This window comes from Schistocerca nitens, chromosome 2 (genome assembly GCF_023898315.1).
Source record: "Schistocerca nitens isolate TAMUIC-IGC-003100 chromosome 2, iqSchNite1.1, whole genome shotgun sequence".
In the NCBI taxonomy this organism is placed as follows: domain Eukaryota; kingdom Metazoa; phylum Arthropoda; class Insecta; order Orthoptera; family Acrididae; genus Schistocerca; species Schistocerca nitens.
This window is the reverse complement of record NC_064615.1, coordinates 641,812,485-642,100,842: the sequence shown is the minus strand read 5'-3', so window position 1 is coordinate 642,100,842 and position 288,358 is coordinate 641,812,485. Positions and strand designations below refer to the sequence as shown.

Genomic DNA, 288,358 nt, shown 5'->3' with positions numbered 1-288,358 from the left:
AAAGTGAGGAGAGGGGCTAACTCAGTCGCAAATTAAGTATAGAATCTGACAGGAATTCCATAGGGGCCTGGAGTTTTGTTCAATTTTAATGATTTGAGCTGCTTCTCTACACCGCTGACACTAATACTTACACTTCAGGCCATTAAAATTGCTATACCAAGAAGAAATGCAGATGATAAACGGGTATTCATTGGACAAATATATTATACTAGAACAGACATGTGATTACATTTTCTCGCAATTTCGGTGCATAGATCTTGAGAAATCAGTACCCAGGACAACCACCTCTAGCCGTAATAACGGCCTTGATACGCCTGGGCATTGAGTCAAACAGAGCTTGGATGGCGTGTACAGGTACAGCTGTCCATGCAGCTTCAACACGATATCACAGTTCATCAAGAGTAGTGACTGGCGTATTGTGACGAGCCAGTTGCACTGCCACTATTGACCAGACGTTTTCAGTTGGTGAGAGATCTGGAGAATGTGCTGGCCATGACAGCAGTCTAACATTTTCTGTAACCAGAAAGACCCGTACAGAACCTGCAACATGCGGTCGTGCATTATCCTGCTGAAATGTAGGGTTTCGCAGGGATCGAATGAAGGGTAGAGCCACGGGTCGTAACAAATCTGAAATGTAACGTACATTGTTCAAAGTGCCGTCAATGCGAACAAGAGGTGACCGAGAAGTGTAACCAGTGGCACCCCATACTATCACGACGGGTGATACGCCAGTATGGCGATGACGAATACACGCTTCCAATGTGCGTTCACCGCGATGTCGCCAAGCACGGATGCGACCATCATGATGCTGTAAACAGAACCTGGATTCATCCGAAAAAATGACGTGCACCCAGGTTCGTCGTTGAGTACACCATCGCAGTCGCTCCTGTCTGTGATGCAGCGTCAAGAGTAACCGCAGCCATGGTCTCCGAGCTGATAGTCCAGGCTGCTGCAAACGTCGTCGAACTGTTCGTGCAGATGGTTGTTGTCTTGCAAACGTCCCCATCTGTTGACTCAGGGATCGAGACGTGGCTGCACGATCCGTTACAGCCATGTGGATAAGATGCCTGTCATCTCGACTGATAGTGATACGAGGCCGTTGGGATGCAGCTCGGCGTTCCGTATTACCCTCCTGAACCCACCGATTCCATATTCTGCTAACAGTCATTGTATCTTGACCAACGCGAGCAGCAATGTCGCGATACGATTAACCGCAATCGCGATAGGCTGAAATCCGACCTTTATCAAAGTCGGACCTGCCAACTGCTGTTTGTGTATGAGAAATCGTTTGGAAACTTTTCTCATGTCAGCACGTTGTAGGTGTCGCCACCGGCGCCAACCTTGTGTGAATGCTCTGAAAAGCTAATCATTTGCATATCACAGCTTCTTCTTACTGTCGGTTAAATTTCGAGTCTGTAGCACGTCATCTTCGTGGTGTAGCAATTTTAATGGCCAGTAGTGTATTTAATTCATCTTTTCAGTGATACGAGGATTAAATTCGGGCAATTCTCCTGCGGTTTTCCTTTGTCAAGGAACATTTGAAAACGGAGTTAAGCACTTCAGCTTTTGCTGTTCTACCCTCAGTTTTAGTTTCTGTCTCATTCGCTAGGGACTGGACACTGAATTTGGTGCCACGAACAGCTTTTACAAGCAACAAGAATTTCTTTGGGTTCTGTGAAAGATCACTTGACAATATTCTGCTACGGTAGTCTTTGAAGGCATCACGCATTGCATCCCTTGTCTAAGGACTCAAGATTTCATCAGCGCAGTTCGCTGAGAACGCATTTATCGTCGTATATCGGTAACACTGTATACAGTATATTAGATAAAGCATTATTGTTGCTTCATTGAACTGACATATTGTGATGTACGGAATCTAGTGCCTCTAAGTGCCAAGAAGGATTCGGTAGATCAGGTATGCTGCAGTGCACGAATCTTGAGTATAGCTTACCAGACCAGTGGGTGTGCGTAATTCAGAATTCTGTGAAAGAAAAGAGCACCAACTTATATCTTGAAATGTGAAACCATTTCACATTCACCGCTGAAGACGAATACATTTCACCCACTATCCCGAACGGTAGAGCTGACTATCCCAGATGTGACAAATTGTGGAAACCAGTTTTTTTTCCAGCCAAATACTAGACGAACTGGTAAAGGAGCGGGAAGAGCCTTAATTGGGAATATGTGGGAAGATATTTGCAGTTTCAGTATTTGCCATCCAGCCAAGGGGAAGCTCTCAAAAACTTTCATTGAACTATTCTTTCTATTTATTTCTGTGACATTACATCCCAGACAAAAATGTAAACGCCGTAGTGTGTGTTTGAGAACTTGTTTATGTGTTGAATGGAGTAAACTCGATGACTGGATGGACATGTGCTCAGTGAATATGAAAGTTTAGTACTTTATGTATCAAAGAATGAGTGCAGAAGTATCTGTTGCGTTCCGCGCCACTGTTGCTTTTAAAAGCGTTCCCACAGCGGCAGGGCGATCTGTTATCTGTCGCGAAAGCGCACGCGACTCCCGTCAGCACGCCAATCAATAAGCATGCACCGCATTCAATACTGAGCACTAAAGTATCCGAGAGCGCTAAATAATAACATTTTTCGAGAAATATCCACGTGCAGAATCAAATGATGAAAACAATCTTTCGGATAAGTGTTACTATAGTGATTGGCACCACACATAGACACAAGTACTACAGTATAGTACAGAACGTAACTGAAAGAAATACACAATGAGATGAACAGAAATACACTTTTATTCAATGACAGTAATTACACTGAAGTCACCGGGATTCAACATGGTCCCCTTGAAAACGGACACCCTCCTCTATCACTACTTTCCCCTCAACAAAACTAGTCGATACCAGAACTAATTTTCGAATTTTGGACAGGTCAATATTGTCTCAGCTGTTTTCTAAAACAATTCATGTGATTTTGTACACATGGTATTATATTTCAAGTTAAAATCTATAAAAAGAAATTTGTTTATTTTCTTTGTTATAATCGGTATGTACTAGCTCTGAATGTACAGTTGAAATTGGTTTTTTTAGCAACATTTGAAATTACGAAATATTTGGTACACTTAAAATTTCGATTATTAATTACGCAATCTGATACTATTTACTACGTTTATTTCTGGGTTCATTTATAAAATTATAATATAAATTGATAGACATTCATTTGTGAAGATGCTGCAGTCGCCACAGACGCCTACTACAGCGGCAACTTCACAGACAAACCAATGACGCGGGTTGCCGACTCCGCTGCGGAGTCTGGCCGACGCATGAGTGTTTACAAGAAAGTACCACAGTTGACAACAAACACGTAGGTAAGGCCAACGTCCATCAGAGGCGTCAACCAGCAGTAGAGGAAGGGCGCGCAACGATCAACGAACTATTTCTTGGCGATCATGTGTGTGCAAATAGTCCCGGAAATATCGTCCGCCTGGGGCTAGACAAGCCGGCACCCGGCCGTTCAGTAGGCGGTTACCGATTCGCCGAGTGCGGAGAAGATCACCCGGTACAGTGGTGTGCCACCTCGACCATCCTCTCTTCCTCAACGATTTTGAGACGTCGCTTCCGTCGTGATAGGCTATATACCAGCTGCTAATAGGCAACTTTGGCGTGGAACAGTTGTACGGGTATAGTCGAATTAGCTGCTTGATTTGCAGAAGGGATCATTATTGTTTTGTTGGTTCTGAATAGTATGCTACTGTTGGTGGTTTATTGTAGTTTCCTTAATAAAAAATTTGGCAAAATGAGTTGGTTCTTGCGCCGTTGATTTTAGCACAAGAACATTTGTAAACCCTTCGGAATATTGTTACCGCAGAGTGAAATAGTAGTGGGCATGCCTCTGATGTAATCGGACCTGTTTTGTGTTTAGGAAGAACAACGTAATTTCGGCTTTGTTAATATGAAAATGCAAAGAACAGAGTGATGTACAAAAATGTGAGAGAATAAAGTACAGTGAAAACAAAAATCTGCACAGCTTTACTTCGAAATTAATTATGTCAATTGGAACCACGAGACCACATAATGTCAAAAATTTCAGCTTCAAGAATCAGCCCCTAGACATGAAGAACTGGAACGAACTACGAAAAAGAAGATAAGTAAAAAGTTTATTGTAAATCTTACTCCTCTTGTATTTTTGAAAAAGCAGATCATATCATCGAAAAAAGCAGTGACATCAACAAATTGTGGGAAGGGGAGATTACACGCAGGACTCTACAAAAGGCGCGACATGCTTCTTAATAGGGTGTGTGATTACCACAGACGAGAATGCCTACTCTGCAACCTGCTTCCATGCTGGCCGCAAGACTGGTAAGTAGTTCTTGCGGTAGGGCTTTCCATTCCTCCACCTGTGCAGCTGACAACTGCTAAATGGGCATTCCTTAGGTGCTCGATGCGATTTAAGTCGGGGCAGCGGACAGGTCAGTCCATTCGCCGAATATCCCCTCGCTCCAACAGTTCCTCCACCTGCGTAGATCCACGAGGTCGCGCGATGTCACCCATAAAAATGACGTCAGGGCCAATGGTACCACTGGAGAGGCTCTCATGGAGAATCGGAACAATGTCAATTACGTTGACCTGTGAGTGTAATACGTTCAAAGGTTTGGAGATCAGTACGCCCATGCAACATTATGCCTTCCCTCACCACATCTGGAGCGCCAAATTATCACGTTCGACAATATTCTTGTATGCATCATGTTTTACCACGTCTCACCATGTTCTCATGGAGAATCGGAACACTGTCAATTACGTTGACCTGTGAGTGTAATACGTTCAAAGGTTTGGAGATCAGTACGCCCAAGCAACATTATGCCTTCCCTCACCACATCTGGAGCGCCAAATTATCACGTTCGACAATATTCTTGTGTGCATCATGTTTTACCACGTCTCACCATGTGAGGATACATCCAACACTGTCGAACATGATCGTTTTGCTGGTCCAGGTGTTATGGTGTGAGAAGGTATAACGTTGCATGGGCATACTGACTTTCAAATCTTTGAACGTATTACGCTCACAGGTTAACGTAATAGTGACACTGTACTCCTTCCCCACGAGTGTCTTTTCAGGGGCGCATTCGGTCCCATCTCTATTTTTATGGATGACCGTACACAACTGTGGTGAAGCTCTTGGAACGAGAAGATATTCGGCGAATAGAATGGCTTGCCGGTTCCCCCGACTTAAATCCATTTTAATACGTATGGGATACGTTGGAGGGGGGGGGGGGGGGGGAACACATTGCAGCACGTCCACATGCACCGACGACTATTCAGCAGTTGTCAACTGCACTGATTGAGGAATGGAACGCCCATCACAAGAACTCCTCACTAACATTGTGATCAATGGCGAAGCACGTTGCAGAGGATGCAGTGCCCTATGTGGTGATCACGTATCATGTCCTGCTTTATGTAATGTCCATGGGACCATCATCAATAGCGTTGAGTTCAGTGTAATTTTGTCTTTAAATAAAAGTGTCATTTCTGTTCATCTCAGTTACCTTCCGTACTATACTGTCGTACTTGTTTCTAAGCATGGCGCGAGTTTCATCGAGCTATATTACTTGCCAGTGATACATCATGAGAAAGTTAACGTCCGTCCTTAATTTTTACACGCCAGTATATTAGAGTTCGCAGTGACATATTTCACGAAAGTATACGGTGTCTGAGATAAATATGAGACTGAACTCCTTTGGCACGATGAAGCTTCACCTCCTTTCTTAATAAAAGTAACAATGTGGCTGACCTGCACTGTTCCAGAAAACCTCAGCCTCTCACTTAAAACATTTCCGAGCTCTGTGCAAAGAATTTCGTTCTATTAAACTTCAAAGACCAAGAATGATGGCAAATAATTAACTTTAACTTGTTGTTATTGTGTGAATACATTGTAGTAGGACGAATGCATGATATTTGTAGGTGATTTGGAGTTGTAGGGGATGTGAAATTTAGAACGCCGTGTTTCTCTAACTGGGCTGGGCGTGGAGTAGACACTATGCTTGCTTGACAGATAGGTGTAAGTTATTACATTCTTCTTTAGTTCTCTGCCAAATTTCATCAAACGTAGCTTTGGCGAGTTGTGACGTGACAGTCTCTCCTTTCTTCCAGGAGTGTTAGCCCCGCAACGTATGCAGGACGACTTCTGTGATGTCTGAAGGATAGGCGACGAGGTACTGGCGGAAGTGAAGCTGTGATGGCAAGTTGTGAGTCGTGCCTGGATACCTGAGTCGACAGAGCACTTGACGGTGAAAGGCAAACATCGCAGATTCGAATCCCAGTCGGGCACACAATTTTAATCTGCCAGGAAGTTTCAGAGATATTACTAGGTGATGCTAGATTGTAATAACCAGAAAGACAATTCGTCTCACTATTTATTTTTGTGTTCTTAAGTATGAAAAGTCGTTTGATGCATCTTACCACGTATGCAAACCTTTTCATCTCTGTAAAACTACCGCTACCTACACCCATTTAAACCTGCTTACAATAGTCAAACCTTGGTCTTCCTCTATAATTTTTAACTCCCACGCTTCCTTCCACTGACAAATTAACGATTCATTGATGCATTAGGATATGTCCCATCACCAATCCCCCCTTTTTAGTCAAGTTGTACCATAAATTCCTTTTCTCTGTAGTATGATTCAGTAATTCGTTATTAGTTACAGAATCTCTCCATGTAATGTTTACTATTTTTCTATACACGGAGGCGACAAAAGTCATGCGATACCTCTTAATATCGTGTGGGACCTCATTTTCCCGGTGTACTGCAGCAGCCCCACGTGGAATCGGCTCAACAAGCCGTTTCCCCTGCAGAAATACTGAGCCATGCTGCCTCTGTAGCTGTCCATAATTGCGAAAGCTTGCCTGTGCCGGACCTCGTGCACTAATCGATCTCTCGATTACGTTCCGTAAATATTCGATGGGATTCAACTTGGCCGATCTGAGTCGCCAAATCATTCGCTCGAATTATCTAGAATGTTTTCCAAACCATTCATAAACAACTGTGGCCCGGTGAGACGGCGCAGTCATTCATAAAAAGTCCATCGTTGTTTCGGGAAACATGAACATGAACAGCTGCAAATGGTTCCCAAGTAGCCGAACACAAGCATTTGCGGTCAATGATCGGTTCAGTTGGTCTAGAGGGCCCAGTTCATTCCATGTTAAAATTGCCCACACAATCACGGAGTCACCACCAGCTTGCACAGTGCGTTGTTGACAACTTGGGTCCATGGCTTCGTGGAGTCCGCGCCACACACTGACCCTACCACCAGCTCTTACCAAATGAAATCGGGCTTCGTCTGACCAGGCCGCGGTTTTCCAGTCGCCTAGGATCCAACCAGTGTGGTCACGAGCCCACGAGAGGTACTGCATGTGATGTGCTGATAACGAAGGCACTCACATCGGTCGTCTGCTGTCATGACCCATTAATGCTAAATTTCGCCACTCCATCCTGACGGACACGTTTGTCTATACCCCACACTGATTTCTGCGGTTATTGCACGCAGTGTTGCTTGTCTGTTAGCACTAACAACTATACGCAAACTCCACTTCTCTCGATCGTTAATGGAAGGTCGTCGGGCACTGCTTTGTCCGTGATGAGAGGCAATGCCTGAAATCTGGTATTGTAGGTACACCCTTGACACTGTGGACCTCGGAATATTGAATTCCCTAACGATTTCTGAAACAGAATGTCCCACGCGTCTAGATCCAACTACCAATCCTCCTTCAAAGCCTGCTAATTCCCGTCATGTGGGCATAATCACGTCGGAAACCTTTTCACATGAATCACCTGAGTACAAGTGACAGCTCCGCCAATGCACTGCCCTTTCATATCTTGTGCCCGCGATGAATTGAACCTGAACGTCACATAAAGGTTGCCCTTGTCAATTTGTATTTACTTATCCTCAGTATATGATTGTGTTGAATTGCTGTTTTGCTCACCTTTCAATCTACAGCAGTAACCGTAGGACTGTCCAAACTCCGTCAGACTTCCTCTATCCTCAATTGATTCGTGATCCAACACTCAATAACTAATTACATACTGCCTATGATTGGAATGCACTGGCAGTTCTAAAACTGTGTAGCAGTCATCAGCGGCAAAATATTGTAATGTAGTGCTCTGCAAATGCTGTCATACGTATTTTGTGCAGAGGAGTTCTTTCTGTTAACTCAAAATATCATACAGCCACACGCAAACCGATCAAAAGGCACAATGATTTCATAATAAACAATTTTTAATTGTTATCTGTCTGGTCATGAAGATTAGTCAAAAGTACATTCGATATTTTGGCAATCGAGTGCCAACTCTATAATCGTATAATCAAAGTTGAAGTGGGAACAGCAGGCTAACTATATCCTTACATACCTACTAATAAGTCCTTGATAAGTAGGAACTCACATCTAGCAGGCCGCATTGTTCTCTAGGACTTCTGAATTCTGAAGATAACAGGCAGTTTTATCTGGTACTTGAGATCACAGGATGAAGCCATCAGGGATGTCTGATCTTTCGATAAAAGAAACTGATGTAAATTTTCAGATGCCTATCAATAAACACCATCTCAGTAGCGATGCTAGATGACTATCAGTCAAACTCATGTTATTACATGTAGCCATAAAATGTTCTAAAGATTGTAAATAAATCAAAGGTCTGTGTAAACTACAATAATTAAAACTTGTACGAGAGTGTGCTGAAAAATAATACCTCCGAATTTTTTATGTGAAAACTCCTAAGGCTTTTTCGATGAAATAACTTTATTACCATTCTAAATCTTTGTTCTTCATGTCTAGATATTTATTTCTCAAAATAGTCACTCTGGAGACGAGCACATCTCTCCTAGCAAGAGATCAGTTTGTTGATACCATCACTGTAGACTGTCTGACATTGTTGACGAAGCCACAACCTCACCTCTGCTTCTATCACTTCATCGCTATCAAAGCGAAGTCCTCGAACGTATTCTTTAAGTTTTAGAAACAGATGAAAATCGGATTGAGCCAATTTGGGACTGTACGATTTGGAGCCCTCTATCGGCAGAGGGTTGCAACTTCTCAGCGAAGCAGGAAAGTCGATCGAGTAATATCCATGACATTTAATACCTCAACTGATATTGAAAACAGAATAAAAATTTCAGAGGCATAACTCTTCAGCACACCCTCCCAGTTACTTAACGATTACATCCTGTGATATAACAACAAGAAGGCTTACATTGAAGCTCACTAGCCCACATAGAATATCGTGAATATTAACCTGTCCCATGCTACTGTATTCATCTTTGACGAGATATTAAAAAAGTACATCGACCCTCAAGGAAAGAACTACAAGATTATAGTTCGAAATATGTGCCTCTTTACGCACTAACAATTTCGGAAAACCTCGTTTCAGTATCTTGAACTGTATATACAATGTAACGAGTGTTGACAAGTAGGTGATTCCCATTGCACTTGGAGATAACTGTGCACAGTGTGAAAGACCGTTCAACGATACATACAAACCAGTATCTCTAGAATGTAGATAGATATTGCTCTACTCAGAACCTTAATACACACATCAAAAAACGTTTTGCATCACCCTGGTTCCCAGAACTCCTGAAGATAGACGTTGACTGTGGATGTTGTATCACAGACACAGTCCCTTTGACTGTTGAGAGATATCACCAAACCCGACCAAAAATGTAAACAACCATGCATGGTTCAAATGGCTCTGAGCACTATGGGACTTAACTTCTGAGGTCATCAGTCCCCTAGAACTTAGAACTACTTAAACCTAACTAACCTAAGGACATCAAACACATCCATTCCCGAGGCAGGATTCGAACCTGCGACCGTAGCGGTCGTGCGGTCCAGACTGTAGCGCCTAGAACCGCTCGGCCACTCCGGCCGGCAACCATGCATGAGCAGCGTCTATTTGACGGAATGGGTTTGACAGTCTATCAGTTACAGTCATACCACCAGGAAGGAGGTACACGGCTCGCGTTGTCTGTAGTTCAACCGTGCCTTGACGGTCAATTCGATTGCGTCCGCACTGTTACTTTGTACCAGGAAGGGCTCTCAACAAGGGAAGTGTCCAGTCGTCTCGGAGTGAACCAAAGCGATGTTGTTCGGACACGGAGGAGATACACAGAGACAGGAACTGTCGATGACATGCCTCGCTCAGGCCTTCCAAGCGCTACTACTGCAGTCTACTACTGCAGTGGATGACCGCTACCTACGGATTATGGCTCGGAGGAACGCTGACAGAAACCCCACCATGTTGAATAATGCTTTTCGTGCAACCACAGGACGTCGCATTACGAATCAAACTGAGCGCAATAGGCTGCATGATGCGCAACTTCATTCCCGACGTCCACGGCGAGGGCAATCTTTGCAACCACGACACCATGCAGCGCGGTAGAGATGGGTCCAACAACATTCCGAATGGACCGCTCAGGATTGGCATAACGTTCTCTTCACCGATGAGTGTCGCACATGCCTTCAATCAGACATTCGTCGGAGACGTGTTTGGAGGCAACCCGGTCAGACTGAACGCCTTAGACACACTGTCCAGCGAGTGCAGCAAGGTGGAGGTTCCCTGTTGTTTTCGGGTGGCATTATTTGGGACCGACGAACGCCGCTAGTGGTCATGGAAGGCGCCGTAACGGCTGTACGATGCATGAATACCATCCTCCGACCGATAGTGCAACCATATCGGCAGCATATTGGCAAGGCATTCTTCATGGACGACAATTCGCACCCCCATCGTGCACATCTTGTGGATGACTTCCTTCAGGATAACGACATCGCTCGACTAGAGAGGGCAGCATGTTCTCCAGACATGAACCCTATCGAACATGCCTAGGATAGATTAAAAAGGGCTGTTTATGGACGACGTGACCAACCAACCACTCTGAGGGATCTACGACGAATCGCCGTTGAGGAGTGGGACAATCTGGACCAACAGTGCCTTGATGATCTTGTGGACAGTATGCCACGACGAATACAGGCATGCGTCAATGCAAAAGGACGTGCTACTGGGCATTACAGGGTACCGGCGCGTACAGCAGTCTGGACCACCTCCTCTGAAGGTCTTGCTGTATGGTGATACAACATGCAATGCGTGGTTCTCATGAGCAGTAAAAAGAGCGGAAATGATGTTTATGTTGATCGCTATTCCAGTTTTCTGTACATGTTCTGGAACTCTCGGAGCCGAGATGATGCAAAACTTTTTTTGGTGTGTGTTCAATGGTACAATCTAAAGTGAACCATAGGCAAAGCTGTGTTTTCACCACTGCATGCTCTTAAAATTTTGTGCAAAGTGTTACTTAATTTCGATGTAGCACAATAACTATGACGAATAACTAATACAAATCAAATCCAACCGCAAGCGAATATCTGAGGTTATAAGATGCACAAAAATCAGTGTCTTTTAATGATAATTTTTTTTCAGAATCGTATGAGAAATATTTCATAGTGCCCAACATGTCCGCTCCAGCACTTCGTCGAGAATTCATATGATAGCTATGGGCAAGAACGTTCTATGACTGGCGTCTTGAAGTACCCTTGCATCAAGCGTCAAATGGAAAAGTTCGACTTGCACAAACCGAATCACTACCGTTCACATGCCTTGAGACTGCCAGTTTCTCCGTGACGTCCTTGCCGCTACCACTAATTTTTCCGCACGGAATGTCCTTTGGGAACCAGACCTTAGTTTGCTATTGCATCACGGCAAGCCGCATCATTGGTCGTTGCGCTGAAAATAAGTGGAGCTGCAGATGTCACTTTCTTTGTGTGGATACTTGTCTCACTGCAAACAAGCCCATTTACTGACTCAGGGTATGTGACGTGAATGTACGATCCTGCACAACTGAGCAAACAACATGTCTGCTTCTCGGGTGCTAGTTGCATGGGCTAGACCCTGTATAGATTTTGTATGGCCCTCTTGGCCGGCCGTTGTGGCCAAGCGGTTCTAGGCGTTTCAGTCTGGAAGCGCGCGACTGCTACGGTCGCAGGTTCGTCTCCTGCCTCGGGCATGGATGTGTGTGATGTCCTTAGGTTAGCTAGGTTTAAGTAGTTCTAAGTTCTAGGGGACTTATGTTCTCAGATGTTGAGTCCCATAGTGCTCAGAGCCATTTGAATCTTTTTTTTTTCCCTCTTTAATCCATCTATTTCATTTTCGCACGGCAGTAATGGAATCTCGACCAAAGCGACAGAATGATAAAGCTCACTCTCAATAGACCACGATCCTGCAGCTATCGAATTCCGTCGCATGCTGGTAGACATATGTCCTTCTTACTAATGGATAATACGATCTTGTCACAAGCAACCACATTCAAATGTAATTTCTGAACGAGAAACCTAATGCATTATCTTTTCTTCTACATTCTGAGACAAAAGAAAAAGACGCACGAGGAAGGAATTATCCGAATAGGACGGAAATCGGTAGATGGGATGTTCATGTACAGACAAAGAAATGATTTCAATTTCAGAAAAATTGGATGTTTTATTCAAGAGAACGAGCTTCATAAATTGAACAACTCAGTAACGCGTTGCTCCACTTCTGGCCGTTATGCAAGCAGTTATTCCGCTTGAGATTGAGATGTTGAATGTTCTTCTGAGGAATATCGTGCCAGGTTCTGTCCAATTGGCGCGGTAGATCGTCAAAATTCCGAGCTCGTTGGAGGGTCTTGCCCACATTGCTCCAAATGTTCTCAACTGGGGAGACATCTGGTAACCCTGCTGGCCAAGGTAGGGTTTGGCAAGCACGAGAACATGCAGTAGCTACACTAGGCGTATGTGAGCGCACATTATCTTGCTGAAATGTAAGCTCAGGATGGCTTGCCATGAAGTGCAACAAAACAGGGCGTAGAATATCGTCGACTACCGCTGTTTTGTAAGGGTGTTGCAGATCACAGCCAAAGGGGTCCTGCTTTGAAATGAAATGACACCCCAGAGCATCGCTCCTGGTTTTTGGACCTTGTAACAGGTGACAGTTAGGTTGGTATCTGCGCTGTCTGGCGCGTCCCCAGACACGTCTTCGGCCTAGAAGCTCTCTGATTGGCGTTGAGTTGTCTTCAGTGGGAGTCTTGCTTCGAACTGAGCCCCGATGACCAGCAAAGATGTCAGACACTCCGGACAGTGGTGGAAAACCAACATGACTGTCGTCTGCCAAACGGCCCGACAACACGCAATGATGCTCTGGGGTGCCATTACATTTCATAGGAGGGCCCCTTTGTTTGTCATCTATGGTACCCTGACAACACAGCGATACGCTGACGATATTCTATGCCCCGTTTTGTTGCCCCCCATGGCACGCAATGCTGGTCTTATATTTCAACAAGATAATACCGCCCGCATATGGTAACAGTTTCTACTGCTTGCCTTCGTGCTTACCAAACTCCACATTGGCCAGAAACGTTGCCGTTTCTGTCCCCAGGCGAGAACAATTGGAGCATTATGGGAAGGGCCCTCCAAACAGTTCGGGATTTTGACGATCTGGCGCGCCAATTGCACAGAATAGCCCTCAGGAGAACGTCCATTAGCCCTGTCAATCAATGCCAAGACGAATAACTGCTTGCCTAAGAACCGGAAGTGGACCAATGGGTTTTGTGAAGTTCGTTCTCCTTAATAAGTCATCCAGTTCTTCTGAAATTCTAATCATTTGTTTGTATATGTGCAGCACAGCTTCCGATTTCCATCCCACAGGGATAATGCCTTCGCAGTTCATAATTTTTTTGGTCTTGTAGTGTATATCGCTTAGCCTTTTACCCGCGACTTCGCCCGCGCAAGCACATCTCAGAAATATTTCACACATATTTGCACACATATTTCACCCGTACACCCGTATGTCTAAGGAATCTCCCAGCAGTTTCATCTGCGGAACATTTTTTTGGAAGCCTTGCTCATCCACACCCTACTCTCAGGAGTAGCAGGATTATCTTACTTCAACAATATCTTTTGCAAATAACGAAGTCACGTACACGACAAATTTGTATGAAATTACTCTAGGTGTTCCTGAGTGTTGCTTCAGTGTCACCCCCTTTTCAGTGTTAAAGACGACATATCTCATGAACTCTGTGTTATACAATGATATAATTTTGCATGTACATTCAGTGATGTATGTGGATACTGTCTGCAAAATGTGTTGTGAAGAGAGTTAGTAGTAAAGAAGTAATAAATTAAAACGTCATTCCCGATGCATGGATAGCGAGAATGTAGTAGTCAATAATCTTTTTTCCTTACATCATTTTCTGGAGGTGTCAGCATGAAAAAGTTTCGTGAAGATTTGAAATTAAGTATAAATTTTGTTGCAAGTCAAGAAGTGCTGCCATTCTCAAATACTCGACGAATACAGTCCGCCCATTTGCGCTTCTTTCACTGCCAACTGCCGGTCGGTGTGGCCCAGGCGCTTCAGTCTGGAACCGCGCGACCGCTACGGTCGCAGGTTCGAATCCTGCCTCGGGCATGGATGTGTGTGATGTCCTTAGGTTAGTTAGGTTTAAGTAGTTCTAACTTCTAGGGGACTGATGACCTCAGATGTTAAGTCCCATAGTGCTCAGAGCCATTTGAACCATTTTTTCACTGCCAACCCCATCCCTTTGAGAGGTTTTACTTTCGAAAGTAGCCTATGTGCTTGCCCAGGGTCCGAGGTACCTCCACACCAAATTTCATCAAAATCGGGTCAGCGGTTTAGTAGTGACAACATAATAGATAGAGTTACTTTCGAATTTATAATATTAGTAACGAAGGAAGAATTTTAGATGTCATTACTCCTACCCGTTTTGCAAAGTTGTGGTGAAACGCTAATACTTGGCATAACCAAGAATGTAGTACGATTCGTGCCAACGTGGCGTTTGTTGCATGCCATATTCATGGTGTAGCAGTTTTAATGCAAGTAGTGTACTAACAGGAATTATGTTGAACTCCTTATCTCCGAGATAAAGAATCCTGACATAAAAAATAGATCGTTCTTTTTAAAATAATTATAGTTACTTAAAAAATCTGAGTAGAGAAAATGGTTACAGGTGTACACTGCACAGTAAAAACATTCAAACCATTAGGTACTGCTTGAAACTTTTCTCGATATCTATAATCGTTTATGGAATACCTAGTGGGTCCATGAGTCTTGGACAGGTACACGATTTTCCGCTACCTTCGTTGCTTTCAGTACTTGTATGCATACGTTGGAGACAGGTTTGAAAATATTTTTATTTGTCCTTATTCGTTTCTCATTTGCTGAAAGCCTGAGAACGCGCAATTTCAAGTAAATCAACAAACACGGCAGATTTACAGTTTGAAAATCAGCAAAAGAGACAACTGTTGCTATAAAAAGCGCAGTAGATATAAAAATGTTGATTGGAGACAAATGACGCCTTCAAATATTGACGGATACCACTGGTGTGTCATTAATCGGTTATGATGTCACGTAGTACCTTATTTTTCGAGCCAGCTCTGCAACATTTTGGCAGGAGCTGGGCCTAGGAGAGCGCGCTGCACGCGCGCAACACCAACACCCCCTCCCCCCCTGCACTCCACTGCTGTCGTGTGACATGTGGTAGCGGCAGGGCAAACAGCTAACTGGCACGTAAATCATTCAGCCGCCACGCACACGCCCTGTTTGGTCGTCATGGCACCGCGGTGACACTATTGTCACGACCCCGTCCCCCCCACCCCACCCCCCTCAAACCCCTCGCCTATCTCCTTGTCCCAACATATCTGGTATCTGGCAGATCAGAGACACTAGTTCGCTCCACAAGCAGCTTACTAGAAGAAATTTCATACGTTATTTTCTCGGTAGCCAATGCCTCTTTGCAGCCACTTTCAATAAAAATTACCTCGCCCGTAATTATCTTTGCCCTAACAGTGTTGATAACGCCTGCTATTTCGTGTTAAGGGATTGGAGAATGTTTCGGATTTAGAAGATATCTACACATGAGTACTCCAGAAGCTATTGTAGATACAAGGCGCACGGTAGGTACTTCATACCAATGTTAGCCGCTACCTATTCCATTCCATTTGCGTATGGAGCGAGGAAAATATGACTCTTGCATGCTTCGTATGCACCTTGAGCTCTCTAATCTCATTTTCATGGTCACTCTGCCAAATATACGATGAAAGCAGTCGAATTGTTGCACGTTATACACTGTCAGAAAAAAAAAAATTGTACACCTGGAAAACCGATGTCGATTTCCCAACGATGACGTCATATGCCATCTGGGGTATAGTAGATGTACTGATAATGGTATCAACATCGTTCACCAATATTTAGCGTAGTGGCATAGCTACCAGAGCGCCAACTGCGTCTACCATTTAATAGCGAAAGCTCACAGCTAGAAGGCTCAGACTGCTGCAACCAAGTGAAGCAAGTAGGCAACCATACCATGGAGACATACTCATGCCTCCTACAGCCAAGTGGCCGAGTTTGAAAGGGATCACATAGTAGCCTCCCGAGTGGAGGGGTGGCCCTTTCTGGGGTTTGCTTCACAAGTTGGACATGCTGCATCATTTGTGCAACGATGTTTTTATCAGTGATCACGTGAACATTCTCACACTCGTAGACGAAATTCTGGACGTCCACACAGCGCAGACGCCCACCAGTATCGTCATATTGTACGGGCAGCATTGGCATATCGTACAGGTATCGCAGCACGAATAAGAGGGCTTGTGAGGGCAGATGTATAAAAACTGTTGCGATCTGGTTACTGACAGCGGGGCTCCGGGCACGCGCACCTCTAGCCCGTCTTCTACTCACCCACGTGCACGGCTCGACTGGTGTCGTCAGAGGATCACTTGAGAGATGGAACGGCTCGCCGTGGTCTCCAGCTATGAAAGCAGATTCTACCTGCACGCAAGTGATGGTCGTTTTCGTGTACGACGTAGACCTGGTGAGCACTGTCTCGTACAGTGCATTTGTCCTAGACACACCTACCCGAGGCATTATGGACTGGGGTGTGATAAGTACAACACTCTTTCACCTCTGGTGTTTCTAGAGGAGACACTAACCAGCGCTCGGTAGGTGCAGAACGTTGCTAGACCAGTTCTTTTGCCGTTCTTGCAACAGAATGGTGATTGTGTTTTTCCAATAGGATAATGCTCGGCCACATACGCTGCCCGTGAAACTCAACGTGCACTGCAAGACGTGCAGTAGCTTCTCTGGCCAGCACGATATCCAGACTTGTCTCCAATCGAGCACATGTGGGACATGATGGGACAAGAAGTGACTCTTGTGACACATCAACCGACAACTCTTACAGGACCACGTGAACAGGTCGAGAAGGCAAGGCATAACTCCCAGGACAGTATTCGCCATTTGTATGGATGCCAGAGCCAATGCCTGCATTGCCGCACGTGCAGGCTACACCATGTACTAATATGGGTTTTTCAGAATGGGTCGACAGCTAGTACCTCAGAATCACTTGTGCTATTGATCTGTAAATGTAATCATTTCATGTACTCCATATGCACTGTTGCAACAATAAATCTTGAGTGAATTGGAAACCTCTAAAGTAGTGAACTAATCTTTTTTCCAGCAGTTTATTTCGAGAACATGTTTGCTGACATACCCAAAAGGTTTTCGTGAAACAATGTTGTCTCTCTGTCCTCTTATCCTTTAGATTCTCCGAGTATCTTTCTTGTTCTTCGTAAGGGCATACTGATATTTACGACACTGACAATATGTCTCCAAATTCCTATCAAGTCTCCTGACTGAGACTTGTGAAAAACCCTTAACACTGGAAAGTAAGCTTGAATAGGTCGCGCTAGTATCTGGAATGAGATCACATTAATAAATGCATTGAATTTTCACAGAATCCTTCCAACAGAAAGCAACTTTAAGATGCGCCTTTCCTGCTGCTGTTTTCAATTGGTTGTTCCACTTCATCTTACTCTATATTGTTACCCTTAGATACGTAAGCAAATGTGACACGCTTCATAAGTTTCACGCTATTGACCTTCAGGGCTAGCCTAGTTTTGTGGTGGTACATGGGCGTTCCTCAATCCATGCATCAAAGGTTTTTACACTGCAGACATGATGGTCTCTTGAAAAGGCAACCTTGTAATGGTACAGTTCTCGTTAAGATGAGAGGAAATGAACAAACACGGATACATATCTGCTTCATACAACTGTTCGGATCCAAACTATTTTCCTTTTAGGTGTAATTAAAACACCCGTGTGAAGTCACAGAGCGTTCTCTACCTTGCAACATCCTTTGCGTTCAGTGAGCATGGAAGATACACTGGTGTCTGCGATTAACAAAACGCTGTTAATGTTTCTCATGTTCACCGGCCGGTGTGGCCGAGCGGTTCTAGGCGCCACAGTCTGGAACCGCGCGACCGCTACGGTCGCAGGTTCGAATCCTGCCTCGGGCATGGATGCGTGTGTTGTCCTTAGGTTAGTTAGTTTTAAGTAGTTCTAAGTTCTAGGGGACTCAGAACTTAAGTCCCATAGTGCTCAGAGCCATTTTTTGATTCTCATGTTCGAAAAACGTGATTCGTCCAACCAAACTTTAGGTTTTGGTTCTGCTCTGTTCACTGTGTGTGTGTTTCTTCAACCACAGGAAGCGGGCAACTTTTACAGCGAATGTGCCAAGGCATCTTGCATGCAGTTTCGCTACAAAAGTCTGCGTGATGCAGTTTCGCACTGAGTTCTGGTCCCGAGGAAGGGAGAAAGAATGGAGTTTACCGTCTTATCGACGAAGATGTGTCTGGAGACGCAGCCAAAGTTCCGATTGGACAAGGATGTGACAGGAGATCAGCAGTGGCTTTCTGAGAGGCATCATTCTGGCATTATCATTAAATAATTTAGGGTACTACGAAGCACTTAAACCTGACTAGCCATACAAGGATATGATCCTTATTTTCCTCGAATGTTGGTTTAGTGCCTTAACCACTACCCCACTGCGTTCGGAAACTGACAGGACAGGACCGAAGTAGACGTCCTGTAATAGTAAGTCGTTCGTACTTAAATTCATTTTTTCATTGTTTTCTGCCCCAATTTTAGCATGAATGCGTCTTAGATTGGAATATCTTCTTCTGTCGGTAAATATGTAGGATAGCTTATGGAAATACACATGGTGATAATTGTTGAACTATACGACATAAAATCGTTGTACTTCTGAACGATTTTCATCAGGGCATTGAAACTGCATGGTTGGCCGCGGGGTATCATAGGAATTAGTATGTGCTGTGTGGTTTGGTATAGTGACGAAATCCACTTTCATTTGGATGGATTTGTCAGTAAACAAAATTGGTGCATTTGGGGGGACTGAGAATCCGCATTTTGCGATCGAGAAGTCTCTTCACCCTCAACGGGTGATTGTGTGGTGTGCAATGTTCTGTCACGGAATAATCGGTACGACATTTCTTGATAGCACGGTGACTAACGAACGGCACGTGAAGGTTTTGGAAGATGATTTCATCCTCAGTATCCAAAGTGGCCCTGATTTCGACACGATGTGGTTCATGCAAGACGGAGCTCGACCCCATCGAAGCAGGAGAGTGTTTGACGCCCTGGAGGAGCACTTTGGCGACCGAATTCTGGCTCTGAGGTACCCCGAGGCCACTGGCAAAGACCTCGATTGGCCTCAACATTCTCCATATCTGAACACGTGTTTTATGGGGCTATATTACAGACAGAGACAAGGTGTACAGCAATAACCCCAAAATCATTGCTGAGCTGAAAACAGCCATTCAAGAGGTCATCGACAGCATCGATGTTCCGACACTTCAGCGGGTCATGCAGAATTTCGTTATTCGTTTGTGCCACATCAATGCAAATGGTGCAGGCTTGTCGAACATGTCACAACCTAAATCCGAATATCTGAAGTGACGTTTACATGTGCAATAATGTGTCTGCACGCCGTAGTTTGTAACTCATTTAAGTTTTTTTTGTTTTTTTTTTTCGTTAGTCCAATAATGGTCACCCTGTACTTGGAATATCTACCACTATCTTCACTGTACGACCTAACGTATGCCCAAAGACAATCAACATATTTTGCTAGTCCTTCACATAGGCCCTGTGTCCTATGTCATACACAACGATCGAGACTGCCGGCACGCTGTACCACGTCTGTGCACGCTCTGAACACTACCTGTGACGTACTCAGAGAGCTGCCTTTTTCCATGGCATCTATAGGTACCTGTAATAACTAGCTTGAGAACGCTTTATGCCAAGATATTTTGTGCGGTCGGCTTGTCATACTGAGGACCAAGAAAATAGTATTTGACAATATGCAGTTTAATTCATAAGTGCACTAAACAGATAAGAAATGAAATTGTTACAGTAAGTACCATCTAAGCTCTATAGCGACAAGGAGTTGACAAATAAAGCCACCTAATTTAGTTCAGCCTCCCGAAACTAATTGGTGATACATTTATCGACAGATTGATTATTCTAAATTCTCATCTAGTAATATCTGCACACTTTGTGTCAGCCTCTAGGAGCCATTGTCTATAATTTGCAGAAGTTATCCTTGTCAGTCACTGGCCAATCAATACTTCTGCCCCACTCTATAAAATCTATTTTTCTTAAATTCTTCTTAACAATTATCTCATGTCGAAACTGTGGTTCTATTTGACGCCAGAAACTAATTAACTGGAAAGAGCACCCGAAAAGAAACAGAACAAGAAAAACCCAGGAAAATCTCTAATCGTTACTTGTTTATAGGTCCTTTAATATGAACAAAATACACTAACGAAAAGAAACGCAACACCGAAAAATAATTAAACGAAATTGCGGAAATACATTTGTCTAGGTAAAATATTTAAGTGATTAACATTGTAAGATCACGGCCTCATGTAAACGCGAGATAAGCCATTGTAAACGTGAAGTGCTGGCACATTAATAACCGGTGTAGTCGGCAGAATGTTGAATGCAAGCATGCAAACGTGCATGCATTGTGTTGTACAGGTGTCGAATGTCACTTTGTGGGATGGAGTTCCATTCTTGTTACATTTGGTCGGCCAATACAGGGACAGCTAATGCTGCTCGTGGATGACGCTGGAGTTGTCGTCCGATGATGTCCCATTTGTGCGCGATTAGAGACAGATCTGATGATACAGCAGACCAAGGTAACATGTCGACGCTCTGTAGAGCGTGTTGGATTACAGCAGTGATATGTGGGCGAGCGTTTATCCCGTAGGAAAATACCCTCTGGAATGCTGTTCATGAATGGCATCAAACAGGTAGAATCACCAGATTGACGTACAAATTTGCAGTCGGGGCGAGTGGTATAACCACAATAGTGCTCCTGGTGTCACACGAAATCGCATCCTAGCTGTAGATCCAATGTGTCTAGCACGCAAACTGGGTGGGTGAGGGTCCTCAACTGGCCTCCTAACCAACACACGGTCATCACTGGCACACGAAGGCGCAACCGTCTTTTGAGGAAACACAATAGACCTGCACCATGCCGATCAATGAGCTCTCGCTTGACACCGCTGAAGTCGCAAACGGTGGTGGTTTGGGGTCAGTGGAATGCACGCTACAAGGCGTCTGGCTCGGAGCTGTCCTTGAAGTAACCGATTTGTAACAGTTCGTTGTGTCACTGTGGTGCCAACTGCTGCTCGAACTGCCGCTGCAGATGCAGTACGATGCCATACACCGAACACGATGGTCTTTCCTCTCGAGAGTGCCACTTGGCCATCCGGAGCTCGGCCATTTTGCGACCGTACATTCTCGTGACCAGTGACCACTGCTGTCAGCAGTCATGTACAGTGGCTACATTCCTGGTAGGTCTCTCTGCAATGTCGCAGAAACGAAGATCCAACTTCTTGTAGCCTTGTTATACGACCACGTTCAAACTCAGTGAGGTGTTGATAATGGCATTTTTGTCACTTTCATAGGCATTCTTGACTAACATCGAGTCACCACGTTCAATCTGAAAGATAGCTAGCACTCTTGACCGTTATAGAGTATATTTAAAGCAAACCGGATTTGCATCCTCAAGTAGCGCTACTTGCGCCATTTTTATGCGACTGGTGCGAAATTTGAAGAGACATCATATTTCAGATTTGGAAACATGCCAACCAACTGGCGCACAGCTCCTTCTTGGTGTTGCGATTGCTTTCCGTCGGCGTATTAGTCGCTTCCTTAAAAGGGCTCAACATTCGCTTTGGAACGCTGCAGACGGTTTAGACCTGGTACTAGGTGGTTATGAAACCAAAGTCATGGCAGTGAATTAGTGTGTATTATGCGCTATTTCGTTGAATGGAATCAGCGCAGGGTAAGATGGGCGGAAGCGGAGATATGACAGGAAAGGGCTGTCCTGTTTGGACCTGCCCATGACCGCACTCTGAATGAAGTTATCCGATGCGGCGTAGCCTCACGGGAGGTGATGTGCAGATAATGTTTGAGCTCCAGAATGAAATTTTCACTCTGCACCGGAGTGTGCGCTGCTATGAAACTTCCTGGCAGATTACAACTGTATGCCAGACAGAGACTCGAACTCGTGACCTTTGCCTTTCGCGGGCAAGTGCTATACCAACTGAGCTACCCAAACACGACTCACGACCCGCTCTCACAGCTTTAATTCCGCCAGTACCTCGTCTCCTACCTTCCAAACTTCACAGAAGCTCTCCTGCGGGAGACTAAATACTCTCAAAATAAGTGTACTGGATGCGCTGCTATGTTTCAAAGACAGTGCCGTGTCACGGTTCAAGGTTATGGAATCGATGGAAATGTCTAGGGGACTAAATATGGAAGAAAGTTTAATTTCCGGTGACCGCACGAGACTTTTCGAAGCAGAGATACCTCTGTTGGAAGCCACGAAAGCAGCAAGAATATGAATAAGAAGTCTGAAAAAGAAAAATCTGCGTTGGAAGCCACCAAAACAGCAAGAAGCAGTAGTAGTAGTCTAAAACAGAAAAACTGGAGGGAAAAAAACACAAGAAACAAGATGAATATGGACTTCGGATCCATCAGTGTTATGCAGGGTAGGTAGAGAAAACAAGGTTTACCTCGCATTTCCCTGGAGTTCACTTTTTTGATGAGATTGCTCACATTGGTCAAAACCTATTGCAGGTGGAGTGCCGAAATTTTGTGTATTGTCTTAAAACATACGTAACTAACAAGTAGAGTTTGACAGAGCATTGAAAGACCTAAGTCGAAACAAGGCCCCGGGAGTAGACAACATACTTGGGACAGCCAGTCCTGACAAAACTCTACCATCTGGTGAGCAGGATGTATGAGACAGGCGAAATACCCTCAGACTTCAAGAAGAATATAATAATTCCAATCCCAAAGAAAGCAGGTGTTGACAGATGTGAAAATTACCGAACTATCAGTTTAATAAGTCACGGCTGCAAAATACGAACACGAATTCTTTACAGACGAATGGAAAAACTGGTAGAAGCCAACCTCGTGGAAGATCAGTTTGGATTCCGTAGAAATATTGGAACACGTGAAGCAATACTGATTCTACGACTTATCTTAGAAGATAGATTGTAGACTTAGAGAAAGCTTTTGACAATGTTGATTGGAATACTCTCTTTCAAATTCTGAAGGTGGCAGGGGTAAAATACAGGGAACGAAAGGCTATTTACAATTTGTACAGAAATCAGATGGCATTATAAGAGTCGATGGGCATGAAAGGGAAGCAGTGGTTGGAAAGGGAGTGAGACAAGGTTGTAGCCTATCGCCAATGTTATTCAATCTGTATATTGAACAAGCAGTAAAGGAAACAAAAGAAAAATTCGGAGTAGGAATTAAAATCCATGGAGAAGAAATAAAAACTTTGAGGTTTGCCATAACATTGTAATTGTGTCAGAGACAGCAAAAGACCTAAAAGAGCAGTTGAACGGAATGGACAGTGTCTTGAAAGGAGGATATAAGATGAACATCAACAAAAGCAAAACGAGGATAACGGAATGTAGTCGAATTATGTCGGGTGATGCTAAGGGGAATTAGATTAGGAAATGAGACACTTAAAGCAGTAAAGGAGTTTTGCTATTTGGGAGCAAAATAACTGATTATGGTCGAATTAGAGAGGATATAAAATGTAGACTGGCAATGGCAAGAAAAGCGTTTCTGAAGAAGAGAAATTTGTTAACATCGAGTATTGATTTAAGTGTCAGGAAATCGTTTCTGAAAGTATTTGTATGGAGTGTAGCCATGTATGGAAGTGAAACGTGGACGATAAATAATTTGGACAAGAAGAGAATAGAGGTTTTCGAAATGTGGTACTATAGAAGAATGCTGAAGATTAGATGGGTAGATCACGTAACTTATGAGTAGGTATTGAACAGAATTGGGGAGAAGGGATCGGTTGGTAGGACATGTTCTGAGGCATCAAGGGATCACCAATTTGTATTGGAGGGCAGCGTGGAGGGTAAAAATCGTAGAGGGAGACCAAGAGATGAATACACGAAGCAGATTCAGAAGGATGTAGGTTGCAGTAGGTATTGGGCGATGAAGAAGCTTGCACAGGATAGAGTAGCATGGAGAACTGCATCAAGCCAGTCTATGGACTGAATGCCACAACAACAATAACAACAACATGTAGACTAGTCGTATGAATTAAATTTGAAAATTAAAGACATTTTTAAGAAAAACTATGCGTTAACTAAAGAAATATCTGATAATCATTATTTAATAAAACTGAACCATAATTTATGACAGAAACGTCTTTTTAGAAGTCTACTTCCAACGTAATAGTGTAAAGAACTTCCAGAAAAAAATCAAGCTTCTACTTTGTTTGTATTTCGAGATATGTGTGTCTATGGCGTTCGTAAATAATTCACATGCTTTATTTCACTTGCGAAAACATGGGCTTACAACCCTCAATCTTTCAGCCACAGTATTTTGTAACTGGCAATTTTTTTCATAATTTTTCCTTGTGTTCACGAACCAGTCTCTTTAAGGGAAGCCAAACTAGTGGTCGTCGTGCTGACAGTCCACGATGCTCCAGGTGTCGAACTACGGGGCGTCTGGATACTTGTGTTGTTGCGTATTTCATAGCTCAATGTGATTTGGCACTACGATCCTGCACGGCCGGCCGAGCAGTACTGTCCTTCGGGCGCCAGCCGCAAGGGACGCTGCACGGGGTTCTGTATGGCCCTCTCGTATCCGTCGATTCCGTATTCGCATGACGGTCCTGGGACTCCGACCAACGCGAGCAGCTACGTCGAGTAACGATAAACCGCGGCCTCGACAGGCCACGCTCCTAGCGCAGTCGAATTACGACATGTGCTGACAGACTTTCCTCCTTATGCGAAGCACAACATGACCTTCTCGCAAACAACAGTGTTCTTTGGTGAAACGCATGAGCGTTCCGCAAGCACTCTCCTTTGTAGACTTGGCATTTTCCAGTATCCTGCTAACAAGCTGAAGCCAGCCGTATGCTCGACCTACAATTGATCTTTTCACATCCCCACAAACTATTACACACAGGCAGGTTCACTGATTCCACTTGTGACTTATTTATATCGTACACATAGGATACTAAATTTTTACACGTCGTGAAGAGCAAAATTTTATATTTGCACACATCTAAAACAAACTGCAACTCTTCGCACCATTTCGTAATCTTATCAAGACCTCTCTGGATATTTGAGCAACTTTTCCGGAATGTATTTCATTAGACATAACTTTAGCATTACAGATAACTGGAAGATCTGAAAAAGTTTGGCTGCTTATTAATATACAGCATGAGCAGAAAGGGTTCCAGTGCACTTTCTTGGGATACGCTTAAAGTTATTCTGTTTCTGTCGATGACTGTCCATCTAACAACCAGCTGCGTCGTCCCTGCTAATAAATCCTCAGTACGCTCACGGCAATGCTTTCCAGATACGAGCGCGGAACTTGACTGATATCAGTCCAGCGGTTCAGGAGAAGAAATGAAACGTGCTACACACATACAGGCAGTGCTCAAAAATATGGGAATACAAAATCACAATTACCATGTCTAATACGGGATAGGACAACCGCTGGCATTCAGAGCAGCTTCCTGTTGTCTCGGACTGGATAAATCCAGGTCCTATACTGTTTTCAAGGGAATCTTACACCATTCTTCCTGCAAAATGATGGCAAGTTCAGGTAAAAATGGTGGAGGTGCATAGCGATCAGCCGCCCCCCCCCCTCTCTCTCCAAAGTATATCACAAATGGTCAATAATGTTGACATCTGGTGACTGTGGTGACCAGGGGAGATGCGAAAATTAATTCATCCTCATGCTCACAAAAGCACTCCTGGACGATGCGAGCTGTGTGAACAGGGTGGTGGGGGCCTGTAGTCTTGGAACACAGCATCACCGTTGGGCAACAAACATTGTGCCATGGGATGAATCTGATCAGCAAAAATGGACACACAAACGTTGACAATAATGCGAACTTGTAAAGTAGCCATGGGTCTCTACGAATACTACGATATGGCTGCCGAAATCATCATTGATCCCCGCCAGGTTTGACTCTCGGAACATAAACTGGCACGAAAGTTGGGAGTAGTGTAAAATGAGACATATCCCACCAAACGATTTTCTTCCACTGCTCCATAGGCAAGGTGGCTCCGGCACCAAGTGTCGTGTTGGTCCCGGCGGTGTCCGCGAGTCCGATATTCAGTTCTGCAGTGACTTTTGCAGCAGTTGTCCTATTTATCGTCACACTCTTCTTAAATGACCGTCTGTGACGATCACGTAACACATACTTTCGTCCGCGTTGTGACTTAGCGGAAGATGTTTTAGCCACTATTAATAATGCTATTTATTTAAGTAAACAGTGCCGTAACCGGTTTCGAACTGAAAAGTTCATCATCAGACGGCTGTTCACAAGATTTACAAGATGCTCTTTACATAATCGTCAGTTTTCGATTTTTATTCTTCCACTGTAGCGAAATATTCTTTGTGTGTTGGTGCCATCAAAAATTCGGCGCAATTTTGTTGCGAAGCTGCAGGATTGTATTTTTGAAATATTGCAAAATATATGCAGCACTTATATGATTTGCATATCACCATATTGTGCAAAGCAGCACACACACACACACACCAAAAAGTATTTGCCCGGTTACCGCGCTATTTACTTAAATAAATAGCAGTATTAATAGTGACTGGTTGCTGCCTTCTTCTTTGTAAGAATCAACGTACATTAATTGTACACAGCCACGGCCTCACCATATCAGTTTTAGACAAAATAGAACTTTGTTTGTAATCGAAAACGAACCAACGCTTTCTATCGACACTGGGCATCACATGAAGAAAGTGCCGAGCAGTAATTGTTTGGGTTGGCTCCAGCTACGCAATTCAGAAACGAAATCGCAAATATTTGTCGAAACACCAGTGAAAATGTGTCTTGCGACTCTTGGCAGGGGCTGCTGTGGTCGAGCGGTTCTAGGCGCTTCAGTCTGGAACCGCGCGACCGCTACGGTCGCAGGTTCGAATCCTGCCTCGGGCGTGGATCTATGTGATGTCCTTAGGTTAGTTAGGTTTAAGTAGTTCTACGTTCTAGGGGACTGATGACCTCAGATGTTAAGTCTCATAGTGCTCAGAGCCATTTGAACTCTTGGCAGGGACACACGGTATATACACATAGAGAAAACGTGAAACTGAATGTGTACATCCTAAAGACGAGAAAAAAACGCAGGATGTAACATATCTGTGGTAGATTGTTACATACCGGTTGTAAGTAGGCTGTTTAGGTTATTATGTTGGTAACGCCACATAGCGCTCTATATGAAAATCACTGACTGTGCTGTGTGAAGGCTGTGGTTGGTTTGTATTGTTGGAGTATATGCTATTGTAGTGTTGGGTAGTTGGCTGTTAACAGCGCGTACCGTTGCGCAGTTGGAGGTAGAGATGGGCAAACTGAAACACCTAACTGTTTCGAAACAAATGAAACAATACAATGTAATGTTTCGAAACGCTGTTTCGAAACAGTGAAACAGTTTGTGTCTTATAATAGTATAGGCCTTCACATTATATAATCTTGAGTGTCTACTGTATAAATATTGTCATAAAAACACAAATGAGGTGCGAGACCGCCAATCATATCGCAGAAAGTGTGAAACTTTCACTTAGGCGTCTTTGCAGTTCCATATTTCGTGTAGCAGCAAATGCACTGCTTTCTTGTCATGTGACTTTCATACTTTCCAATTGGCCGAGGTCAGACTTAATATGTTTGACATAACAGATTTTGCCAAACTCGTTTCCCTGTATTTTAGTGCATAATTTTGATAGGTTTTATGAGTGATAATCTGTATGTGCTCTTGAAAAGGCATATCATGAGATATAATTTATTGAGATAACATCCTGGAAGCGAGGCACTGAATTAACATTTATGAGTATGCCACTCACATTTTTACTACCCGCAGTTAAATTTTCCATTGTTTGTCACACAGAGCAGGATGCAAAGTGACTGATGCACACAGATCAAAAAATTACCGTAACAGACTGGAGGATATAGCGCAATGGTCAAGTATGGCAGTTTCTCATCAAACATTCACAAGTTAGCTGGATACATCTCATAGTAAGTGCACTTGATAGAATAGGAAAACATTTCAAGGTAACTGAAATGCAGAGATTCGTATGTTTCTTTGAAGTATAAAATCCAGACGAAAATTTAAAGCAGTTCCTACAGTGTAATGCCTTTGTGATACCTGTATCATGGCAAATCTGCCTCTACACCGCTTATAGTTCTTGCTAAAGAAGTTTGTTTGAGGTACAGGTACATGGAGTTCCCTCAAGTACTCACAGCAAGCAGATGTATTACCATTTTATTATATACTTGCCCAGACATCAGAGCTGAAATTAAGTTGTTGTAGAAATGCAATTTTTATCACAGTATCTGAACGCCAAAAACAAAAGTATCACAGAACAATTGTTGATTTGCCTGAGAATTTTTTATCATACACAAGTATCAAGATGCCTATAGTGTAATAACCAAACACAGCACATTTACAAAAATATACACACAAGGATATACATACACAAATCAGATAATTATTCTCAAACACATAAATGAATAAATAACATACTAAAAAAAAATTAAACTCACTGAATGGTGAGCAAAAACGTGTCTTCTCTGTGCAACAAATTTGAGAAAAATGTTCTTGTAAGGTAGCTACATGCACAGTTTAGTGGACTAAACAAAATACAATCAAATATAAATTCAGTGCACTCTGTCCAGAGAAGAACAAAATCAACTGAAATTTTCCTGTTTCATTTCTGAGTAGATATGCTGTACCTATTCTAAGTTGTAGTTTAGAAATATCATTTTTGATACTTTTTCGCTTGAAAGACGGGATCGTTTGTCTGTTATTGTTTGCCCCTGCTTTCAAAATATGCGCTCACATGGAACAGAGGTGGCCATAATACAAAGACGTCGTTTCATTATTTCAAACAGTGCAGGAAACAACACATGTTTTCTTTCCACCACAGCAATGGATCTTGTGATCTGTGTATCAGTGGCATCTTCATATATTTATCAAGCTCGACTATACTTGCAGCACGTGGATTGTCTACACTTTGGATCAAGCCACCTACAGCTTGGTCAAAATCTTGCCACTGCTGGAAGTGAATGTGCTCACTTCAACTGGTTTGGCTGGTGGCGGATTTTCTGTAGAACACCGAGTGGGTTTCTGTCGTATTGCACAGCACTTGTTAATTATGGCATCTTTTGTTTCTTTTAATCTATGCCCAGTTTTTGGAAAACCATGCTCCCTGAAGCGAGGATCCAGTAATGTAGCCTCACAAGCAATTGCTTTATCTGCAAACTTTTGAAAGAGGCGGGTACAGATTCCGTCCTCAAGTTTAGCAATTACTGTATTAGTGGCTTCATTGCTGTGATCTGAGTTTTTCAGTCTCAGACAATGACTTTGTAAACCTTTGCTTAATAAGACAACTTTTGACAAGGTTACATTTCTTTCACTGCTTATTTCTGTTGTGACTTGTTCAAAAGGAGATAGTATTTCACAAGATTTTTCAATAACTAACCAGTCTTCATTGGACAGTTTTGTTTGTGAATCCACACTGAGGATGGCAAGGGTGCTTTGCAAAGGCTCTTTGATTTTCAAAAGCCTGTCAAACATTTCATATGTGGAATTCCATCTCGTAGGGCAATCTTGTTTCGGTGTTAAAATAGGGAAGCCCATTTGCTTCTGAATATTGTGTAATTTCTCCAGTGCTTGAGGACTTCTTTTGGAAAATTCCACTATTGACTTCACCTTTGCCCTTGTGTCTGTAATTGGTTCAAGGCTTGCTTGCACGATTAAATTCAATGTATGTGCAAAACAAGGTACATGCCACCATTTGCACATCATCACTGCTTTCACCATATTAGGTGCGTTATCTGTAGTGCAAGCTACAATTTTATTGGTGATACCCCAAGTTAAAGTCACATTTTGTAATTCACTGGAAATGTTTTCTGCTGTATGATGTCATGGAATTTAAAACTAGATAACAAATATGACTTCAGATTGCAGTTTTCATCAATGAAGTGAGCAGTCACTGCAATATAATTCTCATTTTTTACAGAAGTCCATCCATCAGTTGTAATGCAGATGTAGGATGCAGCTTGCACTGCAGATCTTACTCGCACTAGTGTGCTGTCGAACACTTGAGAGAGTAAACTGTGGGATTGTGTTTTTCTACTTGGTGGTACATAGTTTTCATTTAATAAATAAGTCATTTTTCTAAACTCTACACTCTCAACTACATTAAATGGAAGGTATTCTTTAACAACAAATCTTAAAATCTGTTCGTCTATTTTGGCTCGTTTGGATGAAGGCACTGGTCTTGATGCAAATCCAGTAATCTTTGTTTGTTTACCGCTCCTACCCAGAACTGAACTGGTGGAAGTGCTGGGTATTTCTTGCACAGATTGTTCATCTTGATGCACAGGCACTGGAATGGCAGATTCCTGAACAGTTGCTGTGGAAACTGAACTGGTTTCGTCACTGCCCAGATTCATAAATACTGATTTCGAACGAGTTTCACTTAAATTAACTGTTGGATGCTTATGTCTCAAGTGTCTGTTTAAGCAAGAAGTTGAACTACTTCTAAACGACAACACTGCCGAGCACAAGTTACATTTAATTTTCTCAGGATTTATCTTCATAAAATAATCCCACACCGGACTTCGTAACGCCATAGCTGAAGACAGAAGAACCAACACGAACTGCACTGGAGGCAGGAAAAATCTGCAGAAACAATGGATACGCTACTGGGATTCCCACATTTCGTTAGTATGGATAATATATACCCGGCCTGCTAATATCCATGCACACAAAAGAAATCAATGTGGAGAATAGGCACATTGACTATAGACTCACAAATAAAGCCACATAATTCGAATAAATGACAAAATATAAGAGAAAAAAATTTTTGTCCCTTAAGGTGTTTCGAATCATTACTATAAATCCATCATGCTTCTCAGCCCTTCGCGTTCACAATTACATCATCAATGATCCGTCAATCATATTGCTTTTCAGGTGCATCCAATTTACGTATATGTCTAAAAACTGCCACTCTACGCCTTTTCTAATTCAAAATGTTGTAGGTTTACTTGCGTTTTTTAATATGATTCAGTGTGCGATTTGCAGGGGGGGATGGGGGGGGACTTCCCCCCCCCCCCCTCTGCACCAGACCATCCCCTCCTCTGGTGTTAGTTTATGCATCCCAACCTGGGATGTTTATTTCCCACGCACTGGAGTAAAACTTTACATATAATTTAAATTTGTGGAGCCGAACACTGAAAGTTTTTAATAAGTCTTACTATTAATATGTTTCAGTTTCCTATCATCAGAATAAGTGCAACTTTTCACAAATATGCCTCTACTTTTTGAATTCACCTCGTATATCTGTAACCGTATGTAGATGATTTTGTAAATAAACTTTACCTATAATATACTTTTAAAGATATAACAAGTGATGGCTTTTCTGATACTGCATACGCGTCAATAGTGAGTTTCCGCATTAACATCTATTTATAAATAGCTGTTTAACCATGCGTAACGCCACGGTCCAAGCTAGTAACATATATATTCTACTAACCCCCTAAGACATCCCCCCCCCCCACTGGTAAAAGTACAAATCGCACCCTGATATGATTACTGTACATCAACAGATAAGCATATGTTATAGGAGATGTGTAATTTAACTGAATGTTTTTCACACTTTTATTATTTTGAATGCGAATAGTGTGCTTTATTTTATTGTTTGTTAGTGTTTATAAAGTATATATTACGCCATTTCGGAATAGAGCAGTCAATTAGAAACGAAGCTTTATTTTCGGAAATCTTAAGCTTCATGCTGTTGTGTGTCAAAAGGATTTCGACACTCTTGAAAGAGTTCGATGAAGTAGTATATTAAACGTATTTCCGTATCTGTGCCGTGCCCGAATCTCGTCCGAGACAAAGCGAAATGAAACATCACTGTCTCGATACAGTTAGTCCGTTCCAAGCACAAGTGGACTGAAACAGCGTTATTTTGAAACAACGCTACAGTTTCTGTGGCTGGCTCGAGATCGAATCAGGTCCCGTTATCCGACACAGAGCGGAATGAAACACCACTGTTTCGAAACAGTGAAACATAGCCGTTTCGAAACACTGAAACAGTTCCACGTATCGATACACTGTTCCGAAACATAGAAACAGTAGCCAAGTCTAGTTGGAGGTGAGCCGCCAGCAGTGGTGGATGTGGGGAGAGAGATGGCGGAATTTTGAGAGCGGACGATCTGGACGTGTGCCCATCAGAAAGGGTAAATTTGTAATATTGGATATCATGAACTGCTATATATATTATGACTTTTGAACACTATTAAGGTAAATACATTGTTTGTTCTCTATCAAAATCTTTCATTTGGTAACTATGCCTATCAGTAGTTAGCGCCTTCAGTAGTTAGAATCTTTTATTTAGCTGGCAGTAGTGGCGCTCGCTGTATTGCAGTAGTTCGAGTAACGAAGATTTTTGTGAGGTAAGTGATTTGTGAAAGGTATAGGTCAATGATAGTCAGGGCCATTCTTTTTGTAGGGATTATTGAACGTCAGATTGTGTTGCGCTAAAAATATTGTGTGTCAGTTTAGTGTTGATCAGAATAGGTAAAGAGCGAAATGTCTGAGTACGTTCAGTTCTGCTCAGCTGTTTGAAAATCAAATAATGTAAGAGGCTTATCAGCACAGTAATTCATTAATTTTTCTAAGGGGACGTTTCACGGTTCGTGTTTCGCTAAAACGGAGCAGTGTCGCTGCACGTCTGCTAGGGTGAGCCTGCATGCAACGCTGAGCGCTCGACGCCCGCGGCGCCCGAAAGCCCGGCGCTGTCGCTAGCACGCCCCCTGAGCACACAGATCTCTGTGAGAACGGAAGCTGGAAGCGAGCCGCGGTGTCCGGCAGGTTCGCGGTGCGGCGCTTGTGTTTTGTTTCAGCTACTTGCCCGCCCTTCTCACATTACGGGCAGCGTCACGGTCTGGCGAACCTGACCGCTGCGGTTGCGGAAGTGTGGACGGAACAGCAGACACGCCTACCGAGTTAGCTCTTTGCAGCCACAACAATTTCGTCAGGAACTTTGGTGCATAAAGCGATCGTAAACCAAGAGAAACTGCTGAACGTAACCTGTCAACTGTCAACAAACGCTGTTGAATATAAATGTAACTAGCAATATATTGGGGGGTTGTAATTAAAGTGTACCTACTGACAGAGGTCCGTTGCGGGCTGTAATTATCGTACGGCTGCAAACCTTGGTAGATACTCTACCGCGTTAATTCGGAACCGAATTACGCTGGAAAAATTAGTTCCAATTTTTGCCACCAGGTGGCAAAATGTTAGAAAGACGCTGCCATGCGATAATTACAGTCCACACTGAACCTCCATGAATAGCTGCATTTTAATTGTAACCACCCGATAGAATGCAGAGATTACATTTATGGATATTCCGTCCATACTTTGAGGCACATAGATGTATTAAAAACCGAAATACACAGTACTAATGTTCCACAAGAATATATATTTTTTTATTTCCTTGTGATCTGCCTTTCGTCTTCCTAGATCATCAGACAACTTATGGCAGAACAGTAAGTCCACATTATCCATACAATACTGACGCAATGCAATTTCTGTTTTTCGTATGGATAGTCGTAAAATGGTAACATATATTTCGAAATCACAATCTTCGTACGGCTAGAAGCTGTCTAAGATGCTGTGTGAACTGACTGTTCAGTCTTAAGTTGGCTGATGAGGGCCTAAAAAGCCTGCAGCCGGTTCACACCGAAAGATAAAATAAATACGATGGCGTGCTGAAAAGTAATGCCTCCGATTTTTTCATTCTGTTGTCAACATCGGTGCAGGTAGTACATGCCATGCATATCACTCGGTCGACTATCTCGCTTCGCTGAGGCAAGTTGCAACTCTCTACCGCTAGAGGACCCGCAATTGTTGCATGCAACATGGCGGTGTGTAACGTAATTATATCGGCGCGCGAGAAACCCTCAGAAAAGTGAAAGCACGAATTCGAAGGGTTCGTCCACACATGGAGCACTCTTTCCTTCAGCATAGTGATATACACTAGTGGAAATTGAAATAAGAACACCGTGAATTCATTGTCCCAGGAAGGGGAAACTTTATTGACACATACCTGGGGTCAGATACATCACACGATCACACTGACAGAACCACAGGCACATAGACACAGGCAACAGAGCATGCACAATGTCGGCACTAGTACAGTGTATATCCACCTTTCGCAGCAATGCAGGCTGCTATTCTCCCATGGAGACGATCGTAGAGATGCTGGATGTAGTCCTGTGGAACGGCTTGCCATGCCATTTCCACCTGGCGCCTCAGTTGGACCAGCGTTCGTGCTGGACGTGTAGACCGCGTGAGACGACGCTTCATCCAGTCCCAAACATGCTCAATGGGGGACAGATCCGGAGATCTTGCTGGCCAGGGTAGTTGACTTACACCTTCTAGAGCACGTTGGGTGGCACGGGATACATGCGGACGTGCATTCTCCTGTTGGAACAGCAAGTTCCCTTGCCGGTCTAGGAATGGTAGAACGATGGGTTCGATGACGGTTTGGATGTACCGTGCACTATTCAGTGTCCCCTCGACGATCACCAGTGGTGTACGGCCAGTGTAGGAGATCGCTCCCCACACCATGATGCCGGGTGTTGGCCCTGTGTGCCTCGGTCGTATGCAGTCCTGATTGTGGCGCTCACCTGCACGGCGCCAAACACGCATATGACCATCATTGGCACCAAGGCAGAAGCGACTCTCATCGCTGAAGACGACACGTCTCCATTCGTCCCTCCATTCACGCCTGTCGCGACACCACTGGAGGCGGGCTGCACGATGTTGGGGCGTGAGCGGAAGACGGCCTAACGGTGTGCGGGACCGTAGCCCAGCTTCATGGAGACGGTTGCGAATGGTCCTCGCCGTTCCCCCAGGAGCAACAGTGTCCCTAATTTGCTGGGAAGTGGCGGTGCGGTCCCCTACGGCACTGCGTAGGATCCTACGGTCTTGGCGTGCATCCGTGCGTCGCTGCGGTCCGGTCCCAGGTCGACGGACACGTGCACCTTCCGCCGACCACTGGCGACAACATCGATGTACTGTGGAGACCTCACGCCCCACGTGTTGAGCAATGCGGCGGTACGTCCACCCGGCCTCCCGCATGCCCACTATACGCCCTCGCTCAAAGTCCGTCAACTGCACATACGGTTCACGTCCACGCTGTCGCGGCATGCTACCAGTGTTAAAGACTGCGATGGAGCTCCGTATGCCACGGCAAACTGGCTGACACTGACGGTGGCGGTGCACAAATGCTGCGCAGCTAGCGCCATTCGACGGCCAACACCGCGGTTCCTGGTGTGTCCGCTGTGCCGTGCGTGTGATCATTGCTTGTACAGCCCTCTCGCAGTGTCCGGAGCAAGTATGGTGGGTCTGACACACCGGTGTCAATGTGTTCTTTTTTCCATTTCCAGGAGTGTATCATGAGGCTGCCTGTGAGGGGGAAGTTGCGTCCCGTGGGGGAGAAAAAGACAGGTCGCTAACCGAAAGTGTTGTTTTGTGATAAAAATTGTGCAAGAAAACGGTTACATTTTACTACGAGTGCGAACGCTAATAAGCGGTGTCGCGCGTGGGTGTACCGTGCAGCTACGAGTCGCTGAATGAACAAAGAAAATAAATCACTTCTGTTTGAGATGTCAGAAAAGACGGATGTGTTATACATATGCAGAAAAATTAATCTTGTATTGTTAACGGCAAGCATGTCGTAATTTTCAATTTCTGAAATTTTGATGTTAAAATACATGTAAAAAGAAGAGTTTTAAATTGTAGATAACACAACTGAAGTTTATTTAAAGGAAAAAAAAGGTACGTTGGCATTGCATTTCAGTGATAACTAAGTTCGAAGTTCATATACTTATATGATTAGCGTTAACCAAGCGGACAGATACGTTTTGGAAACACGGGAGGAACCTACAGTTTCATCTTGAAAGTACTTTTTTAATAATAATAATAATAATAATTCCTTTATCTCTGAAATCCAATGGACATATGAACTCTGTTACTGCACACGAACAGACGCCGTGATGTTTGCGTAAAGATTGAAAGATTTGAATTCTAGCCAAATCTCAGACGCGTCACTCAGCAAACGGCAAATGAGCTCAACCTACACCGACCTGTACGATATAGTAAAGCATGACAATGCCAGACCGCACACGAGCGCTGCGTCATCAGCAACGATATGACGCCTTGGTTTCACTGCCCTCGATTATCCTCCATACAGTCCTGAATACGTTCTAGGACTTCACTTTGATAATGTTTGTTTGTTCGTTTAGTTTTAGGGCGCAAAAGTAACTAAGGTACACCCGACACCATCAGTCCGAGAACCATCAGTGTACACAGAGATATTATTGCTAAGGTCGTGAAACTGAAGGCGATAAAGCGAGGTTGGAGTAGTGTCTTTAGGAATCGAATGAAGGCCAAAGTGAACACGGGCCGCCGCACAAAGCCAAAGTGGTGAAGGGTTCACACCCACCGGGAAAGTTACAGGTAGTGTACTGGCAATCAGAGGAGTCGTCGAAGAAGGAGGCATAGGACGGGTGGCCATGCATGGCAGACAAACGGCATGCATACCTGCTGAGGAGAAAATCACGGCGGTAGGACAATGGAGTTCAGCAGCTTCGGCATACAGACTCTTAACCGGGCTAGTGTAAAAGGCGCCAGTAGCCAAACGGATGCCACGATGGTGGATAGTTTTGAGGCAGCGTAAGAGGGACGGACGGGCAAACGCATAAACAAAGCATCCATCGTCTAGTTTCTAACGGACAAGGGACCAGTACAAACGGAGGAGGGTGTTAGATCTGCACTCCAGGAAGTACCATTGAGGACACGTGGGATATTGAGGGACCTCGTACAGCGGGCTGACAGGTAAGACACATGGGAGGACCAAGAGTGTTTCCTATAAGGCATGAGTCCCAGGAATTTCGTAGTTTCAACGAACGGAAGAGCAACAGGCCCAAGATGTAAAGATGATGGGAGAAACCAATTGCGCTGCCAGAAATTCATACAAACGGTTTTGTAACATAGTCGTTGGTATCAATTATGCATTGCGCCGTAGGAAAAAATAGCTTAATAACATTTAACCTGTTTGTTTCCAATTAGATGAGTCACATTAGTACCCATGCCACTATCCTATCCGTTACAAGTTTGGCAAACCTATATTCTCAAAATATGCACCGAAATCAGACTTCTAAGTCTATTTCAGACTCTTCACGGTGAAAAGAAAGCTCTTCCCTTTCTCCTAAAACGAAATTTTCAAATTCGTTTTGACACAGTAGTTCTCCGTCAAAATCTGGTGATGGTTTCAATCATTTAATGCTTGTTTGGCTTCCTTAATGAAGCTTCTCTCTTTTTATCCTTTCACTCTTTTCGTTTATTGATTTCAAATTTTTCCTTCCCTGATGACCATGTGAGGACTTGTGAGTGCTGTGTACACCTTAATTCTTGAGAGGTTACTTTATATGGTCAGCTGCTTCAACTATTAACCGTGAAAACCGTGAAATTACTTTTACTGGTACTGCAATGTATCTGCTAACAACTGAGCAATTTTGTTCAAACTCAGATTGGGATCTAGAGGAGCAGATATTGGCAGAATTTCGATCAAAAGTATCCGGACACTTACTAGTGAACATTAATACCGGGTGTGTCGATCCTTTGCCTTTATGATGGCTTGAACTCTTCTGGGGACACTTTCAGTGAGGTGTCTGATCGTCTGTAGAGGAACGGCAGCCCATTCTTCCTCAAGAGAGGGAAATAGAGAAGGTAGTGACGGGCACTGCGGTCTGTAGCGAAGTCTACATTCTAAATCATTCCGAAAGTGTCCAGTTGGGTTCAGATCGGGACTCTCAGCAGGCCAGTCCATTTCAGGAATTTTATTGTCCACAAACCATTGTCTCACAGATGCTGCTTTACGACAAGGTGCATCATCCTCTCCGAATTATTCGCCTACTGTATGCAGGACGCAATGCTGTAAGATTTCGGAATTATCGTTTCCTTTAGCGCAATAAGTCGACTACACCCTGTCCACACAAAATTACCCCTTACGGTCACATCATCTCCTCTGTATTCTACGGTTGGCACTACAGATGATGGCAGGTAACCCAAACCCTGCTATCGGACTGCCACAGGCCACAGCGCGACTTCTCACTCAAAATCATTCGTTTCCAGTCATGCACTGTCCAATGGTGTCCCTCTTTACGTAAACTCAAGCGACACTTAGCATTGACTACAGAAATACGTGGAATACGAGGAGCTCCTCGAGCATTGTACCCCGTTCTTTTTAACTCCTTACGCACAGTCATTGTGCTAGCTGAACTAACGAGTGAATTTGTTGATTTCAGGCGGTATTTTACGATCATCCTCCGCAATGCTGTCAGTCAGCATTGGGTGTTTTCCTGGACTATCCCATTGCGCTTCCACTTCTCAGTGGCATCACCGTCAGTAGAGTTGGGCAGCTTTTAGAAGGGTTGAAATGTTACGGTTTTGTTGCTCAGGTGACATTCAATGACTAGTTCACGTTTGATGTCACCGAGCTCCCCTGACTGGGTCGTTCCGGCGCTGCTGCTTATCGACTTACAACACGATACTCCCCGCGTCCTCTTATACTGCCGGGTCAGCCTCTCCTGACATCTAGTGGTCAACTCCGCACTAAATCGGGGTGTTGGGATACATTTGATCACATAGTGTATAAAACAAAACCAGAAATAAATCACCGGAGTGCTTGTAAACGTCGAAACGCGTATGGGAAGGAAACTACTACTATAATGCGTTTAAATTTATACAAGATTGAATTTATACTAGCTTCGCGCCCGCTGCTTCCGTCGCGTAGGCTGTATAGTCCGCACAGTTTTTTTTTTTTTTCTTTTTCCTTTAATCGAATTTTTATGCTCTTCACAAACAGCAAAAATTTCTGAACTTATAGAATCATGGTCTTTTCCGAACGCACTTCTGACGAAAAACCGATTCTGGTAGCAGTAGTCTGAGGTTTTCTTAATCATGTCTTTTGCGTTCTTGTGCAGGTATTTCAATAGAAACTTTATTCCCTAACCCATATTTCTTTATTTCTAACTTAGAAGTTAAATACTAGCTTCCACAGATTTAGCTTTTCAAAGTACCGGTATCGAAATATTTTCTTACAAATTTGCATCCCCTATTTCACTCCCTTCGGGGCTGAATTTCCAAAAACAGTGAAACACTTTTTTTCCATTTCTAACCGAGAAGCCAAACTTCAGTTTTCAAAGATTTAGCTTTAAAAAGGCTTTTACAACGAAATATTTTCATAAACATTTCAATTCCTAGTTCATACCGGTAGGGGTTGAATTTCCAAGAACAGTAAAACGCTTTTTTTTAAATTCTAAAATAGAAGGCGAATACAAATTTTTATACATTTAGCTTCAAAAATGGTTGCATAATGAAACATTTCCATAAAAACATTCGCTCTCACAGGGGCCGAATTCCCAAAAATATTAAAACATGAATTTTTAATTTTTAACTGAGAAGCCAAATTCAAACTTTCATAGATTTCGCTTTAAAACTTCATTCATAATGATGCATTTTATAAAATATTTCATCCACTATCCGCCCCTATAGCTGAGTGGTCAGCGCGATGGCCTATCGTGCCAAGGGGCCCGAGTTCGAGTCCCGGCTGGGGCGGAATTTTCAGATTTTCTCCGCTCAGGGACTGGGTGTTGTTGTGTCTTCATTATCATCTGATCCCCATCGACCTGCAAGAAGCTAAAGTGGCGTCAACTCAAAAGATTTGCACCAGGCGGCCGGTCTACCCGACGGGTGGCCCTAGCGACACGACATTTCATTTCATCCCTTATAAGTAGAATTTTCAAAAACACATATTTTTCTGTTTGTAACTGAGAAGTCAAATACAAATTTTCACTGATTTAGCTTTAAAAATACTTTAGTAGTCCTTTAATAATGATTTACTTTTTTAAAATTTTTTTCTCCCTCTATTTCAACCTCTTAGGCGTTAAGTTTACAAAAATGCTAAAACGTGTATTTCTTTATTTCGGACTGAGACACCAAAAACCAGTTTTCACTACTGTTTCATACCCTTAGGGATGGAATTTTGAAAACTCCCTTCTTAAACGACACTTACAGTATAAGATCAAAGCCATATATAAGTTACAAGTATCTATGCTTAGCGATTTGGGCTGGGCGATGATGAGTGAGTGAGTGAGTGAGTCAGTCAGTCAGTCAGTCGGGACATTGCCTTTTACACTACTGGCCATTAAAATTGCTGCACCACGAAGATGATGTGACACAGCCGCGAAATTTAACCGACAGGAAGAAGATGCTGTGATATGCAAATGATTAGCTTTTCAGAGCATTCACACAAGGTTGGCGCCGGTGGCGACACTTAGAACATGCTGACATGACGAAAGTTTCCAACTGATTTCTCATACACAAACAGCAGTTGACCCGCGTTGCCTGGTGAAACGTTATTGTGACGCCTCGTGAAAGGAGGAGAAATGCGTACCATCACGTTTCCGACTTTGATAAAGGTCGGATTGTAGCCTATCGCGATTGCGGTTTATCGTATCGCGACATTGCTGCTCTCGTTGGTCGAGATCCAATGACTGTTAGCAGAATATGGAATAGGTGGGTTCAGGAGGGTAATACGGAACGCCGTGCTGGATCCCAGCAGCGTCGTATCACTAGCAGTCGAGATGACAGGCATCTTCCGCATGGCTGTAACGGATCGTGCAGCCACGTCTCGATCCCTGAGTCAACACATGGGGACGTTTGCAAGACAACAACCATCTGCTCGAACAGTTCGACGACGTTTGCAGCAGCCGGACTATCAGCTCGGAGACCACGGCTGCTGTTACCCTTGACGCTGCATCACAGACAGGAGCGCCTGCGATGGTGTACTCAACGACGAACCTGGGTGCACGAATCGCAAAATGTCATTTTTTCGGATGAATCCAGGTTCTGTTTACAGCATCATGATGGTCGCATCCGTGTTTGGTGACCTCGCGGTGAACGCACATTGGAAGCGTGTATTCGTCATCGCCATACTGGCGTATCACCCGGCGTGAAGGTATGGGGTGCCATTGGTTACACGACTCGGTCACCTCTTGTTCGCATTGACGGCACTTTGAACAGTGGACGTTACATTTCAGATGTGTTACGACCCGTGGCTCTAGCCTTCATTCGATCCCTGCGAAACCCTACATTTCAGCAGGATAATGCACGACCGCATGTTGCAGGTCCTGTACGGGCCTTTCTGGATACAGAAAATGTTAGACTGCTACGCTGGACAGCACATTCTCCAGATCTCTCACCAATTGAAAACGTCTGGTCAATGGTGACCGAGCAACTGGATCGTCACAATACGCCAGTCACTACTCTTGATGAACTGTGGTATCGTGTTGAAGCTGCTTGGGCAGCTGTACCTGTACACGCCATCCAAGCTCTGTTTGACTCAATGCCCAGGCGTATAAAGGCCGTTATTACGGCCAGAGGTGGTTGTTCTGGGTACTGATTTCTCAGGATCTATGCACCCAAATTGCGAGAAAATGTAATCACATGTCAGTTCTAGTATAATATATTTGTCCGTGAATACCCGCTTATCATCTGTATTTCTTCTTGGTGTAGCAATTTTAATGGCCAGTAGTGTATATATAGCGATCTTGCTCATGTTCTTGCTGCGTAAAGCAGCCACACCAACTTGTAAGAGGAAACTGTATCTGAAGCCACGTAAAAAAGTAGTCACGAGTTTTCATTTTGCCTGAGAGGTATTGGTTGGTGGAGCCCCTGCTGACAGGGTGCGGGCTGGGCGAGTTGCGGCGTGCCCCGGGGCAGGTGCCAGGCCGGTGGTGGAACCCGCCGCTTCCGGGACGTCCGTCACGCGGCGGGCTCTCCTCTTCCGGCCCGGCGTGTGGCGAACCGCGCCGCGCAGCGCCCCTGACGCTTCCCACAAACGCGGCTCTCACTGGCGCGGCGTCACCGACTCTACTCCCGTCCCCAGCAGCCACACAAGTGGCTTCTGCCCTTGTCCTGGGCCGATTCCCCACCCCAGAGAAACAGACACTCATGGGGATGGGGAATTGCTGCACCCATCGCCACCAGCTACCTCCATATTCTACAAATCACTACAAAGTGATCGATAAGTGGTTAATTTTGAGTGTGCCCTTCTTAACTAAACTCACCGGGAAAACAAATTGTCATCCTCTTACAGCAGCATATTTTTCCCTCTGGAACACTGAAGATGTCGCAGAAGTGGCTCTACGCGGTTACGTGACCATCCACCACTGGTGTAACCATCGCAGTGAAGTGGTGTGATTTTGTGCAAGTCGGGTGTATGTCGACATGGAGACGTCACAGAGTGGCAGAAACGAGCGGTGGTGTCTGGACGTGTCCATGACCATCTAAGCGAATGAAATTGCCCGATTTCTTAGTGTGCCAACGCATAATGTCTAACGCATCTACAAGGATTGGTGTGCCACTTGCAGCGAGATAACGCGGCGAAACAGGAGTAGTTGCAAAAGGGACGGCTTCGAACCCTACAGGAACTGCTGAGTTTTTCTGCTGTCAGCAACCGTATTTTCACCTCAATTAGCTCATCTTCATCTACAGATGAGAAGATGATAGCAGACTCAAAGTTTTCACATCAGCGGAGGAGAGGACAGCAGCTCACAATGGCCAAGCCCGGCAGGCCTGGATGGCTGCTGTCTCGAGGGTGGTAGTCATCTGCCAGACGGTAGACAGCACGTCACAGGTCCTGCCTCGGAACTGGCTCACTTCAACTGAATACAAGAAGGGCTCGTAAGCTCGAGTGTTTCTAGCTGTCTGCCGCAGGCAATGACGTTATCCCTTGGCGATAATCACAGTATATGGCCTGGTTTTCTGGGTCCATTAGTGTTCTTCACAGTGCCGTAGCGTCCTAATCTTTCGTTTCAGGCTGTCAGCTCATTATTTTCTGCAGTGTCACTGTGCTGAAAGACGTTCCTGCGTATGATATATGTGTCGTTACTCCACTGTGCTTGGCTGGCAGACTGACGTTATGCTACGTTTACAGTGAGGTCGTGGCGATTCAGACATCACGATCGAGCGATGTTTTACAATGGCCTCAGTTGTGTGCCATGCTACTTACGGGTATTGGCTCCCCTACCTATCTTACATTTCGATGCAGACGTTGTGCAATAACATAAAAAAATTTCCATTCACCCAGGATATCTTTCTGCAGCGCAATATTCCTATTTCTTTTAGAAAATTCGTCCCAAAATTTTCTCAGGCCTTGTTTTGTTTCTTACTCCTATGACACTATTTTCTAGGCACAAAGACTTCTTATTGCGGGGCACCCACAGAGGTACAAGTCCATTTTGTAAAATGAAGAAACAACTATCTTTTATTCTATACACGACTGGTTTCGGAACACAAAGTCCGATGATCTGGTGTAAATTCTAACAATGAAAATATTGTGTTACAAGACAATGGGTGGTGTTTCAGAAACATGTCAGATAAGACACTATAAATGCAAATTTTCTAAAACAAAAGAAAGGAGAGAACAGGAAGTTACTTAGAAATAGAATCACTAAGTCATCTGAGGTCATGCTCACCCCACTGTTACGGAAAAAACGTTCTGTGTCAAAAGAGTAAAAGGGGGACCTAGAAACATCTGAAAAAGCGACTCATGAGTGGATACTGAAAGTCACCAGAATCGTAAAACACGTAAGATACAGTAAAGACTGGAAAGGAAAAGACATACATGTGGAATTACTTACACAAATTCCATAAAAACTGTTCCCCCATGCCACCCGACCAGGTACACTAAAAGGAAAATTATGTAATAGCAAAACACGTGCTAGTGGTGAGTGTTGAGGACGCACACGACCCATAATGCAGGCGCGGTACGAAACAGTTCGTTGATTCAGTAACTGTTGTGCGATTTCTTCATTTTACAAAATAAAGTATTTTCTATGTTGGTCCATCGAACACCTCCACTTAATCCTAGTTTCTTCGTTTACTTCTTATTTGCTAATACAGATTCACAGTTTAATTACGTTTCAGTTTGTTCCTTATTTACACTAGTAAGCCACTCTACAGGTATTTTATGTACCGGTAACTCAGGGGATGTGCAGTTTTACATTTACAGCAAACACACAAACCGCTAATAGAACCATGGCAACACTGGTAGTTGTAATATTCATAGCCATGGTGTTATAATGTTGAATAGGTAAAATAAAACTCCAACCAGTTGACAGAGGTTTGTTTATTTAAACTTAACCTACACTTCGATCCTACTATGACTATCTGCTTCAGACGTACATGTTTTTAGTTGGTTACATTAAAATATAACACATGAGTCACGAGCTAACCAGCTCAAAAAATGTTCAAATGTGTGTGAAATCTTATGGGACTTAACTGCTAACGTTATCAGTCCCTAAGCTTACATACTACTTAACCTAAATCATCCTAAGGGCAAACACACACACCCATGCCTGAGGGAGGACTCGAACCTCCGCCGGGACCAGCCGCACAGTCCATGACTGCAGCGCCTCAAACCGCTCGGCTAATCCCGCGCGGCTAACCAGCTCATGTCATATGCAGTAAATATAACTAAATTGTCAATTGAAACTGTAAAAGTAAGATAGGTATGGCTACTGAACAGAGGCAAACATCGAACTCTACGTATAATGTTTGCATGTAACTAATGAAACAATATCACATTCATAGGAGTATCAAAACCTAGGCCAAGTTCAAATAAATAAACTTCCTGCAACTGGTTGGCTGTTTATTTTACCAACTGTTACTATCAATGTTCAAGATTGTGTCATAACGTTGTTTATCTCGGTATTGCTGGATACATGAACATTTGTCCCGCGGAAATTCTTCCTCTCTGCGTGCTGAGAGTCCAATCCAATGAATGTAATCGGTCGGGATTCAAGGTGTTGATCAGGAAAGTCAGGTTTTGCCCTGGTAGCATTTCCAATGGTTTTTCCGGCGAATACAACGCAGGCTGTGGTAACTTGAGTGTGGTCATACAGGAGACGGTAGCTAGATAGCGAAACTGTACCGTTTACCATTCTGCCACTGTTCTGCAATTCTTCTTTTGTCTTGCCTTTAGGCTCTCCATTCCCTGCAGTTCTGGTGCAAATTCCTTTTGCGCCTGTCGTAATCCAGCGAATAAATGTTATGGAGGCAACAGTGCAGAAGTGAGTTGCCCGCGTATGGTGTGCTAAGCCGCTACTTGCAGCGTTGCTGCTTCTGTTCTTGTGTCGTTGAGGCTGACCACCAATACTTGCAACAGTCCACAGTCGAGTTGGCGTAAGTTGATCCCTACAGCTGGCAAGGCTGCTACAAGCTTTCATCTACAGTGACAACGACTGCAAACGAAAGCAATAGCAGTCTATAGCGCTCCAGCAACACTGTGGCCTTTCTGTAGAGACGTTTACAAAATCGTATAACGTGATTGGTTGCAGTTGGCTAGCGAATTTGTTGCGCTCAGCCCACTGCGAAAGTCAGGGATCTTGTTACAGCGACTCGAGCATAGCCACAGTCATCCTTCCGTCTAGTGAGCTCAACTGACCCTGTACTCTCTCTAGGTTGTCGTTCATTGTCCGCATAGTGTGACTCCTACGTGGCGACAATGTTCCATTCCAGTGGTCGTATCTCTAAATCTTTCCATGAAAGCAGTTAGATTCACTATATGATCGAAAGTGTCCGGACACCCCCGAAAACATATGTTTTTCATATTAGGTGCATTGTGCTGCCAGATACTCCATACCAGCGACCTCAGTAGACATCGCGAGAGAGAGCAGAAGGGGGCGCTCCGCGGAACTCACGGACTTCGAACGTGGTCAAGTGATTGGGTGTCACTTGTGTCATACGCCTGTACGTGAGATTTCCACACTCCTAAACATCCCTAGGTCCACTGTTTCCGATTTCATAGTAAAGTGGAAACGTGAAGGGTCACGTACAGCTCAAAAGCGTACAGGCCGACTTCGTCTGTTGACTCACAGACTACTGACAGTTGAAGAGGGTCGTAATGTGTAATAGGCAGACATCTATCCAGGCCATCACACAGGAATTCCAAACTGCATCAGGATCAACTGCAAGTACTATGACAGTTAGGCGGGAGGTGAGAAAACTTTGATTTCATGGTCGAGCGGCTCCTCATAAGCCACACATCACGCCGGTAAATGCCAAACGACGCCTCGCTTGGTGTAAGGAGCGTAAATATTGGACGATTTAAGAGTGGAAGAACGTTGTGTGGAGTGACGAATCACGGTACACAATGTGGCGATCCAATGGCAGGGTGTGTAGTGTCAACAGTAAAATTCGGAGGCGGTGGTGTTATGGTGTGGTGGTGTTTTTAATGTCGGCAGCTTGCACCGCTTGTTGTTTTGCGTGGCACTATCACAGCACAGGCCTACATTGACGTTTTAAGCACCTTCTTGCTTCCCACTGTTGAAGAGCAATTCGGGGATGGCGATTGCATCTTTCAACACGATCGAGCACCTGTTCATAATGCACGGCCTATGGTGGAGTGGTTGCACAATAACATCCCTGTAATGGACTGGCCTGCACCGAGTCCTGACATGAATCATAAAGAACACCTTTGGGATGTTTTGGAACGCCAACTTCGTGCCAGGTCTCACAGACCGACATCGATACCTTTCCCCAGTGCAGCACTCCGTGAAGAACGGGCTGACATTCCCCAAAAAACCTTCCAGGACCTGGTTGAACGTATGCCTGCGAGAGTGGAAGCTGTCATCAAGTCTAAGGGTGGGCCAACCCCAAACTGAATTCCATCATTACCTATGGAGGGTGCCACGAACTTTTAAGTCATTTTCAGCCGGGTGTCCGAATACTTTTGATCACATAGTGTATAACAAACTTCTTACAGACGTAAACGACCACTTTGTTTCGTCCATGAAACAAATAAAGCCGGCAGAAAATAATAGAGGATACAGTAATGCCGGCTGTATCCAATGAGGTGCAAACAACAAAACAGAAAGGCTACGCTAGATCGCACATTATGCGTACGTTTGTACGTTTGATATCGAGTCTTATCTTTGCAGAATCGGTAGGTAAACGTACGAGCATCGTTCACGTTTGTTCGAAGCGACCACCCTGCATCCGGAAAATCTTCGCCATTCACTGGATCATACTTTTCTAGACTCTACGCAACACACCTGCATCCACCCCGGCGAAGCCTCCGCCTTGCACGAATGGAGTACTATAAACTTGTTCCTTTAAGTGCCCTCACAAACAAAAAACCTAGTGGATTAATGTCCGGGGAACGTGAAGGCCAGAAAATGAAACCTACATAACCAATCCACTTCCCTGGAAACGCTTCATTTAAATAGCTATGCACATTCACCGCAATGTGTGGCAGTGCACTGTCATGCTGAAACCATAGCTATCGCCGAACACAAAGTGGAATTTTTTCTAACGCGTAGGGGCACAGTACTGCAAAGAAACCTAGGATATTGGGGCGTATTCAACTCATCCGTCGATAGGTAAGGGTTCAGAAGCATTCCTCCCGCGATTCCAGCCTACAGGTTTATGCCAAAGCGTGCCTGAAAGCCACGTTCATGGGTGACATGTAGGCTGTGTTCCGACCAATAATGGCTATTAATGGAGGTTGAAAATACTTTCATGCGTGAAGCTAGATTCGTCAGTCCATATCATGTCATTTATAAAAGGTTCGTTATCTTTCACTTGGCACAAAACCCATTCTCAAAATTGTGCTGACAAGTGGTGTTGAGTTAACGTGTAATAATGTGGATGCAGTTCTTTGTGCAACACATCAACAACCAGTGGTTGATACATCTGGAACTGCCTTGCTGTATCGCGTGTCTTTCGCCGAGGTGATTGGTGAACGGTTGCAAGAATCACGTCCTCTGTTTATATAGTATATGTAATTCTTGGCAGGTATGGTGGTTATCGCCGAAAGAACCAGTTTTCGGTTGTATCGGTTTTTTCCATGCCAGTTTGACGTGACTGTTAAATGTGCTCAAAAACCAGTTTCAGAAATAACTGATTTTCGGTTTTTTATTCCTATGATTTCCTGTAATAAACGTAGAAAACGAACAAAGACTGAAAAATTTTTCAGTTTCAAGGTATATAGAATCAAAACATTAAATTAAATAGGAAAATAAAGAAAAACTTCGCTGCTTTTCTTGAAAAGTGAGTGGCTAAATATTACAAAGAGTCACCAGTATTCTACTGTTGATACTAATTTTTTGAAACTGCTCAATAATCAGGTTGTAATCGGGGATCATACCACTGTTTGGACATTGAGAATAGTCAGTGCTAAGTAGTGAGAACTAAGGTTGAAGAACTGTTTTTCGTGTTGATTTGTCGGCTTTCAAGGGCTATAAGCAATAGAGCCATATTATGTAGACACAGGCAGCAGATATGCTATTTTCTGTTTTTATTACGTATTATGAATGAATTGTTGTTAAGCTTTTAATTTAATGCTGTTACCTACCGTAATTTCCTTCCTCTTTTATTATTTCACAGAAATGGCAGACAAATCTTTAATATTTTAAAGCAAATGAAGTATTGTACTTCATTGCTACATCACCTGGTAAAAATATTTCTAGACTGGGGATGATGCCATTCTGCAATACAAAGGACGTCCGGCGACAACAGCGAGAAACTGCAGTATAGATCAAGTGGGGGAGGCTCTCGCACACTTCACGTACACGCCTACGGTACTTTTCAAACCACGACACACGGCCACAGGGACATCTCTGTCTCTGCAGTGCTGTACGTGTTTGTTGCTCGTTTCTTTCGGTATTGTTAGTGAAATTACACTGATCATTTCTCTGATTTTCTATAATATTTCAAACCTGTGCAAGTTATACGACTAAAAATTACTAGTGGACCAAGATTACCGGTTTCCCGAAGGCGTTGCTCCAGATAACGAGAAACATTCTTATCGAAATGGCGCCTTTGAGAGTGCCGCGCAGCGTATGCAGCACCACCACCAGCAGTAGCTTGGTTATCGGATGCACCCAGCACCAAAAGCATATCAAAGTACTCGTCGTTTGTGTACTCCATCGGGAAGCCTCCCTACATAAACTTGACAGGACCAGTTTTTTGTGCACTGCGCGGTTGGTCGACGCATAAATGCAGTTTGCTGGATCCCACTGTCATGTGATGGCGTATTGTAATGAGACATTATGATGCCCTCCTTATAACCGACGAGAACTGGGGAACGAACTTCTAAAATTAAAAAAGGAATCTGGCGAGAATTCGAACCATAGCTCCGTGGTGGATGTGGGTTTGATGTCTCAGCTGGTACAGTAGTGCGGGATGATACATGTTCCTCCGGACCTTCTGATGCACAGTACGATGCGACAGTGTTGCCAACTCCTCGTTTTCATACACGTGTTGTCAAAATGCACCCGATCTGCCTTTGCTAGATAAACTTTTGCCTTGAACGTGGATGATGAACCGCATGCCAAACTCCAAGTGTGGCATTTTTTCTACACTCTATATGTATGGGAGTCAGATGTACTTCCTAAAGTCATTCTCACCCCTCTGTCCATTCCCTCCTCCTCCTCCTCCTCCTCCTCCTCCACATCCTCCCCCTTATGTCTATCTCCTCCTCCTCCTCCTCCCTCTTTCTGTCCTCCACATTTCCCCTCTCTATGTCCATCCCACCAGTTGTCCAGCTGCAGGATCTGTCAGGATAGTAGCTTCGATGACTATTTCGCACAGTTTTAATCTGCAAATGGGTTGGATTGCAAAGTTTTGGACAATTCAGATTTCGTAGCAGTATTCTAATCGTAAGCCGATAAGCACAAATACAACGTTCTTGTTTTCTGTAAAATTGATGGGGGGAGGGGGGGAGAAAACAACACATTGCTATGTATACAATTTCTGTTTAAAATTGCATATAAGGAGAAGGAATGTATTTGGGAGAAACAATTTGTCCAATAGTTTACATGCCCTGCTATTGTAGTTAAGACTAGAACTGTTGATATTTTTAAAAAATGTCGGCAATCCGACATATCGATATTTAAGAATTATCATTACCGGCTCCCGATATAGTGAAAAATTCGATATATTGACGGAAAAAATTCTCACGTGCCGGCCTATAAAAATATCGCCTGCACTTTGTAAATATGGTGGTAGGTTCCTAAGGGACCAAACTGCTGAGATCAGGGGTCCCTAGCCTTACACACTACTTAATCTGAATAAACCTAACTTACGCTAAGGACTTACAAGGGAGAACTCTAACCTCTGACGTGGTGGGCCGCGCGAACCGTGGCAAGGCGCCTGTAAATATACTGCCGGTTTTAGAGCTGTATATTTAAGTCGACCTCGGGGAAGATCAGTTTGGATTCCGTAGAAATGTTGGAATACGTGACGCAATACTGACCCTACGACTTATCATAGAAGAAAGGCAAACCTACGTTTCTAGCATTTGTAGACTTAGAGAAATGGCTCTGAGCACTATGGGACTTAACATCTGAGGTCATCAGTCCCCGAGAAATTAGAACTACTTAAACCTAACTAACCCAAGGACATCATACACATCCATGCCCGAGGCAGGATTCGACCTGCGACCGTAGCGGTCACGCGGTTCCAGACTGAAGGGCCTAGAACCGCACGGCCACACCGTCCGGCAGAATTAGAGAAAGCTTTTGACAATGTTGACTGGAATACTCTCTTCCAAATTCTGAAGGTGGCAGGGGTAAAATATAGGGAGCGAAAGGCTATTTACATTTTGTACAGAAACCAGATGGCAGTTATAAGAGTCGAGGGACATGAAAGGGAAGCAGTGGTTGGGAAGGGAGTGAGACAGGGTTGTAGCCTCTCCCCGATGTTATTCAATCTGTGTATTGAGCAAGCAGTAAAGGAAACAAAAGAAAAATTCGGAGTAGGTATTAAAATCCATGTAGAAGAAATAAAAACTTTTAGGTTCGCCGATGACGTTGTAATTCTGTCAGAGACAGCAAAGGACTTGGAAGAGCAGTTGAACGGAATGGACAGTGTCTTGAAAGGAGGGTATAAGATAAACATCAACAAAAGCAAAACGAGGATAATGGAATGTAGTCGAATTAAGTCGGGTGATGCTAAGGGAATTAGAGTAGGAAATGAGGCACTTAAAGCAGTAAAGGAGTTTTGCTATTTGGGGAGCAAAATAACTGAGGATGGTCGAAGTAGAGAGGATATAAAATGTAGACTGGCAATGGCAAGGAAAGCGTTTCTGAAGAAGAGAAATTTGTTAACATCGAGTATAGATTTAAGTGTCAGGAAGTCATTTCTGGAAGTATTTGTATGGAGTGTAGCCATGTATGGAAGTGACAAGAAGTGAATAGAAGCTTTCGAAATGTGGTGCTACAGAAGAATGCTGAAGATTAGATGGGTAGATCACATAACTAATGACGAGGTATTGAATAGAACTGGGGAGAAGAGAAATTTGTGGCACAACTAGACTAGAAGAAGGGATCGGTTGGTAGGACATGTTCTGAGGCATCAAGGGATCACAAATTTAGTATTGGAGGGCAGCGTGGAGGGTAAAAATCGTAGAGGGAGACCAAGAGATGAATACACTAAGCAGATTCAGAAGGATGTAGGCTGCAATAGGTACTGGGAGATGAAGAAGTAGGATAGAGTAGCATGGAGAGCTGCATCAAACCAGTCTCAGGACTGAAGACCACAACAACAACAACATAGCCGGCCGCGGTGGTCTCGCGGTTCTAGGCGCGCAGTCCGGAACCGTGCGACTGCTACGGTCGCAGGTTCGAATCCTGCCTCGGGCATGGATGTGTGTGATGTCCTTAGGTTAGTTAGGTTTAAGTAGTTCTAAGTTCTAGGGGACTGATGACCACAGCTGTTAAGTCCCATAGTGCTCAGAGCCATTTGAACCATTTTTTTTAACAACAACATATTTAACTATTGATTTTTTATTAGATGTTCTGTCCATGAATGAGCTAGCAGCCCGCTTATCTCCCTTCGAGCAAGAAATGGAAGGAAAACGACATGTTCCGCTTGGTGATAACCACTTTGCTAACAAAGGTAAAGCCGGCCGAAGTGGCCGTGCGGTTAAAGGCGCTGCAGTCTGGAACCGCAAGACCGCTACGGTCGCAGGTTCGAATCCTGCCTCGGGCATGGATGTTTGTGATGTCCTTAGGTTAGTTAGGTTTAACTAGTTCTAAGTTCTAGGGGACTAATGACCTCAGCAGTTGAGTCCCATAGTGCTCAGGCCATTTTTTGAACAAAGGTAAATGAATGTAAGTGGCACAATAAAAGGTGTCCGATGGTTCCGTCGTTCGGTTTTATCACATATCAGATTTTTCCGGAACACTTCATATTAACTCAACTTCCCCGTTTTTTCATGTCTGCCAACGCCAGCGACCTAGCAGTTGTAGAGTCAAAATTGTGTGGTGAAGCTCAACACTGTAGTTTCTATCGGTACCGCCGAGCGCCGATTACATTATTATTTCCCCTCTCACGTAAAGACCAATCTTGTTATTCATGTTTTCGTTCACCATTTTCAGAAACTGTTTTTGAAGAAAGCCGATGTGAAGTATAACAAACTAGTTGCGTTAAAAGTTGTTTTTTAACGTAACTGGCGTGCAATTTTTTCACATCGGAAATCTTGTTTTCCATTCACACCGTCACCACTAAGTACATTCGGAGTACTACTTTTGTGTCCCCTATACTTGCTTCACACAATCAAAGAGAAAGATTGGACGTGATGAAAGCTCAACAAATAGTAAGACTCCTTCACACAGTGAAAGTAAAATTATGTTCTACTACAACTTTAAAACAACAACTTAAAAATTATAAAATATAAAATAAAAATATCGGCACTCCATATTACCATTTAGATATGGGTATATCGATATATCGGGGGAATGTCTCACCGGGGTAGCGATACCTTTTTGGAAAAGATTTCGATGTATCGATATTTCATCATCTGTCCTAGTTAAAACAGACTGCCAGAAAGAAAACGAAACCGCACATTTTCACACAACAGTATTTTCTTTCTCGCAGTCGGTTTTAACACTTCTAGTGTTAAGTCATTTCCTCCAATTAGAGCGCTCAACGTCACAACCGAACCGTTGCAGTTGCCAAATTGCCATAACAATTGGTCATTACCCTTCCAATTCTTCGTCTAGCATCCTTTCTTGATGTGTTTGCATCGCTAATCATGGTCTGACACTTATTTCGTATTTCATGATAACAAAGCATACACACCAACACACAACAATGCTGATGAAATAACTTCATACACAGCACTGACCAAACGCTACTGGATAATTCCACGCAAGACGCGATTCAGCGTCGCACATACAGGTATCAGTCACAGAGATCGGCTTATGTTGGATAAGCTTTGAACGACATTACTTGAAACCGAATTTTTGAATGCTGGAATTCATCGTTGCAAATGGGCAACTACAGTCATAAATTTTCCTATTTGTCACACTGCTGTGTTATAGTGTAATGATTAACGTCACGGGTTAAATTTCGACCTCGCATTTAGAAGGTCGTAGGTTCAAGTCACCTCCAAAAGCATCGAAAGCTTTTTTTAATTTCTAAATCTAATCGAATGAGTTCAATTATTATTTTGGTTCAATTAATTGGTTTAAGTATATATTTTTTATTTCTAATCTTCACTGCATCAGTTACGTTATCGTTTGTATTTGCTCTTATTTTTCTTCCTATTTTTTTTCGGAGTCTGTGTCGACTATAATTTGCAACCAAGTGCCAACGAGGGGTGCTCATCGGTTGACAATGCGGTAGCTGGTGTAGCCAGTGTGAGGATGATTTCAGGTAACCGATGATAGCGAGAAATTACAGTTTGCTTTTAACGTTGAAACTGATTTTTCTTCTGTCTTGAGTTTGTTCGTAGAGGTTAGCTTTAATTGCCATAAATAAAGGGATTGTTATTTTATTTCTTCCACAGATCGCTGACCGCAGTTTTCTCGGTTGCGTCACGAGGGTAAAGTTGGCTTAGGACATTAGTTTAAATTCAGGGGTACATAACATGTTGTCTGCCACTGTTCAGTCAATGGTCACATAAAATCAGCTGCCGATAGAGCATCTCGCATTTTCGACATACCTCGCGGCGGCACTTCCAACACTGCTTCGCATTACACATTAACTACATCTGTGAAATGACCCGCCATGTTTGTGAGCCATCTGTAACCGAACGGTAGCCACAGCCGATGTGGACACACTGCAGCGCCAAGTGACAGACGTCAACTATCAAGTAATTTTAATCCGACTAATAGCGCATGGTGTAAAAATTTGATGTAAGCACATTTCAAGATTTTGCAAACAACATTTGCCTATTATATGTTGTGCATGGAAACACCAGAAGATGTGAGATTGATTATACACTCCTGGAAATTGAAATAAGAACACCGTGAATTCACTGTCCCAGGAAGGGGAAACTTTATTGACACATTCCTGGGGTCAGATACATCACATGATCACACTGACAGAACCACAGGCACATAGACACAGGCAACAGAGCATGCACAATGTCGGCACTAGTACAGTGTATATCCACCTTTCGCAGCAATGCAGGCTGCTATTCTCCCATGGAGACGATCGTAGAGATGCTGGATGTAGTCCTGTGGAACGGCTTGCCATGCCATTTCCACCTGGCGCCTCAGTTGGACCAGCGTTCGTGCTGGACGTGCAGACCACGTGAGACGACGCTTCATCCAGTCCCAAACATGCTCAATGGGGGATAGATCCGGAGGTCTTGCTGGCCAGGGTAGTTGACTTACACCTTCTAGAGCACGTTGGGTGGCACGGGATACATGCGGACGTGCATTCTCCTGTTGGAACAGCAAGTTCCCTTGCCGATCTAGGAATGGTAGAACTATGGGTTCGATGACGGTTTGGATGTACCGTGCACTATTCAGTGTCCCCTCGACGATCACCAGTGGTGTACGGCCAGTGTAGGAGATCGCTCCCCACACCATGATGCCGGGTGTTGGCCCTGTGTGCCTCGGTCGTATGCAGTCCTGATTGTGGCGCTCACCTGCACGGCGCCAAACACGCATACGACCATCATTGGCACCAAGGCAGAAGCGACTCTCATCGCTGAAGACGACACGTCTCCATTCGTTCCTCCATTCACGCCTGTCGCGACACCACTGGAGGCGGGCTGCACGATATTGGGGCGTGAGCGGAAGACGGCCTAACGGTGTGCGGGACCGTAGCCCAGCTTCATGGAGACGGTTGCGAATGGTCCTCGCCGATACCCCAGGAGCAACAGTGTCCCTAATTTGCTGGGAAGTGGCGGTGCGGTCCCCTACGGCACTGCGTAGGATCCTACGGTCTTGGCGTGCATCCGTGCGTCGCTGCGGTCCGGTCCCAGGTCGACGGACACGTGCACCTTCCGCCGACCACTGGCGACAACATCGATGTACTGTGGTGACCTCACGCCCCACTTGTTGAGCAATGCGGCGGTACGTCCACCCGGCCTCCCGCATGCCCACTATACGCCCTCGCTCAAAGTCCGTCAACTGCACATACGGTTCACGTCCACGCTGTCGCGGCATGCTACCAGTGTTAAAGACTGCGATGGAGCTCCGTATGCCACGGCAAACTGGCTGACACTGACGGCGGCGGTGCACAAATGCTGCGCAGCTAACGCCATTCGACGGCCAACACCGCGGTTCCTGGTGTGTCCGCTGTGCCGTGCGTGTGATCATTGCTTGTACAGCCCTCTCGCAGTGTCCGGAGCAAGTATGGTGGGTCTGACACACCGGTGTCAATGTGTTCTTTTTTCCATTTCCAGGAGTGTATAATTGTAAGACAGAGATTTAGAAACCAGATTTAAAACTAAGACATTTCGAGGGGCAGGAAACCGAGAAGCAGAGAGACCACCCGGGAATCGTCAGCCAACATCAAAGGTAAGTGTGGGGGAGTCTGTACTTTGCACGCAGAGCCAAAAGAAGGGGGCATTCAACCAAAATGTGGGCTACTGACTGGAAGGCTCCACAACCACAAAGTGGGGGTGGCTCATCACGCAAAAGAAAACCATGGCTCAGCCTGGTATGGCCAATGCGGAGACGACACAGTGTGGTCGAGTCCTTTCGGGAGAGGCGAAAGGAAGAACGCCACGGGCCTGGTGTCAACTTAATCGCACGAAGTTTATTAGACAGGGGAGTAGCCTCCCAAGAGTTGGCCCATGACTGTGCGAAGTGGGATTTGATGTGAAGCCGTAAATCCGCTGCAGGAGTGGTTACAGAAAACGGGGGGTAAGTGACTGCTCCCCCAGCCAAACGATCAGCGAGCTCATTACCCGGGATACCCAAATGGCCAGGGACCCAAAGGAAGTCAATGGAACAAGCAGCATGGTGAATATCAGCGAGATGGTCATGGATGGCAGAGACCAAGGGATGGCGCGAAAAACAGCAGTCAATAGCAAGAAGGCAACTCATTGAGTCCGTACATAACAAAACGCGGTTGTGTTGGGACTGTTTAATAAAGGTAAGGGCCTGGGAAATTGCCATCAATTCCGCAGTAAACACCCCACATGTAGGTGGCAGCAGATGATTTTCCATTCCAACAGAGGACGTGAAGGCATACCCCACATGATCAGCAGATTTAGAGCCATCAGTGTATAAAACAACAGCATCCCGAAACTCCCATAAAATTTGGCGGAAAAAGGAACGGAACACCATCAGGGGGATGGAATCTTTCGGACCTCGGCGGAGATCCCTCCGAATTCGAGGCCGAGGAACTAACCAGGAGGGGGGGGGGTAGAGAGGAGGGAGTGAGGAAGACAGGACAAAGAAGGAAGCTGAAAATCACGGCAAAGAGACGCAAGGCGGAGCCCAACCGGTAAACCCGCCCGTGGGCGGGAGTCGAGTGGGCGACGTCCATGGTCTGGGAACAGGATACAATAGGAAGGTTGAGTGGGAGAGGAACGGATAGCGAGTGCATAAGACACCAGAAGCTGGGACCGCCGAACAGAAAGGGGGGGGGGGGGGGGGAATCCCAGCTTCAACCAGGAGACTATCAACAGGGCTAGTAGGGAAGGCACCAGTGGCCAAACAGATACCACGATGGTGGACTGGATCCAGCACGTGCAGTGTGGAAGGAGCAGCTGAACCATAAAATTGACAACCATAGTCCAAGCAAGACAGAATTAGAGCACGATAAAGACGGAGAAGGAGGGAACGGTCCGCACCCCAAGAGGAGTGGGCAAGGAAGCGAAGGACATTGAGTTTATGGAAACATCCTACCTTCAGATGTCTGATATGGGGCAGCCAAGACAGCTTGTTGTCGAAAAGAAGACCCATGAAACGAAACTGTGGGACCACAGGCAATCGTTGTGCATCGAGATAGAGCTCTGGATCAGGGTGGATCGTAGTATGGCGACAGACGTGGACAACCCGCGATTTTAGACGAGAGAATTGAAACCCATGGGAGAGGGTCCATGCAGAGGCACGCCGTATAGCTCCCTGGAGCTGCCGCTCTGCAGATGCCATCGAGGAGGAACTAACCCAAATGCAGAAATCATCCACATACAGGGCAGGGGCGACCAAGGGACCGACAGAGGCCACAAGTCCATCGATAGCAATGAGGAAAAGAAGGACACTCAAGACAGAACCCTGTGGGATGCCCGTCTCCTGGGTCCGTGGAGAAATAAAAACAGTACCAACTCGAACTCTGAATGACCGATGGAACAGGAACTGGCGGATAAAAATCGGGAGTGGGCCCCAAAGACCCCACTGATGAAGAGTAAGTAAGATGTGATGGCGCCAGGACGTGTCATAGGCCTTGCGAAGGTCAAAAAACACTGCAACCAAATGGCGGCGCTGGGAAAAAGCCTGCCGAAATGCAGATTCCAAGCGAAGTAAATGATCGATTGGAGACCGTCCCTCTCGGAAGCCACACTGGTAAGGGGACAATAGATCCCGAGATTCGAGGACCCAATTGAGCCGACGGGCTACCATCCGTTCAAGTAACTTACAAACAACATTGGTCAGACTAATTGGCCGATAGCTGTCAACAGATAGGGGGTTCTTACCAGGCTTAAGGACAGGAACCACGATGCTATCCCTCCACTGAGAAGGGAAGTCACCCTGGAGCCAGATACGGTTAAACACCCGAAGAAGATGTTGCCATTGTGGAGCACTGAGATGTTGAAGCGATTATGAATGGAATCTGGGCCAGGGGCCATATCATAAGAAGATAGAGCAGAAAGAAATTCCCATTCAGTAAAAAGTTCGTTGTAAGATTCTGACTCACAAGGGGTAAAACATAAGGTGGAAGCTTCAGCCCGCTGTTTCTGGTGAAGGAAAGCAGCTGGATAGGAGGCTGATGCTGATGCCACTGCAAAATGGGTCGCAAGATGTTCTGCACGAACTAATGGGTCCGTACAAAGGCCATCTGGGAGGTGAAGGCTTGGGAGGGTGGACTGCCGATGGCAACCTTGGAGAGAGCGAAGTGTAGCCCATACCCGTGACAGAGGGACAGTAGAACTGAAGGAAGAAACAAATCGTTCCCAACATATCCGCTTGCTCTGTTTGATTAAATAACGGGCTTTAGCGCGGAGGCGTTTAAAGGTAGTAAGGCTGGCTACGAATGGGTGCCTCTTAAAGTGTTGCAAAGCTCGACGGCGATCACGGATGGCAATGGCAATGGCCGTACTCCACCACGGGACTTGCTGGCGACGAAATGGTCCAGATGAGCGCGGGACAGCAAGGCTAGCAGCACGAACAATCGCGTCAGACACGTCACGTAAGACGTCATCAATACAACCCGACAAAGGGGGAGAAAACACGACCTGTGCAGTGTATAGAGGCCAATCGGCGCGTTGGAAAGATCAACGAGGTAACATGACCATCGGCGAGAGGGAAGGAGAGAGAGAGAGAGAGCGAGAGAATCAACGGGAAATGGTCACTATCACAAAGGTCGTCGTGTGGCGACCAGTGTAATGAAGGGAGGAGAGAGGGAGAAGAAAGAGAAAGATCAATGGCAGAAAAGGTACCATGACCGGCACTGAAATGAATAGGGGAGCCATCATTAAGAAGACAAGTCGTGGTCTGCAATAAACTGGTCTATGAGAAGACCTCGTCTAGATGGAAAGGCACTGCCCCACAAGGGACGATGAGCATTAAAATCCCCAAGGAGGAGGAAGGGAGGAGGAAGTTGCTGAAGAAGGGCAGTTAAGGCGGCAGGTGTAAGAGCCCTGTTAGGAGGGAGATAAAGATTGCAAACCATGACCTCAGAGTCTAAGTGGACCCTAACAGCAACCGCTTCCAATGTAGTTTGAAGAGGAATCCACGTGCTAGCAATGTCTGTACGGACCAACGTACAAACGCCACCAGAAGCCCGCAGGGGTCCGACCCGATTTCGACAGAAAACACGGAACCCACGGAGGGTCGGTGAGTGACCATCAGTAAAATGAGATTCCTGTAGAACCACACAAGCTGCAGAGTAAGACGAAAGAAGGGATTTCAATTCCGGAAGGTGACGATAGTATCCATTACAATTCCATTGGAGAACCACAGAACGATGATTTAAACGGGGGCTGAACATGCTAAAGCCAGTCATACCGCCGGGTCCCCACCCGTCACCGACAAGGAGGGGGCGACATCCATGAACGACAGGTCAGAATCCGGTTGTTAAGTCGGGGATGGGACCTCCGGTGACACCAGAGGCTCTTTGTCCCGGGACTTATGTTTCTTCCTCTTCTCAGGCTGAGATCGAGGAGGGCTGTGTTGCATAAAGGAGCCAGCTGCAGCAAGATCGGGAACAGAAAGAGACTGGGTGACCTGGGGGACGACAGACCGCGGCTCTCGCGGTCGTCACGTGGCAGCAGACCTTTGGCCTGGAAGGTTCCGAGAAGGGGCATCCAGGGAGAGGCGCCCTTGACCGGCAGACGCCGAAGGAGTGGAACACTTCTCCAGCTGGGGAGGGGGAGCAGCCCCCAGAGAAGGTGTGGGAGCTGCAGGGGAGGGGGGGAGGGGAGGGGTCTGGGATGGGGGAAGGAAGGGGGAGGAAGGGGTGAAGATGTAACCAAAGCGTAACTAGATGTCATGGACACAGGGTGAAGACGTGTATACTTCTCACGGGCCTGTGTGTAGGTTAAACGATCGAGGGACTTTTACTCCTGTATCTTCTTTTCTTTCTTATATACTGGGCAATCTGGTGAACGTGGAGAATGACTGCCTGGACAATTTACACACACAGGAGGGGGAACACAGGGACTCCCCTCATGGAGTGGACGTCCACAGTCACCACAGAGGGGGGCCTGTGAACAGCGGGAAGACGTGTGTCCAAAACTCAAGCACTTAAAACACCTCATTTGAGGTGGGATGTATGGCTTCACATCACTTCGATAAACCATAATCTTAACTTTCTCAGGGAGGGTATCCCCTTCAAAGGCCAGGATAAAGGTACCAGTATCAATGCAATTGTCCTTAGGACCCTTCTGAACACGCCGAACAAAGTGAACACCCCGCTGTCTGAGATTTTCAAGTTCCTCATCAGTTTGAAGGATGAGGTCCCTGTGAAAAATCACACCTTGAACCATATTTAGAGACTGGTGGGGGGTAATGGACATAGGAATTGTGCCAAGGTGGGTACAGGCACGAAGGGCCGCAGATTGGGCAGCTGAAGCAGTTTTGATCAGCAACGAACCCGACCGCATCTTGTCTTCAATGTGTTCCACAATGAATAAAGTTTTGGTATTGGTGAAAGTATCCCCATCAGTCCTGGTGCAAACTAGATAACGGGGGAAAGGTTTCGCCCCTGGCCGACGGGCCTGACCCTCTTCCCAGGGGGTAGCCATGGAAGGGAAGGCCGAAGGGGCAAGAGAAGCAGCACTCTAAGAATCAGTTCCACACAGAGACGGCCGCAGAAGAACGGCCAGAGTTCTTGACCCATATGCGTTTCATTTGTATAGTGTCCGCCCTGATACCACCCACTCCGATCAGGGGCTCTCCTCACGGGCGCCACCCAGCCACATCAAGGGCCGTATGGCACGGCGGCCATTGCCGGGAGTTCCAATGCTCCAGGATGACGAGCAACCACTCCAAGGCATGCATGAGGAGGTCACAGCTCAGGTATCAGAAGTGTGATCCCTGTGTGTTCAGGGGGCTCAACCAAAAGGGTACATAGCGACCCCACCACACGGGCTGGCTACCATGCTGGCTATGCACCCTAGCATCAGACAACGACGTGAAAAAAAAGGTGGAATGTACTGAGAGGGCACACGTCGGAGACACTAGGTAAGGTGCTCTTCCCCAAATGGCTCACACTACGGAGGAGAAATTTAGGAATGGAGGTCAAACCCCAGAGGGGTACCAGGGAATGCCAAAAGGAGGAGGTGATTACGCAACAAAGCCAAATTGTAAAACCAACAGAACCAGGAGGATAGCGGGGACCAACATAAGCAAGGACACCAAGAGAGGGAGAGGAGAGGGCGAGGGGAAGGAAATGCAGCCCTGGAGAGAAAGAAGGCTGCAATAGCTCGGGGCCCCGTGCTCGCCACGCACGTATCCACAAAAGAGTTGTGGACCCCCTGGGGGAAGAGGTTGTTGAGAGCTTCTGAAGGAGAGCTAAGCAAAGATTGGCTAGAACGGGAAAAAGGAATCAGTAGAAGGCGAATGGATAGCTTTGAGAGATGAAACAATGAAGCCAGCAGAACAAATAGGTAAAAAGACAAGGCCTAGTGGAAATCCTTGGATAACACAAGATATGTTGAATGTAACTGATGAAAGGAGACATTTTAAGAATGTAGCAAATGAAGCAGGCATAAGGTAATACAAACATTTAAACAATGAGATTGACAGGAAGTGCAAAATTGCTAAGCAAGAATGGCTAGAGGATAAATCTAAGGATTTAGAAGCATATTTCACCAGGGGAAAGAGACAGATATCGCCCAGAGGAAAATTAAAGAGGTCTTTGGAGAAAAGAGAAGCTGTTGCATGAATATCAAGAGTTCACATGGAAAACCAGTACCAAGCAAAGAAGGGAAAGCTGAAAGATGGAATAATTACATAGAGGGCCTATACAAAGGAGATGAACTTAAACTCAGCATTTGTAAATTTGGTATATAGTCTTCGAAATTATGAAGATATCTAGGGTAACATACAGAGAGCGAAAGGCTACTTTACAGAAACCAGCCAGGAGTTTTAAGAGTCCAGGGCCATGAAAGGAAAGCAGTGGTTGAGAAGGAAGTAGAGAAGGTTGTAGTCTCTCCTCAATGTCATTCAATCTGTACATTGAGCACACAGTAAAGGAAACCAAATACGAATAGCAATTACTGTTCAGGGAAAAGAAGAAAAAAATCTTGAGGTTTGCCGATCACATAGTAATTCTGGTAGAGATAGTAAAGGATTTAGAAGAGCGGTTGCACGGAGTGGACAGTGTCTTGAGAGGAGGATATATCATAAACAACAGCAAAACATTGATAAAGTAATGTAGTCGAATGAATTAAATCAAGCAATGCTGAGTGAATTAGACTAGAAAACGAGACACTAAAAGTAGTGGATGAGTTTTTTTATTTGAGCAGCAACATAACTGATGATGACCAAAGCAGGGAGGATATGAAACGTAGATTAGCAAAGGCATGAAAGGCGTTTCTGAAGAAGAGGAATTTGTTAACATCGAATGTAGATTTAAGTGTTAGGAAGTCTTTTCTGAAGGTATTTATCTGAAGTGTAAACATGTGTGGAAGTGAAAGATGGACGATAAACAGTTTAGACAAGAAGAGAAAGAGACTTTTGAATTGGTGCTACAGAAGTATGCTGAAGATTAGATGGGTAGATCATGTAAGTTAATGAAAACGTGTTGTATAAACTGGAGAAACAAGAAATTTGTGGCACAAACTGAGTAAAAGAAGAAATTGGTTGATAGAATACATTCTGAGATATCAAGAGATCACCAATTTAGTATGGGAGGGAAATGTGATGGGTAAAAATTGTACAGGGTGACCAAGAGATAAATACATTAAGGAGGTCGAAAAGGATGTTGGTTGCAGCTATTATTCGGAGATGAAGAGGCTTGCACAGGAAAAAGTAGCATGGGGATCTGCATCAAACCAAACTTCGGACTCAAGACCACAATAACATTTATTCATATATTACATACATTAAAAAATAATTAGCCTGTATCTGTCGAAATCTATATTATAGTATTGTGGAAAAACTATGAGTGAATTTGTTAAGAACTTTCCGAGTTTATTAGAAATAACAGTTTCCATAAATGTATTATACTAGCTGAAAAATCTGGCATTGCCCAATTTTCTATTACAAACAGAAACAAAGATGAACTGCGTTTGTGTTAAATAACGAGTTCATTCATATAGGAGTATAGATAAAGTAGGCAATGTTACTGTGAATGAACATAGTGGCGTTTATACCAGAGGATTTCAAAATACTACATCCACAGGTGACAAATGCTAGCTGAGCACAAGACCTGCTCTGAAAACGAGTGCCTCAAAGGCCATTGATAAATATTCAGACCATTTTCACTCTACCGATATCTCAAGCCTACCGATTTAGAAACAAAAAATTGATACTCAAATTTATTAGAGAAACTGAAAATTTCGTAATTAACTGTCTACAGCTGTTAAATAATTTGGAGAAAGCAATTTATGCCATCAGCTATACAATTTTATGTTTTTCTCTACCAGCTTCGATTATCACAGCCATCTTTAAGGAGAAAAACATTCTTACAATTATCGTCAAGGATTAAAAACATTGTAAATCAATTGATTGTACATTATTAGTGTACAATGTTTTTTTCTCCTTGAAGATGAGTGTAACAATCGAAACCGGCAGAGAATAAACATAAAATTGAACAGCTGATGGCACAAATATGGTTTTTCCAAATTATTGTGAATATATTAATATCAGTACAACCTATACGAGGTGAGTTGTCTGTTCTTTCAGATGCACGCTAAACCCGAACTCTTGCGGGAATCTGATGAAATTGAGAGCAATGAGGATAATGAACAGTGGACACTATCTACCTCGTGTGCGGCAAGATGAGAAATTGGGGCTGAATGGGAGGCGTGTTCGGATGCCGAAGCTGTAAGGGCAATCGCTCGCGTAAAGCGGGAAATTCGGCTTCGAGTTCCGGCACGGACAAATCTTCTCTCGTAGCCACTGGATTTATTTCAGTGCCCAGTTGCGGGTGATATCAGTGTTTCACTTACGTCATCAACACAGTCGCTTGTTTTCACTAAATAAACAGCATTTAAGACGAACGGTATATATGTTTACCAGTGTTACTTAGAGGTTTAAATCCGGAGAGTAGTATGTCGCGCAGATTGTCTCGCGCGCGGCAGAGCGCAGTGGTTACTGTGGATTCTGGCCGCGAAACCACGGAAGATCCGCGGCGCGGACTATAGTAATGTTTCAGTGTCCGTGTTGTCAGCGTGAAACAAATTACAAACTTAGTTGCCGTTGTTGTGGTCTCCAGCCGGAGAGTGGTTTAGTGCATCTCTCCACGCCAGCCGCGCGGAGTGGCCGCGCGGTTAGAGGCGCCATGCCACTGATTGCGCGGCCCCTCCCGCCGGAGGTTCGAGTCCTCGCACGGGCATGGGTGTGTGTGTTGTTCTTAGCATAAGTTAGTTCAAGCAGTGTGTAAGTCTAAGGGCCGATGGCCTCAGCAGTTTGGTTCCATAGAAATTCACACACATTCTCCACGCTAGTCTGTCCTGTACAAACATCTTTATCTCTGCATAACTACTGAAACGTACATCCCTTTGCAGTTTTTACACCCCGCACTGCTCTCCATTACCAATCTGATAATTCCTTGATGCTTCTGACGTACTCTATCAACCATTCCCTTTCTCAGTCAAGTCGTCCCAAAAAATTATTTCTCCACAATTTGATTCAGTACGTAGCTCTTGATTAGTTATCCGACATACCCACCTAATCTTCTGGAGCACTATATTTAAGAAGCTTCTATTCTCTTCTCACCAGAGCTGTTTATCGTCCGTGTTACACTTTCGAACAAGGATACACTCCACACAAATACCTTCAGGAAATACTTCCTAACATTTAAATTGATATTTTGTGTCAACAAACGTCTATTTTTCGAAATGATTTTCCTGCTATTACCACTCTACCTTTCTCTACTTCGGCCATCATGGATTATTGTGCTGCCCAAATAGAAGAGCTCATCTATTACTTTTGGTGTCTCATTTCCTAATCTAATTCCCTGAAATCCTTTGCCGTCTCAAAGAATTACAGTTTCATCGGCAAAACTCAGTTTTTATTTCTTCTACCTAAACTTTAATTCCTACTCCAAATTTCTCGTTGGTTTCTTTCGCTGCTTACTCAGTGTGCAGACTGAATAACATCGGGGGGCACGTTTCAAAGATCCCACTCCATCCTCAACTGCTGCTTTCCTTTCATGTTCTTCTATCCTTATATCTGCATCTGTCTTCTATACAAGTGCTATATAACATGTCGTTTCCTGTATTTTGTACCTGCTACCATCGGAATTTCAGAGAATGTATTCCAATCAATATTGTCAAAAACTTTCTCTGAATCTACAAATGATATGAGGATAAGTTGTCCTTTTTGCAACCTATCTTCTAAGATAAGTCATAGGGTTGGTATTGCGGCCACGAACATCTGACTGATATGTCGAGTGTATCCAAAATTTGTTCACACGGAGCCCTCTGAAGGCCACAAGACGAGCAGGCCAGGAATTTCAGCTTCCTCAAACAACGGTGGGGCGTGTTCTGAAACGACGCCTCCATATGAAGCCTTACAAGGTGCAATCATCGCAGTTTCGTCCCGGTGACCATAGCAGAAGGTACAAATTTTGCATTTCTGTTCTCCGGGATATGACAGAGGAAACGTTTTCCGAACGACTCATCTTTCCGGAGAAATAGACGTTTCATATATCGTATAAAGTAAACCGCCGTGATGTAATAACCAGGTCACAAAACCCTGGCGTCGTCGTCGAACATGAAAGAGGCTGAACGCAATTGAATGTGTTTTGTACCGTTTCTATTCACGAAGTTGATGGACCTTTCTTTTCTGAGGTGAAAACTGTGACAGGAATGTCATACCTGGACATATTGCAAAATTTGTTGGTCCCTCAACTTCATGAAGACTCCAATGATGTCTTTTTTTTTTTTTTTTTTTTTTTTTTTTTTTTTTTTGCATGATGACGCCCTGCCTCACTTTCACCTTGAGGTGCGGCGCTATGTAAACATCATCATCCCACACATTTAGGTTGGAAGAGGTGGACAATATGATTTAGTCATTACGTTTGACCTCCCTGATCACCAGACCTCACACCTTGCGATTTGTTTTTCTGTGGGGCACATAAAAGACTGAGTCTTTCTTCCACTTATGGCAACTACTCTTCAAGAGCAGAGACGTCGAATTATTGAAGCTGTCGATTCAATGAATAGGGACCAGTTGATTAGTGCGTGGAATGAAATGGACTACCGTTTAGATGTTTCTCTAGCAACGCATGGTGCTCATGTTGACCTATGGTATAGTCGCCTGTGCTAACGTAAATCTTTGAACCTTCCTCTATCCAGTGACATGCGCACTGTGTTACTTTTCTATCTTTAGCGTTGTTGTTGTTGTTGTTGTTGTTGTGGTGGTGGTGGTCTTCAGTCCAGAGGCTGGTTTGATGCAGCCTTCCATGCTACTTTATCCTCTGCAAACTTCTTAATCTCCGAGTAATTGCTGCAACCTACATGCTTCTGGATCTGCTTAATGTATTCATCTCTTGGTCTCCCTCTACGATTTTTACACTCCACGCTGCCCTCCAGTACTAAATTGGTGATCCCTTGATGCTTCAGAACGTGTCCTACCAACCGATCCGTTCTTCTAGTCAAGTTGTGCCACAAATTCCTCTTCACCCCTATTCTATCCAGTACCTCCTAATTAGTTACATGCTCTACCCACCTAATCTTCAGCATTCTTCTGTAGCACCACATTTCGAAAGCTTCTATTCTCTTCTTGTGTACGTTGTTTATCGTCCATGTTTTACTTCCACACATGGCTAAACTCAATACGAATATTTTCTGAAAAGACTTCCTGACACTTAAATTTATGCTCCATGTTAACAAATTTTTCTTCTTCAGAAATGCTTTTCTTGCCGTTGCCAGTATGCATTCTATATCCTCCCTACTTCGACCGTATCAGTTATTTTGCTTCCCAAATAGTAAAACTCTTTTACTACTTTAAGTGTCTTATTTCCTAATCTAATTCTCTCAGCATCACCTGAATTAATTCGACTACATTCCATTGCTTTTGTTAAAGTTCATCTTATATCCCCCTTTCAAGACACCATCCATTCCGTTCAACTGCTCTTCCAAGTCATTTGCCAATGACACTATAATTCTGTCAGAGATGGCAAACCTCAAAGTCTTTATTTTTTCTCCGTGGACTGTAATTCCTACTCAAAATCTTTCTTTTGTTTCCTTTACTGTTTGTTGTATATACAGATTGAATGGCATCGGGGATAGGCTACAATCCTTGTCAACCACTGCTTCCCTTTCATGCCCTCGACACTTGTAACTGTCATCTGGTTTCTGTCCAAATTGTAAATAGCCTTTCGCTCCCTGTATTTTACCCCTGCCATTTTCAGAATTTGAAAGAGAGTGTTCCAGGCAACACTGTCAAAAGCTTTCTCTAAGTCTACAAATGCTAGAAACGTAGGTTTGTCTTTCCTTAATCTGTCGTCTAAGATAAGCCATAGGGTCAGTGTAGCCTCAAGTGTTCCAGCATTTCTACGGAATCCAAACTGATCTTCCCCGAGGTCGGCTTCCACGAGTTATTCCATTCATCTGTAAGGAATTCGTGTTAGTATTTTGCAGCCGTGACTTATTAAACTGATAGTTCGGTAATTTTCACATCTGTCAACACTTGCTTTCTTTGGGATTGGAATTATTATATTCTTCTTGAAGTCTGAAGGTATTTCGCCTGTCTCATATATCTTGCTCACCAGATGGTAGAGTTTTGTCAGGACTGGCTCTCCCAAGGCCGTCAGTAGTTCTAATGGAATATTACCTACTCCCGGGGCCTTGTTTAGACTTAGGTCTTTTAGTGTTCTGTCAAATTCTTCCGCAGCGTCATACCTCCCATTTCATCTTCACCTACGCCCTCTTCCATTTCCATAATATTACCCTCAAGTACATCGCCCTTGTATAGACCCTCTATATACTCCTTCCACCTTTCTGCTTTCCCCTCTTTGCTTAGAACTGGGTTTCCATCTGAGCTCTTGATATTCATACAAGTGGCTATCTTTTCTCCAAAGGTCTCTTTAATTTTCCTGTAGGCTGTATCTATCTTACCCCTAGTGAGATAAGCCTCTACATCCTTACATTTGTCCTCTAGCCATCACTGCTTAGCCATTTTGCACTTCCTGTCGATCTCATTTTTGAGACGTTTGTATTCCTTTTCGCCTGCTTCATTTACTGTATTTTTTATATTTTCTCCTTTCATCAATTAAATTCAGCATCTCTTGTGTTACCCAAGGATTTCTACTAGTCCTCGTCTTTTTACCTGTTTGATCCTCTGCTGCCTTCACTATTTCAGCTCTCAAAGCTACCCATTCTTCTTCTACAGTATTTCTTTCCCCTGTTCTTGTCAATCGTTCCCTAATGCTCTATCTGAAACTCTCTACAACCTGGTTCTTTCAGTTTATCCAGGGCCCATCTCCTTAAATTCCTACCTTTTCTGAAGTTTCTTCAGTTTTAATACCTCTATCTTTCATAGTTTGTCTGTGATCAACAGCTGTTTCAGAATCACCCTGTAGAATATCCACAGCATTTAATATTTCCTTTCGGTGACTAAACAGGTTGTCAGGAGGGTGTAATGTCTGGCATTCGCTCCGTAACTGCGAATATTCTGCAGGCGTGCAGTTGGTGGGAGAGGCGCGTGGGGTAGCTACCGCCCTGCAGTCTGCGCGGAGGCGAGTCACGCAGGGGTGGAATGCGCGTTGCTCTTTGTCCGCGACCCTCCCCAACCCTCGCGAATGTAATCCCCATGGTGGATGGCGGAGGGCGCCGTTTGCTGGGGCCACAGGCGGCGATAAAACGGCAGTGCGAGGGAGATCGAGCGGATGCTTGGGGCGCCAATTTCCGTCAGACGGAGGGACGCTGCAGAAGCAACTAATACGGCCTTGTAGCTCAGACCAAAACAGAAATGCTACCCTTCAGAATAGCACTCCTACCACATTATGAGGATTCCGCCTGCAGCAAAACACAATAACTTGCTTCTCTCAGCTTAATCAGACTTGTTTCGGGGATGTTTTTGCGTGTCTTTCTCTTCTTGTTGTTCCTTCATACTTTTTTCTTCTGTTTTTTGATTAGTTTTTTTGCGTCATCAGTCTTCCGACTGGTTTGATGCGGGCCGCCACGAATTCCTCTCCCGTGCCAATACCATCCTCTCAGAGTAGTACTTGCAACCTAAGTCCTCAATTATTCGCTGGATGTATTCCAATCTCTTTCTTCTTCTATAGTTTATACCCTCTAAAACTCCCTCTAGTGCCATAGGTGTTATTCCGCGATGTCTTAACAGATGTACTACCATCCCGTCCCCTCTTGCCAGTGATTTCCACATATTCCTTTCCTAGGCGATTCTGCAGCACCACATCTCAAATGCTTGAATTCTCTTGTGTTCCGGTTCCCCTGCTGTCTATGTTTCACTACCATACAAGGCTGTGCTACAAACAATTAAGGACTATGTTTGCTACTAATAAACTTCTCTTGGCCAGGTTTAACTAGCTACGAATATTTTATTAGTTTCGAGAGACAGATGATAATTCGAGCGCTGATGAACTGTATACTGAATTTACTGTAACTTGTTGAAACAGTTTATTGTCAGCGATTCAGTTTATTTTCATGTAATTCGCCTATTATTACTTCTCCAACTGTCTACACTATGGCGTCTGCTTTCGTTTAAGTATGGGCACCAAGAGTTTTCATCTGTCTCTTTCTTCAGCTTAAACCACAAGTGAACCTCCAACAGCATGAATGATGTGGGTGCTCAAGTGCGCTGCTAATCGATGACAAAAAAACATGCGAAAGCAAACAACACGATCACTGCCGTATACAGACCTGGATTAATTTACGTCTCAGAAGGGGGGGGGGGGGTGTTTATGTAGTATCACATGTTACACCGCCAACAGATGGTTTCTCTTTATTGTACTTTACAGTACATTTAAGACATGCAGTCACAATGCTTTAATTCCTTCCCATCTCGAAAAAATTTACGCACTCAATTTTAATTTGTTTGTGGGTACACGCCCAACCATAACCGGGCAAGGTAATGCTGGGTATTTTCTGGGGCTGTCATGGTCCGGTGCTAAGGGAAACCTGTCACACGAGCACACTAGCGAAATTTCTTAATGAAGTTATGGGAGGCTGTCAAGACGAACCGTTGCGAAAAGCTGTCCAAGAAGGTGTTTTTGGTTCACGACAACATTTCAGATCATTCTGCACACGACACAGCACCTGCTGCGTCTTTGGGCTATCAAAATTTTCGGTTTTACTGCCCGGAGCTTGTTTCCTTGGAGGGATGACCAAGCATCCCACCACAACGACACAAGCCTCTTACAGACATCCCCACGAACGTCAGATGACGGGACACAATGGGAGGCTGGCCGAGGCAGGAGGACTGCAGCCTTGGCTGCAGCATCCGCAGCCTCATTCCCAGGCACTCCTACATGTCCGGGAACCCACAGAAAGCTGACAGGAGAACCATTATCAGCGAAAGAATGGAGGGACTGCTGTATCCGTTGAATCAAGGGATGGACCGGATAGGGAGCTCCAAGGCTCTGAAGAGCACTGAGTGAGTCAGAGCAGAGTACATACGATGAATGGCGGTGGCGGCGGGCATACTGAACGGCCTGATGGAGAGCAAAAAGCTCGGCCGTAAAGCTCGAACATTGGTCGAGGAGCCGGTATTTAAAGGTGGCGGCCCCGATGACAAAGGCACAGCCGACACCATCGTCAGTTTTGGAGCCATCGGTGTAAATAAAGGTGTGACCGGCAAGTCGAGCACGAAGTTCGACAAACAGTGAGCAATACACTGCAGCCGGAGTACCCTCCTTTGGGAGTGAGCTGAGGTCGAGATAAATATGAACCGGAGCCTGGAGCCAAGGTTGTGTCGGGCTCTCACCCTCTCTGAAGGTGGTAGGGAGGGCAAAATCCAATTGTCGAAGCAGGCGACGGAAGCGGACTCCGGGGGGCAGCAGGGTAGACACATACAACCCGTACTGACGGTCGAGAGAATCGGCGAAGAAGGACTGGTAAGAGGGGTGGTCGGGCATAGACAACAGCCGGCAGGCATAACGACACAGCAGTACGTCGCGCCGGTAGGTCAATGGTAATTCGGCAGCTTCAGCATAAAGACTCTCGACAGGACTAGTGTAGAAGGCTCCGGTCACAAGACGTAACCCCCGATGGTGGATGGAGTTGAGACGGCGTAAGAGGGATGGCCGAGCAGACGAGTAGACAAAGCTCCCATAATCCAGCTTCGATCGGACTATGGACCGATACAAGCGAAGCAGGACAGTGCGATCCGCTCCCCAAGATGAACCTCTAAGAACTCTGAGGACATTAAGGGAACGTGTACAACGGGCCGCCAAATAAGACATGCGGAGACCAACACAGTTTCCTGTTCAACGTGAGCCCTAGAAACTTAGTTGTTTCCACGAATGGGAGAACAACGGGACCGAGATGTAAGGATGGCGGAAGGAACGCTTTATATCGCCAAAAGTTGATACAAACCGTCTTCTCTTCAGAGAACCGGAAGCCATTTGCCACGCTCCATGAGTATAGGCTGTCTAGACAACGCTGAAGGCAGCGCTCCAGGAGGCATGTTCTCTGGGCACTGCAGTAGATCGCGAAGTCATCGACAAAGAGAGAGCCTGAGACATTAGGTGGAATGCAATCCATAATTGGATTGATTGCGATGGCAAAAAGGGCTACGCTCAAGACGGAGCCCTGAGGCACTCCGTTCTCCTGGAGGAAGACGTCGGACAATACGGAACCCACACGTACCCTAAACTTTCGATCCGTTAAAAAGGAATCAATAAAAAGGGGCAGGCGACCGCGTAGGCCCCACCTGTGCATAGTGCGGAGGATACCTCCTCTCCAACAGGTATCATAAGCCTTCTCCAAATCGAAGAACACGGCTACCGTTTGGCGCCTTCGCAAAAAGTTGTTCATGATGAATGTCGACAAGGTCACAAGGTGGTCAACAGCGGAGCGGCGGCGACGAAAGCCGCATTGGACATTGGTAAGTAGCCGTCGAGATTCAAGAATCCAAACTAACCGAGCATGAACCATGCGCTCCATCACCTTACAGACACAGCTTGTAAGAGAAATGGGGCGGTAACTAGAAGGAAGGCGTCTATCCTTCCCGGGTTTGGTTATAGGAACAACGACGGCGTCACGCCAACGCATGGGGACCTGACCTTCGGTCCAGACGCGATTGTAGGTACGAAGAAGGAAGCTTTTGCCCGCCGGAGAAAGGTGTGCCAGCATCTGAACGTGAATGGCATCTGGCCCCGGAGCAGAGGACCGGGACAGTGCAAGCGCACGTTCGAGTTCCCGCGTAGTAAAGGGGGCATTATAAGTTTCCAGATTCAGCGAGTGGAAGGAAGGTCGCCGAGCCTCTTCTGCCTCTTTCCTGGGAAGGAAGGCAGGGTGGTAATGGGCGGAGCTTGAAACCTCCGCGAAAAACCGGCCGAAGGCGTTGGAGACAGCCACAGGATCAACGAGGACCTCATTACCTGAGGTCAGGCCAGGTACCGAGGAGCGAGACTTAATGCCCGACAGCCGGCGCAGGCCACCCCATACGACGGAGTAAAACTGTTAAAGGAGCTGGTGAAAGGGGCCCAACAAGCTTTTTTGCTGTCTTTGATGACTCTACGGCATTGCGCTCGGAGTCGTTTGTATCCAATACAATTCGCCAACGTAGGATGGCGGCGAAAGGTGCGTAAAGCACGTCGTCGAGCACGGATAGCGTCTCTACAAGCCTCGTTCCACCAGGGGACGGAAACGCGACGTGAAAAAGAGGTAGTACGAGGAATGGAACGTTCGGCAGCATTGATGATAACAGCCGTGAGGTATTCGACCTGACTGTCACAACTGAGAAAATCGTGGTCCGGAAAGGTCGCCAGGGAGGAGTAAAGTCCCCAGTCAGCTTTCGGTATGTTCCAGCTCGAAGGACGTGGGGATGGGGTGTGGTGCAGGAGACGAACGACACAGGGGAAGTGGTCGCTCGAATAGGTGTCAGAAAGGACATACCACTCGAACCGACGGGCAAGAGTGGTAGAACAGATCGAGAGGTCCAAGTGGGAGTAGGTATGAGTAGAATCCGAGAGGAAAGTGGGGTCGCCAGTATTGAGGCAGACAAGATTGAGATGGTTGAAGACATCCGCCAAGAGTGAGCCTCTTTGACAGGATGCAGGAGAGCCCCAAAGGGGATGATGGGCATTGAAGTCGCCAAACAATAAAAACGGCGGTGGAAGCTGAACGATCAGGTGCATCATGTTAGCCCGACTAACAGCAGATGACGATGGAGTGTAGATGGTACAAACTGAAAAAGTAAAAGCAGAAAGAGTAATACGGACAGCTATTGCTTGGAGTGGGGTGGTCAATGGGATGGGATGGTAATAGACATCGTCCCGAACGAGCAACATGACCCCACCATGAGCTGGGATACCGTCCACAGGGGTGAGGTCATACCGCTCCGAGATATAGTGGGTAAAGGCAATACGGTCAGTCGGGCGCGACTTGGTTTCCTGGAGACCAAGGACGAGCGGACAGTGCAGGCGGAGGAGCAGTTGTAATTCCTCCTGATTAGATCGAATACCTCTTATGTTCCAATGTAACAAGGCCATCGCTAGTCAAAAAAGAGGGGGAACGAGACGGGGGAAGAGCTGGTCACCTCGACGGTCGCGGAGGGCCAGGTTTCGAGGGAACAACGCTACAACTGGCGGGAGGCGGATCCTGTTCCATCGAGTCGTCGCCAGCTGCGGCCGCTGTCCCTGGTTGTGTAGGAGGGGCAGCATCATTTGCCGACGAGAGGCCAGCTGAGCGCCTGGCAGCGGAGCGTCCCGGCGAAACTGAGGACGGCCGGGAGCAGCTACTCACGGATGGAGCGTCAGACGAAACGCGCCGGGTTGGAGAGGGGGATAGAGACTTCTTCTTGGAGGCCTTCTTGGAAGTCCGAGGAGGCACAGGGATGGTGGGCTGGACCCGAAGAAGGTCCTCACGCGCGGGGTCCGTTTTGGAACGCCGGACCTTGGAAGCTGGGGTCCGGAACGTTTCCCCGATGGACGCCTGAGAAGAGGATCGCTTCTCAGGCGGCGGGGGGGGGGGGAGGAGAAGGAGGAGGAGGAGGAGGAGGAGGAAGGGTGGCCCCTGGGGCAGAGGGGGTGGGGGCCACGGGGGAGGAGGATTTGGAAGGGAGGGATTTGGGAGGCGGAGGCAGGGACCCCGGATGGGGGGAGGAAGCGGAGGGGGGACAGGATAGGGGTGAGGATACCGCGGAAGGAGTGGACACAACTGAGGCAAACGAAGTGGTCAACAGCACAGGATGGAGGCGGTCATACTTCTTCCTGGCCTCAGAAGAAGGTCATACTTCTTCCTGGCCTCAGAATAAGAGAGCCGATCCAAAGTTTTGAGTTCTTGTTTCTTCTTCTCCTTCTGATATGCGGGGCAGTCTGAGGATCTAGGCGAGTGGATGCCAGGACAATTAATGCACCGAGGTGGTGGGGTGCATGTATGTTCCTCACGAAGAGGACGTCCACAGTCGCCACAAAGGGGCTCAGCCTCACACCGTGATGACATGCGCCCAAAGCGCAAACACCGAAAACAGCGCATAGGAGGCGGGACGTAAGGTCGCACGTCGCACCGGTAGCACATCACCTTTACCTTCTCCGGGAGAACGTCCCCCTCGAAGGCGAGGATAAAGGCCCCGGTGTTGATGCGACGGTCTTTGGGGCCGCGCTGGACACGCCGGACGAAATGCACGCCTCGGCGCTCCAGGTTGGCCCTGATCTCCTCATCAGATTGCAGCAGGAGGTCCCGATGAAAAATAACCCCCTGCGTCCTATTTAGTGCCAGATGCGGGACAATGGACACTGGGATGTCCCCTAGGCGGTCGCACGCCTGGAGCGCCGCCGACTGTGTGGTGTGGCGGAGGTGGTCTTTATAATAACGGACCCCAAACGCATCTTACTGAGAGCCTCGATTTCCACGAAGATGTCCTCAATGTGCTGAACAAAGAACATGGGCTTGGAGGTGGCGAACGTCCCCCCATCGGTTCGAGAACAGACCAAATAGCGGGGGAAGTACTTCGCCCCAAGCCGGCGGGCCTGTCCCTCCTCCCAGGGAGTGGCCAAGGGGGAAAGGGCAGTAGAACCAGAACTAGGAACAGTACCTTTCCTTTTGAAAGACTCGGCCGCAGAGCGACCTGATATGTGTTGACGTTTCATCTGACAAACGTCCGCCCCGATACCACCCACTCTGACCAGGGGCTCTCCCCACAGGCACCACCCAGCCTCAGCAAGGGCCACCTGGCAGGATGACCGTTGCCGGGAGTCCTGATGCCCCAAGGAGATGGACATCTACTCCTTGGCTGACGTGGGGAGGGTGCAGCTCAGGTATCGGCAGTACGATCCCTGTGTTGTCAGGGGGCTACAACCTAGAGGGTACATGACGACCCCACCACAACGGGCTGGCTACCGTGCTGGATTTCTGGTGCCGTGGAAAGTCCATCATGATCGTAGGTGCAGATGGGGACGCACTATGGGCGTAACTTGTACAACCCATCAGGCGTTTAGGCCCAATTTGAGGAATAGTGGGTATGGTTACAACGCCGGTACAATGCTGAGTGCCATGGTCTTAGCGCACTGAGGACCAGTGGTACACCACGTAAAGCGTGCTTCCCCAAAAGGCTCGTACTTCTGTAGAATTTTGAAAAATGGAGGTCAAACCCCAAGGGGGACCATCACATGGAAGGCCGAAACGGTTGAAACTCCTTTTAGTCGCCTCTTACGACAGGCAGGAATACCTCGGGCCTATTCTTACCCCAGACCCGCAGGGGGGGGGGGGGCTGTACTAGTTGAGAGCATGTCGTGTGCAGTTGTTCTGCTGGCGGAGAGAGTTGATGCTGTTCGGTTGGTGTAATGTATATATGGAAGATGTTGCAATGATCACAGTGTATTTTTCGTCAATATATATGGAGGTAACAAAATTTTTTTTATTTCAAATCTCCTTAATAATAATGCCTCTTGGTCATAGGTTCAGTCATTAGACTTGTAATTCTGGTTTATATGTGCAATTATAGTATTTCTGGTTTTTCAATTAGTTCATTGTAAATGGTGTTTAAAATTTCTTGTCGTATTGAGGAAGAACCGTGCCAGATACATGTACGTTGAGTCACACTACCACACACAGAACAGTTACACTTCTGCTTGATTGTTTCGTAGCTTTTATAGTTGCAGGGGACTTAATTAATCAATTGTGCTACCAGAAATTTCCCTCCATTCTTTATTGTTATTTTATGCAGTCAGATTGCGTACTAATACTAGTCAGGGCCAACCGGTTACGAGACTTCGTAACCAGACACACAGCTACTAAAATTTACTTTTATTATATTTATTTAATTCAGCCCCCATGCACCATTCAGCGAACATTGCTGCGTGTGGATCTCTGCAGCAGGTGCTTGGTCCATTCACCCATGCTGACTGCTGTTCGTTGGAGACAAAAGTTGGAAACTGACGCTATTACCGTAAATGGATGTACACTGAGTGGCGACAGGTGGCCTTTTCAGATGAATCACGTTTTATACTCCGTCAGACAGACGAGCGTTGGATCGTGGAAAGGGTTCAGGCTGTAGTAGGGAACGTTGTGGTCTGGGAAATGTTTTCGTGGCAATGCCTGGAAGGCTCAGTGGGCCAACACATGTACGCATATATCCTTGGGGACCATGTCCACCCTTGCATGCAGTTTGGTTTTCCTCAGGACGATGGCATCTACCAGCAAGACACTGCAACAGGTCACAGAGCTCCGGCCACAATCCGATGCTTATGGAGATTTGGCTAGCTTTCAAGAAACTAGGACAATGAAAATCACACAGCAACTAGATCCGATTTCATTATCTGGCTCAAATCAGCACTCCACTTTTACCTCTCTTCGCTCAAAAATGAGACAACTTCTGCAATAGAAAACTTCAACAAAATCACAACGGGCTGCGGCAACAAGGCCACAATAGTCGCCCATACCACAGACAAAAAATCACTAACTCATGACATGCAAGACCTGATAGCAGAACAGTGCTTTTACAGACACAGGTGACAAACCTGACGTGATCCCATTGATCGTAAGATGACGCATCGTTTAGCCAGGAGAATCAAACGGGAACTTCCGACCATTCGCATTGCGGCTTGGGAACACTCACTCCAGCAAGCAGAGAAAAACCAGGAAACATTTTGGAAAATAATTAAATCTAGAAAAATGAACCACTCCTCCATCCAGCTACTTCGTGCCGAGAATTAAATCGTATACAACCCACAAGATCGTGCAGAAGCATTAGCTGACTCACTACGAACACAGTTCAGTGCGCCTGAGTCTGTTGATCTGGAAAGCGAGTTATAACAAGAGCAGGTCATATTCTGCATACCTCTATCAGAGCACCCTTCCGACATGTAAGTATGGAGACTGTATGCCAGTATATCAGGAACCGCAATCCTGAACGTTACAGGTCCTGCCAAAATCCAGCCATGCCTATTAAACATCTGCCTTCAATAGCCACCATCCAATTGACGACAATTTATGATGCCTGCCTGGACCAGAACTACTATCCAGAGGACTGTAAAAGGCTCCAATAGTAACGTAACCAAATTACGACCTCTTATTTCAGCAAAATTACTGGCCAATTTATTTGCTTAACATCACAGGAAAAGTACGGGAGAGGAAAATCTTAGACGATTTGAAGAAATTCCTCAAAGAAAACTCCATTATCCCGAAACAGTTTTCGTTCAGAGAAGAACATAGTACTATACATCAACTGAACAAATTTGTAATGCCATTACAGAAGCAGCCAAAATCCTCAGTACATAGTAAATAAGCTGGAATAACCCCTAGAACTGGCGCAACAGTGGAAAAACAAATGGAAGATAACAGTTAACGTAGACAAGACCCAAGAAATTTCGTTTGGTTTCAAAAGAATCGCATGTGATCTTCACAATCGATTCAACGATACAGTTTCTTTCCTGAAAAAGCAGTATTAAATACTTCGTCATCAAACTGGAGAAGAGGCTGACACTTGAGGATCATGTCACTGGCATTTGCAATATTAAGACTTTATGCACTAATAAAGGGCAATTAACTAACCACCACAACAAAAAAAGAGAATCTTCAAAAAAGTGCTCCTACCAGCTATTACATATGGCCCCGAGATTTGGTCGATGGCCTCAAGACACCATCATCACCAAACTCCAACGAATACAAAACAGAATTTTCAGAACTGTCACGGATGCTAACTAGTACTCCCTTCTGTTTTCAGCTCCTGGTGACTTGTAAATACGTGTACTGTATCTCTTTAAAGTGCGCCATTCATCAATAAACCTCTTCGTACCAGAAGCACACAATGCTGTGGCACAAGGAATAAAGAATTCAATTAAGGTAAGTTTGAAATAAGAATACAATTTTTATTTACATTTTCTTCTGTTCACTAGCACTTGGAAACACACATGATAAAGTTCAAAACAAAACCGATTCCAACCTCAATGGCAACAGCTTGCCAACTGTACTTTTTCAGAATGTGATCTTTGTATACATTACTTGCGATATTCGATAGCTGTGGACATAGATAAATTGCATATATGTAGTTCGTAGTTCTCTCGTTTGTCCATTTCTCCATAACTCTACACAACACAACATCTAACAAAACATATGGGTATAGGTACACGCACTTACTTTCAAACAAAAGCGAAACTACATTGTTTTTGCTCAGACACATGATTGCAACACTGTTGGTGAAATAAGTAGGAAGCAAAAGTGAGAGCGAGAGGGAAGCATTTATAGACAAAGTCAGAAACAGAAACTGCCTTGCAATACGACATATTCTCCACCCTTGCTGCACAACGCCACAACCCCTCACCAATTAGATTAGAAATGGAGCGAGTATGAGTCTGATGTTGCGGGATGCATACTTCACAAATCAAGGCGCCTCTGCTACATCAGCGCTAACCGGCTTCCTTCGTTCCTGCTGTAGTTCCGTGAGTCTGACGAGTGGCGCTGTGGTCACTTCATACTCGTCGACTGGTTCTCTCTTACTGAAGCACGCAGGAGTGTAAGACCAGTCGTGACATTTTTAGTACGGAAGTCATTAGACAATCTTGCTCCTGTAAAGTAACACTGACAAGGCGAAATGAGCGATTGTCGGCATCTGATGGCATTTAACGAAGTTGTGTTTTGTGAGACTTGTGGATGATGTAAGACGAAAAACTGATGCAAAATATACAACTGCAAATGTGCTCCTTTAGAGGAAGAGTGATATCTGGAATAAGTTTCACGCTACAGTCCACGCTTCAGACGATAAACATAAAAATATCGTCCAATTCGGATAATATGTCTGTATTCTTGTTTATTCCACTTCCACCACGAGAAAACAAGTGCTATGTCAAATGAAAACTAGTTACAGAGCAACGTCGCTGTTATGTTGCTGTGACAAAAAAGCGCACTATTCTGTCTTCATTTGGTCATGGCAACTTGCGTTATGGACTAAGAGCAAGTTGTGTACCTTATCATTCATTTCTGTAATTTATTTCAATAATTAATCGCCATTTAGAGATTGCAGTTCATCCTCATGTTATGTTTTCTGGTACTGTCGCTACAGACTCGGTAATGCCTCGAAAATGTTTATATTTTAACGTAATTGTTAAAAATTCTCTGAATAGATATTAAATATTAAAATAAATTTACAGCAGTCTTGGAAAAAGTTTTACCTACATAAATGTATTTAAAAGCATAATAATATTCATTGGTACCCGATTAGACATTACGTTGTATATAATAACTGTCATGCCCAATGGTTGCTTCTGTCATTTAGGCTGGTCGGTTTATTTTGTGATATTTCAATTTGCACTTGATAATGGCTGTAAAACCGAAGTCATTATTTTGTGAAATAAATAATACTAATTTACAGTTTGTTATTGTTGTGGTCTTCAGTCCTGAGACTGGTTTGATGCAGCTCTCCATGCTACTCTATCCTGTGCAAGCTTCTTCATCTCCCAGCCTACATCCTTCTGACTCTGCTTAGTGTATTCATCTCTTTGTCTCCCTCTACGATTATTACCCTCCACGCTGCCCTCCAGTACTAAATTGGTGATCCCTTGATGCCTCAGAACATGTCCTACCAACCGATCCCTTCTTCTAGTTAAGTTGTGCCACAAACTTCTCTTCTCCCCAATTCTATTCAGTACCTCCTCATTAGTTATGTGATCTACCCATCTAATCTTCAGCATTCTTCTGTAGCACCACATTTCGAAAGCTTCTATTCTCTTCTTGTCTAAACTATTTATCGTCCATGTTTCACTTCCATTCATGGCTACACTCCATACAAATACTTTCAGAAACTACTTCCTGACACTTAAATCAATACTCGATGTCAGCATATTTCTCTTCTTCAGAAACGCCTTCCTTGCCATTGCCAGTCTACATTTTATATCCTCTCTACTTCGACCATCATCAGTTATTTTGCTCCCCAAATAGCAAAACTCCTTTACTACTTTAAGTGCCTCATTTCCTACTCTAATTCCCTCAGCATCACCCGACTTATTTCGACTACATTCCATTATCCTCGTTTTGCTTTTGTTGATGTTTATCTTATACCCTCCTTTCAAGACACTGTCCATTCCGTTCAACTGCTCTTCCAAGTCCTTTGCTGTCTCTGACAGAATTACAACGTCATCGGCGAACCTAAAAGTTTTTATTTCTTCTCCATGGATTTTAATACCTACTCCGAATTTTTCTTTTGTTTCCTTTACTGCTTGCTCAATATACAGATTGAATAACATCGGGGAGAGGCTACAACCCTGTCTCACTCCCTTCCCAACCACTGCTTCCCTTTCATGTCCCTCGACTCTTATAACTGCCATCTGCTTTCTGTACAAATTGTAAACAGCCTTTCGCTCCCTGTATTTTACCCCTGCCACCTTCAGAATTTGAGAGAGAGTATTCCAGTCAACATTGTCAAAAGCTTTCTCTAAGTGTACAAATGCTAGTTTGCCTTTTCTTAATCTTTCTTCTAAGATAAGTCGTAGGGTCAGTACAGTTTAATGGCAGAAATATCGTTTAAAACGGTTGCGTATGCAGCGGGAATGCTGCGCGTCCGCTGTCATACGTACCTGCGAACTCGCATGCTCGCTCTCTTTTCTGGGCGAGTCGAGTCCACGTCTACACAAGACTCGGATGACGAGTTGGCTGCGGAGGAGATTCGAGAGTAGATTCTACGGGCAAGGAGACATCGAGTTCGGAGATGACGTCACAGGACTTGCTCGCGAGTTTAAAGCGAGTAAACGGAGCTCTGTCTGCAATGCGTCGGCAACTACCTGAACATCCGCAATATTTCCGGTCACGCCACTACATTCCCGTGTATTTCAGCCACAATGCTGCAATGTTGATGGCGACACTATTGCAGCCAAATATCGTCATAAAATATGGCCTGTGTAAATGCACCTTCAGAACGGACGCTGACTCCTTCACGAATCGCAGATCCTGGTCGCGAATGCTGCGGTCCAGCTCCTATCCTGGCATTACAGCGCCGCCATATTCTATACTCACTAGAAGGGAGACGAGCATCCTGTACATACCCTGAAGAGCTAAAGAAACTGGTACACCTGCCTAATATCCTGTAGGGCCACCGCAAGCACGCAGAAATGCTGCAACACGACGTGGGATGGACTCGACTTATGTCTGAAGTAGTGCTGGAGGGAACTGACCATGAATCGTGCAGGGCTGTACATAAACCCGTAAGAGTACGAGGGGGTGGAGATCTCTTCTGAACAGCATGTTGCAAGCCATTCCAGATATGCTCAATAATGTTCAAGTCTGGGGAGTCTGGTGGCCAGCGGAAGTCATTAAACTTTAAAGATTGCTCCTGGAGTCACTCTGTAGTAATTCTGGATGCGTGGGGTGTCGCATTGTCCTGCTGGAATTGCCCAAGTCCGTCGGAATGCACAATGGACATGAATGGATGCAGGTGATCAGACAGTACGCTTACGTACGTGTCACCCGTCGTATCTAGACGTATCAGGGGTCCCATATCACTCCAACTGCACACGTCCTACATCATTACAGAGCCTCCATCAGCTTGAACAGTCCCCTGCTGACATGCAGACTGGTGGATTCATGAGGTTGTCTTCCATACCCGTACACGTCCATCCGCTCGATACAATTTGAAACGAGACTCGTTCGACCAGATAACGTGTTTCCAGCAATCGAAAGTCCAATGTCGGTGTTGAAGGGTCCAGGCGACGCGTAAAGCTTTGTGTCGCGCAGTCATCGAGGGTACAGGAGTGGACCTTCGGCTACGAAAGCCCAGATCGATGTTGTTTCGATGAATAGTTCGCACGCTGACACTTGTTGATGGTCCAGTATTGAAATCTGCAGCAATTTGCGGAAGGATTGCACTTCTGTCACGTTGAACGATTCTCTTCAGTCGTCGTTGGTCCCGTTCTTGCAGGATCTTTTTCCGACCACAGCGATGTCGGAGATTTGGCGTTTACCGGTTCCCGATAGTCACCGTACACTCGTGTAATGGTAGTACGGGAAAATCCCCACTTCATCGCTACCTCGGAGAAGCCATGTCCCATCGCTCGTGCGCCACCACGTTCAAAACTACGGAAATGTCGGCCGCGGTGGACGAGCGGTTGTAGGCGCTTCAGTCCGGAACCGCGCGACTGCTACGGTCGCAGGTTCGAATCCTGCTTCGGGCATGGGACTTTATCTACAACTGAGTATGTGATCGTTCCATTTAATATCTCTAATAATAGTTACAACTAATTATTTACAAGAGCCGACTAATCCCAAATGAGACTTATTTACATTTTGTCTCTGCGTTTTGTGGAGTTCATAATTTTACATTTATAAATATTTAAAGCAAGTTGTGAATATTTTGATCACATCAACTTATTATCAAGACTGAATGGATTTCTGTGCAGCTTTTCTCGGATCGTATTGCACATGATCTTGAAAATTCTGAGGCTATTATTGATACGGAGCATGTCTGAAGCTACTTCTACATCTGTCCATGACTCTCCCTCCATGCTGTGACGTCCATACCTAGACTTTCTAAATCCAGTCACAAATTTCGTTTGATGTCCCGTAAGACAGAACTTGCGTTAAGAAGCATTGGTGCAGTACTGACTTGTGGGTCAAGCTTTTTCGTTACCTATCTGATTGTCCTGATCCAGGGCATTAAGGGTTTCATGTGAGAAAAGCAGGAGTTGGATTTCACTTGACCAGTATTTTTAGGATCCACGTTGGTTGTCACGGAGGGGACCATTTTTTCAATGACATCATAACGTGAGACCTGAAGATGCGTATTTTGGTTACCTGTCTGCACCAACAAAAAGTGAAAGGAAAAGTCTGTGCTGTGGCAATACCGACAGATACTGACAGCGCAAAATGTGAATAATTTTACGCAAACATCGACTCAATGAAAAATATGTTTGACATTGTCTCTCATAACTAGCAAAATATCTTTTTCGTTAACATGTTGGAAAGCTACTTTAATGACGTACAGTTCGGTACATTGTACAGGGCTGAAGAAACTGATGTAAAACCGATATGTCTGTCGCCGTCGAGCTGGTGCAGAGAGGAGGTAGACGATTTTTTTTCCCTGCCGCTCATTTTCGTGTCTCTGGTAGTAGTAAAATTTTCTAACCACCCACGAGTTCCACAGTAATCGTGGTTTATAAAGCAGGGAAGCTACTTTCATAAAATTTATAAAATAGAGCCGCAAGAAGTTAAAGCATATAACAATAATTATCAAATACGTTGTCATAATTTTATGGAAACCTACTGTAAATATTTGTAAAACCCGTACCGACAGCCGCCCACCATGACAGCTGAAGATCCACTAGTGGGCTGTAAGGACCAGGCTGAGTACAGATAGAGAAGAAGGAGCGGTAAGTTGGCCTCTGGCCCCCTAGTTACTGATCGTTAAAAGTCGACATCATGTGCAAAATTTCTGTTTCAGACGGCTACCAGCCTCAGCGACCCCAAAGTCATGACACCGTAACAGCGTGATGAAGTGTTGTGTTGTCTGTGTGATCGGACGATTGATTAATAACAGCAGCTATACTTATATTTAAATGCATTATGAAATATTAGAGACGATCAAACATGATTCAAACGTCATTTTTCTTCTACTCATTGTCTTATATTACAAGAGCCTTAATTTAATTTCATATTCCTTACTACAAATACTCTGACGGAAAAAAATCGCAACACCGAAAGATAATTAATGTAGAGTAGTGAAATACATTTGTCTAGGTAATTTATTTAAGTGTTTAACATTGCAAGATAACAGGTTAATGTAAGTGCGAGGTAAGCCATTGCAAATGTGAAATTCTGGTACATTAATAAACGGGGAAACCGCAAGAGTGTTGAATGCAAGCATGCAATATGCATGAATAGTGTTGTACAGGTGCCGGATGTCAATTTGTGGGATCGAGTTCAATGCCTGTTGCACATGGTCAGTCAATACAGAGGCGGTTAATATTGTTTGTGAATGACGCTGGAGTTGTCGACCGATGATGTCCCGACTGGAGACAGATCTGGTGATCGAGCAGGCCAAGGTAACATGTCGACAGTCTGTAGAGATGTTGGGTTACAACAGTGGAATGTGGGCGAGCGTTATCCTGTCGGAAAACATCCCCAGGAGTGTTGTTCATGAATGGAAGCACAACATGTCGAATCACCTGACTGACGTACTGATTTACAGTCAGACCGCATGGGATAACCAAGAGAGTCTGTGACACCACAGCTAAGATACCAAATAATTTTTATTCTGATTAATTATGTTTTGCATAAAGTGTATTTTCTTTAATATGGGGCTCTTGATATGTTGTAATATGTTTCCTCTTTAATGACTAATACATTTTATTGTATTTAGAAATGGATGATTTTGGTTAAATAATTTTGTATTAATTTGTTAATATGGGTAGATTTAATGTTTGTTTAAAAATGTTTACTTGCTACTTTGTAACTGCTGATCCACACTTAGGAATCTTGGTTTATATCAAGTTAAAACCTAATGTACTTCCCCTCTGCAACGAAAGTGAGTTAGCGCGTGCAAAACGTGGTTGGTGCGAGTGAAAAGGTGGGCATGAGAGTCAGTCGGAGGCTAGCTACCGTACAGTTGGCAGCTAGTGATTGGAAGGTGCATTGTGCAGGTGCCGAGTGAGGCTTTTAGGGCCGGGGTTTGTTGCGCCAAAGTCTCGGGTGCATGAATGGATTTAATATGTTGCTCTGCGGCCTGAAATTATTATAAAATCTGATCGATGCCACGAAGAAAATAACAGAGCACATCAATTACAACTGCAAGTCCATCTGACATCATATACTCGCCACCAATATTGCGCAATCACTGCAACAGAGAGGAAGAATTATAGATTTGTAAAGTGATGGATCAGCACAATTAGTGTCTGCAGATATAAGGTAACTCATACCAGAATTTATGTACCTACCTTGATTTTTTCCCTATAATAACACCTATTATGATCCTCTGCTTTTTGAACTATGATTTCCGGGTGTCCAGATTTTGAAAAATGATATTCGAAATTAAAGACAACCATCTGATTAAATGTGTTCAAAATTGAGTAAAATAGGTTATCTAAAATTATTGTGGATTTTGGTAAAGTTGAGGAGGAAATAAGAGTAGCTTTTGTGAAAACCTCACAGTGATTGAACTAATCCGTTTTAAAGTTTTGTGGACTTTTTAAAATGACTTACTTCTGATTTCAAAAGTAAAGAACTATGATGATAACTAATAAATAACAATTCAATTTGAAGTTAGCTTTAAAGTAAATATTCTTAAAGATATTTACTGTAAAATCTGTTATAAAAATGCATACAAGGTGAGTCCATATTTCATAAGGAGAATTCCAAAATTTGTCATTCTTTAAATTATTCATGAAAGTGTGTTTAGTTTGCTTTACTATAGTAGTCAAGATTAGGGGACACCCCTCAACCGAAAGTTGCTCAAAATGCAAAGTTACTTGACTGTAGAAAGTTCCTACTGCTCTTGAAACTTATGTTGAGTTTTGTTCTCATTGTGTGTTAAAAGGTGTAATTTCAATATATGAGCAGCCACTTACTGTTTTATTCTCACTGAAGGTAAAGTTACTATGAATGCCATTATCCACGAAAACAGTTACTTCTTTGCCTTTAAAAAATAGTGTGAATCTTACTGCATGTGAATTTTATTTAAATTTGTACTGTGTAGAAGATATCCGAAGAAATAAGACTAGGCCCATGTCCAAATTTCAGTTTAGCAGTGACTTGGTTTTGTAGTGTTGATGAATTCAATCAGTTTTGATGATTGTAACAGTGTCTTTTGTGTTTGTGAGAACGTGAATAGGCTGCCGACCGGATTCTATTTCATTTGAGTAAGTTCGAGTAGTTAAAACAGTTTCTAAATTAGATCTGTTACCGTTTGTGTGCTTTTGTAAAAATTAATTTCATGACCGATAGGCAAAAACCCTTTAGGCATTTCACGATCAAATCTACAAAAATCCTGACAGAGTAACATGGCACTGCTGCTAAATACCATAATTGGTGACCAATATAGTTCGGTACATAAACGAGAGGCAGTTAGTGTTAAGTCCTCCTGCTGTCATATGAAATCGCATCCCAGACCGTAACTCCAGAAGTAGGTCTCGTGTGTCTGCCACGCAGGTCGTCAACTAGCCGCCTCCTAACCGATACACGGCCATCACTGACACCGAGGCAGAACCAGCTTTCATCAGAAAACATAACAGACCTCCACCCTTCCTTCCAATCAGCTCTCGCTTGACCAATGAAGTTGCAAACGGCGGTGGTTTGGCGTCTGTGGAATGCACGCTACAGAACGTCTGGCTCGGAGCTGTCTTTGAAGCAACCGATTTGTAACAGTTCAGTGGCTACATTCCTGGTAAGCAATTCTGCAATATCGCAGAAGGAACATCCAGCTTCTTGTAGTCCTATTACATGGCCTTGTTCAACTCAGTGAGGTGTTGGTAATAAATAGCATCTTTGATTTCTTTATGACATTCTTGACTAACATTAACCCACCGCTTGCAATCTGAAAGCTAACTAGCGCGCTCACGACCGTTACAGCGTGTACTATAATTAAACCTGATTTGCTTCCTCATAGAAGAGCTACTAGCGACTGGCGCGAAAGCTGAACAGACATCTTTCAGATGTCTAAACACGCCTACCAATTTCAGTTTACGTCCCACAACTCGTTCTTTGTGTTGCGATTTATTTTTTCCGCAGTGTATTCTAAACTCAGATTGGAATGTATACCGCAGAGACAGGCTTGACAGTGAAGGGGGAGCCGTGTTTATAGCGATAAAAAGTCCAATAGTATCGGAGGAAATTGACGGAGATCCGAAATGTGAAATAATTTGGGTGAAGGTCACGGTTAAAGCAGGCTCATACATGGTAATTGGATGCCTCTATAGGCCCCCTGGCTCAGCAGCTGTTGTGGCAGAGCACCTGAAGGAAAATTTGGAAAATATTTCGAGTAGATTGCCCGACCATGTTATAGTTCTAGGTGGAGATTTTAATTTGCCGGATATAGACTGGGAGACTCAAACGTTTATAACGGGTGGCAGGGACAAAGTATCCAGTGAAATTTTTTTTAAGTGCATTATCTGAAAACTACCTTGAGCAGTTAAACAGAGAACCAACTCGTGGCGATAATATATTATACCGTCTGGTGACAAACAGACCCGAAATATTTGAAACAGTTAACGCAGAACAGGGAATCAGCGATCATAAAGCGGTTACTGCATCGGTGATTTCAGCCGTAAATAGAAATATTAAAAAAGGTAGGAAGATTTTTCTGTTTAGCAAAAGTGACAAAAAGCAGATTTCAGAGTACTTGATGGCTCAACACAAAAGTTTTGTCTCAAGTACAGATAGTGTTGAGGATCAGTGGACAAAGTTCAAAACCATCGTACAATATGCATTAGATGAGTATGTGCCAAGCAAGATCGTAAGAGATGGAAAAGAGCCACCGTGGTACAACAACCGAATTAGAAAACTGCTGCCGAAGCAAAGGGAACTTCACAGCTAACATAAAAATATCCAAAGCATTGCAGACAAACAAAAATTACTATGCTATGCGAGAGGCGTTCAATGAATTCGAAACTAAAGTTCTATGTACTGACTTGGTAGAAAATTCTAAGAAATGTTGGTCTTATGTCATAGCGGTAGGTGGTCAAAACACAATGTCCAGACACTCTGTGATCAAAATGGTACTGAAACAGAGGTTGACAGACTAAAGGCCGAAATACTAAATGTCTATTTCCAAAGCTGTTTCACATAGGCAGACTGCACCGTAGTTCCTTCTCTAGATTGTCGCACAGATGACAAAACGGTAGATATCGAAATAGATGACAGAGGGATAGAAAAACAATTAAAATCGCTCAAAAGAGGAAACGCCGCTGGACGTGATGGGATACCAGTTCGATTTTACACAGAGTACGCGAAGGAACTTGCCCCCCTTCTTGTAGCGGTGTACCGTAGGTCTCTTGAAGAACGTAGCGTTCCAAAAGATTGGAAAGGGGCACAGGTCATCCCCGTTTTCAAGAAGGGACGTCGAACAGATGTGCAGAACTATAGACCTATATGTCTAACGTCGATCAGTTGTAGAATTTTGGAACACGTATTATGTTAAGAGTATAATGACTTTCCTGGAGACTAGAAATCTACTCTGTATGAATCAGCATGGGTTTCGAAAAAGACGGTCGTGTGAAACCCAGCTCGCGCTATTCGTCCACGAGAGTCAGAGGGCCATAGATACGTGTTCCCATGTAGATGCCGTGCTTCTTGACTTCCTCAAGGCGTTCGATACAGTTCCTCACAGTCGTTTAATGAACAAAGTAAGAGTATATGGACTGTCAGGCCAATTGCGTGATTGGATTGAAGAGATCCTAGATAACAGAACGCAGCATCTCATTCTCAGTGGAGAGAAGTCTTCCGAAGTAAGAGTGATTTCAGGTGTGCCGCAGGGGAGTGTTGTAGGACCGTTGCTATTCACAGTATATATAAATAACCTTGTGGATAACGTCGGAAGTTCACTGAGGCTTTCTGCGGATGATGCTGTAGTATATCGAGAGGTTGTGACAATGGAAAATTGTACTGAAATGCAGGAGGATCTGCAACGAATTGACGCATGGTGCAGGGAATGGCAATTGAATCTCAACGTAGACAAGTGTAATGTGCTGCGAATACATAGAAAGAAAGATCCTTTATCATTTAGCTACAATATAGCAGGTCAGTAACTGGAAGCAGATAATTCCATAAATTATCTGGGAGTAGGCATTAGGAGTGATTTACAATGTAATGACCATATAAAATTAATCGTCGGTAAAGCAGATGCCAGACAGATTCATTGGAAGAATCCTAAGGAAATGCAATCCGAAAACAAAGGAAGTAGGTTACAGTACGTTTGTTCGCCCACTGCTTGAATATTGCTCATCAGTTTGGGATCCGTACCAAACAGGGATGATAGAAGAGATAGAGAAGGTCCAATGGACAGCAGCGCGCTTCGTTACAGGATCATTTAGTAATCGCGAAAGCGTTACGGAGGTTGTAGATAAACTCCATTGGAAGACTCTGCAGGAGAGACGCTCAGAAGCTCGGTACGGGCTTTTGTTGAAGTTTCGAGAACATACCTTCACCGAGGAGTCAAGCAGTATATTGCTCCCTCCTACGTATATCTCACGAAGAGACCATGAGGATAAAATCAGAGAGATTAGAGCCCACACAAAGGTATACCGACAATCTTTCTTTCCACAAACAATACGAGACTGGAATAGAAGGGAGAACCGATAGAAGTACTCGAAGTATCCTCCGCCACACACCGTCAGGTGCCTTGCGGAGTATGGATGTAGATGTAGATGTATGTACCGCATTTGAACATAACCGTCCCTATAATGCGCATTCACGAATCCATATCCCTTCCATGTCAAAATTTGTATCACAGCAGCCGGTCGGTACGAGTAGCGCACACCCGTAACCATTACCCCTCTCATCCTCTAACCCCGCAATGGCAGCTCTGCCACTGAGGTAAGCGGACAACTACACTTAGCTCACGGCCGAGTTCACCAATGTCGAAATTAAACACTTCTTAAAACATTACTGTCTCTGTAACTATTTTTGTTTGTTACTGAGCTCTAAGACTACACTCTTAAGAAGCTCTTGATGTCAGTTGACGTTTCTGGATTAGGCTGTCAGTTGCTACATGCATATTATTATAAAAATACGGCTGAGAACTTGCGAGCCGCAGCTTGACGACCACTGAATTCTGGAGCCACGTCGGACTTCACACACTGTTAATGGAGGCCAAATTGCTAGCGCCCGCTTTGTTGGAGCTTTCGCGAGAACTGTAGCAAATCTTCCATAAAAGTATCTAGAGCTGTTGTAACAAGTGTCATGCCGTGATACAATGTGCACTGGCGAATTTCGTCTGCCAAACACAAGAGTGATAGAAAATCTAAATATACTCACAGAGACAGTAATTACACTCCTGGAAATTGAAATAAGAACACCGTGAATTCATTGTCCCAGGAAGGGGAAACTTTATTGACACATTCCTGGGGTCAGATACATCACATGATCACACTGACAGAACCACAGGCACATAGACACAGGCAACAGAGCATGCACAATGTCGGCACTAGTACAGTGTATATCCACCTTTCGCAGCAATGCAGGCTGCTATTCTCCCATGGAGACGATCGTAGAGATGCTGGATGTAGTCCTGTGGAACGGCTTGCCATGCCATTTCCACCTGCCGCCTCAGTTGGACCAGCGTTCGTGCTGGACGTGCAGACCGCGTGAGACGACGCTTCATCCAGTCCCAAACATGCTCAATGGGGGACAGATCCGGAGATCTTGCTGGCCAGGGTAGTTGACTTACACCTTCTAGAGCACGTTGGGTGGCACGGGATACATGCGGACGTGCATTGTCCTGTTGGAACAGCAAGTTCCCTTGCCGGTCTAGGAATGGTAGAACGATGGGTTCGATGACGGTTTGGATGTACCGTGCACTATTCAGTGTCCCCTCGACGATCACCAGTGGTGTACGGCCAGTGTAGGAGATCGCTCGCCACACCATGATGCCGGGTGTTGGCCCTGTGTGCCTCGGTCGTATGCAGTCCTGATTGTGGCGCTCATCTGCACGGCGCCAAACACGCGTACGACCATCATTGGCACCAAGGCAGAAGCGACTCTCATCGCTGAAGACGACACGTCTCCATTCGTCCCTCCATTCACGCCTGTCGCGACACCACTGGAGGCGGGCTGCACGATGTTGGGGCGTGAGCGGAAGACGGCCTAACGGTGTGCGGGACCGTAGCCCAGTTTCATGGAGACGGTTGCTAATGGTCCTCGCCGATACCCCAGGAGCAACAGTGTCCCTAATTTGCTGGGAAGTGGCGGTGCGGTCCCCTACGGCACTGCGTAGGATCCTACGGTCTTGGCGTGCATCCGTGCGTCGCTGCGGTCCGGTCCCAGGTCGACGGGCACGTGCACCTTCCGCCGACCACTGGCGACAACATCGATGTACTGTGGAGACCTCACGCCCCACGTGTTGAGCAATTCGGCGGTACGTCCACCCGGCCTCCCGCATGCCCACTATACGCCCTCGCTCAAAGTCCGTCAACTGCACATACGGTTCACGTCCACGCTGTCGTGGCATGCTACCAGTGTTAAAGACTGCGATGGAGCTCCGTATGCCACGGCAAACTGGCTGACACTGACAGCGGCGGTGCACAAATGCTGCGCAGCTAGCGCCATTCGACGGCCAACACCGCGGTTCCTGGTGTGTCCGCTGTGCCGTGCGTGTGATCATTGCTTGTACAGCCCTCTCGCAGTGTCCGGAGCAAGTATGGTGGGTCTGACACACCGGTGTCAATGTGTTCTTTTTTCCATTTCCAGGAGTGTATATTAGTTGGCAAATAACAGCGAGCGGGCTGGGCTGCTCCCGCCTGCAATGCACCAACGGAAGCCTGGCTGACGCCGGGCGCTCCTGCTATCTGGTCGCTTCCCTTCCACAAAGAGTATCGCCCCTTCCACTTACCAAGCAGGAAACACGCCTATTTCAAGAAGATGTCCAACACCTGCTCTGCTTAAAATTTGAGAGTTTTGACATACTTATACACTGAAGTGTCAAGTCATTGGATACCTCCTAATATCGTGACGGACTTCCTTTTGCCCAGCAGAGTGCAGCAACTCGACGTGACATTGAGTCAATGAGTCTTGCAAGTCCCCTGCAGAAATACTGAGCCACGCTGCCTCTATAGCCGTCCATAATTCCGAAAGTCTTGGCAGTATAGGATTTTGTGCACGAACTGACCTCTCGACTATGTGCCATAAGTGTTCGATGGCATTCATGTCAGGCGACCTGGAGGACCAAACCATTCGCTCGAATTGTCCAGAATATTCTTCAAACCAGGAGCGAACAATTATGGCCAGGTGACAAAGCGTATTGTCATCCACAGAAATCCATCGTTGTTTGGGAACATGAAGTCCATGAATAACTGCAAATGGTCTCCAAGTAGCCAAACATAACAATTTCGAGTCAATCGGTTCAGTTGGACCAGAGGACCCAATCCGTCCCATGTAAACACAACCCTTACCATTACGAAGTAACTACCAACTTGCACAATGCCTTGTTGACAACTTGGGTCCATGGCAGCAAGACTTCGTGGGGTCTGCGCCACACGCGAACCCTACTGTCAGCTCTTACCAAATGAAACCGGGGCTTACCTGTCAGGCCACGGTTTTCCAGTCGTCTAGGGTCCAACCGATATGGCCACGAGCCCAGGAGAGGCGCTGCAGGCGATGTCGGGCTGTTAGCAAAGGCACTCTCGTCTGTCGTCTGCTGACATAACCCATTAACGCCAAATTTCGCAGCACTGTCCTAACGAATACGTTCGTCGAACATCCCACATTGATTTCTGCAGTTATTTCACACAGTGCTGCTTCTCTGTTAGCACTGACAACTATAATCATACGTCGCTGCTCTCGCTCGTTATGTGAAGGCTGTTCGCCAGGGCGTTGTCCGTGGTGAGAGATAATGGCTGACATTTTGTATTCTCGGCACACTCTTGACACTGTGTATCTCGAAATATTGAATTCTCTAACGATTTCCGAAATGGAATTTCCTATGCATCTAGTTCCCACTACTATTGTGCTTTCAAAGCCTGTTAATTTCCGTCGCGCGGTCATAATCACGTAGGAGACCTTTTCACATTAATCACCTGAGCACAAGTGACAGCTCCGCCGATGCACTGCGCTTTGATACCTTGTGTACGCGATACCAGCGCCATCTGTGCATGTGCATATCGCTATCCCACGACTTCCTCAGAGTAGACGTTGTAGATAGCCATACGATACAAGTATTTGAGAATTTTTTTATTTTTTATAGCGAACGGACAGTTTAGGATTCATTCTTGTTACGAACTACACACTGATAAAAGTCAAAAAATGATGGGTGGGGGTGGGGGTGGGGGAAGGTGAACGTCATTTTACGAAACTTGCGCACATCAGACGAAAACGATACCAAACTTTGGAAAGATCTGTTTCCGAAGGAGGTACTTTCATAATCAAGGAAAATGGACCGTAATTCGATGAGTTCTATAGTTTTCTAGCAACAGCCTTGCCACAGTGGATCCACCGGCTCCCGTGAGATCACCGAAGTTAAGCGCTGTCGGGCGTGGCCGGCACTTGGATGGGTCACCATCCAGGCCGCCATGTACTGTTGCCATTTTTCGGGGTGCACTCAGCATCGTGATGCCAATTGAGGAGCTACTCGACCGAATAGTAGCGGCTCCGGTCAAAGAAAACCATCACAATGACCGGGAGAGCGGTGTGCTGACCACACGCCTCTCCTATCCGCATCCTCATCTGAGGATGACACGGCGGTCGGATGGTCCCGATGGGCCACTAGTGACCTGAAGACGGAGTGCTTGCCTGCCTATAGTTTTCTAGATAGGGCATGTTAAGTTTAAAACTGTTTCCCGAACTGAAAAACAGAACTTCAGCACTAAGTGAAATAAGGAACGAATTTTTAAAATTCTTAGCAGTACTATAAGCCTCTACAAAAAATGTTAATCTCAGATTTTTTTATAAGAATTTTGTAGGAAATATAGAGTTTTAAGCAATTTACTGTCGCCACAGGAAGCGGAGAACTGTGCATACACTACTTGCGGCAACGTCGCAGTTTGGGACTTTAGCGTCAAATGCCAACTAATTTAAATTTGGCTATAAATGGTGCTATTTCTTCTAACAAGCAAATTAGACGTGACTGCTACTTTCACACCAGGCGAATACAAAGAAGAGGTTCAGTCATACACGGACCAAAAACTTGCACTATCGACAAATGTAAACACGCAATGCTGTCAGAGGCGTCTAACAAATTCTGTTATCTTTCCAGGATAGATTTATACACGGCATGCTTCAGGAGAAGGGCACATACAGAACTGCGACGAATGGTAGAGGCTTTGCAGTTATTTGGACGCTCATAGGCGGTTTCCATTAGGCCCTACTGATACATTGAAAGGAAAGGTAGGTGGTAATGTTTATCAGATCATTTAACGTGAGCACTGAGCAGGTATTTTCTCCAGCAGTAGATATTCCAAGACATAATGCCCCTATCCAAGGATATGATTACGTCCAATTTTGGTCCAAGAACGTAAAAATGAAATAACGACCTATTCTCTCGTCTCCTCGAGAGACTTGTATATTGTCGAGTCATTGTAGTCTACATTCGGAAAACAGATAAGAGTATATTGCCCTCTTTCAACATTCATAAAAGAACTGAAAGTTTTTTGCCTGAATAGTAAACATTCCCTATTAGTATAATTCAGGATTTAAATCCGTGGATGATATTATTTTCTCCATTCTCTGTACAGTGAGAGTCTGCTTTTTCACGCAGATTCTCTAAAAAAAGAAACCATTCCTCCAACTGCTGATGTAAGAATACTGGACTGTGTCTGACAACGACTACAACTTTTTGTAACACCCAAAGAAATAGATCTTAAATTAAATTTTCCCTGAGAGATTTAAGTCTATAATTTACCTACGATAACGTTGGGAGCTGAAGAAGTGAATTAAAATTTGTGCTTGGGCCACGACTCGAACCCGGATCTCGTGCAGTTATGTTGACCATAATGCTGCGGTGTAATGGTCAGCATATCTGCCTAGTAAGCAAGAAGACCCGGGTTCGAGTCACAGCCGCAGCACAAATTTTAATTCACTTCAGCTTCCAGAGTTATCGTATCTACAGAAATAGTTCACATTACTGTGATTCAGAGCTGATATCTAACATCAGTTAATTATTGCTCCAAGAGAAATGCTACTGATTTTGGTACTTCAGAAGAGAAATTGTTGTAGCAATACTGAAAAGCACAAGGAAACCAAGGCCGATTTCAACTATATCTGTATTTCGCAAGCTGCCGGAGGGTTTGCGGTGATAGTAGGCCGCTAAAGTGTACTAGAACGCAACTGTTCTTTGAATGTTCTCTAGCTCTCTTCCTTTAATTCAACTTGACAGGGTTCAAGACAAATACTCAATAATTATTCGAAAGACGGTTTTGTAAACTGCCTCACTTGTGGCTAGATACATTTCCTTGTGATTCTTCCGACGAACCTTAGACAGAAGAATGTCTTCTTAATGGCCGAGCGGTTCTAGGCGCTTCAGTCTGGAAGCGCGTGACCGCTACGGTCGCAGGTTCGAATCCTGCCTCGGGCACTGATGAGTGTGATGTCCTTAGGTTAGTTAGGTTTAAGTAGTTCTAAGTTATAGGGGACTGATGACCTCAGATGTTAAGTCCCATAGTGCTCAGAGCCATTTGAACCATTTGTCTTCTCCATGGTTTGATTACGAGTTTGATTACACACAGAGAAGATCCAAAGGAGAGCGGCGTGTTTCGCCACGGGTTCGTTTATAGTAATAGGCGCGAAAACGTTAAGGAGATAATAAAAGTTCCATTGGCAGACAGTATACAAAGTGTCCGAGGAGGCATGTTCAGTATTCAGAGATATGGCAGGAACGATCATTCGAAGAAAAAAGTCTAGTTAACATGGGCTCTAAAATGCATGCCTTGAGAGCTATGAGCACTACATCTTCGATACTGTGAAACAAATCTCTTCCACTGCAATCTCTTTGCTTTTCATATTTTGAGAGATCGTAGCAAGAACCAAAATAAGAATAAAATGTCCAGTAAACAAGGGCTCTAATGAGCATACCTTAAGAGCTATGAGGACTGTATCTTCTACTGGACAAATGCACATAGCTCTTACAGAATGCATTTTAGAGCCCATGTCTACTAACCTTTTTTCCTTCGAACGATCGTTCCTCAGAGTCGAACCAAGGATTTTGGTCGGTGTCGGGTGGGGGTGGGGTGGATAGAGGCGTGTAGAGCTAACAGAAATTTTGTATCTCGGCACCGACTCCAAATTCTCTGGAGCTGTGGCGTAGGACTGCAGCCCGAATGAAGTATAGTATTCGTGTGGTCCGCGGTTGTCAGCTGCATTTTATAATAATATGCATGTAACAGTCGAACCCAAAAACGTCAACTGCTTAAGAGTGTCGTTTTCCTGCTGAGTAATGAACAAAAACACTTACAGAGACAGTAACATTTTATGATGCGCGTCATTTTAATTGATGTTGTTGAATTCGGTCGTGAGCTAAGAAAGTTGGTCGCCTACCTCAGGGGCAGAGGGGTAAGTATCGCGCCATTGCGGGGTTACAGGATGTGAGAGAGGAAATGTTCTACTGTTTGTCTTCCAGTGCTGACAACTAACGGGCATCCGCGACTCGCACCGACCAGCTGCTTTGGTATAAATTTGGACAGGGATGTTAACATGGATTCGTGGATGCGCGTTATAGAGACCGTCATCTTCACACGCGCTGCATATTTGTAGCAATGAATAAGAAATTAAATTAACGCTATTGTAATACATCCTATTTATACTCAAAAAAAATTTCTAGAACTCAGTAAAACGCGAGTTTTATAACGCTGAGACAAATGATAAAGGTTACTTCACTTGTCTTCTGCCTGCCTTCTCACCTTTCTGCTGTCTTATACTGACAACATGTACCTGCAAGCCCGTCCGTATTGGTTGTCTTACTAATTACTTTATTTACTATACTTATCTGTGTTAATTATTTAAAAGTGATTACTATCCTATCTCTCTTTCATAAAAATAACTTTTATTGTATTTTGGATGTTTTTCAGCGGCCAAGTAAGAGAAGTTGGAGGTCGATCGTTCGAAGGTGAACTATCGAACACCTCTCGTGCTCTTCCGTTAAACTGTTCTGTAACTGAAGCTAGAAACCCCCTGCCCGGCCGAGATATTTTTACCGATCATTTGTATTACCTTACGTAACACTTTCTTGCAAGAATCCTACAGATCTGATCGGTCACCCGCCGTCTGTAACGACGTCAACCAACCTACTCAGTGGCTTGATAGAGCACTAGCTTATAAGGAATAAGATGATGGATAAATGCAAATAAAAATTCAGTCAAAACTATACAATTTACCAGCCTGCTGCACCGCACAGCACCATAAAAGGGAAATTGTTGCCCACCATCATTGCGATTTGTCTTCTTGTCGCGATAATTAACCTAAGTAAAATCATATATTTCATGAAATGCTGTCTGATGACGCCCTCTGAGAAAGTTTCAATAATACGTCTTACTAATACAAGTACAACTGCTGTTATCAGTCAATGAATCATCCGTTCACACAGACAATACAACATCGCTTAATCAGACAACTCTGAGGTCGCCGAAATTGGCAGCAATCTGAAACTGAATACTGCTCCGAATGGTGACGACTTCTAACGATAAGTACTACAACTTCATTTGAGTTACCAGATAATAATAATAATAATAATAATAATAATAATAATAGGATAGGTGGGTACATACGCAGCCCGAGGTACCCCCGCCGCACAATATCAGTAATGGCCTTTTAACAAAAAAATTTGTTGGTCACTGCTGTAGAGTGAAAGAGAATATTTTCTTAGTTATAATACCAACTATAATAGCAATAAAATTTTCGAGAGCGTTAAATCTGAAAGCCTTGTTGCAAAGAATCTTTCTCTCTTTCTCTTTTGATTTAGAGTAAAGGTGTAATTCTGGGTGGCGAGGCGGGGGGAGGGGGGAACGGGGGCTGCAACCACATAGCCTCCTCTCCCCCCCCCCCCCACGTCCCCGGATTCGCATTCTGTCACATCACTGAATACTGACCATTCCTACTGGGATACCCAGCATGAAAGTATATGCAAACCGGAGATGTTGAATGTTAAATTTCTGACGGCATACGATCCAAGGAGATTCACTAAATACATTACTTCCTCGGATAAACGTCTCTCGAAATAACCATGAACCAACGATTAGTTAACCGACTGTCGTTGTTAGCATACAACAATCGGAATGGAACGAAGTATCTTCGCCACAGCCCGTAATGCAGTTTTCGGAGTATAAATATAAATTTATATAAACATTTCACCTTAAACACTTACGGTAGACACCACTAGTTCGACTGTATTAGCTGTTTTTTATATGGTCTGTACCCTAGAAGCTAATGAAGGTCACGTTTCACAGTTATTATTATTACTATTCACAGTACATTAATATTTTTTCCCTTTACTTTGTAAACAGTTTGCTGTCCTGCCCCGGGTCGCCAATCGTTTAGTAAAACAATATCTGGTACTTTCGTCCAATGACGCGCATCGCAATACCTTTTTTTTATGTTGAGGACCAGCTTCCACGTTTAGCACTAACCACCGACAATCTACAAGTGTTTCTTTATTTTGCTACAATTGTCTAACGATGTGACATCTCTGAATACAGCCATGCGGTCTAAGGGCGTCATGTCACGGTTCGCGCAGCTCCTCCCGTCGGAAGTTCGAGTCCTCCCTCGGGCATGGGTGTGTGTGTGTTATCCTTAGCATAAGTTAGTTTAAATTATATTAAGTAGTGCATAAGCCTAGGGAACTATGATCTCAACAGTTTGGTCCCACAGTCCTTACCACAAATTTCCAATTTCTATCAATGCAAGTGCGACGTCTTCGGAGAGTCTCAGACAGCTAGAAACGTTGACACCCAAAGGATTTTTTTTTATTGAACAGTCTTTTTCAAACAAATCTCAAATCTACTCCGATGTTTCTTAGTAGTTATTTTATTTCCTAGTCGACGATTCGGAAGTGTATAGAATGTTTTCCGGAAGTCGAGAAACAAAGGGGGGCTCTGAGCACTGCGGGACTTAACTTCTGAAGTCATCAGTCCCCCGGAACTTAGAACTACTTACACTTAACTAACCTAAGGACATCACACACATCCATGCCCGAGGCAGGATTCGAACCTGCGACCATAGTGGTCGCGCAGCTCGAGACTGTAGTCGAAAAACATGGCATCAGTCTGTACTGCAGTATTTACGGTGTTTTGAATCTCGCGAATGGCAGAGGAATCAGATTCATGTGACTGGTGCTTTTCCTCTAGAACAGGGGTTCCCAAACTTTTCCTCTGAGGAAACACTGAGAATCCTGCTACTTTGATGGAACACCTTGTTTATTTTGAAGATGAGTAAAATATTAAAAAATGAAAAAAATCTTGTTTTATTCAACGATTGCTTCAATTTTAAATCACGATTAATAGCACAGACGTCATAACGATTTTTTAAAAATTAATAGCGTCAGAACATCGGAAAAAGAAAAACGCCATGTTCTTAACAGCTTTTCGTGGAGCACTTATACACTTCCCGTGGAACACCAGTTTCCGCGGAAAACAATTTGGGAGACCAATTTGGGAGTTTCAAACAAATCATAAACCAAATTAACTTCAGTGAAGTGGAATGTTGCTGTTATTTGAAGAACACGATAAATTTACAGAATAATTCGTTTATAGCCGTATTCAGTTTCAAACAAATCATACATCAAATTAACGTCAATGAGGCGGAACTTTCCTGTTATTGAAGAACACGATAAATTTACAGAATAATTCGATTATAACCGTATTCTTTACGTGTAAACAAACGATATGATTAAAAGGCTTGAATTGTAATTTTACTGAAAACTTCCGTCAGCTACTTGACTACAGATACTTTCTCAAAGTGCGCACCGTTGCGTGTACTTACGGAGATAATTGTCATCTGAACAGCCGAGAGCTCACAGCATCGGCAGAACGCTTGCGTCCAGCTCGGCTTCTCCCCGGCTACTGACAACACAAGGGCTGACAACAGACCAGGCCAGACACGGGGAGCGGACAGGGAAACCGCGCATGCGCAATTGCAGCAGGGCAGCTTATGGACATGCCTCTTCTTCGAGGGTGACTTCTAATTATTTCCTCTGCTCCACATCATTCCTGATATCGATGGAGTAGTACCGGTGCAGAAGGATCATATCAGTCTCTTACAGGAATTTTTTCTGGTTTCCGTAATACAATCCTGCAGACCTAAAGCAAACATAAATTGGTAGTATTGGTGACTATGCCATTCAGTTCAACGCGTTACAGTCTCACAACAATTAACTGCAACTACAGTTTTCCTGATGAAATATGATTTTATCAGCAGGAGAATTCAACTTAGGTTTGTCGCTAACAATGCATAAGCAGCAGCCATTATATTAATAATAATAAAAAAAGAAATAATTACGTAAGTATGTGCCCGCAAAACAGGCATTGTTCATCTGATTTGTGTAAACTGAGTAAATGTTATTGCTCCTTCCCCAAAAAAAAAAAAAAAATAAAAATAAAATAAATTAACTACAAATTAACTGCAACTACAGTTTTTCTGATGAAATATGATGTTATCAGCAGGAGAATTCAACTTAGGTTTGGCGCTAACAATGCATAAGCGGAAAACATTATATTAAAATAAAATAAAAGATATCATTACGTAAGGACGTGCCTGCAAAACAGGCATTGTTCATCTGATTTGTGTAAACTGAATTAATGTTATTGCTCCTTCCTCAAAAAATATATAAAGTGATACAGATAGTGCTGCTACATGTGCATGTACATAGTAGAAGCTAGGTTCCTTACAGGTTAGAGAAATTTATGCAATTTCAAGTCTCCCTTTGATAATGGAGTTACTAAACTTCCTGGCAGATTAAAACTGTGCGCCGGACCGAGACTCGAATTCGGAATTAAAGCGGTGAGAAGGGGGCGTGAGTCGTGCTTGGGTAGCTCGGTTGGTAGAGCACTTGCCCACGAAAGGCAAAGGTCCCGAGTTCGAGTCTCGGTTCAGCACACAGTTTTATCTGCCAGGAAGTTTCATATCAGCGCAGACTCCGCTGTAGAGTGAAAATTTCATTCTAGAATGAAGTTCTTGGTTACTGGAATTAAGAGGTTTTCACTGCCTATCATCGACAAGTGAGTTAATATACTGCGACATCTGTGTAAGAACCACAGCTTGTTAAGTAGAGTACTCGTTCTTATTCACAAATTAATATCACGTGCGGCAGTGATAGTCTGCGCTTAGACTAATGTTTTTTGGGTCTAGACTGTGTTGTCACAAAAAGTTACATCATATGACGCCAAAGAATGAAATAAACAATGAAAACAATAATAACAAATATGTATCATAAGAACTTGTTTTATCTACCTTAAAAAGAATGAAAATATCTCTGAAAAGAGTACAATATTTGCTCAATAGCTTTAATTTAACAGGGGCAGATAGGAAAGCCTTTCGAATATTGGGCTTACAAAGAAGATTTACAAACAGAAGGCTACATGTGGGTATCACAACCGGCATTGTGTGTAAACTTGTCCACACGTACACTGCCGTCGTAATTGATTGAGACCACAGTGGCTCCCTCTTACACAGTAAAATTTTGCTCGAGTGTTAACAATGGACCGATGCATTGAAGAAATTTATCCAGTGGTTACGCCGACTAAGTTGGCATGGCTATTACAACACTTAAGAAACGCAAGGCTTCCGGTTCACATCAAATACCAGTCAGATTCCTTTCTGAGCATGTTGATATTAGCTCCGTACTTAACCGTTCGCTCGCAGAAAGATACGTACCCAAAGACTGGAAAGTTGCACGAATCACACCAATACCCAAGAAAGCAAACAGGAGTAATTCACTGAATTACAGACCCATTTCACTAACACCCACTTGCGGTAGGATTTTGGAATATATACTGTGCTCGAATGTTATAAATCACCTCCAAGAAAACGATTTATTGACAACAGCTAACACGGATTCAGAAAATATCGTTCTTGTGAAACACAATTAGCCCTTTATTCTCACGAAGTAATGAATGCTATCGACAGGGTACGTCAGATTGGTTCCATATTTTTAGGTTTTCAGAAGGCTTTTGACACCGTTACTCACAAGCGGCTTCTAATTAAATTGCGTGCTTGTTGAGTATTGTCTCAGGTGTGTGATTGGATTCATGACTTCCTGTCAGAAACGTGGCTGTTCGTAATAACTGTCAAAAAGTCATCGAGCAAAACAGAAATAGTATCCGGCGTTCCCCAAGGAAGTGGCAAAGGCTCTCTATTGTTCCTGATCTACACAAACGATTTAGGAGACAATGTGAGCAGCCCTTTTAGATTGATTGCAGATGATGCTGTCATTTACCGTCATGTAAACTCATCAGATGATCAAAACGAATTGCAAAATGATTTAGACAAGATATCTGTATGGTGAAAAAGTGACAATTTTCTCTAAATAATGTAAAGTGTGAAGTCATCTACATGAGCACTAAAATGAGTCCGCCAAATTTCGGTAACACGATAAATCACACAAATCTAAAAAGGTTGTAAATTCAACAAAATACAATTAGGAACGATCACATACATAATATTGTGGAGAAAGGTAAATCAAAGACTGCGAGTTATTGGCAGAACACTTAGAAAATGTAACAGATCTACCAAATATACATTACGATTGTCCGCCCTCTTCTGGAGTATTGCTCTGCGGAGTGGGATCCGCAGCACGATTGGCGGACGACGTCGAAAAAGTTCATAGAAAGGCAGCTCGTTTTGTATTATCGCGAAATAAGGGACAGAGTGCAGATATGAAACACGAATTGGGGTGGCAGTCATTAAAACAAAGGCGTTTTTCGCTGCGGCGAGACCTTATGAAATTTCAAGCACCAGCTTTCTCCACATAGTGAGAAAATATTTTGTTGGCGCCAACTTACGTAGGGAGCAATGATCATAAGGGTGGAAAGATACGAGTGTTCGTTTCTCCCGCGCGCTCTTCCAGAGTGGAACGGTAGAAAAATAGCCTGAAGGTGGTTCGATGAACCTTCTGCCAGGCACTTTATTGGGAGTTGCAGAGTAAACATGTAGAGGTAGATGTTGTAATACTAAGGGATGGGATTCGAATAGTTCTTTGGCTTCGGAGGACTTCCATCTCATGTGTGATGAAAAGTGACACATTCCTCTAAACAAACTATGATTTATGCGATGTACTCCATTCCCCTCTCGTATCTTGGGTGTAAAATCAAAACTTCAGCTTCATAACTAAGTTAGCGATAGGTGCTTGTGAGGCACTGCAATCCCCATGTATAGATTTGCATGACAGATGTGCTGTTTACAGAGCTAGTGGCGGACTGACTTGAAATTTTCACATATCGGACACTGCTACTATGCATTTATCTGTTTCCTTGTAAGAGGCATTCCCCATTACTAACCATACTTTTGTATAGGACTGACAGGCATAGTATAATTTCTGAAGTGTGATCAGATGTGAACAGTGGACGCTAAATACCTCTGGAAAGCTATATTGCGCTCGTATCACACGGAGCCCGTGTTTTAAGGAAGTAGTTTTTTTGTTTTATGGTTCGCAAACGTAGCTGATCGTAGACTAACCGGGAAGAAGGATGTATGTCATAAGCTTCAAATATATTTCTTACATTGGAATATTAACAGCGCTACATTCCATATGACTGATAGGTCAGAAACGCATGTGATCTAACATTATAGCCCGTTTTAAGTGCGGAATGTTGTAGCCTTACGAGTGCGTGTGTTAATGTCTCTCTGACCAATACCTTCCAGGTACTGATCCTAGGCTCTGGAATAATACTTTAAAATTGATAGCTTGGTTGATTTACGTAAAAATGCTTCGACTCCATCCGTCTGGAGATCCATAATGCATAAAAATCACCCGTTTCTTGTTCTTCTTCACCGTCTACTATTACATCACAACACTTTCAAATCTGTTACTGTACATCAATAAGGAGTGCTAACCTCCTTGACATGGGTGCATCTTGATAAATTTTGTGCACTTTTATGGGCAAGGACACGGCAAGCACCAGTCCTTCATGAGGTGTGGAATATAGCGGTCTACTTATGGTCGATTGCAGAATTAATTGGTAATGGTGTTGCAGCATGGATTGGACAATGACAGTGTGAGGGGTTCTTTCAACCTCTAATTTTACCGTAAGACTGCGAGAATGGTCTGTGACTCCCATTAACATAGAGATAGATTGTAAATTAAGCTCTGTGCTCAAAGTATTAGAAATATGTAGAGCCCTGTCTGATATACTTTGATGATGGATGTGTTCGAGAATTAACAGTGCATGCACGTACTGCACAGTCATCTTCCCACATTCACAGTGATACTTGCAAAGTGGGGAGGGGGTGGTTTAGCTATGATACTGAAATTGGGAAACATGCTGTCACATCATTGGTTGGTGTTGAAATTACTGTAAAATTTGTAAAATTGTTCACACAATCAACAGTAATGCTTGCTATTTCAGTACATCAAGGGTGTCTTTCCCATCCCATCCGTCCACTGGTATGCTGTTGATTACCACATAATGACTGACTGACATCACTTATTTGAGCCGGAGAAAGAGTTTTGGTGGAGGGACAACACCGTATGGGGACAGATAGCACCAAAACAGTGATTGCGTTCATGACCACAATATGAGGAATCAGTCGAAACGGAACAAAGATCTATCAGCTATTCCATCACTCTGACAGATGGGTTTAAATGTAGAGGTCGTGAATCACTTTTGGACAGCAATTTGGAAACTCTCCACAACGCTGCCAAACTCTTCCGGTTTCCTTATGCTGTAATTGTCTTTTATTTACAATCATTCAGTGTGTGCAGCGTGTAATGGTAGGCGCAGTAAAATATGATTTACACCATCTGATGCCTAGTTTTCTGCGAGAGACAATGGATCAGAACGTGTTAATGTCAGTTTAGAACCTGACACAGACCTCGAATTCGTGGTGGAAAAACAAAATGTATGGCAGTGTATCAATCGTGTTACAGCAGAAAAAAACAATGTTTCAAACAACAACACAGGGTCACAGGGAGAGTCTCTTGCGACTTGCAGTATAGTCTGTGGGATACGGTCATTCTCCTACAGTACAGGTGATGAAACTTTAAACTGGTCTGTGCAGTGGATCAATACCTGTATCTTTAATAGGATCGTCACATGTGCTCAAAGCCGGTGTGCATATCGTGTTTGTTTTCGATATATGAGAGGAGAGAAATGTGGTAAGAATCTTATCGAGTTCCCTATCGGATGAAGTTAGTGGAGGTTTTATAGTTCGTAATTTTTCTCTGGTGGATGGAACAGAATAACGATGATAGAATGTTGGGGTGATGGACGTGAATGGGCCGTGAGGTATGTGGATCTGTAGCACCACAATGCAGTAGCAAAATCGACATCCTTCCCCCAGTTCCCGTACTATCTTTTATACTACCTCGTGTTGCAGGAGCAGACTTCGTTTCCATCGAATGGTCAAACCACAGTTCTATGGCAGTAACTCAGTTTTGCCTGTTTCTACGGGATACCAATTCGATTCTACAGAGAGTACACGAAAGAACTTGCCCCCCTTCTAACAGTTGTGTGCCGCAAGTCTCTAGAGGAACGGAAGGTTCCAAATGATTGGAAAAGAGCACAGGTAGCCCTAGTTTTCAAGAAGGGTCGTCGAACAGATGCGCAAAACTATAGGCCTATATCTCTGACATCGATCTGTTGTAGAATTTTAGAACATGTTTTTTGCTCGCGTATCATGTCATTTCTGGAATCCCAGAATCTACTCTGCAGGAATCAACATGGATTCCGGAAACAGCGATCGTGTGTGACCCATCTCGCTTTATTTGTTCATGAGACCCAGAAAATATTAGATACAGGCTCCCAGATATGTGCCATTTTCCTTGACTTCCGAAAGGTGTTCGACACAGTTCCGCACTGTTGCCTGATAAACAAAGTACGAGCCTACGGAATATCAGACCAGCTGTGTGGCTGGATTGAAGAGTTTTTAGCAAACAGAAAACAGCATGTTGTTCTCAATGGAGAGACGTCTACAGACGCTAAAGTAACCTCTGGCGTGCCGCAGGGGAGTGTTATGGAACCATTGCTTTTCACAATATATATAAATGTCCTAGTAGATAGTGTCTGAAGCTCCATGCCGCTTTTCGCGGATGATGCTGTAGTATACAGAGAAGTTGCAGCATTAGCGAATTGTAGCGAAATGCAGGAAGATCTGCAGCGGATAGGCACTTGGTGCAGGGAGTGGCAACTGACCCTTAACATAGACAAATGTAATGTATTGCGAATACATTGAAAGAAGGATCCTATATTGTATGATTATATGATAGCGGAACAAACACTGGTAGCAGTTACTTCTGTAAAATATCTGGCAGTATGCGTGCGGAACGATTTGAAGTGGAATGATCATATAAAATTAATTGTTGGTAAGGCGGGTACCAGGTTGAGATTCATTGGGAGAGTCCTTAGAAAATGTAGTCCATCAACAAAGGAGGTGGCTTACAAAACACTCGTTCGACCTATACTTGAGTATTGCTCATCAGTATGGGATCCGTACCAGATAGGGTTGACGGAGGAGATAGAGAAGATCCAAAGAAGAGCGGCGCGTTTCGTCACAGGGTTATATGGTAAGCGTGGTAGCGTTACGGAGATGTTTAGCAAACCCAAGTGGCAGACTCTGCAAGAGAGGCGCTCTGCATCGCGGTGCAGCTTGCTGTCCAGGTTTCGAGAGGGTGCGTTTTTGGATGAGGTATCAAATATATTGCTTCCCCCTACTTATACCTACTGAGCAGATGACGAATGTAAAATTAGAGAGATTCGAGCGCGCACAGAGGCTTTCCGGCAGTCGTTCTTCCCACGAACCATAAGCGACTGGAACAGGAAAGGGAGGTAATGACAGTGGCACGTAAAGAGCCCTCCGCCACACACCGTTGGGTGGCTTGCGGAGTATAAATGTAGATGTAGATAGTGTGTCTAAGGCGTTCAGATGTAGATGTACACGTATTGCAGAAGGTGACGGTAGTGCAGAGTTTTTAGGGATAGTTGCAAGATGCAGAGGGGCTACCTAAAACCATGTTGGAATTTTACTGTAGCAGATAGGTTCGAGAAAGGTGGCTTGTTTCGACATGTGAGAGTGCCAGAAATATGATTCACTAGTGACCGTAATCATTAAATGACTTCTCCATATGATCCAACGCAGGTATGTGGTTGAATGGAAAGACTAGGTTCCAAATCATAGACATCATTTCTATCGAAAGTGTAACACTAGAGATCTGAAAAGCTAGTGTACATTTCTTACGACCTCAGTCATTACACCATCTACTATTGTTTGTGATCCTTCTCAATCAATCATCGCCTATAACTCGGTGCATATATCACAGAATCTCTAACATGGTATCGAGACAGAATGCATTACAAATACTGGAGAAATATCTAGTGGCGGCGGCGTGAGGCAGTTGCAAATGCCGGTTTCATACCACGCTCCTTAGCCAAATCACTTTCAAAATTCAGTATTTTATTACGAGGGTGCATCGTCGGCAACGTGTAACCGCACTGCTCGTGTGATAATATGCACTCCAGCGATCACCATCTATGTCCAGTGTCATGGTATTTGTCTGGAAAAACCACGTCATTCGTAGGTAATGCTGTACACGGATTTATAAAGTTGGTATAGCTTTTAACAAGGACACTTGCGTGCACCTGTAGAACCAAGACCGCTTGAGGTAGTAATATGGTTGTGTTTCTTTTTAACATATTGCAGTTTGTAAGACAATTAAGCCTCCCTTTCTAGGGCATGGTAGTAGCACTCGCAAGAAAAACTTATGAGACATGCCAACCAATGGTTGATCTTCAGTCAGTATTATTTCGTATCGCCAGCAATCGGTTATTGACTAAATATTATACTTAGTAGTAGGGGGTACGTGATAGGTTCACCTCGAGCATCAGGCTTATATATTTCTATTTCCAGACCCACAGCTGTCAGCAGGGTGAATTTCCGATACTTCGCTCATTGTCGAATGTCGTTCAGCTGAGACCACAATCGTTAACATTTAGTTGTAAGTACGGGGATAATATATATATGATGTCGGTTTTTTTCCTAGGATGATACTGTCCATGCGTGCTTGGCGTGCAGCGCGGTGACCTGTGGCGGGAATGATTCACGTTTCCTGTTAACTGTAGGAGCCATCCGAATGCAGACACCTGTTGGAGTGTAGAAATGTAACTGACTTAACCGTGTTGTCCTCTAGACAACCGAATAGCGGACTAAAACTTAATATGTGTTGGATAGCTTTCGTGATCGTGCGGACATTTTTTAGAAGATTCAATATGGACGTGTGTTTGCGCTGGACCGTTATTCTCTTCCATGTAAATTGTCCGGTTGGCTGCTTCTGCACATTTCGCTCCTTTATTTAGTTGAAGGAACATCGATTGTGGTCTGTACATCTAGCAGGCGGAAGATGGGTAGAAGACACGTTTGCTAGTTCTCTCTAGACATGAAAAACACCTTTGTTGACTTTGTAAATTATAGGGATGATTTGGAATCTGTCACATCACCAACATCTGTATTTGTAATAGGAAATATCAGTTTCATCTACTTTTTTCTAATTCTCACGTAAAGGTCATTGCAGAGGGGTAAGTTTCTAGTTACTTAGTGGTTTACAGCACGCTCCACCTTGCTGATGTTTAGGGTTTGTAGAGAAATAATTTGGGGTCTATATCTTTGAAACTGTGCATGCAAGCAATCGGTAAGATACTGTTGTATGCTTGATATCGAGAAGTATAGCGAAAATTGTATACTATTATGGCTAACCATGCGAAAATAAATGTGTTCTTGTAATCCCAGAGTCTGGAGATGGGTGTAGAAAAGCAAGCAAGCAAGCAGGTCTGGCCCAGAAACAGTAACGCGTTTGTGCCGAGGGGAAACGTTCGCGAATTTGTAGAACAGTACTGAGAGTGACTTCAGTGCACTGAGGGCACTCTGGTCACACATTGGGAGTGGATGACTTGTGACCATCGGCTGCTGGAAAATATCTATTGCTGCGAGGAGTATATACAGTGCTGTCTGTCTTCGAGGTATATGTACGAGTGTCTGGCGGTCGATAGCTATACAAATTGTGTAAAAGGGGCGATTTTTGTATGGTGCAGGGGACGAATTGTATGTTTACTACATCGACACGGTATGCGGTGATATATTGCTGGGTTGGAGATCGGTTTCACACCTTAAGATTCAAGCTCCTGTCCTTAGATGGATAGCAGTGTATTTGAGTAAGAGTCCTTCCATATTTGACGATATATAAGGCACTTTGCAAGGTTTAATTGTGGGTGCAATATTGCTATCTGTGTTTTTTGCGGCTGTAAGTCTCATCTGCAGAAAGAAAGAAAAAATGCTGCCACATCAGCGGCATCAGTAATTCAGCGGGTAAATTCGATAGGAGCCAATCATAATGCTTGATTCATTCAGAAGACGGTCCTTGTGCTGGGATATAGGAGTCTCCATATAGCGGTGAGAACGTTTGTGTATGTTGAAAGCAGGAAGGGTAAGATGAGATGGAAGGGGTGCCACGTTAGGACCATCAGGAGGTAAGCATTCGGCGTTATTCCGCGCTATTTTGTAAATAGATTCTTTTACAGCAAGAATTTCCATGCATACAAGCCAAGACATCACAAAAGCTCCTACAAAAGTGCATGTTGAGTATTTCTGGAACACTTTATTTTAGATAGCCATGTGACTTCCTTATAAGATTGAGAACATTGCTAGATGCGCTTGTGACGGTGTATAGCTACACACTGCATTGCGTCAGCCACACGTCACTCATGTCCCATTAGAATCGCGAGCAGTCAAACAGATTTCTACTGGATGATCTGTGACGTCAGTATGCGTGTCACACATGTCCTGTTAGGATTATGAGGAACTATGCATCCTGTGCTATTCTGGAATGGATTTCTGCAGTCTCCGAGGGTGAGTTGCTCAGCAATTAGGTCTTCACTGGACTGCAGGTAGAGAGAGGGATCACACTAGCAGTAGTGAACACATGTGCATGTGGCCCAGAGGATGACTTGGCGCTTATTTTGATAGACATGTGAAGTCAGTATAACACTCGAAGAACTTTAACTATAGAGGTGACTGTGACATGCTGTCGGCAGCAGTGGGAGAGTGATGGCTCACATTGGCTCGCGTCGGGCTGGGGCTCACGGTGAGTCGACACGTACGCGCCCTTGGAAAATCTGTACTCTGCAAATAGGTCCTCGCCCCTATCCGGTCGCATCAGCAAAGGTGCCTAAATGATCATGCATTTTAAGAGGAATTTCTCAGGTGTCAAGTATGAAAGGGATGCCGCCACCTCATGTATGAGGTACCCAAACGGGCACCGGTGCGTGGCTTGGCAGCTGACAGCCGTGTCACTTCGCAGGGACTTTCCGACAGCATCTTACGCTATCAGACTCTTATTTTCTTCTGATTTGTTCAAATGAACTGAAATTGTATTCCTGTTAGGAATTTGTTTAATTGTGCCATTATTATGGCCAATTGCGACTACTGATATGACTTTACTATGAATGCTTTTTTCTTTTGCTCCAGAGTCGAGCTAAGGTTATTGTAATTTCTACGTATTTTGCCGGAATACGGCAAAGATTCTTTGCTATGTTCAAAAATGAGATTAATGCACGAGATGTCAAATGTCTGTATAAAAAGCTTCTTTCGTTAAATAATAATTGTTTAATTTGGCATTTCTGCTTTCATTTCATAGTAACGATCATCAATCCCCAATTTATAAATGTTACAGATTTTGCTTTACTACATTTTGTCTTACGTTGTCAACGCTATACCCACGTAATTAAATTAAACTATTCTGAATTTTCTCACGAGGCGAGAAGACAGTAATTTCTCTGAGATTCTAGAAACCCCAATTAAACGATTTTCAGCACGCTATGAGTCTACCTACCTTCACTTCAAATAATAAAAAAGGTAAAAAAGAGTAGGATTAACTAAGGAGTGAAGTGATGCTTATTACATAGTTAATAATATCATGTGCATTTTCTGACAAAAAATAGTTTTCAATATAGAGACTAAGAAAGCGGCGTTTTATTATTATTATTATTATTACATTTATTTTATTATTTTATTAATTAATTTATTTTATTATTATTACATTTGGCGCTCAAAACGAGTGGCTGCAATGTAAGAATAAGTTCCGTAAAGATTTAAATTTTAAATTCTAATATAAAATTTGTATTTCTATTACATATAACCATCTGATGTACTATACCACGACGTGGAAAAGGTTTACCAATCCACTTTACGGCAAATTGTACATCTGTAAGGTAAAAACTCATTCGAGTGAATTTTTATGCTCTGTCAAGACAGTAGTATTCTTCTATAGCATTTTTTCCTTTGATTCTCCACAAAAGTAAAATCGTAGTTAGTAGTAATTTAGCTCAGTGATTTTGGATGGGTGTGTTAAGAAAAATCTAATTTTGCAAAAATCGACATTAGATTGTTGTTCCGTGTGAAGATAGAGAACACAAAATGGCCGATTTATGGTCAAAGTCGGTAAAAAAAATAATTTATCAATTGAAACAGGCTTCACCATCAGATTTTGAAAATGAAGCGGTAAATCTAAATGAATCACTCATAGATTTCACTGCAAATGAGTTAGAAAATCAAACCCCGGACTTGAACATGTCCGTCGCGAATTCGGAGATCGCACAAAATAACGAAAATGGTCGTCCGACCACTGCAATTAATGAAACTGCAGCGAATACGGATCAATCTAATGAAACGACGGAAGACAGTAATGCGCCTGACTCGCTTACTGCTTTCCTGAAAAAGTTGGAATTACGCGATCGCGAACGCGATCAGCGGGAAAAAGAAAGGGAAGCTTTTTTTTTTTGTGAAATCTTATAGGACTTAACTGCTAAGGTCATCAGTCCCTAAGCTTACACACTACTTAACCTAAATTATCCTAAGGACAAACGCTCACACCCATGCCCGAGGGAGGACTCGAACCTACGCCGGGACCAGCCGCACAGTCCATGACTGCAGCGCCTAAGGGAAGCTTTACGCGAAAAGAAACAGGAACAAAGAGACATAGAATTAAAAGATGATATAAAAACCGAGTTAATGAATATGAAACAGGCTTATGCATCAATTTTGGACAAAGTCAATAAACTGGACAGTGATGTTGAAAAATTAAGAACTTCGCATTCCGCAGTAAAATCGGATATGGAAGAATTAACATCTGACGTTTCAAATCTCAAAATAAATAATCGAAAGATCTTAGACGAATAGCTAGAATCTCACAAAAGACAAATAAATATCGGAATATCCAACTGGATAACCACTAAAGAGATGGAACTTGATACAAAGATTAATGTTGTCGTCGACAACGCTGTGCAGCGCGTACGGGAAGAAATATGTTCTGCCGTACAAGCGAATTCAGACGCCGCGCACAATCCTCGAGACGGACAGAAAGAACCAAACGAAGAAATGCCTTTGTGGAGGCGGGAAATGACCGTAATTCGGAGAAAGTAGTTTCGACGGACAACAGAACGGAAATGAACTTTCATATGCAACCGCCGAACGACGACAATGCACGAAAAACGATTTTCGGGAATGAAAAAATATTCCAAACACCCGACTTGTCGCCAGTAAAACGTAATCACGAAGACGAACGTATAGTGAGCTCAGCGAAGATTGAGCAAAGTTTGCTCAAGCATCGCCATTTTCAAACATTTTCCGAGGACAAGAAGTCCATCCATCCAATTGTATTTCTACGCGCTTTCAAAAGTATCTTACCCAGATACTGGTCAGAATATCAAAAAATTCAGATCATGATGTCACACATCACCGGTGACGCAGCCCTATGGGCTAGCGAAACCGTTGAATTATGCAACAGGCTTGCTGAATTCGAGGAAGCTTTCTTTGCAAAATATTGGTCTGCAGGAGTCCAAGAACGTTTGCGCAAAGAAGTCTATACCCCGGAACTGTATAATCCGAAAAAGGGGAGCCTGCGCAAATATTTTGAACGATACATTGCGAAAACAAGATATTGGTCTGAGCCTATCTCACACAAAGAAGTACTACGAATATTAAAGACAAAATTACCGATCCACCTTCGGGAAAAATTAATAAAAGTACCAGACGAAGATTTGGAGCGTTTCCTTTCGGTGACCGACTCCTTAGATCTACTTCAAGAAGACGCAAAGTCCTACCAAACATTCACGAATAACTGCAACGGCTGTCACAGTTTTGATAATCCGAACAGTAATGAACAGACTAAACGTAACCAACACATAAAAGGTCAATACGACAAAGTGAATGTGCCTGGTTACAACAATAATCCGAACCATGCTGCGAATGACGCGAATACCGTTTACATAGCCAATAAATGTAATTATGGCAACGGTAACTCGGGAAACGGCACGAGCCATAATCGCTGATTCGGAGATGGAAATAATTACCATGACGCTTACCACGATAAAAGAACACCGTGGAAAAAGCCGAATGGCAATCAATGGGGTAACAAAAACTGTTCTCCGAATCAGCCAAACACAGATAATCGGAACAAGAACCAATATCCGAATAATAATAAAGGCAATCAATGGTCAAACCAGCAACCAATTCTATGGTTCGATAATCAGACGCCGAATGTAATGCAAGCGGTACCCGTCATTCCAAACGCGAACGGTCAGTCACATTGACAGTAATCGTCCTACTACAGCGCGAGTATGTGGATTAGTAAAACCATCCGGCCAGCAGCAGCAGTCGAACTAGATCCGACCGTTCTGAACGGCCTCCCGAGCAACGTCGGTTCTATAAGTGGAGGCAACCCCACAATCAACCTGAAAACACTACGTTACGGCGGTGCCGAAATCATGGACGAATTATTAGGAGAAGCTAATGTCTGTAAACATGATGATGAATACATGGTGCAAGCAGCAATTATGGTCACTATTAACGGTGCTAGTGTGGAAGCAACCACTGATACCGGTGCCACTATAACTGTCATAAATCAAACCTTGTTCGACCAAATTAACCGCATAAAGAGATTACCTATATTACCCGTGAAAAATTGCCGAGTTTCTGGCGCATTAGGCGCCGCCACACAAATAGTAAAGCAACAGGTGCACGCCGATCTCTATGTAGAAGACGAGCAACTTACATGCCACTTCTTACTAATTACAAATTTATTGGTTCCTTGCACCGGGGGATGGGATTTTCTAAGCGGTAGAAATGCGAAGATTGATCTACCCATGGGAAAATGCGTGGTTACAAAGGCTACAGAATTGCACTACGGTTAATTAGGACTCCAAATGTACATAACAGATACTGTCGTAATGTTATTGTTAAATTTTTAGGCCCAAGAATACTCCACATTTCTAAGGATTTCGAGACGTCAGAATCTCTACACTCGAAAATTAATGACGCAGCAGCACCTAACAATTCAGCATCAATTGTAACAAAAGCATTCGAGTCGACCTATCTGAACCAAATACAGAAGAAATAACTCGCAAATCTCATTGAAGATTATATGCCTATATTTGATAGTAAACCTGGCACCATAAAGAACTTTGTGTATAACATGGAGGTTGCCCCACACGAAACTTTTTGTAGGACATCATATGCCGTGCCGTGGAGTAAAAAAGGAAGCTGCCGGCCGAAGTGGCCGTGCGGTTAAAGGCGCTGCAGTCTGGAACCGCAAGACCGCTACGGTCGCAGGTTCGAATCCTGCCTCGGGCATGGATGTTTGTGATGTCCTTAGGTTAGTTAGGTTTAAGTAGTTCTAAGTTCTAGGGGACTAATGACCTCAGCAGTTGAGTCCCATAGTGCTCAGAGCCATTTGAACCATAAAAAAGGAAGCTAGCTATTGAAGATACCGTTCAGTGACAAAGCCAAGGGACTTTACAAACAGATAGACTTAAAAAAGTATTATGAATGATCAAATGTTAGAAGACAAAGTGCTACTTACCCACTTGAAGTAATGACCTTTGTCATATGTGTACCAGTATTTGCATGTAAACAACTGCACTGTGTATCTAACTTGTATATAGATTTCATGATGTATCAACAACTAATGTGAATCCCTTTCTTTCAGTATTTAGCTCGTAATTTTTTCCTTTTGAATTAGTTAAGTAAATAACTTCATCCAATAAACAAAGATAACTTTTTCAAAAAGAACTTTTTTCAAATGTTATTGCTTTAATGGATATGAATAATTAGTCATGACAGGAATGAAGTTAAAGAAACCTTTTAAACTTTCTTTCCAAAGTCAATGAGTAAATTAAAACTTTGAATCACTTGAAGAATAGTAAATTTCATTTTTCCAATTATTTATGAAATAATTTCGATTTTTGTGCTAATGTGTTATTTGTAATGTGTAAATAGAACCCTAAGATAGTCAGTCTCTAGAGAATCAAAGGTGTTGCTTTGCTTAAACCGTTAGATTATACATCCTTACGTGGTAGCCTTTTGGCTAATTTTCGTGGCAATTTTAATTTCGTAAGTAGGAAGTAAAATCGCGAGATTTTCTCTACTTGACCGAGCAACGAATATAATTTGAATGACAAAGGAAGTTATGCTTTCTTTCCTGTGAATATGTAAATGGTGACGAGTAACTGAATTTTGAGTAACGTATATTTCTAATTTCATTGTAATTCTTTATGGACAGTAATGATGATCTGATCAGTGACTTTTACTGTGAAATCCAGTATATGACCTCCAACGCGAGAATAATGTACACAGCAGTGAACTCTCACAGACCTGTGTTTCAAAGAATACCTAGATATTGTAACTATAAAATTTGCCCAAGTGAATACGTTGATTGAGACTTTTAAAATTTACTGGACAATATATAAAAGCAAAGGTTGTCACAATGAACTGTGTATAAAAATAATCCCATTTAATGAACAGTGGTACCACGTCAAGTTTTGTGTGGCGATTTTTCTCCAAGATAGGACAATTGGTGACATTTCCCCATACATTACTGTGAGCGAACTGTGTGAAGTGCTTCATTCAGTGACCATAAACTGCAACCAGACAGAAAGTGATCACTGAATTTTGTGCTTTACTGTCACAAAACCGAAAACAAGTGTGATCAATAGGACAGAATCCGCCCGGGAACTACAAATTTGACCAACTTGTTAAAGACTATGTTTCGTGTGTGTAGCCGGGACATTGAGTCAACGTTCTTGCTTTGGCTTGAACATTTCCTCGCCAGCCGCCGCTAGCCTCGCCCCAACTATTGTTGAAAAGGTTTAAGCAGCGCTGAGCGGAGCCAACTAATGTTTGCCGAACCGTACGTAGAGAGACTTCGCGCGCAACGGCTATCAATCGCGCTCCGCGCTCTGTGAAGCGTTGTGGATGAAAGTCATTCGTCATTCCATCACGTGAAGATTTAAATAAAAGGCTGTTATGAAAGATAATCACAAAACATACACTACACACACAGTAAAGTTATAAAGTATACTTTGATTGAAATATGGTTAATTCACCGTAACACAAATTTCAATACAACTGTATTGTAAAATATTTCAGATTTTTCCTGTTATAATTTTTGATGTGTTGTGTAATCATAATCCAGAGTAATATTCTTTTCCGTACCAATATGACGTTAATAGCAAAAAAGATATATTTATTGTTCTGTGATCATGTAATCAATTGAGATTTGAGTTGAAATATTTAAGGATTCATAAAAATTATCAGCATAGTTGACCACCAGTTCAGTGAATTGACTTTAAATATTTACTACCTGGTGATATTCTATAAAAGCATAACTTCCAAATAGTGCAACCTAAAAGGTAGTGAACTCCAAAGTAAAAGGAATTTTACTGAACACTCAATAATACTGCAATATACAACTACTATTTGAAAATATCATAAAGTCCTGATTGTGATATAACTCGTAGACATGCGCAACCCTCGACTCACGGCGTTTTTTTTAATTTTTTAATTTTATTTTTTTTATTTATTTACGGTTTTGTTTGCCCGGACCCTCCCTCGAAATTTAACCACACAGTAGTCCAAATGTGAAGGTGCACATGTCAGTGATAGAAAGCCACTGGAAGCTAAACAATAAACATTGTAAAGGGAACGTAAACCCTATGATCAATTGAAATAACTGATACCTGTCTATGACTAATCAGAGGATTTATTGTTACCAAAATTGGACGGTAATTTCAAAATATTGTAAATAGTTTTCAAATTCCCGTCCGCGGGATGATGCAATATTGTGCCCTGCCCGCGACGTAATAACATACTATTTTCCTTTCCTATCGAAATATCAAGAGTTAAAGATATAATTTAACCACTGATTCGATGAACTACGCTGCAAGTCAGCGAATATGTACGCCCAGGATAATGAGAGCGGCGTAGCATTATCATCTGTATTTTGTTCTATATAAGAATGCGCGCTCTTCTTTAGTCGCGCGCTTTCCGACAGCATCTTACGCTATCAGACTCTTATTTTCTTCCGTTTTGTTCAAATGAACTGAAATTGTATTCCTGGTGGAAATTTGTTTAATTGTGCCATTATTATCGCCAATTTCGATTACTGATATGACTTTACTATGAATGCTTTTTTCTTTCGTTCCAGAGTCAGGCTAAGGTTATTGTAATTTCTAAGTATTTCGCCGGAATACGGCAAAAATTCTTTGTTATGTTCAAAACTGTAAGATTAATGCACGAGATGTCATATGTCTGTATAAAAAGCTTCTTTCGTTAAATAATAATTGTTTAATTTGGCATTCTGCTTTCATAGTAACGATCATCAATCCCCAGTTTATAAATGTTATAGATTTTGCTTTACTTCATTTTTTCTTACGTTGCTAACGCGAGGCAAGAAGACAGTAGCTTACCTGAGATTATAGAAACCCAAATTAAACGTTTTTCAGCACGCCACGAGTCTACCGACCTTCACTTCAAACAATAAGAAAGATAAAAAAACAGTAGGTTTAACTAAGGAGTGAAGTGATTTTCTTACGTAGTTGATAATATTGTGTGCATTTTATGACAAAAATTAATTTTCATTAGAGAGACTAAGAAAGTGGCCTGTGTGGGCGTGTGAAATATTTATGTTCATTTTACTTTTCATTTAGTAGATTTCCTTTTAATTAATTATTTGTAAGTTAGTAACAGTTATTATTATTACACACTGTTTAGTTTTTCCTAGTTATAATGACCTTGGGAAGTTTCTTTCCTTAGCTGCTACAGCATCAGTCAGTTGCTGCTTTGCCTCGTCTTTTGTCGTCTGGGTTACGCTTCCTCTAAGATTGGGGAATCTTTTCAATGTTTTTCGGAAAATAACTGAATGTTAACTCTGAGGTACTCGGTTTACCCAACTCAGCAGAATCAATTATGACATCTGTGATCACGGTTGTAGTGTTTGTTTCTGTCAGTAATAAATTGGTGGCATCGGGTATGGCAACAGACACTTGTGTTGAGTGCTACTCAGGTGTTTCTCGATTAACGTTCTCAACTGGTCCGTCTGTAGTATCGGCTGGAGCATACATCCAACCAGGGCAGACATTTGGGTTGAAATGGGTAATCCCTGTGCTACGGAACCCTTCTATGGGTATACGAAGAGTGGCAGCATTGATGAATGCTGCAACATACAATTTACCCAGCACGACCTGGATGACTCAGAAGTTAATTTTTAGTTTTAATAGAGTAGTATGTGCTTACAGGGGTCCTGAACTGACTTCCAACGGGTACAAGTGATTTTTTGTACGTACTGGAAAGCACAGCAAAATTACATTAACACATCTGAGCCAAGAAATTAGTCCTAGAATCTTTTCTTCTGATGGTCAGGCAAAATCAATACATAATTGGAATCATCTATCGATAATTTCCTTCTGCAGCCAACCAGATAATTGGTGTGCAACAATACTTCCAGGTAGTGTCTCGTCCAGGAGTTCTGGTTTTGTCTAGCGGTTCTGGCGCTGCAGTCCGGAACCGCGGGACTGCTACGGTCGCAGGTTCGAATCCTGCCTCGGGCATGGGTGTGTGTGTTGTCCTTAGGTTAGTTAGGTTTAAGTAGTTCTAAGTTCTAGGGGACTTATGACCTAAGATGTTGAGTCCCATAGTGCTCAGAGCCATTTGAACCATAGTTCTGGTTTTGCTCCTTCTCTAGGGAAAACATTACATTGTTGGCATGAAATCACCAGCAGCACTCATGCAAATTTCCGCAATGACGAGAACCCCTCGTTTAGCTGAGAAGAGACACCAACTTGCCTCTTTCCTTTAAGCGCCAAGCATCTGGCTGTTTTCTTGGACACAGTTACAATGCCCATTTCGTTGACGTTGCAGATCCTGTCTGGAGTTAGGTCGCGCTCATCATAGATCTGCTTTAGTAGCGAAAAGAAACAGAGCACAGCAGGCTGATTGAAACTCATACCACGACCCATAGACATGGGCTCAGGAGCATGGAAACTCACACGTGGATGACGTTTTAGACATGTATAAAACCAAGCACCATCTGTTTCTGTTTGCTGCAAGTGTGAGCAAGTCCATTTCTCTCAGCTAATTCATACGCTAGCCTGCAGAGTTCAGTAAGACTTGGGCCAAACAATCTATTTTCCATGGAAATGACATGGCCAATTAACTCTTCCCCTTGTGGAAGAGAGAATGTCGCCTTATATCGACCAAAACCTTTATCCGCACGTCTCTGCACAGATAGCAACCCATTGATTACTCTCGATACTATTGCTTGCAGACTACTACATGTAACTCCATATTCCTGCAGTGCCTTCAGATAACACATCTTGCCTTCTAAAACATCCTTAACGGCGAGGTTCATACTTTCCACACTCCATGAGTGTCGTTCAGTTGTTCTTGTGTGTTTTCATTTTAACAACCAATCAGAAAAATAAAATAAGAAAAAAATTGTTTCCATTGTACAGGACTAATCAAAATTAAGACGAATAAAAAAGACATTATTAGTTGGTTATGTGGGTCACAAACTAGTGCATCCTCCTATTTCTTTATGAATTAATCTGAATAGAAAGTAAGGCAATGTTCCACTTGCGGCCTGTGAAGTAATACTTGTAAGCACTTTCACATTTTCCCTAGAATTCAAATTTCTCAAAAAGAAGAAATAATTTTTGGTCTATTTAAATAATTATACACTTATTCATTTCTTTACGAACCAATACAAAATAAGAAAACACTATAATTTTCTTGACATATGCAGTAACGAACTTTTGCTATTATTTTCTTTACCTAGAATGGAAATAAAAATAAATAAAATCATAAGCCAAATGGAATAAAAAGTAAGAGAATGCTTTACTTGTAAATTGTGCAAGTCATGGAGTTTAGTTGGTTGAAATGGAACACTATCAAGTTCTGCCCAACCATGTAGTATCCAATTTTGGCAAATTTTGCATTGTAAAGCAAATATTCGCGGCGATGGCGACTATTCCAAGGTTATGAAACTATTATTTCGCACTAATAAAGGGCGATAATAGTGTATTATTAATAACAACTTACCTTCTCCCATTATTTAATATGAGTAGGTGGAAACAGCACTTAAGCTGGAGAAAATAATTTAATAAAACTTGCTAATTATTAAGTTTGAAGCACACAAGCCATTAAACAAAGGACAGCAAACATTTGCTCACTGGAGACTGATGATGTCATGGGAGGAAGTAGTAGAGTGCAAAAACCAGTAGACAACAACCGCGACTGGAGAGATAGGGAGGGTACTTGTTTTCAAACTAGCCTGTTTTGGCAAACTCTCCCCTTTCTATGAGGACTATTCCTTGTGAAACATACACAAAAAAAAACAGTAGCCATCACCTCACCAGATGACAAAATGGCCTTTGCCTTCTTCAATGAACGTTCGCCAGGCTTTATCCATTGTTTTGACTCTTGTGAGTAATTGTTGATCCAAATTTCAAGTCACAAACCGGCACTAAAAGTCTTGGGGATTGCAATCAAACATAGCCAGGCACTGTTTTGAAATATTCTGCTGGATGCACTTTTGGTCGACCATGAGCAATCGCACCACCCACTTCACACAGAGCTTCTTCACAGCCAATTCTCGATGAGGATACTACACACTCGCTCTGCTGATATTCCTACAGCCTCAGCAATCTCACGAACTATTATTCAGAGGTCTTGCTTCACGATATCGAGGATTTTGTCAATGGTTTCCTTTGTGACGACGTCAGTTGGACGGCTGGAGCGCACTACGACTTTGGTGCTTGTCCAATCACATTTAAATTCATTAATCCAAAAGTAAATGGTCTTCAATGTTGGTGCACAGTCCATGTAAACTTCATCCAGTTCTGTTTTGATTCGTGCAGCAGTCCAAACCTTCAAATCAAAATGTTTAATAACAGCACAAAACTCATTTTTCTCCATTTTCGATCGCAGTTGACACACTGACCAATTCAGATGACTGTCAACAATGAACTTATACTGTACATGTTGAAATTCTTTTTACAACCCTTGCAATAATCAAGCTTGCCAATTATGAAGGCACAACATTTTTGTTGTTCCATTCTTTCGTGGAAATTTACCAGACTTACCAAATCACACTACAATACTGTTGAAATGTAAGCCCAGGATGGCATGCCATGAAGGAAATAAAACAGGGCTTAGAATTCATCGATATACAGCTGTACTGTAAGGGTGCCACAAATGACAACCAAAGGGATCCTGATATGAAATGAAATGGCAATCCTGGTTGATGGGCCATAGGGCAGGCGACAGTCAGGTTGGTATCCTTCCACAGTCCTGGGCATCCTTAGACACGTCCTTGCTGGTTATCGGGGCTCAGTTCAATCTGGGGTTTATCACTTAAAGACAACTCTACTCCAGTTAATAACATTCCAGGACTTATGAGAAGTGAAGACGTGTCTGGACACGCCCTGGACTGCTGTGGGATACCAACCTGACTGTCACGGTTCGAAAATAAGGACTGATGATCTGGGATGCCATTTATTTCACAGCAGGACCCATTTGGTAGTCATCCATGACACCTTGACAGCACAGTGGTATGTCGATGATACTCCACCCATTTGTTACCCTCCCCGGCAAACCATTCTGATCTTCCATTTCAGCAAGAAAATACATCACTGTGAACGGGGAGAGTTTCTACTGCTTGTATTTGTGCATGCCAAACCCTACTTGGCCAGCAAGATCGCCAGATCTTTCGCCAATTTGAGAACGTTCGAAGTGTCATAGGCATGGTCCAACAACCAACTTGGGATTCAAATACTCTAGTGCAACAACTTGACAGAATTTGGCACAATATCCCTCAGGATAGCGTCCAACAGCTCTAACGATCCACACCAAACCGAATAACTGCCTTCATAAGGGTCGGAGGTGGACTGGTGTATTATTGGCTTGCTTAATTTGTGTAGCTCTTTCTCTTGAATAAATTATCTAATTTTTCTTTAACTGAGATCATTTGTTTGTTTGTACATGTACATCATATCTACTGATTTCCATTCCTTTCAGATAATTCCTTTGTGGTGCATCTTTTTTTTTTTTTTTTTTTTTTTTTTGTCTTACAGTGTATTAAAATTTCAGTATAAAGTGTACAAACAGTAATTGTTCTCCTTAAAAGAAATGAAAAGTTCATGGTGAATAAAGGCCAGAAAACCAGGAGAAGACGGTGAGAAAGTTTCGAGAAAAAATAAATTTCGAGACTAGTGCCTAAGTAATCCTACTTTTTAGATATGGGTAAGACATCTTCCTCATAATGGATTCAAATGTAGGTGTGCTGTATGTAATGTGGAAATGTTATGTGGAAAAAGTGAACTATTTAAGCATTGATTATTGTATTGTGTATTGAACTGGGGACCTACAAACGACGGAGAGGCTATGTCCCTGCCGTAGCCCTCAGTGTTTCACAACCCTGCAACAGGCTACAGCAGTCCACTCACCCCACCTCTGCCCCACACTGAACGCAGGGTTATTGTGCGGTTCAGCCCCCAGTGGACACCCCCCCCCCTCCCCAGGAATGTCTAATACCAGACGAGTGTAACCCCAAATGTTTGCGTGGTGGAGTAATTATAATGTACTCGTACGTGTATGTGGAATGTTCAAATATATGTGAATTTCTAAGGGACCAAACTGCTGAAGTCATTGGTCCCTAGACTTACACACTACTGAAACTAACTTATGCTAAGAACACACACACACACACCCATGCCTGAGGGAGGACTTGAACCTCTGACAGGAGGGGCTGTGCAATCCGTAACATGCTGCCCTACACTGTGTAGACACAGTGTTTGCACAGCAATCGCCGACATAGTGTAACTGAGGTGGAATAAGCGAAACGAGCTCGCATTCGCTGAGGCAGATGGAAAACCGCCTTAAAAACCACCCACAGGCTGGCCAGCACACCGGGCGGTTTCATGGTGGAGTGTGGCATGCCTTCCCGATCGGGAACCAGCGCGTTACACCGCGCGGCTGGCTGGGCAGGCAACTATACAAGCATACTCGAAGACAGAAACATATAAAGTTAGTCAAAACTTTTGTGGTTACACCGCCACAAATAGGGTGGCTGACTGACGTTCTCATCCAGAAGAGTGAAATGTCTGTTACTGGAACTACAGTTCAGTATGGAACATGTTACAAGTTGTACACATTGTATTGTGTTGTGTGCAAATAAATGCTTCATATCCGTATATCATGTTGGGTGTATTAAAAGTGTGTTCCCCAATCCTATATTTGGGAAAATACCTACATCAGAAGATCGTGTGTTCAAATCACCTCTCGGTCACCAGTATAGGTAGTTTCTCTCGTGTATGATACGGGGAACGTACCAATAATACACCAGATATTATAACTGTAACCTTGTAACAATTTATAGAGCAAACTGCCAATCCCAGCCACTGATATTCCACTCCTCTTTGTAAGAATGCTAGTCAACAATCCTGAGGCCCTGCTGAAAAGGAATATCTCCAAGCTTTTTATATGAACATTTTAAAACCTTTTAAAATAAAACAAACGTTATTAACATTCCACTTTTAATTCTTTCTTCGTATCTACATATTTGCAGCCCTATGCCGCAAGAGGGTTCCGAATTGTAGCATATAACATGGTGTTGTGTAACGTCTCTGTGTCGGTGTGTGAGAAGCAATGTGCTTTAATTGAGTTTAGGATTCAAAGAGTTCGTCCACTCATGGAGCACCCTCTCCTTCAGCATGACAATACAAGACCACACATGAGCACTACGACGACTGCAATAATCTGACACCTTGGGTTCAATGTCATGATCATGCTCCACACAGTCCCAACTTGGCACCACCCGGTTTTCATCCGTTTCCAAAACTTTAGGAACGCCTTCGAGTACTTCACTTTGATAGTGATGCAGCTGTGCAGAGGTTAGGTTGTGGCTCCAACAATGTCAAACCTTCTACAGCGACAGTATGACAAACTGGTGTCTCGTTGGGAGAAAAGCATTCATCAGCATGGTGACTATGTTGGGAAATAAATATAGATATGAAGAATAAATCTGTAGAATGTTAATAAAGTTTGTTTTATTGAAAAAGCTTTAAGAGATTTCACATACAAAATTCTTAGGAATTACTTTTCGGCACGCCCTTGTATTTGTGGCGGTGTGCCCATACTTTCACGATCAAGCCATCCGTAAGTAGATACATACGTAAACGGAAATAACCCATTAACAAATCAGTCAAAAAAGCACACCCCCTCCCCCAACCCCGGAACATAATGTTGCATTCCAAATTGTTGATCATTTAATCACCCTAGAGAATCATGTATTTTCTGATTCTAAAGTAGCTTGGAACATTTAAGTGAAAAGGCCGAAGTGCACAAACTTCATAAATGAAATTTTTGCTGAAGTAGAAACAATTGAATTTGTTGACATCAAAGATACGCTCTCTTAAGTGTTGTAGGATGAAAGCTCATAAATAAGCTTAGATAAATTGCTGTGTGTTGTGGTCAGGTATGTCTGTAGTTTCAGGTATGATTAGAACAGGACTTCTAGAATTCATCATGATCCAAATAACCAATATTGTAGGTATTTCGTGTGATGAAATCAATTTAATTGTTGGTATCGGAGATTCTTTCGTTCCTCTCCTTAAACATGAGGTAAATCATGTCATAATGTAATGCATTAGTCATTCAGCAGCCTTAGTAGGTAGTAAAGCTCGTGAGAATCTCCCTCATGCCGAAGAAAACGTTCTAAGAAATATATCTTCTTATTTATATTACCGTTCCAAGCGTTGTTGCATAATTAGTTGAGATCCAAGAGTTTATGAACATGGAAAAGAATAAGATACTTAAACGAGCAACTACAAGATGGCTAGCAATGCACCAATGCCTATGGTGCGTAGTAGGTAACTGGTCTGCATTACTGTGCTTTTTTAATGTAGCTGAATTTGAAGATAAACTAAAAAGTGCTGATTCAGTCTTGAGTGATCTAAATAGCCTTATCACCAAAGCTTAACACTTGTTTCTGAAATGTGCTTTTAATTTTCTCTTCGATGCTGTCTTCCAGAGTCAAAAGACTTATTCATTCCCTAGAAGAAAATTCTGTTAAACTTCTTACAGAAACATGTCAGAAATTTTTGTCAATAAGAGCAAACTACTATTTCCAAGTTGTCCTCAAAATTTTCTTCCCTTACGTTACATCTACATCTACATTTATACTCCGCAAGCCACCCAACGGTGTGTGGCGGAGGGCACTTTACGTGCCACTGTCATTACGTTCCTTTCCTGTTCCAGTCGCGTATGGTTCGCGGGAAGAACGACTGTCTGAAAGCCTCCGTGCGCGCTCGAATCTCTCTAATTTTACATTCGTGATCTCCTCGGGAGGTATAAGTAGGGGGAAGCAATGTATTCGATACCTCATCCAGAAACGCACCCTCTCGAAACTTGGACAGCAAGCTACACCGCGATGCAGAGCGCCTCTCTTGCAAAGTCTGCCACTTGAGTTTGCTAAACATCTCCGTAACGCTATCACGCTTACCAAATAACCCTGTGACGAAACGCGCCGCTCTTCTTTGGATCTTCTCTATCTCCTCCGTCAACCCTATCTGGTACGGATCCCATACTGATGAGCAATACTCAAGTATAGGTCGAACGAGTGTTTTGTAAGCCACCTCCTTTGTTGATGGACTACATTTTCTAAGGACTCTCCCAATGAATCTCAACCTGGTACCCGCCTTACCAACAATTAATTTTATATGATCATTCCACTTCAAATCGTTCCGCACGCATACTGCCAGATATTTTACAGAAGTAACTGCTACCAGTGTTTGTTCCGCTATCATATAATCATACAATATAGGATCCTTCTTTCAATGTATTCGCAATACATTACATTTGTCTATGTTAAGGGTCAGTTGCCACTCCCTGCACCAAGTGCCTATCCGCTGCAGATCTTCCTGCATTTCGCTACAATTCGCTAATGCTGCAACTTCTCTGTATACTACAGCATCATCCGCGAAAAGCGGCATGGAGCTTCAGACACTATCTACTAGGACATTTATATATATTGTGAAAAGCAATGGTCCTATAACACTCCCCTGTTGCACGCCAGAGGTTACTTTAACGTCTGTAGACGTCTTTCCATTGATAACAACATGCTGTGTTCTGTTTGCTAAAAACTCTTCAATGCAGCCACACAGCTGGTCTGATATTCCGTAGGCTCTTACTTTGTTTATCAGGCGACAGTGCGGAACTGTATCGAACGCCTTCCGCCTTCCGCTAGAGGACAAATGTAAGGATGTAGAGGCTTTTCTCACTAGGGGTAAGATAGATACTGCCTACAGGAAAATTAAAGAGACCTTTGGAGATAAGAGAACCACTTGTATGAACACCAAGAGCTCAGATGGAAACCCAGTTCTAAGCAAAGAAGGGAAAGCAGAAAGGTGGAAGGAGTATATAGAGAGTCCATACAAGGGCGATGTACTTGAGGGCAATATTATGGAAATGGAAGAGGATGTAGATGAAGATGAAATGGGAGATACGATACTGAGTGAAGAGTTTGACAGAGCACTGAAAGACCTGAGTCGAAACAAGGCCCCCGGAGTAGACAACATTCCATTGGAACTACTGACGGCCTTGGGAGAGCCAGTCCTGACAAAACTCTACCATCTGGTGAGCAAGATGTATGAAACAGGTGAAATACCCTCAGACTTCAAGAAGAATATAACAATTCCAATCCCAAAGAAAGCAGGTGTTGACAGATGTGAAAATTACCGGACAATCAGTTTAATAAGCCACAGCTGCAAAATACTAACACGAATTCTTTACAGACGAATGGAAAAACTAGTAGAAGCCGGCCTCGGGGAAGATCAGTTTGGATTCCGTAGAAATACTGGAACACGTGAGGCAATACTGACCTTACGACTTATCTTAGAAGAAAGAGTAAGGAAAGGCAAACCTACGTTTCTAGCATTTGTAGACTTAGAGAAAGCTTTTGACAATGTTGACTGGAATACTCTCTTTCAAATTCTAAAGGTGGTAGGGGTAAAATACAGGGAGCGAAAGGCTATCTACAATTTGTACAGAAACCAGATGGCAGTTATAAGAGTCGAGGGACATGAAAGGGAAGCAGCGGTTGGGAAGGGAGTAAGACAGGGTTGTAGCCTCTCCCCGATGTTATTCAATCTGTATATTGAGCAAGCAGTAAAGGAAACAAAAGAAAAATTCGGAGTAGGTATTAAAATCCATGGAGAAGAAATAAAAACTTTTAGGTTCGCCGATGACATTGTAATTCTGTCAGAGACAGCAAAGGACTTGGAAGAGCAGTTGAACGGAATGGATGGTGTCTTGAAGGGAGGATATAAGATGAACATCAACAAAAGCAAAACGAGGATAATGGAATGTAGTCGAATTAAGTCGGGTGATGTTGAGGGTATTAGATTAGGAAATGAGACACTTAAAGTTGTAAAGGAGTTTTGCTATTTGGGGAGCAAAATAACTGAGGATGGTCGAAGTAGAGAGGATATAAAATGTAGACTGGCAATGGCAAGGAAAGCGTCTCTGAAGAAGAGAAATTTGTTAACATCGAGTATAGATTTAAGTGTCAGGAAGTCATTTCTGAAAGTTTTTATATGGAGTGTAGCCATGTATGGAAGTGAAACATGGACGGTAAATAGTTTGGACAAGAAGAGAATAGAAGCTTTCGAAATGTGGTGCTACAGAAGAATGCTGAAGATTAGATGGGTAGATCACATAACTAATGAGGAAGTATTGAATAGGATTGGGGAGAAGAGAAGTTTGTGGCACAACTTGAGCAGAAGAAGGGATCGGTTGGTAGGACATGTTCTGAGGCATCAAGGGATCACCAATTTAGTATTGGAGGGCATCGTGGAGGGTAAAAATCGTAGGGGGAGACCAAGAGATGAATACACTAAGCAGATTCAGAAGGATGTAGGTTGCAGTAGGTACTGGGAGATGAAGAAGCTTGCACAGGATAGAGTAGCATGGAGAGCTGCATCAAACCAGTCTGAGGACTGAAGACAACAACAACAACAACAACAACATGAACAAATAAAGCGAGTTGGGTCTCACACGATCGCTGTTTCCGGAATCCATGTTGATTCCTACAGAGTAGATTCTGGATTTCCAAAAACGACATGATACGCGAGCAAAAAACATGTTCTAAAATTCTACAACTTCTTGAAGACTGGGACTACCTGTGCTGTTTTCCAATCATTTGCAACCTTCCGTTCCTCTAGAGACTTGCGGTACACGGCTGTTAAAAGGGGGGCAAGTTCTTTCGCGTACTCTGTGGAAAATCGAATTGGTATCCCGTCAGGTCCAGTGGACTTTCCTCTGTTGGGGGATTTCAGTTGCTTTTCTATTCCTTGGACACTTATTTCGATGTCAGCCATTTTTTCGTTCGTACGAGGATTTAGAGAAGGAATTGCAGTGCTGTCTTCCTCTGTGAAACAGCTTTGGAAAAAGGTGTTTAGTATTTCAGCTTTACGTGTGTCATCCTCTGTTTCAATGCCATCATCATCCCGGAGTGCCTGGATATGCTGTGTCGAACCACTTACTGATTTAACGTAAGACCAGAACTTCCTAGGATTTTCTGTCAAGTCGGTACATACAATTTTACTTTCGAATTCACTGAACGCTTCACGCATAGCCCTCCTTACGCTAACTTTGACATCGTTTAGCTTCTGTTTGTCTGAGAGGTTTTGGCTGTGTTTAAAATTGGAGTGAAGCTCTCTTTGCTTTCGCAGTAGTTTCCTAAATTTGTTGTTGAACCACGGTGGGTTTTTCCCGTCCCTCACAGTTTTATTCGGCACGTACCTGTCTAAAACGCATTTTACTATTGCCTTGAACTTTTTCCATAAACACTCAACATTGTCAGTGTCGGAACAGAAATTTTCGTTTTGATCTGTTAACTAGTCTGAAATCTGCCTTCTATTACTCTTGCTAAACAGATAAACCGTCCTCCCTTTTATTTTATATTCCTATAAACTTCCATATTCAGGGATGCTGCAACGGCCTTATGACCACTGATTCCCTGTTCTGCACTTACACAGCCGAAAAGTTCGGGTCTGTTTGTTACCAGTAGGTCCAAGATGTTATCTCCATGAGTCGGTTCTCTGTTTAATTGCTCGAGGTAATTTTCGGATAGTGCACTCAGTATAATGTCACTCGATGCTCTATCCCTACCACCTGCCCTAAACATCTGAGTGTCCCAGTCTATATCTGGTAAATTGAAATCTCCACCTAAGACTATAACATGCTGAGAAAATTTATGTGAAATGTATTCCAAATTTTCTCTCAGTTGTTCTGCTACTAATGCTGCTGAGTCGGGAGGTCGATAAAAGGAGCCAATTATTAACCTAGCTCGGTTGTTGAGTGTAACCTCCACCCATAATAATTCGCAGGAACTATCCACTTCTACTTCACTACAGGATAAACTACTACTAACAGCGACAAACACGCCACCACCGGTTGCATGCAATCTTTCCTTTCTAAACACCGCCTGTGCCTTTGTAAAAATTTCGGCAGAATTTATCTCTGGCTTCAGCCAGCTTTCTGTACCTATAACGTTTTCAGCTTCAGTGCTCTCTATCAGCGCTTGAAGTTCCGGTACTTTACCAATGCAGCTTCGACAGTTTACAATTACAATACCGATTGCTGCTTGGTCCCCGCATGTCCTGACTTTGCCCCGCACCCTTTGAGGCTGTTGGCCTTTCTGTACTTGCCCGAGGCCATCTAACCTAAAAAAAACGGCCCAGTCCACGCAACACAACCCCTGCTACCCGTGTAGCCGCTTGCTTACGTGTATATAGGGCCCAAGTGTGAAACATTGCTTAAGGGATCCACCTGCTTCTGGTGTTGATGAAATTAGAAAGAGATGACTGGAATTTTGTGTGTATGCGTTGAATAAATATAAACACTTTTGCCAATTAGGGATCCAATGTATGCAGCAACGAAATTTTTGTGCCCTACTATAGCACTGGGAAAGCATAGGTCCGGACTTACAGAATTAAAACAGGGCAAAAAATCACTTTTACTTTGTGTTTGCTAAGGATCCCTACTATTCTTGATGATAGGCTTCCCACATAGAGTAATCTGGAGAACGTGCTTCCACACATGAACATAGCATTTGAACCAATTTGTATTCTCCACAGCAGATACATATTATCCATAAAACCAACGCTGGGCTAAGGAATGCAGAAGAAGACATGGAAAGTTTTAAATTCATGGCTTTCCTGCCAATGTGGAAAGCCTACTGTCAAAAATAGGGCCAGCAAACACAAAGTAAAAGTGATTTTTCGCCCCCTCCCCTTTCCTCAAAACAGCAGCACTCCTGGGTTCCATTAAAGATTTTTTGTGGCTTTGGAAGTCTGGGGGTTGCAAGATCCCCTGTGAGTGTGACCTTTCACGCATTGGACAGACGACATGTATAGTCCACAAAAGATGCACACAATACTGCAGGTACACCCGGCTCTTACAACCCAATAAATCGGCGGTGGCAGAGCACTGTATTGACACTGGGCACTCTATGGTATATGAAAACATCAAAATTTAGGTATCGACTTCATCTTTTGGGACTCAATAGTGAAAGAAGCAAATTAAATTCGGTAGGCGACGAATTCAGCTAAGAAAGATAGCTTCAGATTGAATAAATCATGGAATCCACCACTTTTTGCAATAAACTCACACAGATGTCGGCACAGTGCAGCTGCAGGTCTATAGTTGAACTCTCGAACGATGGCGGTCAAGTTTAGGTTTGTTCTGCGCACCTACGTCACGTATTCTCCAACAGCCAATTAGCGTTCAGTAGTGTTTTGAGCGCTCTGCTGTGAATGCTGTAGCTAATGTGAACATTAAACGTGATCGTAGCGAGTTGTTTAGTGAATTTCGATTCCACTTGTTGCGAACTGTCATCGCTGATTGTCGGTGTAAGTGATAAATTCTGCATAAGCAAGCGAGAGACATACTTTGCTGGATATACACTTACGCGCATGCGTGTACCGCAACTGTCGATTAGAATCGTCAACAATCCAATCCCTGTCTGTGCCTCGACATGCGCGAGCCGCCATCTTTCATGGATCTGACAGTAAATCATGCAGGTATTGTATCTTGAAAGTGTCTGGCGCCACTGCAACGCCTGCCTGCGCTGACGTTTCGGACCGGAACTGACATCATGTGACCGTATCCATCTGCCTTCTCGGAACACTTGGCTACATGTATACTACCATCATAGGCCATGTTACATATGGTCTGTGACTCCCATTCTGAAAGTATCTGCCACCGTTAGATGGTGGTAGCTGCTAGACATGTGCTGTACTTGCCTACTTTTCATATCGCTTGCTTTGTCATTTCTTAGTTTATTTGTTGGTGGAATGTGCTTGCTTCTTACGTAGTTTATGCTGTCAAGGAGATGAATATGGTTCAAATAGTCTATTCCTTGCCTATTACGTTTGCTAAAAAATAAAATAAATGAATCTCCATAACGTAAGTACAAGGTGAAGATAGAACATCTAAATTATTGAACATGGGCTTAGAGGAGTTTATAGGCTTCGATCCTTGTTTGTATGGTGAAAACTCGCTTAGCTGCTGCCAAATTACCCCAGAATATGACCCTATATTTAAGGTGGGAAAGAAAGTAGATAGGATCCTCTTAATTGTTTTTCACGTGGCTTCCATATTCTTAATATCATTGAAGCTGACGCTATTTACAGTTGCCATCACACTAAGAGACGGATTGATAATTATACTGAATCAGACAGTAGTCATACAATTAGTTCTCACATTGACATGGTTAACACACATTTATTACGTACACAGCGAGTTATTAAAATGGCTCCATCCTTCACAAAGTAGAAACCACTGTAAGTAAAAAACAGTTGCTTACAAGCTACACTTTCTTCTGTTAAAATTTTCTTGTTTGCATTAGTCTTTGTGCAAACCGTACTATACCATACACTAATAGTAATTCAGTGGAAAAAATATCTCAAAGGAATATTTAATACCATATACGACTGAAAGATACAGGCCACCTTTCTCAATGATTTGCAACATTAACTTTATTACCACTGTATGCTAAAATGAACCCTTATTCCAATAGTAAACAACAGCTGGGTGAGAGTGGTCATCACAAAGACATGATGTACATAGACTTCATCTTGATTTCACTTTTAGGCTGCATAGATCTCGATAGTTTTAACTTCGTTGGGATGACTTCAGTGAACTTCATTTACCAGTGATACAAATGCCCAGAAAAATGTGTGTTTCGTGTCCTACATCAAGCGTTAACAGAGAAGTGTTCATGAAATATAAGGTTTTTTTTCTTAGTTTAGACAATCATATAAAATTAAAGTACTTTATGGGTATACAGTCATAATTACAATATCTGTACAAATGTACTCGTACTGAAAGTAACCCAGAATATGCCAGTATTGTATGGTGTGGTCTAGTATTAATATTGTGGTAAAAGCTTCAGAACTGTAATGCATTTCTCAATATTTAATGATAAATAACTTAATCACATGTGTTACACAAATTACGACTACTGTTTAATATTGAGTCTACTGCAACAACGGAGTGACACACATCTGTTGAAAAAATACAAATCACAATGTTTTTTCTGTTAGGCAAAAATTCTTACGCACAACTGACATGTAATTGGCACCATATTTTTTCCCTTTAATAGCAGTCAGCGGTTTGGTATACTCACTAATTTGTTTAATACATGTAGATAACTGACGGATGAAACTGAGGAAAAGCTTACACATTTTAAAGTTACGGATATACAACCATTTTTCATTCGAACAGAGTTCCGCGCCAACTGTTCTGTCGTTGCAGCCAGGCGTGTACAGCAGCAGGTCACGTGTACCGATTTCCGGTCGGAAACATCAATGCAGCTAGCGATTTTACTGACGTGAGGCACTCTTGTTTTAGAATTCGCACAGGATACGGTGGGCCGATAGGAAGTGACCAATTTTCGTCCAAAGCGCAAAACGATTTCATGATTATGTGACCATCATTTCATTAATGGTCATAGTTATTGTGATAGCACACGAAGAGGACAGTATTTTTTCACATGTTTATTATGTAAAACTTTTTTATTTACAGAGTTGTTCCACTAACTACAGGCTTTTTCCACGAAAGAATTTAATTTTTAAGGGCCATCGATAACTGTTGGTTGTAATTGAAGACATTATACGTTTATTTTGAATGAAGGATGTGCTTTTTCATAAGCTACTGATCTTAGTTCTTCACTTAATAAACCACTGCATTGTTTCAGAACTTTCTCGCAACTGGGTCTGCACATGTTAGTGAGGTGACGTTTTGTAAACTCTGCTGTGTTTTGGCAACATAAGGAAATTTTTAACGTGGCAGCAAGAGAAATGTACATTTTACTCAAAATCCGCCACTCATGAAGCTTCTCTGAAAGTTACATATGGTTAACAAGCAAACCAAAAATAAATCGCTCCATTTTCGGTAGAATTCTTTTAAATACTAACCAAAGTCGAGGTGGCATATCTTTTTGAATTGTCACCATGGAAGTGTGGGTATGGACGGAACCCACTTGATATTTACAAAAAACCCGAGCTTCAGTTTAGAACAGCACTTCCCCTCCAGCACTCGACATTTTCCCTACAGCACCTGCACGTACCCCCACTATTACTGCTCTCCCCACACGTGCTCTGCCGACTGCGAATCTACCGGCCATGGTATTCTGGGCGGACTCTACCTTGCCACCAGTCGACGTATCTAGCGCCTTGTGTATCTGTGCTGCACGCACAGTGGTGCACTCTGAGTTCAAAAGGAGGGAGTGAGTGCTGAGGCGTCAGTCTTTCAACTCACTTTGAAGACTGTTGAACAACACATAGCCGAAATATCAGAAAAAGAAGTGGAATTCATATGGCTGCACAACTGAAATTTAACGGAGCAGTCATTGCACCAGAAGAGATGCACACTAAGTACCTCTTCGTGGAGGAGACAGTCTTAAGTGCAAGTATCTCTAATAATATCAGCAATTGTGGATCGGCCGAGAAGAAACTCAAAATGCAGAGAATGCATCGAATTTCCAGTCCCCAGATGCCTGTAAAATTTGATTTGATCAGTTAGAAATGGTTGGGGAAACCCAATGGATTTTCTCTTTATTTATGTTTCAGGAAATGGTTCTACTGCCAAATGTATTTTTGTGCGCTATGCTACTCTATCGTGATTTTTTTCCATGTGTAAGGTGCTCCGTTGTCCTGTTGTCTTCATTGTAATATATAAAACCAAGAGGAATATTGAAATAATTGTCTGTCTTTATATGTAGTTAATGGTGAAAGTCTGCAAAAACGTCGATCATTAGTTAAAAACTGCACATGGATTTATAAATTATACTAAAGACAACACAAGACTGCAGTACCGGACAGCACGAAGAAATTCACTTGTAAATGGGAACCATTTCATAAAACTCGTTGTGGAAAATATAAACGGAAAAAATCGTTCTAGGTAGTAAAAAAATTGTTTCATACACAAACCTGTTAAATGATTTCATTTTAAGTGGGAGAAATTAAATGAGCTCCAGGTAATTACATAAATCTACAATACTTTATTCGTTATCTTTTAGGGATAGAAGTTCAGAAACGGTGGAAAAGTATGACAGATTCCTATACAAAATATATGAAAAGCAAAGGAAGAAGTAGTGATGCTGCTACGTCCAGCAAACCATATTTATTTTATAAGCTAATGACGTTCCTTGACGGAGTGCTGCAACAAAGGACGTAAGTGACAATTACCCCTTACTGTCTGTGGATTATAAGGTCACTTGTTGAACATAGTAGCTGTTTCAGTAGGTTTAATATGAAACGATACCGTTTTAAATTATAAAAAAAGGTTATTTTTAAGAACTGCTGGGAACACAGGGCATACTAGCACCAGAACCTCTAAGTGCAGAAAATATTTCAAGGCCAAAACCAAAAAAGCGGAAACAAGATACGTTCGAGGACGAAATTGTGAAGGTCTTAAAAGGGCATTTGGAACAACCTGCACGTCACGTGCCAGATGCGGATGAGATGTTCCTCATGTCGCAACTTCCTGTTATTAGGAAGCTTAAAACGGAGGACAAATTAGATTTTCAAATGAAATTCCTTCAACTTTTAAGGTCTTGCACAATTCCGACGTCTTCACCTTCACTAAGTGGCAGCGCAATTAATCAGTCTTTTGTACATCGCTACGATAGCTATTCGTCACAGTCCACAGAAGAAAGAGAAGATGCTTCTGTGACACTTTTTGACTTGTAATTAAAAACTATGTCAGGTCTTTCAGATCTAGATTTTTTTCCTTGGCATAAACATTTTTAATTAATGTCTAAACAGAGAAAGAATTAAAAAATAAAACGTACCTTAAGGTTACTGCGAGTTTTTCTTCTGCACTGATACATTCCCTCATGTTCGTGTTCCTTTTAGAAATTTTCTCTCCAATCATATTCAGAAGCATTTCAAATGAGTTAACCGACATCCTGTAGTATTCAAAGAACTTGTCTGGATTTGCCTTCAGTTTGTTGTGTAGAAGCACGAACTTTCCTTTAGTTGATCTGTCGCTTAATATGGGACGAATCCAGTATTTTTTTTCCTGCCGTCGTTTCCGACGCCTATGTACAACTAACGCAGCACATACTGCAAGAACCGGCTAGGCGCAAATTGAGAAGCGTATAGCACGTGTGACGTGACACGACACTACCGCGCGGGTCCAGCGCATATTGCGACGCGTAAACCATACTTCGCACGCGCCGACTGGCGACGCTCTGCGCTGACAGAACCGAAGCGCGCGCAACCTCTTATCTTTCTCAAACGGTTTTACAGAAACTATTCTCTGAAAATATATGATTTTTGCCTTACTTGTAGCGTTATATGTCAGCTTCGTGACGAAGTGCTGATCACCTCGCTAATGACCATTCTTATTGTGATGTACACAAGGCACTACGCAAAACTCAAAAAGTTTGCAACGAAAATTAGGGGTCGTTATTGATTTTGCGTTTGGTGCGTATTACACCATATGTTGCTGCGTATGAAATTTAGCTAACATGCTGAATTTTTGTTTAGATTTGGGAGGAGATCTCTATCTGCCTCCGATCTCGAGAAAATGGATCCCATGTAGCGCACTCACTTCCAATCTCACGCCCGGGAGAATGAAATACTCGTAACATCTCTCGTATCTCCTAAACCGCTCGAGACATCGAAACGAAAGTTTGGCGAATGATAGCACACAAGGAGGAGAGTGTTTTGCCAATTATTAAACACACGGAACTTTCTTATGTATAGCGATATATCACTACTTATACTTCTTTTTTTATTTATTTCACTCCAGTGACTGTAATTTTTTAAGAATTATCGACAGCTAGCGAAACAAGAGCTTCCTAGTATGAAAATAAACATGAAATTTCTTCTTTTATGTTACTGCAAACCGATACTATGAGGTTTTTCGTAAGCTATTGAACTCTGTGATTGCCAATTACTTGTTTAATGAGGCCCTCCGTTTCGGAATTCTGTCTCAATAGCTGCTGTGAGATGAGTTGGGCAAATTACATTGTGACAAAGGAAGTACAATTAAACCAGTCACCAAGAGAAATGTGGCCTTTACTCATAAATGGTGATGCTTCTTCCAATGAGAAAAGGTTAACAACTCACACAAAAACAGATTGGCAATTCTGTTGGAATTTTGGTGGAATCCCCGTAACCCATCGTATTTTTAACACTGAGCGACTGGAATGGAAATTTACCAAAGGATTTTATTCCTTCTCTTGATCTGAGCAGTATTAAAATAATGACGAGCGTTCCTTCAGGCTGAATGATAGGCACATGCCAGATACTGTTCACTCACCTAGGACTTGCCAAACGAACGCGTGATCGCGAATAAAATAGTTGTTATTGAGAAAAATAAACAATTGGTCTGTCGCACAACACAATGGTCAGTGTATTGTCAGCAGCGAAGGATAATGCGCGCGATAGGAATGCACAAGCTAGCCATGTGTGCCTTGTGAGATGGAGTTCGAAAAACATTGTCATGAAAGTAGATCTGCCTTTGTCAGCAGCACATTTCAACAAATTAAATATATCTAATCATAGCACTCTTTTAGGATATTCCTACTTTCGTAATAATACCGACCATTTTCTTCATTTGTGTAGCCTGTTGTTGTATAATTAGTTTATTAATGCTGATAATGTCCATGCAACAATTGAAATGCTTTTTCTCATCAAGACGAACCAATTAAAACATCGTTATTTGTGACTGCTTTTCGACTGTTTCTAGCTTGCAGTGGAAATATGTTGTTCACAAGCATGTAGTACAGTGTGTCGTATTACATTATTACATCCATATCGGATTAATCACAGTGAAACTTCTATACTTCAGATCTTGGACGCTTTTTACCACAAGCACAACACCTGTGGAGATGATCCCTTTCTAAATTTTTGTAACAGATCGTACAGATACGCTAGCTTACTAGGCAGCGAGAATATAACCTTGCCTTACTTCCCTGCCTTGCTTCTTAATCACATGATTTTATAATATTCCTTGCTTCCTTATTCACTACCCTCTGTCCGTTCTTGCGATCTGAAAACATCGCGGAGGCACAAGGTGCAATTCCAGCGGCCAATGGCTCATCTGTTACTAAAGTATACATTTTTCTTGACAGAAGAAAAACAAAACAAAACTATGCAGATATAAATAACAGAAAAGTATAACGTGCTAACGAAGAAAGCTGGAGCGTTTAAATGGCGAAAAACGAAACACTACCCAAAGGCAATAAAATTCAGTACACAGTAAGGCAAAATTTATCGTATTGGCAATACTACCACTGCTGATATGCGCCGTTCCGATGTGAGCATATGGCCGGGCTACTTTTCCGCTCCCCGCCACAAATTTCCCACGGTGCTAGCGAGGCAAGCGCGACGCGCGGCGCGAGAAACTGTGCCTCAACCACAACGCCGCGCGACCTGGCGCAGGCGCGTGTCGCGTCCCAGTCGCGTGGCGTCGCAATTTGCGCGGTCCCATTTGAACCTGTGATGTTACAAAAACGCGCTGCGCTGCGTCGCGCCACACGCGTCTCAATTTGCGCCTAGCCAAGTCGGCGTGAACGCCGGCAGAAACGCGCGTGAAAAAAACGCTCGTGTGGCCGTAGCCTAAGATGCTGTCGGAAAGGCGCGCGATCGAAGAATAAGAAGAAGAAGAAGAAGAAGAAGAAGAAGGAGGAGGAGGAGGAGGAGGAGAAGAAAAATCGGGAGCGCATTCTTATATAGAACAAAACACAGATAATAAAGATACGCCGCTCACATTATTCTGGGCATACATATTCACTGACTTCCAGCGCAGTTCATTGACTTAGTGCTTAAATTATATCGTTAATTCTTAATATTTCGATAGGAAAAAAAAAATTCATTACGTCGCGGGCAGGGCACAATATTATAACTTACTGGGCGGAAATGTGCTCATCGCATATGTAACTCTGTGGACTTCACTGGCAGACTAAAAACAATGAAACTGAACAGTTCTGATATATTAGTCAAGTATTGTTATTCACAGAGGTTCCCCTTTTAGAATCATTACCTCTTATTGGAAAAACCTCTGATAATGAGCTTTCGGCTTCATTTAAACATGTCATGAGCTGAACATAGTTTTTATTTAATAAGGAAGTTTTTGAAGAGCCAGACAGTGTCGCCATGGGTAGTCTTTTGTCGTTCTTGGTGGCCAACTGGTTTATGGAGGACTTCAAGGAAAAGGCACTGGAATCTGCTAGCTTGAGTTCCAAAGTATTTTGGAGAGGTATGCTGATGCCACATTAGTAGTGAGGCCCCATGGTGAAGATAAATTACAAGAATTTTTAAACCATCAGAATTCCATTAATAGACAAATCCAGTTTACAATGGAGATCGCAAAAGAAATGTACCTTCTATTTCTGGATGTTTTGGTACGACACAAAGTTGATGGTACTTTGGGACATGCAGTATATCGGAAACCAAAGCATACAGATTTATATTTAAGTGCAAATATAGTTGTCACAACCCTCTCTAGATGATGAGTGTTCTCAGAACTCAGGTACACAAATCATTGCTCATGAAAGCAAGAGATTTTTTGAAGTCAATGGATATTCTCCACAGCAGATACATAAGGTACTACGAATGAAACAATCGGTGGGCATAAGGAATGCAGATGAAGACATGGAAAGGTTTAAATCCATGGCTTTCCTGCTATACGTGGTAAGCCTATCATCAAAAATAGGACGGATCCTCAGCAAACGCAAAGTGACTTTTCCCCCTCCAACAAAGACAGCAGCATTCCTGGGTGCCATTGATGATAGTTTGGCACTTCAAAGGCCTGGGGTTTACAAGATACCCAGTCTGTGTGGTCTTTCTGTAGTAAACTCACAAAGATGTCAGCACAGTACAGTTCACAGCGATACTTCGATACCCCAGTGTGGACCGACCATGCAGCCACAGATCTAATTAATGCATATGTTGTACCTCTTTGCTGCTAATCAATGTTTCTGGTGCCTTGTGTATCTGCAGCCAAAGGATGGAGCATGTGCATAAGTGTCAGTCCTTCGGCTCACTCTGAAGATGGCTGAATGACTCAGAGCAGAAAAATCGGAAGAAGAAGCGGAATTCATATGCTGCATGCCATAAATGTAATGGAGCAGCGTATGAAATGTTAGAGTTAAATCCATTGCTTGAGATTTATAAGCACTCAGATCTAGGCTGAGATTCCAACAGGAAATGCTATACCAACGTTAGCACAGTTCATATGCCTTGCCAAACTCTTCAGACTCTGGGTACCCGGTGTATCATGGATAGATTTTTCGGAGATCCTACTGCCAAGTGCTTGTTCCTGGGACATCAGTAGTCTGACCCAGGTGGCATAGTGTTGGGGATAGTGGAATGAGTGAATTCTGGTAATGTAATGAGGGTTTGAGAGATACCCACGTACTTTTATGATCACACATTTCCACAACACATTTGGCTAAAGTGACAGTAAGATGGACAATAGAAACTAAATTAATTTTAATTTAGGGACAATAAACTGTACAATTTAGAATCTCACAATGAGTTAGTGAAACTAGAAGACAAATACAATCAAATGGGATGATCAGAAATTAAGTCGTGGTATGAAACGCACAAGTAGGCTTGGTGTTTTACGCAAGAAAAAGAAGAATGATACAAGAACTATTAGAAGAATCACAGGTAAATTAGTAAGATTCACTTTAAAAAGAATGAAAAGATACTCCATGTAAATGATTGAAGGCTATGTGGCAATACACTGATGTACCAATGAGGAGGTAGGATGTGTCTCAAAACAGTTTTAGAACCTCACAACTCACAGCAGAGACCATTATAAGATGAAAATGGGAAACTTCAGTCGACTATTGGTGCACGACTAAAAACTGATTCATCACTGCAATGTTTCTGATATGTTGCCAGAAATTACAGAGGTCATACATTCGTAGAATTTTATAATGCTATACCAGGCAATAAAGAAAATGTACAGGATATAAGGTTCCAACATAGGATTTGAATTGCAAGTGATGAAGTTGAGATTATGATAATTTACAGGGTGTTTCAAAAATGACCGGTATATTTGAAACGGCAATACAAACTAAACGAGCAGCGATAGAAATACACCGTTTGTTGCAATATGCTTGGGACAACAGTACATTTTCAGGCAGACAAACTTTCGAAATTACAGTAGTTACAATTGTCAACAACAGATGGCACTGCGGTCTGGGAAACTCTATAGTAAGATATTTTCCACATATCCAGCATGCGTAGCAATAATATGGCGCAGTCTCTGAATGAAATTACCCGAAACCTTTGACAACGTGTCTGGCGGAATGGCTTCACATGCAGATGAGATGTACTGCTTCAGCTGTTCAATTGTTTCTGGATTCTGGCGGTACACCTGGTCTTTCACGTGTCCCCACAGAAAGAGGTCACGGGGGTTCATGTCTGGTGAATAGGGAGGCCAATCCACGCCGCCTCCTGTATGTTTCGGATAGCCCAAAGCAATCACACGATCATCGAAATATTCATTCAGGAAATTAAAGACGTCGGCCGTGCGATGTGGCCGGGCACCATCTTGCATAAACCACGAGGTGTTCGCAGTGTCGTCTAAGGCAGTTTGTACCGCCACAAATTCACGAAGAATGTCCAGATAGCGAGATGCAGTAATCGTTTCGGATCTGAAAAATGGGCCAATGATTCCTTTGGAAGAAATGTCGGCCCAGACCAGAACTTTTTGATGATGCAGGGACGATGGGACTGCAACATGGGGCTTTTCGGTACCCCATATGCGCCAGTTCTGTTTATTGACGAAGCCGTCCAGTTAAAAATAAGCTTCGTCAGTAAACCAAATGCTGCCCACATGCATATCGCCGTCATCAATCCTGTGCACTATATCGTTAGCGAATGTCTCTCGTGCAGCAATGGTAGCGGCGCTGAGGGGTTGCCGCGTTTGAATTTTGTATGGATAGAGGTGTAAACTCTGGCACATGAGACGATACGTGGACGTTGGCATCATTTGGACCGCAGCTGCAACACAGCGAACGGAAACCCGAGGCTGCTGTTGGATCACCTGCTGCACTAGCTGCGCGTTGCCCTCTGTGGTTGCCGTACGCGGTCGCCCTACCTTTCCAGCACGTTCATCTGTCACGTTCCCAGTCCGTTGAAATTTTTCAAACAGATCCTTTATTGTATCGCTTTGCGGTCCTTTGGTTACATTAAACCTCCGTTGAAAACTTCGTCTTGTTGCAACAACACTGTGTTCTAGGTGGTGGAATTCCAACACCAGAAAAATCCTCTGTTCTAAGGAATAAACCATGTTGTCCACAGCACACTTGCACGTTGTGAACAGCACACGCTTACAGCAGAAAGACGACGTACAGAATGGCGCACCCACAGACTGCGTTGTCTTCTATATCTTTCACATCACTTGCAGCGCCATCTGTTGTTGAAAATTGTAACTACTGTAATTTCGAAAGTTTGTCTGCCTGAAAATGTACTGTTGTCCCAAGCATATTGCAACAAACGGTGTATTTCTATCGCTGCTCGTTTAGTTTTTATTGCCGTTTCAAATATACCGGTCATTTTTGAAACACCCTGTATTTAAGAATACGCAGATCTGTCAGATAAAATTAAGCTGCAATTTCAGCATGTTGGAAACTTACATTGTGGCAGACACAGTTGAATGAAGTAATTATTTAACAAAAGTATTTAGGCAAAGAACAAATGATGTTCAAATATGACAAAAGGAGATTAAAACATTAAGACAACTATCGTGGAGAAGGTGAAAATTTCAAGCAAATAATAATAGGGGCATTATAGAATCTACTGATCTAAACAAAACTGCTCGGTGATGTCTTCAAGAGGATGAGGACAGACAATGCAATGGCAACTGAAAGCAATAAAAGTATTGAGAAAAGAAAATAACAGTTTGTGTTGGGTAGCCTTGACCTTCATCTGTTTAGATGCAGATGACACAAGAACAGATAACAACACAGAGAAAACTATATAAGCATTTGAAGATTCTTTAAATTTTTCTATAATTCAAGACATAGGCAGCTATTAATAAAAATAATGGCACTGTGGAATTAATACCAAACGAGGCGCATAAATCTGATAAATCTGTATGAAGTATGAAGAAAGAAAGTTGCCCCTGAGGAATGGAGATGATGTGTCAATAAATATGGGTTAAGTTGGAAAACGTGAAATAAATAATTTGCAAAACTGTTAAATGACAGTCGGAGGGGGGGGGGGGGGGGGCGTAGGTAGGGACAATGCCCTGAAACTGAATCAATGCTCTAATTATTTCACTTCACAAAAAAACAGACAAACAAGACACAATGAAACATATCTTTTGCAAGATTGACTTAAATATTACATTGAAGAAATGCGTAAGAATTGCTGCTTTGTCTGGCAGTCACTGATTTTAAGAAAACTTTTTGCTCGTAACAGATAAAGGATGAATTTCTATTAGCAATCAGTAAAGAAGAAAATAAACATTAAGTTTGGATGATAAAAAGTAAAAATATTGTGTAATTTATTAAATATTATCTACACCTATACTCCATAATCTCTTCATGGTGTATGGTAGAGGGCACCTCTTGCACTAGTACCTGCTGCCTCTTCTCTGCTCCATTCAGGAATGGCTTGTGGGAGGAACTGTTGTCAGTAGAACACAATATTACCTGTAATTTGATGATTTTCTTGTCTGCGAGGTATATGTTACCTGATCTTCCTGGAACATACACTACAGGAATTTCAACAGTAAAAACCTCTGTGATGCACACCATCTCTCTTTTAGTGTCTGCCACTGACAACTGTTGAGCATTTTTAATAAGGATTTCCAACCGACTAAACGATCCTGTAATGAAACATGCTCCTCTTTGTTGGTTTTAGTCTCTCTCTTCTATCAATCCAGACTGAGTAATACTCAAGAATCAGCTGAAAACATGTTTTGCAAACCACTTCTTTCTAAGGCGAATTTCATTTCCTGAAAATTTATTCTATTACTCTTCACCTGGCATCTATTTTTCCTACAGTTTGTTTTGTACTATCACTCAAGATGGTTACTTTTGTGTATTTTACAGTAGTTACTGTTTCCAGTTATTTTCATCTACAGTGTAATTGTACAGTAAGGGATTCCATTGCCTATTTAGGTGCAATATATTACATTTATTTTCATGCAGGGTCAACTGCCAGCCCGCACTGATTGTAAAACTTCCTAGGTAAACTCATATTTTTTTAGTGAATGCCAATGTAGTACAACGTTATCAGTGTTTGTCTTGTTGAGATTCCAGTTATTATTTGTGAAAGCAATTAGGACTATTGAAGTTATCTTTTAAGTTTTATCTTAGTGCTGTTTGGGGATAACACTGCAAAACAGAAAATGAAGAAAACAGGAAAACTAATGATATTTTATACAATTTAGAACTATCTTAAAGGAAATACAATAGAAATACCACAAAAATTCTGATTATATTTCAGCTATGTAAATATCATATGCTGTACAGAATTGCTTTTTCCTTGGCATATTTGAATATAAAACAAACGTTTTAAAGATAAAAATTCAAAGCTTAAGCAGTAAATATGGTACTAATCTTCCCATATCTTTATTAGGATGCATTTTAATATTATCAAACTTTAATTTTGCAAGTTTGTTCTTATCCCATACCCCTTTTTGCAACCAGAAATTAAATAATAGAAATCAAAAGCATTTTCAAAATTCTGAATATATGTTTTATTACCTTCATAATTTAATGGTACCAAACCTAAAATAATTAACTCAAACATTTTTCTGGGTCTTCTTTAACTTCAGTATTTTTAACGAACAGTTTTATGAAGAAACATTCTCTGGATTGTTGTTTTTGGAGAACTACAAATATTATAGTTTGTCTTTGCCATAGTCTGCAATTTTGAAAAAGAAATTTGTAAAGTATATATTACTCCAACACCATTATAAGAAACTAACCTTTTTCTCATGTCTTTGCCTGCGTATGCATTCAACACATATGTCACACTCATCTCCTCCTTCCTCTCTTAGTGTCCACTTCTTCCTCCCTTCAACTGTGTGTCCGCCTCATCCTCTCACCTATATCTGTCTATCACCTCCTCCCTACTTTCCTGACTATCCTTCTACTCTTTCCCCCTCTCTCTGTCCATCCCCTCCTGTCCCCTCTCTGTCCAACACCTTTATCAGTCTCAAAACACCTTGAGCCAAACCCATCACCACGTGTAGCCCCTGCACAACAGGTTGATTAAGCAAGCAAGCAAGCAATACTACTTCAATGTTACACACCTGTCACACAGGGCAGCCTACATGCCAGAAAATTATTTCTTGCTCGTTAAGTGCAGTGTGGATTCAACAAAAGAGGCTGGAAAAAACAAGTGCCAGATTCTCTCTCTCTCTCTCTGACACACACACACGCACGCACGCGTGCACACACGCACGCACGCGCATGCACACGCGCACACACACACACACACACACACACACACACACACACACACGTGTGTGCGCGTTTAGGCAGTTATGAATATTAACCACAGCCCAACAGTATATTTATTCACCAATTGAATTTGCTGATGACGACGACTGGTTTGTGGGGCGCTCAACTGTGCTATTATCAGTGCCTGTACAAAGTTCCAATCTGTACACTCTTTACACAGTCCAATCTCGACATGTTCACAAATGATGATGAAATGATGAGGACAACACAAACACCAGTCCCCAGGCAGAGAAAATCCCCACCCAGCCGGGAATCAAACACGTGATCCAGAGACAGCAATGCTAGCCACTAGACCAGGAGCGCGGACGCTGAATTTGCTCTCAACAGTTCATTGCACTTAGAGGGCAACAGTGACATTCATAAATACAGTACTATAAGGACAAATTATATGCATTGCTCTCTACTGAATCTAACTCAGGATACGGGAAGGAAGGAAATACACAGCAGTGTATCTAACAATATGCCTGAGGAAATAGAATATTTGACGGGTAGCAAAATGGGTTACAAAAATATTGATTAATGCTTCCTCTCTTTAACAGTTCTTCAATAGAAATAAGCAATCAATCAAAAACCTGTGAATGGCCAACTATACAAATATATTTATAAATTATCTGTGTAATCTTTTGTTAAATTAAAACATTCCACATAATAATATTCATTGTGACTGTGATCTATGGGTGAATATGATCCATGGAACATTTCAGTAAAAACCTACACTTGAACCGTCTGTGTGTTTTTTCCTAAATAGGCATATGATCTCTCACTTTTTCCACATGCGCATGATCTGCTAAGGTTTTTCTCTTGGTTATACATGTTAGTGGATGGTCTTTCTATGAGCAGGATGAGAACGAGTCTGTCAATTGCTTTGAGAGTCCTACTTGAAAGTTAAACTAATCTCAGTTTTTGCTTAGCCTATATTCATTTTGTACAATACAATGGAATTCAGAATTGCCACATTTAGTAAGAAGTAGATAATCTGATGCCACCACTTATGTGAACATTGATCTAATGCATAACGTTTTCTTAGTTGGTCGAAGTGATCTATGCCTCCCATTACACTACTGTATATTGTTACAGTTCTGGCAGTTTTACCCCTGCTCTTTCTTGTGACAAGTGTAGTGTGTCTTGTGTCATCTGAAGTAGTCAAAATAGTGGCAGGTTTCTTGTCCATCAATTTTATAGCTGCAGTACCAAGTTTGCATTGGAATTGAACTACTTCTCTTTCCTAGTTACATTTCTCTTTCACCACTCAAGGCAGTCATTTCTTGTTTTTTTTCTCACAGTGTCTGTAGAATAGATGTAACTGATCAACAACATCAGCATTAGGTTCACAGTGGTGAAGAAGTTGTCAAATGCTACGCACAGGTCACGGCTCAAGCTGATGACTACTCACTCTCCTACAGAATTGTCTGTAGACCTGTTGTCTGACTTCCTTGTGCAAATAACAAATTTTGTGACATGGCCTGTTTTTGAGTCTGCTACACACCACAATTTGTACCCTTGTTTACCTGATTTCAAAAGCATATACTGCCTGAACAATGCACATCCCTTTGAAATATATCTTCCATTCATTCACAGCTAATACCTCATTGGCAGTGTGTGTTGTTTAGAAAAGTTATAAGAGTTATGACCTTGTGAAGTTTTCACGATTTGGATGCTGTCTTGGAGGATTCATACTATTGCTATATTTTTTAATAGTTTGACATATCTTTTTGAAATATCCGCATGTCACAGACTTTGATATATCAGGTTGACCTAGAGAAGGTTCTGTACTCCAGCAGTGCACTACTTATGGAAACACAAATATACTCTTCAAGATTTTCATTCCATTCCACTTACTCATCTATAGTAATTGTTTTCAGTTCTTTGTTGTCTCACGGTCTGACCAGATTGCCATTTTTGTTTCAAGTGCTCTACATACAGATTTGACTGCTGAACCACACATTCTAACATCTCAGTGGCAAATAAATAAAGGAGGTAGTCTTCCTCTGTGTTTTATTTTGTCAATCTGCTACCTGCAACAGGTTCTCCAGATGTATGAACATGAAGCAAGTCAACAACAATGGTATCATCACTAGAAACCTCAATTCCAAACACTGGTACTATTTGGACTGCTATTGTTATCAGGATGTAGAACTAAACATGGCTCAGTGCCCACATGTCTGAAACATATTCATTATCTGTTTCAGAATCCTCAGGATCACTAAGTAGTGATAGTAGTAACTCCAATGATTCTCGTGTGTATCCTTCACATAGATTCGCTTCTTTGACATTTTTGCTACAAAACGCAATGAACCATTGTGACATGAACAATAAATGATAAATTAATTTTCTTCAGACTAGGAAGTAACAATGTGTCTAATGCATATTCTGATTGCAAGAAATCAAACAATAGAAACTCCAGGTAGGAATATCAGCAAAGTAGGAAATGACAGATTGCTGCTTACCATAAAGAAGTCATTTTAAGTTGCAGACAAGTACAATTAAATGGCACTTACACAAAGCTCTTGGCCACAGCTTTCATCGGCAAAAGAGAAACACACACCACTCATACACTCAAGCAAGCACACTTTGAGCACACATGACCACCAAATTCGGCAGCTCGGGCCAGTATGCAACAATCACTTGGGATGGAAACAGCAATCTGGAGGGCACTGGAAAGGGGAAGGAGAAGGGACAGCAGTGTATAGGTGGGGGGAGAGAAAAATGCTGTCTGCCAGAGTGTGCAGGAAGTAGAATGCCAACAGGCACGGGGTCAGGAGGTTGCAGGCAGGGAGGTGGGAGGAAAAAGGAGTGAAAAAGGAGAAGAGTGGGGAAAGGTATGCAGGTGCATTGACAGAGGGTGGGTGACAAAAATAGGGAGGAGATGATAGGACAGAGGGAGTGGAAACTGTCGGGTGGAGAGTCTGAGGGTAGTAGGAACGGAGAATGTGTTGTAAGGATAGCTCCCATCTGCGCAGTTCAGAAGAGCTGGTGGTGAATGGGAGGATCCAGGTGGTTCGGGTAGTGAAGCAGCCACTCAAATCAGGCGTGTTATGTTCAGCTTCTTGTTGTGCTATAAAGTGGACTAGTTTGTTCTTGACTGGAGTTTGGCAGTGCGCATTCATCTTCGTGGACAGCTGTACACCACTATCCCTTCCCCTTCTTCCCCGACCCTTCCAGATGGCTGCTTCACCCCAAGTGATAGCTGCATTACTTCACCCCAAGTGATAGCTGCATTATGACTACCAACAGGTAGTCATAACAATATAAAAACCGGTGCAGTGATTGCAGCAGGGCTGATAAACCATATGGCTCCTCTCACTGGTGGCCCAGCCCCTGATGTGGTAGGATAAACTTGTGACAGGATTGGAATAAGAAATGCTGGGCAGGTGGATTGGGCAGCTTTTGCACCTTGGTCTTCCATAGGGATATGATCCTTGTAGCAAGGGGTTGGGATTGGGAGTGGCACAGGTATGGAATCGGAGGTTGTGCAAGTTGGGTGGGCGACGGAACACCACTTTAGGATTCCTTCGGGGCTGGTTCTTGTGGGTGGTGGGACGATTAGGGTTGTGAGGGGAAATGGCGCAGCAGGTTTGTTTGTGGACTAGGTCTGGGGGAGTGCCCCCTTTGTCACTCATACCACCCCAAACTGGAACAACTGGACCAAATCCTTTGCCAGGGCTTTGATTACCTATCATCATGCCCTGAAACGAGGGATATACTACTCAAGATACTTTCCACCCTTCCTAAAGTGGTGTTCCGTCACTCACTCAACCTCCACAACATCCAAGTATATCCCTATGCCGCACCCAATCCCAACTCCTTGCTACAAGGATCATTTCCCTGTGAAGATCCAGGTGCAAGACCTGCCCAATCCACATACTCAGCACTTCCGATTCTAGTCTTGTCACAGGTTTATCATACTCCATCAGAGGCCAGGCCACTTGTGAAAGCAGTCATGTGATCTATCAGCTCTGCTGCAATCACTGCACAGCTTTTTATATAGTTAGGACTACCAACCAGCTGTCCACTAGGATGAATGTCCACTGCCAAACTTCAACCAAGAGCAAACTAGTCCACCCTGTAGCACAACATGCAACTGAACATAACATGCTTGACTTCAATGGCTGCTTCACTACCCAAGCCACCTGGATCATTCCCTCCACCGCCAGCTTTTCTGAACTGCGCAGTGGGAGTTATCCTTACAACACTTTCTCCACTCCCATAATTATTCCGGCCTCAACCTACAATGACCCACTGTCTACCCCCCCTCCCCCACCCCCTTTGTATCACCTCCTTACCATTCTTGTCTTCTACCCTCTGTCTGCCATTCTCTGCCAATATGTCCACCCATCTTACCCAATTGCTTGCCTTTTTTTAGCTCCTTTTCTCTCCGCCTCCCAGCCCCACAAACTGTTGACAGTGCACTGTGTGTGTGTGTGTGTGTGTGTGTGTGTGTGTGTGTGTGTGTGTGTGTGTGTTTTTGTTTGTTTGTTTCCTCTCTTGCTGATGAAGGTTGTGGCCTAAAGCTTTGTGCAAGTGTTTTAATTGAGCCTGTCTGCAACTTAATGTGTCTTCTTTACAGTAAGTAGCAATCTATCTTTTCCTACATTGCTAATGGTAAGAAACAATGACAAAAAAATTTATGTGATTAAAAGAAAGATGAGGAACTTTCAACAAGACAGTGACAAGTATACTTGATTGCACAGCTGGCCAGTCAAAGTGGGGCCAGCTAGATGAGGTGGACGAGCCGAGAACAGAGTGCAGGCATGCTTGGAGACAGACTAACCATAGAGATTGAGGGGAAAAATTCCAAGTGTGGGATAGGAGGCTGCTCTCTTTCTGGACAGCAGCCAGATGGAGGCACTAATAATGTAGGTGTCCACCAAATGCAGCCTCCTTAGGTGGGTGTAGGATTGTAGAGTGGAGGTGTTGTCCAGCAGTTCGACAGGGCACTAATAAGACATCATTCAATAAATGGTCATTGATTTCCAAGAGTTATACAATCACTCTGTCTTCTTCTCGATTTGGCTTAGCAGTGGGAGTGCTACACGGAGGCACAGGGTAGCGCCCTGGCGTAGTCCGAGGTTTGTGCCGCAGTCCTGTCACACAAGGGTGCGACAGCCGCCATGTCTCTGCGGCCTAGTGTGGCTGTGTACATCTGTCAGAGCCTCAGCACTCTCATTGAGTGTGGTTGCACTCAGGCTTGCCCCCAGAAATCACCATGCACCTGTTGCTGGTTGTCGTGATTGTGGGTAGGTGGAAGACCCAACAGAGACACAGAGGACAGCTCAAAAGCTGGTCCCAATACTTGTATTGCCCGAAAGTGGCAACACAGGCACTCTGCTCTCAAGTTGAACAGCTCGTGAGCACATCGGTTCTTCATTCATGGAAGACTAGCATTTCCCTCACCTTCAGGTAGTCACAGGTGTAACTGGCAGGAATGCAGCTTGCAGAGTTGAAGTTCCCTCCACAGCAAGACAGCTGCAGATTTGTAGCAATGACTCCAAGCTGGTGGTGGGCAGTAAAACTTTGTTGTCTTCACCAAGTCATTCTGTAACTAGTAGAGGTGACCATACATTGGTATCAGTGATCCAAATGGAGTGGCAAGACTTAGATTGAATGGAAGGAAGAAGAAGGTTTTATAGCAGTCGATGACTTGATGCCACCTTACTGGTGGCTGACTGTGCTCCTATTTTCTGAGCCGGTCAGCATTCCTGGCTGGCCTAACGTGTTGTTTCAGAGTGTCAGAACATTTTTTTATGCAAAGTTTGCAGCCTGAAATGCATTCTTGTGACATGCCTAAGTGTAGTTACTACACGTAGCCCTGTTCACAGGATAGCACTGTGCCTGCTCTGAACTTTTCTCAAAGTGCTGAATCAGGTGTTGCTGACACTCTCCCTTCCACAGTCTGAGGCAATGAGCTCCCTGCTTGTTTGTGCTTCGGCTTTTCTGAGTGATGACACTGGTTACGCCATCACTGCATCCTTGACGGGCATGCTCCACTTAGCGTCGTCCAAGTCCTACCAACAAAATTTTATTCCTTATTTAATTACTATTCTGCTGTGCAAAAACAGGTTGAAAGGTGGAGATGGATAATAGTATTTCTTCAAAAATGCATAACATGCCTTACAAACCTGCTATGTAAAAATCAGACACAACAAAGATAACACAGAATGTGAAAGTATTTCTCAAACTGTAAATTTTTTAATTGTAATAGTTTATTAAAAATTAACAAATGAACCAGTCATGCAATATATACCTAGAATAAGTCACAATCTTTGCCATTACTATGAAGTCTCCACATATAAACATAGCACGAGATCAACATGCATGTCCCTGACCATTATCCCATAAATTCTGTTATATAAGCAATGAAGTGCAATAATTTAAGAAATATTTTAATTTTTGTTAAATACGAACATGTTACAGTGCCAGATAAGGCAACGTATTCATGTATTTTATTGACAACTAATGTAAAAATTTATAGATATTTTAATGAGAGATTGCAAAATAACCACAAGATTTTATTCTCAATGCACTAGTATGTTGTGTATGTGTAATTGTCTTTTATAATTGAATGCTGATCACTTATAAATATGAAACACTAGCAAACCCGACAATGCTTCGCAATTGTTAAATATGTATGGGAATTTTATATACATGCTTAACTCCTCCCCCTCTCCTACTCGTCCCCCACTCTGCCCTCTTACCCCTCTCTCTGACCTTGAGCCTTATTTATTGTTATTACAAACGAAACATTAAAATGAATGAGTAAATCAGTCAAGATAATAGATATATGGGATATGAGAGTGTCCTCTCCAGCAGCTGTATCTGCAAGGGTAGTAGCTTCAATGACAATATTCGGCATAGTTTTAACCTTCGAATGGATAGGATTACAAAGTTTCGGGTGATTCAGATTCCGTAGCAGTATTCTAATTATAAGCCGATAAGACAAAAATACAACTTTCCTGTTTTCTGTAAAACTGATGGGTGAGGAAGACAACAAACACATGCACTGTTGTGTACACAATTTTTGTTTGAAAATATATTTAAGGAGGCAAAATAATAGAGGCTCTCTGTGTCCTTTCAAATCTTTCAAATGGTATTGTCTAAAAATTTTAAGTAAATCAGGCAAGAACATTTTGAGAGTTTTGTTGATAACATATCCGCTTTATATATATTTTACAAAATCTATAGGTGATAGTGTCTGAATGTTATCAGAGCATCGTGTAAAAATTTGAAGTAATTTTATCGAGAACTTTTCCAGATTTTTGGAAACATAGCTTCTCCTCATATATTACATGTATATTTATATATTACAAAATATATAGCCTATGTAAAAGTTCATTAGTGCATCATCTAAAAATTTGAAGTAAATCAGACAAGAAAATTTCAATATTTTTGGTAAAAATGTTTCTTCTTTATATACCACGTACATATTACATATATTAAAATATACAGCCTATTTCCATCTAATGTTGATTACAGTAGTGTGTAAACATTTGAAGTAAATCAGCCAAGATTTTTGCTAAAAACATTAAGCACTTTAAGGCAGCTCTAAAGCATAACATTTTGCCGCATTTATTATTGCTAATAGAGCAACGAACATGTTACATATTCCTTGTGATAGTAAAGGTGATTAATGAACTTCAGCTTTTGTAGTGGCTGTTAGAGAGATTTTCATGCTGATGAAATTTTGAAGATTCTGACACTAAATTTTGAGAGTTAATAAGCTGCTGTACAAAATTTCTCATGCATGCTACTGAGTTTGAATGCAGGGCTTGCACTGTAAGTGTATGTATTGCACAGCTTAGTTAATTAGTTACAAGTGATTCATCAGTTTTGCAAATGTGTGTAAAGGCTCCCATAAACAATCAAATAATTCATAGAATTTCACTAGGTTGTCAAATTATTTAGCAACATGCTACTTCATTTGACATATCTGTCAAACATACACAGCTGAATAACTTCTTTTTATTACTGTCTATGATCATAAAATTGTTTGGTCCTTAGACTATCGGTTTCAGTCAGCGATGACCATCTTCAGATTTGCAGCAAACCACGAGAAAACAAAATACACCTAGTGTACAGTCTACATCTTAAAACAATGAAATAGGCTACAAAGGAAGGTATTACTTTCATATACATGGAGAACATACGCTTAAAATATGATGAGGCGTAAATGTTTCAAAATGTGACCAAATGTAATGGAGTCATAGTGGCATCATCAAAAAATACACGAAATCAGCAAAGCGTCATTGCACATATTTAGAATATGGTGTAAACCATACCACAGTGCCTGCGGAGTCATCCTGTTAATAGCGTACCATTCATAGCAAACTGTGATGCAATAGTCACAAAAGCTTGTGTTGCCAACTCGTTAGATGTGGCAACTGTAAACCTATACATATTCATCAATTACATAATTGTACAAAATGAAATAAAATGAAGAATACAATAGGTAAAGTCTATAGTGGGACTACCAAGTGTACAAGTTATTACAGTGATAAAATGAAATAAGGTAATATGATTCTGAGGTGCTCCTGGCGGGGAGGGGGGGGGGGGTCTTAGATACAATAACAACTTAGAGGAGAAGAACAAGGCTTTTGGGGCTGACAACATAACATAAAAATGGTAAAATAACCAAGGAAAGAAGCCAAATGGATGAAACAAAAGACTGAAGTAAGTGATCAATGCCTACTAGTGCAGCTATCAGAAGGCAACCTGAAATTTATAACAAAAAAAGCAAGTGTCACCAAGAGTGCTCCCTGGGCAGAGTGATTTTGTACCCAGTGCCTACTTTACTTTCTTTGACAATATTCCACATTAACCATACAATGCATCTCTTATCTATGTCTTGCCTTGTCATTACTTGGTACAGAGGGCATTATGCGTTTGATTTTCTAACCTGGATTGCATTACTCTCATGTTTTATTGTGCATCCTCTGTTTATATCCCCCCCCCCCAATGAACCATGGACCTTGCCGTTGGTGGGGGGGCTTGCATGCCTCAGCGATACAGATAGCCGTACCGTAGGTACAACCACATTGGAGGGGTATCTGTTGAGAGGCTAGACAAACGTGTGGTTCCTGAAGAGGGCCAGCAGCCTTGTCAGTAGTGGCAGGGGGCAACAGTGTGGATGATTGGCTGATCTGGCCTTGTAACACTAACGAAAATGGCCTTGCTGTGCTGGTACGGCAAACGGCTGAAAGCAAGGGCAAACTACAGCCATACTTTTCCTGAGGGCATGCAGCTTTACTGTATGGTTAAATGATGATGGTGTTCTCTTGGGTAAAATATTCCGGAGGTAAAATAGTCCCCCATTCGGATTTCCGGGCGGAGACTACACAAGAGGACATCGTTATCAGGAGAAAGAAAACTGGCGTTTTACAGATCGGATCGTGGAATGTCAGATCCCTTAATCGGGCAGGTAGGTTAGAAAATTTAAAAAAGGAAATGAATAGGTTACAGTTAGATGTAGTGGGAATTAGTGAAGTTCGGTGACAGGAGGAACAAGACTTCTGGTCAGGTGAATACAGGGTTATAAATACGAAATCAAATAGAGGAAATGCTGGAGTAGGTTTAATAATGAATAAAAAAAATAGTGCAGGTAAGCTACTACAAACAGCATAGTGAACACATTATTGTGGCCAAGATAGACACGTAGCCCACGCCTACCACAATAGTACAAGTTTATATGCCAACTAGCTCTGGTATTGACGAAGAGATTGATGAAATGTATGATGACACAAAAGAAATTATTCAGATAGTGAAGGGAGACGAAAATTTAATAGTCATGGGCGACTGGAATTAGACAGTAGGAAAAGGAAGAGAAGGAAACGTAGTAGGTGTATATGGATTGGGAGTAAGAAATGAAAGAGGAAGCTGCATGGTAGAATTTTGCACAGAGCATAACTTAATCACAGCTAACACTTCGTTCAAGAATAACAAAAGAAGGTTGTATACATGGAAGAACCCGGGACATACTGACAGGTTTCAGACAGATTATATAATGGTAAGACAGAGATTTAGGAACCAGGTTTTAAATGTTACGACATTTCCAGGGGCAGATGTGGACTCCAACCACAATATATTGCTTATGAACTGTAGATTAAAACTGAAGAAATTGCAAAAAGGTGGGAATTTATGGAGATGGGACCTGGATAAACTGACTAAACCAGAGGTTGTACAGAGTTTTAGGGAGAGCATAAGGGAACAATTGACAGGAATGGAGGAAAGAAATACAGTAGAAGAAGAATGGGTAGCTCTGAGGGATGAAGTAGTGAAGGCAGCAGAGGATCAAGTAGGTAAAAAGACGAGGGCTACTAGAAATCCTTGGGTAAAAGAAGAAATATTGAATTTAATTGCTGAAAGGAGAAAATATAAAAATGCAGTAAATGAAGCAAGCAAAAAGGAATACAAACGTCTCAAAAATGAGATCGACAGGAAGTGCAAAATGGCTAAGCAGGGATGGCTAGAGGACAAATGTAAGGATGTAGAGGCATATATCACTAGGAGTAAGATAGATGCTGCCTACAGCAAAATTAAAGAGTCCTTTGGAGAAAAGAGAACCACTTCTATAAATATCGAGAGCTCAGATGGAAACCCAGTTCAAAGCAAAGGGGGAAAAGCAGAAAGGTGGAAGGAACATGTAGAGGGTCTATACAAGGGCGATGTACTTCAGGACAATATTATGGAAATGGAAGAGGATGTAGATGAAGATGAAATGGGAGATATGGCACTGCGTGAAGAGTTTGACAGAGCACTGAAAGACCTAAGTCGAAACAAGGCCCTGGGAGTAGACAACATTCCATTAGAACTTCTGACAGCCTTGGGAGAGCCAGTCCTGCCAAAACTCTACCATCTGGTGAGCAAGATGTACGAGACAGGCGAAATACCCTAAGACTTCAATAAGGATATAATAGTTCCAATCCCAAAGAAAGCAGGTGTTGACAGAAGTGAAAATTACTGAACTATCAGTATAATAAGTCACAGTTGCAAAATACTAACGCAAATTCTTTACAGACGAATGGAAAAACTGGTAGAAGCGGACCTCGGGGAAGATCAGTTTGGATTCCGCAGAAATGTTGGAACACGTGAGGCAATACTAACCTTACGACTTATCTTAGAAGAAAGGTTAAGGAAAGGCAAACCTACGTTTCTAGCATTTGTAGACTTAGAGAAAGCTTTTGACAATGTTAACTGGAATACTCTCTTTCAAATTCTGAAGGTGGTAGGGGTAAAATACAGGGAGCGAAAGGCTATCTACAATTTGTACAGAAACCAGATGGCAGTTATAAGAGTCGAGGGACATGAAAGGGAAGCAGCGGTTGGGAAGGTAGTAAGACAGGGTTGTAGCCTCTCCCCGATGTTATTCAATCTGTATATTGAGCAAGCAGTAAAGGAAGCAAAAGAAAAATTCGGAGTAGGTATTAAAATTCATGGAGAAGAAGTAAAAACTTTGAGGTTTGCCGATGACATTGTAATTCTGTCAGAGACAGCAAAGGACTGGGAAGAGCAGTTGAACGGAATGGACAGTGTCTTGAAAGGAGGATATAAGATGAACATCAACAAAAGCAAAACGAGGATAATGGAATGTAGTCAAATTAAATCGGGTGATGCTGAGGGAATTAGATTAGGAAATGAGACACTTAAAGTAGTAAAGGAGTTTTGCTATTTGGGGAGCAAAATAACTGATGATGGTCGAAGTAGAGAGAATATAAAATGTAGCCTAGCAATGGCAAGGAAAGCGTTTCTGAAGAAGAGAAATTTGTAAACATCGAGTATAGATTTAAGTGTCAGGAAGTTGTTTCTGAAAGTATTTGTATGGAGTGTAGCCATGTATGGAAGTGAAACATGGACGATAAACAGTTCGAACAAGAAGAGAATAGAAGCTTTCGAAATGTGGTGCTACAGAAGAATGCTGAAGATTAGATGGGTAGATCACATAACTAATGAGGAGGTATTGACTAGAACTGGGGAGAAGAGAAATTTGTTGCACAACTTGACTAGAAGAACAGATCGGTTGGTAGGACATGTTCTGAGGCATCAAGGGATCACCAATTTAGTATTGGAGGGCAGCGTGGAGGGTTAAAATCGTAGAGGGAGACCAAGAGATGGCCACACTAAGCAGATTCAGAAGGATGTAGGTTGCAGTAGGTACTAGAAGATGAAGAAGCTTGCACAGGATAGAGTAGCATGGAGAGCTGAATGAAACCAGTCTCTGGACTGAAGACCACAACAAACAACCTTTGTTTATATAATCCATTGAAAAGCTAAAGAAACTGATACACGTGCCTAATATTGTTTAGGGCCCCTGCGAGCACACTGAAGTGTCGCAACACAATGTGGCATGGAGTCGACTAATGTCTGAAGTAGTGCTGTAGAGAACTGACACCAAGAATCCTGCAGGGCTGATCATAAATCCCTAAGAGTATGACGGGGCGGGGATCTCTTTTGAACAGACGTTACAAGGCATCTGACATATGCTCAAAAATGCTCATGTCTGGAGAGTTTGGTGGCTAGTGGAGGTGTTTAAACTAAGTGTTCCTGGAGCCACTCTGTAGCAATTCTGTGCATGTGGGGTGTCGCATTGTCCTGCTGGAACTGCCAAAGTTTGTCAGAACACACAGTGGACATGTATGGATGCAGGTGATCAGACAGAATGCTTACATACACATCACCTGTTAGTTGTATCTACACATATCAGGGACCCAATATCACTCCAACTGCACACATCCCACACCATTCCAGAGCCTCCCCTAGGTTGAACAGTTTACTGCTGAAGTGTAGGGTCCATGGATTCATGAAGTTGTCTCCTTACCCACACATATCCATCCACTCGATACATCTTAAAACGAGACTCGTCTGACCCAGCAACATGTTTCTAGTCACCAACAGTCGAATGTTGGCATAGGCCCAGGCGAGGTGTAAAGCTTTGTGTTGTGCAGTCATCAAGAGTACACAAGTGAGCCTTCGGCTACGAAAATCCATATCCATGATGATTCGTTGAATGGTTCACATGTTGACACTTGTTGATGGCCCAACATTTAAATCTGCAGCAATTTGCGGAAGGGTTGCATTTCTGTCACACTGAATGATTCTCTTCAGTTGTCGTTGATCGCGTTCTTGCGGGATCTTTTTCCGGCGGCAGTGATGTTGGAGATTTTATGTTTTACCAGATTCCTGATATTCATGCTTCACTTGTGAAATGGTCGTATGGGAAAACCCTCACTTCATCACTACCTCGGAGACGCTGCGTCCTGTCGCTTGTGCGCCAACTATATCACCACATTCAAACTCACTTAAATCTTGATAAACTGCCATTGTAGCAGCAGTAACCAATCTAACAACTGTGCCAGACATTTTGTGTCTTATATAGGCCTTGCCAGCTGCAGCACCTTATTCTTTCTGTTTACATATCTCTGTATCTGAATATACATGCCTATACCAGTTTCTTCAGTATATATTTCATCAACTATTTAATCTCTTTAACTGACAGGTACAATATTATACAATTCTTGTCTTGGAATGGCATGTTGCAGGGTATGGTGGCCCTGTGGCAGTTAAGTTCCTCTAACCACTTCTCGCCTCTGCTGCATTCTGGTGGCTACACTAACAGATGGTGTTGATTACCTAATTCAGTCTTTTGTTTCATCCATTTGGCTTTTTTCCTTAGTTATCTTATCATTTTTTATATTATTTTGTCAGCTCTGTAAGCTTGTTCTTGACTATGTTATTATTTATATCTAAAATCACCCAAGGATGTCTCTGAAATCACATTTTCATTTAACCATTTCCTTTTTAACAATTTTAAATTTAACATTATTGATGCTTTTAATTTATTACATTTTATCACTGAAGTAACTTATAAACCTGGTAAGATGACTACAGACCTTACTTATTGTATTCTTAATTTTATTTCATTTTTTACAATTGTATAATTGACAATTATGTGTACGATTACGGTAGTGACATCTAATGAGATTACGACAAAAACATATTTTGAGGCTACTGTACCATAGTTTGTTATATATACAAGCACTATTAATGGGATGACTCCATCACTGTGGTCTGTTTCACACCATGTTTTAAACATTTGCAATGATGCTAAATTGATTGTGTGTGTATTTTCTGATGAAGCCACTATGGCTCCAATATACAGGGTGTATCAAAAAGAATCATCCGATCTGGTATGTCTATACTTCTGAAACTAATAAATATATACAATGAATTTTGTTTTTTGACGAACAGAAAGTTAAAAAAAAATTCATTCCTTTTCATAGGTGTTCAATATGCTCCCCTCGGATATATGACACATGTCAATGCAGTATTCAAATTGTTCCCACATTGCAGCAAGCATCCGTGAGTTACAGCTTCCACAGCTGCTGTTATGTGATGTGTCTGTTCATCATTGTCGTTGGTAATAGAGGCACACAAACAGAGTCTTTTATAGACACCCACAAGAAATAATTATATACACTCACGGTCGGTGACCTTGGATGCCAGTAAAATAAGGCTAAATCATTTGGTCCAGTTCAACAGATCCATCATTCAGTAATCCTTTGGTTTAAAAATTTCTGCACTTCCAGATGTCAGGGTGGCAGTGCCCACTCCCGGTGGTAAATGAAGTCGTTTGAATCAGTCTTCAGCTGTGGCAAAAGTAAGTTCTCAAGCGTATCGAGATATGTGCGTCCTGTAACAGAGTTCTCAGGAAAGAAAAATGGACCATACACCTTTCCCCATAAAACTGCACAAAACACATTAAATTCTGCAGAATCTGTCTCATGTTGGGAACCATGTGAAACTTGAGAAGTTGCTCTTTCCAAGAGCATGTTGTTCACACACATATATCTCAAATAAAATAACAATTAGGCTTTCTTTAAATTGGCTGATTCTTTTTGATACACTCTGTATTAGGTCATGCCTTAAAACAGTTATACCTCATCATATTTTAAGCATATATTTTCCATACAAATGCAAGTAATATTTTTTATTATGGCCTATTTTACTGTTTTATGATGTAGGCTGTAACTAGTTGTATTTGATTTTCTCGTATTTTGCTGCAGATATGTAAATGGTCATTAACTGAGCAAAACCAGTAGTCTAAAGACCATACTATTTTGTGTTCATAGATGGAAATAAAGGGAACTTGTTCTACACTTTCTGGGTCATGGTTCTATTTGTGACTAAGTCACAGCTTATGACACAAGGACAGCATTTTACAGTGTTGAAAGATACTTTTCACTGATAGACAATTTAACAAATAAGTTTGACTATGCATGTGTTGGAGGATTTGGCTGATAAAATTGTGAAGAAAAATGATTTTTGAAAGATTTTCCTTTATATTCCTTATTATTATACTCTTCCTTACACTGGATAGAATTATCCACAGGATTAAATAACTATGACTATTTATTACAACATAATTAACTATTACAGCTATGGTATTTTCTTGACTATACTTCCTTCCATGGTTATTCTAACTGTACGCTTCAAAGGTGCCTCTTCAGCAGTGTTGGGAGCTCTGTGATATACTTTTTGTGACATAGAGGCATCTACTGATGGATTCCAACAGGCTCATACTGCCCAAGAAGTACATCAAACAGAATAATAATAATAATAATAATAATAATAATAAAACAACAATATGCATGTACTAACACATAATACCATATGCAAAATGTGGGCTTGTGCACTATTTAAAACATGCATGACTGTATCTAACATAGCTAAAATACATGGTAACTCCTTTACGAGGACTATGAGTGAACGAAAACTTCACACTTCTGACTTTAAAGTGAAAGATTCTGAATTTAACTATGTATGAATTCTGTTTCTTTACAGCTTGTGTTTGATGAACAAAAGCCAGTTGCTTGTCAGACTTTGCGATATTAAATACACTCTGGAAGAGTGATAAATCTACCTTTCTGAAAAATAATGCCAATAAACAAATAAAATGATACAATGATTTAATAAGTAGGAGAGCTTAATTTTTGTATGATCTTGTGTATTTTGCATGTGGTTAGTCACCTCAAGAGATGATGCATGTCTTCGAAGTGGGAACATGATCACATTAACTTCTTAGAGGAAGTGCTAGTGGCCAATGTTTGTGCATGCTCCAAGGGTCACTGTCCCAGGCAAGAATAGCACAATGGCCCTGGAGTAAGAGCCACAGTCAACAATATTTAAAGCAAGTGGAGAAACCAATAAACATTTTCAAATGTGTTAATTCTCTTGGTATGTGTCAAACTGGCAACTGTTTAAAAATAAACGTTTAAACTCTCATGTCAGATTTGGAGAGGACAAGACATGTGATGTTCCTGTATTAAGAAAGACTCGTGTAGAAGAATTTGATGTATGATTATTGGAGAATGTAGGAAGAATGTTGTTGACGAAACTCTTGATATTTTATTACAAGATTTTGATTTGAGAATACATGGAACACTGCAACTTCGAGGTGACAGAAGTACAAATGTTTCACTAACGCAATATGAGCAAAAATAACTTTTGTTGGTATTTATCTCTTTTTACTGTTAGCTTCCACAATTCTGGAAACTGAAAGCAAGGGATTACATGGACAAAAACTAAAGACCACAATCATTATCGGAGTGGTACAGTTGTTCTGTCTTTCCCATGCACATATCAGACAGCAAGACATGAGAGAATCATTAGTCTATGCACAATTAACAAGCAGGAGTATAAAACAATTTTTTTTTCTAATAATTCATGTATTACTCCATTTTACATAGTAAGGTCACCCAGTGTTCAAAATCTGCTCCATTTGGCAGGTATCTAAAAGCTATAGATAATTGTTGAGAAAATGAAATAAATTTCTGCATAATTGTGTCCTCTTCAAATGTGAATGAAAGTTTATGATTTCATCACACCTCAGGTGTAATATTTTTAGCAGAATTTCATGGATATATTTATCTCTGAATTTCAACCATTCCCTGGATCAGTGTCTAGTTTTCTTTTTCTTCTTTATATACATCTAAAGCCAGTGCAAAAAATGCTTTGCCTGCATGCTTTGCCTACCAATGCCAACATACTTCCTGCCATGATATGCACAGCATGACAGTTGCTTTTAAAGTGAGGTTAAGTTCGACAAACAACTGGTATGTCTGCGGGCTTCGTTGACCAATGGGGAGCATACGGTGGACTTGATAAAGAAATATATTCTTTCTTATGCAGCCCACCATGAATTCCTCTCCTGTGCCAACCTTTTCGTCTCTGAGTAGCACTAGCAACCTACGTCCTCAACTACTTGCTGGATGCATTCCAATCTCTGTCTTCCTCCACAATTTTTATGTTCTAGGATGTGTTAACAAATGTTCTATCATCCTCTCCATTCTTCTTGTCAATGTTTTCCTTCAATATTATTCTGTGACACCACATCTCAAATGTGTTCTCTTCTGTCGCAGATTCCAGGGGCCTTAAGGGCACTATTTGCATATTTCTTGAATAAACATTTGCTTTGAAGTTTAAACAAGCTGATTTAGTGCACATTATTATCCTACAGGATGTTCAACCATTTGTTCCACAAGATATATGTAGCTGGAATTTGTCAGATACTAATGTCTATGGTCACTTGGTGGTGTAAACATTTAAGTGTCTACATCAATGCAGTCAAAATATAAGACAATTTATGACACATATTTTGATACTCATTAACTTACTTATCAAAACCTACAGGTTACTTCCAACTGATGCAGTGTCTAAAAATTTGGCAAGAAGCAAAGTTTGACAGAAACTATACAACAAAAAATACATATTTCTGCCATTCCTGGTCTGTATGTGTTTCTGGCAGTCCGTTAAGAACCCTTTTTCTCATTTACACATAGAGATATCAAGTTGACATTTACATCAAATACTGAGGTCTATGGGCACTTGGTGGTGTAAATAATTTAAACTTCTAAGCAACGGAAATCAAAAGACATAGCCCATATGTCATATATTTTTAAACTCGTAAACTCACTCATCAAGATCTATGGATGTACTATCTATATACATGGTGGAACTGGTGGTCTAGTGAAAAAGTGCATACTTGTAAACCCAGAGGTCACAGGTTTGAATCCCATTTGAACCATGGATTTTTCAGTTTTCATTATAACCTAGCCATCATCTCTCAATGATACAAGGAGTCGCAGGGGGGAAAAAAAGTGCTCCAGATTAAACGTTAAGCTGTACGTCCCTTTTCCCGGGGTTGCATAACTGGAGCAGGTTAGCACACGCAAGTCGCCGAGGTGGCATCCGATAGAAAGACTTGCGCCAGGCTACTGAGCCTCATGAAATAACAACACCAAAACAATAACTATTATTATTAGCTATATACATAGCTAAGTTTTAAAAGAACCCACAGAGCATGACTCCAACTTGCACTTCCATGTTTGGCGGCCTATGGCAGGTTCCTCTTGTTAGTGTTTAATACGAACAGTGATAATGTTATTCTTCTAGGAAATGTACAAATTAGCTTATGAATCTGTACTTGTTTGCTCATTTGCAGGGAAGGTATTTGTAGGGGAAGAGTAAGGCTATGAGATACTTAGTGAGTCTGCAAACAAATACTTTCATTGACCAAGTGACGAAACTGGAAATGAAAAGAACAGCAATTACAACAATATGGAAAGGACAGATTGCTACTCTTCATACAGAGGAGGCGTGAAGTCATAAACAAGCACAATGAAAAAGAGCGCTAGAAATATTATCAAGGTCCTTCTTCAGAAATAGAAAACTAACTCTCTCTCTCTCTCTCTCACTACACACACACACACACACACACACACACACACACGGCCACTGCCTCCAGGTGCCTTAGTGAGAGAGTTCTACTTCTGAAGAAGTACCTTGCCCAAAATCTGATATTTATTTTTCATTGTGCCTGTCTGTGACTCAACACCACCTCTATGTGGTGAGTAAGAATCTACTCATTCCATATTTTGTTATATCCTGGACTTCCCATTGTTTTAAATAACTGCAATTGGTGTATATGACTATGTAATCTCTCATCACATAATAATTTTCTATTGGTTTTAAATAGTCTGTGGTCCTTTGTGGGAGGAACATCAGCAAAAGACAGGTTGTGAAAACGTGTGTGCTGCATAAGTGATGCTACAACCAAAATGTGACTAACTGCTTGATGTTCAGTATATACTGAGGTGGTGAAACATGGAATATATGAAATACAAAATAATATTATTATATTAAATGTGAGAATGGCATGTGTTTGCAATTTAAGCTAGCTGTTTTGTACTGCTCAAAATGTAATGTTAGTGTTTATATTCCTGTAGAATAAAAGAATTCTATGTAAAAGCCAAAAAGTTTAATGACAAAGTGAAAACATACAGTAATACTTTCAAATACATTTTTTATTGAAAGGGAATATTGTCACAGAATAAATTTGTTTGAAGAGGATAGGTCTACAAAACTAAATCAGATCAAAAGATACTATAAGAATTTGGTGAAATTTGTATTAAGAAAATATACGAGGTGTGTGAGAACAATAATGAGACTGACAACACTGTGAGCAATCTGGCAATGCTGTGCTGTAGACCGGTGTGTTCATCCATTCCAGATACTCAGTTTCAGTCTCGTACAGCCATTATGTGATTTTTGAGAACGCCATCAGTGAAATTGTGCTTTTGTTGTGTGTTACAAAAAAAGAACACAGGAATTTAAAGCAACATCATGCAATCAAGTTTTTTTTTTTTTTTTTTTTTTAACTTTGGGAATCTGCAATTTTGGCCTCTGAAAAGTTGAAACAGCCCTATGTGGGACATTCTTGCTGGTTTTACTGGTCCAAACAATTTTTGGAAGGCTGAGAACACGCAGAGGATGAGCCGTGCCCAGGGAGATCTTCAACTTCAAAAACCGACGAAAACATCGAACAAGTGCATCTTCTTGAGATATCAGACCGATGTTTAACAATAAGGATGATGGGTGACACTTTCAGCATATATCGAATTTTGATCGAGGTTTTGCACATGCGAAAGGTTTGTGCCGAAAAACCTCACAACTAGGCAGAAGGGCAATAAAGAACTGTGTGCGTTGATCTTGAGAGGATTACCAATGACCATGAATGGTTCAGTCATCTGATCATAGGTGATTAATCCTTGATTTTTGAGCACATTTCTGAGACAAAGTGGCAAAGTGAGGAGTGGCAACTGAGACATCACCTCAACCAAAAAAGCTGAAATGAGCAAATGAAACACTGTTGATTTGCCTTTAAAAAAAACTGTAAAGGCAGGGTGTATAAGCGTTCAAGGAAAATAATAATAAACAGATCCCAGATTTTTCCCACTTGTGCCTGTTACAAATATACTTTTCCCAGATGAAAATAATTATAGTGACAATACACTACTTTCCCTCAGAGCTGTAAAACTTGTCAATTCTTTGAGTGGTAAATATTTTATACACTGGTATAGAATTCCTGGCACTTTAGGAAATGAAACCAAGCAAAAAACAATGCATTTTGTAAAGATATTCAATGTGTGGCAACATGTAGGTGGCTTATTTTCTTATTATGAAAGTATAAATACAAATACCACCAAATACAGCATTGTAGCTTCCACTGAACTTAAAGATAACTCAAAAACTATTGATGGTATAACAAAAATATTTTGCAAAAAGTTGCTCCTGTATATTACCTATAATTTAACGTATATAACGTTAACCTCTGATCTCGGATAAGTATTTTATTGCCACAAAAAATTAGTATGTCGGATTTACGCCACCTTACCCTATCATTGTTTTCTGTTGTATTGATCTCTATTGTTCTTCTGTTGTGTATTTAAATTTGTTTAATAACTTAAACAAGCATACCAATTGCAAAGTTGTAACTTAATCCTTATCAGATATCTTCAAATTATCGCTAAAGTCTCCAAACTGGAAAATCGTCTTGCACTTACAAATAAAAATGACCGCCATTCAGTAATGGTGCATGGTAATTTTTTAAAGCTGTTTTGAACTTCTCAATTAAAGGGTAATCACATAAAAAAATCAAAATATTTTAAAATGGTCAAGCAATCCTCACTGGACCACTTCATATGGACTGACTCAGGGATCAATCCCTTACAGTTACTGTAACACTACCACAACACAGAAGGACAAACAAATTATTCAAAGACAGTATTTCTCTTAAGTTCAGAAGGGATTATATATTTTTTTTGTTTCAAGTGAAACTGAAGATGGCCCGAGTATGAAGGTAATAGACGACACTGTGAAAGAATGTGAAACACTACTTCGTAGAACATCAGCTAGTGTTCAGTGAAAGGATGAATCTTCTGAGTTTCAGTTTGATTTTAACGATCCTGGTATATGGCCGAAGAGGTTTTCTGACTCTGAAAGATGTAACATAAAAATGAGAGCAGAAAACGAACATGATCCTGACATCAGTAAGAGCTATAGAGAAGGTCGCAATTTAAGTAAAGATTGGTTTCTAAAGCAGTTAAAAAATGGGACAAAAGTTAAAAGATCGTGGCTAGGTTATATTGAGAACAAAAATGTTTGATATTGTATTCCCTGCAGATTATCTTGTCACTTAGGCTCAGATTCTGAGTCAAAATCATTCTTAGCTAAAGAGAAAGCTTAGTGAAAAATTGCCAGCCCATGAAAATTCAACAAACCATAAATTTTGTTTTTGCTCTTGGACGGCTCCAGAGTCTTCTCTCGGAAGTGGAGGCATTGATAGAGAGCTGCAAGACCATACAAAAAAAGAGGAGTATCACTGGAGAGCAGTGTTGCACTGTATTATTGATGCTGTTGTTTTTCTAGCAAAGCAAGGAAGTCCGTTTCGAGGAAAAAAGGAAGTTGGTGATTTTGGTGATCCACAGAGTGGGAAATTTGTAAATACCATTGATCTTATATCACACTATAATGTCCCCCTTCGTCTACATATTGAACGCCACAAAAAAATGGGCAGATCAGCTATTTTTCCAAACATATACAAGATTAGTTCCTTGACTTGATTGCCGACAAAATTAGACAAGACATAGTTAAAGATATTTTAGATGCTACATACTTCTCATTGATGTTTGACTGTACTCCGGATATCAGCCACAATGAGCAGATGACTCAAGTAGTTCGCTATGTCAAGGCAAATGACTCAGAAGTTGTGGAAAGTTTTGTTGACTCTTTTCTAGTTACAGATAAAAAAGGAGGTCTTAATCAAGAAATACTGAAAAACAGAACAAGATGGGCTGAACATTAAATACTGCAGAGGTCAGTATTATGACAAGGGTCCAAACATGGCTGGGAAGTACAAAGGGGTCCAGTCAAGAATACTCGTGAAGAATAACCTGGCCTATTTCGTACCATGTGCTGCTCACTCTTTAAATTCAGTAGGAGCACATGCGGGTGCGGGTGACACATCTGCTGAAGCCCAAACGTTTTTTTGGACCTGTCCACAGTTTGTATCTATTCTTTGTGGGTTCCACATCAACATGGGAAATCTTACAAAAACATGTACCAACAACATTAAGACCCAGAGCAAGACTAGGTGGTCTGCAAGAGCAGAGGTAGTTGAAAAAGTTTATAAGCATTTTCATGAAGTTGTAAAGGCTTTGGAAGAAATTGAAACTTACAAGTTCTCAACATCAGAAACAAAAACAGAGGCAAGGCCTATTTTTAAAAAATATGAGAAAACTCAAATTTATTGCCATAACTTGTTTCTGGTATGCAATATTGAAAAAAGAGATCATGTTAATCAGTTTCTGCAAAGAGAAGACCTTACAATTGATAAAGCTGTTCAAAACATTCAAGGCCTTTTGAACTTTCAGAAAATTTCCAGAGAATCTTGTACCTCTGAAGCTATTTCTGAGGCCAAAGTGCTAGCAGAAGATAATGTGGTATCAACAGTATTCTCAGAAAAAAGGATCAGAAGAAAGGAAAAAAATGACCGATGAGATTTGTGAGGATGAAGTATCCAAACATTCACAGGAAGATTTGTTCAGGATGTCCCTGTTAGAAATAACTGACAGTGAAAATGGAGCTGAGTACCCGGTTTACTGCACTGGAGAACATTAGTGCAAAATTTGGTTTTCTGTGTGGTGTCCAAATTCAAGAAATGGAAGTGGAGGACTTAAAGGCCAAAGCAGGAGAATTGTCTGATACCTACGCAGAAGATCTAAACAAGGAAGAGTTTATTTACAAAATTGAAAGTTTCAAACACCATGCCCTGGTAATAGAGAGAGACTTGCAAAATGCCACTGCATCATCCACATTAAGTTTGATTTATAAAAATAAATTGGTAGAGGGGTATCCCAACATTACAACAGTCTTAAGAATATTCCTTACCATACCAGTTTCTGTTTCCACTGGAGAAAGAAGTTTCAGCAAGCTGAAACTAATTAAAAATGATTTGAGGAGTGTGACGTCTCAACAAAGATTAACAAATGTCAGTGTAATATCCACAGAGCACAAACAAACTGCTTCCATAAACTATGACAATATCAAAAACGTTTTTGCAGCCAAAAAAACTTGGAAAGCAAAGTTTTAAATTGATTATTGTATGAGATTTATGGTATATTCTTGTATATTTAAAAATTGTTTATGTTTGTTTTCTTTAACCTTAATTCATTTAAGAAAATAAACTAATGTTGTCAGATACAGACTTTTTTTTCAATATATTACCCAAATTACTTTCAAAAATTTTTGATTTTTATGACTAGGAGTGAAAGAAGGGGTGCCAAATTTAAGCTTGCCCCCCCCCCCCCCCTTTGTAAAACTCCTACACCTGGCCCTGGTTGGAACTTCGAAAGAATGACATACCTGAGTTTAAAGATTGGTTAGGGAGTTCCGGGTATAAATGGACATCCCACGATATTCAAAACGAGATCACTACTCCACTAGGAAAGTCTGTGTTGAGAATGGTATTGGTTTCCATCAAGAAGACTGAACATTTTTCTATTATGGTTGACGAAACAAGTGATTCTTCAATTCACGAACAAGTGTCATTTTGTATTCATACTGTCAATGATTATTTAATCATCAACGAAGACTTTATTGGCTTATACGAGACCCCCAACACTGAATCACAAACTCTGTTTAGTATTTCGAAAGACGTTTTTGCTCATCTTGATCTGTCAATGGATGACTTAAGAGGACAGTGCTATGATCGTGCCTTGAATATGAGAGGCAAGTTCAAAGGACTAAAAAAGTTAGTTTTGCATATACAACCAAAAGCATGTTATGTGCACTGCACTGCTCACAGATTAGACTTGGCAGTTGTAGACAGTCTCTGCCATCTTACATGTATGAGGGATATTATGGCTTTAGCAAAGGACTTAATAAACACCTTAAGGGAATCCAACAAAAGGATAGGGCTTTTCAGAAGCAGACGCTGTGAGAGCGCCAACGACCAAGCTGGTCTACAACCCCTTTGCCCGACTCTATGGACTATGCGAGCTTGTAGTATCTTGAGAATACTGAAAAACTTTGAAGAACTTCTAGAGTAATTTGAAACATTTTCTGCAGAAGAAAAAGCAGAGGCAGGTTACAAATGTGCAGGCTACCTTGAGTCAATGTTACAATTCAAGACTCCTCTCTTTTTACGTCTTTAAGCTATACAATGAACCCAGTGGAGGATGTCAATGAAAAATTCAATGCTCTCATCTAAGTGTTGCAGATCTGGAAAAGAAATATGAGGGCTTGATTTGTATATTGAATGGAAGGTGTGATAGTTTTGAAAACTTTTGGTAATTGTGTTTAAAAGAAAAACTTTCACAAGTTGATGATCCTTTGCTTCCTCAGGATTAAAGTATACCAAAGAAGTATGAAAACAATGAAGCCAGCTCACCGCACACTTTCAAAACCCCAAAGGAATACTACAAAGCTATTTACATTGAAGTTTGTGAAACGGTGCAATCTTGCATTACTGAGTGGCTTGCTTCAACTGGACTCACACAGGTCATTGCAGTTGAACAAAAGTGCTTGCTTTTAGTAAACAGAGGTGAAACAAATTTGGAAAAATCAACTGAGTTTTTTAAAAATGGCCTAGACATTGAGAGATTGCGTTTACACTTGAATATATTGGCCGATATTGCTAATAAAAAACAACTGGTTAAAAAAAAAAAACCATGTGTTATGTAAGAAAGTACATTACACAAGAGACAGCAGTTGGAGAAATGTTATGTGATGTAGTGAAGTGCATTAAGCTTCTCCAAGTAGTTCCAATCACGACAGCAACAGCAGAACGATCATTTAGCGCCCTTACACGTCTGAAGTCATATCTCCGATCAACAATATGATAAAAGCGATTGAACAACTTGACTGTTCCTCATGCCCACCGAGATGTTTTGGATGAATTGGATATCCGACCAGTCAACACCACCTTCATATTCAGTAATCCACTCAGACAGTCAGCATTTACACCTTTCTAAAGACAGTCTAGCCCTAATAATGGCATTTAGAGCAATATTAAAAATCTTTATAAAATAGAGAATTAAATACACACATAATGTTAAATTTTCAGTTTCGAAATATTAGTACTAGTTTATTACTGTATTACTATAGTACTGAATTAGTTATTTTCAAATACTTAAATATTTTTAGGGTGTAAGACCCAATTAAAAACCGCTATTTACATACTTTTTGACTGGAAGTATTAGGCACACTGTATTAACTTTATTAACTGTATTAAAGCATTAACTTTGAGATACTGTTTTTATATAATGAACCCTGAGCCTTATTCACAGTAAGCTTAAATTAGCTATTTCACATATTAATTAAAGTGCTATTACTGTGCGACAGCAATATTTTATGTTTTATTCTTTTCACGATAGTTTAGGATTTATTTAAATATAATCTCAGTCTTTTCAGAGCTATACTGGGTGAGGCGAAATTTGCGCACTCAGGCTTCGCAGCACTACTCCTCACATGCCAGCGACAAAAAAATGACTGTCATAAAATTTTGTCCGGCGAGTACATCCGGCAGAAAAAGGGCATTAAAGAGTGGCAATCTGGCAACACTGTAACCACATGTACAGTAACTACCTCTGTCAGCTCATATTAATTGGCCTGTACAGCTGGTGCAGTGGATAGAGTTTTGGGTTAGCATGCAGGAGGTCGAGGGTTCGATCCTGGGTAGGGGCACACTTTATTTGCTAATTTCATTCTGACATTTAATGCTGTAACATACACTGTTTTTTAGTTCACATGTAGCCTAAATTTACAACATTTTGTGATGCTGAACATAACAAATACGTGGTTACACAAATGAGAAACAGACAGTTGAAACAAATGACCTGTCATAGGACAGAATAACTACAAAAACATTATCAGTTTCGAGATGCTAGAGATGATAGCACAGTGCAATAACACAACGTCTACTTGTCATTTATACTAAACATAATATGAGCACTCAGATGTCGCACATTAGCAACCAGTGACAATAATAATGTACATATTAATGACCCCATGACCTTCACAACAGAATGTGTTGTCCTCAGAACAATAAATGCTCAAAGCGACCTCCCAGCACATCAAAACATTGCACAACCTGCCAGATCATACAGGTTTGGACCCTTTGCAGCAAAGCTGCATCCACAGTAACAAGAGCAGCATGAATACGCACTACCAAGTGTTCCACATTGATCGGCAGAATAGAGTACATGTGCTCCTTCAGGTGTCCCCACAGGAAGAAATCCAGGGGATTAAGGTCAGGTGAATGCGGTGGCCATACAACTGGATCTCCACGTCTGAGCCATTTCCCTAGAAATGTCTGTCCAAATACTGCTGCACATTAATTCCTGAGTGTGAAGGTGCACCATCAAGTTGGAACCATATCCTTTGCCAAACATGTAGTGGAACATCTTCCAGCACATCAGGCAGATAGTTTGAGAGAAATGCATGATACTTTCATGCAGTCCACCAGTCAGGCAACACGTAGGGGCCCAAACACCTGTCGCCCAATATTCTGGCCCAGACATTTATACGAAAGTGAACTTAATAGCCACGGTCATGGGTGACGTGCGGGTTAACCTCATACCAAATGGTGGGCATTGTGCATATTGAAGACACCCTCACGAGTGAATGCATTTTCATCCGACCATATAACGGCATTCACAAAGTCATAATTGGCTTCCAGTTGTTGTTGGATCCATTCACAAAATTGCATCCGCTGATGGTGATCTGCAGAATGCAGGTGTTGCATGAAAGCATAATGATAGGGGTGCAGCACATGCTACTGCAGCAAATTAACGACCTTGCATTGCGAGAGATGCAGCTGCCTAGCTACACTAAGTTTTCTTCACTGAAGTTCTTCTCCAGAATAGGTTCCTCATAGCTGGTGTATGATGAGTCTGTGGAAAACCTCTATCACGTTATTTTGGAAGGAGAGAACCTGACTCCAGAAAGTGCAACTCCAGATAACGAAATACATACTTATCTGGATGGTGTCGATGAGGATATCTAGCAGCATATTCACAAGTTGGTAACACCAGCCCGGTTTTGAGATGCACCAGGACCAGAAGCATATCAACATTGTTTGTCCATGCCATACGTCTGCCACACTGGTTTAGAGGTTTACAATGAGAAAATTCAACGTGTGTACACATGTACATTGGAACTATCACAGGCACATTACTCCGCTCACAGCTACTCTTTGTCTGGTGGACAGTACATACAGTATAAACACTTCATCAGTCCTACATGCTGTTGCACATAATGTGCATTACCCCTCTGACAGATAATGCTCTGCATGATTTGCTCAGACACCGCTAATTGTGAAACGTTCAGTTTCGAATTATACTGTTTCCCTAACGGTAATAGATATGATGTTTCCACAATCCCATTGATAACAACAACAACAATAACAACAACAACAACAATAATAATAATAATAATGCACTGAGATAAATACTGAACAGCATGTGGTTATCAGACTCAATGTTGAAAGGCATAAGTAATGGGACAATGGTGACAACACACACAAATAGTAACTGAGTTTGGACATTATTTTCAAAGCACGTTCCTAGTCCTACTGGCCCTAACTAAATGTAATGGACCTCAAGGAGGCAAGAATAATAGTTGGTTCTAATCTATGGGGCTATTGGAGAAGGGTACAAAGAAACCAGGTTTCGCATCTAGTAGATGAAGTGGTGCGAATAAATTCACGCCCACGACGTGGAAAGGGCTTCTTTCAAAGCTGACCAATCCTCCATTTCTACAATTGTAGTATGTAAGTGCAAATGTTTTCTAGACGACCTGCTGCAATCGCTGTTGACGATTAAGATGCTAGATACTGTACCACCTAGACTACATTTACCAAATAAAAAACATATGCCTCAACCCGAGATCGAACCCTCGACCTCCTGCATGCTAACCCAAAACTCTATCCACTGGACTAACTGTACACCACAACTAATATGTACTGACAGAGGTAGTTATCATACATGTGGTTACAGTGTTGCCAGATTGCCACTTTTTAACATACTTTTTCTGCCGGATGTACTCGCCGGACGAAATTCTGTGAGAGGCATTTTTTTGTCGCTGGCATGTGAGGAATCACACTGCAAAGCCCGAGTGTGTGAATTTTGCTTCACCCTGTATATTCACTGCTTTGTAACAGTCTATAAGCATGATTAAATTAGCTTTTTACAAATATATCGTGCATGTTTATGTTTTGTTTCTGTTTTCAAAGCCAAAACATGTGTCAGGCTTGTTGAGTTACCCGGAGTGGTCGAGTTATCACGAGTCCTTATTTTGGGGTTCTAATGTTGATCATATGACTCTAAAATGCTTTAAAAAAAAACATTTTAAAACTCACTATTTTTCATCTAAAATTTAGAAAAATTTCCCAGGGCAAGACCCCCAGTATGGGCCCCCTCAATATTTTTTTATAAGTCGGCACCCCTATTTATACGAGCTGCTATCCAAAATTTTCAGGACTGGTGCTGCCATCTGTTGAAACTTTACCTTTGGACTAATGGTCACCATCACCCTGGAGGTAGTTCCCATCTGAACGTACATACCAGTCCCTGCGCTTCTGCCACTGGTCAAACGTTTTCTGGAAGTCCTGTTCTTTGAGGGTGTTTACCACTGCCACTTCTTGAATCCCCTCTAGAGTGTTGAACCGATGGCCTTTCAACTTGAGTTTCAGTTTTGGGAATGGCACGAAGTTGCAAGGTGCCATATCTGTCAGAGTGCAGTGGGTTGGGTACAACCGCCATGTTGTTTTTTACCAAAAAGGTCCTCGTGAGCAAGGACGTGTACAGAGTGCGTTGTCGTGATGCAGCAACCAGTTCCCTTGACACCAAAGTTTGGGTTGTCATCGCCACAGGTTTTCATGGAGCTGTCGCAAAACGTCACAGTAGTATGCAGAATTCACTGTTTGGTTGGGTGGGATGAATTCTTTGTGCACAATTCCCTTGGTATCAAAGAAAACAATGATCATCTTCACCCGTCTCGCTTTTTTGGGTCTTGGAGAGAACGGGCTCTTCCACTGGGACGATTGTTGCTTTGTCTCTGGGTCATAACCGTAAATCCAGCTCTCATCACCGGTGATAATCCATGACAAGAAGGTTGGATCATCAGATGCGGTCTGACGAAGGTCCTGCACACTTCAAAATGCTGTGCCTTCTGATCGGCAGTAAAGATCCTTGGCAAAAATTTTGCAGTGACACGATGCACACCCAATTCATCAGTCAACATTCATTGGCATGTCCCATAACCAATACCCACTTCATCCGCAAGGTCTTGAATGGTTTGATGTCGATCCGCACGAACCAATTGTTAAAGTTTGGCAACAATGTCTGGCGTTGTGCAGCTAATGTGCCTTCCAGTGTGAGCATTTATCTTCGACCTCTGTATGGCTGGCCCTGAACCGAGCATGCCACTCAAACACATGCGTACGGCTCATGCTCTGTCCCCCAAGTACTTGATGAATCATTGCAATGGTCACCGTAGCGCTTTTCCCGAGATTCACACATAATTTGATACACACGCATTGTTCTGTTCACGGATCCATTGTAAAATCGCTACACACCAAACACAGAGTATTACGGAAATCACTGTGGACAAGCAACACATCCTCCCAGCTGAATGCCACTCCGCACACTGATTCATCAGATAGGCAGCTCTCGCAATTGTCCAAAATATTTTTTTTCTAATTTCACAATAAAATTAAATAGAATTAATTTACAAAAATTTAATTGGACAATTCTAACAAGTTTTCAGAAACTACATGTCATAAAGGATATTCAGGAGAAAAACTATCAACATACCATTTATTGTTTAAAAACTGCAGCCAATTTTCAAATTTTTACAGTTTGCTTTGAAGTAATGCATTGCATTAAACTTTCAGCAATTGCTACCAACAGAATGTATATAAAGCAATAAAAACTGGCAAAAGTTCATGATATTAGATACAAAAGCAGTACACAGAACCTCAGTTCACAACCAGATAATGGGTGTCATGGCCTGGATGACTTGACATGGACTGACCTAATTACTTTCAAAAGAAAATGGCTAATCTGGCAAAAAGATAAATAAGTACTGCATCCTAAAAATCTGGAGCTTTTAGCAAAAAATAACCAGAAAAAGGAAAAGTTTTCCTCCCATTTGTAAATTTAGCAGTGTGCTAAGAGAACACACTGTACTGACATAGTGTTTAAACTGACAAGAACAGTGTGTGAATATTTGAACACTGCAAAGGCCCTACGTCGGCAGGTTGCACAGCAGCAGTGTACAATATCCCTTGCACATATGATCATATGTATATACGAACTACAAAAACAAGCATTAACACCCCACTTAAAGAACACAGGAGCAACTTTTGTCTAGAGAAAACAGACAAATCAGCAATGGGAGATCATGCGCTGCGACCAGGGTACTACCAAATTTGTTTATCTAATAATGCGGTTTTCGAAGTCCTATCATTACTATGCTAGGATTTACAGAAGGGCCACAGAAATTCAGAAGCACAAAAATATCTAATAAAGGAGGACAGTGCCTTTAGATAGGTTGTGGCCTTAGGGCTAACTAAAGCAAAGAGCACCAACTATTCCTCAGTACAAGCTTCATAGCACATGTCAAAATGACTGTGATCTAAGGCAGTGTGCTCTTGATGACAAAACATGACCACTGGGTGGATGAAGTATATGTACACAATTCGGCTTTCTGAGCTGGTTTAAGCATTAAAATACTACCTGTGTCTTTATAGTCTCTACTGCTGTCTCCAGCAGTTTGAAGTGAAATGCAAGGCACAGAAACAAGCCTTGGACCATGGCCTACTGCCCCTACTACAAAAATTACCAAAGATGCAAACATTGGCCATGAAAGCCAGTACTGCTGTAAACTGTTCTGCCAACACCGCTGGCTTCGTGGAGCACTTACTCCTCAGTATTGATCATTTGTCAGTACAAGATGAACCAAGAGTAACTACTTGACAGGAAGACCAAAATCTAGCCGTAAGTGCTCCACGAAGCCAGCGGTGTTGGCAGAACAGTTTACAGCAGTACTGTAGTTACTCTTGGTTCATCTTGTACTGACAAATGATCAATATTAAAGTCATGTAAAAACCACACTATGGCAGATCCAATACCACTGATTCTTTGCAGCGGCGGGGGGGGGGGGGGGGGGGGGTCACGCTGAGTCAAAATTTTGCAGACTTGTCTCCTTCTAAACAGGGTCTTTTTTATGTGCGTTATGTTTTACACTTCATGAAGGCTATGTTTTCTCACAACCTAAGTTCACATACAACCAAGACAGTATGAGCCTAATGAAATGCTGTTTGTTACCTATGAATTGTGTGACTATTTGAAGGAGGGACTAATGTTGATGATAGCACAGTTTCAGTATGCGACCATTTACAAGAAGTTTCACCATTTACCTTTACACTTTTTTCCCCTGAAAAACAGGATTGGTTTAAACCCTAACACAGGCAAAAGGAGCCACTCATCTTTCATTTTCCATTCCTTTTTGAAAAGGTGTCACTACACTACAATATCAAATGTTACCAGAGCACATCTGTGATGTGGCAGCAAAATTTATCTGTAATGTTTAATGACTAAATTGTACTCTTCCAGGGAAACTTTGAGCAGCCTTTTATAACTGATGCCCTGGGCTACAGTGCCTTTTCTGTTCTGTTATTGCAATAACCTTGTCCTCTGTGATCTGCATCTTGTCATAATAGAATTTAGGTCTGAATCTTCAACACTTGAAAACTATGTTTCCATAGTCCCATCTATTGCTCAGTGAATATTTTATATGTATTAGGCAATCACAAAGTCTTCAATCAGTAAGATCATGATTGACTGAAGTGATACAGTGGCATCACATTAGAGAGAGCGCAATCCCCATCCAGTTAGCCTGTGTTAACTTTTCTGTTATTTTCTTAAGACACTTAACTAAGGCCAGCTTTTAACCTTCCACCTTCAGTATGATACTCAGTATGATACTCCTTTAGATGACCTAGATATCTACCTTCCTTTTACTCACATGCCAGAAAATATGTTGTACAGTAAGTAGCGACCAGGGAACATGAAAGCCTCATGACCACATAGTCACTCTCCCGATCTAATTTCAACCATCTGAGGGACATTTGCACTAACCGTTCTGTTCAAAGATCCTTTGTGTTTTATTTTGAACAATATTTTCAATGAATAATATTAAACTATAACATTCTCTTAAAATCATTATGTTACAATATTTCTGAATTGTGAAGTTCTATACAAGTGTTCGAAGTTATGTCATAATGAAATACAATAAACAACTACAATTATATTAAATGGTTCTTCACAGTTCAGTTTTTGAGAGAAGCAAAGATGCTCTCCTACCTACAAAACTCCTTTTGCCACATAAATGATTATGTCGTGTTTTCATTGCTGAAGCAGTTACTGGCACATGGTTTTAAGAAACCAAGTTTTGTCATAAGACAAAAATTAAAAATATGTTGCAATATTGCACATAAACTAATTCTTTTGAAGCAGTACATCTGAACCATTTTCATAAGCATACCATCTAAAGAATCTATGCAATACTACTATGTTCAATGTTGATAGCTCAGGTACTTTAATCATTAACTGCCAATAACACACATTCTTGAGATTAATGTCTCAGCTGCGACTAGTCTTCGGAAGTATTTCTTTACAGTCTGTTTAGTCATAAAACTTTGTAGTCATTTATCCATTATGTGTATATAGAAAAGAGTTTCCCCTAACACATTCTTCATTTGCCTGAAAATTACAATTTGTTTTTAAAATTTTTGACAGCCAACTTTATTACACATGGGGAACAAGTCACTGTAAAAGACGAATGAAAAAAAAATCACATATAATTAATGATAATCACAGCACAGCTTTATTATAGTAATGAGAAAATTTCTTTAGCTGCAAGTGAAATATGTTCATTAAATAAAAAATGCATTTATTTTTCAATGTTTTTGTAGTGAGTAAGTTGTAGCAAGATATGCGATTCTAAAAGGGTTGCAAAATGTCCTTCTATGGCTGCCATAAACTTTTAATTCAGCTAGAAATGTTTTTAAGAATCCAATTGCTTCAGATGCAGTATCAGGTGCAGTCAAGTGGGTGTCAAATTTTATGACCAGGATAGGTGTTACAACTAATCATGCATCAAATCTTCCAGTTTTCCCAGAGCCACAGCATTGATATTTTCAGTTTTTTCAGTCCATGCCTCTTTTCATGTCTTTTGACATCCAGTTGATATTGAATGTGTGTGTAATTTTTATTCGTTATTGTTTTGGCCGTTGCAAGATAACCGTTAAGAAGAATCTCTTCTCTATTCCAAAAAACACTGACCATAAATTTCTCAGCTGGTTAAACTGACACCACCCTTTTTGGTGCAAGACAACTGATTTACACCGTTTGCTCCAATGAGTGTTTCGTTACTGACTCTAGTTAATCTACCTCTCATTCACAATTACAAAATGGTATATAAAACCAGTTTAGATATTATTAAACTGTCCAAATAATGAGATTTTCACTCTACAGGGCGTAGAATTTCCCGGCACTTTAGAAAACGAAACACGGGGAAAAAAATGCATTTTGGAAAGATCTTTGATGTGCAGCAACATGTACCCTGCATATTTTCATATTATGAAAGTATAAATTCGAATTCCACCAAACACCACATGTTACTTTCCAAAGCATTGAAATCGAGATTGCGATGCACTTTTGTAAGCCAGTCATAGCCCATGTCACGTGATCTTGCCAGCCGATGACAGCGGGTATTCAGAGCTTAGGACACGTGATGTAGTCAGCCAATAGCAACATCACTGTTAAGTAACGCGAACACACAAACAGAAAAAGTTAATGGTTTAAATTAATATACATAGTGTTGCTACACAAAATGCAAAGCTTTCATGTATAATATTGGTCTCTAAGATAAATACACTGCAAGAGAAGCTAAGCTTTCACATATAATGTTGGTCTTTTATGCGTGTATTACAATTTAAGATAATATCACACAAATGTGCCAGTACAATTTTTAATAACGACATGAATGTCTGATCTTCTGGGCTCAAAATTCATCTAAATGGCTCATCATCAAAGAGTTGATTTTTAAATGAGAGTCAAATGCTCTGTGATTTAAGAAATTCATCATACATTCTTGCACATAGTTCCGGTGTAACTACCAGAATGGTACGTTGATGGTAATGCTTTGGAAACCACCATTCAGAATATTTTCCCTAAACTGTTAGAAATAAGTTCATTTCTGCAGTTGCCAAAGAGTGCCAGATGGCAAGCGTCACTGCACTTGCGCAGCTACGATGTCGTAGGGAGCTCATATGTTCTTATGTGTAAAACATTAAAAGATCTTACATTATGTCATAAAAGAAACAAGACATCCGAGGATACTCCAAGAGCATCGGAATTTTGTGACCCATACTAAAAGGTGCGCATTTAAAAGTGCACATTCGTATGTCCAGATTCCCAGTGAAGTATGCCATGACCTGATATTAAGCTTTTCAATGTGGTTTTCGGGATGGACATTTTCTTGGAGTACCAGTACTGTGTTATGTCATGTTTGGTTCTTTATTATGGCATAATGCCATATGTACTAGAAGTTGAAAATGTGCACTTGAAATGTCGTGAACAGTGAGTGGAATTAAACACTTTGTTTCAAATATATTGTCTGTCTCTGTGGAAAGATTAATAAAAGAAAATTTCTTCAGCAAACCATCAAAAATAACTTCATTGTTCTGCAAGGCAATTAATGCTCGACTCTCAGAAAGGTGGGAAAAAAAATAAAATCTGCAACTAATAACACATTTTAGCCTTCCATAATTATGTAAATGTATTTTAATTCACTTGATAACTCCCAGTCACAGAAATATGTTTTGTTTTCATTTGACGTGAGAGCAGTAAACGAAGAGGAAACAGCAAAATCAATAAATACAAACATGGGTCACTTGGAGACTACCCACTTCCCCACTGTATCTCAGACTGCGCTGCACATCAGCCCCAGATCTACGATATTTCCAAACCGGGGCAATACCCTGCCACTCCCTTGAGCGTTGGAGATAGGACATTAAAAAAAACAAATTTTCAAAAATATGTTCATTTTGTAGCACATATCTTTCTGAAGAGTCTGATGCATAAAACATGTGTGTTCGAGGAAATGTAACACGTTATTTGGTCGTAAGTGTGCCAAAATGCAGTGCCTCGCATTCTCACACAGCATTCTTCTACCGCACATCACTGTACTTCGCTCTGTGGAATTGAAACGTGTATATTTTGTAATGGATGCCATAAACCATATTCAGGATAGTGGAAATTAAAACGTCCTGTGGTGCCTCTCCTGCTTACAATCGACCGGTTTGATATCCTGTCCCTTTTTTTTTTTTTAAGAACTCTTCAGAAAATTTGCACTCTTTATTCACTATCAGTTAACAACTTCCTGCTTCGTGTGACATGAAATTAAATATAGGATACATAAACCCAGTAAAGACATGAGACAAGCAAGACAATACACATTTCTTCAATCCTTAGATCCTAGAATTTTTTCCTCTCAAATCTTTCTACAGCTTTACATGGCGTTCTTTCCTTTCTGCGAAAGAATCTATTACCTCATCAAAGTTCGTCAAACAGTTTGCTACATGCAAAGTCGAAATGTCGTCGTCTAATACTGAAAAAGCTGTTAACACAAATAGGACCCAAGAATGGTGTGGTTTCCGGATCTGATTATGTCTATTTTGTCACTGTCTACTAGATAAAACAAAGTAGGCCTTTCTAATACTGCAACAATTGTAACACATACCAAATAAATGAGACTGTTTTGGCACAAACGGTCTTTTTGTAATGACTGAATATAATTCACAAAGTACCAATATCAAATGCCTATTAGGCCCACTACAAGCAAAAAGCTTTACGTTAGTAAATAGTTTCACACTTCATTCATACGCTCCAGTTTCTCAGGCATGAGATCGAAAAGTAGTATTACAAAATTTTTATACAAATTTGGAATTGTCATATTGTTCCATAATTTGTGTGATGTCCACGTTTCTTCACCTTCCTCGTTCTAACAATGTCTTGTCATCACTAATTCTGTAACTATTCCTGCCAATGTCAAAGCTTATTCGCCGGTTAACTTCACTAATTCTGCCAGAATCACCGGTTTAGTATCTTGCGATTATTCTCCGGCTAGGCATTGATGCATGTTCGTACAACGCATTTTCCTTGCTTCTTCCAGAATAGAACTTAAAGCGGCTGCTAACCGGGAACTGTACAACTGGCCCTTACTAGTACAGCAATCTGGCCAAAAATTTTCTGTCAAAATTTCATTTTCTTGGATACACTGAGAAGGTAATACGTAATCTTTCTTACCTGTTATTCACTTATTTCCACTCCTGTAGTCTGAATCTATGGATTTCGCTAGCAATTATAACAAAGCTGGTCATTCGCAAACCCGATCAACCACACATTCAGAAAGCGGTTGGCATTCATCCGTTTGGCCTTACTCCACTCAGCTCATGCGGCCCCTTTTGCCTGTAGGAAAGTTTGTTTCTACATGAAACGAGGATTCCCCTGACAGACACATCATGTACACTATGCACGCATTCACAAGTCAACTTATGACTCATTCAGAAATCAACTTAGAATGTGTTCCACAATGTTCAAAAACCGACGGGAATGCGTTTCAAAGTCATATGAATAATCGATAGACTAATGTGTACTGGATGCTAGTCGCTTTGTGAAACAAGGTTTTTTCCCTCAAGAATATGAATTTGCTGCCCCTCTCCTCCATCCCCCCCCCCCCCCCCTCCTAGATCTGGGCCTGCTGTGCACGCATGGATCTGGCAGCTTGGCACTCCAGTAAAATTTTCCCAGTAGCATCTAGCTGCTTGCTGCGACAGCTTGCACAGCCAACAGTTGTAGCCAGAAGCGGGAGAAGGTACTACTCAACTGTGCATGTGCATGATCCTGCTCGTAACTGCTAAAATGAATCTAATGTAAATAGTAGTGACCTCACACTCATCGGAGGCAATTTGTTGTTATGGAACATTGCATGGTCTTCCTAAGGCCTTTGACACATTTTTTTGCTGGCAAACGCTTGTATGAGCACTGTGTTTTGTTGCTGTACATGGTGCATTTCCTTTGCAATTTAAGTTTTATTTTCGTTTTTTCTCTCGTTCATATTTTACTCCTGCAGTATTATTTTGCAGTAGTGGGATACAGTAATATCCTTTGTTAGAGTATTGGTTCTTACCCGTCAAAATTAAAAAATTTAACTGAAAACAAAAACAATGGAAAATTCCTGGGTTTTTTCCGGTTTCCTCCCAGATGAAAAAATTCCCGGGTTTCTCCCGGATCTCCCAGTTGTCCCGGGTCATATACACTCTGCATTTTAGAATTTCCATTTTCCATCTAATATGGTGTGTGTGTGTGTGTGTGTGTGTGTGTGTGTGTGTGTGTTCAATCAGCTGAGAACAGTGGCCATGTGGGTGAGAGTTGTGCTTGTGTTTTTTTCTAACAACGGGTGTGGCAGGGAAAAAGGTGGTTTTCAAACCTCCACCGGCAATAAAAATGTGTCCACAGCAGTTTAAAAAAAATACAACATGAATTTACAATGCTTGCAAGTTAAAATGCCGATCATTTGCAAATGACATCATGTAGGTGGCTGCCATTTCCCTTCACACGCGTTTCAAGTCTTTTACTGAAGTTAGACGTCACACTTTGCAGAACTGGCACTGGAATTTCACTGGAATTTGCTTTTCATGAACCATTTCAGGATTTTCAGATGCTCAGTATCTAAAGTTTCGCTTGTTTAAGAAAAGCCTGACACACACAAATTGTCGTCACTGCTCATGATCAGATTGTCACACAGGCCTGAGTTTTCATGAGTTCCAACAATTCTTGGCAAAATCTTAGTCTCTTTGGAAGGTCATCCACATTCAGTTTTTGCACTACCTGAATTTTGTATGGGTGGTACTGCAGTTCCTTTTACAATATTCGATGTCCACTGTGATCCAATATGTCAAATTGCAGCACATGCTTGTGTGCAGAACACAAGGGACTTTGGATGAAGGCTTCTTCCACTCCTGTGAGATTTCTGGTGTGCATACACATTTTGCACTTCCACCATTCTTTTGCACCATATCACAGGTTTTTTTCAAAATTCTGCACTCACATGTGGTGACAGGACTGGGGTGACATGCGAGATTGTATTGAGCGTGAAATACGTGCTGAGTGGCCGTACAGATGTCATCGTTCTTGTAAAACACATTCACGGCAACAGTGCATTGTTCAGCAATCCATGATGCCATCTCAATTGAACATCAATATCAGGGTCAATGGCACAAGTCGGATGTCCAGATGGCACCACTCTCGTTTTCTGATTCCTAATGTAACATGCCAAAATCACCCACAGGGTTGCTAAATCAGTCTTTCACTGCTGTACCTGTTATTTCATAAGAAGGACTTTGTATGAAAGTTTAATATTTTAGCAGTCTCTTTCATTGTGCCAGTATGGATGTCAATGCTCCCGCTATGTGGCAAGGAGCAACCTATCCTTTCCATATTCTTATTCCATCCTGTCCACTGATGGCATGCACTTAGATATTGAAGTTGACTGAATAACATCGGGGTTGGTTCCTCTTGACAAAGAAATAAATTGCAAAATGTTGCACTAAAAGTTGATCCCTCTCATTAACACACATTTTTAAATATTGCAAAGGCTTATTGTTCTCGCAGCTGGAGCATATTCATGTACAGATAGGGTTCTAAGGTTGAAATGATAATTAAATGGACACCTTAGCTACAAACATGCGTTGATATACATCATTGGGGACATGTTGAAAATGTGTGCCCCAACCGGGACTCGAACCCAGGATCTCCTGCTTACATGGCAGACGCTCTACCCATCTGAGCCACCGAGGGCACAGAGTATAGTGCGCTTGCAGGGACTTATCCTTTGCCACTGCCTGTGAGACCCATATTCCCAACATGTCCACACCACTACATTCGTAGTGCGCCTAATAGATGTTTGCCCATCATACTCATTACTCGTGGCAGATTAATCTACAAAGTCCCTTACAAGTTCGGGCATAGCGTGTGCATTTGCACAAGAAGGTTAATGGCCGGGAAGCCACATCTGCCCTTGTGCTTCCAGGGCAATTCTGCTGCATATCTTTCTCATTATCAAATTCTGTTCCACACCAGATGCAATACTGGTATGTTCTTCTTAGATACAATGTGATTATTTCCAGTTTTTCTGGAGTTTAGAAGAAAAAGTGGGAAACCAAATTAAAACAATAATTAAGAAGTAGTAAATACATCTGATACTTTCGCAGCACAAAGGTTTTCAGCCTAAGGTTTACAGCCACATTGAAAAACTAGTTTTTACACTATTTCACATTTTGATGAGAGTATTGATATGGAATATTTTTCTGACGCACTTGCGGTGAACTGAATGACTGAGGGCAGGAAAGTATAGTACAAACAACCCATCTTATGATCTTTGTTTTTGTGAATTCTAGCAAATGTGGGTAACACATTCTCAAACAAAAATGCACAACTCTAACTGCTGTGTTGTTCTGCTGATTGTATCTACTTTACCCTGGAATATCCGCTTTATTGTTCTGAAACTAACACATATCAACAATGTCCACACTTCATACCTTATGTCGACTGATGTTGACCAGTGCTGCTTTTTATTTATTTATTTATTCATAACTATAAGATTACTAATGATCTGCCCTTGTGCTTCCAGGGCAATTCTGCTGCATATCTTTTTCATCATCAAATTCTGTTCCACACCAGATGCAATAGTGATATGTTCTTCTTAGATACAACGTGATTATTTCCAGTTTTTCTGGAGTCTAGAAGAAAAAAGGGAAACCAAAGTAAAGCGATAATTAAGAAGTAGTAAATACAGCTGATACTTTTGCAGCACAAATTTATTGTATCTTTCACAACATTTTCAATCAAAAACACACAAGACATAGTAACAAATAAACTATAATGAAATCATACTCAGCAAGCTATCTTATAGTATAAAATATTTTGTATGCACTACCTTACATCCCCCCTTTCCTGTTCCACTTGTGAATGCTCCATGGAAAGAGCAGCTGTTGGTAAGCCGCCGTGTGATCTCAAATCTAATTTTACCTACGTGGTCTTTTCCCAAGACAAATGTACGAGAAGCAGTATGATTGTTGACTAGTCTAGGAATGTATGCTCTTGAGATTTTAACAGTAAACTGCATCGTGATGCCCAACAGCTCACTTAAAGTGTCTAGCACAGGTGTTTGCTTAGTATCTCTGTGACAATTTCATGCTTACTTATACGAAACACGTTACTCATCTTTGGACCTTCTTTATATATCCTCTATTAATCTTAACTGGTACAGATCTCAGAATAATGAGCATTATTCTTATGCTGCACAAACGAGGGTTTTGCAAGGCACTTCATTCGTGGGTAGACCACACTTGTTAAACCCTGCCTTCCATTTTACATTTCTCTGCACACACACTCCCAGATATTTAACAGGTATGACTGTTGTTGTTCAACAACTGTATCATATAATAATGGGTCTTTCTGCCCCTTTATGCACACTGTGTTAAACTTGTTTGTGTTGATGGTCAACTGCTATTCTCTACATCAAGTGTCGATCCTCTGAAGGTCTTATTGCATTTTACTTTAATTTTCTAGAATTGTGACTTCTTTGTAAACAACAGCATCATTTGTGAAAAATCTCATGGAACTTATCACCTTATGCCTAGGGAAACATTCCATGTGGGAAAAATATATCTAAAAACAAAGATGATGTACTTACCAAACGAAAGTGCTGGCAGGTCGATAGACACACAAACACAAACATACACACAAAATTCAAGCTTTCGCAACAAACTGTTGCTTCATCAGGAAAGAGGGAAGGAGAGGGAAAGACGAAAGGATGTGGGTTTTAAGGGAGAGGGTAAGGAGTCATTCCAATCCCGGAAGCGGAAAGACTTACCTTAGGGGGAAAAAAGGACAGGTACACACACACACACACACACACACACACACACACATATCCATCCGCACATACACAGACACAAGCAGACATTTGTAAAGGCAAAGAGTTTGGGCACAGATGTCAGTCGAGGCGGAAGTACAGAGGCAAAGATGTTGTTGAAAGACAGATGAGGTATGAGCGGCGGCAACTTGAAATTAGCAGAGGTTGAGGCCTGGCGGATAATGAGAAGAGAGGATATACTGAAGGGCAAGTTCCCATCTCCAGAGTTCTGACAGGTTGGTGTTAGTGGGAAGTATCCAGATAACCCGGACGGTGTAACACTGTGCCGAGATGTGCTGGCCGTGCACCAAGGCATGTTTAGCCACAGGGTGATCCTCATTACCAACAAACACTGTCTGCCTGTGTCCATTCATGCGAATGGACAGTTGGTTGCTGGTCATTCCCACATAGAAAGCTTCCCAGTGTAGGCAGGTCAGTTGGTAAATCACGTGGGTGCTTTCACACATGGCTCTGCCTTTGATCGTGTACACCTTCCGGGTTACAGGACTGGAGTAGGTGGTGGTGGGAGGGTGCATGGGACAGGTTTTACACAGGGGGCAGTTACAAGGGTAGGAGCCAGAGGGTAGGGAAGGTGGTTTCGTAACCTCTTAGTTCATCCCTATGAAATCCCCAAACCATCTTCCCTACCCTCTGGCTCCTACCCCTGTAACCACCCCCGGTGTAAAACCTGTCCCATGCACCCTCCCACCACCACCACCTACTCCAGTCCTGTAACCCGGAAGGTGTACACGATCAAAGGCAGAGCCATTGTGAAAGCACCCATGTGATTTACCAACTGACCTGCCTACACTGTGAAGCTTTCTATGTGGGAATGACCAGCAACAAACTGTCCATTCACATGAATGGACACAGGCAGACAGTGTTTGTTGGTAATGAGGATCACCCTGTGGCGAAACATGCCTTGGTGCATAGCCAGCACATCTTGGCACAGTGTTACACCGTCCGGGTTATCTGCATACTTCCCACTAACACCAACCTGTCAGAACTCCGGAGATGGGAACTTGCCCTTCAGTATATCCTCTCTTCTCGTTATCTGCCATGCCTCAACCTCTGCTAATTTCAAGTTGCCGCCGCTCATACCTCACCTGCCTCTGTACTTCCGCCTCGACTGACATCTCTGCCCAAACTCTTTGCCTTTACAAATGTCTGCTTGTGTCTGTGTATGTGCGGATGGATGTGTGTGTGTGTGTGTGTGTGTGTGTGTGTGTGTGAGAGAGAGAGAGAGAGAGTGTATACCTGTCCTTTTTTCCCCCTAAGGTAAGTCTTTCCGCTCCCGGGATTGGAATGACTCCTTACCCTCTCCCTTAAAACCCAGATCCTTTCGTCTTTCCCTCTCAGTCCCTCTTTCCTGATGAAGCAACCGTTGGTTGCGAAAGCTTGAATTTTGTGTGTATGTTTGTGTTTGTTTGTGTGTCTATCGACCTGCCAGCGCTTTCGTTTGGTAAGTCACATCATATATATACACTCCTGGAAATGGAAAAAAGAACACATTGACACCGGTGTGTCAGACCCACCATACTTGCTCTGGACACTGCGAGAGGGCTGTACAAGCAATGATCACACGCACGGCACAGCGGACACACCAGCAACCGCGGTGTTGGCCGTCGAATGGCGCTAGCTGCGCAGCATTTGTGCACCGCCGCCGTCAGTGTCAGCCAGTTTGCCGTGGCATACGGAGCTCCATCGCAGTCTTTAACACTGGTAGCATGCCGCGACAGTGTGGACGTGAACCGTATGTGCAGTTGACGGACTTTGAGCGAGGGCGTATAGTGGGCATGCGGGAGGCCGGGTGGACGTACCACCGAATTGCTCAACACGTGGGGCGTGAGGTCTCCACAGTACATCGATGTTGTCGCCAGTGGTCGGCGGAAGGTGCACGTGCCCGTCGACCTGGGACCGGACCGCAGCGACGCACGGATGCACGTCAAGAACGTAGGATCCTACGCAGTGCCGTAGGGGACCGCACCGCCACTTCCCAGCAAATTAGGGACACTGTTGCTCCTGAGGTATCGGCGAGGACCATTCGCAACCGTCTCCATGAAGCTGGGCTACGGTCCCGCACACCGTTAGGCCGTCTTCCGTTCACGCCCCAACATCGTGCAGCCCGCCTCCAGTGGTGTCGCGACAGGCGTGAATGGAGGGACGAATGGAGACGTGTCGTCTTCAGCGATGAGAGTCGCTTCTGCCTTGGTGCCAATGATGGTCGTATGCGTGTTTGGCGCCGTGCAGGTGAGTGCCACAATCAGGACTGCATACGACCGAGGCACACAGGGCCAACACCCGGCATCATGGTGTGGGGAGTGATCTCCTACACTGGCCGTACACCACTGGTGATCGTCGAGGGGACACTGAATAGTGCACGGTACATCCAAACCGTCATCGAACCCATCGTTCTACCATTCCTAGACCGGCAAGGGAACTTGCTGTTCCAACAGGACAATGCACGTCCGCATGTATCCCGTGCCACCCAACGTGCTCTAGAAGGTGTAAGTCAACTACCCTGGCCAGCAAGATCTCCGGATCTGTCCCCCATTGAGCATGTTTGGGACTGGATGAAGCGTCGTCTCACGCGGTCTGCACATCCAGCACGAACGCTGGTCCAACTGAGGCGCCAGGTGGAAATGGCATGGCAAGCCGTTCCACAGGACTACATCCAGCATCTCTACGATCGTCTCCATGGGAGAATAGCAGCCTGCATTGCTGCGAAAGGTGGATATACACTGTACTAGTGCCGACATTGTGCATGCTCTGTTGCCTGTGTCTATGTGCCTGTGGTTCTGTCAGTGTGATCATGTGATGTATCTGACCCCAGGAATGTGTCAATAAAGTTTCCCCTTCCTGGGACAATGAATTCACGGTGTTCTTATTTCAATTTCCAGGAGTGTATATATATATATATATATAGGGAAACATTCCACGTGGGAAAAATATATCCAAAAACAAAGATGATGTGACTTACCGAACGAAAGCGCTGGCAGGTCGATAGACACACAAACAAACAATCACAAACACACACACAAAATTCAAGCTTTCGCAACAAACTGTTGCCTCATCAGGAAAGAGGGAAGGAGAGGGAAAGACGAAAGGATGTGGGTTTTAAGGGAGAGGGGAAGGAGTCATTCCAATCCCGGGAGCGGAAAGACTTACCTTAGGGGGAAAAAAGGACAGGTATACACTCGCACGCACGCACACACACACACATATCCATCCACACATATACAGACACAAGCAGACATATTTAAAGACAAAGAGTTTGGGCAGAGATGTCAGTCGAGGCGGAAGTGAAGAGGCAAAGATGATGTTGAATGACAGGTGAGGTATGAGTGGCGGCAACTTGAAATTAGCGGAGATTGAGGCCTGGTGGGTAACGGGAAGAGAGGATATATTGAAGAGCGAGTTCCCATCTCCGGAGTTCGGATAGGTTGGTGTTGGTGGGAAGTATCCAGATAACCCGGACTGTGTAACACTGTGCCAAGATGTGCTGGCCGTGCACCAAGGCATGTTTAGCCACAGGGTGATCCTCATTACCAACAAACACTGTCTGCCTGTGTCCATTCATGTGAATGGACAGTTTGTTGCTGGTCATTCCCACATAGAATGCATCACAGTGTAGGCAGGTCAGTTGGTAAATCACGTGGGTGCTTTCACATGTGGCTCTGCCTTTGATCATGTACACCTTCCGGGTTACAGGACTGGAGTAGGTGGTGGTGGGAGGGTGCATGGGACAGGTTTTACACCGTGGGCGGTTACAAGGGTAGGAGCCAGAGGGTAGGGAAGGTGGTTTGGGGATTTCATAGGGATGAACGAAGAGGTTACGAAGGTTAGGTGGATGGCGGAAAGACACTCTTGGTGGAGTGGGGAGGATTTCATGAAGGATGGATCTCATTTCAGGGCAGGATTTGATGAAGTCGTATCCCCTGGAGAGCCACATTAAGAGTCTGGTCAAGTCCTGGAAAGTATCCTGTCACAAGTGGGGCACTTTTGTGGTTCTTCTGTGGGGGATTCTCGGTTCGAGGGGATGAGGAAGTGGCTCTGGTTATTTGCTTCTGTACCAGGTCGGGAGGGTAGTTGCGAGATGCGAAAGCTGTTGTCAGGTTGTTGGTGTAATGGTTCAGGGATTCCGGACTGGAGCAGATTCGTTTGCCACGAAGACCTAGGCTGTAGGGAAGGGACCGTTTGATGTGGAATGGGTGGCAGCTGTCATAATGGAGGTACTGTTGCTTGTTGGTGGGTTTGATGTGGATGGACGTGTGAAGCTGGCCATTGGACAGGTGGAGGTCAACGTCAAGGAAAGTGGCATGGGATTTGGAGTAGGACCAGGTGAATCTGATGGAACCAAAGGAGTTGAGGTTGGAGAGGAAATTCTGAAGTTCTTCTTCACTGTGAGTCCAGATCATGAAGATGTCATCAATAAATCTGTACCAAACTTTGGGTTGGCAGGCCTGGGTAACCAAGAAGGCTTCCTCTAAGCGACCTATGAATAGGTTGGCGTACGAGGGGGCCATCCTGGTACCCATGGCTGTTCCCTTTAATTGTTGGTATGTCTGGCCTTCAAAAGTGAAGAAGTTGTGGGTCAGGATGAAGCTGGCTAAGGTGATGAGGAAAGAGGTTTTAGGTAGGGTGGCAGGTGATCAGCGTGAAAGGAAATGCTCCATCGCAGCGAGGCCCTGGACGTGCGGAATATTTGTGTATAAGGAAGTGGCATCAATGGTTACAAGGATAGTTTCCGGGGGTAACAGATTGGGTAAGGATTCCAGGCGTTCGAGAAAGTGGTTGGTGTCTTTGATGAAGGATGGGAGACTGCATGTAATGGGTTGAAGGTGTTGATCTACGTAGGCAGAGATACGTTCTGTGGGGGCTTGGTAACCAGCTACAATGGGGCGGCCGGGATGATTGGGTTTGTGGATTTTAGGAAGAAGGTAGAAGGTAGGGGTGCGGGGTGTCGGTGGGGTCAGGAGGTTGATGGAGTCAGGTGAAAGGTTTTGCAGGGGGCCTAAGGTTCTGAGGATTCCTTGAAGCTCCGCCTGGACATCGGGAATGGGGTTACCTTGGCAAACTTTGTATGTGGTGTTGTCTGAAAGCTGACGCAGTCCCTCAGCCACATACTCCCGACGATCAAGTACCACGGTCGTGGAACCCTTGTCCGCCGGAAGAATGACGATTTATCGGTCAGCCTTCAGATCATGGATAGCCTGGGCTTCAGCAGTGGTGATGTTGGGAGTAGGATTAAGGTTTTTTAAGAAGGATTGAGATGCAAGGCTGGAAGTCAGAAATTTCTGGAAGGTTTGGAGAGGGTGATTTTGAGGAAGAGGAGGTGGGTCCCGCTGCGACGGAGGACGGAACTGTTCCAGGCAGGGTTCAATTTGGATGGTGTCTTGGGGAGTTGGATCATTAGGAGTAGGATTAGGATCATTTTTCTTCGTGGCAAAGTGATATTTCCAGCAAAGAGTACGAGTGTAGGACAGTAAATCTTTGACGAGGGCTGTTTGGTTGAATCTGGGAGTGGGGCTGAAGGTGAGGCCTTTGGATAGAACAGAGGTTTCGGATTGGGAGAGAGGTTTGGAAGAAAGGTTAACTACTGAATTAGGGTGTTGTGGTTCCAGGTTGTGTTGATTGGAATTTTGAGGTTTTGGAGGGAGTGGAGCTGGAAGTGGGAGATTTGAGTAGATGGGAGAGACTGGGTTGGTGTGCAATGACCCTTCACAACCTTTCCAGCAAACCTCAACCTCCTCTCCTTCCCTCTTTCCTGATGAGGCAACAGTTTGTTGCGAAAGCTTGAATTTTGTGTGTGTGTTTGTGTTTGTTTGTGTGTCTATCGACCTGCCAGCACTTTCGTTCGGTAAGTCACATCATCTTTGTTTTTAGATATATTTTTCCCACGTGGAATGTTTCCCTCTATTATATTGACATCTTTGTTATATATATATATATATATATATATATATATATATATATATATATATATATATATATATATAACAGAGGGAAACATTCCACGTGGAAAAAATATATCTAAAAAAGAAAGAAAGTGATGAGACTTACCAAACAAAAGCGCTGGCAGGTCGATAGACACACAAACAAACACAAACATACACACAAAATTCTAGCTTTCGCAACAAACGGTTGCTTCGTCAGGAAAGAGGGAAGGAGAGGGAAAGATGAAAGGAAGTGGGTTTTAAGGGAGAGGGTAAGGAGTCATTCCAATCCCGGGAGCGGAAAGACATACCTTAGGGGGAAAAAAGGACGGGTATACACTCGCACACACACACATATCCATCCGCATATACACAGACACAAGCAGACATTTGTAAAGGCAAAGAGTTTGGGCAGAGATGTCAGTCGAGGCGGAAGTACAGAGGCAAAGGTGATGTTGAAAGACAGGTGAGGTACGAGCGGCGGCAAATAGAAATTGGAGATTAGCGGAGATTGAGGCCTGGCGGATAGCGAGAAGAGAGGATATGCTGAAGGGCAAGTTCCCACCTCCGGAGTTCTGACAGGTTGGTGTTAGTGGGAAGTATCCAGATAACCCGGACGGTGTAACACTGTGCCAAGATGTGCTGGCCGTGCACCAAGGCATGTTTAGCCACAGGGTGATCCTCATTACCAACAAACACTGTCTGCCTGTGTCCATTCATCCGAATGGACGGTTTGTTGCTGGTCATTCCCACATAGAAGGCTTCACAGTGTAGGCAGGTCAGTTGGTAAATCACGTGGGTGCTTTCACACGTGGCTCTGCCTTTGATCGTGTACACCTTCCGGGTTACAGGACTGGAGTAGGTGGTGGTGGGAGGGTGCATGGGACAGGTTTTACACCGGGGGCGGTTACAAGGGTAGGAGCCAGAGGGTAGGGAAGGTGGTTTGGGGATTTCATAGGGATGAACTAAGAGGTTGCAAACGAATCTGCTCCAGTCCGGAATCCTTGAACCATTACACCAACAACCTGAAAACAGCTTTCGCATCACTTTCTTTGGGTGTACTCCAAGTACACTCATAATTAATCTTATGCCTGACTATTTCTCTTCATTAAAAATGACTTACTGTGATCCATTTTGCTAGGAACTCTTCAATGCAATCACAAAACTGGTCCGATATCATCAAAACTACTGTTTTGTCCATTAGGCAACAATGCAGAACCTTATCAATGCCTTTTAAAAGTCAAAGATGACGGTTGTTTTTGGAATCCACGTTGATACACTCAAAGGAGACTTTTGGTATCTAGAAGTGTCATGATATGTTAATACAACATACTGACATCAGCAATATAAGACTATAGTTCTGAGTGTCTGTTCAACAACGCTTTTTAGAAACAGAAATGATCTACACATTTTTCAAATCACTGGGAATGCTTTGCTCCTGTAGCAAATTATGGTACAATGCTGCTAGAACAGCAGCAAGTTGGTTCATTTACTCTATGTAGAATTGCATAGATATTATATTAGGTCCAGCCATCTTTCCTCTGTCAAATAATTTCAGTTGATTTTCTATCATATGACCACTTATTTTGATATCTTTCATTTGGACATTTGTGTAACAATTTAAAGGAGAAACCATAGTATGATCTTCCTCAGTCAAACAGTTTTGGAAAAGGAATTTAGCATTTTGGTTTTCTCTGTCATTCTCAGTTTCGTTGCCATTATGGTCACAGAGTGTCTGGACATATAACTCATCAGTTACTGAGTTAACAGAAGATCAAAACTTACTAGGATTTTCTGTCATATCAGTAGATAGAATTTTATTTTTGAATTCACTGAACAGTTTATGCAAGTTTCTCCTTAGGCTAATTTTGGCTTCATTCAGTTTTTGTTTGCCTCTGAGGCTTTGGCTACATTTAAATCTGTAGCAAAGCTATCTCTGCTTATACGGCAGATTTCTAACAAACTTGTCGAACCACAGTGGGTATTTTCTACCCTGAACAACTTTACTCAGCACATGTCTGTCTAAAGTAAATAGTACAATACCCGAACTCTGTCCATGTATACTCAACATTTTCAGTCTCACAGATACACATTTCAAATTGAGTGCACAGGTAATCTGAAATCTCTTTATTGCTGCATTTGCTAAGAAGAAATATCTGCCTACTTTTCTACACATTCCATTTTACAGCAATATCCAGTAATGCTCGTATGGCCTTATCATCACTGATTTCTTATCCTGTGTCAACTGAGTTAAAAAAGCTCAAGCCTGTTTCTAACCAGAAGAACTCAGAAGTTTTCTTCATGAAATAGTTCTCTGATTAAATACACAAGGTAATTCTAAGATAAGAAGTTTGCAACAATTTCACACTAACATTTGTGAAAATTGCAGCACCCAAAAGGCATGGCCCAAAGGAATTATGACACTCCATGAGTGTTTAGCAGTGTGTAACTGACTAAGCTTGCAGAGAGATCGTGTATGTGTAGGACCAGCAGTACCCTCTTTTGCCCATGACACCAAGTAAGCTGGCACAGTACTGAGGCACTGGACCCATATTAGGGAAATGGCAGTCCCAATCCCCATCTGGCCATCCAGAACAAGCTTTTTTCCCTAAATTGCCTACAGCAATTGCTAGTATAGTTCCTTTCGAAGGAAAATCAGCTGATCTCCTCCACCATCTTCCCTGAACCTACACTCAGTTTTTGTCTGTTACAACTTCATCGGTCATGGGATGTTAACCCGCCCTTTCCCCACTCTCTCTCTTCAAATTCCAGTTGTACAATTGACACAGTTTCCTTGCTTTTCCACAGAGTTTTGTGATCACACAAGTTAATATAGACAAAACATATACAGCTTGGCTTACACAAAAAATACAGAGCCTGATTTACACCAGAATTTTCTCTGATGTAAATGGTAGGTGAGCATAAGCAAACAGCATTCAGTCACGTTCTGCTTGCATTTACTGATGCTCACTCGTGTTCCATTGGTTGCTGGTCTTTTAGCGAGCCATCAAAGAAATTTCACTTCCTCTCTGTTTCAGCCCTAACAGTACACGGGCATTTGTCTGCTGTCTTGTTTGCGGCCTACTTTTGTAGCTGACATGAGTCGCACAAGTAATGGGGTGGTCTGAAGACAATATAATGTCACAATACAAGAATATATAATCATGGGTGCTTTTGGGCTCCAAGATGTTCACAGGACAAATACTGAAGGAAACGAAGTATGTTAAGTAGAAAATTGTCAAAGCACTCAAAGGTGAGAAAGATGTAAATTCATTAGGTGCTAGCACCAGGCAACAACTGAGCAGATAAGCAAAATTTTTGTATTTCTTTTTGTTAAAAAGGAACAGCAAAACAAATTTCCTTGAAGGCAAACAAGTGTGAATATGTATCTATTATGTTGATTAAAATTAAAAATATACAAAAGCCCTGATCATTCCAGTCACTAATGTTCATGGTAGATGTAATTATATGGGTGGTGTAACACTGTTACATTTGAGATTTTTGATGATAAATAAAAACTGCTTATCTGGAATCATGCTACCTGCCCTCCAACTTTATAGCAGATTTTATCAAGCAGCCTATATGATAGTTTGTATGTGTGCTTTACATTTCATTAATAATATTTTACTGAAATTATCTACCTGATAAACATTTCAATCAAATCTTTCAAGTGCTTTGCATATGTCACTGCAGATACCAGGAGCACTCAGAGATATACCAGCTACTGAAATGTGAAACAATTACTATCATGAATGTCTCCAGTTGCTAATAACCAGAGATTCTTCAGGTTATGTCGGTCAGCAGTAATTAGTGTACCATAATGTTCTTGAAGTAAATTACAATGAAAGGGCAGCAGAGAGTGTCAACTGACATATGGGCACCAATAAACTAAAGCCTGCCAACTGCTTTACCTGTGAACTGAGCCCGACATAAATCCTAAACAGCATTATTTGGTATGCTCTTGGAAGATGTGTCATTACTCCTTTCTTGGCTCTTGCAACACTGAGAACAGCTTTGCAAGAGAATTACATTCACTTTTCTGCATCTCACAGACAGCTAATTTACAGCATACAATTTTGCAGAATTGCAGCTAAAGACAGTCACACTCTGCAGCAAATGATACACTTTTTTTGCACTTCAAATAGATTCTAGGTCTTAACATAAATAATTTTGTTCAAATAACTTATGGGAATGCAGCTAGTTGATCTTGTCAACTGCCGCTATTTTGACAGGGGCAGACCCTGTCATTTTCAAGGCAAAACTGCACCAAGGGGAAATGTGCACGCAAATGCACGTGCACATGCACCCTCACGTCCAACCCCCCCCCCCCCCCACACACACACACATACTGTAAACACTGGCACAACTGCTAAACCAACGAGTGAGGTAGCATAAACTTTGTCACTCCATTTTTAGACGGCAGAGAGCAAGATTTCATCCAGAATCTAAGCAAACACTTCTATTTCCATTTATAAGGTAACTTGCTAATTTAATTTCAACTGCTTCCTTAATAACACACTCCCAACAGCAGGAAATGTAATACTGAGATTCTGGCACACACATCCAGCTATTTGGTTAGTGTTGTTAAGGAAGTAGTCAAAATTAAATTAGAAAGTAGACTTATAAAGGGAGATGGAGGTTTCTGCTTAAACCCTGTGTGGAATACTGCTCTCTCTCCCTGGTAAAAAAAAAGAGGGACAGAGGTAATGCTTCCTCATCTGTTGTTCATTAATTTGTGCTGTTGATAACTTTGATCTCAGTCATCTTACGTGGTGGTGCTAGTGTTTACAGTGTGTGTGTGTTTTTTATCTTTCCAGAATTGCTCTGCGTACTAAGGTTTAAACTCTCTTGCACCATGCTTTCTTGTTGCAGTTTTTCCTTGAAAATGACGGTGTGTGTGCTTTTCAAAATATCAGCAGTTGTCAATCATGTCATCCGGCTGCACTCCCATTAAGTTACTTAAACATGGTGCACACTGTGACAAACTCGGGTCTCATAAACTATATTTCTGAAATTAAGCTTTTATGTTTTATACATCAAATGGTCAACACTTTGGCTTTCATTACATGGTACTAATTTTTAAGTTGTTATTTTTTTTGTAATTTTCCCCATAATTTCTAAAAACCTAAGTATCTATAACAACTCAAAATGATAATGTAGCCAAAAGTTGTTATTTAAAATGACACTTTAAAATAAACCATAAAATCTTAGGCCTTAACATAAATATAAAATGCTATTAATGTAAACTTTTTTCACAAGTGTCTCAAGGAAAAGAAAATGTAATAATGCAATGCAACCTGAAATGTTATTTCCTCACTGCTCTCCTCCTCCTCATCCCCATCACATTCTTCTTCCTCCTCCTCCTCCTCCTCCTCCTCCTCTTCATCTGACTCATTTTCTTCCTCCTGTGACCAACCATCAGGCCAAAACCACAGTTCTGCTGGGATGTCAATGTCCTATAAAAATGAAATGAATTGCATTACTAATATGTAATTAACAAAAACAACTATCTTACTTGTAATGAGTGAAAGTTAAACAACATGGTGTCCAGTGATTCCAATAAATATATAATGAAGTAATAAATAAATAAAAATCCCATAAGTTTTCCAGGCCAATTTTTGTATTTATCCACAGTCATACTGTCCTTAGTTCCTAACCAATTTTATGACGAAATATACAAAATTTGTCAAAATACAGGAACATACTGGGGTGGGGGTGGGGCTATACTCGGAGTTAAAAGGAAAAAAAGCCCTTAAAATGAGTGTGTTTTATTTTAACCATGCACCACAATCTGACAATAGAATTACGCGTAAAATCAGGTTGGATCTCTCAAGAATATTGTGCCCCACGACCGTGATGTAATCCAGGACAGAAAGAAGGTTAGCACTGATCGTATTATAGCCGATGCTGATTATCTTTCTGTGTAAAACTTGACACGAACAAAAACAATTACAGGAAAACTACACTGACATAAAAACAATGAGCATTATCTACTTCAGTAAAAAATTACTCTTTTTACAGAGATATCCAAGAATAAAAGTAAAAAATAATTTGAACAAAACAATTATGGAAGGAACAATAATAGACTAGTTTGGCAAGGACATGTACACGAACATAAAGTGAAGTCACAAGCAGGCCATTTTTATTGATAGAACTACTACTTCAGTCTGACAAAAATCTCTTTCTCAGAACTTTTCATGAGTTTTCTTTTCCTACTTTGTGGCACTCTTGTCTTCTCTCTACTCTTCAACTCTTTCTCTCATTTCTTTCAAGGACTTCTCATCTGCCCTTTTCTCCGCTACTGCTTCACTGTAGCTGCCATGTGCATTTAGGAAGCTGTGGGTTAACCACTTCATGAAGCTTACAGATCCAACCATCCCAGTGACCTTGACCAAATCATGAACAGCACAGAGAGCTATGAGAGGCGCTTCCATGGAATTTCTGAACAAAATGAAGTTGTCAGAGAAACCTCTTCCAAAGCTAGCATTGCCATGGAAGAGAATGCAAGCAAGTTTGATAAATCTCTTCATGACCACTCTTAAACCAGAAGACCATCATTCAGAACTGACTGAAGCAAACATGATCCCCCTCATGTTCTTTGAGGATTTCCTTCATTGGCATTATCTCTAATAGATTTTGGAACTCATGGGCAATGGCATCAGCCTCATGACCACCAAAGCAATTTAAAAAATGTTATATCTAACTGCCTCTTCTTAATGTGTGTGTTAACAGTCACTTCTGGGTCTAAAACACGTGATCTCCTTTGTAAAGGAATACACCAGGGGTAATTTATCCAGAATTTTAGTTCTGTAACTTCATAAAAGTAAGGCATTCATTCTGGAGTACCATGGTATCTTTCTCTGATAAGTCACATTGACTCTGAGCTTTTTTGGTTCTGTACTTGATGTCCAGTTTCTGATGTTGCAACAAATTTACATTGCCACTCAGATCTATTTTGAAGTTAGTCTGTTTCAACAAAACTTCTGGCTTGACAAATTTTTTTCATTAATTCTCTGAACATGCACCCTCCGCCATCTACTTCATGGTGGTTTGCCGAGTATAGATGTAGATGTAGAACATAGACTGGAGGGAAGTACAGAGAAAGGGAACTAATGGGGCATCTGATACCTTTCTCTTGAAGACACACACACTACTAGCTATGACTCTCAGAAAGTCCAGAAGTGACTTTCGGTTTCAGTTTTACCTTCTTCTGTTCCTTTTTTATCCTTTCTACTTCCTTCAAACATTTTTCAACCATTATTAATATTTGCTGAGCCCAACTGCCACCATTTTATTTTCCACCCACCAAACAGCTCAGACATTTGCAAGAAAATAGAGGTAGCTGTAATGTTGTGGAAATTAGCATGGAGGGAAGGAAAGTTTTTAAACAGATTATATAGGGCTCTCACTGACTCAACAAAGTTCCAGCCAGAATTAGTACAACCTGTCTTAAGGGCACCATGCACTGTATGCAAGCCACACGTTTCAAAGTCCAAAAGCACAGGGTCCTAAAGATTACCCTCTACTTTAAGCTTGCCTTTCAGTTCTGTTAGGAATGCCTTAGTAACATTAGGGCCCTTCATGGAGGCCTGAACAACTTGGCTTTTCAGATTTACCTTTGACTGGGCTGCACCTGCCTCAAATCCTCCAACTAAATCTCCTGCAGCACTTTTTCTGAAAAATACTGAAGTGAGGAATCTAATCAAAACCTGGCCCAATGAACTAACCCCGAAGCGAACACACAGATCGATCTGCTGGTTTTGGTAACCGTTACTCAAACTCTCAACAAACCGAATCATGATCATGTCACTGGCAGCAACAATATCCTGTAGTTGTTGCATGAAAAACGCCAAGCCCAGACACAATGCTATAATTTACTTTTGACTTCTGAAGCTGCACTTTGTAGGCAATGTTATAGCCTGTGAACACATTTGGTAAGAGATTAACAAGGCAGCCAGTTTCCTAAGAAGAATGGTGTCTCTCAGCAGGCAACGGACACAAACTGGTCTCTGCCTTCATTTCTGTATCCCTCTGCACATTATGTAGCATCATTGGCCACCATCCAAGTGTTCCTGCAGTAAGTGCTTGATGTGATTGCTTTGGTGTAGGACATCACAACTGCACGACGCACTCCCTACCAGTATCACAGCTACATGAGGACCTCCTTGAAATTAGTAATTTCATTTCCCAGTGCATTTACCGCACCAAGGACTCTGTCAGGATTGTTCTTCCTGTTGCCAAGAGTCGAAGATGAGGTGAGTGTGTCCAGCAGTGACAGGCAGCACTCGAGGGGCTATGTTTGATGCAATGGCATTGAAGCCATGACTGTTTGTGGCAATTGGCATGGACACAGGAACTGTAACTTTCCTAGTAGTGCCGGCCGCTGTGGCTGAGCGGTTCTAGGGACTTCAGTCTGGAACTGTGCGACAGCTACTGTCGCAGTTTCAAATCCTGCCTCGGGCACGGATGTGTGTGATGTCCTTAGTTTAGTTAGGTTTAAGTAGTTCTAATTTCTAGGGGACTGATGACCTCAGATGTTAAGTCCCATAATGCTCAGAGCCATTTGAACCACTTTTCCTACACTACTGGCCATTAAAATTGCTACACCAAGAAGAAATGCAGATGAATAACGGGTATTCTTTGGACAAATATATTATACTAGAACTGACATGTGATTACATTTTCACGCAATATGGGTGCATAGATCCTGAGAAATCAGTACCCATGAACAACCACCTCTGGCCGTAATAACGGCCTTGATACGCCTGGGCACTGAGTCAAACAGAGCTTGGATGGCGTGTACAGGTACAGCTTCAACACGATACCACATTTCATCAAGAGTAGTGACTGGCGTATTGTGAAGAGCCAGTTGCTCGGCCACCATTGACCAGACATTTTCAATTGATGAGAGATCTGGAGAACGTGCTGGCCAGTGCAGCAGTCCAACATTTTCTGTATCCGGAAAGGCCCCAACAGGACCTGCAACATGCGGTTGTGCATCAGCCTGCTGAAATGTAGTGTTTCGCAGGGATCAAATCAAGGGTAGAGCCACGGGTCATAACACATCTGAAATGTAACGTCCACTGTTCAAAGTGCCGTCAATGCGAACAAGAGGTGACCGAGACGTGTAACCAATGGCACCCCATACTAGCACGCCGGGTATTACGCCAGTATGGAGATGACGAATACACAATTCCAGTGTGCGTTCACCGCAATGTCGCCAAACACAGATGCGACCATCAAGATGCTGTAAACAGAACCTGGATTCATCTGGGGGAGGAAAAAAAATGATATTCTGCCATTCGTGCACCCAGGTTCATCGTTGAGTACTCCATCGCAGGCGCTCCTATTTGTGATGCAGCGTCAAGGGTAATCGCAGCTATGGTCTCCGAGCTGACAGTCCATGCTGCTGCAAACGTTGTCGAACTGTACGTGCAGATGGTGGTTGTATTGCAAACATCCCCATCTGTTGACTCAGAAATCGAGACGTGGCTGCACGATCCATTACAGCCATGTGGATACGGTGCCTGTCATCTCGACTGCTAGGGATACGAGACAGTTGGGATCCAGCACGGTGTTCCATATTACCCTCCTGAACAGACCGATTCCATATTCTGCTAACAGTCATTGGATCTCGACCAACGCGAGCAGCAATGTCGCAATGCGATAAACCGCAATCGCGATAGGCTACAATCCAACCTTTATCAAAGTCAGAAACATGATGGTACGCATTTCTCCTCCTTACACGAGGCATCACAACAACGTTTCACCAGGCAACGCCGGTCAACTGCTGTTTGTGTATGAGCAATTGGTTGGAAACTTTCCTCATGTCAGCACGTTGTAGGTGTCGCCACCGGTGCCAACCTTGTGTGAATGCTCTAAAAAGCTAATCATTTGCATATCACAGCATTGTCTTCCTGTTGGTTAAATTTTGCGTCTGCAGCACGTCATCTTCGTGGTGCAGCAATTTTAATGGCCAGTAGTATAGTAGCCTCAGGACAAGTATGCTTCTTTTCCTTCTAACTGCCTGTTTTTCTGAGGGAGAAGTTTGTTTTACAGAGCATTAACTGAACATTGAATTAATTCAGATGTGTGCTCTTCGACCCACCAAAATTCTGGATCCTGAGCCCAGTAGGTGCTGAATGCCCACTTCCAGTTCACCACGTAAATCCTTAGTTGACATATGCATTAGAGGGGTTCTTACCTAAACAACACAGTGAGATATGGCCAAGAGTTCACAAAGATGGAAACATGCTAAAAAAAAAAAAAATCTTGTGACACAGGCTTGCTTTTTCCGCCCCACCCCCTCACCTCATTCCTCCTTGACTTGGTCGAAAGGAAGGCAATACAACCTTCATAGTGTGTGCAGAATTGTAAGTAGTTTGTGTCAATTAAGAGCCATAGCAGCATTGAAATGTTAGACAACGAGGGTAGAAATGACACTAAGAGTTGCCCCTATTGTCGAAGTCCCCTAAACGCACAGTCCTCACTCAACCTCTGGACACCTGCATTGCTTAGTTCCCATTGCATACTTTAGCTCTGTGTTATCTCAACCAACAACCGCATACCATTAGCCCAGTTATTGCTCATAAGTGTTCTAATGACACTATTTTATGTGTGACAATCTATAATCAATTTTATTCCTACACAACAGCAATCAGATGAATAGGTGTTAGCATGCTTCAATAGTAATTTTTTGGTGTATATCCAAAACAATGTATGGCATGCAAACCTACCATGTCCTAGTATCCCTGTTTCAAAATAAATGAATCTGAATAGGCCGGAAACGCACCTAAAATCACACGTCTGTCATCACACTGTGTTAGTAAACAAGGCAATATTTACCTTTGAACAAATGTAAATGTAAACCACACCAAACACTCTTCACAGCTCTTTGCTGGTCACATCATATCACAAAAGCACACCACAACAAAAAACCAGGGAAGCATGGCCAGGCTGCAGTGACGGGGATGCAAGCCATTTGGTATCAGTAACAACAAACCTCTGCACAGCTCAGCCTGGCTTGGCTGGCTGGCCACCGCGTTGTTGGACTGAGAGAGGGGAATGAAGAGGGGTGGCGGGCACATATATAACAGTGAGCTAAGGGTGAACATTGAGTATGGCACTGTATCAGGCCAAGTGGAAGGCAAGCCAATGCCTCTGACCAAAATCAAATAAGGTGCACGTCTTTTCCAAAGTTTTTAGACAAAATGCAAAAATTAAGTGAGTTTTCTGCATTTTCCTGGATGCTGGACACCCTGTCTGCACTGTCTTCTGCACCTTGAGTCAGGGTCTAGTGTGTATTTAACCTTGAACCATTCAATTTGACTCAGTTAAAATAAACTTTGTATCTATTCTTATATGACCACCTCCATTGTGAATTAAACATGCAAACAGATAATGAAAGTTTTAGAAACAAATTGAAATAATTTCTACTTGACAATTTCTTTTACTCCAGCTAAATTTCTGAATGGACAATATGTATGTGGTGGTGTTAAATGTATCAAACATTGTTGTAGATAAAGATTTTTAAAAAGTTACACTTGATGTCAGCTGTTATCAGTCAGGCTGCACTTAAAATTGAATTTGAGACCTTATCAGTGACAAGGCTAACTTCAAAGCATGTATCTGCCCTACAGACTTTATTTTGTAAACATGCTAGTGGTGTAGACACTTTTCACAGTTAATGAAATTGGACAAACTGTTGACAAGAGAGAAATTATCCTTTTGTTTACCTTCATTGAAGAAAATATCTTTATGTATATACTGTGAGGGTACAGAATTTTGTGTAGTTAAAACTGGAATTTTCCATTAAGTGAGAGAAGTGAGAGAGAGATGAAATTTTCTGTACTCTCCTCATCACACATAAATTCGTAATCATGTAGTTTATTAAATGCAGGATAAAAGGGAATGTTCCAAACAGAGCAAAGGTTTGCATTTTTAATATGATACATATGTTAGTACAAATATCTGTTTTCAGGTGCTCCTTGGGTGCCATGTGACTTTTGAAGTTCGTCAACAGACATGTTTACATCATTGCAAGTATGACACAGAACTTCCAACTTGGTGTGGATGCCATGAGGAGCACCTCGGAATAAGAAATGTCCAAGATTGTCAATGGAAACTATTGTTCATGCGAGAATGCATACATAACAACCTGTACAGAAAAGCTGAGAGTTTGTATTCAAAGTTGTATTCAGAGTTACATATTGCTAGCACGGTTGTATAGAATCAAGCAATAAATGGTTGTGGTTATTTAATCCTGTGGATAGTACAAGGGAGAGTATAATAATAAATATACTTGAAAGGAAGATATTTCAAGAATAATAATTGTTCATCATTTTGGCCCACAGAACACTCTCACATGCCACCCATTGAGTTACATGTGAATCTGGATCAAACAAACTCAAAATAAGAGATAAAAATTACCACAAAGAATTTTGCTACATGAATTTAATACATTATTACATCAAGAATTCACTATGTTTTCTGTCACAAACACTGAGTATTGATACACTAAAGACTCTGGAAATTTTAACTGAAATTCCAGAGACCTACAAGTATGTTGTCTTCAACTAATTTTGCCATCAAGATGTTCTTTACACCACCCAACAACCCGATTTCTGTCACTTAGCCCCATCTACATCTAGCTGCTATCTCTGCTAGCTACTGCTCTATGGGTCACTCCTAGACCTGATACAGCCATCCAGCTGGGGCCACTTCTAGGATAAAATCTACTGGCTTCTGGACATCTCCAAAGAGTGTCAGGTTAGGAGCCTACACATCTCGCTCCTGACTGACTGATGAGCCACTGCCTGTGTGGCACATGCTCTCTGCTGCCACATACTTATGTCTGTAGGCTATCCATACTGCATCCTTCACCAAGGTCCTGGGTTCAGGATGCCATGCCATTTCACCTGTATGTGCCTATCTGGTGCTGTGGGCCTTGCATGCCAGCACCTTTCACCACCGGCTAGCACATTCCGAACTTTACCGATATGACCACCTTTGGCACAGATAACAGAGGCGATGTGTGACGACATGTAAGCCATAACCCCTTGGTAAGTCGCTGGAGGGAGTTGGCACCACACATGCACATGCAAGTCACCTAATTCTCGTAAATTCTGGGGAGAGTGTTGATGAGCTCTGATGCCACGTTCAATCAAGTCCCAGATGTCTTCAATCGGGTTCAGATCTGGCGAGTATGGGGGCCATCACATCAATTGGAACTCACCACTGTGTTCCTCGAACCACTCCATTACACTCCTGGCCTTGTGACATGGTGCATTATCTTGTTGAAAAATGCTACTGCATTTGGGAAACTTGATGATCATGAAGAGGTGTACAAGGTCTGCACCCACTGTCCGATACTCTTTGGCCATCAAGGTGCCTTGCACGAGCTCCACTTGACCATGGATGCCTCCACAAATGTTCTTCACAGTGTAAAGGAGCCGTTGCCAGCTTGTCGCCATCCCACAGTGCAGGTGTCAAGGAGCTGTTCCCCTGGAAAAAGACAAATTTGCACCATCCCATCGGCATAATGAAGAAGGTATCGTGATTCATCAAACCATGCAGCACACTGCCACTGCACCAAAGTCCAGTGCCAATGGTCGATAGTCACACGCCATTTCAATTGTAGTTGCTGATGTCATGCACGAGTCGTCGGCTGCAAAGGCCCACTGCTAGAGTGTTTGGTGCACTGTGTAGTTCAGACACACTTGTATTCTGCCCACCAAGTCTGACGTTACTTCCACCACTGTTTGCCGCCTGTCCTATTTTACTAATCTGCCCAGTCTATGATGTCCGACATCCATAATGAAAGGTGGCTGCCCAACCTCATGACGTCTTGACATGGTTTCACCTTAGTTTAGCCATATGCTGAAGACACTCACCACAGCACTCCTCAAACACGTAAGTCGTGCAGTTTCCGTGTCATGCCTCCAGGCCATCACAAGCTGCTCTCAGTCAAACTCAGATACATCCCATGCCTTCCCCATTCTACAGACAGACAGTACACTCACTGATCCTATGCGCAGTGTGTGTGTGTGTGTGTGTGTGTGTGTGTGTGTGTGTGTGTGTCTGACTAGCAGTCTTTCCTTGCCCGGTGACGCCACTATTCCCTGGTCGGGTTTATATCTGCTGTAGGTCATAATGTTCTGGCTGATCTGTGTGAATTGACCAATGCAAGAGGTCAAGAGAGTTGAGGGTCCAAAATGAAAAATCTGGATGATCTCAGAGGATGAAAATCAGAAAATTTTGCAATGAGGAACTTACAGCTGGAAACATGATGAAAGGTTTCTACAGCACTATGCGCTTTCTACGCTTTCAGTGGGCTCAATGAAACACCAAAGTTCTGCCAGTTTAGAAAACTTAGTGACTACAATCAAATACTGTAGATCAAATCTTTGGTATCAATACTTTACAGTCAATGTCCAATGTGATGACAACCAACTTTGTTTGATAATGTGCAACAACAAACTATGTTTTGTCTTATTCTCTATAGGATTCCACGCTTCCCTCTGGTGATATCAAACACTGCAAAGATGCACTCAATAAGTTCAGGCACTGTTCCTACTGGTGTTGAGTAAACAAGAGTCTTTACATAACCACAGGGAAAAACTGAAGAAGGGTAAGGGCAGGCGAGCATATAGGCTAAGGGACTGGTCATCCCTTATCAATTACTCTCTGCCTGAAGCTGTCTGCGATACATGCTTTGGTTTGATGAATGGAGCCTGCTGGAGCACTGTCCTGTTGAAACCACAAACTAGCATGCAACTGCAATGGAATGTCCTCCAGAAGTTCAGACAAGCTGTTCTCCACAAAGTTAGAATACCAAGAACCAGTCAAACAATTTGGTAAGGTGTGTGGTCCAATAAGATGATCTATAAAAATTCCAGCTAAGAGTTTATGGAGAATCTTGCCTGGGCAAAGAGAGGATTTTCAACAGTCCATTGGTGGCTGTTGTGGGAGTTTAAAATACCTTTCCCAGTAAACAGCACAAGGTCTGAAAAACTGGAGATAGCAACACAATGAGGAAGCAACCACTGTTGAGATTGGTTTGTACTGGTTATTCATGGCATGGATGTAGGTGGGCACTGTATAAAATCCACCAGTCATACATGTGACACATGTGCACTGCATGGGCAATTACACATGTACTTGTTCTTCAATTAACAGCAACACTTTCCATAATACCTTCTTCAAATTCAAGAGCTTTTGCCCTCCCTGCACCTGATGGACATGTATCAGCTTCCAAGGTTCATCTCCCCCTCATCTGACGATCAATATTAATAATGGGATGCTAAGAAGTCATCTGTTTGGTTGTCTTCCTGTGTACAACCGACGAGCTGCAATGGCATTCTTGCAAACTTTAGCACAACAAAAAAGGAATCAGCAAGTTCTCTAAATACATAATTACCCTCCATGAAGTCAGAACTTAACTGCAGTGCATAAAGCATGATTAGAAGACAACTGCACTCACATTGACTACCTGTGTGATTGTAGCACAATGCCAATGGATAGAAAGACTGAACTTAAGGATGACAATCACTAAGTAAACAACTTCCTGTACATAGCCTCAAATAGACTACTGTAGTTGCGTGTTTACAGTCCACCATCTGCAGCAATAACACAACATCAATGGATGGAAGGGTAGCTACCCTAGTGAGATCAAACACCACTTACCGCTGACGAAACTTAATTTCTTATTTCCAGCTGTAGTTCTGATGTATCTCTACTCATCACACAGATGATTTCAAGAGACTGTGCACCCATACAGTTCACAGGCCCACTTATAGGGGCCCCTGAATCAGCCGCCTGGCACAGTCTGGTGAGCCACAAAAGAAACAGCATGATTTAAGCAATCACAAACAAGTGCTCAGTCTATTCTTTACACTGTATTACTGTTGTCTAGTCAATGACCTCAGTGCTATGTACAACCTGTATCTCACATGTTGCTCTATAAAGTACTCTGTTACATAAATCACATTTGTTCTTGCTGCATCAAACTTGGCGGTGAGTGAGGGCTATGTTTCTTCCGCATGTTAGTGTCTGTCCTATGTTACCCGATAATAGAAGAAATACTCAAACGTCTCATTGCCCAGCAGCAAGCTTTTGCACAACTGCAGCAGTCTCTTGCCACTGGTTTCAAGTGGTATCTGCATGTTCACTGAAGGGGACTCCCACATCAGTGCAACCGTCACTCTTTCCGGTATATGATGGATTGGCTGAAGATTGGAACTCCTAAGAGACATGGTTACAACATTTCCAGCTTTTTTGTGTGGATGATGCAAAACTGTGTAGGGCTTTCTTTCTTCCCTGGCTTTTGCCGCGCATGTATTAGTTGTTGTGACAACTTCACACCTTTGCGAGAAACGGCCAACTTATGATTTGAAGAAATGTGCAAGCTTCTCTCAACCTATTACTGTGACAGAATGCACGTCACTGCAATGTATGTAAAATTTTACCACTGTCAGAAATGCCCAAACTTATCTTACAAAGCCTGGGCTGCAGAATTACATGGGTTGAGCCGTCATTATAAACTTGTCACTAGTACCCATAACAAATCCTACGTTGATCACATGGTGTGTGATGTCATTATTCAGCTAACCCAAGATAGGGAAGTCCACAAAAAGCACTTCAGCATGAGAATCCAATGTTTACAGATGCGCTCAATGTAGCAAAGTCCTTGGAAGTGTCACCAGCCGCAGGCTACCAGATTGTTGCGTGGGGGGGAGGTATCTGAAGTTGCTCAGTCAACTTCTTTTAGGCATGCTGCAAGTGTTCAGGATGACAGGGGAAACCGTTGCAGCAGTACAACCTTCAGCTAAGCATTGCATGGGGGAGCTTCAGTTATGGCTACAGCAGCAACAGGCCACGTCACAGCAGCAGCCACATGTCCCCCTTCTGTCTTGCTCGTAGTACTTCCTCCACTAAAAATGCAGGAGCCGCAGTGACTTAAGTAAATGCACAAATGTACGTGGACTTGGGCTACCCTCCCCTCATACAAGTTTCACGGAATTTGGTTAGCTACAATAAAAAGCAGATTCCAATCCTAGGTCAGTTCTCCACTCCTGTCTCTTACAAATCTGTTGTTCATCCTCTCACCTTCGTGGGTCATTCCTATGACACAGACCCATTCAGGTTAGATGCATTTAAAGCTTTCGGTTTCTCCATTGCCGATGAGGTAAATGTAATGTCAGTTCCAGTTCCATATCAGCAACTGGGACCCCTCTGCTCTGAGTTTTCATCTCTGTTTTCACCTGAGATTGGCTGTGCTATTGGTTTTCGAGCCCACATTACCGTGAAAGAGTCCATCTGCCCTCTTTTTTTTTGTGTGACAGGTGGCTGTTGCATTGCTCGACTCTGTCGAGGTCGAATTAGACTGTTTGGTGTCACTCAAAGTCATTTGGCCTATTTCCTTGAGTGAATGGACTACAGGAATGATCATCGTAAAGAAACCGACGGATAAGCTTCACATCTGTAGTGACTTCAGTATCCTGATTATTGCACAGACTGTGATAGATACATACCCTTTGCTCTGTCCTGATGAGTTGCTCGCGACCACTACTTTCCAAGATTAATTTGTCGGAAGTGAACCTCCAACTCCCCTTGCATGAGGCCACTATGCGCCTTCTCATTGCCAATAAACCTATAAACCTATAAACACTTGCCTTTTGGGGTCACTAGTGCAACCACATTTTTTTAGAACAGCTGACAGCCTCTGTACCCTCTGTATCAATTATCTCAATGATATCACTGTTTCGGGTTCTTTTCCTGAAGAATACCTTAGTAATACCCAATCGTTGTTTTCTGTTTTTCAGTCTGCTGGTCTCAAGAGCAATCTTGGCAAATCTCAAGGTTTTCAGCCCTCAATCGAGTACTTATGTTTTGAGGTTTCTCACACAAGAGTCAAGCCGCTGCACCACCATGCTGACGCAACTGCTGTGGCCAACCTCCATTAAGAAACTGAAGGCGCTTCTAGGTAAAGTTGCACACTACCATAAGTTTTTACTGCACACATCCACAGTTGCTCAGCTACCACATGCGCTGTTGCATAAAAATGTGCCTTTTTTCTGGTCCCCAGCTTGTGACCGAGCACTTGCTTTGCTTAAATCTAAGCTTCAATCTGCCCCTTGTCTGGCCACTTTTCAGTCAGGTCAGCATCTTGTGTTGGCTACAGATGCCTCTCACAAGGGAAACTCCCCATGGCAACCCCCTCAGATTTATTGGTAAAATGCCCCAGTGTATAGCCCGTCAAAAACTGAACACAGATCAAGCATGAAAACAAGACGAAGGTATACTGAACTGTGAAAAAAGAAGCAAAATAAAAACAGTGAATGATCCAACACATGCAACATTGAGTGACTTGCAAGAAAATGGTGTCATGGTTATGTGGACACATGCTGGACTGCAAGGCGAGAGATCCATGTTCAAACCTCCCTGGGGTCCCACTTTTTTTTCCTTCACAAATTTGCGAACTATCCGTCCACTCACTGACTTTTGTGTTCTCCTTCTGTAGTCTTGGCATCTGTCATACTATGCATTGGTTATAGAATATGAGTCATGTGGTACAAATATATTACCATCACAAGTAAATGTAATGAGTAGTGAGAGCAGACCAGATGCCTCCTAGACCTCTCACAGAAATGAGAACAACAAATAAACGGGTGTGAACTATGTTACAACAAAGAAATTCAAGAGTCAAAATGTCCAAAATGGAACTCAAGAGGCATAACATGTTGCACTTGTGTAGAACAAATAAAAGGTACATATGTTTGTCGTTTCCTTCATTACACATCGGTGTTGAAAACGGACATTACACCACAGTACAGAGAGAAATTTTAATACAACGAACAGACATATCAATGTCTGGATAACCAGTTCATAATTTTGTGTGGGGTGGAAGAAGAAGAAGAAGAAGAAGCAGAAGCAGAAGAAGAAGAAAAAAGAAAAGAAAGAAAGAAGGAAAGAGTCAGGTATGAGGAAGATTTGAACTGGGATTTGCCCCCTCGCAGTCCAGCACCGTGACCACATGAGCATGACACCATTCTGCTTGCAAGAAGCTGAATGTTGCACATATTGATCTTGGATCATTCACTGTTTCTATTTTGCTTTTTTTTCACAGTTCAGTACACTTTCTTCCTGTTTTCGTGTTTGATCTGTGTTCATTTTTTGACGGGCTATGTGATGGGCCATCTTACCACTAAATATGAGAGGGGGTGTGATGGGGAGTTTCCCTCGTCAGCACGGTCTTGACATGATGTTGGTGTACAAATACAGGGATGGGTCTGAATGGCCCCTTGCTTACACTTCTAATATTTTAACTACTGCTCAGCAGCAGTATTCTCAGATTGAAAATGAGGCTTCAGCAATTGTGTTTGCCCTCAAGAAATTCCACTTCTTCTTTTATGGTTCTAAGTTCCATTTAATCATGGATCACAAACCATTGGTTGCTCTTTTTAACCCTTTGACTTCTGTGCCAGACAAGGCAGGTGCATTGTTTGCAGCAGTGGGCTTTCTTCTTCTCCCATTATCATTATCGGATCAATTACTGGATGATACCTTATCTTGCCTTCTAATTGGGCTGGACCTGGCATTTGATCAGGGTGAGTTGCTTTGTTTCTATTTAGATACTGCAAACCACAACTGTCATGATAGTACAGGCTGTCGCTGTGGATCCTGTACTTAGTTGGGTCCTCTCTTTTGTGCAGCACAGTTGGCCATAAAAACCCCAGGCCATGCCTCCGATCCCTCCAGCACCGCCTTTCTGTGTTTGACGAAGTTTATTTCGTTAGCTATGGAGGACACTGCTCCCCGGGTTGTGATTCTCACTTCCTTAGGCCTTAATAAACTGTGGCTTCTGCATGTCAGTCATAGAGGACCTCTCGCACCAAAGCTTTGGCCTTCCGGCACGTGTATTGGCTGGGCACAGATGGCGACATCACACAGCTTACCGCTGCTTGCACTCACGATGTTCAGAAAAAAGGCAGCCTCAAGGGCGTCTTTCTCCCCATGGCTGAAGTCGCAGCACCTGTGGGAGCAACTATATGTCAATTTTGCTGGACCCTTTTCAAAACTGTACTGGCTCATTGTAGTGGACGCCTATTCCAAATTTCCCTACATGGCGTGTTGTCTGTTCATGCATGTCTGCGGTGGCGACTATTTTGGACCTGTCTACGATTTTTGCAACTGAAGGACTTCCGTATACTGTGGTTTACTGTACGGTCCCCAGTTTGTTTCTCGAGAATTTGCACATTTTTGTCAGGCTGGTGCTGTTCACCATCTCACACCTCCCATTTCGTCCTCAATCTAATGGAGAGGCCAAATACATCGTTTGAATTTTTAAAACTTAGATGTGGAAGTATGTATCCGTCAAGTCCAGGAAACTGCTTAACACCTTTTTTTTTTTTAGTTCATACCCTTTCACTCTGCTGGGGTATAAGAGCCCAGCGGCTCTGCTACATGGATGCCAACCACAAAACATCCATCACCTGCTGCATCCAATGCCACATGCAGCAGTGTAGCCGGCTCCACGACAGTTCCGGCTGGGTGTGCCCGTTTGGTTTCATGGTTTCAGCCATGGGCTGAACTGGGTTCCTGCCCCCATCAAGCTTCACTGGGGCTGGCAAATGTGTGTCATCCACACTCAAGCTGGGTGGACATTAGGGTGTATTTTTTCCCTCTTCTCCTGCTGATGTATATTTTGTAGGGTTTATGGTGGACCTTATACCAGCAGTAGCAGGGAGTTGCGTCCCTAGCCGATGTAACTGGGCAATATATTGTTGACCCTAATAAACCACCAGATGAAAGTAGTATTACCTTTATCCTCTCTTCTCAGAGTAGTTGTTTGGTGGTCCAGATCCTTCCATGCCACCTCCCTGTCGATCCAATTGTGGGGAAGATTCCTGGAATGCTTCTGCAAGTTCCCTCTACTGCACTACTAAATAAATAGCCATACTTCGCAAACAGGGGTATACTTTTCACAACATTTTCACTATTTCTTTTAACAATACAACAAACGATTGCTACGGTAATACCATTCACGTGAGTACATTCAAAAACATCCGTACATGTGTACTTTAGGACATGAGAGAGTAACAAAGATAAACAACTATGCCATGTTGGCGAGTCATTTATTCCATGGTTCTCAGATTCAGGCACTTGCTGCGCCATGGCACAAATGACTCCTGGACAACCAGTGGTTGCAATACCATTTTTACTGGTCCCCTTCTTGCCGGCTCCACCACTGCTCCACATTCACTGTATACAAGAAAGGAAAACACACAGTTTCCCTTTCCCACTACATTTATCCTTATTCAACTTACTCACGAGCATCTTTTGTCGACGGCTTTCCAATAGTGTGTTGGGATTTTTACAAATATCCCGAAACACTAATATGTCCCATCACTTTGACCAGCTGTGGCCAGGATTGATAAATTTGGTGGAAGTGACCAAGCAGCGAGGTCATTGGTCCCATCGGATTAGGAAGGACGGAGAAGGAAGTCGGCTGTGCCTTTTCAAATGAACCATGCCGGCGCATGCCTGAAGCAATTTAGGGGAGTCATGGAAAACCTAAATCAGGATGGCCAGATGCAGGATCGAACCATCGTCCTCCTGACGCGAGTCCAGTGTGCAAACCACTGCGCCACCTCATTTGGTCTGCGGTCATGCACAGAAGGCCCTCTTCTGGAGGGCCCACCACCTCCACCGCCCCCACTGCCACCGATGCCTGCTCCTGTGTTGCATACTGTCAGTTTGTGCCACAGAGGGGGTCGCTGCCTGGCACTGTCTTGAGTTCCTGCCTCCACCCTCACTCCTCAACTGCTGTCGCCTGTGCAACCCCTGCTGCAATGACACTGCCACCACTGCTGCCACTGCATCCATTACTGGGACCTGTACGGCCATTGTCTCCGACACCAGCTGCTGATCTTGACAAGGACACTGCTATGGAGACACCTTCGCTGGTCCTGACCTATGGCCTCTCATGAATGTGGAGGACTGCTGTCATCCAGCGTCATCATTGGTGTTTTCCATGACTTGTGAGATCAGTTCCCCACCTACCCACAGTACCAGTGCTTTTCCGGTACCAGATTATTTTCCTGTAACATGCATTTTTCTGTGTCTAGTGTTCTTTTATGTTTGTATGCATGTACCTTCACTCACGAAGGGCACGACTTCAGAGAGTGTGCGTCCATACAGTTCGCAGCCTCGCTTATAGGGGTCACCTGGATCGGCCCCCTGGCACACTCTGGTAATCAATCAAAGAAAAATCATTATTTAAGTTATCGCAAATGAGTGCTCAGCCTGTTCATTAAGCTTTATTACTGTTGTCCAGTCAATGTGCTCAGTGCTACTACACACAACATGTATCTTACATGTTGCACTATAAAGTCCTATATTCCATAAATCGTGTTTGTCTTTGATGTAACAGGTTGCTTATGGAAAGACATTATCAATTTTGTCCTCTAATTTTCTGAATTTTTAAAACATAATTTTGTAACTCTCTGTACATGTAAAATTTAATATACATTAGAAAAAAATATTAGTCAGAAATAAAGTTAATCACTCTGAATAGATATGCTGAAATGAAACAAAGATCACTTTAAAACAGAGAGTAATACCACACAGGACAGGTTGTTCTCTCAATTAATGAATTACAGGAACAACTGAATGAAAACTATCGATCCAGTAATTTGACGGAAAACAATCAACTTATTCAGTTGTAGATTTACATCCTGGTTGGCCGAATCAAAACAGCCGACACGACCCATTGTAGGTTATCATATCGACTGAATTATTCATTCTTTCTTTTCAAGTGAAACCAGTCTGTTGTTGTGTTGACTGAATCATTAACTCATTATTTCAACTAAAACTATTCTTAAGTGTTTTAGTTGACTGAGCTATCCACTCATTCTTTTCCCTAACTTCTGAGATCAGACCCCTCCACTCCCCCTCCCCCCCCCAATTCTCCCCTCCCCCCCCAAACAGTATTAGTGCTTTCTCGGTACCAGATTTTTTTCTTTTTTTTCTGTAACATGTATTTTTCTGTGCTTAGTGTTTTTTATGTATGTATGCATCACGATTAACGGCCTAGAACAGTGCCAGTGCCATAGGCAGAGCACTGAGCCTCGAGCAATGACCATCGCCGAACAACAATCTGCCTACCTAACGACATATTTACAGCAGTGAGACATTTACACATCGGACGTCAACAAGCCAATGACCTGGGATACCCACCAACCTACTACTGTATGGCAACAGCTGAACCTTCAGTGGCCCCTGTTCAAGACATTTTCATGTGATTCAAAACCTCAGCTTCTTCTGTAAGGCCAGCACTAGACAGCAGTATTTAACTATTTAACACCCCCCCCCCCCCCCACACACACACACTCTTCCCTTCGTAACAGGACCAGCCCATCATCATTCTGCACAGCTGCACAATGTTGCCATGCTCAGTCTGTGTCAGATCTGGTCTTGGAATCTAAATCATAACTATGATACTGTTGTCACCACCGTTATCAGGCAATACACTGCCAACTGCTGCCTGATTGCCCAGGCTCCTTGGCAGCCAACAATCCACCACAGTCTCCATGAGTTCCCTTGCTGTTGCAGCTGCTTACACCTCCTGGCCTGGGGCGTGTACAGATGACCACCCAGCTCCGCACTGCTGAGGAACTGCAACTGCCCGATGCAGCGTGCAGCCCAGGGTTCATCTCCCTGGGCGGTACTGCTCGCTGTTGTGCCACTATGACATTACTGCTATAACAGAGAGGCCTTCACTTTCTTGCAGTTGGCCATCTGTTCCACCCTGAGGTCCTTGACCACTCCCACCAACTGAACAGCCCTGCATTTCAGTAATGCCAGTCGCTGCAAGCTGTTTGCTATGCCTACCTCACCCGTTGCACTGAGAGGAAATATTAAGAGAGAAATGCTAAACCATTCCAGAGACTGATTGCACACTCAAATTGCTGTACAACTTAATGGAATAATTAAAAAAATGAAACTTCCTGGCAGATTAAAACTGTGTGCCCGACCGAGACTCGAACTCGGGACCTTTGCCTTTCGCGGGCAAGTGCTCTACCAACTGAGCTACCGAAGCACGACTCACGCCCGGTACCCACAGCTTTACTTCTGCCAGTATCTCGTCTCCTACCTTCCAAACTTTACAGAAGTTCTCCTGCGAACCTTGCAGAACTAGCACTCCTGAAAGAAAGGATATAGCGGAGACATGGCTTAGCCACAGCCTGGGGGATGTTTCCAGAATGAGATTTTCACTCTGCAGCGGAGTGTGCGCTGATATGAAACTTCCTGGCAGATTAAAACTGTGTGCCCGACCGAGACTCGAACTCGGGACCTTTGCCTTTCGCGGGCAAGTGCTCTACCAACTGAGCTACCGAAGCACGACTCACGCCCGGTACCCACAGCTTTACTTCTGCCAGTATCTCGTCTCCTACCTTCCAAACTTTACAGAAGTTCTGCAAGGTTCGCAGGAGAACTTCTGTAAAGTTTGGAAGGTAGGAGATGAGATACTGGCAGAAGTAAAGCTGTGGGTACCGGGTGTGAGTCGTGCTTCGGTAGCTCAGTTGGTAGAGCACTTGCCCGCGAAAGGCAAAGGTCCCGAGTTCGAGTCTCGGTCGGGCACACAGTTTTAATCTGCCAGGAAGTTTCATATCAGCGCACACTCCGCTGCAGAGTGAAAATCTCATTCTGGAATTAAAAAAATGTTTTGTCAATCAATTTTTTCTCTGCAGTACATACACTGTCCATATACCTCCCCTCACTATCATCCAAGCCACAGACATCTCAAATGGGAGCCGAATGCATCCTGATGGCTCCCACCACCCACCAGCGGTCATTACACAACCCACCCACTACCGTACTATCATTACTTACCTGAAGGGTAGCCCTGCCACTGGGGGTAAGTGAAGGCATCATAGGAGGTACACCAAAGTAAAAAAGCATTATACATCATGTTTCGTTCCATTCAGAAAGTGGTTGCACTCAGTGACTGTTATATTGACTTGTAAATTATAGATTGCAGCAATCAGTCTTCCTTTTTAAGTTTTATTATGCACATCTAGATTTTGGGTAGAAGCTAGCCATTCTCAATGTACTATTATTTTCGCTCAAAGCATGTAAGTCCCTGTTGATCGGACTTCACCCACAGTTCATTGATAATAAAATTTAAAAAGGACAACTGACTCCTGCAATCTATAATTTACAAGCATTATACATATTCATTTAATTATTTAATGAATGGACAGTCTTCTTTTCATTATTTAAAACTGATTACTATATTGCTGTGGATTAAGTTATTCCAGACGCTATTAACACACAACCTACAACTGCACACCGCAAGACACCTGACGATGTGCTGCAAAGGTTACCTCTGCCCTACCTCCCTTGTTCTATTCGTGAATGGTGTGTGGGAATAATGATTGTTGGTAAATCTTTGTGTCAGTTCAAATTTATCAGATTTTCTCATTATAATCATTTTGCAAGATGTATGTGAGAGGAAGTCATATGTTGTCATACACTTCCCTGAACATATCAGAATGTCAACTGTACAGCTCTAAATGATACATAGTGCCTGTCTTGTAGCGCCTACCACTGAAGTTGGTTTAGCATCTACATAATGCTTTCACGCTGACTGCATGATCCAATGACAAAACATGCCACTCTTAATTGGATCTTGCGTCTTTCTTTAATTACTCCTGCCTGGTAAAGGTCTCAGACTGATAAGCAATACTAAAGAATTGGCCAAACAATTGTTTTGTAAGCAAATTCTTTCATGGAGACTATACTTCCTTGAGATTTTTCCTCTAAATCTTAGCCTGGTATCCGCTTTTCCCACTACTTGTTTTAGGTGATCCTTCATCTTAAGGTTGCTCCAGATGGTTACTCTGAAGTATTTTTCAGTAGTTACTGTTCCCAGCAATCTGTCACTAACATTTATTTACATTCAGAGCCAACTGTCAGTTCCTGCACCATTTACCAAATACCTCTATAGGTCGTCCTACAGTTCACCAGTCTTCTGGCATTGTTACCTTCTTACACACAACTGCATTATCTGTAAACAACCTATTGGAACACCTGACATTATCAACTACATCATTTACATATACTGCAACAGCAATGGCCCTGTCATACTTTCTTGGGGTTCTCCTGAAATTACCTTTCCATATGTCAGTTTTGTTTCATTAAGTGTGAAGTGTTGAGTTCTACTTGCAAGGAAGAAATCTGGTCCAATACTTGGAAACAAATACTCCACAAGGCTAGAGAAGTTGACGTGGCCGTGGCGCATATGCTCCACGCATTCACAACGGCCAATCGGATAATGAGCTTTTGTTTACATTATCGTGGCAACACCCCAGTGTTGCAGTAGTGCTGGGCAACCACTGCTTTCAGTCAGTTGTGCCACGTGCTACATTCAGGTTTGTGTCTACACGTGCGCACTCTGCAACTTATGTGAGTTTCTTGCCGTGTGTATAAGTGGAAAAGTGTGTATAAGTGGAAAATGGCTGCCTGTAGTGCAGAGAAGAGGGCTTTTGGGAAAAGAGCTACACTGAAATCCGAAGTACGTGAATTTATATACAGATTGTGTGTTTACTTTGAAAGGGAAAGGGACAATGGTGGCCCTTTGGTATCAGTTAGTAAAGTGGTTGACAGAGTGGCAGAAGCATTGAACATCTCTACAGCGACAGTGAAGAGAGTCACAAATGATAAAGAGGCTGCCAATTCAGCTGCACGCCTGGAAAGTCAACGAGGCGATCGTGCTGTGTGATAACTTTGACGAAAGTGCTATCAGGCAACACACATACGCGTACTACAACAGGACGTAGCATCCGACAGTTGATGGTATCACTGTCAGACAGTGGTTTGTTCACAGGCAGAATGACAAATCTCTCCATTGTTTTGAAAAAAAAAATTGGCTTCCCTCTGATACCCAACTTCAACTTCAATCATATTATTTCAAATTTGGAATCTGTAATAAGCTCATTAAATATTATTCTTTACTGTAATAAATACATAACTAGCATTGATATCTAACCTATTCCTACAATATATATTCCAATCTGTGTTTAGGGTTTTGTTGTCCATTTCCAGTTTGAACCAACTTTTGTTCCTAATACTACACTTATTGTCAACTTTGTACCTACCACCCCCTCCCCCTCCCCACAATGACACACAGTGCCCTTAAAATGTAACAATATTATGAAAAGGATAGTGGCTACTCACCATATAATCAAGATGCTCAGTGACTCAACATCTCCGCTATATCATGAGCAGCAACAACCCTTTTCATAATACTGTTACATTGCATTCTGAATTTTCAATTGTGGAAAGTTCCCTTATAAGTACACAAAAAGAAAGGATCATTGCTAAATTTTAGTGACTGCATCCTGTTTTGGTGAAAAAGTGTGACAAAGTTCATTAACGGTCAAGCAGGCACACTGATTTTTGTAACATCAGTGGGCACAAGTCATACCTCACAAAAATATAAAAAATAGCTGTCTTTGTGTTATTAAGGAAACATGTATGAGCAAAATAACAATTTAATCTTAGTTTGGTTAAAAAACAATAAAATAAATTATACTATATGAGCTAATTCAGTTGAGTTAAACAATAATAAAACTTCCATTGTATCACTCTGTTGCCACGTACAAGTGTTACCCCACAGTAATGACTCCTCGGAGCATTAAACAGCACAGCTGCAACAGATCCCTGCTAAACAGTTATTTGACTACTAATAATCTTGAAGACAATTTCCTCGACATGGTATTGTGCTTCTTCCTCGGAATCTGGGTTATTTTGAGGTCATAAAGTTTTTCTCACCTAGCTCAGTTTATCTTATATTACTGTTGCTCTCTTGGACGTATGACAACACAACTTATCACTGTGTTAGCTGAAACAATGATGAAGGAATAGGTATGGGCTTGCAACTGAAAAACCAACAGAATAGTACAAGAATGAAGTATTCTGTGGTTGGCGCACTTTAGAATAGGCGCACCTGCTTGAGGGTTAATTAAAAATAATTTGAATTTTGCCCATAAACAGAATAGCCATTTATTTGTGTGGGAAGTAAATATAATACGCACAAATTTACAATGCTGTCTATGTACATATGCACTGTATCCACGCAGGCAAAACTGTTTATATTTTAGAGCCTTTGAAAAGTAGCAGGTATGCTATTTCATGAGCAAGGACACGTACTATTCACATTCACATATTGGTACTTCAGTTTCACAGTTAAGCATATCATGGCCACCACTGTAAACTGTCTGTAACCACATCAGCATCCCTCTGGACTGCTGGCAATAACACTTGAGGAAGCCGGATACCCAGCAAATTCCATTCTGCGTGAAAACACTTTAGTTGTTTTGGCACTGTTAAATCATTATCATTCACCGTACTTGTTTATCGCCCTTAGTTACTGTTACTGTTTTTCTGTTGCTTCATTTTTATCAAATGCCAGTGATTAGCTTTCAGTTGAGTTTTACATCCATGTTTATGAAGAGATATTTTCATAATAGTGAAATGTATCAAAATGCCATAACACTCAAGTGATGTGGGACTGGAAGAAATCCTAAGACGGGGGAAAAGTGATCTTCAAGATAGAGTCAATACAACATACAGTATCTGCGAGGATAATTCATATTTTGAAATTATATTGGGTAAAGAAATTCACAGAAAATTAATGATACTTAGTTGAACAGCAAGTGATTAAGTCACCAAACAATTAATAAAATTGTATCTTTTATCCTTTCCATTCATGCCACATCAGAATTATCAGTGCTGGGTGCAAATTAGCAGGACAAGAAGATTCAATAACTTTTTTGAAAATTCTTAATTTTTAGAGATGTATTTTTTAATCCACCTCTTCTTGAAATAAGATATGTTACTTCTCTGCAAAGAAGTTGGCAGTCCTCGACATGATTCACGTTTAGCCAAAAAGGCTGAAAAGTACGTAAATGAAATCACTCAAAACAGAAGACCAAGCAAAAAAATTGTATAACTGATGTGACAGTCAGAGACTTAATGTCAATCACCTGTCTCACATTAAATGGAGCCACTGAAACCCTGAGAGAGAATGAAAAACATTCATACAGCCAATGTGACTGCTAAATAAGAAGCTGAGAAGGCTAGGTCAGCTTTCCCATACCTCATCTTCACTTTGTTTCTAAGTGCCAATGAGAAGGCTTTGGCCTAGTCTGCCTCAGTCCGTGACTCTTAGCTCACACTATTGCCACAGTGTCATTTCCACCACAGGTGCTGTCCAGGTAGCCGTGGTAGAAGCAACCACTACCAGACAAGCACCCATCATTAAAAGGGTTTATATGCCAATACTACACTTCATTCATGCTGCTGCAGGCGAGGCTTTGCAATTTTATTGTTACCCACTATCCAGCAGTGATTTTCATCAGGTAGTATTGCGTCTATGAGTTAACAAGGCTGAGTTTTGACACACGCAGCCAAATAAGGTATACAAATTTATCCATAGCCTCAAAAATGTGCCAGAAGAGCCGAAACCTTAAGAGCACCATTGACTGCAACGGCAAAGACACGTGGTGCTTCAATACGAACTGTGCAGAGAATAATTGCAGAAACACAGCCAATGGAAAACTGTGCCAAGAAATAAAGTCTCTGAAAAAGATATTAGTGGAAGAAGAACTGTCATGACTTTCTTTCCAGAAAGGCATTGATGATCACACTGTATTATAATTTTATGAGTGTGGGGAGTATCCTATAAGCCAAAAGGTAGCAGATGTTTTAACCAACAAGATTGCTTGCACAGGGGGCCTGAAATCTTTCAGATTCTTTTACAGAAAATGTAGCAATGGAAGAGACATTCTGAGGGAGATGTCCGATATTGTTGCAGTTATGTCTACTTTTCTGAGAAAAATGCAGAACATATTACTGTGAAAAGTATGATAATACAGTGAATCAAGTGAAATTTGTGACTGCATTGAGGACTTTTTGTAATGAGGATGCAGCATGCTATCTTGGATGGAAAGTAACTGATACTTGGGTGTAACACTTTGTAAGGACACAAAATGGAATGATCATATAGGCTCAGTTGTGGGTAAAACAGGTGGTAGACTTTAGTTTATTGGTAGAATACTGGGGAACTCCAATCCGTCTACAAAGAAGATTGCTTACCAATCACTCATGCAACCGGTTCTAGAATACTGCTCAAGTGTGTGGTATCCATACCAAATAGAACTAACATGGACGTTTAGCGTATACAGAGAAGGGCAGCACAAATAAGAACACGTTTGTCTGATATGTGGGAGAGTGTTACAGAGGTACTGAAGGAACTGAACTGAAAGACACTTGAAGATAGATGTAAACTATCCTGAGAAAGTCTATTAACAAAGTTTCAAGAACCAGCTTTAAATGATGACTCTAGGAGTGTACTACAATCCCCTACATATTGCTCATATAGGGATTGTGAGGATAAGGTTAGAATAACTAAAGCATGCACACAGATGGCCAAACAATCATTCCTCCCGCAATCCGTACATGAATGGAACAGGAGGAAACCCTAATAACTGGTGCAATGGCTTTTGTTTTGTTTTAAGGGCACAAAAACAACTAGGGTCATATGTGTCCTTGACAGAATCGTAGAACACGAAGACAAAAAAGGAGTTAAAAATGACTACACATTAAGCCCAATCAACAGGAGGAAAGACAGCTAAAAACAGGGACTTGGAGAAAGATCCATAAAATATGCCATAGAGAAATGGAGGTCCTGGACTAAAGATTAAATGTCCTTCACTATATTGGTATGATGGATAAAAAGTAAAATGCAGTCGACAGGACGCGCACTGTTCGCTAAAATGGCCGAAACTCAGATGGCAAACATAAATGAGAATCTAAGTGGTTACAAAAAGGGCATTCCATCAGGAAATGGTGAACCATCAAAGGTTGAGAGCAATGAGCACAAAGTGGTGATGGAGCGCCACTTAACAAACGGCAACAGTTAAAAAGATAGTGCCCAATACGCAACCCAGCTAAAATGATCTCATGGCAAGAGGGCCGAGAGGAGGTCATCCAAGCCACTGTGAGAGGCTTAATTCCCCAGATCTGGTTCCCATGAAGGGTGGGCCAGTGGTGATGCCAAAGTGACACCACCTGCTGACTGACGTCAACACAGATATCATCAGAGAGAATGGAAGAATTAGAGGGCTGAGGTACGAGGACTGCAGTCTTGGCAGCAGGATCAGCAGCCTCATTTCCCATTAGACCAACATGACCACAAACCAACAGAAAAATCACTGTGGCTCCATTAAGGTAGAGGAAGTGACCTGGACCTGTTGCACTAAGGGTTGGACGGTGTACAGCACACAGAGGCTATGAAGGGCACTGGGAGAGTCACAGCAGATGACGCAATTGAAACACCTATGTCATCAGATGTACTGCATGGCTTGATATGGGGTGAAGAGCTCTGCTGAAAATACTGAACAATGTTCCACATGCCGATACTGAAAATCATCACTGCCAATCATGCAAGCACACCCAACACCACAGTCAGTCCAAGAACCATCAGTATACACAAAGGTATTATCGTGAAGTTCTATATGAAGGTTGTGAAACTCACAGTGATACAGCCATGCTGGAGTAGAGTCCTTAGGAAGCAAATGAAGGGTAAGGTGAACACGGGATGCCGCACGAAGCCAAGGTGGTGAAGGGTTCACGCACATTGGGAAAGTGGCAGGTAGCGTGAAGTTAAGCTGCCATAGTCTATTTTCGAATGGACAAGGGACTGGCACAAATGGAGAAGGGTGGTCCGATCTGCTCCCAAGGAAGTACCGCTGAGAACACATAGGACACTGAGGGACTGCATACAGTGGCCAACCAGATAAGAGCAAGAAAGTTTCCTATCAAGTATGAGCCCCAGGAATTTCGTAGTTTCAATGAATTGAAGAGTGACAGGCCCAAGATGTAAAGATGTGGAAGAAACCAACTGTGCCGCCAGGAATTCATACACATGGTTTTGTCAATGGAAAAGCAGAAGCCATTGCTGATGCTCCATAAGTAAAGACGATCGAGACATCACTGAAGACACCACTCAAGGAGACAAGTCCATGGAGAACTGCATAGATCACAAAACCATCAATGAAATGGGAGCCAGAGATGCCAGACAGGAGTCAGGTCATAATAGGTTTCATAGCAATAGCAAAGAGGATGATCCTCAGAATGGAACCCTGAGGCATGCAGTTTTCCTGGATAAAAGTGTCCGACAAGGCAGAACCCACACATACCTTGAAAACTTGGTCTTTTAAAAATTCCTGAAGGAAACGGGGCATGCGGCCATCGAAGCTCCATGTGTAGAAAGTATGGAGGATACCAGCCATCCAGCAGGTATCATAGGCTTTCTCCATATTGAAAAACATGGCCACAGTCTGGTATTTCTGCAGAAAACCATTCACGACATGGGTTGACAAAGTGACGAGATGGTCAACAGCAGAATGGTGCACTCAAAATTCACACTGTGCAGTGGTTAGTAAATTGCGAGACTCGAGCCACCATACCAAAAATGCATGACACACACATTTCATCACCTCGCAAAAACAGCTGGTCAGAGAAATGTGGTGATAACTAGAAGGAAGTTGGACTTAGGAATGGGTATGACAGCAGTTTCACACCAGAGTCTGGGAAACATGCCCTCTGCCCTGATGCGATTATGTGTATGAAGGAGAAAGTGCTTGGCCAAAAGAGAAAGGTTCATCAATATCTGAATGTGAACATCATCCAGCCCTGGGGACGAGGAGTGGGATGAATTGAGAGTGAGATTCAGCACCTTCATAGTAAATGCTGCATTGTAGCACTCATGATTATGAGAAGAGAACGGTATCGTCTGAGTTGCCTCTGCTCATTTCTGATGAAGGAAGGATGGGCGATAGTGGGTGGAGCTTGAAATCTCCGCAAAATAGCAGCCCGAGGTGGTGGAGATAGCAACAGGATCCACTGTGACACAATCTGCTATTGTCAGGCCAGAAATTGGGGAATGGACATTGGTCTCAAGAGAGCTGTCGGAGGTTGGTCCACACACCGGAGAGGAGTGGAACTATTAAAAGAACTAGTAGAGGAAAACCAGCTCGCTTTTTTGCTATCCCTAAGGATTCGATGACGCGATGACACTGTGAATGCAACTGTTTGTAAAGAATTGCAATTGTAGGATGATGGTTAAAAAGGCGGAGAGCACGTCTCCAAGTGCAAATATCATCATATCACACCTCAGTCCACCAAGGGACCAGGACACAGCATGATAAAGAGGAAGTGCAAGGAACAGAATGTTCTGCAGTGGTAAGGATAACGTTTGTGAGATATTCTATCTGGTCACCATAACTGAGTAAATGATGTTCGTCAAAGGTCGCGCGGGAGGAGTAAAGCCTCTAGTCAGTCTGAGTAAACTGCCATTTGGTTGTGCACGTAGGTGGAGTGAGTGTCAGCAAACGGATAGCACAAGGGAAATGGTCGCTCGTGTACGTGTCAAAGAGAATGGACCATTCCGAGACTACGGGCAAGCTGGGCAGGGCAGAAGTATAGGTCCAAATGGGAACAGGTATGCGCGAGTCTGAAAGGAATACGGGTGCTCCCGTTTTAGGGGAGATGAGAAGGTCCCAAGAGGGCACCTCTCAGACAGGTTCTGGGAGAACCCCAAAGGGGATGGTTTGCATTAAAGACACTGAGCAGCAGTAACGGGTGAGGGAGTTGCTCAATAAGCTGGAGGATGTCTGCCCTGGTGACACAGAATTACGGGGGGATGTAAACGGTACCAAGGCAAAAGATCAAGTGAGGAAGGAAAACACAAACTGCAACAGCTTGAAGCTGGGTAGTCAGGGAGATGGGCTAACTACAAACATCATCCCGGTGGAGCAGTACGACTCCCTCTTGAGATGGAATGCCATCCTTGGGGGAATGTCAAAGCGGACTGGGAAGGAATGCGAGGGCTCAAAGCGGTCATGAGGACATAACTTTGCTTCCTGGAGGCAGAGAACAAGCGGACACTGCACTTCCAAGAGCAGCCGTAAGTCCTCTTTGTTGGATCAAAGGCTCAAACGTTCCATTGGAGGAGAGTCATTACGACGAAAAGGGAACTGGGAAAAAATGAAGGTGTGTCACCTTGGCGACTGCCCAGTGCCAGCCTTCAAAGACTCACTGCTACGTGGTGCAGAGGCTGGAGGATCCTGCTCTATGAGATATACAGAGGCAATGGCATTCTCCTTTTGTCAGTCTGCAGTGTCCAGGGCAGAAAAACAACTAGCAGTGCACACTGCCGACATGGAAGTCGGCCGGAGGAGGGTATCATGTGGCGACACCGCTGAAGAAGATCTCCGAGTTGGTGAAGGAGAAGACTGATTGCCTTTGTTTGATTTCTTGGAGCCTTTCTGGTTGGCAGAGGAAGACTCAGATGTTTATTGGCTGAACGGACATTAGAAGTCTTCACATGAGTATTCCTTCTGTACTTTCTGGCCTGCTGTTTATCTAGCAGGTGACTTTGGTGGCTTGTTGCACAGCTGGAGAAGGACACGGGGATGCTACCATGACACTGGGGGATTTTACAAATGCAGTGCTGAATTTGAGGTCTCATGTCTGCATGGCCATGTATTCGTGGAGCGAGATGTAGCAATAACAGTACTGTAAGTGTCGGTTGGTAGAAAGCAAAGTTTCCAACTTGCCAACTTACGAGCAGCTGGGTAAGGCACTTTTTCTTTTACCCGTATCTCCTGGACTCATTGAGATACATAGGACAATCTTGGGAGGCGGCGGCATGGTCGCCAATGCAATTGATAAAGAGGGGAGAAGGAGGTGGACAATCGCCCTCGTGAGCATCCCTACCACAGGGTACACATTTAGCTGGGTGTCAACAGAACATTAGCATGTGGTTGTAATGATGACACTGGTAGCAGTGCATTGGGTTCAGAATGTACAGTCGGACTGTGATAACTGCATAGTGTGCTTTGATCTTTGACAGAAGCACCATTCTATCAAAAGCGAAAAAAAGAGCGTGTGTGTGGGCACTAAGAATGCATCTACCTTTTTCATCATCCAATGGACTGCAATGACACCCTGATCAGAGAAGTACCTTTGGATTTCTGCCTCAGTCAGACCATCAAGCAGTCTAGTGTAGATAACACTACAGGAAGAATTCAGCGTTCAACATGAATGGGATAGCCATGCAGGAGTGAAGCTGCAAGCAGTTGTTGTGCTTAAGAGAATCAGAAGTAGTCACCCAAAGCAAAGTGCCATTGCGTAAACAAGAACAGGATTTCACAGGGCCGGCAATTGCATCAACACCTTTCTGAATAATAAACAGCTTTACTGTAGCAAAGGACTGAACACCTTCAGTGTGTGAAACCATAAGGGACTATGGTGCAGCTGGGAGGGTCTTTTAGTCATTAGCCTTCTTCCGTTTACATGTAGTAGACGCTGACTGTGGAGATGATGATTGGCTCATTATGAGAAAATCACCAAGATTGCCAGTGTCTCCAATGGTGCACTCCTTCCAGCTGGGGCACCCTCAGAGGGGGGTTGTACCTGCCTTAGGTGATTGTTCACAACTCAGGTCACACCTTCCAAACACCTGATAGAGGGACAATTGGCAATTTCGGAAGGTAGCAGTTCAGGTATCACCCCTCCCTGGGCCTGGCCTGTACCAGGGGGTATGGGCAAACCCTACCTGTTGACCTCAGGCTGGGAATTATATGTTACCCAGTCACCTGTTATACCTTGGACGCTTGGGTCGGTCTTCAGGAGATCACAAGGAGGAAGAAGGAAAAATGAGGAACCTCAAATGCCGAAGAGGAGGAAGGATAGGAGAAGGGGAACGAAGAAAGAAAAAGGCACGAAAAACAATGTAAAGACTGTTTGATATTGGCTACTGAAAATGCAGAACAATTTCCAAAAACATCCCAGACATGTTCCCCCAGGGAGGAGAAACAGAACAGCAAGAGAATAGACATGCAGCATGGATGGGAAAAGATGCTGCAAAGGCTGGGGGCCAATGGTAGCCAAGCACATACCCACCAAAGAGCAGCGAGCCCCCAGGAGGGAGGTTCTGGCATGCACTTCACGGTGGTTTGCGATGTATAGACAATGATTAGAAAGACAATTACCATTACTTATTTTTTATCTTGAAGAGGCCTGGCTCTATCAAAATCGCACCAGCAAGCACATCTGACAGGATTCGAAAGGCAATTGAGAGCTGAATGTACCTTGTTGTCTGTCATGCAGGATTCTCTGAATATGGCTGTATCAAAAGTGCATAGCTTATATTTACATACAGAAAATCCAGTGATTATCATGAAGAAATGAATAATGATGTATTTAAATACCGTTTTTTTTAAAAAAAAAAAAGATTTATTACATGGTTTAGAGCATGGCTGTGCAGTCGTCAGGTAGCTAAATGCAGTTATTATTCAAGAAAAAAGGAGAACACTTTTAATTCATGTACAGAGAAGTAGGAAATTGCACAGTGGCTAGAAAAGAAAAGTATCTGAATTTCATCCTGCAATACAAAAGCGAGGATGTTGGAGGAATTCAGGCGTGACAAGGCCCTTTATAGTCCGTATGAACTTGACAGCTTAGCATCAAAGTGGGCCATGAGGTTGCCCACTACTACCAACACAACCCGACAGAAAATCTATCCCCCTATGAACCATGGACCTGGCCAATGGTGGGGAGGTTTGCATGCCTCAGTAATACGGATAGCTGTACTCTAGGTGCAACCAAAATGGTGAGGTATCTGTTGAGAGACCAGACAAATGTGGGGTTCCTGAACAGCACCAGCAGCCTTTTCAAAAGTTGCAGGGACTATAGTGCGGATTACCGACTGATCAAGCCTTATAACATCAACCGAAAAGGCCTTGCTGTGATGCAACTGTAAATGGCTGAGAGCACAGGGAAACTTCAACCATAATTTTTCCCAAGGCCATGCATCTCTACTGTATGGTTAAATGTTGATGGCATCCTCTTCTGTAAAATATTTTGGAGGTAAAATAACCCCACATTCAGATCTCTGGGCGGGGACTACTCCAAAGAATGTAGTCATCAGGAGAAACAAAACTGGCAGCCTACAGACCGGAATGTGGAGTGTTAGATTCCTTAATCGGGCAGGTAGGTTAGAAAATTTAAAAAGGGAAATGGCTCAGTTTAAGTTAGATAGTGTGGTTGGTCACAGTCAGTGTGCTCCCTGCCGCCGTTGGATAAGCAGCTGCAGCAGCAAGTCGGATACTCCTAGCTCACTCATTTGTTACATAGTTTAATTCTTAATTTCTTTGCGTGTTTTTGGTACTTGCATTGTTTAATTCATAAATTTCGGGCATATTATAGTATTTGAGAGTTGTAGCATCGCGTTTTAGTACCTGAATAGTGTAAAATCGCGTAGTCTCCTTCCGCCGCCGAGCAGTGTGTCAGCAGTGCGCAAGTAGCAGCATTACTGCATTTACTAGGCAATCTTGTATTTTAATAACAGTTTAAATTTTGTCAATTTGTTTCGCTCTCTGTAGATTAGTTCAGGCGTTCTTTGCACAACAGTTTTTAGCATGGATAGGGACTGCAACTGCTGTGTTCGGATGCAGGCTGAGTTGGCATCCCTTCGCTCCCAGCTTCAGGCAGTGTTGACTTCGGTCACACAGCTTGAGGCTGTTGCCAATGGGCATCACTGTGGGGGTCCCACGCATCCCCCGATCGGACTAAGACTGTGGTTGCCCAGGATACTGCCCGCATTGAGGCTGATCCCTCACCTGTGGTAGAGTGGGAGGTAGTCTCAAAGGGGGCGAAAGACATTCCAGAGGGCTGAACGGAAGGCCTCTCCAGTTTGTCTGACGAACCGGTTTCAGGCTCTGTATCAGGCTGATACTGATCTTCGGCCTGACATGGCTGCTTGTCCTGTTCCAGAGGTTGCCCCTCAGTCTGCAAGATCCGGGCGGTCGCAGAGGGTGGGCTTACTGGTAGTTGGGAGCTCCAACGCCAGGCGCGTAATGGGGCCCCTTAGGGATATGGCAGCAAGAGAGGGGAAGAAAACCAATGTGCACTCCGTGTGCACACCGGGCGGAGTCATTCCAGATGTGGAAAGGGTCCTTCCGGATGCCATGAAGGGTACAGGGTGCACCCATCTGCAGGTGGTCGCTCATGTCGGCACCAATGATGTGTGTCGCTATGGATCGGAGAAAATCCTCTCTGGCTTCCGGCGGCTATCTGATTTCGTGAAGACTGCCAGTCTCGCTAGCGGGATGAAAGCAGAGCTCACCATCTGCAGCATCGTCGACAGGACTGTCTGCGGACCTTTGGTGCAGAGCCGAGTGGAGGGTCTGAATCAGAGGCTGAGACGGTTCTGCGACCATGTGGGCTGCAGATTCCTCGACTTGCGCCATAGGGTGGAGGGGTTTCGGGTTCTGCTGGATAGGTCAGGAGTCCACTACACGCAACAAGCGGCTACACAGGTAGCAGGGGTTGTGTGGCGTGGGCTGGGCGGTTTTTTAGGTTAGATGGCCTTGGGCAAGTACAGAAAGGGCAACAGCCTCAACGGGTGCGGGGCAAAGTAGGACATGCAGGGACCAAGCAGCAACTGGTATTGTAATTGTCAACTGTAGAAGCTGCGTTGGTAAAGTACCAGAACTTCAAGCGCTGATAGAAAGCACCGAAGCTGAAATCGTTATAGGTACAGAAAGCTGGCTGAAGCCAGAGATAAATTCTGCCGAAATTTTTACAAAGGTACAGACTGTGTTTAGAAAGGATAGATTGCATGCAACCGGTGGTGGAGTGTTCGTCACTGTTAGTAGTAGTTTATCCTGAAGTGAAGTAGAAGTGGATAGTTCCTGTGAATTATTATGGGTGGAGGTTACACTCAACAACCGAGCAAGGTTAATAATTGGCTCCTTTTACCGACTTCCCGACTCAGCAGCATTAGTGGCAGAACAACTGAGAGAAAATTTGGAATACATTTCACATAAATTCTCAACATGTTATAGTCTTAGGTGGAGATTTCAATTCACCAGATATAGACTGGGACACTCAGATGTTTAGGACGGGTGGTAGGGACAGAGCATCGAGTGACATTATACTGAGTGCACTATCTGAAAATTACCTTGAGCAATTAAACAGAGAACCGACTCGTGGAGATAACATCTTGGACCTACTGATAACAAACAGACCCGAACTTTTCGACTCTGTATGTGCAGAACAGGGAATCAGTGATCATAAGGCCGTTGCAGCATCCCTGAATATGGAAGTTAATAGGAATATAAAAAAAGGGAGGAAGGTTTATCTGTTTAGCAAGAGTAATAGAAGGCAGATTTCAGACCACCTAACACATCAAAACGAAAATTTCTGTTCCGACTCTGACAATGTTGAGTGTTTATGGAAAAAGTTCAAGGCAATCGTAAAATGCGTTTTAGACAGGTACGTGCCGAGTAAAACTGTGTGGCACGGGAAAAACCCACCGTGGTACAACAACAAAGTTAGGAAACTACTGCGAAAGCAAAGAGAGCTTCACTCCAAGTTTAAACGCAGCCAAAACCTCTCAGACAAACAGAAGCTAAACGATGTCAAAGTTAGCGTAAGGAGGGCTATGTGTGAAGTGTTCAGTGAATTCAAAAGTAAAATTCTATGTACCGACTTGACAGAAAATCCTAGGAAGTTCTGGTCTTACGTTAAATCAGTAAGTGGCTCGAAACAGCATATCCAGACACTCCGGGATGATGATGGCATTGAAACAGAGGATGACACGCGTAAAGCTGAAATACTAAACACCTTTTTCCAAAGCTGTTTCACAGAGGAAGACCGCACTGCAGTTCCTTCTCTAAATCCTCGCACAAACGAAAAAATGGCTGACATCGAAATAAGTGTCCAAGGAATAGAAAAGAACTGGAATCACTCAACAGAGGAAAGTCCACTGGACCTGAAGGGATACCAATTCGATTCTACACAGAGTACGCGAAAGAACTTGCCCCCCTTCTAACAGCCGTGTACCGCAAGTCTCTAGAGGAACGGAAGGTTGCAAATGATTGGAAAACAGCACAGGTAGTCCCAGTCTTCAAGGAGTTGTAGAATTTTAGAACATGTTTTTTGCTCGAGTATCATGTCGTTTTTGGAAACCCAGAATCTACTATGTAGGAATCAACATGGATTCCGGAAACAGCGATTGTGTGAGACCCAACTCGCTTTATTTGTTCACGAGACCCAGAAAATATTAAATACAGGCTCCCAGGTAGATGCTATTTTTCTTGACTTCCGGAAGGCATTCGATACAGTTCCGCACTGTCGCCTGATAAACAAAGTAAGAGCCTACGGAATATCAGACCAGCTGTGTGGCTGGATTGAAGAGTTTTAGCAAACAGAACACAGCATGTTGTTATCAATGGAGAGACGTCTACAGACGTTAAAAAGTAACCTCTGGCATGCCACAGGGGAGTGTTATGGGACCATTGCTTTTCACAATATATATAAATGACCTAGTAGATAGTGTCGGAAGTTCCATGCGGCTTTTCGCGGATGATGCTGTAGTATACAGAGAAGTTGCAGCATTAGCAAACTGTAGCGAAATGCAGGAAGATCTGCAGCGGATAGGCACTTGGTGCAGGGAGTGGCAACTGTCCCTTAACATAGACAAATGTAATGTATTGCGAATACATAGAAAGAAGGATCCTTTATTGTATGATTACATGATAGCGGGACACTGGACTCGCATTCGGGAGGACGACGGTTCAATCCCGCGTCCGGCCATCCTGATTTAGGTTTTCCGTGATTTCCCTAACTCGCTCCAGGCAAATGCCAGGATGGTTCCTTTCAAAGGGCACGGCCGACTTTCTTCCCTGTCCTTCCCTAACCCGATGAGACCGATGACCTCGCTGTCTGGTCTCCTTCCTCAAAACCAACCAACCAACCTATGATAGCGGAACAAACACTGGTAGCAGTTACTTCTGTAAAATATCTGGGAGTATGCGTACGGAACGATTTGAAGTGGAATGATCATATAAAATTAGTTGTTGGTAAGGCGGGTACCAGGTTGAGATTCATTGGGAGAGTGCTTAGAAAATGTAGTCCATCAACAAAGGAGGTGGCTCGCAAAACACTCGTTCAACCTATACTTGAGTATTGCTCATCAGTGTGGGATTCGTACCAGATCGGGTTGACGGAGGAGATAGAGAAGATCCAAAGAAGAGCGGCGCGTTTCGTCACAGGGTTATTTGGTAACCGTGATAGCGTTACGGAGATGTTTAATAAACTCAAGTGGCAGACACTGCAAGAGAGACGCTCTGCATCGCGGTGTAGCTTGCTCGCCAGGTTTCGAGAGGGTGCGTTTCTGGACGAGGTATCGAATATATTGCTTCCCCCTACTTATACCTCCCGAGGAGATCACGAATGTAAAATTAGAGAGATTAGAGCGCGCACAGAGGCTTTCAGACAGTCGTTCTTCCCGCGAACCATACGCGACTGGAACAGGAAAGGGAGGTAATGACAGTGGCACGTAAAGTGCCCTCCGCCACACACCGTTGGGTGGCTTGCGGAGTATAAATGCAGATGTAGATGTAGATCACTGGAGCTCAGTGGCAAGAGGAACAGGACTTCTGGTCACGCAAATATGCAGTTGTTGTTGTGGTCTTCAGTCCAGAGACTGGTTTAATGCAGCTCTCCATGCTACTCTATCCTGTGCAAGTTTCCTATCTCCCAGTAACTACTGCAACCTACATCCTTCTGAATCTGTTTAGTGTATTCATTTTTTGGTCTCCCTCTATGATTTTTACCCTCCACACTGCCCTCCAATACTAAATTGGTGATCCCTTGATGCCTCAGAACATGCTCTACCAACTGACCCCTTCTTCTAGTCAAGTTGTGCCACAAATTTCTCTTCTCTCCAATTCTATTCAAGACCTCCTCATTAGTTATCTGATCTACCCATCTACTCTTCAGCATTCTTCTGTAGCACCACATTTCGAAAGCTTCTATTCTCTTCTTGTCCAAACTAGTTATTGTCCATGTTTCACTTCCATGCATGGCTACACTCCATACAAATACATTCAGAAACAAATTCCTGACACTTAAATCTATACTTGATGTTAACAAATTTCTCTTCTTCAGAAATGCTTTCCTTGCCATTGCCAGTAAACATTTTATAACCTCTCTACTTCGACCATCATCAGTTATTTTGCTCCCCAAATACAAAACTCATTTACTACTTTACGCCTCTCATTTCCTAATCTAATTCCCGCAGCATCATCAGATTTAGTTCGACTACATTCCATTATCCTCGTTTGCTTCTGTTGATGTTCATCTTATATCCTCCTTTCAAGACACTGTCCATTCCCTTCAGCTGCTCTTCCAGGTCCTTTGCTGACTGACAGAATTACAATGTCATCAGATAACCTTAAAGTTTTTATTTCTTCTCCACGGATTTTAATTCCTACTCCAAATTTTTCTTTTGTTTCCTTTACTGCTTCCTCAATATACAGATTGAACAACATCGGGGATAAGCAACAACCCCGTCTCACTCCCTTCCCAACCACTGCTTCCCTTTCATGCCCCTCGACTCTTGTAACTGCCATCTGGTTTCTGTACAAGTTGTAAATAGCCTTTCGCTCCCTGTATTTTACCCCTGCCACCTTCCGAATTTGAAAGAGAGTATTCCACTAAACATTGTCAAAAGCTTTCTCTAAGTCTACAGATGCTAGAAACGTAGATTTGCCTCACGTGTTCCAACATTTCTATGGAATCCAAACTGATCTTCCCTGAGGTCGGCTTCTACCAGTTTTTCCATTCGTCTATAAAGAATTTGTGTTAGTATTTTGCAGCCATGGATTATTAAACTGATAGTTCAGTAATTTTCACATCTGTCAACACTTGCTTTCTTTGGGATTGGAATTATTATATTCTTCTTGAAGTCTGAGGGTATTTCGCCTGTCTCATACATCTTGCTCACCAGATGGTTGAGTCTTGTTAGGCCTGGCTCTCCCAAGGCTGTCATTAGTTCTAATGGAATGTTGTCTACTCCCGGAGCCTTGTTTCGACTTAGGTCTTTCAGTGCTCTGTCAAACTCTTCACGCAGTATCGTATCTCCCATTTCATGTTCATCTACATTCTCTTCCATTTCTATAATACTGTCATCAAGAACATCGCCCTTGTGTAGACCCTCTATATACTCCTTCCACCTTTCTGCTTTCCCTTCTTTGCTTATTACTGGATTTCCATCTGCACTCTTGATATTCATGCAAGTCGTTCTCTTTTCTCCAAAGATCTCTGTAATTTCCTTGTAGGCAGTATCTATCTTACCCCTAGTGATATGTGCCTCTACGTCCTTACATTTGTCCTCTAGCCATCCTTGCTTAGCCATTTTGCACTTCCTGTCGATGTCATTTTTGAGACGTTCGTATCCTTTTTTGCCTGCTTCATGTACTGCATTTTTATATTTTCTCCTTTCATCAATTAAATTCAATATTTCTTCTGTTACCCAAGGATTTCTACCAGCCCTCGTCTATTTACCTACTTGATCCTCTGCTGCCTTCACTACCTCATCCCTCAGAGCTACCCATTCTTCTTCTACTGTATTTCTTTCCCCCATTCCTGTCAATTGCTCCCTTAAGCTCTCCCTTATACTCTGTACAACCTCTGGTTTAGTCAGTTTATCCAGATCCCATCTCCTTAAATTCCCAACTTTTTGCAGTTTCTTAAGTTTTAATCTACAGTTCATAACCAATAGCTTGTGGTCAGAGTCCACATCTGCCCCTGGAAATGTCTTAAAATTTAAAACCTAGTTCCTGAATCTCTGTCTTACCATTATATAATCTATCTGATACCTTCCACTATCTCCAGGATTCTTCCATGTATACAACCTTCTTTCATGGTTCTTGAACCAAGTGTTAGCTATGATTAAGTTATGCTCTGGGCAAAATTCTACCAGGCGGCTTCCTCTTTCATTTCTTAACCCCATTCCATATTCACCTAATACATTTCCTTCTCCTCCTTTTCCTACTCTCGAGTTCCAGTCGCTCATGACTATTAAATCTCATCTCCCTTCACTATCTGAATAATTTCTTTTAACTCATCATACATTTATTTCATCAATTTCTTCATCATCTGCGGAGCTGGTTGTCATATAAACTTGTACTACTGTGGTAGGCATGGGCTTCGTATCTATCTTGGCCACAATAATGCGTCCACTATGCTGTTTGTAGTTGCTTACCCGCATTCCTATTTTTTTATTCATTATTAAACCTACTCCTGTATTACCCCTACTTGATTTTGTATTTATAACCCTGTATTCACCTGACCAAAAGTCTTGTTTCTCCTACCACCCAACTTCACTAATTCCCACTATATCTAACTCTAACCTATCCCTTTCCCTTTTTAAATTTTCTAACCTATCTGCCTGATTAAGGGATCTGACATTCCACGCTCTGATCCGCAGAACGCCAGTTTACTTTCTCCTGATAACAACGTCCTCCTGAGTAGTCCCCACCCGGAGATCCGAATGGGGGACTATTTTACCTCCGGAATATTTTACCCAAGAGGACGCCATCATCATTTATCCATACAGTAAAGCTGCATGCCCTCGGGAAAAATTATGGCTGTAGTTTCCCCTTACTTTCGGCCGTTCACAGTACCAGCACAGCAAGGCCGTTTTTGTTAGTTTTACAAGACCAGATCAGTCAATCATCCAGACTGTTGCCCCTGCAACTACTGAAAAGGCAGCTGCCCCTCTTCAGGAATCACTCATTTGTGTGGGTTATAAATACAAAAATCAAATAGGGGTAATGCAGGAGTAGGATTAATAATGAATAAGAAAATAAGCCCCCCCCCCCCCCCATGAACCATGGACCTTGCCGTTGGTGGGGAGGCTTGCGTGCCTCAGCGATACAGATGGCCGTACCGTAGATGCAACCACAACAGAGGGTTATCTGTTGAGAGGCCAGACAAACATGTGGTTCCTGAAGAGGGGCAGCAGCCTTTTCAGTAGTTGCAGGGGCAACAGTCTGGATGATTGACTGATCTGGCCTTGTAACATTAACCAAAACGGCCTTGGTGTGCTGGTACTGCGAACGGCTGAAAGCAAGGGGAAACTACAGCCGTATTTTATCCCGAGGACATGCAGCTTTACTGTATGATTAAATGATGATGGCGTCCTCTTGGGTAAAATATTCCGGAGGTAAAATAGTCCCCCATTCGGATCTCCAGGCGGGGACTACTCAAGAGGACGTCGTTATCAGGAGAAAGAAAACTGGTATTCTACGAATCGGAGCGTGGAATGTCAGGTCCCTTAATCGGGCAGGTAGGTTAGAAAATTTAAAAAGCGAAATGGATAGGTTAAAGTTAGATATAGTGGGAATTAGTGAAGTTCGGTGGCAGGAGGAACAAGACTTTTGGTCAGGTGAATACAGGGTTATAAATACAAAATCAAATAGGGGTAATGCAGGAGTAGGTTTAATAATGAATAAAAAAATAGGAGTGTGGGTTAGCTACTACAAACAGCATAGTGAACGCATTATTGTGGCTAAGATAGACACGAAGCCCATGCCTACCACAGTAGTACAAGTTTATATGCCAACTAGCTCTGCACAGGATGAAGAAATTGATGAAATAAATGTATGATGAGATAAAAGAAATTATTCAGATAGTGAAGGGAGATGAAAATTTAATAGTCATGGGTGACGCATTCGAGAGTAGGAAAAGGGAGAGAAGGAAACATAGTAGGTGAATATGGATTGGGGTTAAGAAATGAAAGAGGAAGCCGCCTGGTAGAATTTTGCACAGAGCATAACTTAATCATAGCTAACACTTGGTTCAAGAACCATGAAAGAAGGTTGTATACATGGAAGAATCCTGGAGATACTGGAAGGTATCAGATAGATTATATAATGGTAAGACAGAGATTCAGGAACCAGGTTTTAAATTTTAAGACATTTCCAGGGGCAGATGTGGACTCTGACCACAAGCTATTGGTTATGAACTGTAGATTAAAACTTAAGAAACTCCAAAAAGGTGGGAATTTAAGGAGATGGGATCTGGATAAACTGACTAAACCAGAGGTTGTACAGAGTATAAGGGAGAGCTTAAGGGAGCAATTGACAGGAATGGGGGAAAGAAATACAGTAGAAGAAGAATGGGTAGCTCTGAGGGATGAGGTAGTGAAGGCAGCAGAGGATCAAGTAGGTAAATAGACGAGGGCTGGTAGAAATCCTTGGGTAACAGAAGAAATATTGAATTTAATTGATGAAAGGAGAAAATATAAAAATGCAGTACATGAAGCAGGCAAAAAAGGATACGAACGTCTCAAAAATGACATCGACAGGAAGTGCAAAATGGCTAAGCAAGGATGGCTAGAGGACAAATGTAAGGACGTAGAGGCGCATATCACTAGGGGTAAGATAGATACTGCCTACAAGGAAATTACAGAGATCTTTGGAGAAAAGAGAACGACTTGCATGAATATCAAGAGCGCAGATGGAAATCCAGTAATAAGCAAAGAAGGGAAAGCAGAAAGGTGGTAGGAGTATATAGAGGGTCTACACAAGGGCGATGTTCTTGATGACAGTATTATAGAAATGGAAGAGAATGTAGATGAACATGAAATGGGAGATACGATACTGCGTGAAGAGTTTGACAGAGCACTGAAAGACCTAAGTCGAAACAAGGCTCCGGGAGTAGACAACATTCCATTAGAACTAATGACAGCCTTGGGAGAGCCAGGCCTAACAAGACTCAACCATCTGGTGAGCAAGATGTATGAGACAGGCGAAATACCCACAGACTTCAAGAAGAATATAACAATTCCAATCCCAAAGAAAGGAGGTGTTGACAGATGTGAAAATTACCAAACTATCAGTTTAATAAGTCACAGCTGCAAAATACTAACGCGAATTCTTTACAGACGAATGGAAAAACTGGTAGAAGCCGACCTCAGGGAAGATCAGTTTGGATTCCGTATAAATGTTGGAACACGTGAGGCAATACTGACCCTACGACTTACCTTAGAAGAAAGGTTAAGGAAAGGCAAACCTACGTTTCTAGCATTTGTAGACTTAGAAAAAGCTTTTGACAATGTTGACTGGAATACTCTCTTTCACATTCTAAAGGTGGCAGGGGTAAAATACAGGGAGCGAAAGGCTATTTACAATTTGTACAGAAACCAGATGGCAGTTATAAGAGTCGAGGGGCATGAAAGGGAAGCAGTGGTTGGGAAAGGAGTGAGACAGGGTTGTAGCCTCTCCCCAATGTTATTCAATCTGTATATTGAGCAAACAGTAAAGGAAACAAGAGAAAAATTTGGTGTAGGCATTAAAACCCATGGAGATGAAATAAAAACTTTGGGGTTTGCCGATGAAATTGTAATTCTTTCAGAGACAGCAAAGGATTTGGAAGAGCAGTTGAACGGAATGGACAGTGTCTTGAAAGGAGGGTATAAGATGAACATCAACAAAAGCAAAACGAGGATAATGGAATGTAGTCGAATTAAGTCAGGTGACGCTGAGGGAATTAGCTTAGGAAATGAGACACTTAAAGTAGTAAAGGAGTTTTGCTATTTGGGGAGCAAAATAACTGATGATGGATGAAGTAGAGAGGATATAAAATGTAGCCTAGCAATGGCAAGCATAGCGTTTCTGAAGAAGAGAAATTTGTAAACATCGAGTATAGATTTAAGTGTCAGGAAGTTGTTTCTGAAAGTATTTGTTTGGAGTGTAGCCACGTATGGAAGTGAAACATGGACGATAACTAGTTTGGACAAGAAGAGAATAGAAGCTTTCGAAATGTGGTGCTACAGAAGAATGCTGAAGATTAGATGGGTAGAGCACATAACTAATGAGGAGGTATTGAATAGAATTGGGGAGAAGAGAAGTTTGTGGGCACAACTTGACTAGAAGAAGGGATCGGTTGGTAGGACATGTTTTGAGGCATCAAGGAATCACAAATTTAGCATTGGAGGGCAGTGTGGAGGGTAAAAATCATAGAGGGAGACCAAGAGATGAATACACTAAGCAGATTCAGAAGGATATAGGTTGCAGTAAGTACTGGGAGATGAAGAAGCTTGCACAGGATAGAGTAGCATGGAGAGCTGCATCAAACCAGTCTCAGGACTGAAGACCACAACAAACAACAACAAGAAAATAAGAATGGGGTAAAGTATTATGAACAGCATTGTGAACACATTATTGTGCCCAAGATAGACAATAAGCAGACAGACACCACAGTACAAGTTTATATGCCAACTAACTCTGCAGATGACGAAGAGATTGAAGGAATGTAGGGTGAGATAAAAGAAATTATTCAGATAGTTAAGGGAGAGAAAAATTTGCTTGTGCTGGAGGACTGGAACACAATAGTAGGACAAGGAAGAAAAGGAAAAATTGTAGGATGGTTAAAGAATCATGATAAAAGATGGTACATGTGGAAGAGACCTGGAGACACCGGAATGTTTCAGACTTATTATATGATGTTAAGAGAGAGATTTCTGGACCAGATTTTAAACTGTATGACTTTTCCAGGAGCAGACATGAACTTTGACCACAGTTTCCTGGTTACTAAGTGTAGATTAAAATAAAATAAATTGCAAATTGGTAGGAAATTAAGCAAATGGGATCTGAATAAGTTGAAAGAACCAGAGGATGTAGAGTGTTTCTGTGGGACCATTAGGCAACAATTGAGAAGAACAGGAGAAAGGAATACAGTAGAAGATGAATGGGTAGCTTTGAGAGAGGAAACACTGAAGGCTGCAGAGGATCAAACAGGTAAAAAGACATGGCTTAGAAGAAATCCTTGGATAACACAGGAGATATTGAATCTGACTGATGAAAGTAGGAAATATAAAACCACAATTAATGAAGCAGACAAAAGGGAATACAAAAGTCTAACAAAATGTGATAGACAGGAAGTGCAGCACAGTGAAGCAGGAATGGCTAGAGGACAAATTTAAGGACGGAGAAGCATGGGTCACTAGGAGAAAGAAAGATGCTGCCTAAAGGAAAATTAAAGACATCTTTGGAGAAAAGAGAAGCAGCTGTATGAATATCAAGAGCTCAGACTTAAAAAAGAATATAATAATTCCAATTCCAACGAAAGCAGGTGCCAACAGGTAAGAATACTACTGAACTATCAGTTGAACAAGCTGCAAAATACTGACACGAATTCCTTACAGAAGAATGGAAAAACTGGTACAAGCCAACGTCAGGAAGATCAGTTTGAATTTCAGAGAAATGTACTAGCATGCGCGGCAATGCTGACCCTATGACTTCTCTTACAAGATAGGTTAAGCAACGGCAAACCTAAGTTTATAGTATTTGTAGATATAGAGAAAGCTTTTGACAATGTCAATGGAATACTCTTTGAAATCCTGAAGGTAGGAGGGATAAAATACAGGGAGTGAAAGACTATTTACAACTTGTACAGAAACCAAATGGCAGTTATAAGAATCAAGGGGCATGGAAAGGAAGCAGTGGTTGAGAAGGGAATAGACAGGGTTATAGCCTATCACCGATGTTATTCAATCTGTACATTGAGTATGCAGTAAAGGAAACCAAAGAAAAATTAAGAATAGGAATTAAAGTTCAGGCAGAAGAAATAAAAAACCTTGAAGCTCCCAATGACACTGTAATTCTGTCAGAGACATCAAAGGACTCAGAGTGGTTCAACGAATGGACAGCACCTTGAAACGAAGATATAAGATGAACATCAATAAAAACAATACAAGATTAATTGAACATAGTCGGACTAAATCTGGTGACATTGAGGGAAACAGATTATGAAACGAAGGACTTAAAGTAGTAGATGAGTTCTGTTAATTGGGCAGAAAAATAACTGATGCTGGCTGATGTAAAGAGGATATAAAATGTAGACTGGCAATGGCAAGAAAACCATTTCTGAAAAAGAGAAATTTGTTAATACTGAATATAGACTTACACATCAGGGAGGTGTTTCTGAAAATGTTGGTATGGAGCGAAGACATGTATGGAAGTGAAACAAGGATGATAAACAGTTTACACAAAAAGATACCAGAAGATTTTAAAATATGATGCTACAAACCAATGCCGAAGATTAGATGAATAGATCGCATAACTAATGAGGAAGTACTGAAAAGAATCAGGAAGAAAAGAAATTTGTGATACAAAGTGACTAGAAGGTAATGGTTGATAGGACACATTATGAGACCTCAAGGGGTTTTAGTACTGGAACGAAGAGTGAGGGGGAGAGAGCAATAAATGAATACATCAAGGAAATATACAAGGATGTAGGCTGCAATAGTTATCTGGAGATGACAAGGCTTGCACAGGATAGAGTAGAGTGGACAGCTGTCATGAAACCAGTCTTAGGACTGAAAACAACAACAACAACAACAACAAAAGATCTATGGACCACAGTGAAAGGAAAGTTCACATCCACAAACTGCACAGTCAGAACAAAAGATCTGAATTTACTTCAGGAAGCAGCTGATGATGTCACAGTGCAAAAGTGGATTAAGTGTGTATGCCATACTGAAATTCTGGAAGAAAATGACTTTTTGAAGGAAGGCATCCGAGAAAAATTCATTGAAAACATTGACATTGTTTCAAATGACTCCTAGGGCAATGAGTCTTCAGCATAGTATGATGAAAGAGCAATAATCAAACAATGGAAAATCCAGGATGGAATGTAACAATTGCTTCACCTGGTACTACTGAACCCAACAAGCCACCTTCCTAGATGTTGACCTTCACCTCAGAGATGGCTACATCAGTACCTCCGTCCATATCAAACCTACTAAGCACCAGCAATACCTCCACAGCTGCCACCCATTCCATACCAAGAAGTCCCTTCCGTACAGCCTAGCGACCTATAGTCATCACATCTGCAGTGACAAGCAGTCCCTCTCAAAATATACCGAGGGTCTCACTGAAGCCTTCACTGACCATAATTATCCTCCCATCCTTGTACAAAAACAAATCTCCAGTGCCTTATCTTTCCAGTCTCCCACCACCTCCCAAAGTCCCACAGTCCGGCCACAGAGGAACATTCCCCTCGTAACTCAGTACCACCTGGGACTGGAGCAACTGAATTACATTCTCCGCCAGGGTTTCGATTATCTTTCATTGTGCCCTGAAATGAGAAATTTCCTGCCCACTATCCTTCCCACCCCTCCTACCGTGGTATTCCGCCGTCCACCGAACCTACACAATATACTCGCCCATCCTTACACAACCCCTGTCGCCCATCCTTACACAACCCCTGCTCCCTATATCTCTCCCTCAATGCGGTGCTTTAAACGTTGGAAGTTCGGTCATATGTCTTCCTGCTGTACTTCCAGCGTCACATGTCGAGATCGCTGATGCCCACCACATCCCAATACTCCATGTGCCCCGCCTCCCATCTTTGTTAGCTGTGGAGAGAACCATTCGCTTTGTTCGCCAGACTGCAGGATTCTCCAGAAAGAAAGGAAAATCATGGACTACAAGACCCTGGGCCGACTGACCTACACTGAGGCTAAGAGGAAATTTGAATGCCTGCACACTGTACGCACGACATCATCTTACACCGCAGCTACAACAGTTCTAGCCCCATCAGCTCTGCCAACCCAAGTCACCTCTCAGAGCCAGAAGACAACACCTGCCCCCTTGATGGTGGGGGGCACTTCCCTCCCTGCTGTCCTGCACCACCTATTTCAGGAGCAACACCCCTCAACCATCAGGGACATCCGTCCCCACTTCTAAGCCGGAGAAGCGTACAACTTCTTCAGCTGCTCTCGCTAGGAAGGGGTCCCTTGGGTCACTCCCCAGGTTTCTCCCAGTGGGAAAGATGACACCCACCAGTGGCTGAAGAGCCCAAAAGCAGCTGGTTGTAGGGCTTCACGCTCATCCTCAGTCCTGGAGACTGAACCAGTGAAGTCCTTCCAGCCAGTGAAACCCAAAGAACAGAGAGAGAAATCCAAAACGAAGGTCCCCAAGACCAAGGGAATTGTGGTGGCACCCACACCACCACTACCTCCAAGCTCTGTGTTTGTGGATGAAGTGGGGATTCTGGTGTCCGCTGAGGACTTAAACTTACACATATGATGGGAAAGGGATTTGCAACTAAATTTATTAACAAATGACTAGAAATTACCCTTTTTTTGTTCATTATGAGGTGCCACATGTCAGATTTTTTTTCCCCATTGAATCGTTGGCACTGAAGTAGCAAATAGATCAAACTTTTTTTTTCTGTTGGCACTGAAGTAGCAAATAGATCAAACTTTTTTTTTTCTGTATCACTTACAGGAGACGATCCTAGCAATTCTCGAAATGTCAACTTGTTTAAGTACCTGTAGGCCACTTAACATCTTCCCAACTATACAGTGAATGGTTACTTTTATTTATTTTATTATATACCCAATCAGGGACTATAAAAGTTTATTAATTTGGTAATTAATTTTGGTCAACAATGACAATCTTTAGACCTTTTATGACGTCCAGATGATACACATAACCCTTCCACTTGCTCACAGATATGTGGTTAACAAAACACAAGGTTGTACATACAGTGACTGCAACATTTCAAAATATTTTTATACATAAAAATATTAAATGTGAGAATGAATTATTGCAATGGACCACAGGAAAAGAACAAATGGTCTTCTGTATACCAAACCTTTCTTTTGTCAAGCTGCTCACAAATTCTCTGACTTTTCCTTAAATCAGCTTCATTCTGACGTTCTTCCATTTTTCTTGTCATCTGACTTCTGTAACTTTCTATATCATTTAATTGATTCCTGTGTTTTAATAATCTTGCCTTAATTGCCAGTTTTTGTTCTTTAATTTCTTTCAATGCTGCTTCCCTCCCAAGACCTCCTCTATTTGTCTTCACAGCTATTGGTACGGGCTCCACAATTCCTGAACCTAGGTAAGACAATATTCTTTGCTTTAAATTAAACACATTTCTAATAATGAAATATAAATTGGGAATTATGGTACATTGTAAAACTTGAGATTAGAGGAACAAAACTATAAAACTGTATGTTGTATCTAAAAAGACACATCAGTTATCAGTACAGTGTAGTCTCAGGATTTTTTAACTTTTGCTAGACAGTCAGAAATTCACACATGCTTTCAAGAGGCAGTTGTGAAGTATTTACAAAAATCCTTGATATTTTACAAAACTTCTGAATTTCTAAACAGAATTACAAATTCTGAGTTGATATTTTAGTTTAAATCTTCTAGACCACAAATAAACATTGAGTTGCTTGCCTTTTTATATATTCACTTCGCACAATATGAAATAATGGTTATGGGAATGAAACAATGGAAAATGCAGGATGGAATAATGACAGTATTATAAAAAGGATAGATTGCTACTTATCATATAGAAGAGATGCTGAGTTGCTAATAACCACAAAAAAACGACTCCTATACATTTGAACTTTTGGCCAAAAGCCCTTCTTCTAAAATAGAAACACACACACACACACACACACACACACACACACACACACACACACACAATGAGTAGCAATCTAACCTTATCATAATATTTATTATGGGAACACTAAGACCATAGAGTGAATCCTACAATTACTTATCTTTCAGGTCAAGGTGCTCACATGCTTGAAAACTTATTAGAAGAGGGAAACCATACAGAAAATGAATGGAAAACAAATTGAGTTGTTAATGAAGTGTTTACAAACCACAACAGATTGAGCCAGCATTAAGCAGATATTCGATCCTCGGTTTTTATTTTTGGGTCTATATCCTTCCCAAGGGAATTGTTGATTCTGACCCTTGAACACAGTCAGTCATTCCTCAGTAAGGCTCTATGTACCTAAAACGACCAAGGTATTCACACAAGTGTCTACTCTTAAGTATATCTAGTGGCTGCAACCTGACTTTGGAATATCTCCTTCACAATACTGGATAACTGAATCACATACGAACTATAAGGTTGTTCTTGTTTTTGAATGCACCCATTACTCTGTCAGAACTAAGTACCCTCCTTTTCCTAAATCCCTAGCTGGGGCTGTTTATCTGAATTCCTCTCTGAGAGCTATGTCATACCTTCTCACTTTTATACTCAAATGCATTACTATCATCGTCATCACCTTCACCACTATATCACTATTATTATTATTATTATTATTATTATTATTTGTAGTCATAGTAGGGGAACTAGAGCTACCAGCATGACCATAATTCATTTTGTTGATATTTTTACAGAAAGTACCTAAGGGACCTGTACGACCTCCCACCCAGTTTCAATTCTAGCTGTAACTTTGTGTATGTATGTACAGCATTTTCATGAAATGCTAACTTCTTCAAAATAGAAATGTACAAAAAGATTCTCAAGTGTGGCAAGCTAGTGTTCCTCATTGAATGGAGCTAGGATCCTACACCCATTTTATCCAGACTACAGAAACAACGTAAGTGACTACCACATAGCAATGCCCACGCACAATCTCCCTACAAATTTTCTGAAAAATTTCATCATGACAAATTTTCCAGTCCTTTAACAAGGAACAGGTGGTGATGTGAGACTACAATTAATCAAACATGGACTGGTGGAAAGGAATGGAAGGGAGATCCCCCTGGTACAATTTTGAAAAGAGCATAATTGAGTCATTGTTAACATTCAGTTTAAGAATCATGAACGAAAGATGCATATGTGGAAGAGACATGGAGACACTGGAGAGTTTCAGATAGGTTGTATAAAGGTAAGATAAAAAAAATTGAAACCTGTTTTTGAACTTCAAAATGTTTCCAAGGGCAGATGTGGACTGACCATAATTTACTGGTTGTGAACTGCAGCTTAAAACTGAACAAACTGCAGGAAGTTAAGAAACTAATAAGTTGAAAATTGAATAAAGTGATAGAACTAATGGTTGTTGAGAGTTTCAAATGGAGTATTGCCACCGAATGAAAGAAAAGTGGAAAAGGACTACAATAAAAGGTGAACACATGGTTTCGATAGATAAAAAACCGTAGAAGTAAAACATTACATGGGCAAAAGACAAAGCCTGGTAGAAATTCTTGGATAACACACAAGATACTTAATTTAATCAATGATAGGAGACCATATGAAAATGCAGCAAATATAACAGCCAAATGGGAGTACAAAATTTAAAAAAATGACATCGCTAAAAGTAAAGAATGGCATAGTAAGAACGCCTGGAACAGAAATGCAAATCTGGAGAAGCATGCGTGATTATGGGACTGTAGATGCCACCTGTAGAAAAATTAATGAATTATATGGAGAAAAGTGAAGCAGCTGTACGAATATCAAGAACACAGATGACAAGAAAAGGAAAGGATGAAAAGTGGAAGGAATATTTAGAAAGGTTATAAAAAGGAAAAAACTTAAAGAAAATATTATAGAAAGAGAAGAGAAAGTAGAGGTGGAGATATGGTACTGGAAGAAGAATTTTACATAGTATTGAAAGACTTAAAAGAAAGTACCTTATCACACTATCTCAGACTTATTGAGATCTTTGGGACAGCCAGTAATGATGAAACTAGTTCACTTGGTATGCGAGGTATATGAGATAGGTGAAATATTATCCTCAGACCTCAGGAAAAATATAGTTAAAGTAAAGCAGATGCTGTCAAGTATGAATATTATTGGGCCATTAGTTTAAAGAATCATGTCAATAAAAACAAACACCATCTAGGTAACTTTAATACCAATACAATGTCTTTCATTAAATTGGGAACGGTTATGGTAACATATATACATTATGTCCTTAATTATATAGTATCTCATGGCTGCGAGATACTGATGGGAATTATATACAGAAGAATGGAGAAACTGTTGGAAACACACTTTGTAACAGATCAGTTTGAGTTCTAGAGGAATGCAGAAACACGAGAGGCAATACTGATCCTACAACCTGATTGAAGAAATCTAAGCCTATGTTCATAACATTTGTAAATTTAGAACCATGTTTTCACAATGATGACTAGAATGCACTCTTTGGAATTCTAAAGGTAGCTGAGTTAGAATACATCGGGTGAAAGGTTATCTGCAACTTGTACAAAACCAACTTCAACTATAATAATCAAGGGACGTGGAAGAGAAGCAGCAGCTGAGAAGTGAGAAGGACTGGGTTGTAGCAATTTCCAACATAATTCAACCTCTGTATTGTGAATGCATTAGAGGAAACCAAAGATAAATTTGGATAGGAAATTTAAGTTCAGGGAAAAGAAATAAAACTTTGATCTGTGCTAACGACATTGGATTTTGTCAGAGACAACAAAGGATCTGGAAGAATAGCTCAATGGAATGGATAGAGTCTTAAAAATAAATTATAAGAAGAACAGCAAAAAAGTAAAACAACTGTAATGGAAGAACATTGTATTGCATCAGGTGGTGCTGATAGAATTACATTAGAAAATTGGACGCTAAAAGCAGCAGATGAGTTGCATCAGCAAAAAAACTGATGTTGGCCAAAGTACAGGTTGGTTGGTTGGTTTAAAGGCGGGAGAAGGGACCAAACTACGAGGTCATCGGTCCCTCGCTCCTAATAAAACAATGCCAAAAGGGTGAGAATAAAGTGGAAGAAAACATATAACACAAAACGGAAAGATAGGAAAAGCCACAAGGAAAGGCAACGAACACCAAAAGAAACAAAAGAGGACAAGAAAACAACAGAGAGAGACGCTAGAAACAGAAGAGAGTAAAACATGAAAGCAGATTACAGTGGCTGGCCAACCACGAGAATAAAAAGGGAAAGCCAGTCACTCTGCAACACATTAAAACCTCCACCCTAAAAGCACTACTGTGGAGGACATGAAGGGACAAAGGACATGCTCTAAAACCTACATAGAAGTATAAAACCCACTCTCACAGATAAAACGTAAAACTAAAGCTGCTGCGGAGGCATTGTCGCCCAACACCGAAGGCAGGGTGCTGAGAAAGTTAAAAGTCTGCTGCAGAGCGGCTTAAGTGGACAGTCCAGCAAGAGGTGGACAACTGTCATTTGGGAGCCACAGCGACACTGAGGTGGTTTATCGCGATGGAGTAGGTAACCATGCATTGGCCACGTATGGCCAATGCGGAGTTGGCAAAGGACAACTGATTCCCTGCAAGAGGCCTGCATGGAAGACTTCCACACATTCATAGTCTCCTTAATAACACACAGTTTGTTGTGTGTGCTGTTATGCCATTCCGTCTCCCAAAGCCGGAAAACCCTGTGGTGTAAGACAGAACACAGGTCAGCTTCGGAGATGCCTATCTCCAGAAGCTGTTTTCATGTCACCCATTTGGCCAGCCTCTCGGCAAGTTCGTTGTCAGGGATCCCGACGTGTCCTGGGTTCCACACAAACACCACGGAATGGTGGGACTGTTTCAGGGCTTAGATGGACTCCTGAATGGATGCTACCACAGCGTGGCAAGGGTAGCACTGGTCGATAGCACATAGCCTGCTCAATGAGTCAGTACACAGGAGAAATGACTCACCAGGGCATGAGCAGATGTACTCAAGAGCAGGAGATATAGCTGCCAGTTCTGCAGTGAGAACATTGAAGCCAACTGGCAAGGAGTGCTGCTCAACATGTAGTCCATGAACATATGCGAAGCCTACATGACCATCAGCCATTGAGCCGTCGATGTAAACCACTTCAGAGTCCTGGAACACGTCAAGAATCGAGAGGAAGTGACAGCGGAAAGTGCAGGGTTAATGGAGGCCTTAGGGCCATGCTAAAGGTCCAGACGAAGCTGCAGCCGAGGCGTACACCATGGAGGTCTACATGAACGGACCGCAAGTAGAGGTGGTAAAGAGAAGGACTCCAGTCCAGAGAGAAGGGACTGCACGCGAACCGCATCGTTAGCCCCGATCTGGGCTGCTGATGAGGGAGATGGACTGCCGCAGGCGGGAAAAGGAGAGGGTAATTTGGATGCTCTGGGGAACTATGAATGTGTGCTGCGTAACTGGCGAGCAGTTGCGCATGTCTGATCTGCAGTGGAGGGACACCAGCCTCCACCCGTACGCTGTTCACCCAACTCGTCTTAAAAGCCCCTGTCGCTAATAGAACCCCACAGTGGTGCACAGGGTCAAGTAAATGCAATGCTGAAGGTGCTGCCGAACCATAAACCACACTCCCATAATCAATTCAGGATTGGACAAGGGCTCTGTAGAGCTGCAGTAGTGTACAGCGATCTGCACCCCAATTGGTGTTGCTCAAGCAATGGAGGGCACTGAGGTGCTGCCAGCACTTCTGCTTAAGCTGATGAAGATTTGGGAGCCAAATCAATCGAGCATCAAAAACCAGTCCTAGGAATTGATATGTCTCCACTACAATGAGTGGTTCGTCATTAAGATAAAGTGTGGGTTCCCGATGAACAGTACGACGCCGACAGAAGTGCATGACACACAACTTTGCAGCTGAAAACTGGAAGCCGTGGGCTACAGCCCATGACTGCGCCTTGTGGAGGGCTCCCTGGAGATGCCGCTCAGAAACAACAGTACTGGAGCAGCAGTACGAAATGCAGAAATAGTCTGCATACAGAGAAGGTGCGATGGAGGGCCTGACAGCTGCTGTTACACCATTAATGGCCACTAAAAATAGAGACACACTCAATACAGAGCCCTGCGGATATGAATGAAACTATGGGAGTCACCAACTTGGACACGCAAAGTACGGAGTGACAGGAAGTTTTGGATAAAAATCGGGAGTGGTCCCCAGAGACCCTACTCATACAATGTGGCAAGAATATGATGTTGCCAAGTTGTGTTGTATTCTTTACGTAAGTCAAAAAAAGGCAGCAATCAGGTGTTGTCGTCTGGAAAAGGCTGTTCAGATGGCAGACAGCTACAGTGCATATTTTGTGCCAACATTTATGATAACAACATTATAAGAAAGTCAGCCAAGCCTTACTGGAGCATAACAAGAGAAGAAAGTAATCTTCTGCTAGTGCACTTACTATACGTGGAGGTCATCAGCATTCTCCACCAATGAGGTTTCCAACAGACTTTCAGCAGCAGCCAGGATCCACGACATTATAGGTTTCACCAAGGATGCAGTGAACAAACTTAATACTGCAGGAATATATGAGCTATCCACAATGAGATTTTCACTCTGCAGCGGAGTGTGCGCTGATATGAAACTTCCTGACAGATTAAAACTATGTGCTGGACCCAAGTTAGAGTCTCGGTCCGGCACACAGTTTTAATCTATCAGGAAGTTTCACATTTGAGCTATGTTGCGAGTGCAGAACTGCCTAAATAGGTGAGACGGGTAGGACAGTCAGATGCAAGTACTGGAATGTGAAGCTATGTGGTATTAACACAGCACAACTGCTATCCGCCTGCTTAGCTAGGTGGTAATGTGCTTGCCTCCCATGCACTGGGCCCGGATTCGATTCCCAGCTGGGTTGGAGATTTTCTCCGCTTGGGGATTGGGTGTTGTGTTATCCTCATCATCAATTCATCATCATCGGCCGTAAGTCGCCCAATGTGGCGCCAACTGAAGTAAGACTTGCACTTGACGGCCGAACCTGAATGGGACTTCCCAGCCAACAATGCCATACGATCATTTCATTTTTAAAGCACAATTGCTGGCATCCCGGATTTTGACTAACGCAATCCAATGGGCTGCATGCAGTAATGGGGCAGAAGCCTCACAGAACTCTGCCTTCACAAACAGTAACAGAGAAATTGTCAGTGCATTTCCATATACACCAGGAAGGAAACATGCCCCCACCAGAAGCCAACCACTGATTTACATACTGTCACCAAGCAGTGATGAGCTGTATACTCCTTGAATAGCTTCTGTCCTACTCTTTACCTTTCATCAAGACTAGCTTATTATATTCTAGAGCCAATAAAGGTGCACAAATATGAGGTTTCACCCAAATCAATTGTCTGCAATAAATATGGGTACTTTTCCTTCTGCAAAACCAGTCTTATTCCTCAACACTGTACTCTAACTAGTTCTTTCACTAAAGAGTGCACAGGAATGTGTGTGTGTGTGTGTGTGTGTGTGTGTGTGTGTGTGTGTGTGTCGGGGGGTTAACCATATGAAACACAACACTATCCTATGGCGCTCTTGACTGAAATACTTTGATAACCAATTTGACACGTATGACCCTTCCTTAATTCAATAGCTTAATATACTCTGCCACCAGGAGTCTGAGAAATGTCCTGGCTCCTTTGACTGCATACAAATGAGGCACTAAAATCTTGAGGTTGAATAGTGAACTCACAAACTGTTCCTATGGCAACACATCAGTATTGCTTAACAGCAAAAACTTTTAAGAAACAAACATTTCCAAAATTATCAGGAGAAAAAGAATTGTGAACTACAAGATATTTTTTCACAAACATGACTTTTTGAATGTGGGATGGGTTGTAGTATGAAAGTCTGAAACAGTAACAAGGAAAACTTCATGACTAACCTGATTTTCCAATAGCTGATCCTGGTTTGTAGCCCATTTTCTGCAGAAGGGCAAACCCCTTATTGTCACTGGAAATTGCTTCTTTTAGTCCTTCGTCCCTCCTTTCTTCCTCAAGCACACTTTTTCTTGGAAATATTTTCTTATTTTCTGCATCTTTCACCAATTTTTGTTTATATATTGTATGTGATCTTTTCTGACTGTGGTTAAGTATTAAGCCCGGTCTTATGTCCTGTTGTTCACTGGAAAGGTTCAGATTACATAACATTTATATTGATGCAAGTCATTTCTAACAATTATTTAACCTATAACAGCAAAGAAATTACCACAAAAGCTGCTCACTCAGACAACTTTTTACAACATATCACGATAACAGTTTAGAGCACATTTGTAAGAATCCAAAAGACATTTACATAAAGACTCAAAAATATATTCCACAAAAGAAGTGTTTCCACTTGTACTTATATTATCAACTAAAAATTTCAAAACATTGTTGCTACATAAATGATGCACTAACACAGTAAGAGACAACATTAACATTTACAATTGTTTCATTTATATGATTAAGATTTATACTATTTGGATGAACCAATCACACTAATCATATATTTACACACCTTGTACCGCAAGGCACACCACCTGCATTAATATCATTTATAGTATTAATTGAAACAATCAGAAATGTTATCCAACCAGGTACATTAGCAGTACGACTAGCAGCAAATATAATTGCTGGAAACTTATGATGAGTCTCTCCAGGGAACGTCCAAGACGCCTTGTCACAGTAAACGTATTTCCCTCAGAAAATATCACAGTAGGGGACCAAGAAAGCAATTTTATAGTGGTATGCATGGAAGAAAGTGGCCAGGTGATGCATCCTGTGCAGCAAGAGACATAGAAAACTTTGCAGGATCGCCAGTTTATACTTTATCTCAGCCCCACACCACATTCTCAAACCACTGCCAACTTTGGTAACTAGCAACACAGGTGAGCACTAAATCAGCCCACTGTTTCTGCTTCTGAGTCTCCCTAGTAGGATTCATAAGCTCAAAAACTATCACTGTTGTTGCTTCTTAATGTAATCCTTTTTACATTTGCTTTATACCACCCTAACAAATGCTGTACTGGCTACGTACTCTCACCAAGTCAAAACTTACGCGAAAATCAATGCTAAATATTATATGTGCAAATTGAAATGCAGCTATAGGATAATGTGGCAGAATGATGCTACTGACTGGCTGAAGCGCTATGTGGTAAACTGCCTCTTGCCATTGCACATCATCCCACCACGCGCCTTCAGAATCTTAGCTGGTAGACGCTTGGCCCAGAATAGCTGGCTACTGCAGCTCTCACCCACCACTGTCTGATGTCATAGCCTGGACATCATGCTGCTGATGCCGATTACAAACCAGTCACCACCTGGTAATGGAGTGGACTACAGCTCTTCAGTTAAAGTCTACCTGCCCTTGTTTTGTTGGTCTGAAATTAATAACTAAAGCCCTGGAAAGCGGTTCTGAGGTAATTGCTAAAACTGACATGTTGTTGTTACAAAGCTGGACGAGGAGCAAAATATATTGAAATTGTCCATAAATACGGAATACTGTTCTGGCTTCCTTATGATGGATGTTATGGTATTAGTAAAGGTGCTTATGCTGCTTCCTTGGAGGGGACAATTTACAGATGCTCAAATCAATCTGATAAGACTTTTCCAAATTGGCAGCGGGAAAATGATTTACACAGGAAGGAGAGCATAATGATATGGGCATGTCTCCATAAGCCCCACTGGTGAAAGTGTCTGCTTATATTATTCCTCTAACAAGGGAACCTCCCCATCACACCCCCCTCAGATTTGGTTATAAGTTGGCACAGTGGATAGGCCTTGAAAAACTGAACACAGATCAATCGAGAAAACAGGAAGAAGTTGTGTGGAACTATGAAAAAAATAAGCAAAATATACATACTGAGTAGACCATGGCAAGATATGCAACTTCAACGACAGTATGAGCTCAGGAGCGCCGTTGTCCCGTGGTTAGCGTGAGCAGCTGCGGAGCGAGAGGTCCTTGGTTCAAGACTTCCCTCGAGAGAAAAGTTTAATTTTTTATTTTCAGACAATTATTATCTGAAAACTCTTATGTTTTCATCACTTTTTGGGAGTGATTATGACATACACAAGAAAACCTAAATCAGGCAAGGTAGAAGAATAATTTTACCCATTCGCCAAGTGTGCAAGCTAGGTGGGTCGACAACATATTCCTGTCATGTGATGCACATGCCGTCACCAGTGTCGAATAGAATACATCAGACGTGTTTTCCTGTGGAGGAATCGGTTGACCTATAACCTTACGATCAAATGTTTTCGGTTCCCATTGGAGAGGCACGTCCTTTCGTCTACTAATCGCACGGTTTTGCGGTGCGGTCACAAAACACAGACACTAAACTTATTACAGTGAACAGAGACATCAATGAACGAACGGACAGATCATAACTTCGCGAAAATAAAAAAATTAAAATTTTCACTCAAGGGAAGACTTGAACTGAGGACCCCTCGTGCCGCAGCTGCTCACTCTATCCAAGGGACCATGGCGCTCCTGTGCTCAAACGGTCCTCAATATTGCCTATCTTGCCCATGGACTACTCAGTTTGTATATTTTGCATAATTTTTTCATAGTTCCACACAACTTCTTCCTGTTTTCTCGATTGATCTGTGTTCAGTTTTTCAAGGCCTATCCACTGTGCCAACTTATAACTAAATCTGAGGGGGGTGCGATGGGGAGGTTCCCTTGTAAGTGGTACTGTAAACCCTAACAACACGTAGCCACTTACAGCTGGTTAGGTTACTAATGTTGGAATGACACCTTCTGACTCTGTATTGGCTGTACTAATAGGCTGTGAACCTGGACATCACTAATTCACTTAACCATATGAAACACAACACTATCCTATGGCACTCTTGACAGAAATACTTTGATAACCAATTTGACAGGTATGACCCTTCCTTAATTCGATAGCTTAATATACTCTGCCACCAGGAGTCTGAGAAATGTCCTCGCTCCTTTGACTGAATAGGGCTAGGCAAGGCAGAACAATGCATTCCCTTATAATGACCAGGTAAAGTGTCAAATGTAACAGGAAACACCAAATCTTGTTCTAATATATGCAAGGGGTTACTTACAAAAATCTTTCATGGAACTCAAGTCCCAAATCCCCAATCAGTGATGTACATGAGGTGGCAGAAGGCTACATTCCGGGTGGGAGTGGGATGATCTGAAGATTTCACCACTGCACCATGTCCGTACTACTGCAAATGTAATGGCATGATTGGTGATTTCAAGAACACATTCCACAACAGCTTCTTGCTCTCCCTTATAATTTTTCTGTATTTGACATTCAATAACAGAATAGCTGTGAGGTTTTTGTCTGGTGTTTGCCAAATGAGTCATCATACAGTTACAGTCCTGCCCTTAATTGCAAAGTGGGCACTCTTCACTCTGTAAGGTGATAAGGGGTCTTCAGGAATGGCCTGAAGACTATAATGGACACATTAGTGTCTTGGTGGATCACATTCAATCCAAACATTCCTGGGCACTGCTAGAATACTCATACATAGCCTACTGACTGTAGAGACTTGAGTTAGTCTCACTGGACATCCATTTCAGTGTCTCTCTCTTGAGCACTGCTCAATCAACTACGTATATCCAACTGGGGAAGTGGTCAGCAGAGTCAACGTCATCACAGAGAAAAGAAGAACATATCAAGAGATCAATGGCAGACAATGGCTATGTAGCAGTGCTAAAATGTGTCCTCTGGTGTTTTTACAGTAGACAAAGTTTCTGGGAAGATGTAACTCCCAACAGTCCAACTCCAGAGACAGTTGGCAGTAGAGCCTGACATGTTATGTGCATGAAGGTCAGCAAAAAGGAGGATGGGGTGGGAAGGCTGTATGATAAGGTGACAGAGAGTTACTAGGTTCAAATGAACAATAGGAGGCAGGTACAAGAAACATAAAAGTTGACTTGTGTGGGATGTACATAGTTATAGTAGCTGCATGTGAAATGTTGAGTGGAGGAAATGAGGAGTGGTTTCCATCACAGGTGAAATACGATCACTCCATTTTTAGCCCTCTTCACACTGAAGTGACTTTTCTGGAAAATTTTTCAACACTTCTGCAACTGGCTGACAGGTTACTTAGATGTATCCCTTGAGTTCTTAATATAAATTCCATTTATGTTAGACCGAAAGACAGAATCCATTTTAATGTTGACATTTCTCTTCCTCTATCCCATTTTCTTTCCCTGGAGTCAGAGAAACTGTAATTACTCCCTTTTTTTTTGGGGTGGGGGGGGGGGGAGAGGGGGGGGGGGAGTAGCAGTCCATCCTTTTCATATTACTCATATTACATCCTGGACTATCCATTGTTTGATTTTGCATAATGGCTTTTCTTTCCTCCCAGAACCCAGTTTGTTTTCCTTTCTTACTGTTCTCTAAAGCATTACTTTACTCAATGTCTGCCTGTTTTCTTTCCCTTCTTTCCTGTGTGTTATCTTTCACCTTCCAGACTGCACAAGCTCTCACTTACAACCCAAACTGTATCGATGATCTCGTGCGCGCACACCACTCGACTAGGTGACTGTGCAGACTGTTGGTGCGACATCTCATGTCACGTTCTTATCACTGATGTAATCAATCATAGACCTTCAAATTGATTACACTTCCTCTGTCACATATTATCATGTGTTTTCCATACCTTCCTGTGCCACAAAAACTTGTTGAACCTCGAGCTTACCAATGCCCCTGCCCCTTGCTATTCCTTTATTCCAGAATGCACTTACTAACCTCACAAAATCCATTTACACCTGCTGTGCCCTCTCATGAGTAATACTAATCCATCAAATTGCATCCCACTATCATCTTTTTATTTACTTTTTCTTTGATTTCTGTGTTTTCACATTGTTTTTAGTTTGTTTTCACCTTTCACTACTGGCTCTACTCCCTCATGATTCACCTCTTTTGTCTTATACTTCACCCAGTCTATCCTTCCTGTGAGCTATTCCAGGGTGACTATTCCAGAATTCTTCCATTTTTGTTATGCAGTTTTACCCATTTTTTATATTTTGTCATTCCATCCCTGCCAACACAGAAAAGTTTCCCTATCTCTAGCCAGAACCCATTCCCACATACTGTTCCCGTGTTGTTGCCTAGCTTACGGAATCCCTCCAAATGACCTGACCAACTCTGGCTGCAAACTCACCTTCCACAAAGACCTCTATCAGTTCAAATTCCATCAGTCCATAGTCCTCACCATCCCAATCCTGCAAAACCATGTAAATCAGGCTCAAACCTCCTTGCAATACATCTTCTCTATCTGTAGAATTCTCCTGCTCTGCAATTCAAACACAAAGTCTTGCCCTTCACTAACTAGAGTAGCTTGCAACTCATATCTTAGACTAGCACTATGAAAATGTCAACAAGAGTCTCCACATCTCCCCCACATCTCTTCATAGTTGACAAACTCTGTCTCTTAGACCACAACCTCAAGAGCTCCCTCTCATCACCACACAAAATCCTAATCAAAACAGACTTAAAACACAGCCATAAACATTTCCTCCACAAGCCTTAGTCCCACAGAAGTATCAGTTCCTTACACAGGACTTACCATTTGCCCCACTAACTAGTTCAGCCATAAAGGAATTGTTAAAAGACCTTCTCTCCATCTCTTGGTCACTTCAACATAAACACTTTTTCTCTACCAATAAGTAGAGCATGGATAAGTTGATAATTTGGGTATCATCCTGTTGGCCCAGTGGTCAGCGCATCGTCTAGTATGGAGAAGACGCGGGTTCGAATTTCAGTCCGGCACAAATTTTCAACGTTCCCCATTGATTTCAATCAATGGCTATGCACAGCCAACATTTGTAATTCGTATGCGCTTTATTCAAAGCGGCTGTTGGGTCAAAAGGCATTAATTCTTACAGACACGTCCCAAAGAATTCTTTCGCACATGTCTGAAAGAGCACACATCACATATAAATAATTTTTTCCACATTATGTGTTTGTTGTTCTTCCAGGAATTGTGCCTGTATGTTAGGAAAATGTGGAACTAATGACTTGTACTTTCTTTCTTTATTTTATACAGTTTAAGGGTAAGGAAGAAGGTTTGGAAGAAACCGGCTGAGTAACTTTTACAAAAGAAGCATTCACTATGTTAGGAGTTGGTACTTCTTTACTCATTTCATCAATACTTTTGTCATCTGCAGTAAGATTTAAATTCTGCCCCCTGATCAAAATAATCCAGAGCAGCCAGAGTTAGCAGACATGTGCTTGCTTGTGTGAATATACATTTTCTTTTCTTTTCTGAAGAAGACTCTGGCTGAAAGCTAAATGTGTGACAGTCTTTTCATTGTGCCTGCTTGTGGCTCAACATATTTTTATGGTGAGTAGCAATCTATCCATTTCATAATATTGTTGATTATTCAGCTATGATATTTGTATCAGAACACTTTTCATTATCTGATGATGGCAGTAAGCAGAAATCCGTAATGTGACTCGTATAACATATGTGATCAAGATATACATTCATAAATAAAGAACCGAGCGGGGTGGCGCAGTGGTTAGACACTGGACTCGCATTCGGGAGGACGACGGTTCAATCCCGCGTCCGGCCATCCTGATTTAGGTTTTCCGTGATTTCCCTAAATCACTCCAGGCAAATGTCGGGATGGTTCCTCTGAAAGGGCACGGCCGACTTCCTTCCCCATCCTTCCCTAATCCAATGAGACCGATGACCACGCTGTCTGGTCTCCTTCCCCAAACCAACCAACCAACCATAAATAAAGGAACAAACATGACCACAGACTCGTTTACAGTGTACAATGTGTATCTCTGCCCATTGCAATAATCAATGACATACTTGTACATTTCCATGTCATATAAATGAGACACACAAAAAAAAAGAGAAAAATAATACTAAATCTCCAACAATAAGATAAACATGGCACTTCTAGTTCCAAAAACAAAAATGAATTCATCAGCCACAAAATGCTAAATCAAAGTAATTCACTAGAAAACGGCACAAATTCTTTCAGTGCAATCTTGACTTGCTTAAGTCACAATGTCAAATGACTTACTGACGTAGTGAACAACTTCAAAATAAACACCATCAGAAGAGAGTACCACCAAATACAGTGAAACCCCATTTTTACACTTTTCAAGGGACTTCAGAAAAATGGTGTAAAATGCTGGAAAATGTAAAATGTGGGAAATAACGTTTTAAGCTGTAAAAGTTACTTATAGGATACCCCCTTGAACTTTATGTAGGACATGGGTTCATAACAGGCATCAAAAGACTTGTCAGGGGCTTGTTTATTATCTAATGAAGGTTTATTATCTAATAAAAACTGCTGATGTAACTGGAACTGATAACTGTCTGGGAAGCAGGAACATTTGACTCAATTTCATATGTCATAATTGATGTTGTTGAAAGTCTGCAGCCCTCATTCATTATTTAAATAATGAAATACTGCACTAGTTACACATTTTTTCATGCTCAGCATGACGCTTTTCGAAAATTTTGTCTATTTGTCAAGTGCATATATGTAAATAAGTATTTTATGTGGCATTTGAATATGTTATTCTGCATCCCTTGCACTGTAGTCATCTCTTTGAGATTATCAGGTACGGTGCCTCATCAGTTATGTGTACACACACACACACACACACACACACACTATAACTCCACATTGTTTGTTTGTGTAACACCAAAAAAATACATTCGTAAATACTGCCCTTGACAACGAGAATAAATTCTCATAACATGGTTTGCTCAGCATGAATTGGCACTGTGTTTAACTAAAAACATTTGAGCAACACAAAGTGAATGACTGTGTCAACTAGCGCTCCAAGTGGCCATACGCCGAAACATGCTAAATATGGTTCAACAAAGCTGTCACGTAGATCACAACAATCACGAAACTGCATTTGTGCAGTAGAGACAGTTTGGAAATGGTCGTGATTGGTCATGATATCTTCATTCGAAGGAACCTAGTTACTCCCATCAGCCACCATGCCAAGTAGAGGTTGGCAGCGGTGGGAGAAATGGTATGAATTGTTCCAACTTTTACATGTTTACCGGTTCAAATCCACTGAGTAGAACACCCTGGTGTAAAGATACTTAACCACGTAATATCTGTAAATACTACTGGATGGGCAACATCATGTCAACATTATTTTTTCTCCAAAAACAGTTTGGGACACACCACTCAAGAACACAGTATCAGCATAATGTCATACAACACAACACTTAACTCAAGGGACAAAGCAGTAGGGGTGGAATTGCAACTTTCAGTTGACCTACTTTCCCCAGTTGATAAGGTGAATGCTGAGTCAGTTCCACTGATAAGGCCATGGACGACTTCCTGGCAATCCTTGACTAATCCTATCCTATGTTGTATATAATTTATTTATGTAATGATTTCCAATTGATCATGTCACCATCTGCAGCTACAATTATCGAGAAATCAAGAGTTAAAAGATAAATGGGAGTTGATTCAAATCACTACCCACAGAAGCATGAAACAAGCCAGTATGACTAAGAGAATTAGTAACAAAACCTTGAGAGAAAAGGAATGCGATTTTCAGAAGAAACTGAAAGAAGTGATATTGAAGCCAACCATTTTACAGAAATGATTAAAAATATTGCATATGAAATAGAACTAGAAAACAAGCAAGGAAAGCATAGACATTTCAATAATATTGTGAAGAAGCTCTTGCATAAAAAAGAAAGCTTGGAACAACTGACGTAGCAGGAAGACAAGAAGTACAGCAAACTCTATCAGTTTGAGAAGAAGCAAGCAGATAAAATCATTAGAATCAAATGAAATGCTTTGAACGGGAGCAACTTACAGCCATAGAAGATCACTTTTAAAAAAATCATACAAGAGACTATCACAAAACGCTGAAGAATTATATGTCTATCTACATTCAGCAACTGCTGTGCTTTAGGGAAGAAAATGGAAAACTCGCTTAACAATGAAGAAAACTGTAAGCTACTGGTAGCATGTTTAAAAAAGCTACTGAACTGTGAAAAACCAATCAAACAACTGGACCTCCATGATAATATTCCAAAAGAAAATTCAAAACCACCAAGCATTGATATGATTCAAAGTTACATCAAACAAAACACAACAAACCCCAGGCGAAGATAACCTCACTGCAGAAATTTTACAATCTAGTTGATATCTAGGTGTTACAATCATAAAAGAAAAACTAGATAAGGTCTGGGAAATTAAAGCAATCCCCGAAAACTGGAAGGTTAAGCTAATTCACCCACTTCAAAAACAAGGGGGGACTAAACACAAATATCTTAGGATCAGAACAAGAAGCAATTCTTCATAACATCAATACCTCACATATTGGAGAATCCCACGAGTAGACAATGACAATGAACTCTTTTACGCTTTTGAGAGTGATCCAATAGCAACTGAAGCTCCATATGAGGAACAGCAGAATAAAAACATGGATCCTATAATTCTACGAGTCATCAAATGTCGAAGGTCAAGCAGAGAAACAAAATGCAATTAATGGCCTGATCATTTTACTTACTATGTGCAAGAAGGGTTTCCAAGTGAAGATAATGATGTCAAAGAGGTCTTGAAAGGGATAAATAAAGCAGAATGGAAAAAACAATGAAGAAATAATTCTCACCTCTGGTTTGTCATAACACATTCGAAGTGGTGTAGCTACCCAGGGGACAAGAACCTCTCCAGAACTAAGTGGTTATTAAAGATAAATTAGCAGAACCAGAAACATTTAAGGCATGCTTAATGGCAAAAGGGTGGTCTCAAGCACAATGTGTTAATTACAATGAAACCTCCACACTGGTTGTCAAGCATGCATCCATAAGACATCTCTTATCTAAGGCAGCTCGAGAGCTCCTGAAGGTTGACCATGTTGGCATCACTACTACTTATCTCTATGGAGACCTAAAGGAAGAACTTTATATTATTCCATCAGAAAATTTTGCAGTTCCTGGAAAAGTACGGAGGCTGAAGAAAGCAGTTTATCAACTTAAAAAAGGCTGGTCAGAATTGGAATCATGCAGTTGATGAGACGTTGAGTAAAGTGAAATTGAACAGATCTAACATTGATCTATGTATCTGCTTTCATAGAGATGACACCAAACTAGTCATCATAGCTTTCTATGTTGATGACATGCTATTATTCTCAAATGACAGAAGTATTTTGAATCAAGTTAAAAATTCTCTGAAGAGATTTTTTGGGAGGGAAGATTTAGGACCATTGAGCCAAGGCCTATGTATGGCAATTAACACAAAACTGGTGTGTGTGTGTGTGTGTGTGTGTGTGTGTGTGTGTGTGAGAGAGAGAGAGAGAGAGAGAGAGAGAGAGAGAGAGAGAGAGAGAGAGAGATAAATGAAAGATTTAGATCTACCAAGAATCCTATGCATGAAAAGTTCTGGAGAAATGTGGAATGAGTGAAGCCAAACCAGTGTCAATGCCACTCAAACTTGGTTTGGACTTTGAAGCAGTCAAATCACCTGCAAACAGTGTACCCTATCAGGGGTCAATAGGAGTTTTTCTATATGTATCCAAATCTCTAGAAATGAAGTATGTTTTGCTGTCAATCTCTTTAGCAGATATATCGACTGTTTAAAAAATGTGCATTGGTTATGACTAAAAAGAATTTTTAGATATTTAAAGGGGGCCTTGGGATATACACTAGAATTTTCTAGAGATGGCAATAGCCGATCGGAAAACAACTGCCTTTAGTGATGCACATAGGAGAAATAAAATCAAGGGCTGATACTATGTAACTGGTTCATGCATAAAAATATAAAACCCCTTAATTTTGCAGTCTAGGAGACAAAAAGAACTACTGTAGTTTCCACATGTGCAGCTGAATATATGGCTTAGGCATAAACTGCTCAGGATTACGACGACATATCTGAGGTAGATCCAAGTAGTGTCACAAGTCACTTAAAGCATATTTTGATGATAAAGGAGCCATTTGGTTAGCAAGAATCTATATTGTTGTTGTTGTCTTCAGTCCTGAGACTGGTTTGATGCAGCTCTCCATGCTACTCTATCCTGTGCAAGCTTCTTCATCTCCCAGTACCTACTGCAACCTACATCCTTCTGAATCTGCTCAGTGTATTCATCTCTTGGTCTACCTCTACGATTTTTACCCTCCACGCTGCCCTCAAATACTAAATTTGTGATCCCTTGATGCCTCAAAACATGTCCTACCAACCGATCCCTTCTTCTAGTCAAGTTGTGCCACAAACTTCTCTTCTCCCCAATCCTATTCAACACCTCCTCATTAGTTATGTGATCTACCCATCTAATCTTCAGCATTCTTCTGTAGCACCACATTTAGAAAGCTTCTATTCTCTTCTTGTCCAAACTAGTTATCGTCCATGTTTCACTTCCATACATGGCTACACTCCATACAAATACTTTCAGAAACGACTTCCTGACACTTAAGTCTATACTCGACGTTAACAAATTTCTCTTCTTCAGAAACGATTTCCTTGCCATTGCCAGTCTACATTTTATATCCTCTCTACTTCGACCATCATCAGTTATTTTACTCCCTAAATAGCAAAACTCCTTTACTACTTTAAGTGTCTCATTTCCTAATCTAATTCCCTCAGCATCACCCGATTTAATTTGACTACATTCCATTATCCTCGTTTTGCTTTTGTTGATGTTCATCTTATATCCTCCTTTCAAGACACTGTCCATTCCGTTAACTGCTCTTCCAAGTCCTTTGCTGTCTCTAACAGAATTACAATGTCATCGGCGAACCTCAAAGTTTTTACTTCTTCTCCATGAATCTATATATACCTACAAAATTCGAGGGCTGGAACTTTAATAGTGGCAACTATTTATTTACAGCTTGTACAAAATAGATACGCGTTTCAAAGTTTTACTAACCTTCAAAGTAGTCACCAGCATTGTGTATAACCAGTTGCCAGCGATGTGGAAGTCATAGGATACTCTTAGCAGTGTCAGTTGTGTTAACAGTTCGAGCGGCGTGGTGTATTGCCCAACAAGTTTGTAGCAGTTCTGAAGTGAATGCCGTGAAGTGTTTACTTCAGTTTAGAAATCGAGTTGAACTCACAAGGGCTTAAGTCAGGGGAGTGCAGTAGTTGGTATAGCACTTAGCAGCCCAATCAGTCAAACAAATCAGTAACAGCTTGCAATGTATATGCTTGAGCATTGTCCTACAAAATGATGGTCAGGTCCTGCAGAAAGTGTCATCACTTCTGTCTCTAAACTAGTCGTAGGTTGTGTTCCAAAAATGAACAGCATAGGGACAGAAGTGATGACACTTTCTGCAAGACCTGACCATCATTTTGTAGGACAGCCGGCAGGTGTGGCCGAACGGTTCTAGGCGCTTCAGACTGGAACCGCGCAACCGCTACGGTCGCAAGTTTGAACCCTGCATCGGGCGTGGATGTGTGTGATGTCCTTACGTTAGTTAGGTTTAAGTAGTTCTAAGTCCTAGGGGACTGATAACCTCAGATGTTAAGTCCCATAGTGCTCAGAGCCATTTGAATTTTGCAGGACAATGCTCAAGCATGTACAGTGCTAGCTGTTGCTGATTTGTTTGACAGATGGGGCTGATAAGTGCTACACCACCTACTGCACTCCCCTGACTTACCGTAAGCCATTGTAAGTTCAACTCTATTTCCAAACTGAAGGAAACGCTTCACGGCATTCACTTCAGAACTGCTACAAATTTGTCGGGCAACAGACCGTGCCGCTCGAACTGTCAACAAAACTGACACTGCTAAGAGTATCCTACGACTTCCACATTGCTGACAATGGGTTATACACAATGCTGGTGACTACTTTGAAGGTCATTAAAACTTTGAAACACGTATCTACTTCATATGAGCTGTAAATAAATAGTTGCCACTATTAAAGTTCCAACCCTCATATCATTTTACAAGAAAGTATCTGGAGCCAGATGCTATTAATATTTAACATCTACCTATTAAAGAAATGTTAGCTAATACTTTTACAAAACCTGTCCATAATGCAAGACACGAAATGTGTAAAAAACGTTAGCTTTGTGACATCATGGAAGGTGTCACTGTACATTTGAAATTCATATTGTGTGTCAATGTCAATTTAAGGGGACATCAATTTACAAATCCTAACCCCCCCCCCCCCCATGAACCATGGACCTTGCCGTTGGTGGGGAGGCTTGCGTGCCTCAGCAATACAGATGGCCGTACCGTAGGGGCAACCACAACGGAAGGATATCTATTGAGAGGCCAGACAAACATGTGGTTCCTGAAGAGGGGCAGCAGCCTTTTCGGTAGTTGCAGGGGCAACAGTCTGGATGATTGACTGATCTGGCCTTGTAACATTAACCAATACGGCCTTGCTGTGCTGGTACTGCGAACGGCTGAAAGCAAGGGGAAACTACAGCCGTAATTTTTCCCGAGGACATGCAGCTTTACTGCATGATTAAATGATGATGGCGTCCTCTTGAGTAAAATATTCCGGAGGTAAAATAGTCCCCCATTCGGATCTCCGGGCAGGGACTACTCAAGAGGACGTCGTTATCAGTAGCAAGAAAACTGGCATTCTACGGATCGGAGCGTGGAATGTCAGATCCCTTAATCGGACAGGTAGGTTAGAAAATTTAAAAAGGGAAATGGATAGGTTAAAGTTAGATATAGTGGGAATTAGTGAAGTTCGGTGGAAGGAGGAACAAGACTTTTGGTCAGGTGATTACAGGGTTATAAATACAAAATCAAATAGGGGTAATGCAGGAGTAGGTTTAATAATGAATAAAAAAATAGGAGTGCGGGTTAGCTACTACAAACAGCATAGTGAATGCATTATTGTGGCCAAGATAGACACAAAGCCCATGCCTACTACAATAGTACAAGTTTATATGCCAACTAGCTCTGCAGATGATGAAGAAATTGATGAAATGTATGACGAGATAAAAGAAATTATTCAGGTAGTGAAGGGAGACGAAAATTTAATAGTCGTGGGTGACTGGAATTCGTCAGTAGGAAAAGGGAGAGAAGGAAACATAGTAGGTGAATATGGATTGGGGGAAAGAAATGAAAGAGGAACCCGCCTGGTAGAATTTTGCACAGAGCATAACTTAATCATAGCTAACACTTGGTTCAAGAATCATAAAAGAAGGTTGTATACCTGGAAGAATCCTGGAGATACTAAAAGGTATCAGATAGATTATATAATGGTAAGACAGAGATTCAGGAACCAGGTTTTAAATTGTAAGACATTTCCAGGGGCAGATGTGGACTCTGACCACAATCTATTGGTTATGAACTGCAGATTAAAACTGAAGAAACTGCAAAAAGGTGGGAATTTAAGGAGATGGGACCTGGATAAACTGAAAGAACGAGAGGTTGTAGAGAGTTTCGGGGAGAGCATAAGGGAACAATTGACAGGAATGGGGGAAAGAAATACAGTAGAAGAAGAATGGATAGCTCTGAGGGATGAAATAGTGAAGGCAGCAGAGGACCAAGTAGGTAAAAAGACGAGGGCTAATAGAAATCCTTGCGTAAAAGAAGAAATATTGAATTTAATTGATGAAAGGAGAAAATATAAAAATGCAGTAAATGAAGCAGGCAAAAAGGAATACAAACGTCTCAAAAATGATATCGACAGGAAGTGCAAAATGGCTAAGCAGGGATGGCTAGAGGACAAATGTGAGGATGTAGAGGCTTGTTTCACTAGGGGTAAGATAGATACTGCCTACAGGAAAATTAAAGAGACCTTTGGAGAGAAGAGAACCACTTGTATGAATATCAAGAGCTCAGTCGGCAACCCAGTTCTAAGCAAAGAAGGGAAGGCAGAAAGGTGGAAGGAGTATATAGAGGGTTTATACAGGGGCGATGTACTTGAGGACAATATTATGGAAATGGAAGAGGATGTAGATGAAGACAAAATGGGAGATAAGATACTGCGTGAAAAGTTTGACAGAGCACTGAAAGACCTGAGTCGAAACAAGGCCCCGGGAGTAGACAACATTCCATTAGAACTACTGACGGCCTTGGGAGAGCCAGTCATGACAAAACTCTACCATCTGGTGAGCAAGATGTATGAGACAGGCGAAATACCCTCAGACTTCAAGAAGAATATAATAATTCCAATCCCAAAGAAAGCAGGTGTTGACAGATATGAAAATTACCGAACTATCAGTTTAATAAGTCACAGCTGCAAAATACTAACGCGAATTCTTTACAGATGGATGGAAAAACTGGTAGAAGCCGACCTCGGGGAAGATCAGTTTGGATTCCGTAGAAATGTTGGAACACGTGAGGCAATACTAACCTTACGACTTATCTTAGAAGAAAGATTAGGGAGTAAAATAACTGATGATGGTCGAAGTAGAGAGGATATAAAATGTAGACTGGCAATGGCAAGGAAATCGTTTCTGAAGAAGAGAAATTTGTTAACATCGAGTATAGACTTAAGTGTCAGGAAGTCGTTTATGAAAGTATTTGTATGGAGTGTAGCCATGTATGGAAGTGAAACATGGACGATAACTAGTTTGGACAAGAAGAGAATAGAAGCTTTCTAAATGTGGTGCTACAGAAGAATGCTGAAGATAAGGTGGGTAGATCACGTAACTAATGAGGAGGTATTGAATAGGATTGGGGAGAAGAGAATTTTGTGGCACAACGTGACTAGAAGAAGGGATCGATAGGTAGGACATGTTTTGAGGCATCAAGGAATCACAAATTTAGCATTGGAGGGCAGCGTGGAGGGTAAAAATCGTAGAGGGAGACCAAGAGATGAATACACTAAGCAGATTCAGAAGGATGTAGGTTGCAGTAAGTACTGGGAGATGAAGAAGCTTGCACAGGATAGAGTAGCATGGAGAGCTGCATCAAACCAGTCTCAGGACTGAAGACCACAACAACAACAACCTATCAACAGTTTTTTGTTTACTTCATTTTGTTACTATTACTCTGTGGTTGTCATTTGTTCATATGTATGTAGCAGTGATCTCTATACGACCCAGACAATGAACTCCACCCCACAGTTAGTAAAACTCCAGCTGTCTGATAGTGTCAGCCATAGATGCTCATATTTCACTTCTTGCCAAAATATAACGTGGCTGCTAGACATGTCATTGGAACAGGAAAAGATAATAATTTTCGATTCTACTCCCACATCAGCCTGTTACATTGCATATTTATATATAGTTCAAAACAAGAAATAAGTGATGAATCCTTTGTCACACACAGTTTGCCAAACTACAACAAATGATATGCAAGGCACATGAACCAACAGGGGCGCTGCATTTCTATGCTTAGATGACAGAGTTCTACACTGACGTAGTATAGAGATATGCTGATGCAGTATTTCTTGCTTTTTGAAAACCATTGGACTCAGCACACCTACTCTTTTTGCTAAAGGTATGATCATATGGTGTATCAATAGAAATTTGTGACTGGACTAAGAATTTTTTGATAGGGAGGATGTTACTCAGTTGCAAATTCTAATAGAAAGAAGAAGGTTCTGCTGCTACGTAGTTCGTATGGCAGAGGTATGGGCCAGCAATTGCAGAAAGTATTGGGCAGTGAGTATCAGGTCACCACCTCTGTGAAGCCTAGTGCAGTGTTGGCTCAGGTGACTGTTAATGTAGGGAAGTTATGTAGGAATTTTACGAAAGAGGATCAGGCAGTGATTGTCGGTGGAGCTGGGAATAGTCTTCACAGGAATGGGGAGTATGATGTGGGCGGTGACCTAGCAAAGATAGCTACTCAAGCTGAAGGCACTAATGTGCATTTCATGCTACTGTTTCAGCATCATGATTGCCCTCATCTTAATGCTGCTGTTAAGCACGATACATGGGGCTGCAGAAGGCATTGATGGTGGAGGGTCTGGCTGACATTGCAGTGGTGCCAGTTGAGTTTATCAATAGATCAGGTTCCATTAGGCATGGCCTGCACCTCAATAGGTATGGGAAGGGGAGGCTGGCAAGGTGACAGTGTTGTGTGGCCTGTAGTGGGATCACTCAACAAAAAATTCCTGTAGCTGTTGGTGTTAGCGCTGTAACTTTTTTTTTAGATTCAAGTCAGCTGATAAGTATCCCTGCTTAAAGGAAGTCCCTCTAACAAAGGAATCACCTTCAAAGGAGGTCATGTATCCAAGTAGTGAAGGATTTAGTATATTTCAGCAAACTATAAAAGGTATTATAGAAAATTTAAAAAGGGAAATGGATAGGTTAAAGTTAGATATAGTGGGAATTAGTGAAGTTCGGTGGCAGGAGGAACAAGACTTTTGGTCAGGTGAATACAGGGTTATAAATACAAAATCAAATAGGGGTAATGCAGGAGTAGGTTTAATAATGAATAAAAAAATAGGAGTACGGGTAAGCTACTACAAACAGCATAGTGAACGCATTGTTGTGGCCAAGATAGACACGATCCCACGCCTACTAGAGTAGTACAAGTTTATATGCCAACTAGCTATGCAGATGACGAAGAAATTGATGAAATGTATGATGAGATAAAAGAAATTATTCAGGTAGTGAAGGGAGACGAAAATTTAATAGTCATGGGTGATAGGAATTCGAGAGTAGGAAAAGGGAGAGAAGGAAACATAGTAGGTGAATAAGGATTGGGGCTAAGAAATGGAAGAGGAACCCGCCTGGTAGAATTTTGCGCAGAGCATAAGTTAATCATAGCTAACACTTGGTTCAAGAATCATGAAAGAAGGTTGTATACATGGACGAACCCTGGAGATACTAAAAGGTATCAGATAGATTATATAACGGTAAGACAGAGATTTAGGAACCAGGTTTTAAATTGTAAGACATTTCCAGGGGCAGATGAGGACTCTGACCACAATCTATTGTTTATGAACTGTAGATTAAAACTGAAGAAACTGCAAAAAGGTGGGAACTTGAGGAGATAGGACCTGGATAAACTGACTAAACCAGAGGTTGTACAGAGTTTCAGGGAGAGCTTAAGGGAACATTTGACAGGAATGGGGGAAAGAAATACAGTAGAAGAAGAAAGGGTAGCTTTGAGGGATGAAATAGTGAAGGCAGCAGAGGATCAAATAGGTAAAAAGACGAGGGCTAGTAGAATTCCTTGGGTAACAGAAGAAATATTGAATTTAATTGACGAAAGGAGAAAATATAAAAATGCAGTAAATGAAGCAGGCAAAAAGGAATACAAACGTCTCAAAAATGATATCAACAGGAAGTGCAAAATGGCTAAGCAGGGATGACTAGAGGACAAATGTAAGGATGTAGAGGCTTATCTCACTAGGGGTAAGATAGATACTGCCTACAGGAAAATTGAAGTGACCTAAGGAGAAAGGAGAGCCACTTGCACAAATATCAATAGCTATGATGGAAACCCAGTTCTAAGCAAAGAAGAGAAAGCAGAAAGGTGGAAGGAGTATAAAGAGGGTCTATACAAGGGCGATGTACTTGAGGACAATATTATGGAAATGGAAGAGGATGTAGATGAAGATGAAATGGGAGATATACTGCGTGAAGAGTTTGACAGAGCACTGAAGGACCTAAGTCGAAACAATGCCCCTGGAGTAGACAACTCTACCATCTGGTGAGCAAGATTTATGAGACAGGCAAAATACCCTCAGACTTCAAGAAGAATATAATAATTCTAATCCCAAAGAAAGCAGGTATTGACAGATGTGAAAATTACCGAACTATCAGTATAATAAGTCACAGCTGCAAAATACTAACGCAAATTCTTTACAGACGAATGGAAAAACTGATAGAAGCCGACCTCGGGGAAGATCAGTTTGGATTCCGTAGAAATGTTGGAACACGTGAGGCAATACTGACCCTACGACTTATCTTAGAAGATAGATTAAGGAAAGGCAAACCTACGTTTCTAGCATTTGTAGACTTGGAGAAAGCTTTTGAAAATGTTAACTGGAATACTCTCTTTCAAATTCTGAAGGTGGCAGGGGTAAAATACAGGGAGCGAAAGGCTATTTACAATTTGTACAGAAACCAGATGGTAGTTATAAGAGTCGAGGGGTATGAAAGGGAAGCAGTGGTTGGGAAGGGAGTGAGACAGGGTTGTAGCCTATCCCCATTGTTATTCAATCTGTATATTGAGCAAGCAGTAAAGGAAACAAAAGAAAAGTTCGGAATAGGTATTAAAATCCATGGAGAAGAAATAAAAACTTTGAGGCTTGCCGATGGCATTGTAATTCTGTTAGAGACAGTGTCTTGAAAGGAGGGTATAAGATGAACATAAACAAAAGCGAAACGAGGATAATGGAATGTAGTCGAATTAAGTCGGGTTATGCTGGGGGTATTAGATTAGAAAATGAAACACTTAAAGTAGTAAAGGAGTTTTGCTATTTGGGGAGCAAAATAACTGATGATGGTCGAAGCAGAGAGGATATAAAATGTAGACTGGCAATGGCAAGGAAAGCGTTTCTGAAGAAGAAAAATTTGTTAACATCGAATATAGATTTAAATGTCAGGAAGTCGTTTCTGAAAGTATTTGTATGCAGTGTAGCCATGTATGGAAGTGAAACGTGGACGATAAATAGTTTAGACAAAAAGAGAATAGAAGCTTTTGAAATGTGGTGCTACAGAAGAATGCTGAAGATTAGATGGGTAGATCACATAACTAATGAGGGAGTATTGAATAGAATTGGGGGGAAGAGGAGCTTGTGGCACAACTTGACTAGAAGAAGCTTGCACAGGATAGAGTAGCATGGAGAGCTGCATCAAACCAGTCTCAGGACTGAAGACCACAACAACAACATAGATAACGTTAGTGAACTGCTTATAGGTGTTGACTCTGACATTATTGGTGTGGTATAGATAGTTACAATGCCAAAACGTAGGTGCGCTCTCGTCGTTTGGCACTATGAAAGCGAATGAAAAGTGCCGACCACAGCGCCCTCTAGCCGACACTGGGGAGCTGGCTGAGCGCCGCTCCACATTCACCCCTTTTGGTCACGAGCAGACGACCTAGCAAAATTGTTTCTATCGCATAGTGCACAAGCCACTACAGATTTTGCCGTTGTAACTTCTAGTTGATGTTATCTTTGACTGATGTACGGCTTCGCACCTATGTGCTCATCCCAGCCAAAATTAAGTAACAATTAATGTATTCATATTGTTCCTATAGTAAAGATGCTTTAAATTTACATGCAGTACCGAAGTACTTCATCTTTTCCTGCTCCTACTCGCTTACCTCACTCTCGGCCTATTTTGCAGAAGCAGTTCACAGGAGCAGATCCACATGCCTATCCAGACAGGATACAAAAATTGGTATATCGAAACACCACTTAAACAATTAGAAAATTCAGATGCTTTCTTTACCAGGATAAAGATTAGCTAGCAATTTTTCAAGGAGTTCTTTGCGGACTGGAGGAGTGGCCATGTATGTAAAAAACAGTATTCCACTGGAGTCTGTAGACTCACTGAACAGGTATTTGAATGTTGTGCAGGGGCAGTTGAATTTAGTGAAACTAAACTTCTAATCATTGTTATGTATAGGTGCCCTAACTCTGACTTCAGAGCATTTTTGCAAAGGCCAAATAGGGTTCTTTGTTCACTTTGTAAAAAGTACCAACAATTAGTTATATTTGGTGACTTCAATATTATCTTCTTATGTGATTGTGCATGAAAAAGGATACTGGAAGATCTCTTAAATTCATATGATCTGATGCAGTCTGTGTTTTTTCCAAACAGGGTGCAGGGGAACAGTAGCACAAATATAGACAATATTTTCATTCATTCTTCATTATTAGATGGGCATTCTGTTACTAAAAGGGTGAATCGCTTTCAGACCATGATGCACAAATTTTAACATTAAAAGGTTTTTGTACCCAAACAAAAGTTATATATAATAACAAACTATGTAGAAAAGCTAATCCAATGGCAACCTCATTAAAGAACAAGAGCAGCAGGATGTTTATAGTGCCAATAACGTAAATAACAAATATAATGCTTTCCTTAACAGATTTCTCATGCTCTTCAAAAGTTGCTTTCCATTATTGTGTTCTAAATGTGGTACTAGAAGCAAATGGCAGCCTGGGTGGCTGACTAGTGGGATAAGGATATCACGTAGAACAAAGTGGGGATTATATCAAAATGTTAGAAGTAGTCACAATTGAATTACAATAGCCCATTACAAATATTTAGTATTAAAAATGTTATTAGGAAGGCAAAGAGTATATGGTACACAAAGAGAATAGCTAATTCACAGGGTAAAATTAAAACCATATGGTCAGTCATGAAGCAAGCGTGTGGTTAGCAGGACAAGGTCGAAGATATAAAGTCAGTTTGTAGTAAAAATTTAAGTCAGATATATGTACAGTATTTAACAATCACTTTCTGAGCATTGCTGGTGAATTAAATAAAAACTTAGTTTCTACAGGGAATTGTATAACTCTCTTGGAAAATGCCTTTCCAAGACTGATGTCTGAAATACTCCTCTGTGATACTGACAAGGAGGAGACTGAGTCAATAATTAAATCATTGAAGACTAAGGACTTTCATGGATATGATGGAGTACCTAGCAGAATATTAAAGTACTGTGCTGCACATGTTCGCCCTGTACTTAGCCGAACATGTAATTTTTCTTTAAGAATGGTCAGTTTCCTGAACAATTAAAATACTCAGTAGTAAAGCCACTTTATAAAAAGAGAGAAAGGGATAATATAGACAATTTTTGATCTATTACTATGTCATCGGCATTTGCTTAAGTTATTGAAAAGGCTGTGTATGTAAGGATAATTGATCATTTTATTTTGCATAATTTGCTATCAAATGTACAGTTCAGTTTTAGAAGTGGTTTAACAACTGAAAATGCTATATTCTCTTTTCTCCCCGAGGTACTGCACAGATTAAAGAGAAAGTTTCGAACACTAGGCATCTTTTATGATTTAACTAAGGCATTTGATTGTGTTGATCACAAAATATTGCTCCAGAAGGTGGACCGTTATGGAATATGGGGATCAACTCAGAATTAGTTCACCTCTTACTTTAATAACATACAGCAAAATGTCATTCTCCACGCTGTTCATAATGGCTATAATGTGGGGTCTGAGAGTAGCATGGTTAAATGGGGGGTGCCTGAGGGATCAGTGCTGGGGCCACTCTTGTGCCTCATTTACATAAATGATGTGCCCTTTATTATTACAGGTGATTCTAAAATATTTCTCTTTGCTGATGACAGTAGCTTGGTAGTAAAGGATGTTGTGTGCAACACTGGCACTGTTTCAAAGAGCACATTTCAAGGCATAAGTTCATGGCTTGTAGAAAATAAACTAATGCTAAGTCGCAGTAAGACTCAGTTTTTACAGCTTCCAACACACAACGTCTGTCTGAAAGCAAGGAGAAACTTCAGCCGTAATTTTTCCCAAGGGCATGCAGCTTTCTGTATGGTTAAATGATGATGGCGTTCTCATGGGTAAAATACTCGGGAGGTAAAATACTATCACATTTGGATCTTCGGGCTGGGACTACTCAGGAGGTCGTCATTATCAGCAGAAACAAAACTGACATTCTACGAATCGGAGAGTGGAATGTCAGATCGCTTCATCGGGCAGGTATGGTAGAAAATTTAAAAAGGGAAACGGATAGGTTAAAATTAGATATAGTGGGAATTCATGAAATTAAGTGGCAGGAGGAAAAAGACTTCTGGTCAGGTGAATACAGGGTTATAAATACAAAATCAAATAAGAGAATGCAGGAGTTGGTTTAATAATGAATAAAAAAACAGGAATGCAGATAAGCTACTACAAACAGGATACAGAATGCATTATTGTAGCCAAGATAGACACAAAGCCCAAGCTTACCACAGCAGTACAAGTTTATATGTCATTAGCTCTGCAGATGAAGAGATTGAAGAAATGTATGATGCAATAAAAATAATTATTCAAATAGTTATGGTAGATGAAAATTTAATATTCATGGAGGACTGGAATTCGATAATAGGGAAAGGAAAAGTAGTAGGTGAACATGGACTAGGGATAAGGAATGAAGAAGGAAGCAACCTGGTAAAATTTTGTGCAAAGCGTAACTTAATCATAGCTAACACTTGGTTTAAGAGTCATGAAAGAAGGCTATATACAAGGAAGAGGCCTGGAGACACTGGAAGGTTTCAGATACATCATATAATGGTATGACAGAGATTTAGGAACCAGGTTTTAAATTGTAAGACATTTCCATGGGCAAATGTAGACTCTGACCACAATCTATTGGTTATGAACTGTAGTTTAAACTAAAGAAACTGCAAAACAGTGGGAATTTAAGAAGATGGGATATGGATAAACTGAAAGAACCAGAGGTTGTAGAGAGCTTCAGAGAGAGTATAAGGGAACAATTGACAGGAACTGGGGAAAGAAACACAGTAGAAGAAGGATGGGTAGCTTTTAGAGATGAAATAGTGAATGCAGCAGAGGAGCAATTAGATAAAAAAAATGAGGGCTAGTAGAAATCCTTGGTTAACAGAAGAGATATTGATTTTAATTGATAAAAGGAGAAAATATAAAAATGCAGTAAATGAAGCAGGCAAAAAGGAATACGCAAGTCTCAAAAATGAGATTGTCAGGAAGAGCAAAGTGACTAAGCAGGCATGGCTAGAGGACAAATGAAGCGTGTGGAAGTATGTATCACTAGGGGTAAGACAGATACAGGAAAATTAAAGAGACCTTTCAAGAAAAGAGGACCACCAGTGTGAATATTAAGAGCTCAGATGGAAAGCCGGTCCTAAACAAAGAAAGGAAGGCAGAAAGGTGGAAGGAATATATAGAGGGCCTATACAAGAGCGAAGTACTTGAGGGCAAAATGGAAGAGGAAGAAAGTGAAGATGAAATAGGAGATTTGATACTGCTTGAAGAATTTGACAGAGCATTGATAGACTTAAGTCAAGAAAAGGGCCCCGGAATAGACAACATTCCGTTAGAACTACTGACAGCCTTGGGAGAGCCAGCCATGACAAAACTCTATAATTTGGTGAGCAAGATGTATGAGGGGGATGAAATACCCTCAGACTTCAAGAAGAATATAATAATTCTAATCCCAAAGAAAGCAGGTGTTGACAGGTGCGAAAATTATCGAGCTATCAGTTTAAAAGTCACAGTTACAAAATACTGAGACAAATTCTTTACAAATGAATGGAAAAAATTGGGAGAAGCTGACCTCGCAGAAAATCTGTTTGGATTCCATAAAAATCTTGGAACACACAAGGAAATACTGACCCTACGACTTATCTTAGAAGATAGATTAAGGAAAGGCAAACCTACATTTCTAGCATTTGTGGACTTACAGAAAGCTTTTGACAATGTTGACTGGAATACTCGCTTTCAAATTCTGAAGGTGGCAGTGATAAAATGCAAGGAGCAAAAGGCTATTTACAATCTGTACAGGAACCAGATGGTAGTTATAAGAGTCGAGGGGGCATGAAAGGGAAGCAGTGGTTGAGAAGGGAGTAAGACAAGGTTTTAGTCTATCCCCGATGTTATTCAATCTGTATACTAAGCAAGCAGTAAAGGAAAGAAAAGAAAAATTTGGAGTAGGAATTAAAATCCACGGAGAAGAAATAAAAACTTTGAGGTTTGCTGATGGCATTGTAATTTTGTCAGTGACAGCAAATGACCTGGAGGAGCAGTTGAATGAAATGGATGGTGTCTCGAAAGGAGGATATAAGATGAACAACAACAAAAGCCAAACTGGGATAATGGAATGTAGTCGAATTAAATCAGGTGATACTGAAGGAATTACATTAGAAAATGACACAAATTAGTAGATGAGTTTTGCTATTTGGGGAGCAAAATAACTGATGATGGTCGAAATAGTAAAATTTAGACTGACTATGGCAAGGAAAGCATTTCTGAAGAAGAGAAATTTGTTAACATTGAATATAGATTTAAATGTCATGAAGTATTTTCTGGAAGTGTTTATAGGGAGTGTAAAATGTATGGAAGTGAAACATGGACGATAAATAGTTTAGACAAGAAGAGAATAGAAGCTTTTGAAATGTGGCGCTACAGAAGAATGCTGAAGATTAGATGGCTAGATAACATAACTAATGAGGAGGTACTGAATATAATTGGGAGAAGAGGAATTTGTGGCACAACCTGACTAAAAGAAGGGATCGGTTGGTAGAACATGTTCTGAGGCATCAAGGGATCACCAGTTTTGTATTGGAGGGAAGTGTGGAGGGTAAAAATCGTCGAGGGAGATCAAGAGGTGATTACACTAAAATTCAACAAAACCTGTAATTTTAATTTCACAGAATGGGGCTATGATTAGTGAAACTGAACAATTCAAATTTCTAGGTGTTCAGATACATAGTAAACTATCATGTAAAGTCCACATTCAGAATCTTGTTCAAAGACTTAATCCTGCCATTTTTACTATTTGAACAGTATCTGAAGTAAGTGATGGTTCCACACGAAAAGTAATGTACCCTGCTTATTTTCATTTGCTTATGATGTATGGTATTATATGTTGGGGTAACTCTTTCCTATTGTCAAAGAACATTTTTGGCCCTGAAACAGGTGGTTCGGGTAATAAGTGGTGTAAGTTTGTGAACCTCTTATCGACCCCTATTCCTTAGTCTGTGTATTCTGACATTGGCCTTTGAAAATTTATATTTTTTGTCATTTCTTGTTACATAAACAACTTATTCCCAAGAATTAGCAGCTTTCACTCAGTTAATGCCAGGCAGAATTCCAGTCTGCATTTGGATTGCACTTCCTTGACTCTTGTGCAGAAAGGAGTGCAGTATACTGCTGCATCCATTTTCAATAAGCTACCACAAGAATTCAAAAATTTTAGCAGTAATCCACACACTTTCAAATCGAAACTGAAAAGTTTCCTCGTGCGTTATTGCTATTATGTTGAGGAGTTCCTTGAAAAATTAAGCTCATTCCTGTGTTATATTGTTAACTGTGTTTATACAAACTTGTGGCTTGTCTTTTTGGGTTCGTGAACATTTTATTTTATCTGTTATTACTTTTATGTTGTAATTTCATGTACTGACACTTTCAATTACCTTGGAGATTTGCTCCTCAATTTGGTCCTCTGGAACTAGCCGTGTAAAATAATAAAAACTGACATGTTACCTTAGATGTAGAGTCATTGCCCAATGTAGTAGTAGTTTCGGGTTTGCCTACAGGGGAAGTGTGTTGAGACCATTGCTGTTTATGTTGTATATGGTCATTCCACGTCAAGGGAACTAAAGATCCCGACTTGACCATCTTCAAATCTAATGTAATTTAGTGTGAGTGTTCTATATGGTCTTTGATGATTATATATCAAATTTCAGTTCAGTATCTTCAGTGGTTGAACTTTTAGGGGCTTTTAAAAAGAGGCTACTCACATTTGCATCAGGCACGAAGGTGCAAATTTCCCTTGTTTGCTAGGCTTTTTAAAAATTTATTGCAAACAATTGGTCATTTGCTTTAATATACAAAGACAACTTTTTATGTTGAATCACACCATGGCAAAAATTAAGCATTTAGTCATACCTAAATATAGATACAGGCCTCTAAAGTAGCTAAAAAATGAGTTGCACAATTCTGAGAGCCTATGTTTGACCACGCACTGCTAATTTTCATATGAAACAATCACACCAAAACTTCACAGGGTTATTCCCACTGATGATTATGTATGGACCAAATTTAATTAACATGGGATGCCTAGATGAAAATATATGCATCAGTAAATTTGGTCAAAATTTGCTAAGTGCAAATTTAGGTTTTCTTTGTTGGGGGGAGGGGGTGTTGTAATATTTCAATTGTCGTTCAATCCTTTTTGCTTGCCACAGCTGAAAGGAGAGCACTTTAAACTTTCAAAGCTAAATCATTTAATTTCTGGATCTTGCATTTTGATGAGTGAGAATACCTTCACCAAAAGTTATTATTTTAGCACTTCAAGAAGATTAAAAAGTGAAATATTTTGCTCATTAAGGCTCATAACACTACTGGTAATTAATTTTTATTTGAATATGTGAATCAGTTTCAAACATTAATTTAATACATGCCATAAAAACAAGTACAATACACAACAAAGCAAATTTGTAAAACAAAATACTAAACAGTCAGTTCCATTTTTGGATAACAGTTCTACAATCTTTGTAAAGGACAGATTGTGGATAGCTGTATTGTCTTGATGATGATGCTCATGAGTCTAGCAAGTGCCTTCAGCAGTTGGCCTGGGGAAGGAACATGCAGAACCATGTGGGTGCATAAAGCTGATGAGGAAGGAATAGGTGTTTCTGCTTGTGAATATTCTCCTCCTTCATCAGTCTTACTGCAACACAATCCTTTTTGCCTGGGCATAAATGAGTGAGGACATTCTGGTTTACTTCACCATTGATCGTTTTTCCTTTTTGATTTGCAGGTGTTGCCAAAATCCCACTTTCCATCCTTGGTTGCCTGGCCTTCTTCGCCACTATGGTTGAAAGAGCGAAATGTTTAGCCGTTATTTTGAACAGTTTAGCTATTTGCAGATAGGGTCAAAATTTGAACTTCACTGCAATTGCTCAAGTCTGGAGTTTAATTTTAAGTTCTTCAACTAAGCTGTCCATATATTTACTTTTTTGGCACTCCAGCATTTGTAAGTGAGCAGTATCTAATTGGCTTGCACCAGCAGCTGGGGCAATTATCTTAGTAATGCCGCCTTCGGGTTTCGGAACTTTGCACGTTAAATATCCTATTGAACCCTTTTAGCTGATCCATTGAAGCGTTAATGGTTACTCTTCAAGTGAGAATAATGACGTATTAGTAGCAAAACAAGCATCAAAGATATGGATGTCTTCTGGATGGCGATTCTTGTTTATCTTGATGGGGTGATTCTTTTTGGGCCACTTCATGTCTACATTTGTTACACATTTTCTAAACAGGTTTAAAAACTTCATTAGTAAGTAACTTCAACCTAGCACACATTGCAATGGTTACTAGTGTTGAAGCCTTCTTGGTTATGTGTATTTCTTTCGCAAATGCACAGCAGCAAGTCTTTTGCAAGATTGAAATTTTGTCATCGAGAAGACACTATGGTATAAACAAATTGATGTAGCCTATCTTCAGTAAAATCAAGCCCAGACCTATGTCATAGAAGCTCCTTGTCCATTGGTGACATTTCTTTAAGTGGTTGTAGTTGACTTTTGCCGTAATTGAATGGTGATGACTTATGACAGCTCCATCTAATCCACCAAAGCAGAAGGGTGTAAGGGGGCTCTTGGTTTATCTTATTTTGCACAAAATGTCACATTGTCATTTCTCTGCTTGCAGAAAAAGAGTTTTTCCAACAAGAAGTAGCAAGTAACATGAGCTATGTAACACTGAGTCACGCACCTTTTTCAGCATATTACAATATTTCACATGGTACAAATATTTTTAGAAATCTGTAACTCTGTCATTTGAATGCCAACCTAATATGAATTTTCTGTGATAAAAACCATACCGATTCTCCTAATAGAGGACACTTCTGACCTAAAACGCACATTAGAAATAGGATGGCCCAAATTTGTAATGCAAGTCACAACATAAATTACATTCTTGTTCTTTAATTTTAATGCTCTTCCCTGCTTCAATACCACTTCAAGATCTTTGCCTGAATAACACAACTTATAATGATGATTTACAAAAGAAAATATGGGTTTATAGATTAATAATAAGTCAACATAATAAAACACTGATTTCAAAATTTAATGTGAGTCACCATGGAATCTCCCACCTATGTATGCACCAATATACATTACAGGGTTAAAACGTTCTGAAGCAACACTGCATTCCATTATGATCTTCTAGGTCTTATAATGTTAAGAAGATTTTATGAGGTTTTATTATATTTGTATTCTATATTGTAAAATAATATAAAATATTTCTTATTAGCATAGTTACAGTCCCTAAACCACAGCTAAATCTTATACTACTGACAGACACCACAATTTATACATAGTTTGACATAGGCCTACAACTTCAAATTGTATTAATTTTTTTCTGTTTATCGATAATCCATTTTCCCTACATTTGATAGGTACACTTACTAATAAAAATGTAAGATCCAGAAATTAATCAATGTAGCTCTGAAAGCTTAAAGCAGCACCTTCAAGCTGTGTGTGTGTGGTGGGGAGGGGGGAGGGGGTAGAGGATTGAACAAGACAGTAGAGATATTACCCTAAAATTTGCGTGTAGAAAATTTTGAGACCGAATTTGCAGAAGCATATCTTTTCCCTCTACACATTCAATGTCAATTAAATTTGACCCATATATAGATATCATAGATAGAAATAACCCTCTGAAGTTTTGCTGTGATTGTTTCATATTAACAGAAGCAGTGTTCGGTCAAACATAGGTTCCCCGAATTGTGCAACGATTTTTATAGCCACTTTAGAGGTTCGTATTTATTTTTAGATATTGCTAACTCCCCAATCTTTGTCATGATGTGATTCAGCGTCAAATGTTGTCAATGTATACTAAAGCAAATCACCAAATGTTTCCTAGAGCTTTTAAAACTGCCTAGCAAACATGGCACTTTTGTACTTGATGCCAAGGTGGGTAGCCTCTCTTTAAAAACCTCTAAAAATTAAAACACTGAACTGAAATTTGACATATACGCATCAAAGACCATATAGAAGTTCACACCAAACTTCATTACATTTGGAGGTGGTCATGTGGGGACCTTTCTAATATTGGCCCGTTTGACGTGGAATGACCCATATTGATGACGTCGTGAAGGATATTAATACTAACCTCAGGCTTTTGCCATATACACCGACTTTTGCAGATTATGCAATTATTTATAATGAAGTACTGCACGGAAGAAGCTGTATCAATGTTCTGTCAGATCTTGACAAGACTTCGAAGTGTTGCAAAAAGTTGGCAACTTGCTTTGTGCATTCAGTAACGTAAAATTGTGCACTTCACAAAACGAACAACATACAAAATCAATGAGCTGCAGTTGGAATTGGCCAACTCATACAAATACCTTGGCAAAACCCTTTGTAAGGATACGAAGTGAAATGATCAAACAGGCTCAGTCATGAATAGGCCTACAGTAGGTGGCAAATTTCAGTTTGTTGATAGAATGCTGGGGAAATGCACTAAATCGTCAAAGAAGACTGCTTACAAATCTGTTGTGTGGCCCAGTCTAGAAAATCACTCAGGTGTGTGTGACCCAAACATAATAGAACCAACAGGGGATAGTGAACATTTACAGAGAATGGCAGCACAAGTGATCAGAGGTTTGTTTGACCTGTGGGAGAGTCACACAGGTGCTGAAGAAGCTCAAATGACAAACTCTAGAATATACAAGTAAATCTGATTTGATCCATTATAAATGGTTTTTGAAAGCCTGCAACTGTAGATACAATAGGTTTGTTTATAAATAAATAAATCTTCTGCTACCAGTCACGATTTTCTTTATTTTACTATTCACACGACGCGTTTCGAGAAATAATTCCCATTTTCAAGTGCGTTTTTATGATGTGTGTTATATATATTTTCGATGTGTAAAATGTACAAGTTGTGTGTGATGTTAAGTGTGTGTGACTCTCTACACAAATGGACCATTAGAAAATTTAAAAGTCAACAAAGTGAAGCAGACTCACACACACGGACAACATCAAAAGAAATGGCTTAACACACATCATAAAAACGCACTTGAAAATGGGAATTATTTCTCGAAACGCGTCGTGTGAATAGTAAAATAAAGAAAATCGTGACTGGTAGCAGAAGATTTATTTATTTATAAACAAACCTATACAAGTAAATGATACTGAGAAAGCCTAATTACAAAGTTTAAAGAAGTGGCTTTACTTAATGAGTCAAGGAATACAGGCTATATCTCTCACAAACTCAGTAGACCTACAAATCCAGCACATCAAGTATTCTGGTATCCATATGTACAGGAAGGCCAGTTTAGTTGATCTAGTGTGACGGCAAAAACAAGGTTACGGCTTCAATAAATAAATATGTTCCGGTAAGTTTGTTTGGGGCAAGTGTAACCAGGGGGGGGGGGGGGGGGCAAGTGTAACCATGCCTGGCATATCAAGAGCTTTATCAGTAGAGTAAAACAAATCTCATATTTGAAATTATGATGCAAAAGTTAGTTTGTAAGCAAAAAATTGTGCAGTTATATTTTAATTGGCAAAAATGACAGACCACCAAATTCTGAGCATGTCACTCTCTCGCAGAGTGAAAATGTAGACGTCAATTCAAGTCCAAAAATTAATTACCAATTTATGTCAGATTTGACAACTTATAGTTAAATATAACAAAGAAAGGAGTAAATTAACATGTGTGACAGGTCAGAGGTAAAAATACAGCTTCTTTAAGGCACCATAAGCCGTGGTTACACTAACCCCATGATTACACTTACCCCACTTCACCCTACTACAACCACCTATATATCACTCACATAGGGATCATGGGGACATGATTAGATTAATTCTAGCGCACACAGAGGAATTAAACACTCATTCTTCCTGCGATCCGTATTTGAACTGAAAGGAAGAAATCATACTGACTGGCAGAATAGGATGCACACTCTGCCATGCACTTAAGAGTGGTTTGCAGGGTACAGATGTAGATGTTCATTCCTTGTGTGCATGTTTCATTGTCATTTGATAAAACGATCGTTCACAAATATTTCACTCACATTATGTGTGAAATACCCAACAATAGGGAGTGTTGGAAAACCACGTATATATTTTAACGTTTTGTATTTCCTGTTTTTATTAATATTGTACCCTATCATTTAAAGACTGGTTTGAAAATGAATGCAAGCTTTTGCAACTAGTAATCGTTAAAATGACTATATGCAACTTAACCGCACTGTTGTGGCGAATGGTAAAAGGACGAATCATAAATATGAAACTGTCTCCGATTAGGTAGCCTAGCACATATACATTCACTGGTAGTGGCATTTACAACATTTAAGTAAATATTGAGAAGATGCATATTGTCTAACACGGCATTATAAAACCTAATACTAAGAGACAGATTGCACAAGTTGACAGTGATGAGGGTGACTAACTAGCTAGTTGTGGTCCTTACTTTCGTTCGGTAACATTATTTTGTCAGTAAACTGAGAAATAAACTTCCATTACCATTGAAACAATATGTCATCTGACATATAATCAACGTCATCAGAAGCCATATTAAATGTGGAACTGTGATTATGTTACCAACGCAAAGTAACTCGCACTACACTAACGTTTACACAATACCACTGAACAAAACTCTCGCCCCCTACTCCGCATGGCACACCAGACAGCCAGACACACACACTGGCAAAAAATAACCTGATAGAAATAACCGGTTACTGAAAAGTAACGGTTACTGCGATAACCGTTCCTCTGATACAGTCAGTTATTTCAATAACTGTCTAATGTCAACAGTGCCTCGCGCCATCTGTTGACCGAAGATCATACTACGCTTTCCCGTCAACTCATCGGAGATCTGGCTAGGAACTAAGATGGGGGTAGACCATTTGGAAGGCGTTCTATAGGCCGTGGGAATAACTGTGAGACTGCGCCCCATCTGTTGATAAGAACTGTGTACTATATCGTGCGCCTTGGTTGCTTTTAGCACAAACAATTAAATAAGGTTAATGTCCGAGCGGTGGCTGATAGGAGCTGCAGTACAGGCATTAACAAGTACGGTCGTTCCCTTAAGGGGCTCCGGAAAGGCTCAAAATCATGAAAAGTTCAATTTTTACTTTTTTGCGTTTTCTGAATCTGCAGACTATTACCTTTTAATAGATATATAATTTATTCAATTCCGAAGACTACAACTATTTTTAAATTTTTTTTGAAATGTGTTCTACATGGGCGTGACCCACTGTGGCGCTGTTAAACTGCTGTCAAGTGGTGTTATTATTAACACAGTCTAACTTAACAGTCGCGACACTCACTGCTGTAAAAGTTGTTGCCGTTTGACAGATGGAGCGACACTAGCGCTCCAAGCGGCAGGTAAGGTGAACGTGAGACACGTCGTAAGCATAATGTTTGTTTACATCCATTTCCTACGTAAAACACACAGATTCACATGTAAGAAGCACAGACATGTACCTCTACATGCAACAGCGATGAACAGCTCGTTTATCGTTCTGTAGGCCTACTGTGTTTGTCATTGTCGCCTGTTGCCACAAGTACCACCTTCATCTTTATATTATTCTAAGTGGGACAAGCAACTGCCAAATAGTGGGAAAAATATGCTGTAAACATTATAATGAGCTGATTACATTACATTTCACGAAAAACCAAATATTTGAATAATTTTCAAACAATCTGTCTGTAGGCACTTTCCTTGTCCCACGATAGTTTCGTTCGAAGTCTAGCGATCTGCACATTCTGACACTTCACACGCTTTTGTAACACACGAACAGCTGCACTTAATCTAACAACTTCATCGTCAAAGCAGGTCTGTGTTGATGATTCTCACGAATCTGGCACTAATACATGGAGAGTTGAACTGGCTGCTTCTGTGTCATAGGACTGTTTTACAGCTTTAGATTGACTGTCGAATCTTTGTGGCAGTTTCCTCTTCATCGTCAGTTGGCTTATTTGGAATGTCAAACAGTGTGGGTACTGCATTCCACACGAGTTTGTTATTGTCTGCGTTCATGAACTGGTTTTGTTCGAAATGTAGCGAACAAAACCTAATATTATTATACAGTTAAACCGGGTCTTTCTTCATAAGGTCTTCTCGACTGCTATAAACTAGCCAGTTTTTGCTCCTAAAATGAAACATTCATCATTTATACACATACGGTTTGCAAGTGAATCCTGACGATACAGCCGTCTCTAATGACCTCGTTGTCGACGGGACGTTAAACACTAACCACCACCACCACCACCACCTGACGATACAGTTTAGTAACATGATGGTGTATACCTCTCAGGATCCTTAGGAAACCTAAAAAAGGCAGCTGTGGTGTCTTCTTCGTATTGCTGCTGCAATTTATTGCGCTACAAACGCTCCCGATGGTAAAAACCATTGTAGAAATCAAAATAAACAATCACTATTCGCTTTCACGATCGCGCCGAACTCACAGTTCAACCTACCGGCCGCTTGGGGCGCTGCTGGCGCTGAAGGCAACAAAATCGAGGCGAAGTGTCGCGACTGTTATGTTAGACTGTGTTATTAACGTCCGTGTTCATCAGGTACATTTTAGTGATGTGAGATAAAGTATGTGTTGTGGCTAACCTGTGATGGTTCAATATATATCGCTGGTGTGATTGTCGATAGTTTCATGTTTATTTACTCTGTCGTTATCTCGAAAATATTCGTAATTGATTCTGTTTCTTGAGTCTCTGTTTTGTTGAAGTATAATA

The 288,358-nt window shown here is 42.1% G+C and overlaps 1 protein-coding gene across 3 annotated transcripts; it reads right to left on the bottom strand.

The window, feature by feature from the left end:
- Positions 1 to 151,297: 151,297 nt before the first annotated feature.
- Positions 151,298 to 286,321, bottom strand: LOC126236757 (G patch domain-containing protein 11). Of its 3 annotated transcripts, none has more exons than XR_007544980.1 (6): positions 286,130 to 286,321; positions 254,043 to 254,281; positions 246,312 to 246,559; positions 199,016 to 199,174; positions 186,404 to 186,604; positions 151,298 to 152,351 (listed from the first exon to the last, which is right to left on the bottom strand). XR_007544980.1 is itself a non-coding variant. In XM_049946297.1 (5 exons), the coding sequence occupies exons 1-5, from the start codon at positions 286,177 to 286,179 to the stop codon at positions 186,470 to 186,472; spliced, it is 831 nt and encodes a 276-aa protein (XP_049802254.1). In that variant the 5' UTR covers positions 286,180 to 286,321; the 3' UTR covers positions 186,337 to 186,469. The 3 variants fall into 3 exon arrangements, 1 of the variants encoding a protein (XP_049802254.1); XR_007544981.1 differs by lacking the exon at positions 151,298 to 152,351 and adding an exon at positions 177,739 to 179,501; XM_049946297.1 differs by lacking the exon at positions 151,298 to 152,351 and having other exon boundaries at positions 186,337 to 186,604.
- Between the last annotated feature and the right edge of the window lie 2,037 nt (positions 286,322 to 288,358).

Excerpts from the sequence above, each read along its gene's own strand:
- LOC126236757 (XM_049946297.1), bottom strand. The coding sequence starts at position 286,179 with ATGGCTTCTGATGACGTTGATTATATGTCAGATGACATATTGTTTCAA. Across the intron at positions 254,282-286,129 it reads GATGACATATTGTTTCAATG|TGAACAACAGGACATAAGAC; the intron begins GTAATGGAAGTT and ends GAACCTTTCCAG. Across the intron at positions 199,175-246,311 it reads AGCAGCTTGACAAAAGAAAG|GACATTGACATCCCAGCAGA; the intron begins GTTTGGTATACA and ends TCATTTTTATAG.